The following is a 229,931-nucleotide window of genomic DNA, read 5'->3' on the forward strand; positions in this document are numbered from 1 at the left end:
TGGGTTACACAGTTAGTTGTAGTACCATAAAATTGTAGAATCACAGATCAGGATCCAGAAGGAAAAACCTAAGCCATCCTTAAAGACCTACAATCCACAAAAACTAGGAAATCAATAAGAAAATCAATAAGAAATAATATTCGAGCTATTTAAAAACAAACTTGTTTCATAGAATGACAGAACTGCTGAGGTTGGAAAAGGCCTCTAAGATCATCGAGTCCAACCATTCCCCAGCACTGCCAAGGCCACCACTGAACCATGTCCCCAAGTGCCACATGCATACGGATTTTAAAGCCCTCCAGGGATGGGGACTTCACCACTGCCCTGGGCAGCCTGTTCAGAATCCCAGAATCACTAAGGTTGGCAAAGCCCTCCCAGCCCATGGGGCCCTCCCTGTGCCCGATGCCCACCTTGTCCCCCAGCCCAGAGCACTGAGTGCCATGGCCAGTCCTGCCTTGGGCACCTCCAGGGCTGGGCACTCCAAACCTCCCTGGGCAGCCCCTGCCAGTGCCTGACCACCCTTTCCAGGGAGAAACTCCTGCTGATGTCCAACCTGAACCTCCCCTGGCACAGCTTGAGGCCATGCCCTCTGCTCCTGTCCCTGTTCCCTGCAGCAGAGCCCAACCCCCTCCAGCTCCCCCCTCCTGGCAGGGATTGCAGAGCCAGAAATTCCCCCCTGAGCCTCCTTTTCTCCAGGCTGAAGTTCCACCTCTCCATTTCCAGTGCTTGACAACCCTTTCAGTGATACTCAGCCACAGAATGTAATATAAAGTAACTTTTAAAACTTAATTAATCTACAGCTGGGTAAATAGATAGAAATGACACCCTAGTGCCTCCAACCCCTTCCAGGAGTAGAGAAAAAGAGCACTTTGTAGGCCAAGAACTGAAGATTTCAAACCAGTAAGTCATTTGCATGATGTTCAGCACAACAGAGCCCTATTCCATCCTGCATATCCTAAATGAACTTCATCTGCAGTGGTGCCAGTAACTCTCACCTTCATTTGTGGCACTGCACGTGCTGTTGTAGATGAGGTACCAGGGAAGATGGAAAGAGGTGTTTTAGCCCTGGAACACACAGCACCAGGACAAGCTCTTCCATCACATTGCATGCATATCCCATTATCCCAGGAAGTGTTTTTGGCACTGGCTAGACCATATCTGTTGTTGCTGGGGGAAATCAGAAAAGCAGGAAAGCTGGATTCAGTCACTCAAGATTCCCTGGTCCCACAGGGGGAACTGCTCTCTTCTGCTCTGCAAGGGTTTGAGGGCACAGTTCTGCAGCACAGAACGAGCTAGTGGCACTACAGAGGGAAACAGGGCAGGAGGGGAACCAGAGGAGCAGCAGGAGGGGACCCAGAGGAGCTGCAGGAGGGAGCGGGAGGAGAATGCTGAGTGTGTGTGGACTGGCAGGGAAAAAGGGAAATGCCATGTGCTGGCTGGAAAGGAGGGGATGAGAAGGGAACCCCTAAAGCGCAACATTAAAAGCAAATTCTCAACTTTGTGACAGGAATACCTCCAATCAGCCCCCCATCCCCACCTGTTCAGTCCCAGCAATTCCCTTCAAAGCAGCAAGCCAAGGAACCTCTCCAGCACTCCAGGCTCTTGGCTCCACCTTTCCAATGCAACTGTGCCACTCTGCCTAACAGGCACAATGCCTCCCACAGAAACAAGACAGTCTCCAACCCTCAGCAATAAGTAGAATGAAGCAAAAATTGTCCTGCCACTAAATTCTTTTGGTTATGCTGCAAACCCTCCCTGTGCATCTTTATGAGCGAAGCCGACACAGCACAGCAGTCTCATTTTATCATATGCTAGTTGGTCTCTTGCTCTGGAAAGCCAAAACAAAACCTGGAATTTCTCATTTTCCTGATTTGTGATGCATTAAGCCCTTACTGAACAGTCCAACTCCATGACTACAGTTGCCCTTTATTTTCCTCTCTACTTACAGGCTGTCAAATTAAAATAAAGCACAGCATTTTTTCACATATAACCCAAGACACCTAAACTGGTCAATCACTGCTAAAGTTCCCACTTTCAACTATCTTTATTATCATAATAAGTTATTGTAGAATGTTTTTCAACAACTGTTGTTTACAGCCTTTGTAGAAGCTCTTTATATATACACTTGTGTAATTGTCAGAGATCAAATCTGCTCCAATACTGTAAAGTGATTTATCATAAAAAGCCTCACTCTGTTACAAGATTCCATGTAGTATATTAAATATCACTGCCTGCCCAGAGATGCAGCCACTGGGGTAGCCATCATTTTAGTCCCAATGTGACTGTGGAAAAAATCTGGTTTGTAATTATAGCAATATTTTTTCTTTCCTCCAGGTAGGACTGGACAGAGAATCTTTGCAGTGACAGTCAGAGTGCTTGTGTGAAACAAACACAATGTGCTCTGTATTTTAGCACAAAACATGCTGCCCCTTGCTGAGCTGGGCAAAGCTTCTTCCAGCAGTGACATCCCACACAGGCAGGACTCACTCCCACTTGACTGAAACACTCTGCAGAGCCACACCACAAGCATTTTCTCCCCTCCGCCCACCCAGCTGGAAGCCACCAAGAGCATCACCCCCAGCCAAGAGCACATTCCAGCCTGTTGACTCACTGCATTCATGGCCATTAGGCAGGTGCCTTTTTTTTTTCCAGCATCCACATTTTTAAATTGTGCCCATATTTAATGCTTACATTTCAGAACACTTGTGCACTGTCTTGTTTCATGCAGCCCTTACTGTGATAACACTCCACAGGGACCCCAGAATCTGAGAATGTGATGAGCTGGGAGGACCCACAAGGATCATCAACTCCAGCTCTTGGTCCTGCACAGGACCATCCCCAGGAGTCACAGCCTGTGCCCCAGAGCATCATCCCTGACCCTGCCCTGACACAGCTCCAGCCATTCCCTGGGTGCTGTCCCTGGTCCCACAGAGCAGAGATCAGTGCCTGCCCCTCCTCACGAAGCTGATGATTAGAAATGGTTTGTGTTTCCCCCAAGCTGCCCTAAGCCAACCTTTGGGAAGATGTGAGGGCAGCACGTAGAAGGCACTGCTCATTGTGCTGCCGCACACCTGCAGCTGCCGGTCAAGGTCAGCAGAGGAAACAACAAAATTCTTCAAGAAAGCCAGTTCCTTTGTCATCTGAATGCAGCAGGAAACACTGGAAGTGTCTTAAGAAAGTTTTTCTAATGAGATCTTAGCCCAGGCTTGCAGAAGCCAAACACAGATGGTCATTGCAGGGCCCTTCTCACTCAAATGGTCTGTTTTACCCTACACAGCTTTGAGGAACAAACGCCCCAACATCTGGCTGTTTCAGACCAACATCTAGACAGGCCAGGTCCTGCTTCACAGAGGTTTCGGTGGTGCTTCAGAGCACAGGAACAGCCACAGAACTCGGGGTTGAGGGCAGGGAAGGGTCAAGGGCTGGGTCAGACCTGCTCTAACTGAACTGCTCCATCCACTGCAAAAAGGACCTGAATTCAGATTCTGTTGCTCTGGTTTAACCTTCACAGAAGGCTGTGAATTATTCTGCAATACAAATAACATTAATTACCAGCCATTTTGTTTCATAGATACTCAAAGCCCTTTTAAAAATATTGCACTCTGTGTGCAAAAAGTATATAAAAGGTAGGGGTTTTTTGCAAATCAAGTCTTTGAAAGTTATGCTCTCTCTACAAAACAGATTTCTAAAGTTAAGTGTAATTTTCTGCTGCATTAAACTGGTGACAAGTCAAAATGGCTGCAAGTCTACTTGAAGTAATTCATGAACATTTATATTTCCTCTTGTTTATTGTAAATATATCTTTACAGAATAAGTTCATTTTGCAGCACACTTTTTTGGGAGCACTCAGGAGGATACATCCTAATAGGAGTGTTCATGCACAACCTTTGCAAACTAGCAAAATCAATCATTTCTCTATTTCTCTGAGTTTCCAAAATTAATGTAAATCCTGAAAAATCAAAGCAAGGATTTAACTGTCTTAAATTTTCCATTGTGCTTTTAAATATACATATTCTCTCCTTTGAGATTCTGTTTGAGTATTAGAAAGCTACTCTTGCTCTTTTTAATCACTTTTAAAGTGCACAGGGATGGGCACAGCATAACCATTTGTGTGTTCACAATGAAATATCAGCAAAAGAAAACTGTTCAGGGCAGATATATTTCAGCATGAATCATTAATTCCTAAGGCTTGGCTTTCTTCATTATTCATTAGCCATTTTTCATTATGCACTGCTCCCTCAGTTAGCAGAGCTGCACTGAGATCCTCCCAGCCCAGAAGTGTTAGTGTGAGCAGGGGGGACCAGCCCCACACCTCAGCACTGACAAACTGAGCAATTCACAGGTAACCAAAGATTAAAAATTATTTTCCCACTGCGTTGCAAAGATCAGTCACTGAAATTTGGCATTTTATAGATCAACCCCTTCAGCCTCAGTCACGATTTTCCTATTTGCAGTGTACTTCTTTGTGCCAAAATTACAAACAGGAATACCCAAACCGTCATGATTCCATCTGATTTGCACCATCCTTGTGCTGGAAAGCTGGGAAGTTATGCAATTATAAACATACTTCTTCCATTAAGAATTAAATTCTATTTTATCAGTTCTAGGGGAGACTGAAACTTTATATTCCACATTCCACTGCAAAGGCTAAATTCAAACTAGTGCAAATCAGAGCAGCTTCTCTGCAGAGGAGACATCACAAAAGAGAATGGCCTCCAGTGTTTAAATAAAGGCCAATGCTGGCTGCTGCAGCCTCCACACAGATGGCTGAGTTTCAACAGGCTGGAGGGAAAAAATCCATACTGACTGATTTCCAAGCCTTTAGGAGTTGTACACATCCACTCACTGGACAGAGGAGGCACAATGCCGACTGCAGCCCAGGAACAATACATGGGGGATGCCAGTGGTACACTCAAACCATCTGCAGCTGCCCAGTGCTTGGCAGCCGAGCCAGGAATCAGCTAGCCTGGGTCTGGGGAGTGTAATAAAGGGAGTGGAGAGAAATGAGTAAAAGTCACTGAACCAATTTACAAGGCATTAGTGCCTTGGCTCTCACACTGCAGCCCCTCAGCAAGAATTCTTTCAGAGCAGCTCCCTCCACCCTGTTCTTGGCAAGTGCTCACACAGGCTCAGCCCAGCACACATGTCCACCAGCAGCTTTTAGGGAAGGCACACGCACCCCCTCCCCTTCTCACATGTGCACTCTGACAGCACAAACCCAGCCTGAAAGCCCATGCCCAGGGGAGAAGGTTGGTACAGGTTGGCAGTGGGTCCCCTGATGCATGTGGTGAAAGCCCGTGGGGTCTCATGCCCCATCTGTGTGGTGCTGCAGAGCCTGGGCCCCACATATGGCACTGCCCAGCACAGCACAGCACCCCTCACAGGGATGGCAGGGCATCCCAGCCCCTCTCCCTGCCATGGAGACACATGCCAGGGAGGTCTGGCTGGCCCCACCTGCGATGTGCCAACCAGCTACATGCTCTGAGCAGGGCCATGGCTGTGCAGCAGGACACAGCACATGTGTGTTTGTGTGTGTTCATGTGTACGTGTGTGTTCATGTGTATGTGTGTGTTCTTGTGTGTGTTCAGATATGTGTGTTCATGTGTGTGTGTTCTTGTGTGTGTATTTTTGTGTGTTTGTATGGGGTGCTATGTGTGTGTATGTGTGTATTTGTGTGTGTGTTTGTGCACTTGTGTGTGCATGTGCCTGTGTCTGTGTGCATGTATGTGTGTCTATGTGTGTGTGTCTGTGTGTTTGTGTCTGTGTGTCTGTGTGTCTATGCCTTTGTTTCTCTGTGTCTATGTGTGTTTAGGGATGTGTGTGTATATGTGCATGTGTTTGTGTTGTGTGTGTGTGTGTGTCTGTGTATATGTGTGTCTGTGTGTGTCTGTGTCTGTGTGTCTGTGTGTATAGGGGTTTTTGTGTGTATATATGTATGTTGTGCCTGTTTGTGTATGTCTTTGTGCTTGTTGGTGTGTTTCTGTGTTTGTGTCTGTGCTTGTGTGTTTGTGTATGTGTCTATGTCTGTGGGTCTGTGTGTCTGTCTGTGTGTTTCTGTGTGTATCTCTGTGTCTGTGTCTGTGTGTGCGTGTCTGTGTCCGTGTCTGTGTCTGTGTGTCTGTATGTGTGTGTGTTTCTGTGTGTGTCTGTGTCTCTTTGTCTGTCTGTCTGTCTGTGTCTGTGTGTGTGTCTGTGTCTGTGTGTGTCTGTGTCTGTGTGTCTGTATGTGTGTGTGTTTCTGTGAGTGTCTGTGTCTCTTTGTCTGTGTCTGTCTGTCTGTGTCTGTGTGTGTGTCTGTGTGTGTCTGTATGTGTGTGTGTGTCTGTGTCTGTGTGTCTGTATGTGTGTGTGTTTGTGTGAGTGTCTGTGTCTCTTTGTCTGTGTCTGTCTGTCTGTGTCTGTGTCTGTGTGTCTCTGTGTCTCTGTGTGTCTCTCTGGGTGTCTGTGTGTCTGTGTCTGTGTATCTGTATGTGTGTGTGTTTCTGTGAGTGTCTGTGTCTCTTTGTCTGTGTCTGTCTGTCTGTGTCTGTGTCTGTGTGTCTGGGTGTCTCTGTGTGTCTCTCTGGGTGTCTGTGTGTCTGTGTCTGTGTGTCTGTATGTGTGTGTGTTTCTGTGAGTGTCTGTGTCTCTTTGTCTGTGTCTGTCTGTCTGTGTCTGTGTGTGTGTGTGTGTGTCTGTGTGTGTCTGTGTCTGTGTGTCTGTATGTGTGTGTGTTTCTGTGAGTGTCTGTGTCTCTTTGTCTGTGTCTGTCTGTCTGTGTCTGTGTCTCTGTGTGTCTCTGTGTGTCTCTCTGGGTGTCTGTGTGTCTGTGTCTGTGTGTCTGTATGTGTGTGTGTTTCTGTGTGTGTCTGTGTCTGTGTGTCTGTGTCTGTCTGTCTGTGTCTGTGTCTCTGGGTGTCTCTGGGTGTCTCTCTGGGTGTCTGTGTGTCTGTGTCTGTGTGTCTGTGCCACAACAGGACAGCCATGGCTGGCAGAGCTCCCACCCTGTGTGATAGAACTGGGAGAAGGGAGGGGTCACTCGTGACCGGTTCTGGAGACACCAACGTCACTGGCATGACTTCACACATGGAGATCACATCCCTGGAGCCTGACAGCTCGGTGCAAGGACATGAAAGGAAAATCCGGAGACTTCAAGGGGCATCAAGGGAAGCCTTTGAGATACGGGTCATTTCACGTCCTGTAAACACCCAGTGCAGCTTCCCCTCAGGAACTTGTTTATTCGCAGACTCATCTGTCAGGGAACAAAGCACCAGTGGGACACATCCCTTCTCTGGCAAGTTTTCAAGTGCCTGTGGTGGATGGGGAAAGACACTGAGGAGAGCAACACCCCAGCACAGCCCTGAAAGCAGCCCAGAATCTGTGCCCTGCTCTTCTCACCCCAGCATCTTACTCTCAAGATAGAACTCCTTTTGCAGTTGACAAGCCTCATGAGTCCCAGAACAGCAGAGCTATCTGTGTGCTCCAGCTTTTGAGATGACAGCTCTCCTGTGTCTGGAATGGTTATTTGGTAGATAGGTTGCAGTTCAAGCAATAATCTGACTTTTTATCTCCCCTGAAGCTCTTACAGAACAGTAAGATGCATAAAAATGAGGTTTCAGCCTTTTTTTTTTTTTTTTTGAAAGAAAAATCAACATTTTTTTCAACCTTTTTGAAAATCTTCTGTTTCAGAGCTTTCTGGCAAACATTTCACTGCACAAGTGAAGCAGCCAGTGCTGCTGAGGGCAGGGACCAAGATGTACTGCCCTTGGTCACCCCACGACTGGAGCAGGAGTTTGCAGCCTGGGCCTTTAGTGGGAAGGATGTCATATGAAAGCCAGGATCAGGATGGGCATATCAGTTATGTAAACAGTTTAGAAAAGAAAGGGAAGAGGGTTTGGGAAGCATAAGACAGGGCTCACACAGAGGGAAATCTCAACAGTCCCTCCTGCCCCAGCAGCTCCACGGCATCACCTCTCCATCACCTTCTGCTCACTCTGGCTCTGGTTATTTTTTTGATTAATTCCACAGACATAGAGAGTGTTCACACTGCAGACTTCACCAAAAAATAAGATGGATATTATCGCTCTCAGTTCAGGTCTGTCATAGCAGAGAGAATCTCTTCTACACCAAAACAGGAGCTTCCTACTTACACCATCAGCCAGAGGCAGAAGCTGGGCTGCTTCAACAACCAACCAGCAGAGTTAGTGAATGAAAGGTGATGATTTCCATCACTTTTGTTTAAGTGGGAGAAGAAGAGATTCTGTTGGTTTGGGGTTCTGTTCTAAGGGACATGCCAATTAAAGCATATATGTTCTTTGAGTGGAAAAAATGTCACTGAAATTTAAGATTATCAAAAATCTTCATGGAATTTTTTTTTTCACACCTCTGCATTAGACCTGCTCTTCAAACTGAAGTCACATAGGAAGGTCAGGGTGCCTGAGTGAGCCTGCAGGCTTGCCTGTTACAAATCCCTGTGGACTGTGTCTTCAGGGAACAAATCAAAGGGATTCCTGATTCCTTCCTTCCAGATTGGTGGTGACGCAGTTCCATTTTACGGCTCCTGCTCGGAGTGTTGCAGAGGTTTTGTACAACATGGATGTATTTTCTATCATCCTTTTTTTTTTTTCCTGGCATTTCCAAACAAGGAAACAAGATCATTTGGGATCATTCCCTGCTGAACACTTTAGAAAAAAACCCTGCAGTCATTAGTCTTTATACAGCCAGAGGTCTCACACATGATGAGAGATTTGCCTGATTAAGGAGCATAAGATTGACCCTTCCATGAGAGCTCTAGTTTAATGAAATGTGTGTGGTACAGCCATAACAGTGCTTTGCATTTCAGAAAATGCAATTGCATGTCCCCAGCAAACATCCAATTCCACCAACTCTAACTAAAATTCCTCAGTAGTTTTTTAAATACAACTTACACTTAAAAAAAAAAATAGAGCTCCATTCTTTTGTTTAACAAACCTGACAAAAGGAAGCTGAGTCAGACTCCCTCCAGGATACACACCTCAAGCTGTGACAAAAAGGAAACCAGTTACCAGGTGGAAATGACTAAGAGCACTGCACTGCCCTGATTAAAAGGCCCAGAAATAACAACACAACGTGCTGCAGAGATTATGCATTCCACATGGAGCAATAATTGTTATTTTTTAAACTTTAAGTAATGCTTCTTCCAGAGAGGCTTTAGACAACAGTCAGGTGCCATTGCACATTTCAAATGGGAGGGATTTGACAATGATTATCTGAGCTGTTCAAAATGAGCATTTGGGGTTTATTTTTATAACCGAAGGGAAGCTTATGCTCCCCCCTTCCATAATTCCTGGCTGGTCAGAAAAACACTGGCACATTATTACTGCTGTGACTGAATTTCCAATCTTGGCAGACCTTCACTTGCACAGCGTCTGTAACTGCCTGGGTTTAACAAGGCAAAGTCTAACTTTAATAAACTGTTACAAAAGCATTCTTGGGCTGTACTGCCAAGGGTAGAGCCCTTCCCCAGTGAGAGTCAGACAGTAGGAAGGTTGCTTTTGAGAATTCAAGATCACTGGTTGCAGCTGTGTCAATAGCTGCCTTTGGGTTTGATGACTGTCCTTATTAAGAAGGGCTTATTTATCGTGTGGAATTCCACCACAACCAGAATTGCTTGCAAGCAAAAAGAACATGCTTGCTCAGGGAAAGGCAGGGGCAGCTTTGTCGGCTTTGCTGGGGTTTGTGTGGTTAGGAAAGCAATGAGCTTGTTCCTACAGCTATGGTTTCTATGAATTATTTGAGAAGAACTTCCCAGAGCACTGATGAGAGGGAACAGTGCACAACCACTGCAGTGGAAACCCAAAACAAGCTGGAACCAAGAGCTATTACCCCTGGAGTCAGCCTACCTTGCTGCAAGTAATGACAGTGGAGCTGCAGATCACCAGCCAACCTCCTCAGCAACAGATAAAACATCATTCTGAAGGGAGATGAAAGCTTTAGTGTCACATTTACTCTATGCAGGTGCCACTAACCCACTCACAGGTACCTGCTCAGCAAGAGCAGGCACATTTCACAGATCTAGCAGAGTGAAGGAGGCCTCTGGTTCTGCCCATTATAACACATAATTCTGCTCAGCAGCAGCAATGACAGTGATTACTTCAGATTCCCAGAAGTGTCAAATTCAAACTATGCACAAGCACCTTCAAAGCAGAGTTGAGTTTTACCCCCTTATTGAAAAAGGCAAGACTATTTTAAACTTTACTGAAGGAAGTAGTCTGGCAGGTTGCTCAGACACCAGCATTTAAGTAACACAGGCTAACACCATAAAGTTTTCTAGAAAGAGATGCTGATCTGAACCAGACAAATCTAACCAGGTGCCACAAAGTCCCAAAACAGCAGCTGATGAATATCTGTGGGAAAAGCATGTGGAAAGAAGAAATGATCCAGTAGGAAAAGCTGGACAGAACAGGTCATAAAAGCCACTGAAAAAGGCCTGGTGCCACTTGGGAAAAGGAACAGCAGGAAAACACTGTGAAATGCCATGTAAATAATTATCATCCTTTTACTCGTGCCACCATCTCCATCCACGAGTCATAACAGAGGAAAGTTGTCAGATGCTAAGGCTTCTATTCATTTTTTACCTGATCCTTTCACTTCCACAAGTTTCACTGTTAAATAATATTTCATACACAAAATGAGGCACCAGAAAGGTAACTGTACATGCCAATGTTGTCTGAGCATGCACAGGATTTTTCTCATTAGCAGAACTTGGTGTGACAATAATATTTGGTTTAAAACATTACCCCTGTGCTTGCAAAAGGCACCAGTCATCAAGGAATTTTTCCAAAGTCTTTTGGTTTGGCCTTAATGATGAAGAGAAGGAAATCTGAAAGTCAAAGACCTACAAGAAAACCTGCTTGCCAGCATTTTGAGCCAGCAGCTTTGAAAAGATGGTGACATTCAGTGCCCAGCAGGGACAGCAGGGCAAATGTCTGAATTAGCCAGAGGGTGCTCTGAGCCATCAGGAGCTTTGCTGCCTGTTGGAGGATGCAAAGATGGGCTCTTCATAAAACCTTAGTGGGCATTTCCTCATAGCCAGAAAGAAGACTTAAAGAATCAGTTCAGCAGAGATGAAATTGCTAAAGCATAACAGGGAAGTGTTTAGATAGTAAATCAGGTTTCTAAAATGTCAGTGAAAACATCTTCCTCAAACTCCACAAATGGTTTTCATTTATTCTGCTGAGCTCTGAAACAGAGCATGTGAAAAGACCTTTAGAAACTTTCTCACTTCTTTCCTCGAACTTTTCAGTAGGGATGAAACAAATCAGAGAATATAAAGCTCATGTAGGAGGCATCAAAACGTGAGCTGAGCTCAGCTGATGAGAGCACAGTGCTAAATAACACCAAGGCTGTGGGTCCAGACCCTATATGGGCTCAATGAGCCTTGTGGGTCCTTCCAGTGTGAAATACAACTCTATGAATCTTTGGGCTTTCCTCTTTTCCTTTCTGAGCAGTGGAGAGGATGGGCTGCCTGCCCTTCCCCTTGCCCTGTGCTTGGGGTGGTGAGCAGCACACTCACTCCCAGGCTGCAGATAGGGCCAGCAAAGGCTTTGGGACACTTTTGAATACAGTTGGAGTCATTTGCAAAGCTAAATCCTATCTGGGGCCCTTGTCTGCTGTGGGCACCAGATTATCTCAGAGCTGCATCCTGAGCAGATAACACAACTGCCCTGCCCTGCTCTGGAAAACTCCCCTCAGCATCCTCCCTGCTCCTCGCTCAGCAGTGACACAGCAAGGGCTGATCTCCCTGTAAGGAAACTGGACTTTGCTTGGGCTTCTCACAAGACTTTGAAAAATGTCACCTCATTATTTGCTTAACCTTTTTTTTTAATAATTAATGTAACAATTTTTTTAAAAAGCAATTTTTCTTTACTACGGTACATCATAGAAACATGAAGTAATCTGAGCAACCTCAGCCTTCTGGCCAGCCAGGAAATCAATGGCACCACCTGTGGTGGGCTGTGATGACAAATAGGAGCAACAGAATGTTTTAACTGTGGAACTTTATTAACAATTTAATTTAAGTGAAGAATTAAAGTTATTAAAGTCCCACTTAAGATACCTTGAACATTTGCCTACCTTTAGTATAAGTGGTTCAAAAGAGTAAGTTTTGAGTGAGTCTTGCTCTTGGGGTCTTCCCTGTACCTGTGCAAAATCCTGCTAAATCTCATTTTTACTTTCAGCACTGCAGAGTTTTACAGGATCCCATTCTCCTTCATATGAGGGCTCTACTTTTCTGGCTTCCAGGTATAAAAGTCCTTACAGATGGGACACATCCAAACTGCTTTGACAATCCTGTTTGTACAAAACAGGCATAGTCTGTGCTGATCCAGTATCAGCCACTGAAAGCACCATTCAGATGTTTGCAACCCCTACAGCTCTTCCTAAAACAATACCAAATACCAAACCAACTCTGGTGTTTCTCTCAGAGCCAGTTTCCTTTTATTCAGCTCCCTCATTAGAGTCAGCAACTAATAAGTAGATATAGCAATAATAAGGCTAAGTTTATCTGGTTTCCTTTTCCTCCACTCCCTTTTCTCACTGTATTACTAAAACTTGGAACAATAACAGGATGCCGGGATGCAGGGTGGGAAAAGGCTGACTCCCAGCTGGAAAACCTTGGAGACTGGAGAGCTGAACACTCCCAGTATTGCTTAACGAAAAGAGAAGTGGATTTTGGTTTTTGATCTTCACTTTTTGTATACTGCTTAACATTTTGGGATACTGTTGATTTGAGTTTGCTGGATTTGGGGACAAACCGAAGCTCCACCAACTCCGACTCAGGTAAGAGAGAAACGTTATTTGCTGTCCTTCAGCTGTGAAGTTCATTTCAAAGGGCTTTTACCTTCACCAAAATTATTTTCTAATGTCTCAAACAATGTAAGAAATACCAGCAAACAGGCTATGTATGAATGTTATACATATGCACAAAATCCTTTGGGCCCCACATTGATGGCACTCACACCGAGCTAAGTGCAGACACAGCAGAGCTGTTTACACTTCACACTGCAAGAGGAAAATCTCTGCCTGTGTTGGGCTGTAGCACAATAGTCCTAGATTGTTTAAAAGAGACATTTGATGATTTTTTGGTGGATTATTTGTAATAATTAGATTATGTTGCCGATGCTCATTCTTAAAAGAAAAGGGACAGAAATGATACTGCAAATTGCACCTGTAAACACTTTAAGGAAGGATTTGCCCTGTGGTGTGGACAGTTAGAGGTTCAAGACTGTTTGGAGGGAGCAGGTGTGTGCTGGACAATGATTTGGTGCAATATGTTTTATTATTGGGTGGTGAGCACTGACCAGGCTGCCCAGGGCAGTGGGCACAGCCACAAGGTTGCCAGAGCTCCAGGCATGTTTGGATGATGCTCTGGGGTGCAGGGAGTGACTCCTGGGGACGGTTCTGTGCAGGGCCAGGAGCTGGACTTGATGATCCTTGTGGGTCCCTTCCAGCTCAGCATGTTCTGGGACTGTGGGACTAAAGTGGGGCTTGTCTCCGTGTCTGTCTTTGAGGAGCCACAGCTTTGCTGTGCCCCATGCCAGGAGGTGACAGTCACCAGGTACCAACTTTGGCACAACTCTCCTGCCAAGAGATTTGTTTAAGGCTTAGAGGGGAGTTTACATAAACAGGTCAGTGATTTGCTCTCCTAAATCTCAAGTGGCCCAGGTCCTTTAGCATTCTAACCTTGGACTATCAGGTTTTACAGACCCTTGTTCTAAGAGCCAGTAATTCAGAGGTTTCTTGATCTCAGTGATCCTAAAAGACCTATTTTTCCTGATGAGGTATTTTATGAGTGGTGACTTGATACAAAAAGTTGGTTGAAAAGGCTTTTATCTTATCCTAAAGCTATTGTAGCAGGTCCCTGGGCTAACAAGCTCGCTGTACAGCTTGCAGAGACAAAGCATTTATGCATAAGAGATTAACTGATTGGGGGGTTTTCTGCAAGAACTCTATTCTGCAGTAGTGGGACTGTCAGTGTGCACAGTGCTTTACTGTGCTGGTTGTCACACTGTAATGAAGATAAAGGTAGGAAAGAAATGCAAGGAAAAAGATATGAAGAAGATGAATTTCTGTGAGCAAATCTCTTTCATTCTCAGCTACAGAAGACATTCCAAGCTGGCTGCTGCTGCAGTTAACAAAGGTATGGTTAATCAATGTGTTCCTGCCTCCACTGGTTATAAATCATTGCATCAGCATTTGTAAAGGTACACAGTATTACAGATGCTCATGTAGGAAAAAATATTAGACAAAAGCAAGGATGCTCCAATGATTTACAAAAGCTTCTCATCTTGGGTTAATTTGTGCCTTGTAACAACACCCCATATACCAGAAACAAATCACAGAAATGCTGACTAGCAATTTATCTGCAGTGTCTCCAGGAGGTACTTTTTATCCTTAAATAAAGGGAGACCCACAGAAAAAAGGACATGGGATTAATTTAGCATATGAGAGTCTTAGCATACTACAGTGTAGTATAGAGAATGTGAAGTTACAAACAATAAAACAAATTAATTTGAAAGCAAAAGATAAACTCTACTAAGAAATCATTTCTGCTTTGCCCACAAACCTGGGCTTATTTCTCAGGCTGCTGCAGTTGCACTGCATTGCAAAAGAAGTGTTTTCCAAAGCTTTGCTCTTTAACAGGAGATCATAAACCTGTTTTTTTGAATATTCTAAAACAAATGCTAATGCTCAAATTGTGCCATGAAAGGAATTCCTGTCCCTCAGCCCCCTGCACCTCGCAGGGTGTGAGCTGTGGGGTCAGTGCTCCAGAGCAGAGTTAACAGGTTTGCTGCCAGGTTTTCTTCACATCCTGCTCTGCTGAGGGAAACTTGCCTGCAAACAGGACACAAACAGGCAAAATCCCGGGGCATGGTTTGGGGGCTGCTCTGATTTACAGCACTTATGAACAAAGGGCTTCACTCTGCATTCATAAACCAATTACTTCAATTAATATTTCAGATGAAAAACACAAACAGTTGTTTAAAATTCTTTTTTCTTGTCAGGGCATGTGTCTACAGAACTACAGGCTTAAATGAGGCCAGATAATACTTTATATTTTCTAAAAAAGCAGAGGTTCACAGAATTGAGATAACTGATTCTTTCTAGCAGCTGAACTTTCTGTGAGGAACCTTCATGGTTATTTTTGTCATAATTCCAGGTTTTACTCAGGTTCCAGAAGTTTAATTCAGGGGTTCAGATGTTAGTGACAAGAAGAAAACTAGAGGTTCCCTGTTTTTGTGAGATAATTGTTTGGCATGAAATTATTTTGGTGTATTTTTTTAATGAGCAAACGTCTTCCCCCTTGTTATCCTTGTGGGTTCACAAACAAATACTCCTCAAAGTTTAGCCCTGATGTGTCTGCTTTCCCTTCTGTCCTGGAACACAGCAGTGATGGTTGGTGTAAACTGGAGGTTTGCTGGGACAGAGACATGCCCCCCTTGCAATCACTGGAACAATTCCCCACATGCCTTTGAAGAACTGAGCAGAATCTGGACTTGAGAATGGACCTTGGCAAGCCCAGAACTGGATCCTGATTTCGTCCATGATAAAAAGTTTCTTGATCCCACTGTGGAGTTCAGTTCAGCACCTTGCACCATCCAGGTGTATTTGCACTGCAAGCACAGAAAGCAGACACAGAAAGCAGGTCATGACCAGGAGCCACCAACATGGCTGCCAAGGAACTTCCAGCCATCCTGCTCTGGGGCCTGTCCAAACACAGAGCCCACTGCAAACCCAGGGATCCCACCAACTGATGCTGGGAACAATGATGTGCAAAGTGAGTGTACATCTGTCAAGGAACCTTCCCGGTTCAAGCACCCCGGAGCTCCTCTGGCAGCCACACTGCCAACCCCAGGCTGGCACTGCTAGGACCAAAGGCACTCCACAGCAGCAGTCCCATGACCCAACAGGTCCCACTTGGCTCCCCATGCCCCCCACACACAGTCAGACCACTTTCCTCGCCAGTTCCACCCCAGGTTTCCCATGGCACAGGCTCAGATGTCTCGTTCCATAAAGCCATTTATTCACAGAGCAGTAACACAGAAAGAGCCCAACCTGGTGCCTCCAAGAAGGGACACCCAACAAAGGAATCCCTGGGATTTTATCCCCTCACAGGCCAAGCACACCGAGGTCTGGAGCCCTCAGTTTCTGCTGTGTCCCTGTGTCCCTCACCTGTCCCTGGGCACAGGGCACAGCCTCTTGCTCAGCTCCACTGATGGCTGCCCCTGTGGGCCACCTGCACTCAGTGGATCTCTCAACATATCCCTCACCTCTGCATGTGCTCCTACCTCCCAAACTGAGTCAGAATCACTTAAAACACATTCTGAGGTGAAAGGGACCCACCAGGGTCATTGAGTGCATCTCTTCAGTGAATGGCCCACACAGGGATCAAAGCTGTGACCTTGGTGTATTAGCACTGACTGAGCTCATCTCAGGGTCACTGCAAAGAGTCTGACCATGAAATATGGGAAAATTAATAGAAAATTGTGAACAACCTGTTTGCAATTCCTTTGATTTCCACTCACCTTCATCTGAATTTCAGTTCTGTCAATAAGAATGGAACTAGCTATATTTCAAATGAATGTGCTCAGTAAGTTCTCTCATACTTTGAAATGGATGTTTGATTCATGCCATGAGTCTGTTTTATACCTATGCTGCTCTACACATCTGCAGGTCAGGCAGGGAGATGTGGGGGCCAGCCCTTCCAGGTTCTGACTAAACCCCATGGACATTCACAGAGCCTGGAACAGCTCCAGAGCTGTGGTTTTCAGGGATGACAAACACAGGAGAAGGGCCCAAGGACAACTTACCATCCATTCACTGCCCACATGTCAGTTTTGCTACTCTGAGAATATCCCAGTAAATATTTAAAATCAGTAAACCAGAAAGAGTCAAGCAGGTGGATGGACACCAGGTAAGCAGTAAAACCCTTAGAAAAGATTAGCAGCTGCATGTGAACGTGTTATCAAACGTTATCCATGAAGGTCCAGAACTCAGAGTGGAAATGACTGATGTTTTAGGGAAAGGCAAGCATGGGTACCTGGGACACGCTGCAGAAACTGCACAGATACCTTTCCAAAAGTCCAGTGGAGAGGAAAGTGTGTTCTTCTGCCCTGACATTGCTACCTGAAATACAAGGGGGTACAGAGCACCATCATTTTTAGAGGCAGAGCAAAAGCAGAAATGTTTTCAGATCTTCATTTTCAAAATCCAAAGAGGTCAGATTTATTATCCCAGTTGAGTTGCTGTCAAGATCCTTCTGTTCCTGTCCAATTTCACCAGCATCCTCTTGCCAAAACTTGAGTAGAAAGACCCTCTCCATTTCTATTACACATTCCTTTAAAAAGCCTGTTATCGTCTCCACAAACTCACAGGAGCCCATCTGGCTTTGTCCCCACTGAAGTCACCATTTCTCTGCATCCTCTGCACACTCCTCTCTCCCCAAGCCCACCAGCAACATCTGGAATGTTCCCCTGAAACCTGGCAAAGCTCAGGGGGCACAAGGTGGGTTATCTGCAGCACACAGGGGCCCTTGGCCTTATTGTGCATGACAGTGTGAGGGGAAATTCCACTTCCACAGTGTGTCTGGAGGATACAGTTGAATTCCTCCTCCTGCCTTTGTCCACGTCTGTAAGTAGGGCTTTGGTAGGACCAGTCTTCCTTTTCCCCTTCCTTTTGTGATGCTATCTGGCATCAGCTCATGCTTTGGGAATCCTCTAGGAATGCAAGGTCTACCTTAAAACATCTTGCTTGAGGAGACCAAGGGCCTGGTGCTGCTCTCATGCAAATGAGAGGAAATCCTGCCATTGATGGGAATTGTTCCTGTGAGAGGTTCAGTTCCATTGGCAGAATCTCCACTGGCACAGAGCTTGAGGTTTCCTTCTCCACTCCCTCCCTCTACCTCCAGTACTAGACCTGAATTCAGAAGAGATTTGCATTATCTTAGTGGCTTTTACTGTCATTATCTTTCAGATATATATGACCTATCTGCAAGACAACCAGTTTATTCATGACTTGATGATCTTAAATATCTTTTCCAACCTTAAAGTGTCTATGATTCTATGTTAGAATTAGGCCAAGCAATCAATACTACTAATCATGTATTAGACTTTTCACCACCTAACCTAGGAACCTACAATGAAATAGGATATACTATATATAAACTAACAGTAGTTTAATTTATAGTATATATTACCTATTTGCTCAGTACTGATAATTTAGGGGTTTAGGCTCTCATTAAAACACAGATGAATATTGCTGCCCCATACACATCTTAGCATTATTCAGATTAACAGTGCACCTCACCTTATACACTTACCCAGCACAGAAATTAAGAAGTGAGGGCAGAAAGCAGAGAGCATGAAAAGCTGGAATGCTTTTTGTAATGGGTTCATTTTGCAAAGACAACAACGTGAATGTGACAGTGACAGAGCCATGGCAGAGCTCTGTGGCACCACTTAACAAGCACATTTGCTTTGTACCCTGGACTTGCCAGCAGCAGCCTTGCTAAAAGTTCAGCATTAGAACAGATATTGCATTACTGAATAGTAATTACACTTGGAGGTGACTTCAGCTTGAAACAGGAAGAAAGGGGCACATTTCTCTGTGGAATATGTTGTCTCATTTTCCTGCTGTGAAATGGTGAGCTGTATCACCTGCCTTACAGGGATTGATCTTCGGCTTCTTTAGTGATGAGAAAGGGTTCATTGCCACAAGAAAGGGGTTTTCAGTGCTGTGATTAAAACATGAGTTGTGGGAAAATTCAATGTTCCACTCACAGAGTCACTAAAGAGGTAAAACAATCCCACCTCAGCTCAGAAAATACCTGCTCAAGCCAGAGCACAGGGAACAGAGCAAAACACAGCACAGCCCTTTGTAAAATCACAACACTCCCACATGGAAACAAAGCCACACTGAAAGAAAGTCCCTCAACTTACAACATCTTTCCTCATCTTTTTAAGCTTCCCTGTGTCTGAGGCCTGAATTTTTGGGCTCTCCAGCTTCCCTTCATCAGCACATTAAACTGGAAATTTGCTTCCCAAGTTTTAGCTTGATTTCCAGATGAGATTTTCCTGACAAGAGCTAAGCTGTAAGTAAAACTATTGAAGGGCTCATTGTGAACACACAAGGGCAGTAATAATATCATTTGCATCATCTCCCAACACATGGAGATTATAACAATGCAAATGTTCCGGGAAAGGTCTGTAACTACAGAGGTGGGCAGAAAAGGTCTTAATTAAGCCTGGTCTAGAAGTCTTGTTGAATAACGGCAGGAAATAGGGAAGAATGAACTGAGATTTGAATCAGACATTTTAAAAAGGGAGAAAAACACTGAACACTAAACAAAACCTATCCAGACACACCCTGTTTTTTTAGCCTCTTGCCCAGGCAGAAAACAAGAGATTTATGTATATGTACATGCTTTCTTTATCTGCCAGAAAATTAATTTTCAGAGGAAATACTAATGCATTCAGTTCCCCAGGAGAATACCCTGGACAAAGGAACGAGCACACACAGCCAACTGAACCGGCTTTCTCTGCTTCACATTGCTGTTAGTGCAGTAAATATCATTTACTGTGACCTGGGCATGATGCTTGTGTTCCAGACAGATCCTTTTGCTCTTGAGCTTTTGTTAAAGGAAAATGTCAAAAAAATCTTATCTGCTGTAAACACAGCTACATTGTAGCTTAAAAAAAAAGCTTGTTTATTGCATGTGGTTCCTCAAAGGATTGGGACTTCTCCTTAATGAGAGCGAGTCAGCTGGAACTCTGTGCTAGGAAGCCTCTCTGATATTAAGGTTTTATCTGGAAACAAAGGGGAAGTGGAGAAAGCTCTTCCATACATTATTCTTACAGTGTGCCTGACTTTGTTTCAGCTTGGCCAAACTCTAAACTCTCTGTGAGAGTAGAGCTACCCAGGGGCAGCACCAAAACAGAACCATTCTGAAAGGTGCACTCAGTTTATTGTAGGGAATAAAGTTACTGGTCAGAGGTGCTTGAGAAATCCTTTTAATGACCACAAACACCTCCAATATGCCCAAACTATTCCACTGGGATGAGCAAATAATTTTTGGAGGATTCCCTTGTCCCCCTGCTTCCCAAAAGTCAAACATCTGAATGTGGGGGGTGCTGAGAATGTGGAAGGCTCAGTGCTGAGACACCTGCACCTCTGTCTCTCCAACTGGGGGACAAAGAGTTTGGGATAAGCAAAAGGAAATAGGCTGAGAGCAAGAGAGAAAAAAGCTGGCTCTACAGCCACGGCAGTATGTCCCTGAGACTGATCATCCCTCAAAGGCAACGAGACCCTTCCCAGCAGTGAGTGCTCCTGACTGCAGCATCACCCCTAGGACTGGCTTTGGGAACCAAGGGAAGGAACAAGCTCTCTGCCTGTCTGCAACTCAGCACTATTTTCAGCATCTGTCTTTATCAATAATTAACCTGGACAGGAGATATTTCCCTCTTGGCTTTTTATTTTGGCCCAAGAATTCCTGGGGGAAATGCCTGAAGTTCCAGCCTAAGCAGGCAGGGCTATCCCACCCATCTTATCAGCTCACCTCAGAGCAGAAGGGCTATATTTAAGACAAAGTTTAAGCCCCAAAGCAGCTCAGATTTCAACAGCATTTGGCAACTGTTAGCAAAAGATGTGGCCAAGAACAAATTCACTGTCATTTGATTGTGTTTCAGCCCTGCAACATCTGCACAGTAAATAAATCACACCAGTCACAGGTTTGGTGGGCCTTCTGATTTTAAAATATGGAATGCTCTAAACCAACAGAGCACAGAATTCATATGACACAGAGATGATCAGGTGATAATATACCAGCACCAAAACTCTGCTTGTTTGAGCACATTCACTAACACCAGAATATTCCTGCTCCTTAGGAGTCCTTCAGCCCTCACATCCCTGCTCCCAGAGATCAGGAGCTGTAACAAGCTACAGCAGAGTAGTTTGTCACCTTGAACTCCATGCTGTCCCTGCTATCAACAACTCAGAGAAAGCCAAAACCTGCTGTTTGTGATAATATATTTATTTGTTATGAAAAGCATCAAAAATTGGTTTAATAGTTTAATCACAATTGAGCTTCAATGTATTTTAGCATCTGGGTTTATACTGGGAATTCTGCTTAAGAACATTTTATCCCTTGCTGTATTTTGTACTGACATTTGTGTATGTGAGGTAAAATGACATATTTGTATGTGAAGTAAAAGGCTTTATGCATGGAAAGACTAGACAATACCACTTGCTTCTTCTTGAAAGAACTCTAATCCACTTTGATGGCACTTCAGGGAAAGTTTCTGTAGAAAAGCATCATGTGACTATAGTAGCAAAGCCAGAGTGAGAACCCTTAAGCAGCACCAGGACACGTGGATTTCAGTGCTCCTTGTCCTGTATCTGTTCCATTTCAAACTGGTTATCACCAGCTCTCAGGTGTCTCTGCAGTCTCTGTGATGATAATTAACATTATCATGAAAAATGAGCAAAGACAGGGCTGCTGCCCCTGCCGTGAGACATGATCTGCATGTGAGAGAGGGAAAGGAGGAACGTTCTCCAGGGTCACCCAGGGACTGAGTGTGGCTCTGAGAGACCTCCACACTCCCTGCTCTCCTGGGCAAGGAGGAGGGCACAGCTCTACCTGGGCTGGGGATTACTTGCTACAAAACCCAGGATGCTCATAGGAAGGTAAAACAGTCATCCTTTGAAACAGCAGTTTTGTACAACCAACCTGATGAAAAGAGGAGAAAGTTTGTGCTCTCACCATTCATTTCAATGTCTTCAAAGTTATTGTTTTGCCTCCATCATGTGCCATCCTCACCCCAGCACACAACCATCACTGGCACAATACACTGTCATTTCAATGATAAAGTCATTCAAGAATTCATCATTTAGCTAGTCCACAAATAGTGCTTCCTTAAACTCCATGAAAAGACCAGTCCAGTAACTAAAATATAAAAATATATTGAATTTGCTTCTTAATTACCAGATTGATAAGTAAGAAACTCAGATAAAAACCAAGTTACCACCAATTGACGGAAAATTATTTGATTAAAAATGAGGAGAGGAATCAAAAGGAAGCAGTCCCTCATGGTTGGTTACTTTGTGCCATGATGCTTAAAATAAGCCCTAGTTTCTCTTGACCTGTGTGGAAGTTGCTTACTTTTGTAGCAGACTCTGCAGGTCCAGAGAAACACAGCCACATGTTTTATTGATCATGTATGGGATTCATTTCCAGGAACAGAAATGTTTCAGACCCACAGACATGTTTAAACCAACACCATCCACCAAAGGCCGCAGGTACCTACAGAACAACCAGGCACAACCTGTCAGCCCATCTCTTCCAAATTCTCACAGCAAAAATTATTGTTTGAGGTTTTCTTGAACTCCAACAGAAGCCAATTCAGAGCTGATTTCAAGCTGTACAGGTGTTAGTACGGGTAAAGCAAGATCTAAGCCAAACAAATGGGTATTTGTGAACAGGAAATTAAATCTGAACGTACACCAGCAACATCCACAGAAAAACTCAAAAAAACCAAAAAAACCCAAACCACAAAACATAAAACCCCATTGTTTTATAACTAATCCATTCTTTACCAGACACAGATCATGTAAGAACACAGCACTCTGCAAACTGCAAATATATTTTTAAATGTTTCGGAAAATGCACATTAAGAGAACATCAACTAGAAATTAGGAGAAATCAGCAACAGTTAATCCTTCTAGTTCTGTGATTTTGGGCCTTGGTACTTGACTGCCCAACAGAGTTGCCTGAGTATTCTCTCAGCTCTGCCAGCATTTCTCAGCAGAGGGTTTCTGTGAGCCCAGCAGGGCTGTGCCTGTGCTCACACAGAGGCGTGAGGTCTGCCCAGTGGGCAAACACTCTGAGCTGGGCAAACACCCCCAGCAGTTCCCCCAGAGGTGTTGGGGGCTGCCCAGTGGGCAAAACTCTGAGCTGGGCAAACACCCCCAGCAGTTCCCCCAGAGGTGTTGGGGGCTGCCCAGTGGGCAAGGCAGCGGCTGAGCTGGGCAAACACCCCCAGCAGTTCCCCCAGAGGTGCTGCCTGTGCAGCCTCAGGGCAGTTCAGAAGCACAAAGCACACTATTGGTGGCCTGCAGTGATGTCTGCCTGCACCTGAGAGCTGTGCTGTGCTCAGATTAAAATAGCAAAGCCTGCTAAAGGCTGGGCTTTACCCCCTCACGTCAAGAGTTCTACCTCGCTGGATCTACCCAGTTAAATATTATGGGGCACATCACTGATGTAAAGCCAACCACAGTAAAGTCAGGAGAATTTACTGGTGCAAGAGCTGATCCTGCATCTGCCTCAGACCACTTCTCTTCCAAATCCAGGTCTTCCAGGTGTAGGTTCCTTCTAGCAACCACACTGGCAATCTATACATCCCTTTTCCATAAATGTGTCTTGGCAAGGAAAAAAGAAGATCTTTCTTCCTCACTCACTTCTCTAAAATCATTGTGTTTACAGTAAATGTCTTCTTAGGTCATACATTCCTTATTTCCAGTTAACGCTCTGCCTTTTCATGTCCCTTCTCCCAGTATTTAGTGCCCACTTCAAACCTGGAGCCAGCAGGTCACTCAGTCACTCACTAAAATCAAATCAGGGGTGTCAGGAGGCTCTGGGAGGACTTTGGGTGGGTGGGTTCATTCTTGCTGCTCACCCACCTTCAGTGCACAAACGGCCACTCACAGGCTTGGAGCGTGGCTTTGTTTCTTAAAAAAACAAACCAAACCAACAAAAACAAACCAAACAACAAAACAAAACCCAAGCAAACAAAAACAAGTAAACAAAAAATACAAAGAAGAAAGGAAAATAAAAGTGAAACCAGGTCTTGCCTCGCCCATTTTTAGCCAGTTCTGAATCTGATATAACAGAAATACTGGGAGCCCAATTTGGCTGTCTGCTTTCCACCAAAGCAATAAACCTTTAATGCACACACAGCAAGTATTTATAGGCCTTTTATAGCCAGATGTCTACATTTCCAAAGGAGGAATCTGTCCTGGCTAAGGGCTCCATCCACCCGTGAGATGGAGTTGTATTTTGCATCATCCAGCAGAGAACTTTGTGGTGAGCTGAACAGGCAAGGGAAAAAAATCATTAATACACTTTCCCCAGACCTATCAGAAACTTGGAGCTGGAATCAAAAGCAATTTCAGATTAGAATTAATTCTCTTTTTCCCTGGAAAAAAAACATGAAGAGCTGAAACCCCAACCAAAACCAGAGCAAAATGAGAAGTGCTGAATTCTGCCCTCACATTTGGATACCCAAGTGCTGCAGCATCAGCACCAAAGACTGAGCAGCACCAAGTGCAGTGAGAGGGCTCTCACAGCACAGTGGAGTGAGGGGTTAGTTTGACAGGAGCAAGTTTACTTAAGATATTGCTGAAGTGGCTATTCATTCCAAGGTACTGTCACAAGTATAAAATGTCACTTTACGATCAGTTTGCAGGCAGGCATTTGCACTCCAGATTGTTTAGTCATCAAAGTGGCTATTTACTTAAAGGTCCTATCATGCATATAAAATCTCATTTCAGAATCAGTCTGCAGTAGGCATTTGCACTCCAGACTCTTTAGTCATCAGTGGAAACCACTTCTCAGATGCATTAAATTGCCATAAAGACAATCAAAAATATAACACTAGGTAGTCAGGCCCATTTAAATCAGCCCAATAATCTGGAAAGGAAAAAGCAGCAGAGTGTTCTCAGGAAAGGTCTATTTTAATCATTGCTCACTGCTGAGGACATGTGACAAAACACTGAGTTACCACCCCAAAACCAATTACATCTGAAAACACAAAAAAAAGAACTGATTACTCCAGGTCAAACGTTGCAGGATTTACTTACACAGCTTTTTTGAGTGGTGTCACTGCAGTTTAAAACCTGGCCCCAATCGCCAGTGCCACACTGGGAGCCTGAGCTGCTCAACTGGGAGCCCCACGGGCACAGGGGCACAGGTGCCAAGGAGAGCTGGAGTGCAGGTAACAACCACATCCATGTGGTCCTGGGGGGTTTCTGCCTGCGTTAGGAGCTGGTTAGAGCAACCTTGGCTAATTATGAACTGGAGAACAGTCTGAGACTGTTGGTTCTCCTGTCAGGAGACCACAAACATGTTTAAGTCCTCTGTGCTTCAAATGCACCTATAAGAGGGCTAATGCTTTTTATCTGGTTTTAGGACTTTTCACAGATCCATGAGGAGCTTTATCGATTTGTGTTTACACAGCGCTTTAAAGTCCCTGAGAGGCAGCACTAAGTATTGTGAGGGCTGTTTTCTTTTAATAGTGTTTTTCCTCCCTTACCAAAACTACAGGAATTTCAAAGAGACAAAGATTGTTTATGCCCCTCCTGTGCTTGGCGTTCTAACTTTCTGTTTCTTAAGGCTCGCTGGATTCACACCTTTCCTTTTGGTCTGACACATCACAGAGATGAGCAATTAAGGTTAAGGTGGGTTCTGCATGGCCCTTCTGCTGCTGGACACTGGGGCAGATTCTGCTCTCTGGATCTAGCACAGCTTTACTGAACATGACAATCCTGGCCATGTTTAGATACTGTATCAGCACATATTTTTTGCACCTGAAAGAAAAGGTTTGCAATGCTGTCTGCCCTGTGAAACCCTCATTTTTTGTACAGGGGTCTTCATTTTCATTTGCATTGTTCTGATTCCAACCAAGACAGTGTAAGCAAAAATAATCTTACATTGTCAGCCTTCCTGGCAGTGAGATATGCAAATTCTCTCAGCAACATGGACACAAACCTTTTAAATGTATTTCTTTTCTGGTGTATGATGGTGTCTTCAAGGAAATTTCTCACTCAGGATGTTCATTATCACTGCTCTACTGCTGTACAGGTTTCTGGGGGGCTGAAAAATTCTCAGAGATACATATAAGATTTTAATCTGATCAACCAGAAAAACACATCATTTCAGATGCAACTGCCTCTGCATTTCCCAAAGTCTCTGTACAGAAACTTGGTTTAACTTCCTTTTAACATGCCAGCATAGAACTAATGTCTTTGAAAACTAAACTAACCTTGCACAAGCATTAATAAACAATTTTAGGGTGAGAAATAAACCAGGCCAGAGGCAAATACCAGGAAAAAACCCATAAATGTTCACAAGAATATTTCATCCAGTGTGTTTTCATTATATGAAGGCCTTGTTTATATGAGCTGTTCATCACCTTTACAGTTGATTACTTACCAAAACAACTCATAAATGCAAACTTAAATTAGTACAGTATTGTCTGTATCTCCACCTGATTTTTTTTAATAATTGCTCCCAGTCTGGGAGAAGAAACTGCACTGTATGAGCCATGTGTCCTATAAATCACTTTGAATACCAGAATTTCTCAGTTAACTGTCTATAGTACCCAGCAGACCAAGAGTTATTTGCTAAAATAATTCAACACAGAAAATGAATAATATGGGTGGGAAAAACTCATCATTTGCTGAAAGAAAATTTAAAAGCAATGTAAGAAACTCAGCTGCTGGAATAAACCATTCACCTGCTAACTTTCAGGAATATTTATGGTCCTTGCTTCAACTGAAAGAAGTTTGAATTATTGGGCTAATCAGTCAGGGACAGAGGGATAACAGGACTGTACATTAGGGGAGACCCGGGCAGGGACCTCCTGGCAGTGCCCAGGGAGAGTCACATGGCACAGAGGGGGCACAGAGGGGGCACAGAGGGGGCACAGAGGGCACAGCCCAGGCTGGGCTGGCCCTGCTTCAGCAGCCACAGTGGTTGTTATTTGCAGGTTCATCTGGTTTCTTCCCCTCAGCCCTGGCTGCCACAGCAGGCATGAGAAGAGATGAAAAGCCAGCCCCTCCATCCACCTGTCATCCCTCAGAGACCTCCCTTGTGGCTCCATGGGAATGCTTTCTCCTGCTCAGGCACGGGAATATCTGTCCTCTGCGGCTGCCTCTGGCACTTCCAATGAGATCTGCTGGAAAGGACAACTAGCAAGGCCAGAAAAGAGAGCATTTAGTACATCTTGCCAAGGGCTGGCATCCATGGAAGGTGCCCTTCACACCAGGACAGTGCCCTCATGCCCTGTGTGTGCTGCCAATGAAGGCTGTTCTTAAACAGCGTGATGAATTCAGTGCCAGACCCATCAGCAAGGGCCAAAAGGAAAACTTGCACAGTATCCTGGAGGAATTGTCCTCAGAGCCAGCCTGTCCATGGAGCAGAGCACATCCAATCTCCCCAGACAGGAGCAGGCAAAATGTGAGTGTGCAATGTCACCTCTGCCAAAAGGAGCAGTTTTGGAAGGTGCCAAAGGCCAAGCAGGAATCATTTTCTGCAGAAAGGTCTCTCATCATGGCCTGTGTTTCACCCATTTTGGGTACCAAAGGGCAGGGCAGACACCACCACATTACTCACAAAGGGATATTAACTTACCAAGGAGGCTGGGCAAGTGTTAACAAGGAATTAATTAATGAGCAGTTAAAGGAAATGGAGTCACCTCAAAGTCTCAGGACACCAAATGGATGTGCTGAGTGAAAGGGGCAGTGAAGTTCAGCTGAAATGCAAACATCGTTGAAAAGATTCAGTCAGCACTTTCTGCAGTCATGGCCAAGCTTCCAAACAGCAGTGCAGGAGAGCTCCACTTAGCAGAGCATCAAGAGGAAAGGGCTTTTTAAACACCATAGCCTGTGTTTTGCCAAAGCACAGCCTGTACTAGTCACCACCAACCAACAGGTCTCCTTTGGTTACCACGTTTTGTAATTTTATGGTTAAAAGCCAAACCTGCTCGATCACAACAGAATCATATCACTGCCTGCCAGTTTGCAGGTGTAAAGTGTACATGTACACAAATAAAACATAGAAAAACAACTTAATCTTACTCATTTTTATAAAAATATTCCAAGTACTTAAAGTACAAAAAAATGGCTAAATCAAAAAGTTCTGTTTGAATCCAGAAAACTGTAATAAACACGGCTTAGCTACTAAAAAGCAACTTCAAAGCCACCTTATTCACTCATTTCCTCCCCAGCCACGAAGGATGGATGTTCCTCAGCTGATGTACAACAATGTAAGAGAGGGAAAAGTACAGGAAAGCAGAATTTCCTGGTAAATAAAATGTTTATCCTGACAATGATGCTGAACCATGGGACAACACTGATTGCCTGGTTACCAAAGAGTAATTTTGGAAACGTCTCAGCACCTTCCTGACAAAGTTATTAATTTAATCTCACATCCAGCAACCTGTGTGATGGCAACTTCTCATCACAATCAACAGGTTTATTTTTGATGTGCACACTGACAGCTCCCAAAAGCTAATGGAAAGTCATTTATGTGCAATTTAAAGTCTGATTACCTGAGTGTTACATTTCTCTGACAGTCCTTTTTATTGGGAAAGGGAAATTTAGGGAGAAAATTAATCAGCTTTGCTACATTAAAATAGCTGCTCAATCTGATATGAAAGTCAGGCCTAAAGTTTGCTAATATTAACACATGATGCCAAATATGGTTTGACCTCAGAATCACTGGACAAATTATCATTTTGTAGATGGCAAAGCTTGAGAACAGGCCATAAAGGAACTTCATATGCATCTTCAGAAGTTTCAATTGACGAGGTATTGAATCAATAAAGATTTTATTTTAAATCAACGTTTTCCATATGAATAAATTGACTACAGCATATTTTGTGTACAGGGCCTGTCAAAACATTACATTTGGGTTTGTGAAGCTGGAACATTGCATTCCCAGTGGGGTTAACACAACCTTTGCCTGGCTCAGCTCTGGCGCCATGGGCTGCACTCCCCATGGGCATCTGGGCTGCTCAATCTGCTCCTCACAGGAACAATGGGCACTCAAGTCACTTCTATGCCAGCTTTCAAAACACCTTTTTATTTCACTGTTTGTTGTTTTTTACAGATAAAACTGTTTCATGGAAGGAAGGAGCCTGATGTTTGACATTTTGGTGCTAAGGCAAAAGCAAAGGAATAATGTAATCAGAGTTCCCTGTAGGAGGAATGTTTATTTGCACTTCTACATGTGCTCTCTCTGTTTAATCTGATTCTGTTGTTGGTTATGTATTTTCATTTTTATATTACTTTCTAGGCTACAGAAGATGGACCACGTTGTTCTACTTTTCTCATTGCTCTTCGCTCTGGCATTTGCTGACAGAGAGAGTCAGAAAAAAATCCCAAGCCTTTCTCTAAACAATGCCAGTCACAAACGGCTGAAGAGAGACTGGATATGGAACCAAATGCACATCAAAGAGGAGATTGATGCCCCATTGCCACACCATGTGGGCAAGGTAAGCAGCAATCTGTCAGCAGTGGCTGAGCAGAAACACAGCAGCAAATGATGTTCTGGAAGGCATTGCTTGGTTCAGTCTGGGAGAGGAAAAAGGGAAAGAGAGTGGGATTCAATACCTACATATTAATGTGTAAAATTCTTGGGCAAAAAGTAAAGTGATAACCATGTCACAGGGATTCTAATGCTTTTGAAGCATCCAAATAAATTTTAGGGAATGGCAGGTATGGAGCATCTGCATTGCAGGAACACTGTGTGTAGGTTAGGAAGGAAGGCTGGTTGCCTGATGCATGGCAACATTTTTCTGGCAGCATGAGATTCTTTCAGGAACCTCAGAGATCAGCAACCAAAAGATATGCATTAAAAATTATACAGTTCACAACTCCCAGCCTGGGTACTGAACAAAGTGTTGTGTTTAGGAATATTGTTGCGCAATCAAAACAATTGTTTCACAAAGCAAAAGAAAATAATTTTTAAAAATAATAACGAGCGTTGACCTGCTTACAAACTCATTTCTCCAGGGTAGTGCTTGTAGAATCCTGTGATTAACTGTGTATCCCCCACACAAATTCCCCAGTGTAGTCTCCAGCTGAGCTGCTGTGACACTTTGCAGAGATGCAGTTGTGTGTTTTCCTCCCAAGGCCAACACCACTCCTGTCAGGGCTGTGTGGGCTCAGTGAACCAGGCAGGAAGCAGAGGGGCCCCAGGGTGCTCTCAGCCAACACAGGGCAGCTCTGGCTCATCTCAGCCCAGTTCAGCCCAGCCTGAGAACACTCTCACTCCTGGAGCTGTCCTGAACAGGAGTAATTCCGTGTCAGTGACTCTGTTGCTGTGAACACCTGAGAAACCCTTTCAAGAGAGGCCACAGCAGCAGAACAGAGTGACAGCTGCAGGAATGTGCTGGTACATCCTGATTTTATCTTCCACGACCTTGGGGGCTTTCCTTTGTGTGTTCACAAATGCATTAGGAAAGGCATTCTCACAAGTCCATGCTTTTTACACTGAATAAGTACATAAAAGCTGAAAAAGAAGGCACAGACTATTCCATCTTTGAGACAAGGGGGAGGTTGTTGCTCGTGTTCCATCTCCACCCAGAAGCAGGGTTCAGTATGGGGAAGGAGGGAAGGAAATATGAAGGACACATTTCAACACAGAAAACTGAAATTAAAAAATTGTTCAACAGTAAATGACAACTAGAGGATAAATCAAATCCTGAGTACTCAGCAGCTGAAATCTGTGATAACATCAGTAACAAAAAAGACTAGAGATTCTTGGTGAAATCCAGCAATCCTTGACAAATAGCTTGCTGAAATAAGAATGCTGATATAGTGCATGGAAAATTGTGGTTTAAACCTTCTATCAGTGTCCTTATATGGATAAAGGTGTAGAATCATCAGATGTTTAGAGGTTAAATTATGTGCAAAAACATTTGGAATTGAATTAAACTAAATTTTAAAACTGATTAATGCTCATTTCTTTTACCCCATCCCTTTTGCATTGCATATCATCTTCAATTTTCAAATCTATGGCATGAAATTTAACCTTACTGTCAGAGCACGAGCCTGAAAGCTGACTATTAAAAATTGCATGTGACTGAACACAGGAAAGCTGTCAGCTGTGGCAGGAATTCTGCTAAATGCTGAGGAGAAGAGACTAATGCTGCATAATGTCAGGAGCTGTGAGCACAGATTGGCTCCTGTAACCCTGTGAAACCTGAGCAGAAGTCCTGGCAGGTTCAGAAAATTCCTTGCAAACAAGAGTAGCTCAAACTGAACACAGTGGTGTGTGCTAACTCAGACATAAAGAAGTTCATGATTTGTAAGGGTTAACTGCATGAACCATTTATATCTCTAGGAAATAGGAGATATGATTTTAAAAATGTTTCTTGATAGATGAGCAAGCAAGTTTCAGTCTGGAGGAGCTTCATCCCACAACCCCACGTGTTGTAGCTGCTGTGGGGCTTTAGTTCAGTGACTCTCCAGGTGACAGCAAAGGTCTTGATGGCCATTCTGGTTTCCAGCTGAACTGAAGGAGTCCTGGTTGTGTGTGTCTTCTGGGAGCAAGTGCTGCATCCACATGCACTTTCATCTCTGTGAATTATGCTTTCCTTCTAGATCACATCAAGTGTGAGGAACAACAACGCCAAGTACATTATTGAAGGGGAATTCGCCAACACCATTTTCAAAGTGGAAGAAACCAGTGGTGATGTTTATGCCTTTGAGAGGCTTGACAGAGAAAAGAAAGCAGAGTATGAGCTGACAGCTCTCATTATTGACAGAAGAAACAACCAGTCACTGGAGCCCCCATCTAAATTCATTATCAAGGTTTATGATATCAATGACAATGTCCCTGTGTTTGTACAAAAGGTATTCAATGGATCTGTCCCAGAAATGTCACCAGTAGGTATGTTCTTCTGTCACTCATTTCCCTCCATATCTCTGGTTAAAATGCAGAATTTATACTAAATGTGCTGTTTGGAAATCCTTTTCTAGGCACTGCAGTGACCAAAGTGACAGCTGTAGATGCTGATGACCCAACAGTGTCAGGTCATGCCACAGTGACCTACCAAGTCATTAAAGGAGACGAATATTTCACCATTGATGACTCTGGTAAGTCAGATACATAAATGTCCTTGCACTTTGTCCTTACCCTACCTTTTGAAGAAAACACAGTTTTAAGCTCTTTTTATGCTGGAAAATGGGAATAATAATTCAAAAATACAATTTTCACCATGATTCAGAAAGATGTTTCACTCACATGCACACAATGTCACTGCCTGCATCTGGAAATGAGCTAATAAAGTCAGGAGACCGAGGACCATGAAGGAAATGACAAGATAAATGGTCATTTTCTCCCACTGATGAAAAGACTAGTCATGAGCTAGGATAAGTTTGTGCTGTCAGTTCAGCAGAGATACCATTCCTTTGACCTAACAGAAAAGGGAATACAGGGATTCTGAAGCAGCACTCAATAACCAAAAACTGTTTGCTTCCCTAAACTTTCCTGCTTCAATTTTGCCCAGTTTTAAAAGTACTGTCAGTATCTCTTGTAACCACACTAGTCTTCTAGACCAAGTAATGTAGGTAGAGGTGCTCAGACAACTTCTAGAGGCTGTAGAGACTGAGTTTAGGCATTGTGAGACTGCTCTAGACAGCAAAGATCAGTTTAAAGGACTATATTATTCAGAATCTCCCAATATTTCATCATGCAGAAATATTTCCAGCCTTCCAAAATACTGTAAAAATGTCACTTAAAGCTGAATGTGTGGCATAAGATAAAAACTTTCTGTTGAAGTTGAGATGATGGACATCCAAAATCTAAACATATTCAATGTTATTTTTTCACAGGTGTGATTTCCACAACAAGACCTGATTTAGACAGAGAGACTCAATCAACATATGAAATTATTGTTAAAGCAAAAGATGCTCCAGGGACTTCAGGGGATTCCAGCACAGCCACAGTCATCATCACTTTGTCTGACATCAATGACAACTTCCCAGTATTCAAACACTGTGAGTGCAATGCAGGCTCTGGACCACTTGGAAACCAAGGGTTGACACAACTGAAATGAATTCAGGTCATAGTTCAGCACAATTCAACTTTTCTTAAAAATGGCCAAGAGAATCTTACATATTCAGAAGGTCTTCTGTGTTTTGGCCCTTGCTAAATTTCCTGGGCAATGCACCTCTAGAGCAGAAACCAAAAATTAGTATTAATTTCATCACTTTGAGCAAGATCTTGACAATTTGGGGTATTATTTATACTTTTATAAAAAATACTTCAAAGTACTCTCTTAGAGATAAACAATGCTGAATTCTCAAAGTATTTTTCTATACATCTACAAAGTTTGAACAATTTTTAACTAAGTTCTAACTTCCATATAACCACTCTTTATGTCCTTTTTTTAACAGCATCATTTCACTTTAAAGTTCCTGAAAACATTTCAGTAGGAGGAGAAGTTGGCAGAGTCAAAGTAGAAGATGTTGATGAACCACAGCACAGAAACACGAAATACAGTTTTGTCCGAGGAGATTACAGAGACACCTTTGAAATCGTAGCAAATCCATACACAAATGAAGGAATCATTAGGCCAAAGAAGGTATTTTTCCCAGTTTTTCACAGGAATGTTTGATTTGGTTTAGCACTAGCAGCAGGGAAAATGGAAACAACTGGGAGTCAGTATGAAATATATTGACCCTGAACACCTACTCTGTGAGAAGAGCTGGTGATTTGGTGATTTCTGGGCCGTTGTAACCTCCATTCCTGAATAAAATCCAGATTTACTGCAGAGTGCAGTGGGGACTAAGTCAGATACTGAGGTTGCACACTTCGGGCTCTTCTCAAACTTCAGAGAGTTGGGTTCTTCAAAGAATCAGTGATTTTCAGAGCTGAACCAAGTGACCAAGTCCAAGAATCTTTCCCTTCTGCAGCCCAAGTGAAACCAAAGCAGAAAAAGTGAACAGATCTACCTGATCACTATTCTAAAAGCGCCCTTTGCACTTTGAAATTTGTTCCCACCTGAGCTCCCTTACTCTCCTCAGAGTGTTTTCAGGACTTCCCCACTATTTTCTTGTAGCTTCTTAAGAAGGCCCAGCCTTTATTATGGTTTGTTTTTTGGTTTTTTAAATTCTCAAAGCTACTTGATTTGTACCAAGGGCCTTTTCTGCATTATGCAGAGCACTGCCAGACCAAGACTTCATTGATTTCATTGACTTGCCATTAAAAAAACCAGGAGGGAGGACTATAAATCACCTCCTGTAATCCTAAGATTGGCAGGAGTGTGGGTTTTTTACTTCCAAATGTATCTCTGTAACTGTTAAGATTCGAAAAATCATTAAGAAGAGAAAAATTTCAAGAAAAACAGTCCCAGTACTTTAAGACTGGCAGTGAAGTCCTCAGCCCACATTAGGTGTAAGCAGCTTTCCTTCACCTACTGCAGCCCTTCCCTGCTCTTCCCAGGCCCTGAGAACTGCAGTCCTTGGACCTGCTGCCCAGGGGAGGAGCAGTAGGAGACCCCACACACACACCCACTGAGGGGTTTGGAATCAGCTCTTCTTTTAACACACAGTGGGCAAAGTTCCTCCCTGGGTTTTGTGATGTGATTTTGGCCATGGAAGTGTCATAATTTTCAATATGCAGCTAAGTGAGATAAAATTTCAGCTACTAGATAAGCACTATCACTTCCATCAGCAGTGTCTGCTCAAAGAGAAAGCATCACCACAATTCCTGTGATCTCACAGTGCTTTTAGAATCTCAAAGGGACCCAAACTCTGAAATGAGCCACAGATCTTACTGCCCAAACTCCTGGTCTTCCTCCCATTGTGTGACTCCTTTTATCATCTCAGGCAATGGGAAAAACAGGGAAGAGGATGTCATTTATCACTCAGAGCCCCAGCTATCAGTCAGCACAGCCATGCAGTCTGCCTGGAATGGCTTCAGAACAGGAAGCCTTGGCAAGGGGGGACCCGGTCCCCAGCCCCTGGAGGAAAAGAGCTAACCAAGGTTTGGTAGTTAGAGGATTATAAAAAGAAAATTATTGAAACAAAGAACACCTGCTGAACTTAAAACAGTGGATGAATCTGTTCCAAATCAGAAGCTGTTCAAGCCATGCTATGGCAAAAAAGTTCAGGTGGGAAATGCTGCCCCCCGAGTCCAGCCCAGATGCAATTTGGGAACATGAATTAGACCATGGAGCTTAAATTTGCACAGGTAGCTAATGCACTGCCAGTGGAAGAATATCTGTATTTGTCTTTTTTTTCAGCCCCTGGACTTTGAAAAAGTAGCAGAGTACAAGTTTGACATTGAAGCAACAGATCCCACTGTTGATCTCCGGTATTTTAGAGCCGGTGGCTCGAGGAGCATTTCAACAGTCACCATTGAAGTCACTGATGTGGACGAGCCTCCTGTCTTCACCAAGCTGCCATATGAGTTCAAAGTCATGGAAAACGATGCAGAAGTGAGAACCCTTGGTTCAGTTTGGGCACACGACCCTGATGCAGCTAAACGGAAAATCAGGTAAGACCTCCCACAGCTTTAGGAATTCTGTTTTAAAGTGGAGAATTCATTAATGATGCCAAGAATTTGGCAAAGAACTGAGACTTTGGCCACATTTTTTCAGAAATTTCATGCCAAACAAAAAAACTAGAACATCCATTTAATTTTTCCAGCACTGCAGCCATGGATATATAAGGCAACCAAAAACTGAACATAAATTACGCTTAGCCATGTAATTACCACATGAACTTACTGATGAAACATCTGCACATTTAGAGGAAAATGCATAATCCTGAATATCTTCACATGGTTATAATTTATTGTTATATTTTTAATTGTAAAAACTCTCTCAAGCATGTGCTTGGAGAAGAAAACAGACTTCTGAAACAGCAAAGTACAATAACGTGGACATTCTTCTGACAGATGTATTTCACTCTCACAGCTTGCATAGTTTTAGGGAACTCTTCTCAGCCCACCCAGTCAAGACATTAATGTAATTTGTCACATAAGAACTCTCTGACCTTCCACTAAGAAGAAAGGAAATGGAACACAGTGTTACCCCTTGCACTGACACATCTCATTTTAAACCAGATTTACTCGCCGAAGAGCTAGTCCTAATGGAGACTATATCAGGGTCTCTGACACTGGGATTATTCAACTTCCCAAGCCCCTGGACAGAGAATTCAGCTCCTCCTACAACATCACTGTAGCAGCTCAGGAAATCCTTGAAGATGGTAAGTGCCATCAGTTCCCTGTTTGAAAGAAATCAGTGGACACCTTTCCAGCAGGGCTGTAGCTTATCAAAAAAGAAAGCCACAACCTGCCAGCCTGATCCCACCAAGCTATGAATGACAGGGATGCTTCAGGGTTTGCACAATAATCTTCCAAATCTTCCCACACCCACACAGTGTGAAAGATAAGGAAGTCATAAGCCTCATAAGGGTCATCTTATTCCTCAAAGATCCTTGATCATATAGCCCATTAGGAAAACTCTGTAGGAAAACACCTAAATGTCAAAGTTTAAATTAGTGATGGAGCTAGAAATGCTCCGTATTCTTCATGCAGGAGGCACAGGGGTGGGCACAAAGAGTGGAAAGGGGGGTCTAGCCAGCCCTGGAGTTCCAGGCATCTGAGACCTGTACTGTTGTTGTCATTTTAGGTCGTCTTTCTGACAGAGAATCACATGCCCAAGTTCATGTAATTGTTGGTGATGAAAATGATAATGCTCCAGAACTTGTTTATCCTGAGGAACCCAGAGTGTGTGAAAACGCTGCACCAGGAAAGGTGAAACAGAGAGGTTTTTCCCTGAAACCTGAATTACTAACTAGCTCAAGCAAAAGTTGTCTTTTAATAAAAGTTAGTCTCAGTTTTTATCCCAAAACACCTGATCATTTCACTGGTTTCCAAAACATCAGTGGACAAGAATATCTCTTAAGGACATGACACTGTTGGAATATTGACTTTTATCTGCTTACACCCATGGGCTGTGCTGCTCTTCTCCCTCCAGGCTCTCAAGTCTGTACATGCATTAACAGCCGAGCCATGAAGGGCAGTCAAGCTTTGCAGAGCAAATATCAGCAGTTCAGTTCTATCACATAAATATGTGATACTGAGAAGGAAACCACTTCAAAACAGTACGAGAAACATTGTTGCATGTAACATGATTGTAGGGATCACCAGAGTGCACATATGTGCACACTCAGATGTATTTTGGATTTACATGTTTAGCCTCAGACACAAGTATTCAGCCCATACATATAATATTTGCTTAATTAAGAGACTTTTTGTTGTGGTTTAGGAATGGTACTCCCCAGTTTACTGCTCCTGGGTGTCTCCTAGGACAGGGGTGATGCTGTGCTGTCGGCTGGTTCCAGCTGCATCAGGAGCTCCCTCCTGGAGCAGCCCACCCTCACTGTCCGTGGGAGGTATGACATGTAGTGGCAGTGTCATCCAGCAACCAACATTACACAATTCAGCATTACAGACAGTTCTCACCCAAAAATCAAATTCCCTGCAGGCACACATCGTGTTTCTCTGTCCTTCTGCATCACTCACCAAGTGCACCCTGGTCCCTGAGCAAAAACAGTCCCATGGGTGGGTTTGCCTTTACCTGAGGCAGGACTCATCCAAACTGTCATCCCTCACACATTCCTCATCTGCATCACAGGACTTTATCCCCTTCTGCAGTACATGGAGGTCTGGACTGGACAGGGCCAGCTCAATTGGAGCCTTCAGTGTTGACTAATCAGGTGGCTCTTGCTAAATGCAGATCCCAGTATTTGAAGACCCCAGTCCCCATTTCTTTCTATGTGGTTTTTACCAGTTTATTGTACCATTTAACTTTCCCAGAGGCTGGTGCCTGACAGGGCATATGATCCACCCACTCCATCCCAAGCTCTCTGGTCCAGGGGTCCGTGCAGCTGGAATTGAGTCCTGTTGTCCCACTCATACCTCTCTGTGGGGGCCACGACCCCACAGGGCTTGTTTTTCCAAGCCCAGGATGGTGTTCCAGGCAGTGCCATGAGGCACAGGGTGCATCTCCCACCATCCAGAGCTTGTTCCCACCATAGTCATCATGGAACACTTGCCTTGGCAGGTTTGGGGAATGGGATGGGATCCATCTGCCAGGCCTTCCAGTATTTGTATTTGGACCATCATCCCCCATCCCACAGCAGCTTTACTGGCTTGGCTCAATTGTCGCATCATGTTTCAGTTTTGCATAACCTGGGAGATGGTGTCCAGGGTTAAATCTGCCCCTCCGTGCTGAGTCCATCTGGGTCCTCCATCTCTTCCCTGATGACCTGAGGCATCCTGGGCCCCCCAAGCCAGAAATAATTCACTCTTGTGTTGCCAGTCCAGACCCTCCTGAAACACTTTAATCTTGGCAGCCAAACCCACATGTCCATTGTTGGGATGCTCCTGTGTCCACCTACAGGACAGACTTTTACAGCCACCTTCTTTCCCTGGGCAGGGATGGGTTTCCCTCTCTGCTGTCAATTGCCCTTTTTCCATTGGTCCCATCCACCCCCACAGACCATTTACCACCAGCCACAAGTCAGTGGGGACTGCTGGCCATTTCTCTCTGAAGCCAACTGGACTGAATCTAATACAGCACATGCTTAGATCAAATTTGTTTCCAACCCACTTTGGGCAGATCTGTTGTTATCTGAACCCTTCATGCCCCACACTGGGCACCAATTAAGGCTGTTGTTTAGGGCTGGTATTCCCCAATTTAGTGCTCCCACCAAACCATGCAGCACTCACTGCCCCCTCCCCTCCAGCTGCAGGTAAAAAATGTGAAGATCACCCATTGAGATCAGAACAATTTACTGGAAACAGCCATGAAATAAGAAAACAAAGAGTAGCAGCAATGATACTAATTGTAAAAGTGTACAAAGAGAGGGTGATCTACATGCAAAATTCTCACCAAGGCTGGGACAATGAAAAGACATGGTGGACAGACCCTCCACCCACTGCACTTTCTCTCAACCTGAAAGGAATGCCCTTTCTTCTTGGATGTGTGTGTGAGAGAGAGAGAGTTTCTTTCCCTTGCCCCCTTGCATTGATGTAAGCTAATGTCAAATAACTTTAGAGTCTGGGCCACAACCAGGACATCAGCCCACAGATGTAATATCTGTTTAATTAAGAGACTTTGTCACAGTCTGGACTTTCTGAGGGAGTCTGATGGAACACACAATGTATTAATTTCACCTTGAGTTAGATTTTTAAAATATCTCTGGGAAATTATCACACATTTATTTTTTATTTTATACATCTAACATATGCCAGGTTGAGGTTTTCAAACCCAAGCATTCCTTCAGGAGTGGCAACCTCAATGACATTCCAAGGATGACAATCACACCCCTAAGGAGGCTGAACACTTGAGAACACAGCCACCTCAGACATTTAAACAAGCCATATATCTTTCAAAAAAGCATGAGGCTTTATTTATGCTTTCATTAGACCAAATTTGAGAGGCAAAACTGATCTTTTTGGAGACCTAGCAAGAAAATTCTTGCTTTGAAAGAACTTGCAGATGAGAATCATGAGATATCTGTGTCCTTACTGTGACTGAAAGGTTACACAGGATACAAAGCCCAGCTCTAACTTAAATACTGTACATGGTTTTATCCCTGGAGGCAACAAACACTGCAAACTCTGACTTCTTCCATCTTTGTAGGTAATCATCAGGATTTCAGCCACTGACAAGGATGAACAATCACCCAGAGGGTTCTTCAAATACTCCCTGGCTACAGAAGACAGCAACTTCTCCCTGATTGAGAACTATGGTAGGGCATCCCAGCAGTGCCACCTCAGCTACTCAAAGTGGGACACTGGGACTCAGGGGAGAAAAGCTGCAGCAGTGACCTAGCACTGCTCTAGCTGAGCTAAGTGATAGTTATTTTTAAAGGCTTAATGTACTGGGGGGGAAAAGCTGTTGTTTGTTGCCACCCAGGTTTCACTGGGTTCCCTAAAGGCTGGCTCTGTCTAAGGGAAAGATGTACCAACTGCGTGGTGATCTGTGAGGAAAATCTGGCAGAGACTATCACTTAATTGGGTGTCATTATTTCTTGCAGATAACACAGCTAACATCACTGTCAAATATGGACAGTTTAATCGTGAACTTGCCAAAATCCACTACCTGCCTGTCATCATCTCAGACAATGGTGATCCTGAGCTCAGCAGCACAAATACTCTTGTCATCAGTGTCTGCAAGTGCAACGAAAAAGGCAACTTCACCTTCTGTGAGGAAAGAGCCAAGCAGGTTGGAGTCAGCATACAAGCACTGGTGGCCATTTTTATCTGCATCTTCACTATCATTGGTAATGACTTGTGTAATGGTCTCTGCACTAAAAAGTTTTGCTCTTTCTTAACTGAGATCTCTGAAAGCTTTTTGGCTGTAAAACGGTCCCAAAGCCAGGAGTGCTGTAACTATTTGATTCATCTCATGTGCTCCTCCTGTGTGGTGTGTTACAGCTCCAGCTACAACGCTGCTCACTCCACTGGGCAGGCTGAGTCACTGCAAAGGTTATTGCACTTGTGCACAATATACTTGATTTACTGCCACCAGGCTCACGTGCAGCTACGGAACAGGAAATTTGTGCTGGGGCAATAACAGTAGGATTCCTATTTCCAAAGGCTGAACTAGTCTGGAAACTCTTAAAACAGTAGGGCGAACATACATACATAAATACATCTGTAACCAACCAGCAGACCAGTACCTATTTGCTGCATTTGAAAGCTATCACAGAAGGCACAGCAATTTTTCTTACTTGGGAACTGGTCTCTGCAAGCACCATGTAAGTAGCATTTGATACTTGGTATTAAAAGATTTACCAGTTCAAGGCAGTGGTTGATTCAATGAACTTGTGACAACTTGCACTTGTGATTCCAGCTGAAGGGTCAGGTGTGCAACTCCTGTCCAGATTGAACTCCTTCAAAAACAAACTGATCCTTCAGTGAAACAATATTTTCAACTGTTCTTTTAGTAGATATATGTTTAAAAAATCACTCCAGAAAAAAAAGTCGCTTCAGACTGTGTTATATATCTTAGATGCAATTTCTTTCACTGCTTTACTTCTCTATTGACACATGCTCATTTTTCTTTGCAGTACTTGCAATGCTGCTCTTTCTAAAAAAGAGGCACAAGAAGGACTTGAGTGGCCAGGGGAGGAGTGTGGCAGAGATCCACGAGCAGCTGGTCAGGTATGACGAGGAAGGAGGGGGGGAGATGGACACCACCAGCTACGACGTGTCTGTGCTCAACTCCGTGCGCAGGAACGGCGTGAAGCCCGAGGCCATGCCCTCTCCCTATGCACAAGTCCAAAAGCCTCCTGGAAACACAACTTCTGGGGCTGGAGAAATGGAAACCATGATCGAGGAGAAGAAGAATGAGGCTGACAACGACAGGGATTTGCTGCCCTATGACACACTGCACATCTATGGCTACGAAGGGGCCGAGTCCATTGCAGAGTCTCTGAGCTCTTTGCAGTCAGGCTCCTCAGACTCAGACGTTGACTATGACTTCCTAAATGACTGGGGTCCCAGGTTTAAAATGTTAGCTGAGCTCTATGGATCGGAACCAAGTGAAGATTTTGTGTATTAAGTTCAAATTAGCCGTGAATTTTCTCCCTCCCACTACAGATAGACATCAAGAGACTGCCAATGGCCAAACAAGTCACAGCTCTTCCCTCAAGCCATACTGGGATTTCAAGCAGACTTGATAACAGTAGGGTTAAAAGGACACACACAGGCCATGCATATTAACTTCCTCCAGCACTGCTGTCCTTGCTAACATTCACTTTTTTCCCCCAAATTGCTGCTCACAGACCTGCTTGAGTCTCCTAGGACACATCTCCTGTCCTTATTTGAATAGACTCCTTAAAAAAGTGGGTTTGTCCCCAGTTTCTCCTTCATTCCTCTGCTCCTGTGCTGTTTTCATCCACATGCATCCAAGGTCATCATCCCCTGGGAGGGAAAGTCTCAGTGCCTAGGGAAGGGATGTTTAAAGCCTCTGGATATCCAGCTGGCTGCTTTGTCTCCCCTCCTGGAACATCTTTATTGATATTCCACCCTTATGCTTACCCAGTAGAGGAGAGGAGGAACATATGGTCCATCACATAATATTAGAAATTAATCCATCACTTTCATAAGAAGCATGTTTTTTTCCTTCTTTCCATTCTATTAATTATTTTTGCTTTGTAGTCTTCTACTACATGTACAAGTTACTGAAGATACAAATAGGCTTTTTAGACACAATCTGATTTCATCTGTCATTTTTAACAGCCTGGTGATGATTTCAGGCACCTTTCTGGCATGCTGGAATTTGCTCTAGCTAGCAGCAAAATTGTTTTTTCTCTCTGTAAATAGGATTTTGGTGTTACTCAATGGAACATATCCTGCAGAGCAGGAAATGGGGAGATCAGAGAAATGTTAAGACTCAGATACTGTATGTTTCCATCTCTAGGTAGAAACATAGGTCTCTGTGTATTTCTCACTATTTCTGAAGAGGCTGAATAGGGTTTTTATTCAATGTTATTAAAGCAATTGTACTTTTTCAGGGACAAACAAATGGAGGGCCTCATTACTGTGAAACTGTTATGATTTTTTTTTCTAAGCAGGTACTGTAAAATGAGTATTTTCCACCTAGGAAAATATTGTAGTCTTCCAAATCTTAATGCTACACACCCACACACTTGTCTGCATAAAAGAACCACAAATGTCAGGAAGGTTTTGGAGCTGCACCTACTATGTCCCTGGTGAACATGTGTTTAATTTCTCACCTGGTGAAGAGCCACAGAATGACCATGGGGGAAGTTCCCCAGCCAAAGACATTTTGGGAAAAACGGGTCTCTCAGGACAATGGCCTGTCTCTGGCTTGCAGCAACACAGATTCCTGTTGCCTCCAACAGGAACAGAGCCCTACCACCCAGATACTGCCCTGTGCAGAATCTGTGCTGGAGCTGTAGGTATTAGTTCAGCTGATTTAATTATTTAAATCTGGTAGCTAACCAAATAACACTAAATCTTTTGTTTGTTTGTTTGTTTTTCTAAACCAGTATAGTGGATCCTCACAACTTTGCTTTCCCTTTATTCATGACTAACTTACACTTCCTTCCCCCATAATTCTTTCTTGGCAGGAAACATCAGTGCACTGTAATATGCTCTCACATTATTCCTCACTACTGTAAAAAGTTGTCCAACACAATATTGGCTGGACACTAATGTCCAGTCCCATCAACAGTGCAATCACTCCAGTCTTCAAACATGAACTAAAGGAAAAATGTGTAGAATACTGTTCATCAGTCAAATCACCTTTGCATCCCATTCTTTATTTTAAAGAAGAAATACACTTTGAGATTACACCCCTGGTTTTATTTTTAATATGTTCATTCTCTCTTTCTTAATCCAGCCACCAGCATATGTTATTGGGGTTCCACATGTTGGTGTATTATAAAGAATGTTAACTAATAATACTTACAATTTAAGTGTTTTGTCAGTAATTAAGGTATTGAATACCAACAGGTAAAGTTAGTTATTAAATTATCTAGTTTAGAAAGTAAAGTACTTTGGTAGGCATTACCCAGATAGTAATACCTGTAATCACTGTTTTTAAGTATTACCTGTAATCATTTTTTTAAAGCTGTTTTAAAGAACATTGTATGCAATGCCACTGTATAAAGATGTAAAGTTCCCTTTGATATTTCTGTACTGTATTAGTATGGGGTTTTTACTACATAAAAGTGAATCTCAAGTTTGTATTGTCTGTGCATTACTGAGTTTCACACAGAAGACATCCCAGCCTTTGTGCCACAGTGACATCAGCCATGAAAACACTGGTCTCTGTGCACTAAAAGAACCCAGACTAGGCATAAATTCCCCAAAGGACTTCCTGTAAAAGCAGTTTTCTCCCACTCTCTGTGCAGCTGTTGGTGAAGCTCCTGGGGCAAGGAACAGAAAAGCCCCAGCAGTGCCCCCGGCAAGGATGAACCCTCTGACTTGGAGGACTGGTGGCTGCCAGGGCTGCAGGATTCCAATTCTCAGCAGAGGTCTGGGATTTCAGCAGCCAGGCATCAGGGGGATCTGGAACCATCACACTGACACAGATCCTGCCCTTTTTTCCTATTGGAAAAGTGTTCTTCTCAAATCCCAGAATTGCCAAATGTGCTGAGCTGGAAGGGACCCACGAGGATCATGGAGTGCAACTCCTGGCCCTGCCCAGGACACACCCAAGGGTTGATGGTGAAGGACACTGAAGATGAGGAAGCCCCATGCCCTGGGTCAGCACAACCCACCCCCAGGGGAACCCCCAGTGCCCAGTGCCAGGGGGTCTGTGAGTGTGATCCAAATAGGAACCAGGGATGAGAGCCCACCCTCTAAGCCTAACCCCACCCTAACCCCAACCCCACCCTAACCCCATCCTCTCCTTCTGGGCTGCTCCCAGAGCCAGCAGGATTATTTTGGAGTACCAAAAAGCTCCAGCTTTCTCACAGCCCAGGATTGCCACGCATCAGGGACAGAAAAATAAATCCCCTAAATCTGCAGCTCTGGATAGCACAATTCCTTCCTATTTCTTCTTTCTACCCTGATATAGTCCCAATACTATTCTAGCACTTAAAAAAAATCGCATCAATTTTCCCCAGATGCAGCACTTATAATTTACAAAGGCTGGAATAAAGCAAAGAAGTTCCATTCCTTCACTGCTAATTGCCATAAGCAAACTCCAGATCAAACACTTTAGCACAAGTTATATTAAAAACACAATAGATGTGCTAATTATGTTATAATGAAATGCATTTTTTCATAGAAAGAATTTGATTAAACAGCTCCTTGCAACTTGTAGCAGAGAGCCTCATAAAGGTTTTCATTAATCATTTAATTAATATGCATTTTAATCTCTTATCCCTAAAAATATATCATAAATTATTATTTTATTACATTCAGATGCAGAAGTTCATGCCATTTAATAAAGGCTTTTACTCCCACTGCATTAGAATTTTTTATGGAATAATGACTTGTGATGAGAATCCTTCATATTATCAGAGCAGCCATGAAATGCTGTTTGAATATGAACACTGCCTCGTGTCCCACACAGGTCAGGGGAGTGAAGAGCCCCTTATCAAAGCAGATTTCCACTGTTCAGAGACAGAAAGAACAATTCTATCCCATGTTATGTGATAACAGCCCAGTACTACTGGCACACTGCATGTAGGAATTCAACAGCAAACCCAATGAAAACAGAAGGATCAGTTATAAAGGGAAAATCAAATCATCTTGTCTGAGTCCTTGTTCTTCAATAAGTGGGTTCTTCCCTTTTCTCCTTCCAGCAGCAAGGGCTCAGAACAGCACCCAGCTGGCAATCACACCTGCCCAGGCACAGGAATTGTGCCCAGCCAGGACTGGCTGGAGTCACCTAAAGCCTTGATGGTTTTTGGAGCTTGGAGTTCAGAGTGCAGATCCACCCATATACATTTATTATAAATGTTTTCACTCCTAGGCTTATGTCACATGCAGGGGAAATGCTCTGGGGGCAGTGAACACACTGATATACAATCCTATTTGCCTATAAATATACTTATTTTCATTATCGTTCAGGCAGGGCTAGCACAAAAAAAAATAATCAACTTCTTTTCTAACCTATTCTCCTTTCCTGCTTTTTTCTTTTTTTTTTTTAAATCAATGATTCAAGTTTGAGAGAGTAAGAAATATAACTCTGGTGGTTTTACCTTCACTTACTTCCTGAAATGAAAGACATCCCCAAGGTGATATTTTCCCCATGGAAGAAGTTATCACAATCTTACTGTACCAGAAGTCATCAGGTCTTTCATACCAGGAAATGAATAAGAATCTGCTTAGATCAGAGAGGATGATTTAGCCTGAATCTAGTCCATAGAAAAAGCACGACAGCAAACAAAACACAGAGACACTCTTTTAGTCTTCATCAGAAAAAGGGGAAAAATAATACAAAAAAATGCTCATAAAATATTTCTATGAGCAATAAACACCCACAGCTCTTTGCTGACCTCTCACAGCTTCCTGACTTTGTTCCTGCCTGACTTTAAAGAAAAGGGAAAAACAGCATTTCCTTCCACTTGTCCTCAGTGAGGGGCTGTCCCACCTGCCTTCCCACAGGGCTCCTAAATTCATTCCAGTTAACCCCTTCATTAATGCCACTATCAATGGGAAATCTTATTGAATTCTTTAATTCCTCATTACAAAGGAGTCTCCACTTGAACGCCAGTGCTGTGGGTGAAGTTACCAGAACAACCAGCACAAGCCAAGGCAGAGCTCCCCAGGCAAACACATCTGAAAAACCATAAGCCAAGTAAGTTTTTGCAGAAAGTCAGTAACAGCTGAACTGCAAACGGTCCCAGGAGCTCTTCTGGCAGGTTCAGAGCTCAAGGCCTGCCCTGCAATGCCCCTACAAACCAATGCCTTTCCAAATGGGAAGGGTCCAAGGGAGCCCCACATAACCCCCTCTGCTCCACCAGCAAACCTCCCCCACTGCAGAGTGTCACGAGCTGCTTAGCTGGGGCAGGACAGACAGCCTGAAATGGAAGGCCGGAATCAGCATTTAAAAACCTCTTAAGAACTGCCCAGGACTCCCTCTCCCCACTTAAAGGGCAAGCCTGAAGAACCTAAAAATGCCAAAAAACCGACCTGCACTTGGTATGTCCCCCGGCACAGAAGTGTGAGATGCAGGTTTGTGCCACGGGGAGAGAGCAGGGGCTTTATCCCACATCCCTACTGCAGCACCGGGACACTTTCCTCTGTCCCAGTGCCTACTGCCACCACCGGGACACTTCCCTCCATCCCACATCCCTACTGCCACCACCGGGACACTTCCCTCCATCCCACATCCCTACTGCCACCACCGGGACACTTCCCTCCATCCCACATCCCTACTGCCACCACCGGGACACTTCCCTCTGTCCCAGTCCCTGCTGCCACCGCCGGCACACTTCCCCGTATCCCGTGTCCCGCTCCCAGCACAAGGACATTCCCTCTATCCCGTGTTGCCGCACCCATGTCCCTTCCCGAGCGGCCCCGAGGGCTGCCATGGCCGCCGGTGGCCGCCTGGTGGCGCCCGATGGCAGCGCTGGGCACGGCGCTGCTGGGGGCACCCCCGCGGGATCCGCGATGGATCCCCGAAGGATCTGCCCGTGGGATCCCCGATGGATCTGTCCGATGGATCTGCTCGTGGGACCCCCGAAGGATCTTCCCAGGGGATCCCCGATGGATCCTCCCGTGGGATTCCCGAAGGTTCTGCCCAGGGGATCCCCGATGGATCTGTCCGATGGATCTGCTCGTGGGATCCCCGAAGGATCTTCCCAGGGGATCCCCGATGGATCTGCCCGATGGATCTGCCCGTGGGATCCCCGAAGGATCTGCCCGTGGGATCCCCGAAGGATCTGCCCGTGGGATCACTGATGGATCTGCTCGATGGATCTGCCCGGGGGATCCTCTGTGGATTTACCCGATGGATCTCCAAAGGATCCCCGCTGCATCCCCGATGGATGCCCGATGGATCCCCTCTGTGCCCCTTCCCACCGGGTCTGACTCAGTGCCATCGATAACTCCCCAAAGCCGTGCCACCCGTTTCAGCTTTAACCTGAATCCCAGATCCTTGCGGGAGCCAGGGAGGTGCAAACCCGCATTTGCGAGGGAAAAGCAGTTCTGCTGCTGAGGCAGCAGTTCTGACGGGTGCGCGGGGCAGGCAGGGAGCCCTGGGGAAGGGGTGCCACAGCCAGATGTCTCCTCTAGGAAAAGGTCGGTCCAGATCAGCCTCCCCGGGCCAGGTTTGCATGTTTGCCAGAAGTCAAACACGTCCTGCTACTCCGTTCCACGACACTGCCACCTGCTTTTGGTGGGGAAGGTGTTGGCCAACCCTATTTCTATAGCATTTTTTCCTTTCAAACCAAACTACAGCTACTAAACAGGATTTTCTCAAGCAACATCAAATATTTTTTATTTTCACTGACCATTGTAGAATGGTTCTGTTTTGCTGTGCCTTGAATATTTGTGTATGAACACAGGCATTACCCACTAGTCATTATTTCTATATTATCAATCATTAGCAAAACCTTCCCAAGTAGCCATAGGAAAAAAAAACAGTAAAAACTGTACCAGGAACCACTCAGTGACCACCTAAAGTTGAAAGCATTCACAGAAATCACTTGTCACACAATTGCAGATTAATAGCCTCATGAAAGTCAAAGACTGCTTGCAAGGGGATTCAGTTCAGTATTTGTAATCAGTAATTCAATCAGCCTCCTCTGGACAGATTACTGCCACTCTGCTGATCCACCAGCAAAGCTCCAGCTGGTGTGCAGCGCAGTGGGAAAAGCAGGCTCTGCCCCTGGGGCCCAGATCCATCTGCAGATCATCAGGATGAGCTCCAGCTGGTCATCCACAAAGAACAAGAGCAAACACCTAAGCCAGCTGAAAATTTGTTCACAATATTTCACTAGACTAAGGTTATGATAAAAGTTGATGACAGAGTACTTGGTTGTGCACACAGTCTGCCCCAAAACAGCGCCGGACAGCAGGCAAATCCTGCTAGGATGGGAAGAGGAGAGGGAACACAGCAGCAGGTAAAGATACACTTTATACAACAGCAAATTCTCTGTAAGCAGAACTACCCAGAGGGACACAACAGCTGAGCCGCCTCAGCCTGCTCAGCTCTCAGGTGCGCTCCTGCCCCTCCTGCTCCTCATTCCACCCATAGACACCACGTCCAGCTCCCAGGGCCTGGGGACACATCCCACTGACCAAGGTCCCACCCTGCCAGGCCTCCTCCTCCTTCTCCTCCACAGGACCAGGGCAGTTCACCAGAGCCTGCAGCTGCAATAGAGAGGATTTCCTCCCAAACCCCCAGTCCTGACAGACTGCTAAGCTACACCTGCAGGCTCCACCCCAACCAGGTGTCCTGCAACTCATCCCTGGAGCCTCAGCCTGCTCCCAGGGCAGCAAGGGGAAGTTCTCCATACACAGCAGTGCAGTTGCCTCTGGGATTTGCTTTCCCTTGGTGTACAGCCGAGGAGGGACCTTCCTGTTTGGAGAATTACTGTCTGAGCAGGAGGGAGGATGGATATTAGTACATAACACAGTTGGGGACACTAAGAAGGTCTCCTCTGTATCACCCAGCTGGGTAAGAACCATCCACATGGACACTGAAGTTCCCAAATGTCATTGCTGACTACTCCAGCTTTGGGGGTGTGATGAGTTCCCACACCAGGAGTATTTTACCATTGCAAATATGGTGCAAGCGGGCACAGACAGTGCCTGCTGTCCAAACAGTGCCAAGCTTGAGAGTGGCATGAACTCTGCAATCGCAGCCAGGTGAGGATCCAGTGCAACAAACCCACAACCCTTGTGGCCAGGGCAGCCCAGCCAAGGCTCAGAAATACATGAGGGCCATGCCCAGCCCTGCTGCCCCCAGTACTCAACAGCACCTGCCAGCAGAAGCAGAAGGCAAGGCCAGAAGGGATCCTCCAAGGAAGTCAACCATGTAAGAGAGCTGGCACCAAGGAATCCTCCTGGAAAGCTGGCAGAGGGCTGGACACTGGGCAGTCAGAAGTGCCAGGCAGCATGCTGGCATTATCTCATTCTGTTGATATGGCAGTGACCACTTGTCACTCAACTGAGTAATCCCATCCTGAACAGCCACAGATCGGTCTCAGTACCTGTCTGGGTCAGGTAAAACTGCTCCTCAAGGCAGGCAGAGCCATCACCTGAAGTGCAAAGCATCAAAACCTTACTGAAGAGCCACAAAAGAACACAGCCAGGCTCCTCTTCCTCCTTCACTAAAAAAACCTTGGAGTTAGCTAGAAAAACTAAGAGATGCCCTTCAATCATGGAAAAACACTCTCCACAATTAGCTCCTTCCTATAAATAGATGATCAAGCATTAACCCTAATCAGTACTGGGTTTCTTGGATTTCATCACAACATCTGGATTTCTTTGAATGTTGATGCAAGTTCTTGGCCAGCAGAGACCAGGCAGTCTGTGGGCAGAGCTGTGTGTGAGCCATCTGTTGTCACATGAACTGCTTCTGAGGGAAGTGGAAGCACCACAGGGCCTTTCAGGAGAAGGATGTCTGGGAGAACACTAAATGGTGACCAAACAGACTCTGCCAAGCTGACTGCCTTTGATGTGGGCATATTTCAGGAGGAGATCTGTGATTTATAAACAATATGCACTAATACAGCCTATTTGCAGGAGCAGAACTTGGGGCTCATATGCTGTGACCCAGACCACCCTTTTCATCTCAGGTACATCACGTGGGCCAGGATTTTTGCTTTTGTACATCAGCTGTTCAAAGTGGGACTCCCTTCTGGAAGGTCCTCTGGCCACTGCCACTTCATGTGCTGCAGCAACCACATACACACCTCCCCCAGCATCACAAAATGTGAATTAATGTGCACAAAACCACTCTGAATAAGGAACATTCTCTAATGTTTATGTACTTTAAAGATCAAAGTTTACTGTTAGTCATAATTTTACAGCAACTTCCAGCCACAAGAGATTTTTTGCAAACTATCTCTGAAGACTTATAATTAAGACATATTCCCCTGCACCCATTTACAGCTCTGCATGACATGTACAGTATTATTTCCATTGCAGTTCACAGAGAACCTGCAGCATAACACATGAGTAGAACCTGCCCTTCATAGGTCACTGTGAGCAGAGTGATGGTCACACAGTTAACATGAGTGTTAGAACAAGGTAGTCACATCATATCTGGAAGTTGAAATGACCACATTAGGCATTTAAAATCAATGGAAGAGCCACAAAGAGTATTCATTGCATGCAGAAAACACTGGTGAGAAATAAAGCATAAGTTTTATTTTTATGAGATACTAAACTTGTGAACAACTTACCCCATGTGGCTCCATATGGGATGGACAAAGACTTATATCGAGTCAACTTTCAGGGCCTTTTCATTACTTTAATTCTGTCTCTAAACAAATGTTTATCTCAGCCATTTGCAGTACTTACATCAGACCTTTAATGCAGCTGCACAAATTACCCTTTTTCAGACCCCAAGAAAACCCAACACTCGGCTGTTTTTCTTGTATAACTAAGATTTCATCTTTTGGTTTCTACCCACCTCTGATGTTTTCTGTCACCAGATTCAGAGGCCTCTGGTTCCAATCCCTTACAGCACAGGAAAGGACTCATGACACACCTCTAGTGAATATTTCCTTTGACCATGGAAAGCTCATCCCAAGACAGTTGTGAAGTCCCCAAAGAACAGCCAAACTGTTGGAGCTGCTCTCACCCCCATGACAGCAGCTGTTTGGGCTGACATCCAAGGGATCAGCCTTGGAAGTATTTGCATGTAGGATTTAAACTTCCGAGCTTCAAATGGGGCTAAACTGGACTCCAGCTGGTAGAGAATAAAAGTGCATGTGCACAACCAACCTTCTACTCTGCACATGTTTATGTGGGGCATTTTATTTTGATGTTTCTCTCTAGTGATGCCTGGAACTGCATCACTGTGAGCAGGACCTAATTCTAGTTGTCACTGAAGTGACAAGAGCTGTGGCTGCATAACCTCCTAAGAACAGTCACTGTGCCATGTCCCAGCATGCAGTAACACAGGCACTGCTCACGGGGTGCTCCCCTCACAGACTTGCCTACAGAACCACTGCTGAAGATGCACTGGCTCAAAAACTTTCATATTTTGCTACCAAAGGAGAGGCCTTCACACACCAACACTCCTACTGTCCCAGTATTGGGTTCTTTCACCTGGTGGGCAAGAAACTGATCCACACACAGAGTGGAGGAGTTGGATTTATTTACAGTTCTGCACAGAAGGAGGGGTGGGTGGCCATCACAAAGCCAGAATACCAAATACACAAACACATGTGCACAATTCTATTAGGACAAGATTTGCATAATTAATCTACTTGGCAAAGCTGCTCTTGGCTCACCTATCTCTCACCTTGATTTAAAGGCACAGCATTCCCGATCCACTGTGCCTGTTCAGTGCCTGGGGGTAGAAGGCTCAGAACCCAATGACAAGCAAATTTTAGTCCAGGATTATTATATAGTTTACTTTATGTCACTGGATTTATGGCTAGCAAAGCCCCTGAATGAACATTCTACCTTATTTACTTATTGTTGGGACTCTGATATATGATTATTAATCCCCAAGGAGATGGGAGAGCCTGAACTCCAGGTCAGCTGAAATAAGAGCACCAAGCTCTGAAGGAAAAGTGAACAGCACATCCAGCAGCTCTCAGAAACAGCACCAAATGCTAAGGACTTTCACAGGCCCAGGAAAGCATCTTTGCATTCCCACACTGGGGGTGACAGCATTGTTAACATGCTGCCTTTGGAAACTAAAGTCTTCCTGAGGCCTCCCTGCTCTCTGAACAAGACAAGATGCTCATGAAGAGGATTCCTGCCTGAGTCATGGCTAAGTGCCCAGAGTATGCAGACATGGAAGTTTACTGAGCCTCTTTCTTCTCCTCACTGCAGTGAAGCAGGAATCTTCTGCTGGTCCCTTGTTAGGAAAGTATTGGGAATGCAGATCCAAACTTCTGCCCACCCACATGTGCCAATGCACATTCAGTGGCTGTTGGAGTCTCGTAGCCCCGAGAGAGACTTTCCAACACTGCCTGAGAGAAAGGTGCTGATTACACCCCTCCTCAGGCAGGGGAGATGAAAGAGAACTCAGCCCCTGCCTGTCAGTCCACTGTGGTTTTCCTGTCCTCTGAGCACTGCACAGCTCTCAGTTGTGCAGGAATAAGGCTCTTAGTGAACCCAAAGATGTGATTTCACAGCACCCACATGCCCATTTCCCCACAGGCAGGACAGACTGCAAAGAGCTCACATGGTCCATAGGCCTCTGGAATATACAGACACATATAGATATGAGTAACTCCTCACACCTCTGATCTGGACAGGGCTCACCACCAGGAGAGCACAATTCCACACTGTAATCTTTGGACAAATGTTAAATCATGTGATAAAGCAGAGCATGGTACACTGCAAGCACCAAACAAAGACTTGAAAGCTGGGCTACAGGACCGTGAAGATTCTTTTATCACAAAAGTGCTGTGGAAGGTTCATTACACTGATACTGCCACATGCAGCCCTTCCAGGCAAGATGCTCAAGGCCTTTCAAGAATGTTTTGCTGTTATGGGAACAGTTCAAACTGCAATAACAGGTTTGCAATATAGAAAACATTATAGAAGCTGATCTTATTCCTTCCAATAAACTCATTTAATAGCCTTTTTTTCCTGCTGCTCTACCTATCAGTTGGTCTTATCTCTAGAGAGCACAAATGCCTTTTTTCTGCCATTTTCAGTCAGTTATGATTTTCAGATTCAGCTCAGAGAAGCTTCATTCAATCTAAAATAAGCGTATCTTTTTCACATATTTCATTTATTTGAGGAAACTGAAGGGTTCTTATTGAATGCTGTGCCCTGTACACAAGAAACCCTTTTCTGACGGGTAATAAAGAGCTGGAACACTTACCATACCAAGAAGTATCAGAAGATGAAATACCAGATATTTCTAGAAGTAGCCAAAGGAAGGAACAAGACAGCATGGGTGGGGATCATCCAGGGAAAAGGATTTCCCAGCCCTGACAGCAGATAGTGGGAAGCAAAAAAAAAAAAAAAAAAAAAAAAAAGAATGAGAGGCATCTCTTCTGAAAACACAGTTTGGACTTTGTTTTCCCTTCATCCCACCTTCCCAGACTAGGAACTGTTCCCTCCACCCAGTCCCCCATAACATTTCTCCTCCCTGACATCCATCTTTTCCAAAGAAGAGCCCAAACCCACGTTCTTGTTGCACCTCTACCCACCCCAACAATTCTCCCACTCACACTTCACTACAATGAACACCATGAGGTTCCTATCTAAGCTAATAAAACCTGCCTTGATTTTTACAGTTCTACCTCATGTTCCCCTAAGTCAGAAAGGGACACTTTCCACAGCTGAAGATGTGGCAACACAACTATAGGGAATTCCAACCCTCTCTGTCCACATGAAATAATCCCCAAGTGGCAGTGACAGCAGTACCTGCTGTAGAACAGCACAAATTCCACCTGCAAAGAGCAGATCTCTGCACTGAGAACCAGCTTTAAGCTTCAGATTGGCTCATCTTCAATGGCAGAACATGATCTAAGCCAATTTGGATGCAAACCTTATCATCAATTGTCTGCATTTATCCTCAGCCTCTAATGCCATGTTTCAATATTAAGGCATTTTGCTTAATCCCATCTCTAGCTACAGCTTCCCTGGGATTCTGATTTTTCTCATAAGTGATCCTGTTTTTCACATAAACATCCTAGTAGCCTGTCAAAAAAAATGCTAATTATTTGCTTAACTAATTGTTTATCTGTTAATAAGACATTATAAAACATAGGCAATGATTGTGGAGTTATATATCTCTAAAGAATAAGGTCAGATCACTTGAATTTTTCTTAACTTGGAAAAATACAATAAAAATACATTATTTATGTATTATGTTGTTTTGTGTCTTGATACACTTTTTTCATTAGTATTAATTCCACTCAATAGCAGGAAGATAATTTCCATAAACTGATCACTTCAATAAGAATTTCTGAGTGAATTAACTGGGCCTCACTGCCTTTACATAATAAACTCAGAATACTAAATATACAACATAAAGGTGTGCTTTTGCTGTACGAAGCCCCATGGAACCCACACAGACAATGGCAGTGCCTCTCTCAGCCCCTGAGTTTCCCTCTCTCTCATGCCCAGTTCATCCAGGCCCTCCCAGGGAAGCACCATGTGGTTCCCAAGTCCAGGTTCATGCACAGCCTGACTAAAAACCACTCCAGGATAGATGGAGACTGTAAATAAATCTCTTCACAGCAACACTAATCCCCTTCCATCAATAAAGGAGTGCTCTTTACTCTGCTCATCTCCTGCTCCTGCCCCACAGCTTGTCTGCACTCCTTCAAATGCAGCTGGAAACTGATCTTTGCCAAGTGTAAGATCTACATTGAGCCCTTCATGTGGGGCAACACCAGGGAGAAGAGAGAAAGAACATGTACAAAAAACCTTAAGTATGTGGGACACATTTTCATTTCACTGTCAGTTCACATTGTCAGATACAAAATGATTTTGAAAGTAATAGAAAATCAGTGCAATAACAGTGTCCTCAGTGTGACTCCCAAATCCATCCCCAGAGCCCACACTGGGAACCACAGCTGAGGCTGCATTAGCTCCACATTAAACACCATCAGGAGGCAGCAGGTCCAGTAATGCATTTCCCCACTGCTTTTGACTGAGGGGGTGATAATTTCATACATCACATTTATTTTTTTGATAATATATTCCAGGAGCTTCCCAGCCAATGTGCCTCCACTTTTGGAAGATTCCAGGTGGAGAAACAATCCCCTGCACGGCAGGGACTTCAGCTCCAGCCCAAGGAATGAGCAGCTGGCAAGGAAATGAGGGCCTTGGTGATCCCCCAACACCACTCTGGAGTTTTGCCACTGGGCTCTGGGCAATGCCACATTCCAGCCCACATTCCCACTGCTCAGGGGGGTCCAGGAGCAGCAGCCACAGCACTCTGCTGTCAGTGGCACTGCAAGCAACATCAGCTCAGCATGGAAAACACAAATAAGGGCTTCCTGTCTTCTTGTAGCATGCACCAACTCTCCATACCTTTCCTCCTCCTCAGGGACAGTGTTTCTATACATTCACAGAGAGTTTTTTCATTTTGACTTCAATACCAAGCTACAACATTGTTTTTTTATTAGTATTTTCCAAGCCTGAACCGCTGTGTGTCAGCTGGCATTGGCTTTGGTTTTGGGGCCAAAATAAGAGTAAATCAAGCAAGGGCAGCAGTTTGAGGGGTGATTCCAGCTGTGTCTGGGCAGTTCTCACAGGGATATCTGTGCCAATTCAACATGACATTTCAGAGCAGAGTGGAGACCTGTCCTTCCATTTGAAGCTGTGGTTACTGGAAACTGGTTGGAAAATTGACACTGCACTACTCTGTGTGTTCATTCTGTGTTATTATTGTCTGTTGTATTTACAAGACAAGAAAGGACAGCAAATGCAAGTGGAACTTACAAGTGCATATGGAACTTATAAATCCACATGTTCTCTTTCCTTCCTAAACCTTGGGAGTTTAAGCCCAATCTTCCTGGTGTTACAATGTCCTACAGTTTCCTGTTAGCTATTTATCTCAAAGTCTGGTAATAGAGATCATATAAACCCATGATTTATAAATATACTAATAAATATTTTCAATTGTATGATTTAATAGCTATTTGTTTTGGTCTTGACTCTTACTGAGTACTAAAATAAATGTATTCTCTTCATTTTGGCCATTTCAAAGACTGACAAGCAGCGAGTTTATTACATTTAAAATACCAAACTCTACCATTGTATAAATAACTTCTCAGAACCCAACAGGACTTACATTCCCTTGTGCACCAGCTGAGCCTGCTCTCAGCTCACACACAGCAGCAGCCACAGCTACAAACCAGCACCAGTTCCCCACCAGTGTTACTGGTGGAGATATTCCCTAAACACTGCCCCAAGTGCAAGTCCAGCTTCAAACAGGAGTGGCACCTGAAGTTATCCACTATCCATAGTCAGCACAGGCACAAGGAATAACCCACAGCTGATATGCAGATGAACACCCTAATTTAATTTTTGGAACTTCCTTTGGGGAAATGCAGTAGGTTTCCATCTGTCACTGTTAAATCCCTTACAGTTACTTGGGTGGTATCAGCAACCCAAATGACCCAGAATAAGCAAGTCTTGACCTTCTGGATATATTCCAAAGCCTGAATAATTATGCCTTTTTTATAAAAAAAAGGCATTTTTTTAAAAAAAATGCTCTCAGAGTTATTTCTTTTGTCCCACCCAGTATCCAGAAGCAGAAGGCAGCACGGGTTGACTCCTTTTCATCTGTAAGGATGGGTTGAGCAAAGGTGACTTTCAGAAATAATAAAATAGGCTCCTGAGTGGTTTTCTGGCAAAGGCAGGGAACAGGGAGGTAGTTTAAGATTAGCTTGAAAAATCAGCTGTTCATACTGTGATTTTATTTAGTTTAGCTCCCCCTGCATGCTCATGTTCTTAAACATCCGTGGCAAAGTCAGGAGGTGCTGACTGAAGGCATCACTCCCAGCTGTCCCAGTGCAGTTCAGCCACTGCAGGACACAGAGCCTGGGGAAGTGGCAGGGCAGGCAGGGGGGAGAAGGCAGAAGGTGCAGGATTTCTGTCCACATCCCTCACTCCTTCAGTATTGGGATGTTTTCATTCCTGCCAGACAAACACCCTTGTACTCCCAAGATGTTTTATATGTACAGTAGCCAAAATATTACCAGTGGTAGTGAAAGTCATAAAATGAAGGTGAGGATATAGCATTTGCCCTTGTTATTTTTCCTCACAGTCAAGCTTTGTCTGTTGGGAAGAGATCCAGGTAAGGCATTGGAATCAAATTCATGCTACAGCACAGAAATGCAGCAATAAATGCCGAATTTCTGGGCCTTGTGCTCCTGATCACATCAACACTCAATTGTTCCTGATGCTGGAAGATCCAAAAGGAAAAATACAGTCATCTGGACAACAGCTTTTTTTTCACTAAGACACTTATTTACATTGCTGTGCAGCAGACCTGGAAAACTAACTGCTGGATCATACAGGAAAAAAATATACCTATGTAGATAAAAAGTCCAGAAATAAGTGATCTTATAACAAATCATGACAACAAAGCTTAACTCTTAAGCCTGTTAGTATAAACTAAATATTACATTTCAAATATTTAACAGATGCTCATTTGGGGACACTTTTAGACCTGTTTTTTTGGGGGGGGTTGTTTTTTGTTTTTTGGTTTTTTGTTAGACCTCTGAAAGAAAGTAGGATCAGAGCTAATTGGTCAGAATCTGCTCTTGGGTATACTTTCATCTTTAATGACAGCTAGATATTGGTAAGAACTTTCAACAACCTAAATAAAGGAGTACCTAAAACACTAATCTATTCCAAATCATAAAGTACAAAACATATGCTAGATTAATAAATAAAGAAATAAATAAGTAAACAAAACCCAAAGTGAAATACCAACCCCAGTCAGTTTTCAAGCTAACAACCAAAGAAGCAAAGAAAAAAAAATCACCCAAATAAAATCTAGTTGCCCTTTACTTTCTTTGGCCTCTGTTTGGCAGTTCACTTTTAGTTAAGCTTGGACTAAGACTGGATCTGTAAGAAAGTTATGCTCATTGTCCAGCTTGTGCTGTAAGTTAATGAGAGCAGGAATGGCAGAGTCACAACTCAGGTTCAAGAGTTTGAACCATCCAATAGTTTTTGGTACAATCAGTTGCCCTTTGAAGTCCTAAGGGCCACAAAAGTGGTCCCAGAATGTCAGGTCACGAACTGCAGCAGTCTGTGGCTCCAGGCCCTGCAGTTATTTGATGTTTTCTCCAGATGCTTCCTCATCATTTCTCTCTCCTGTTCTGGCTTTGGCCCACTCAGACCTCAGTTCAGAACTGCTCCTTTATAATTCTATCAACAGTTTGGAGAATATCTTGCTTTGTCCAAAGGACACACAAAGGCTGTCTAGAAACTGCTGCAGTTGCGGAGCAGCAGCAGCTCTGCTGAGCTCTTTTTTGGTATCTTTTCCCTAGTTTGTGCCACGCTGTTTGCTCTTCCCACTGCACTGAACACCATGCCCAGGCTGTCAGAGCCAAAGTTGTACCCAAACCCCTGTACAATCATTTTGTGTTGTAACACCCTCAGGGTCCATTCCTTGTCCTTTGCTTTGCTCTGTTCCTTTTATTCCCAAGCCCCCCTTACATTTCTCTGCAAATGCATTGCACAAGCCCCCTGAGTGTCCTGCTTTCCCACCCCTCCACATCTTTTATTGCAGTGCTTCTGTCTCTCAGCAAGTGAACTTCTCTGGTTTTGAGGCTTCAAATTCATTGCCAGTTTGCTTATCCTACTTCACATGAATTTCCACAGGGCAAAACTATGAGACTAGAGACGTGTTGCATCCTTTCCTTAACCATGAGTAGTTTCTAAAATATATGCCTGGCTTCAGAAGTGCTGCCAGCCTGACCAGACACCATGAGAAACACAACCTGGAGGTTGCTGATAGACCTTTTTTCATCAGTTTTATATAAAACCTGGATGCATTTGAATCATCCCCTGTGCAAGTTCTTCTCTGCCACTGGTTTCTGCATATCACAGCAGTTTCTCTCAGGCAGGAGCCTCCTGATTACATGAAATGAGCATTTTTTCCCTGGGCCTTATTTTACCCTCCCTTTTGCCAGCACAGTTGGAGTGGAACCAGGCTGGGGTTGCACAAGGGTTTCATGAGCCTGAAGGTTCATCCCCAAACATTTTGATCTCCAGTCTACATCTCTTCTGACTGCTCTGAAAAATGTTCACAGTTCCAGTGTGGAACTTTGCACCTCTGCATATTTATAAATTTTTCATCATCTTCCAGAACTCCTGCAGATTCACAAACAATTAATAAATAAAACAGTATAAAAAGGAGAGTTACTGGCTTGAGTATTCATTGGTAAAACACACAAAAAAATGAATCACATGCTTTGTGCTTTGCCCAGGTGAACTAAGTATTTCTTTCTGGTACACAATCACTTCAGAGGGATAAAATCAACTTGGGGCCACATATTTATTTTGGGGGTTGGTGCTGTACTGGCTTTTCCTCCCTTGCACTTCTGGTTTGGGTTAACAAAAGCCTGGCTGGATCCACATCCTTCCTGCACTGCCAGCACTGCAGGGCTGCCTCCCCTCCCAGGGGCTCTCTGGCAAAAGCCTCTTTCAGGAACATTCCTGAGAGCAAATGACAGAATATCCCTGTCTGATGGGAACAAGGGGATCTGACCATCCAAAGGCAGGATCTTTAGCACCAAGTGCAACATCCACGTCAATGAGTGGGCCTACAATTTATGAAATGTTGTGTAGTATTCTGACAATGATATTTACTATTATTGCTGATGTTACCTAATTTAAAATGCTTTGTAGTACATAAATCAGTATTTCTTTCTATATATTTCAGTATATTTATAGTTATGTATCTCCAGGGACACTTATTATTGGTTAGTAGTGCTTTGGCCATCCTTAATTCCAAGAGTACCATTAGAATTTATAACAAATTCATACAAGGATCCTTGGAAATAAACAGAGAGACTCTACATTCACTGCCAGATGCTTTAAGGTCCTTGAAAGGTCAACACAAAATAAATTGCATAATTAACTATAAATTTAATTAAGGAGTCATAAAATGAGAGTAAAAAGAACACTGAGATAACATTTTCCATTCTGCATCCTTAAAAATTAACTCAGTTGGCATCAGGAAGATTGAAACCACAGTCAGACAGTTAGGGGAGATATTACTGGATTTTCAATAACAATCTTGGACCCTATTTCTTAGGGCATATATACAGATTAAAAAATATATATGTACAGCAGGAAATGACAACATAACTCACCACCTTCCTCAAACATCTGCAAGCAGGTGAATAAATAAGAAACTAAATCTGATCCCAGAGGCAGAGAGAACCTTTTGTTCCATAGAAGATGACAGCTGACAACTTTAAAAATCAGAAAAACAACCTCTGAGAACTTGGGCATGACATAAAATTCCTACTGAACCCTTCCTTGGCATAGAAACTATAGGAACAGAATAAAGAGCCCCTTCATTCCAGGTCTCATTTCTTTACATGACATATAAAAGAACATGACTTCTGCCTTTGGGTCTTCATGCTGTTGTGAAATATTTGGTACTGATATGCTTCATCTGTATTAATAATTTAAAATTATTTTTCCTCTTGACAGATTTTATGCCTGAAGAACTAAAGCACTTGATTTAAAACTCTAGAAAATATTGTTCAAAATAAATTTACCTGTCCTATAAATACTAGCTGAAAAATGTTAGGCAGTAACTTTATGAGTTTAAAATTCCCCCTTTTCATTAAACTGGTTTTCAGCACAGAGGTTTTGCCTTTGTCAATAATTAAAAAAAACTCAAAAAATCTTTAAGATCTGGCAAACATTCATTTGTTTGGAGTTTTTTTCAGAAAAGTTGAAAACTTTTCCTTCAAAGGATTGTTTTTATTACATTTCAGACCCCAGGGAGCTGAGAAAGCATGAGATGCTTCCAGTCCATTTCCAGACCCTCTTTTCCTGACCTCTTTTGTTCTCAGCAGCAAGCACAGCCTTGTCCACCACCCAGTGGAGATTCCCAGCAAGGAATTCCCCCAGCCTAGGGCCTGGTGCAGCCAGCTGTGCCAGCAGTGGCAGAGCCCTGGGAATGCCCAGCACTCCTGGCACTGCTGAGCTGCCCCAAGTGACACGAAGGCAGGAGATGTGAATCCCTTTGGTGATGAGACTCCTGCAGCAGCCAGCACTGATGCAACACTGCTACTTGATTTTCCATAAAGACTTGCTAATCAGTTTTGCTCATCCTGAGGCATTTTATCTATGACTATTGGACAATACAACTGACTTTCATTTCATTGCCACCTTTTCCATCAAGAAAAGGAAAGCTGTGCAGAACAGTCTCTCCCAAACACCTCACTACAAATTCTCACTCAAAAGGGGAGCTCATAATAGCAATAGAATTTATTTTGCCTTACAGAAATTGGTTGCCACCAAGTCCACATGGGCACATCACAGGCACCACACTGCACATCCGTTCAGCTCCAAGAATCCCAAATGAAGCCACAGGAGATGGGAGCTGAGCTGAGGTCTGTCACTTCAGCACTGATGGCAGTTCTCTAATGAAGTCCCCAGATTGGAGGAAATGCAGAATCATCCAAGAATAGAACTGCCTTCAGCAAGGGTTCCTCACTGATTTTCTCAGTAAATTGGGAAATCCCCACTGGGGACAGCAACTCTGTGCAGTTCCATCCATAAGGAATACCATTCCAAACCTTACCTAATGTACTTGAGCTCCCAGCACATTCCTACAGACTAAGAAAGAACTTTCTTGAGAAGGTGGCAGAATCCAGACTGGACATACAAACCATGAACCACCCAAGACAGACATTACCTTGGTCTCTCTTGCTCTGTGACATCCTGAGAAAGACATGCTGTCCCAAAGTCAACAGATACGAGCAGCAGGAACCCTGAAGAGTGTTCATCTCTGTTCCAGCTCTCCCAAATAGTCCATAAGCAAACTCCTAGGTATTAAATCATTTATTTGTGAAACATTTTCTTTCATACAAATCTATTTTGCCAAAGCAGAAAAGCAGATGCCACAAGAAGAAATAAATAATGATGTAGACTACCCAGAGCAGCACCCAGAGAGGAGGAACTGCACTGAGTGTGCAAATACGAGCCTGCCCTGACTCCCACACCACATCCAGGCTTCACTCAGGTGCACACCTGAAGGAGGGAAACAGGAAACCCTAGAAGCTGTAAAACACACAGGGCAAAGGGGGCCAAAACTACCCCATCTCCATATCCATGTGGTACAGATTTGGAATTCCATGGGCTGAGCAAAGCCTGCAACATTAGGATCTATTCCAGAGGAAGGAGCACACTGAGCCCTGGGGAGTATCCAAAAGATTACTGTTAACTGGGATGGTGTTTCTGCAGGCCCTGATGGATCATGTTGTACATTGTGTTGTCTGACCCAGAAACAAATGTTCTCTGTCTCAGAAGCAGTTGCAACTCCTCCTGCAGAAAAAGGACAAGACTCTCACAGGAAAGACTCTAAAGCCCTTGAGAGAGAGATTTCTCCAGAACTGCCAAAGCCTGAGCAATCCCCCTGCATCCAAAGTCAGGTACTAAGACCTCTACATTTACACTTTTTGAAACATAAGACTGCAAGTCTGTTAGGACTAAAGTTAATACCACCACTCTGAGTAATTGCAAGGTGCCACCAGGGACAGATGGCACCACCAAAATTTGCAGAATCGATAAACATTAGAAAATCCTGTAATTTAAAGTGGAGAATGTATTTTATAACCTTAAGTGCAGCATTACATGACTACATGTTTCTTCACATGCAGAATGAGGCCAAAGGGAGACACGTCCAAAACTCAACACATGGGAAATCAGCTTTACTGATGTATGTACAGAGTCACACCTTCATGCCATAACTAAACAACAAAGAGCTCTAAAGGGAACCCACCTAGTTTCCATTTATTGAAAAGTCTTTCAATAAAGAGTTTCAATGCAAAGTTCTTTCAAGAATCCGAATATTACGAGGGGTTGAAGAAGTCAATCACAAGGTAACTTTTGCAGCAGCATTTTAAGGGGTTTTAGAGTACTATAGTTTTGTCAAAAGGTGCAAGTATCCCTGGGCCATAAGGAAACATACCTTTAAATTTCCATAAGCCTGAATTTCAATTTCCTCAAACTCCCCTAATGCTTCCCTGGACTTAAAAAGAAAAAAAAAATGAAAAAAAGGTGATCTGTGACAGCAGGATTTATTTTACAGAAAGACCACAAAGTTCACAAGCTTTCCATCCACCCCAAACTTCATTACAACCCTGAATCCAACACTACTGAACCAAAGAGAAGCTGAACAGCAAAGCTGTGCCCACGGCAGGGAACTTGCTCTCCGAACTGCAAACCCTCCGAGGGGCAGGGAAGCAAAGCAGGTTGGGAACACACTCCTGGAGCTCCATCTCCATGTCCCTCGCTCGTGAGCAGCATCAGTGGGACCACTCTGCAAGATCCTGCAGGGCTAATGTGTGCAAGGGAGACACGAAGTGCCAGTGTAACTTGGATCCTAAAAAACTCCAAACTGGTGACAGGACATACCATTGCACTGTTTACCTAAAAAAAGCCAATGGCCTGCTATTCTTAGAGGTAAACAGCCACTTATGGAAGCTCCTACACTTCAGTGCCTGCTGCAGCCTTGTTTCCTCTGTCTCGAGCACTAGGGCATTTATGAGGCACAGTGAGAAACGTTTCCAAGATCCCTGGTAACAAGCAGATCTTAGCATTGCAGAGTGGGCTTAGCTCTTTCTTACACCGTATTCTTCTCCCAGTCCCCATCCAGCCCCATGGAACTGCTGCCTCTGCACTGCCAGCTAATCCCGTCCATCCCCGCGGGTTTGCTCCAGGCAGTCCCTCCCTTTCAGCCCAAGCGCTGGGCTGGACTGGCTTTGCAGCGCCGTCACCCGCCTCCAGCTCCCCACCGGGGCGGCGAACCCCCGCAGCATCCCCGCAGCATCCCCGCGCCCGCTCCGCCGGGGCCGCGGCACTGCGGGATGCGCGGCGGGGTCCGCTCCAGCCCCCCGGCATGTGCAGCCCCGCAGCCCCCCGCGCCCGGCCCCGCTGCCCCCGGGCCGCGCCCGGGCTGTGCCCGCGCCGGGGGGGCTCCGCAGGGCGGGGGGCACCTCCCGCCCCCCCCGGGCCGGCCCCGCTCCGGCCCCGCCACCCGCAGGAGGCGGAGGGGCCGCGCCGGGACCGCGGCGGGGGCGCATGGAGAGAGCGGGCACGGCGGCGGGCTGGGGTAAGGACGGCGGGGACCGGGGTGGAGGGGACGGAGGGGGAGAGGGATGGGGGAGATAGGGATGGACCGGAATGGGGATGGGAACGGCAGGGACCGGGATGGGGGTAATGGGGATAGACCGTGATGGGGGAGATGGGGATGGACCGGGATGGAGGTGATGGGGATAGACCGGGGTGGGGGAGATGGGAATGGACCGGAATGGGGCGATATGGGGATGGACCGGAATGGGGAGACGGGGATGGACCGGGATAGGGAAAGGACAGGAACGAATCGGGCTGGGGAAAAGATGAACCAGGATGGGGTGAGGTAGGGAGTGAACCGAATTGAGGTAAGGATGGGGATGAATCGGAACAGGGAAAGGACGGGAATGAACGGAGCCGCCGTAAGGAAAGGACTGAACCGGGGTAGAGTGAGGCAGAGACTGAACCGAGCTGGGAAAAGGAAGGGAATGAACAGTGGCGCGGAAAGGCGGGATCCGTGCTGGGATAAGGCAGGAGCCGAGCCGAGCCGAGTCGAGCCGGGTAAGGCGCGGAGGAGCCGCGGGAGCTGAGGGGTCCGGCAGGCGGGAGCCCCGCACCGCACAGGACCCTGCCCGGCGTCCTGCCCGCCCCGAAACTTTGGGTCTACCGGGAACCCCTCCCGAAAAGGGGGATGCCCCTTGCCCGGCCTGCCCCGAGCCGTGGGCAGGAGCGGGAGCATGCTGTGGCACAGAGACAGGGGACAGCTCCGTCCCGGTGACACACAGCCTGGCACCCCGCAAGGGCTGGGCTGCTGGGACAGGGGACAGCTCCGTCCCGCTGTCACACAGCCCGACACCCCGCAAGGGCTGGGCTGCTGGGACAGGGGACAGCTCCGTCCCGGTGACACACAGCCTGGCACCCCGCAAGGGCTGGGCTGCTGGGACAGGGGACAGCTCCGTCCCGCTGTCACACAGCCCGACACCCCGCAAGGACTGGGCTGCTGGGACAGGGGACAGCTCCGTCCCGGTGACACACAGCCTGGCACCCCGCAAGGGCTGGGCTGCTGGGACAGGGGACAGCTCCGTCCCGCTGTCACACAGCCCGACACCCCGCAAGGACTGGGTGCACCTGAGGCACTGCCGGAGCCCGGGGTTGCAATGTCTCTGCAGGAGCCAACGAGCCCATCTTTTAAGAAATCTAAAGAATTTTTGTTATTTAGGACACGTTTTACTCGTGTGCATTTTGTTGCCTGTAAGTATAAGTCTTTGAAGTGCAAGCTATAAATATTAAAACTCGAATGCAGAGGGGGAGTATGTGTATCAAATTTGAGACTAAATTTATTCCAACCCAGTTCGACGCACACACGCCTGATACAGCCAAGCTGTACTTAAACAAATCAGGGAAGTTATTTGGATTTACAATGGTAGGTGCCTGTTTCAGAGTCTGGTGAGTGGTTTAACAACAATAATTAGCATATTTATGTAACACACTGTTGTTTGTACCTGGGGTTTTGAATCTAAGAGGCATTAATACCATCTCCTGAACTGGGGTGATTCCTGGAAGTAGGAAGCAATGCCTGGTTTTGCATTTCCCCCCATGTGAGCTACATCTGTGTGTACACTCAAGAGTCTGAGCCTGCAATCCTGCCCAGAGAGAGCAGGGCACGTTAGCACAACACCTCTTCAACTGACAGCTGGTTGCAAAACGAAACCAAACTGCTATTAAGGACCTTTCCCTTAATTTTTCCCTCCCTAGTTCTTTTCTTCCATCTTCCTCTCATCTCTGGAAGCTCCATCAGTACTGGAACAGGCAGCAATTATTCCAATCTCCGTAAGTAATCTCTTTTTCTTATGTTTTTTATACTGCACTAATGGCATGCTTTACAGTCATGTACAGCTGTAGGAATATTATTTTTAAAGTCCTCTAGCAGATAAACATCAATTCATTAAAAAGCAAATCACTTCCTGACTAAGGAGACAAGTGAATTAACAGAAAGGTGCTTAGCCGTGTCATCATTATACAGACAAAATTCACAGAAACGACAGAATTGTCTGAAATGGAGGACCACTAAATTTAGTGTCAGGTACAAGTACTTCAATATTTTATTTAAAAAAAAAATCAAAATCCTCTTTTTCAGCATTTTCTCCCACAACAACAAATTAGCACATAGCTGCTAAAACTGTTTTACAAATGGAGCACACTGACATCCATCAAAATTTATATCATTTTGGCACTCCCTAGTGAAAAAAACGTGGCTAAAAATTACTTCCAGTCATTGAAATAAAACAATTTCTGACATTTTACTTCCTTCTACTCTCCTTTTTATGACTGCCTTGTGTAGTTACTACATGAAGGGTTTTTGAAAAGGAAATACAGGACTAAAGGAGCCACTTATCCTCATGTCACTGGTCCTGTTTTGGCAGAAAACCGTGTGTGTGCAGGGAAGCAGAGGAGCATGTCCAGGGTCTTGGATGAAAATGACAAAAATATACACACAACAATTAAAATCACCGAAATCCCTCTTGGAGCAAATGCTGCAGCTCAAGAAAAACCATGTTGTAACTAGACCATGACTTTGTAACAACATTCAAGCAAAGGTGCCATCCTGGGTGAGAAATCATATGATTAAATGGGAGGGTTGCAGAAGAACAGGCAAGAAGTTCCCTTGTTTACTTTGGAGTGTGCATAAAGGAACAGCAAAGTCAGCTGTGGCAGCTGCTATCATTCCCAGACTAGAAATAGTACCAAGTTTAATGTTGGCTCTCACAACCTACTCACTTGGAGCAATTATTTGGAGTCAAGACCAGCTTCTGTGACACCCAGGTATTTGTCAATCCATCCCTAAGGTAACTTTGGTAACTGGGAGCAGAGTTTGGTTGGTAAAGGGGAACGCAGTGCAAAACCAAGTAAATGCCAAGTGTTGTCTCTCAGGATGCCTGGTAATCCCTTAAACTCCTCAAAAAATCATGTTAAAGCTGGGCTGAAGGGTGAGTGCAGAATTGGCAGCTGCTGATTAAAATTGTGCACCTTCCACCTAATAGATGACCCACTGGCATCACCTAAGTCGTAGAAAATACATCATGGCAGTACCAAAATGACAGGAAAATCTAAATGCTACATGTTGCAGCCTCCTCGTTTGCCTGGAGACTTGCTGAGAAAATACTTGTAGTGTGCTTGTGTTGTTACAGGTAGATATTGCAAAAATAAGGTTGAGATTATTTTCCCACTTCATTGTGGATGTAGCCAGTCTGTGTTTAGTTTGGGGATTTATACCCAAATAACGTTATTTCTTGCCCATTCTTTTCTTTCACATTCCTTGACCCTTAATCTTGGATTTTTCCCTGCCACTCTGCCTCCCACTACTTAATAGTAGGACAATTTTGTACTGAATTAGCTTTAGGTTGTGGAGGTCTGTAAAACAGAATGTTGCAGGAAACAGTTCAGAGCAGGCTGAGTATTTCACTACTTTCCAAATGGGTGGATACATCTCTTCAACATTAAGTTTTTAGACAATATTTTTACTTTCCTTTGGCCTTACTGAGTACAGTTCAGCCAGGCCTGACAGTCTGGCCTTCTCCACAAGGGACCTCATCTTTAATTACTGCAATGCCTGGACTGTGAAATGTTCTGCTGACAACAGCAGGTAATACTGACACAGTGCCAGGTAGGCATTAGCCAGGAAAATAACCACCCAAACTGTGGCTCATGCTACACCTTTATGGAGACTGTGGGAAGAGCCTGGAGTGATCCTGAGATGTTGATGGTGCTCCAGGGAGGAGATTATTCAGAGCACTCTCCAGCTACACAGCGTTTAACAGGACTTGCCGATCAGAAATAGAATTTACTGTTGGCTTTACTGCTTTAGGTGTTTCTTTCTGAGAGAAACATTGGATTTTCTTTGCGAAGTGTTTCTAGATTTTGAGCTGGTCTTTTGGTTGGTTGGTCAATTTTTAGAGTAAAAAGTCCAATTTATCTCTAGAAAATATTGACAATAAGATTTATCTTTATTAATCAGCAGTCATGAACCTCAGTCACTGTTTCAAATACTTAAATGAAGAAGGCCTAAAACTGTCAGATAAATGAAAAGGCAGGAAAATGGTTCTTCCCAAACTGCCTTCCTTTCCTTCATGTCTCTGCCTCCTCCACCTCCTTCCCAGCACTTCTGAGATTTGTCTCTGAGGAAATTGATTACTGACACAGGTAAAAGCAAACAAATTAGCTGATTTTCCAATCAGTTATCCAGGTTGCCAATACATATCAGGTATTATTAAAAGATAGCTATTTTCCAAGATATGTAGTTATGTATATTAAAACTTTATGATAATTGCATTCAACTCTGTCTCTGCTCTTATATCCAAGAGCACAAGGAATGTCCAGAGATATGCAAAAGGTTCATTTGCATGCCTGAATGACAAACCTCAAAATGATAAAATATACAGTGATTTCCAATCCAGCATTAATATTCCTGTCTTAGAACCTCTAGAGATCCTACAAACTTACTCTAAGTAAACAGAATTCTCCCACAAACTCAAGAAGGAACAGAAGCATTCCCACTGTGGCTCTGCTCTGTGCATGGAAACCCCCTGAGCCAGGCACAGGGACACACCTCCTCCAAAGAAAAGGTGCAGAAAATGCTCATCCTGGCATCAGCAGGCCCTTGAGTGTCCCCTGTGGATGCTGTCCCTCAGGATGTGGCTCAGGGAGCAGCACTGCCAGCCCAGCTGGCTGCCAGCTGTGTTGGCACTGCGGGTGCACTCCAAGATTCCAGGGTGATGCTGGAAGGTTGAATAAACTTCTACTCATAAACACAAAAACTTTCTGTACCATGAAGAATAAAACACCCTCTCCACTGCCAGGGAGTCTGCAGCTCAATGGCACAGCCTGTCTTTTCCCCAGACAGGGCTGCAGGCTCAGCCAGTGAAATGCAGTTCCCAGCGACAGTGAGCTCACCCTCACCACGGCACGTTCCTGGTGCCTCATTCAGCAGGGGAGGGAACTGGGGCTGGGGCTGTGCAAGCACCTTCAAGGAGTCATCCCCTTGGCTGTCCCAGACTGAGACATGCAGAGACACAGGGCGCTGCTTCCAGGCTGTGTGTGGCAGCTTTACTGGGAGCTGGTGTCCTGGAGAGAGAACCTGATGCCAGAAGGTTGAGACACTGGTAGGTCTGCACCACAACTTCTGCACATCAGCACATTCCCTGGCACTCGTGGGAATCCTTGGGAAGTGCACTGATCAAAGCACCAACATCCACCATCCATTATCAATGTCTTCTTTAAACAGAGTGCCAGAAACCACGTTGGGCTGTGATGCCAGGCAGGGAGGGAAACACGCTCTATTTGGCCCCTCTTCTAAGTGCAAAGCAAAGGTTGATCCCCAGAGTAATTTGCTCTTTTTCTTCATTCACTTTATTTTTTCTCAAAGTGTGGATGTTTTCTGATGCTACTGAAGAGATTCCCACATCCTTTTCCTTAAGGGCACACCCCATTTCTCCCTATGGTTTTCCACATCACACTTCACATTTGAATGGCTCTGGCTGTGCAGAGGGGAAGGATGTTCATAGGCCTCCAGAACCAGAACTCACAATTCTTTGTTCTTCTCCCCTAATAACTAATATCCTGCTCAGTATCTTTCTGCCATCAATTTATTTTATGATGGGTTGAAATCATCTGTTACATCAAGAATAAATTTATCACCTGTTAATTTATTGGGCTGGAACCTGTCTAATAAAGACATTCATTTCCCTCCAAATCTGACAGTTTCTTATCCTCATATGTAGGCTGACAACTCCAAGTCCTTCATTTCCACTGTAACTACTGACTTAATGCTTTAGTTTCAAGCAACTTCTCCCAACTCCCACCTCCCAGTCCCAATTTTTTTTAGTGAAAAGGATAATAGATGAGAATTCATTCCTATGCACCTGCATTGCAAACATACAGAGTCTAGTCCAGCCCCGTCCCTACCAAATAAATAGAAATGATGCTTCAGTTTTTGGAGGGGATCCCATCAAGCTGGTGCAAACAGCCACACTGAGAAACCTCTCAGAGCAAGGTAGGGGGGAGAAATGTTTTAAAGCTGATGATTGTGTTTGAGTCGTTCATCTTTCAAGGAGAGGTGGACACCTCTAAAGCTCATTAGAGTCTCTGTCCTCAGATGCTTTGCAAACTTGGCCTCCAACTCAGAGCTGGCAGAAGAAAGCAATTCAGCTGACTTTGACAGCATTGATGCCAACAGTGATTTTAGCCCCAAGACTTAATACATGTCTTGCTAGGACCTCCTGAAAATACTTTTTTTTAAAATGGCATTATATGACATTGTGACACTTGCAGTCTTCAAGGACCTGTGTGAAGATAATTCACAGAAGGACATTCCAGACAAAGCCTGATGATCACTGTCCACTCTTAGTGTAAACAATGCTTTTATGACACTTTGTTTCTGTGGGCTCTTTAGTTTTGTGTTCCTTATATTTTAATTGCTGAGTTTAGTTGCAAATATGTTAATTCCTTTATCATTAAAATAAGGATTTGTGTTTCAGCAATTGTTTTCTTCTTCATTGGCAGCTCTTCTTTTTTAGTTTCATGGTTTAACAGAAGCAGGTCTGTAAGCATCTGATCTCTACAGGTTTTGAGGACCGCAGCTTTATTTTGTCTTGGCTACAAAATTGTTACCAGATGACTTCTGTTTAAAAGACCCAGCTAAGACTGAAGCTTTATGACACTGGGTACTGTACGAAATAACTGGCCTTGTCCTTCCAGATGACAGGTGTCTAAATAACTCAAGAGGTGGGAAGAGGAAAAAAACATTGGCAGAAAAAATAATTGCTTTAGATTACATAGCAATTTAAGGGGAAAGCATGGTTCTCCTGCATTGGTATCTGTCCATTACCTGGCACTGACTCTTGCTAAGGGGAGGAATAGTTTGAAGTTACACTTCACTTTTCAGTTTCCACTCAAAGACCTATAATGTTTTCCATGGTTAGATGAAAAATCCACTTACTGAGGAGCCATAATGGTTTTTTATATTTCGATGACAAATACAGATGGGTCTCCCTTCCTCTGGGGAAGGGATTTCTACAGCAAGGACTCAGGATCTTAAAGTTATGAGTTTTACAAAAGGGATCCCAGGCCCTCCTGGGGAGGGAGTAACACAGCACATGGCAGAGCACGCAGCAGACTGGGAGCTGTTTAGTCCCAGATGAAAGACTAGTTCTTACCAGGACCACCTCATTTTGGATTTTTCTTCTGATCCACACTTAACCTCTTCTCATTAACAGAGGTCCTTATTTTGGGCTAAATACTCCCTGTTTGTAGCTATTCCCAAAGTCAGACTCTGTAGTCTGATACTATAGTTGTACCTCTGCCTCGGAGGCACATCAGGAGAATATGAATGCAAAGTGATCTCAGCGTGAATCCAAAGGGATTCCTGGTTCGGCCTGAACTTGGTGCTGGAGGAGGAACACACACTGTAAAGGGGAACACAAAGGAGCAGCTGTTTGGGATGTCTTTTGTGCATCATTTGAAGAGGGTTTGAACTGCTCTAATCACACTCCTCACAGTGAACATCACTGAGGAATCAGTTGTGCCTTTAGAAAGAATATGGCACATTCAATGGTAGGTTGAAAATGCAGTTCCAACACAGCCATGCTTTGGTGCTTTGGGGTGTGGGCTGTACTCTGAACATCAGTCTCAACAGAAATGCTTCCTGTTTAGAGGAAGCACAGTATGAGAATACCATCAACAAAGACTTGGTATACACATAGACAAGTTTTAGAAAATATTTTCTTTTTAGCACAGCAATCCTAAATGGAAACTGTTCTTTTGCCACTTGATCCTATAAAACACCCTGAAAGATGGAAAGACATTTAAAAATTTGCTACATGTCTAAAATAAAAAAAAAAAAAAGAAAAAAGGAGGAAAAAACCTAAATTCAGAGCTACATTTCTGTGCTTCTGATGTAGGAAAAAAATGTTTCTACTAAATGAAGCAAGTTGTAAATTGGAAATTTTCCCAACATTGGAGAATAAGATCATGCATCTGTAGAGGCAGAAATGATAACTTTTCCCCAGATTTTTTAACATCTAAAATGATGATTCCCAAGGACAGCATGGTAAATGCACGGTTAAAGGAGGTATCAAAGCACCATAATAGTATTGAAATTATATCCTGTGCCTGTCCCCTGATTTAAGGTTATTGGAACTTTCTTTAGCTGCCATCAGCGTAAAGATACTAAGGAATTGATGGGCACAAGAAGCCACCAGAGAGACAGGAATCTGTCCTGTCTATATTGTGTTGTGCACAGGTTCCTGTGTCTCACTGAAATAACTCACAGCAGCAGAGCAGAGCACTGACATCCACCCCACACAGGCCACAGGTTGTTTATTCTCTCACCAGCTCAAGAGCTGTTCAATCATCTCCATGTCACTGGGGGATCCTTCTTCACCACCACTAATTCCCCACAGCTGGCTCAGAGGTTCCAAAGCCAGGCTACAGGCAAGAAGGAGGACCTGGAATTTTGACAAAAGGTGACACTGCAGAGCCCAGTTCCTGCTGGCTCGACATCGGGGCATTACCACTCAGGGGTGGAGTCAAGAAGTGTGTCCCCACTTTAACAGGTGCACAATTCAATGATCATGTGACTGAAAAATGGTATTACTTACACAGGAAAGCCATCTGCAAACTATTACCTGTATTATAATGATTAAGGTCAATTTTTTACTTGGTTAATTTTGTGCATCCCATTTGTATACTATTGCACCTTAAATCTGATATGATCATTTTGATGTTCTTAAATCACCACTTTTCACTTCTGAAATTCATTCAGATGTGTGCTGAGTAAAAATACAAACCCTGAAGGCCACCAGCACACCATTGCATGGCACACTCTGCCTGGGCTTAGAACCAGAGTGCTGCTCTGACAGAGGCTTTGTCAGCTCCTGCCATCCACAGTAAAAATGCTTTTCAAATCTATTTTACTTTTAAAACATACTTTGAAGACAAAATACTTTGGGGTAACATCTACTGAGATAGAAACTCCACCTTGGAAAGTCAAGCTTTTTCTTATAGATGAAACTATCAGTCTCCAAAGAATTTCCATTGCAGAGAACTGTCAGTCTGGGTTGCCCCTGGCCCTGCCTGCTGTCTGTGCCTCAGTTTCTCCTCAAAACATCACTGATGTATTTTCAGTCCTCATGGGGTTTGGGGCTGTTTTACAGCTCCCTTTGAGAACAGATGGAAGATTTGTATTATCTGGGTTCACAAAAGACATAATTTGCTCTTGTTACAGCTGGAAAATACACTTGTGTGGGACAGGTTTGCACACTCCCTCTAACCATCATTGTACCTCTCTGCTCTTCAGTCCAAAGAAAATTGTATCTGCCCATATAATGTTTTAACAGCTCAAAATCTTAATGAAGACAATAAAAATCCCTGTGATTTCCTGGTGTTTTCCTCCAGGCCATATCCCAGAGTGAGTTACCCAGTTCCACACAGCAGAACACACAGAGCAGTGTCACCTCCTGCAGGACAGTGTCCAGCCTGGAGTGACCTTCAAAGCAGAGCCAGCACAGCGGGGAAAGTAAAACAGGAGCTTGTGTTGCAGGAACTGTAGACAATTTTCATAATCCAAAAAGTGCTGCCATTGTAGGCAGTGATAGAGGAGAGTTGTGTTAACTATTGAAAACAGGACCAGTAAATGAGGATGGGAAAGGCTGTAAACTGGAGCAAGTTCAGAGAGGTTTACAATAATTCAAGCAACTTCAAACTAGATCATGAACTAACCAGACTTTAGGGAAGAGATATGTGTTTAGGATATGTACCAGGACCAATTACTCCAATAAATTTGCTAATATATTATTTTTTCCCTTGCAGCATTTTCCCTCCTGGTCTGCAATGACTGTGCAACCAGGCAAACACTGACAAAAGTTGTTCCCATTTACACAAAGACTACGCTTGGCATCAAAAAATATTATTGCCTAGCTGCTGCTTCTATCATTTTTTAAACTCTAAAAAACCAAATAAACAACAAAACCACAAAGAAAGAATCCCCTCAAAATCCCACAACCAACAAACCAACACCAGCCCAGACCCAGACAGGAATTCCCACAACTCTAATTGCTGGGAATTCCATGCCATTTTACCTCGAAATTGTCTGAGATGCCTCCCAGAAACACAGGAGCCATTCAGCAAATGTACCACAAGATGCTCTGAAAGTGCACAGTGCAGTGATCTGATTATTGCTCACATAAAGTAGCCTGAAATTCCTAATATTCTAATGAAAATTAACAGTGATTTCCAAAGAATCTGCACAAAGCTCTTCCTCTCCAAGCTTAAAAATATTTCATTCTGTCATTAATGGTCAATTGTCTGACTGTTTTACTTACCCTTCTCCTTTTAGGAAGTCTCTATAAAATGCTGCAACTGAATGATGTCAGTGTATCCATTTGCACACTCAGGTGCTCTTGTCAGAAAATTATTTCCTTTAATGTATGACCCAAACAAGGTAATTTTCAATAGCACTACTGGTGAAATGGGGAAAAAAATACCACATCTTCTTTGAATAATGTAGGAGGTTTTCCCCCTCTTTTCCTGGATAATTTTCTGACTTCCTGAGTTCCATGAATTTGTTTCTTCCTTGCAGTATGTTAATAGATTTGAACCTCACAAACTGGAATATATTTACATGACAAGTTCTTTTTTCAGTGATCTGTTCAGTGGTTTAGATGGCACAGCAGGTCACTGGCACTCCATGGGGTATTTTTTGTATTGTACAATTAACATGCGAAAATCCAAAAAAAACACATGCACTTCCCTGCACAGAGATTTCCCAAGTCCTTTTTAAATTTTGTATCATGCAGCTGCTGTTTGAATGTTTATGGGCATCAGACAAAATGGAAAGCTAAACACCTCCTGCTTTCTGGCATTGTACCTTCAGTCCTGTACAAGGCAAGACTCCCAGAGCTTTGGACTGGGCTGGGGTGACCCTGTTCATATGTGACAAGTGACAACAGCCCCACCCACACTCCCATTTCCAGTATGTTTTGTACAGGTGAATATTAACATGGCCTGAAATTACTTTCCTGAAGTTGCAGGGCTTAAGCTGTTACCACCTCTCCTTTGAGAGAAGGAAATATCTGTTCGTGCCTGTGGATGTGCTTAAAGACAAAAGAAACCACACTATCAAAGGACAAGACAAAATCACTCTTTTTTTTCCCCCCTCTCTAGGCAGAGATGAGTGATTCAGTTTTCTACTCAGTCCTCAAAATCAACAGGAATCCTGGGAATTGGCTCCAATCATTCAAATGAGGAGCCAGTAAAACACTGTGTTTCATGCAGAGCTGTAGACCCTGCTATACAGGATTTCATGTCTCTGCAAACGAAACGTGTTTATGTCTCCACAAATTCACCCAAGGCTTTATTAAAAGTTTTCAAAAAACAAACCCCTTTTCCCGCTGTCAGACTCAGCTCTTGCCCTTAACTGCCAAACTGGAAAGGGATTGTGAGACAATTATACTTACGGCTAAGAAGGCCTTAATCCAGTCCTTCAGGTTTATGCAAGATAAGAGATCTCTTTTCCCCCCTTGTTTATCCATTTTGTGTGTTAAACTGGGGCAAAGATGGATTGGTTTGGATATTAAAGCATGTAGGGCCCCCCTGACATTTCTTTGGTGTGCTTCACCCAGACCTCATCTGCCTGCAACACAGTTTAAATGACCAGCAGCAACAGGATAGGAAATACTTGTTTCAGTCAGACTCTTCCACGTCTGACAAAGAAAAGTGTTGTCATCCACCCAGGGCTTTCAGAGGCAGCAGGACTGACTTTCAGGTGACACGTGGCTTTGTTGCCCAGGAAGGAGTTGCTTGTTACACAGTCATCTGTTGTTTCTCCTCCTTCCAGATGAGCTGAGTGTTCTGCTGTGTAACATAGAACTGTAGTGTGGTGACAGCTCTGCCTCTCAGACTGGCCGTCCTGTCACTACAAGGGAGACTGTGGCAGAGACCACATGTCCATCAAACCACCGTGCTCAAGGGAGTCACCCTTCCCTTCCCTAAGTCATGACACAGCACCCCACAAAGGCAAACCCATTTGCTCACCAAGCAGTGTTTGCAGCAATGTACTGTCCTGAACATTGGGTTTGATCTGGTTTTGCTGTTGCAGGAATATGGACATTGTGAGGTTTATTTATTCTTGTCTGAATCATTTATGCTGCATGCTGGTCTGAAGGCGAAGACGTGGCTCAGCAGCAGCGGGAACGGAGGGTTTGGTCAGGCTCAGAATGCATTAAGCTGATGTGTTGTGAAGGCTCCTGCTCTGAAATGCCAGTTGAGGGGGAGAGGGCGGGGGCGGGGGGAAGCCGCAGAAAGTCTGTTGCCATTGCCAGAAACAATTAGACAGTGGCAGCTCTGCAGAGCAGTGGCTGCTGGCTGGGCACTGCTCCTGGAGGTGTTCATGTGCACAACCAAGCCAGCTGCCAGTGAGTCAGTGCTGCTGGGGCAGAGGAGGGGAAAGAACTGCTGCCAGGTCAGAGGTACCCACTGCCTTTAAAGGAGTCAGAGGGTACTTTTTGCAAGCAGTGCAGATGGTTTTAGGCAATTGTTTCAGAACCAGATCTGTTGCAAAGGACCTGAGCGATGCCTTGGCAGATTTCAATGAACACAAGTGTGCTGTGGTCTCAGCAGCTGCTGTTTGCTGCCAAACTTAGTGATGGGATTGTGCCAACTTACTCAGCTCCTACTTTGTGCTTGTTGCGTTTACCTGTTAATGTCAAGCTACAGTTTTAACCCTAAAACCTTCATCTTGACATACCCATTTTGTAACCAGCACCATCTAAGAGGACAAATTGCTTTTAGACCTATATTCTCTGCATTACCAACAGGATCAATGACACCCTGCTGGCACTAAGGAGTTGCCAGAAACAGTTGGAGACTTGACGATTGTAGTTAACACAACATGGTACACAGAATGTAGGCTCAGGTTTGTGAAAGGACCAGAAGTGACAACAGGGAGAGCAGATGACAGCTCTGTCAAAACACTTCAGATGAAAATAAACCAAAAATGAGTCAGGAGTGAGCCCAGCACCCTCCATCCTGGAATGGGCATTCAGATGCATGGAGGCAGAAATGCCAAGTGAGACCACCTGATCTGTGCCCAGCACAGGTGGCAGGTCTGGACCACCTTCCCTGCCTGGCACAACCCCCCAGGCTTCAGGGTACAGCCCAAGCCCCCACTCCACACCAGCACCCTGCAGAATTGAGCACAGGCCATTAAACTCATGAAGCACCAGAGACTATGAGTTTATGACTGAGAACTCAGAGGGGCTCCAGCTAACATCCCTGGGCTGACACAGAAACCCTGCATTTAGGCAGGACCTCAGGCTCTGACATTCTTAATTCCTGATCTAATCAGCGGAGATTACAGCTGGGCACGGGGCTTGGGTTTTTTCTCTGAGAAAACATATTGGGTGTGGTCATGGAAGGTTTCATGGGGACACATCAGTTTTCATGATCCTGCATTTTGCCAAGATCCCATAAAAACCTTTAATCCATTTACATTGCATGTTGTTAGACTGGGATGGGGCTTGGAGCAACCTGGGCCAGTGGAAGGTGTCCCTGCCCATGGCAGGGGGTGGAATGAGATGAGCTTTAAGGACCTTCCCAACCCAAGCCATTCTGTGATTCTATGATTCCCTAAGTATGTGTTATCTCCTGCCCTTCTGTATAGGTGTGCATAAAGTAGTGAGTGGCAACACATTTCTTAATATATGTAAATATACTTTTCTCTAAATGCAAAGCTGTCTGTTCAGTGTTAGTACCGAAAACTGCACCAGTGACAGCTGACAAAATAGAGTCAAACAGTCACAGGTTTGCTCTGAACAAGTTACAGTAGTTCAGAGCTCAAAACACAATCCCAACAGCCCATGTGCAATGGTTGCAGACATGCACACAGCTCAGAAATTGCCTGGAGGGAAAATCATTCTCTTTCAGTGAAGGACTGATGATCTCCAGTGTTCACAGACTGGCTCTGCACAAATGAACCTGAGAGCAGAGTGTCACCCACTGAGCACCAACATCTGTCACTTCCCAGGCACAGAACTTCCCAAAGCACCTCCATCGTGGGATGGTCCTCCTGGACACCAGCAAGGCCTGTGAGAAGATCAGCAGCCACAAGAACCTGCAGGGAATGGCTGCAGTTATATGTGGTGTGGCTTTCCTTCAGCCCAGACTGTGCAGAGCAGCTGCTGAGGGATAAAGGGAAGGCAGAGACAGCTGATGGAATTCCAAAGCTGACAGACAGACTTCCATAGGCAATTGTACTCACATCAGGAAGTCATGACTTAACATGTGTCTACATGAGCACATGAAAAAAGCATTTCTATATAAAAAACCCACCTTTGTGAACAATCTATAGGTAATATATATATAAGGGAACATGTAGTTACAGAAATATATATGTATCTCATTTATTAATTTTCCTTCTATCTATGTGCAGGATAGAGGCACTCCAGTCATGTATTGGTCTTAATTCTAACTTCCTATTTTTGTAATACTGACATATAAACATTTAGTCCATAGGTTAGAAAGTACCTTGGCTCATTCAGGCTATTTCATCCTACTACATTCCAGAATTTCCTGGCAGGATCCAAGCTCCTTGTGCTGCCCACTGAAGGCACCAGTCCTTTAAAGTACCACACTCCTAAGCCATAAAGCACGAATGGAAATATCAGACTTTTACATATTAGTTACCATTTTTCTCTCTCGTCTTAGATTTGTTACATTTACTTTACAGTTCTTGGCATCTCAGGTCAGAAATTTAATTTTGTTTTTATTTTAGCCAAGAACAACTTCATCTGCTTCATATGAAACCCATACAGAATAAAACCCAGGCACCAAGAAGGAAGTGTAGTTCCCTTACTTCATGATTTTCTGTTGAATCGTTATTAACAGACCCCTTAGAACGTTGTCTCAGTCATATAACCTATCCCTGGCTTTGTGTGTCCTTGCACAAATTGTCATGCTGTTTAAGGAAACTGATTAAAATTGCAAATAGAAGTATCACACAAGGTTGTTGCTTACTTCATCTGATGTTCTCAGGGACATGGGGATTGTTACCTTTTTTAATTGAAAAGGATTTTATATATATAAAAGCAGGAATATACATATATTTATTAGAAATTGACTTTCATTTTATTATTTCAACAACAGAAAAACTTTTTGATAAGTGGCTTTAAGTCACTTAAAACTTGGGTTTTTAGCAAGAGGCAAGTGTGGTGTACTACAGAACTACAGCTGTCAAACTGGCACTGTTAAAAATGTATGGCCATCATCTCCCACATCTGTTAGAGGTACATCTGCATTGCCCCACACTCACACACAGATTCCCATGGGAAAGGTGGAGTTTCTGCTAAATGCCTGTTTCTTCAAGGGGAAAAGCTGCTGGAATATCTTCTGAGTCCCGTGGGTGGTGGTCAGCAGTGTCTGTCTGTCTGCCTGTCTGTCTGTCAGTGTGTGTGTCTGAATGCACATTTCCAGGGTGCAGCAGGGCCTATTCCCACCTGGAGTCTGGATGGATTAATGTAAAGCACAGCTATTGGTTAGGCTTTTTTAAAACCCCAACTAAAGTCCAAACTTCTGCCACACAATATGGGATACCTTGACTAAAAATGCCTCAGTGGATGGTGAGCAGATGTTTTGAAATTAATTTCCTTTGGGCTGGAAGTTTATAATTCTCATAATAAATCATAATGTAAAACCAGTGCATACATAGTTAAAATGAGTAATTTCAGCATTAAATAAAACGAATGAATGAATGAAAGAAAGAATGAATGAATGAATGAATGAATGAATGAATGAATGAATGAATGAACGAACGAACGAACGAACGAATACATACCTACATACCTACATACATACATACATACATACACACATAAAGCCATGTTCCACCTTTGGAGCAGTCTGTGAAACCAACCCTCACCAAAGTTCTTCATTACCAGCTAAGAAGGACAGATTTATATTTGAACAGAAGGTTGAATCAGCTGCTCAGGTTTTCCCAGCAGCTTACTAGGATGTTTTCTGAGAACCTCAAGAATTATGGGGAGAGTAACCCAGAGCAAAAAGGGGAAAAACTGTCATAGAGATCTTCCCAAGCATCTGTTTGTGGTGTAAAGCTTAACCCTGAGCAGTTGGGTTTGAGATTATCTCCTCAGCCTGAAAGTGCCTGAGTGCAGAAAGTCCACACTGTGCCATATATAGGTGGAAGTGTCCAAAAGGGCTGTTGGGGTCACAGTCCCTGTTTCTAATGGAAGGTTTCGACATACAAGCACATTGCACAGCACTCAGCAGGCCAGCAAATGAACCCTCCCAGTACTCCTCTCAAGACTGTTTTCCATCTAATTAGCAAAGCAATTTTGTGATGGAACCAATTAATTACATTGCCAAGCAGCTGGTGATACAGTCACATGGTGTGCAGAGGTCTGTTTCCTAAATTCATTATCTGGACTATTTATCAAGGTCCAAAAAGACTGGCAATGCTGATAACATGCCTTACTGTGTTACTCTAGTTTGCTCTGGTTGGCTTTTGTCCCAGCTCTTCTGGAAACTCAGCTATCTTTTAGTAAAGCTGGACCAGCAGCAACACCCCAGTTTGTGTATCCTGCAGCAAACACACCTTGAACTCACTTATCCTTTGGAACTGTGTTGGAAAAGCTGTACAATAATTCTGCCTTCAAACATACATTAACATGCATGAAACTGGGAAATGAGGAAATCTTTTCAGGTGCTTCTGAAAAGCAGAACAGTTCACCCCCAGTAAATCAATACCTGCAGGCAGCCTCTGGGTACCGAGTTGTTTCTGCTCACAAGCAGATCTGTCAGTAGCTTTTGAGAACATGGAATTTTTGGTGGACTTGGGCTATCCAGGGCTTCCCAGGGAAGCTGATCACATACAACTTCATTTGAAAGAGCTGGAATAAGACAGCAATTCAATCTCAGCTGTCAATTAACAGAAGAGTCACCAAGAAGAATAAAATATAACCACCTACATGAAACAAAGGGATGTCTTTCCTATTGCCCCCAAAAATTACCCCATCAATCTCAACACTGGTCAATCATTCTCGTCAGCACTGGAGTTCTTAAAAATGCATCACAGAAGCATGGTGGGGATTTTGCTTTGGGCTGGACTAGATGCTCTCTGGTGGTACTTAGGTTTCAGCTGGCAGCTGAGGTGTGAGTATCCAGGCCTTCAAACAAACCCACAATTTCAGATTATAGAACCCAAAAGCATGGAAGGTTGTGGTTTGTGCAGATTTAAAAGCAAAAACTACAGATTAGAAGATTATTTGTCCAATAGTTCTCCTTTTTGGTCTGAGAAAGCCTTTTTTCTGTAAACAGAGAAATAAATGGCCAAGTTGCTCAGTCTGTTTTATGTACAATCCCTCCAGTGGTTTTTGGATTGTCAGTCCCTAAGGGGAATGTGCAAGATCTCCTTCTGAAAACCCTGGCAGCACATCAGCCACGGAAGCACAATAATGACAGAGGGAAAGGGAAATGACTCTCCAGCACCTCCTGCCCACTGTGTCATTAATGTCTATCCCAATATTATGGATTCACATCCTCAGGCATTGGGAGGGAATAAAATGAGAACCTTTTGTTCCAGCATTTATAAAATCAGACCCAGGAGCATCCTGTACCAGTGACCTCATGACTCATTTAGCACAAGAGACTGCTTTGGCTCAGCCATGCAGGATCTCAGCAATGAGAAGGGCAAAGGAAACGGAGATCCTAAGAAAGCAGTTCAGAAATAAATACCTAGGAAAGGAGGAAACCCAAACTAACACCTCTTTCTCCACTGTTTTTACAACACCAGTTTTACCATCCTGGAGCTCTGGGAATGTCTCGTGGCCCAGTGCTGTGAGACAATGGGGGGGCACAGGGCTTTGAGGATCCCCAGCACTGCATCACTGGGGCTCTGGGCATTGCCATTTGTCCAGTTAGGAGCAGATGGCAGAGGCATTCCATGTATTCTGTTTGAGACAGGGACAAAGATTCCAAGGGCTTACACACAGAGTGGCTCTTGGAAAAGCAATACAGGTTATAGTATTTAACACATCCTTTCAGACTCAGGCTTGCACAGGGAAAGCCTTGTACGTAGTCAGGGCAAAGGGAATTTTCAGGGAAGGGAAGAGAATAAAGGTAAAACTTGGGTCCTCAAAATCAACACCCACAAGAGCAAGAGAGGACCTTCCAGTGAGGCCACATTCCAGAATAGATTTCCATCCCATCTGAGCATTTTGCCACAAGGTAGAAACCCTCTGTGCTTTTGCCACAAGCCAGTCTGGCAGGAAGAGCCTGAACAAGTGGTGGATCAAACAAGAACGTGGGAGGAGGGAATCTTTGTGCTTTTTGTAGCACTCCACTCATCCAGCCTCCCAACCACAGCATTATGGGAATATAAATTCCCAGTTAGTGTGCTGAGCCATAGCTCTGAGATTCCTAAAAGGCCATTTATGGCACCCCAGGAATCAACAGCAGCCTGGCAAGACACGGATGTGCCTCCACAGAGATGGTGCCACACAGGCCATGTTTGCCAACAGATGATGTGTGCACACAGACACAGACACAGCTCTGTAAAAGAGGTGCCTTAATGGAGAAAGGAAGAGTAAAACACATATAAATTTCATAGAGCTGGATAAGCCCCCAGAATTAAGGGAATTTTTACCCTCCATAGCTGTCTTGGCTTTCAGAGACAAAATAGTTACTTCCTTAGCTTACTCTGACAGTGCAATTTTAGCATTTAGAAAGCAAAACCCTGACATAAAAGTGTTGCATTTCATGTGCAGTTACCATGAAATTCAGCCTAATGGGAAAGAACATGAACTATTCAAAGTGTATTGCAAGTATGAATATATTTGCCTATTCCTTTCTGTATCAGTCAACCAGAATCACCACGTGAAAAAACACATTCTTGTGCCTTTCTTCCTCCCTCTTTTTCCCTTTCTCTTCCTCGTGCTATCCTTTCTTGACTGATGGTGATTTTTCACTGTTAAATCCTCTTGGATCAGGAGTAGAACCACTGCTAGGACTGAACAAAGGCATTGTACTGCATGTACCCAAGGGAAGCTGCCCTCAGAAGCAAGGCATGGATTTGTTCCAGCTGAGAAAACAAGCTAATATTTCCCTTGCTGGAAGAGGAAATCAAACGTATAATCTTTGCTCAAGGGTTAACCAAAGATTTTGCAGAAAATACACTTGGAAAACTAGTGTTGACTTATAGCACTTAAGATGTCCTTGCCTTCATCTACTCTTTTTCCAGTCCTCCAGCCAATCATTTAGCTTTTGCTTTTTTTTTTTTTGAGGCTGTATAATCCATCTAGAAACTTTCCTGACACTGTGAGAAGGGAGTGTTAAAGGGTAAAACTCTGCTTCAGATTTAGTTCCACGTTTTCCTGAGAACCAAGGGCTTTGCCCCACTGAAGCCACAGACAGTCCCAACCTGTGTGGCCTTCCAGTCCCAGGGGTTGAGACTGGAGGCTTTTATAGCAAATGAATTGTCTCTTATGACCCTTGGTACTTCCCATTTCATTATTGAGGTAATTAAACACTGCACAAAAACTTGAAATAACCCTGTCATGAAGATTTTACTCATATTAACAGGAGGTTTCTGTTTGTTCCGAGAGCTGCATCCACACAGCTCATCCCACAGATTTCCTCTCTGGGAATCAGCACAGGCCATTCGGATTAATGACCTCCATCACTCTCTGGGCAGCTTTATATAAAGTACATATATAATCCTGCCTATGGAAAAGCATCTCTGGGTAATCCTGCCCAGAATCAACCAGGATGAGAACACAGCCATGGAGGAAACAAGGAACCCTGCCCAGTCTTGGATTTTTGACAGTTCTTGTCAGAAAAGCCGATTTCAGGAGAGGAGTGAGACTGTTATTTAAACATCTATTCCAACAACGTAACAGCTTGAAATATGAAATGTTGACAACATTAAACTTACAATGGATGCATTCTTTGTTTGCATTCATTCCAAGTCCTTCAGCTGCCCTTTTAAAGTTACTTCAGCTGAAGAAAAGGAATTTGCAATTTTCCAATCCTCTTAGGAATTTGCATCCAGGCTTCTTCTGGTCCTTGCCAGCAGCTCCAGGGAGGGCACACAGACCCTGTGAGGGCAGGTTTGGGTGCTCCAGAGCCTCAGAGACAGGCAGGGGCTCAGGAAGGGGATTGCACAGGGGTCCAGCCTGCCCTGGAGATGCATCCAGGCTCTTACTTACCAAATGTGACATGAAGAAAGCACTGATTCCTAAAATAAACTCCAAAAGGAAGTTCCAAAAGTGGGTGAATACTCTTAGTCTGTGTGATGCTGTGATGGACCACTGAAATACACAGAAAACCTAGTTTAAAGCAATCTTTGAAGGAAACACAAATGGCAAACTTGTCAGAGGCACAGTCTGGCAGGAAAAATCCAAACTCAGGAGTTAACCCAGACTGTCCTGTGTCTGCCAACTTCCTCCTGAGAACTCACTGCAGCTTCCTCTAATGTCACTGCTTCACCCAGCAAGTGAATGTAACTACACTTCTCAACTGCTTTTTTACAGGCACCCTAGCACACTTCTGAAGCAACAAAAAGATATTACTTATGTTCAGGAACATCTTTATAGTATAAACTTCTCTATTAGGAAAAAGACTTAAGCATCCCAAAAAGGATAAAGGGACAAGGGAAAATTAAAAACCATCAGCACCCAATAAAGTGGCAGCTTAGTAAATCAGTTCTTATAATGTTGCTGACTAATTCAAGGTTCTTAAGACATCAAATTAGTTGTTATAATGATAGTTTAAAAAATCTTTGTTGCTCTGAATTTGCTGCTACTTTTTAGTCTTATTTCTTCATTACTTGCTTAGACAAAAGTAGGTGCTTTGACCTCCGGAGAGGTTTCAGTTCTTGGGAGCACTCATGGCATTTATTGGTGTTCAGTAGGAGAATTTAGCTGGTTATGGAAATCACCATCTACTCTTCCCCTGCTACAATGAGATGCACCCTATTTACATACAGAAATGCTGGTGCTGGGCTGGCTACAAATTTCACATATTACCTTGGTCTGGATTATCAAAACTAAGGACAGCAATATCCTCTTCTCTTACAACATTCATTTATCCTTTCTAAGACTAAATTTGAAGGCCTGCTTCTTCCAGTGCTGTGATGTTTATTCAGCATGTTTTCCCTCTTTTATTTGCTGGCATTAAGTTTTATTTAATGCACATGGTACTGCCTGCTGAGGGTCACTATTTGTTAATCTTGGCTGATATAGAAAATACTACAGGTACACTCCCAACTTTTGTAAGGAGAAATGAACAATGGCCATAATTGCAACAGCCCTCAAGTAACTGTTAATTAGAGCAGAACTTTTATCCGTGTTGTGCATCTCTAATTTGACAACTTATCTTTTCATAAGCAAGTAGCTAAAAGGCATAGAGGGTTTAGAAAATAACAGCTAAGCCCAGAACTGTGGCCCTCAGTGAGTGTGAAATGCAGGCCTGGCCCCCTTGGGCTCCCACCTGGAGACACCAACCATGGCCCACGGAAATCATGGGCAGGGACCATCAGGCAAAGATGCCAGTGCCAGTGCCAGGTCCTCCTGCAGTGGGACAGTCACTCTGGTGCTGGCCTGTGAACTCAGAAGATGCTCAATTCTGTTAAATACAGCTATTCTCAAGACAAAGATACAGGAAATTACCTGACTGGATATAAAGAATGACCAGTTCTGTTTCATAGTGAGACATGATCAGAGGTATTGTTATATTTTGAAATATATTAACAGATTTCTGTGAGTGGTTGCCTTTTTTCAGGAAGATGAGCCAAGGTTTAAAGGGAAGTTTCCATCAAGCAGCTCCAAAGGCTGCTCCACAAACCCCAAACACAGACAAGGAACTGTTCTAGTCAGAAGAGTTACCTTGGTGTGACTTTGCCTTCACCTGTTTCAGATGAAGCTGTTTTAGAATATTTCAGTAATTTTTATTTTAATATTTCTATAATACAAACCTTCAAAACAAGACAAGCCCATCATTGAGGCAAAATACTCTTGAAATCTAGTGAGGCAAAACTGGGACAGTTTTGGAATTTGCACCTCTGTGCCCCTGAGCTGGGAAATCTGGTACAAATAAAATCAAGTGTGCATTTACAGTGTGCAAACTATGCACAGAAGCACCTTCCTGAACTGAGGCCTAACTTCTTTGTCCACAGCTGTTTTATAGATAAAGAGCAGAATCCATGTTTTGGCACACTAACGTTATGAAACATGAGTAAGTGGAAAACACTATATGCTGTAGAATTGAAAATGAGATGAAAAACACAGGGAGAATAGAAAATAGTCAGCAGGACCAGGGGGCATAAAACCTCCTTGAAATCCTAAATTCAAAGATGCCTTGAGTCAGAACTGAAGTAATGTGGTTGGTTCCATGTGAGTGGGGAACAGAGGAGGCTTGTTCCTATCATACCATTGCAAGAGAAGTGTTTGTAGCTGCCAGGCTGGAGAGAATAATGGCAAATAAATGCAGATTATATAAAATTACTTAAGCAGAGGAGGAGAAAAATATATATAGTGGTAGACAGCAAAATATTCTGATCCATTTTATTAAGCATTGCTGGTGGCTCCCATAAACAACAGTAGTTCACAGAACAAGTAAATGGTGTTTACAAACGAAAGGAACCCTGATGACACCCTCGCTGAGGAGAGGAGGAGAAGTCATCCCTCAACCCTCCTGCGTGGGAGAGCCAGGGAAATGCACAAAGCAGGGATATGGGAAAGGAAGACTGAACAGTTCTGGGTCTGACTTAGATAGCCCTCCTGGTCTGAGGCACCAATTCCTTCCCCTTTTTTGTAACTACACCTTGTCCTTCATCACAGGGGGAAAAGATTCTTTGCTGGGAATGAAGCATCCTTCTAGTGCAGTTACAGGGACAGCCTTTGTGCTCCATGGATTCAGCTGTCTGGCCCAGGAGTGCTGGATTAATCTGGAGTGGAATTCCTGCCATTGGAGGGTTGGATGTGCCTGGTGTCTCCAGCTGAGCCCTCTCCCCACAGGGAAGGTTGGGTGTGCCCAGTGTCCCCACATGGAGGGTTGGATGTGCCCAGTGTCCCCACAGGGAAGGCTGGATGTGCCCGGTGTCCCCACATGGAGGGTTGGATGTGCCCTGTCCCCAGCTGAGCCCTGTCCCCCCCACATCACAGCTCTCCTGCCTCATGTCAGCACAGCTCTTTGAGCATCTTGCTCTAGAGACCAGGCCTGGGTCCAGTCCTGTGCCTGCCCCACATGCCATCCTGTTCCTGCCCCATGTGCCAGTCCTGTTCCCAGAATCCAGTGGCTGTGGAGGCAAAGCTCAGGGAGTGGGGCAGCGCTGGGTGAGGGGCAGCAGGGACCAAGGCTGGCACTGCTCCCTGTGTGCCCCCCTGGTGAAGCCCCGAGTGTGCTGCTGAGAACAAACACAGCCATTCCCAGGATTCTCCAGCACAGGGAAATGTCAGAACTGACACAATGTTTGCAGTAATAAGCTGTGTTGGCAAAATTCTTGGAGATGTCACCCAAATGTAAATGAACTCGACTGAGTCAGGCGAGCAATCTCCAGCAGAAAGACACATAGAACTGATTTGCATTTAGCAGGGGATTACAAATATCACTGTTCTCTCTCCTCCTCTCAGACTGAAGCTGTTGGCTCAGTGTCAGCAGTGCAGAGATGCAGTTCTCTTTCTTGAAGCTCATTTAATACCATGAGAATAAGGAGTGTCATGAGAATAAGGAGTGTCTCCCTGTGCTTGGCAGACACCTCCTTTTCACACAGCCTTTCCCAAAGAAATCCTGACTCAATACTGGGCATGTGGTGTAAGAGACAGCACAGCAGAAACATGTAGAAATGAAGAATTGGTGCAGGAACAAAGAGATCAGTCAGTGAAAATACAAGAGAAATTCATAACTTCAGTAAGACACAGTGAGGTCAGTTCACAAGCTTTTGTTGGGCTACAAACATCTCTTGCTCCAAATACTACACTGGAAATAGGAAACAGCAAAGGCCTCACAAAGTACTGCAGAACCCCCTGGGAATACTCACTAGAACATGAACCAACAAGAAGGACAGACAGTTTACTTGATGACAAAAAGCATGAATGACACAGGTATAAAGCAGCATCTTAATTATTGTTGTCTGGAGAAAGGAGCCATCACAGAAACACTCAAAAATAGTACAGGAATGTGACTTACATCTCCCACTTTTTAAGGAATGTAAAGCAAAATAAGAAAAATCCAGCAGACATAACTCATATTTTCACCATGAAGAACCAGTAGCACAGTAATTCCACTGCAGAGGAGATGAAGGCATTAAGAAAAAAAGTTTCCTGAGTAAGTCTCTTTATTTCTACTTTCTATCTTCACATAATATTCATTAAAGCTAATTGCTCAGTGAAAGGAAACAGTGTGCTGGTAATTCATTCCTCTCTCACAGGTCATAGCAAGTGCAGGAAAAATACACAGAAATAGGATGTGACTTAACACAGAGCACAAGAGAGACCATGTGCCACAGGAGGTGTCAGTGGAGCTTAACTCACACCACAAGGAAATTCAAGGGAGAGCAGAGTGAAGTGAACTACCAAAGGGACACTCCCTTATGAAATGCCTTCCGTCAAAGTGACATTTGGTGTCATTCACTGGTGCCACCAGTGTCCCCAGAGCACTGCAGTGGGTCCCTGCCAGCCCTTCCAGCCCACAGGGGGCTCTGCCAACACTGGCTCACACGTGGACTGATGGAGGTCAGCAGGGGTTTCATGACTGAACAAGCCAAAACAAGGGGTCACAGGCTCAATGTGCCAGAACTGTGCACTTCGAGGTTCTTGTTTGGTGTTTGAGAAACTGCCTGGTCTCACCAGCAAAACTGAACACCCTCAAGCTTTGCTACTGTGGAGCAGTAAGATCATGCCTTCCTTTTGAAACGGGACCAAGCATTTAGCTTCAGACAAGTTTCTGATGTATCACCTTTTCTACCGAGACAGAAAACCTCTGTTGGATATGTAAGTGCTAAATTAACATTGAAAGAGCACATCCTCTCTGCTGTGTGGGGCACTGGTTCATTCTCACAGACACAAAAGAAGGCCACAGATTTCCCTTCTGGAACCCAGCAAAAGCCATTTGGATGCTCTGCTGCATGTTCTGTAGGAAAACGGGGCACCTGGACAATGAGAGCTGTGTGGGGCCAGTTCTGCTCCCAGTTCTGTCCCACCAGAGGGAAGAGCTGGGCCAGCAGCCTCCTGTGCCTCTCCCAGAGTTAGGAGGCACAGGCAAACTGCAACTCAACACATTGAAACAAAACATTCCCTTGAGTCAGCAGCTCTCCTACCAAATTATGGAAATTTGAAAATCTTGCTGAATTCTCCAAGTTGCAGCAAAAAAGTCTAATTTTATCAGTAGGAGATATGAGAATGAGAAGAGCTGTTTCGTGAAGGATGATACTAAGGCTGACATTGGGCAAACTGATCTCATACTAATCTTGACTTGGGATCATATCACAGCAATTATCTCTGATGTACACATTTGTAGGAGACAGAGATGGAGTTTATGGGGTTTATGTATTCAATTGTCTTGAGTAAGAATCCAAAGGGCGGTGTTTATAAAGTAAATAAAACCTTAACTTTGTATTTGTCTGCTTAAAATTGCTTTTGAAGTTTAGGGGGAAAAATATTACTAAGATCAAAAATAATTTGCCAAAATTTGGATAAAACTTGAAACTTCTCTAAAAAAACCAACCATAACAAAAAAAAAGTGTAATTCCAATCTAATTATATAAGCTTGCAAATAATGATTGCAGATATGTTTCTAACTTATAGATGAATAACTAGTCTGGTCTCATACCATGATCACCATGCACCCAAAACCAGGATGAATGCAGTCTTGAAGAGGACCAGCATTCCCTAACACATCTTCTGGACATCCTACTTCCTTGGAGTCCTTCCTCAGGGAAGTGTCTGCTGCTCTGTAATTTCATGTCTGGGAATAACTGAGAGATGAGCAAATAACTGAGCCTGTGTACCAGATAATTTGGCTGGACAGTGTATTGATCCTCATGTAGTAACTCAGGGACTGGTGGTGAGGAGGATTTGTTTGGAGAGAGGAGCAGCAGCACAAAGGACATTCCAGGGCTCCTGTGATTCATCAGGGGGATCACCCTCACAGGGAAGCATTAAAGGAGAAATCTTGTGCTAAATTACTCAGAGGAAATAGAACCATAATTCCAGTCAGCAATCACCCTGACAAATATTGCCAATTAATGCACTAATCATTGTTCATTACTTTTTATCTCACTCCCAGCAGTTTTCTGGGATTGATGTGCATGTTTCTCTTTGCGGAGCTTTTGGGTAACGAACCAGCAATAAAGGGAAACACGAGGGATAAACACACACAGAGGAATAAACACACACATTGCTGGGCTGTGTCTGCAGTCTCTGCTCAGGCAGGTTCATCTCCAAACATCCTAGGGGTGAACAGGAGCAGCGATTTTCTTTCTGAACCCAGAGGTTCGCTGAGCAGCCTGAGCACCTCCCGGCTCAAGGACGTTGCCCACAGCTCCCCTGGCAGCCCATGGGCAAGGCCAGGGCATGGTTGGCAACGTGGCCATCTGCTCTCACCACCAACCCTCCCTCCCTAGCCCAACACTGGAATCTGCTGCCTTAGGAAACTACACAGCAGCTGCTGCTCTGAAAAATCTGTGGACTCGTTCCCAGAAGGACTTAACAAGATAGTATTAACAAGTGACACAGTAAATATGAAGCCATTAATTATTTTAATAATCCCAACAGCATGATGTTTCTTGTCTCACACGCTGTCAGCTCGAGGCAGAGCAGAGGATCTCGAGTGAAAGTCACTGCACTGGATGTTTTCAGCCTTTAGAATAGATTGTGGGAGGGCAGCATGGACAGGCTGAACATTATAAGGTGCAGATGTATCTCCAGAACACAGAGATTATCCTTGGTAACACTTCTAGGACATTTCTCAGATCCATACCAATATAGAAGCCATCTAGAAGGCAGGAGGGGTTCAAACAGGATTTTATTGTTGCACACCTTCCTTGGGAAAGAATTGGGATCTGTTCCTTTATCTCCAGTAGCCAAAAAAACAGACAAACCAATCCCAACAAACAAAAACCAAAACCACACACAAACAAACCAAAAGTCATCAAACCAAAAACCCCACACCCAGCTCCAAAGCACCTTCCCTTACCAACTTCCAGAGGGGGGCAGGACCTGTCCCCCTCCAGGTCATGAACAGCACAGGGCTGTAGTTTCCAGACACTCCACCTTGACTGGGACCCCTCAAAAGTCACCTTGCAATGCACCAGAAAAGAATGAGCAGTTAAAGGAAGCACTTGATACATGCAGAGATTTCAATCCTTTCCCATTGTCATGTTTTTCCTCAAGCTTCAGGACAGTGGGGACTTCAGAAGTTTTTAAAAACATAAATAATTAAAACAATCCAAAAAGTACCCACTTTCCATTGCCATTCTAACTGGGCATTTTGCCAGTACAGTTCCATGCAGGATACTCTGTGAAGTTCATGGATTTATAGTTCAGAGAAACAAGTGAACAGCTATTTCTCAGAGGTAGCACACATTTAAACATTGCTTTGAGGCAATAGGGTGATTCTGAGGTCACATCTCTCCAACAGATCAGCACTGACTGTGAGCTTTTTAATAATTAATATGAAGTTCATCTCAGCTTTTCTACTATTTCATTTTCCAGGTACAATAACCATCAGGAGTTCATGCTTACTCTGCAGCACAAGAGCTTGGAAAATAGCCACCTTTCTGAACTTAATTCTGTTGAAATCTCAGTAATTTGCCATTACACTGCTCTTGTTAAAAGAGTTTAGGTTCAAGGCTTCCATATTGCCCCAGCACCCTTTTTCCTCTTATTACTCTCAGTGCTACAACCCTTCCATGAACAAGCCTTTTGCAGACCAGCATTCACTTTTCTGCAGCTCACAAGCTGCATTTCTGCTGTGTCCCATGAAATAGGAGCTATTTTCATGCTGTCACTTTCTTCACTGAAAAATTCATTGTCTACTAAGGTAAAATTTCAACTTGCTTTTAATCTTTGGATGTCTTTTCATCTGATTGTTCACGCTGTAGAAACTGAAGAGATCCAGCAGCAGCATCACATGCAGCCATCTCACACAACTATCAGTCCAGAAATCTGTTTGTCAGTCTCTTTGAGCTGGTGATAAACTCTTTTGCTGTGAACTCTTCACATTGCCCTCACACCAAAGGCCATTCTGGCCTTTTCTGGAACACAAGATTTCTTTTTGGTAGGAAAGGTGTTTTATTAGTTTGAATAGAAACTCCTTAACTGGCCACACCACACGGATCCTCTCAGCCCCATTAAGCCCCTGACAGGGTAACCCTTCTCTGCAGCACGTAGTTAGAATGAATAATTAAGGCAGGGAAAAGAAAATTAAGGAAGGTGTTCCTTTTTTTTTTTTTTTTGTGGTTCCTTTTTAATTTGTTAAGCAGCCATTGCTGTCAGCAAGTTTGTAGATTAAAATCCCTCTGCAGCCATGTGTGATCAGGACAACCAGGGGCAGAAGTGATTTCCTTTTCTATTTCAGAGTTGTTTATATCCTTCTGTATGTATCTACCCATGCAGTTGAAGGGGATAGAAGAGAATTTTACATCAGCCTACATACTAACTTCTCCACCAAGTATCCCAAAATATTTCTTCATAATTCTCCTTCTTTCTATCCACTGGGTAAATGGGAGCAATTTAATAGCCACTTTCCCACTATGAATAGAAGAACAACAACAGTTTAACATGTGTTAAACAACCTATGGACACAATCAACCTTTAACATAGACTGAACTTCAAGAAAGTGGGAGCTGGATGGTATTCCCAGATAGTTTCTAAAAGTATCCCTAAAAGAGCAGTATCCCTAAAAGAGCTTTCATTTCATTTTATTGTAACCCTGCAGTGCACACGTATTTTCTGGTCCTTTTTGTTCAAAGGGCCACCAAACCTAACTAGCCTCCAAAGCAGTCAGTGTTCAGGTTCAGACACTGCCCAGGGTGCCCTGTGGGCATCACAGGGGTTCTAATCCACAGTCAACACCATTCACTACAGAGGGGTTTACAAATCACTTGGATGCAAATTTAATCAACTTTCCCACAGTGTGTAGTTATTTAAATGGAGTATAATTTCAGCAACAGTGTCACAGAAAATCCCAGGTTCTTGTTCTAGCCCTACTCTGCATCCTTCTATTGTTATTCTCACCCAATCTCACTCAGTGGCAATGCAGAACAATGCACACTGAACTTCTGTTTCCATTAGAAATATTCCCTTTATTAAATCATCTTTGATTTGAAAATAAATTGCCTAGTTTTAGGAACAGGGAGGACCTCCAGCCCAAGCTTTCAATTGCCTGGAGGGACATGGTGCAGCAAACAGAGGTGATTCTCAGGGTGTCTGTAAATATCAGTCTCTGAGCATATGTGTGCTTGGGGCAGCTCAGGCCTCTTCTGACTTCCCAGCTGCTAGAAATGATGTTAACCCTATGCTGAGACTGGCCTTGAAGTGGAAACTGCTTTTTCTATTTAAAAGACTCAGATATATACACACTGCAGCTTATAACTTTCTGAAAGGCTGCACTTGGGGTGGGGGATTTTTTTTGTTTGCTTTTAAAGTCCTTCCTCTGCCACCTCAAATGAAAGAGCAACCAACACCATATTGTTTAGAGGAAGGGACTATGTGGAACCCATGGAATGAAGTGTACAAGGCAGCAGAATGTTCTGCTCCTCCAGGAGGAGCCCCACTGCCTCTCAGCTGGGGGAGGCACTTTCCCACCCTCCAGTGGGGAGTGTTCCCTCTTCAGGGCTCATTCAGCTCTGCCAGCCTAAGACAAAGACAAAAAGACAAAAAAAACCAAAAAGACAAAAAAAAAACCCAAAAAGACAAAAAACCCAAAGAGACAAAAAGACAAAGACAAAGACAAAGACAAGGCAGGCAAAGACAGACAGGGGAGGGCAGAAGGGGTGATGGCACCAAGCAGCCCTGGACACTGCACAGGTATCTGGGGGATGGTCTCTGGCCCTGTGGCAAGTCCTGCACTCCCATTTACCAGCCCTTTCACCAAATGGGGCTTCTATAATAAGCAATATAGATTTTCACCTCCCATTTTTTTGAATAGTAAGGTTTGAATATTTAATTTCTACAGATCTTTCAGTGCCCTTGAATTTCAGTGGCTCCAGTAGCAACAAAGAAAGCAGGTGATTGGAATTGTCCTCAGAATCAATATCTGCTTTGCTATTATTGACATTCCTGCAGCTGCCTAAGCAGAAGTCATAGTCCTATTCAGCTGGAACCTGAGGGCATTAAATCACTTCTTAATGGTATGAGAAAACTCCTTGATTTATGCAGGCAGATCCTGCTGTAGCTTTTACAGATACAAATGACAATGTAAGTTATACCATGGGCTTTGTGTACTCTGCAACATCAGCACCATAACTCACATGGAAGTGCAGGACAGCACTGCAAAGCACTTTAATTATTGTAAAAAATTCACCTCAAAAGAAAAACCAAGATGTATCACATATGGCACCACCCCTTAAAGGGACATCTGGGGGTTCCAGCATTTGGTAACAGCTTTTATCTTGGCACCCCATCCCTTACAGAACCAGCTAGATCAGGATTCCAGTTGTCTGCATTTTCTAAGCACTAAACATCACTTGTTCCTCTGTGCAGTTTTTAGTAGATTACTTCTATCCAAGACTGGTGAGGAGGCTGGAAAAAGAAGTAGGATTAATTCCAGCAAGAATAGTCCTAAATAAGGAGCAGCACATAGCCACAGTGCTGGAGGTGTGTATATAAGGTGGATCTGGTTCCTGGGGCTCAGTTCAAGCTCAGAATTTAATTGCAGCTGATTTCTTCATCAGCTTTTTCACAGTTTCAGGTCATGTGAGCAGGGTAAGGGTTGCTGAACAATGATGGCTAATAGAGCTCACTGAGCATTCAGTGCAACACCAGGGCAATACCAAATTCATCATTTACAAAACACCATCAATTTGAGCCAATTCCATAGTACTCAAAGTGGATAATTGATTTACAGTTTCATAAATGCCTACAGTGGGCAATAGAGCTCAGGTCAGCTGCTCCCCAGGTGGGACTGAGCCAGCAAGAATTTCAGCACTGCCTCCTCATTCTCTCTGTGCAGGTGGAAAGGAAAGTTTGTAAAGAGATAAATTTTTCTGTGGAAGGTTTTGCCTTTGCTTGCTCCTCTCACCCACCCACTATTGATACATGTCCTGCCTGAGCTGCATCTTCTATGAGTGTCATCTTTAGGTCACATAGATACAGTTCAGACAGAGCTCAACCTCCTAAAGACATGAGACATCAAGATCACAGTTCAAACAGACAGACTGCCAAGGTAAAACATACAATTATTTGCCAATCATATTTTTTAAATCATAAGGAAAATTATTATATTGCTTTATTTTTTCCTGAAATTGTATATGAGAAGCTTATATGCCAAAAAGCCCAGAGTTTCTCGCAATAAAAAAAAACAAATTATTGCACTACCAACTTGAGTTAGATCTGAGCTTAGGAAGGTAACTGTCCTTTAATGGGTAAAAGAGGATTCTCATTATACTTATTTCTAAGGCCTAATGCAGAGTTTCTGAGAAAAGTAATAGGTTTGGGTCCTGCTTATAAAACTGTATTAGTTCAAAGTTGTGTGAATGAGAAAATAGGGGAAAAAACACATTGTCCATCAGAAAGTGGGCTGTTATACTTCCAGAGTGATTTGTCTCACTGCAGTGGCATTTATCATGTTGATAGAGGAGACCATGGATCAGAAAATTGGGAGATTTTCCCTGTTAATTTGAAGCAGCACCTATACAAGCTGCTGTGACATCAACATAATACCCCAAAGCCACAGCATCTGAAAAGATTTATTTCCTGAGCCCTCATGCAGCCACACTCCCTTTGCTTCTGACATTCTCAATTTGCAGGCTGCTGGTGATCCAATCTCCCTCATTCTGGCTCTATAATAAGGATGTCAATGCAAGAAGAGAAAAGTCATTATCTGATAGCCAGCAGACATGATAAAAGGCAGAGTTACTATCTGGGAGGAAAGGCCACCCTTTGTGCCTTACAGGAGCTGCTCAAGGTCATAGGCAGCTTTGGTCCCTGTTCCAAATTCACTGTAAGCTCTGGGCATCAGATAAAACTGAAATAATCCTAGTACACAGTCTCAGGTCTGAATAAGGCTTTGATTTTTTGCTGTTCATCAGTGAAAATATTTAATTCTGATTAGAACATACACATGCAGTGAAAAAGATCAAAGAGACAATGTGACCTGTGGAGAAACTCAGTCTGAGTTCCTGGGTCCTGCCTGGTTAGTGGCATTCACTGGGTTTGGATGATGCTGAGGTGTCTCCCACAGCAATCTTCAACCAAGGCTAAATCATTTGTACAGGAAGGTTTTTACCTCTAATTTAGAATTAATAATTAATATCACCTGTTTGGGCAACCTGTTAAAATGTCACTGGTGCAGCAACTGGCAGCAAAAATGTATTTATTCATCAGCTTTGTCAAATACATGCTGAGCACCATTGCAGAAGGAAAGCCCCACTGAGGTAAAAGTTTGAAGCAATCCTCACAGATACTATTGATATTATTATTGATATTATTGAATATCAGTTGTAGCTTAAGAGGCAGTTTCTGTGTGGAAACCAGAAGTGGAGCAGAACTGTGTATGAGAACTAAACATGCTCCTGGGCCTCCTGAACTGAGAATTCCTTTCCTCATACTATTTCTATGGCTGTTGTAAAACTGCTTTATGGAGAGTTCATTTCCCAGACCATTCCAGACACCCACTCATTGTTCAACTTTGCTACAGGAGAATAAGATAAATACAAAAGAACCGAGAGCCTTCCCTGCTCTTTGCCTCATCATCTCTGCTTTGGGCTCCCATGAGCAGATGACACCCTGGAACCGAGTGAGGTTTAAACCCTCCTCAGGGTCCAATGGAACAGCTTTGAATCCAGCAGAGATTTTTTTATTGCAGGATTCAGCTCCCATGGGACCTTTGCATTCAATGATGACTAACACCCTCTCTCCCTTGCTGCAGAGATGTTCAGTACAGAGCCAGCACCTGTGATGCAAATCCTTTTCCAGCTTGTTTTTGTTCTGCACCTCCCTTCTCCTTTGGGAGCTTCTCCTGGGCACTGCAGCAACACCCAGAGGAGCAGCCTCTCAGCAGCTGCAGCCAGAGGCTTATTCCACAGGGCAGCATCCAAGGGGACACCCTTGGCCAGGCTTTGAACAGAAGCTGTTCGTAAAGGCAAAAATCAACAAAATCTTTGTTAATTCCACTAATTTAGTGTATCTATGTGACACAGTGGGACCTGTCAGCTCCTTTCTGGCATTTGTCAGTCACCCCCCTTGATACAGAGGCTGCATAACCCAACACTGCTCCACCAGTGACTGAAAAAATGAAAATATCAGGAACATGCTTTAAATTGCTTTGTGGTTTGAGTCACTTTGTTGTGATTATTTGAAAATCAAAGGATACTCTGCACTATCCTAAACTGACCTTCCTCCTCCTCACTTCCAGTGCTGTACACTTTGGCAATACAGCATGTTTAAGGGTAACAGGAGGTGTTAGATCCCCATCCCCAGCAGGGTGCCCATGCAGTGCCCACATTCTGCCCCTGTGCTGCAGCTCCAGCCCAGCAAACCATCACCACAGTGTCCCAGGCTGACAGGGCTGAAGAGTTGGATCCTTCTGCACACAAAATCCTGCCAGTGCCACACATAAGCACTTCTTCATGAGCTGGTCCTGCACATTTCAGACTGGGAAACAAAATCACTCCATGTCTCATTCTCTCCACCAGTCATAACAATCATTGTCATCTTTATTAACATCACAGAATCCCAGAACGTGCTGAGCTGGAAGGACCCACAAGGATCATCCAGTCCGACCCTCAGGCCTGTCCAGACCCATCCCCAAGAGTCACACCCTGTGCCCCAGAGCATCACCCAAACACTCCTGGAGCTCTGGCAGCCTTGGGGCTGTGCCCACTGCCCTGGGGAGCCTGGTCAGTGCCCACCACCCTCTGGGGGAAGAACCTTTTGCTGAGATCCAACCTGACCCTGCCCTGACACAGCTTCAGGCCATAATAGATTGTAAACCAGAGGAAAAAACTTGATCCTCTTAGCAGGATCCCAACTTAAAATCATCTCTGATTTTTAAAGGGTACAAAGAAAATCAATTGCAGAGACCATTTCAGCCTCACTAGAGCTGATGTGCCTCCAGGAAGAGAAAAGGAAACAGAACAACTCAACACACCAAAGTCAACTATTTCAGTATGGGGAGAAGTGACTTTCCCTTCTCTCCCATCTGGGATAGAGGCAGGTCAAAGCCACTGAGGAAGAAGGGCTGTATCTGAGTAAACCAAATTCCCAGGACACATCTACACACCAAGGCATTTCACCCTGGCAGGGTCTGACACAACCGGAACTGCCACAGAACTTACTGCCAAGTTAGAAAGGGATAAGAAGTGTCCGTTCAGAGACAGGTTAATGGGATGAGAGAGCACAACATGCACAGAAAAGTCAAGTTGCACCACACCTCCTTCAGTTACGTGGAGTTATTTACAACTGCTCTGCTGAGGTGCAGCAGCTCTGAATAGAATAATACAATGTGAGATTTAAGGCATTTTGCAGTTTGATAATTTATTGTCTGACACTGAGTGGAGAGTTTGTAGGCAATTTTCCACTAGCACTCCCTCTAAAGTAAGTGGTCACTCAGACAGGTTCCATTTGTGCTGTGTCCAGGCTCTGACACAGCTGCCAGCACTGGATAAAGCAATGGTTTGTGCATCCAATATAATTCATATTTAGAGCACTAGATATAAAGTACTTATGCATGTGTTGTTTACAGTTTGCAGTTTCGTGGAAAAAAATACAACTTGCCTCAAACCCAAACAGTTGGCTCTCTGTTATTGGTGTTGGATTTATGGGCTTCACATACAGGTGCAGGGTACACTTCTATTCTGAATGAAAAACCATAACATTTTTATACACAGAAACACACAATTTATCATCAGGAGATGGACTTGGGTCAGAGGAGAAAAATTTACAAGAAGCTCCCTTGCCAAAAGTGATATAAACATGTTTTGGCTCCCAAAAATTCCAACCCAAAGAATTTATACCAGGACAGCCTCCCATTCTGCAGTTTGTCACCTGAGCAATCCCACAGCAGGGTCAGAGTGGGACTCCTGGAGGATGGACCCACAGTGGCACACGGAAATCAGGGCACAGCAGAAGTGTGCCAAGCACACACCATGTCACAGGCTGGGCTAGAGGGACTTATTCACTCCTCCTGATGACAGCAATATTGCAATATATCTTGTCTTTATGAGAGACTGGGTTCAATTCCATTAAAAGCATAAAAAATCCAGAAAGATTCACGATGATGAGAAACAAGAGATAAAACATACAAGATTTGGGACAGCTAAGGAAGCCCTGAGAACATGGTAGATAAATGGGCTGTCTGGAAATAAACTACTTCAAGGAGCAGCAGAGAGCACATGACAGAGTATTCTACGTGAAGTCACTGTGTTTTATAGCATTTGCTATAAAGCAAAATAGGTCCAAATATTGGTGCTCACACTGAGTGGCACCACAGGAACCTCCCAAAGGGTCAATGTGTTAGGGTACCAGCTGGCTTCCAGACACAATTAAAAATAATAGTAATCAAAAAAAAAATAATCCAGTCTACTTTTTCCTCTTTAGAGAATCATTTAGAATTTGCCCCAGGTTTTAAAAGATCTGAGAGCACTCACTGCAGCCTCATCAAAGCCTCTGTTCTTTCCCTATTGACACAAGTTCATCACCATCTCCACTTCAGTGCTATTTGACATCAAATTGAAGGGCACAAACCTGGCAGTGCATGGGGCCACCCCACAGCCCAGGTTCATGTTCTCATCGTGCTGGCAACAAGGTGGATTTTTACTTCACTTCTGCAAGTCAGCCAAAGCTCCCAAAAAATTACCTGCCAGTCCTTTGAGCTCAGGTGTTAATCCCCTGCCACTGGGATTTAAACTGTCACTGCTGTGAAATTTGCAGCTTTCAAAGACAGAATTTGCAAAAATCTGAATGAAGCCAGTAAGAGCACACACCTGTTGGACACATTACAGCAGAGATAGCTAAAAAAACTTACAAAGGAGAAGAATTATTACAATTTTATAAAGTTTGAGGAAGCCTAGTTCTGGCATAAGATCAGCAGAATCTACTCCTCAGACATATCCCATACGCCAAACCTCTTTGCACTAAGAGTATTAAGAGGACAGTTGTCCATAAGCTTTTGACTGACTGCTACAGCATTGCTTTAATTTTCAGAAAATTCAGTTATCTTTTTTGGCATCAAATACTTGGTAAAAGCTCAGCACATTTCTTGGCTGGTTGTCATAATTGCTTATAAAGACCCTCAGCCAACAATCCAGTTCTCCCAGAAAATTACCCAAATCCCCACTATGTGTTAATTTCCCCTTTTTTATAAATTTTTAATCATTTCTCTCAAGGTCAAGCACCAGCCAATGATAGCACACATTGCCTTGAAGCCACTGTCTGCTTTTCAAGCTTATTGGAGGACATGGAGTGGTAATTCCCAAAGGAGCAGAGCAGGGAAAACACTGCTGCAAACTTACCTGCCAACATCTATCCATGTAAAAAGTACTTGCACTTCCTAAAGCACATATTCACTTCACAGAATATTCAAAATAGAACAATTTTGTTAGCCTTGGTTTCCGTAGGAAACCAATTCTTTATCTGTTCAACTGGCATATATCCAGATATAAAATATATCCAGGCCATATTCAACAGCCAGTCTTGGTATCCAGGCACTCCAGGGATTTATGCATCAGTAACATTCTGGTTTTCTGATCCTGAGCAACAAATGGGAGATTTCTTTTCAGTTTCTGAGGGGTGAGGAGGGATATTCTATGTGCTAAATCCTGGATCTTTTTGCCCATAGTTTCTACCATTTACCTCCCCTCCCTTACCACCCCATAAATACATGTGTGGGCAATTAATTCACATGTATAATCACAGGTCACCAGTTAATTCTCTAAGGGAAACTTACAGTTTAACTTTTGATATTCTCTCTGTAGCTTGTCTCAAAAGGATATTTATTATTGGATGTAAATAATACATTTATAGATTTGTATTTTTTTTTTACCAGAGGAAGGAAATTACCTCCAAGCAATCCCACTCAGTCTCTTCACCCAGCACCCTCCTGCTGCAAATCAGTTCCTCAGGATGCTGACTCCTCTCACACCCTATAGCATGTTCTGTGCTGCAAAAGCTGCTCTTTCACTCCTGCCCAAAACTTTCTCTGCAAAACCTCGAAGTCTTTTCCCACCTCTAACAATGTGCAATTCCTCTGCTCTGCTTACAGCTCAAGTTTTTGGATTTCCACATTCCTCCTTGTGCACTTAAGTTCTTTCAGCATTGGTCAGTTCATGGTACAAAGAACCTTGCCAGGGAGAAGCCACAAGGATTATGGAGCATCCAGTGGCTCCAGCAGGACATTCCCCACTAATGGGGCCACCGGATTGCTGGTGACACCCCTGCATCAGTCACCGAAATGGTTCTCAGCCATGGGTTTTCCACGGGAGTTGGAATGCACCCAAGTGGGTCCATCCCAGGCTCTCTTGGGGCTCTAAGCCATGGGTTTTCCACAGGGAATGGAATGCACCCAGTGGGTCTGTCCCAGGCTCTCCCAGGGCTTTGGCAGCCCTTGGTTTTGCCATGTGTAGCACTGCACAAAGCCCTCAGTTGTGGCACGTGTTAGCACTGCCTGTGAATGTCTCTGCTTGGCACTGACCCGACCCTTCTCTCCCCGCACAGCAGTTCCCTCGAACCAGAGCAGCCCCAGCAGCGCATTCCCCAGCCATGGAGAGAACGGCAGTGACACCAGCCTGCTCGTGTCGCCACTGCTGGTGGCAGGGGTGGTGATCGGGCTGGTGCTGTTCCTCTCCTGTGCCACCATCGTGGTGGGCAGCCTGCGCAAGGACAGGCGGCTGCGGCACCCGCCGCTCCGGAGGGACGCGCAGTACGGTGGGTCACTGCCCGGGGACGGCGTGGACACAGCCTGGGGCTGTGGGCAACAACTGGGCTGTGGGCACAGCCTGGGGCTGTGGGCACAGCCTGGGACTGTGGGCAACAACTGGGGCTGTGGGCAACAACTGGGGCTGTGGGCACAGCCTGGGACTGTGGGCAACAACTGGGGCTGTGGGCAACAACTGGGGCTGTGGGCACAGCCTGGGGCTGTGGGCAACAACTGGGGCTGTGGCATCATCGAGGGCTGTGGGCACAGCCTGGGACTGTGGGCAACAACTGGGGCTGTGGGCACAGCCTGGGACTGTGGGCAACAACTGGGGCTGTGGGCAACAACCGGGGCTGTGGCATCATCGGGGGCTGTGGGCACAGCCTGGGGCTGTGGACAACAACTGGGACTGTGGGCACAGCCTGGGGCTGTGGGCAACAACCGGGGCTGTGGCATCATCGAGGGCTGTGGGCACAGCCTGGGACTGTGGGCAACAACTGGGGCTGTGGGCACAGCCTGGGGCTGTGGGCAACAACTGGGGCTGTGGGCAACAACTGGGGCTGTGGGCACAGCCTGGGGCTGTGGCATCATCGGGGGCTGTGGGAACAGCCTGGGGCTGTGGGCAACAACTGGGGCTGTGGGCAACAACTGGGGCTGTGGCATCATCGAGGGCTGTGGGCACAGCCTGGGACTGTGGGCAACAACTGGGGCTGTGGGCACAGCCTGGGGCTGTGGGCAACAACTGGGGCTGTGGGCAACAACTGGGGCTGTGGGCAACACCCGGGGCTGTGGCATCATCGGGGGCTGTGGGCACAGCCTGGGGCTGTGGGCAACACCCGGGGCTGTGGCATCATCGGGGGCTGTGGGGATCGACTGGGGCTGTGGGCAACAACTGGGACTGTGGGCACAGCCTGAGGCTGTGGGCAACAACCTGTGCTGTGGGAAATACCCTGTACTGTGGGCACCAACGTGGTGCTGTGGGCAACAACTGGGGCTGTGGGCAACAACTGGGGCTGTGGGCAACAACCTCTGCTGGGGGCAACTATGGGGTGCTGTGGGCTAAAGTAAACAATATTATGCAGAGGATCAAAGGACACCACACCACAACCATTGTGATTTAAGGTAGAATGCCATTTATTGATACACTGCAAATGGTTTATATAGGGTTAAAGCTACGTGCTAATTGGCTATAGTGAATCTCACACCATTAAGCTACATTTCTAATTGGTTATATTTCATATCTCACAAGTCCAGTGCTTTGAAGAAACATCCTGACTGTTCCCAAGTGAATCTTTGGAGTTCTGTGAGAAGTTTGAAGAGTTCTTACGAGAAAGTTCTGGGGAGTTGCTGTGAACTCCCAGGGAGTGATTTCTCCTTTACCAGTTAACAGCAGCTCTGGCCTTGTTTATTCTTTGCTGGTAGCTGCTTCGATCTCACAGGGGTGATGCAGTCTGGATCATTCATATGACCATTTTCTGTAAGAAATCCCTCAACAGTGGTCAACAGCCTGTACTGTGGGCAACAACCTGCTGGGGTGAGCAACAACCTGTGCTGGGGGCAATGGAAAGCCACTGGGCAAGGGATGAAAAATCAAAGCAACCAATAAAATTTCAAAATAGGGTGTGCAGGTCACAGGCAGCTTTGCAGATTGAAGGCACCTTTGTGGTGGGACTGAACTCCTGTGGCACAACCCCCAGGTCATGGTTAACATAACCCAGCCCAGTGCCCACAGCAGGTCCTAAACAGCTGATTGTCCCTGATATGTGACAAGATTCCTTCTCCATTGTATTTTCACATCCTCTCACAGCCTTGGTGTGGCATTTGATGTCATTTCTTTTTGTTGGGAAGCCAGAACTGTTTTCACTTTGTGCACCAACCTACAGCAATGACTGGGACAAGGCTGTTTGTGTGACCACAGCAGTTAATCTCTGCATATAAACAGAGCAGGCACCGAGATGGCATCACAGCTTCATCATAACTGATGGCATCCATGGCATTACATTGGTCAGCATCATTACAGGCAAAAAGGTGTCAATTCCCACCCCATCTGAAAAAACAGAACAAAACAAACAAACAAACAAAAAATCCTTTAAGATGATTTGGGACTATCAAGGAGTTCATTTTAGAGTTATATTTTTTACCCCTTCGGGGTCCGGTGACAAGAAGCTAAAAGCTACTTTGTCAAGGAAATGACAGAATCTGATTATTTCTATTTAAGGAAAAGAAAAAGGAAAAAAAATCAGTTACAAAAGGTTACTTTGTATGTCTTCAGATAGTAAAAATTCAAATTATAAATGGTGGGGCATCAACAATTACATGCTCTGTGCCCAGGCTCCTCCTCCTGCTATTTGTTGTGAGTACATTTCTCTCCGTATTGTTGAGGTGTTTTCCTTTATATAGAAAAGACAATAATAGAGAGCCACATAAAAATGCATTGTCTTGAATCTGGTGTTCACTGAGGCAAGTCAAGTAACCACTTGACTTCAGTTGCACTTCATTTCCTTATTTGGACCAGGAATTCTTGTGTCTAAAAGAAACACAGAATCAGTTTGTCCGCTTGGAGCCAGGAATAGTGACTTTTGGCTTTTCCAGAATCATATATCCAGATAAGTGATTAACTTCTCCATTTTGGGAACAAAATTAAGACTGAAAGAAGTGAAATGCAAACTCCCATGGCAACTCACAGAGCAAAAGTGAAAAAACAAAATCCAGAAAACTAATGTCTCCTATGTAACATCCATTGTTGATAACTTTCAACAGTTAAATTCAGCATTAAATTGTTAAACCCAAAGTGGAGTTACTGTTTAACCTATGAACAGCAATATTTTGGCAGGATAAAATACTGACTATTAAAACTCAATCACTACATTTAAATCTGCTGCTCTGGTAATTTCAGGTTGAAAAAACCCTGAAACCAGGTGAAAACGTAAAGGCCAATTTTCAAACTGCTTGTTAGAAATAACAGTGCCACAGAAATGGAAAAAGAAAAGCTTCTATTCCAAGATATTCAAAAGAATCTTCAACTAAATTGTGCCACATTACCCAAGCGAAAACACTGCATGAACACACCCCACCCAAGGATGTCCCCTGGCCAAGGTGGGAGCAGCAGGAGCCCTGGGGAATTGCCTTCCCAGGCAGAAGAAGAGCACAGTGATGAGACTGGATTAGCTGGGTAAACCCTGGAGAACACACAGGCAGGGGTGAAGCTGGCAGGAGGAGGAACAGGCAGCTCAGGAGAGTCCTGAGGCACAACTTTGCTGGCACTGCAGAGGCTGCTCCTTCTCCTTGGCACTGATTTTATGCCCCAGTGATGAAGAGGGATCACCTCCTTCGGAGGGCAGTCCTGGGGGCAGGGCACACTCTGGGACACTCCTGGGGGCAGAGGGATCACCTCCTTTGGAGGGCAGTGCTGAGGGGCAGGGCACACTCTGGGACACTCCTGGGGGCAGAGGGATCACCTCCTTTGGAGGGCAGTCCTGAGGGGCAGGGCACACTCTGGGACACTCCTGGGGGCAGAGGGATCACCTCCTTTGGAGGGCAGTGCTGAAGGGCAGGGCACACTCTGGGACACTCCTGGGGGCAGAGGGATCACCTCCTTTGGAGGGCAGTGCTGAAGGGCAGGGCACACTCTGGGACACTCCTGGGGGCAGAGGGATCACCTCCTTCAGAGGGCAGTGTGAGGGGCAGGGCACACTCTGGGACACTCCTGGGGGCAGAGGGATCACCTCCTTTGGAGGGCAGTGTGAGGGGCAGGGCAGCAGAGATCCCTGCACTGCCACACTCTGGGACACTCCTGGGGGACTTTTCCCCAGAATGTTGAGCATTAGGAACTCTCCCCCAGCATGTCCTAAATCATCCTGATGCTGCTGCAGGGATTTCTTAAAGCTTCACAGCTCCATCAATACCAGGAAGTTGATGCTGTTCCCTGTGTTAGAGTTGTTTCTGTGCTGTTAGCTGGAGCTGTGAAGCTTTGAGAAAGCGCAGCAGCAGCAGCAGCAGCAGCAGCAGCAGCAGCAGCAGCAGCAGGAGGATGTTTTTCCTCTACTGTTTTCCAGCTTTTGTCATTTTTGTTAATGTCTTTATTGAGAACAGCATTTTCTCAAGACACAGACCTACAATCAAACACCTACCCCTCCTTTTAAAACCCTCTCAGAATGGTCAAGGTTTCCATGTATGTAACTCCTGGGAACTTCAGCAATCCCTTCATCAAACCCTACTTTGCATTTCACTTCTTTGTAAGTCTAAATTCTATTCCCAAAACATAGATGTTATTCATTTACCTGGATAAATGTTTCTAGAAGAGCCAAAAATAACTACTCCTGGGTCCAAGTGGACAAACTGATCCTAGGAAATGTGTTTCTTTTAGATACAAGAATTCCTGGTGCAAATAATTAAATGCAGTGTAATTGACTTCAGTGGATACTTGATTTGCCTCAGAGAACACAAGATTTAAGACATTGCATTTTTATGTGCACATGGTAGAACCCACAATCTTTTGCAGCCTTTGAGGCCCAAGAAAGCTTTAGACACCACATTACATTGTAGGGCAGCACTAAATATATTGTCCTGGTGCTGTGGCCTGAAACACCCCAGTTCATCTACAGATCATGCTGACTTGCTCTTCAAGGAATGGAAAAGTCCTGTGAAAGCTGATTGTTCCAGAATATCCACTGTTCCTGTGCCTCAGACAGGGTTTGCTTTCTGATTTATGGCAGTGTTATAAACTGAGTGTGACAGAGAATCCACCATGGAGGGAAGGAGCAGTAAATATTAATTGCTTGTCTTGCAGCTCCAGATGGCTTCTCTCAAGGTGGCTCTTCTGGAGAGCTGAGATCCACCTGCACCGAGGAGTTCCCCCCAGCCTGTGATTTTGGGTCCTATCTGGATATACTTTCTCAGGTCAACATCATGTATCCTGACCCACCTCCACGGTAAGCACTGGCTGACATTCTGAGGGTTATAATCCTGCACTTGCAAAGCCTTTCAAGGAAAATAAAACTGCTGGACCAATGCCCACTGCAAAAATTCAGGTCACAGTAACTTGAAATGCAGAGACTTTGTTTGGTTTGACTGTAAGTTCAAGTTTTCCTTAGCAGAACATATCTTTTCTAAAGTTCTCATTTAATGATATTCACATTAAAATTTAGCATACTGATGACATACTAATGAAACACTCAAGTAGAATTACTTACAAACACCTTTCTTTGAACGAAATTCATTTCTCCAGGGGAAAAATGCATACTTTTTCCAAGAACTTTGAAGTTACAGTTTTTTACTGATCTTGAGAGGGTTCAGATCAGAGGAAAAAGAAGAAAAAAAAAGAGGGGGGAAAAAGAGGGGGAAAAAAAAGGAATGCAAGAAAGCTTTAAACCTTTCCATATTTTTCAGCAAGACTCACTTCCCAGCTTTCTCAACCCCAGTACTCCAGCAGAAAGCATAACCAAAGCAAGGACACCTTTCTGACACCCCCAGTAATTGTACTAAAGCTCCTCATTGAGGAGAGGGAGCAAATTGTTTGGGATTGTTCATCTCATGCCAGGGTTCTCTGGAGGATGGAGGACAACTCCCATTTTACAGCTGTTGGGCCAAACCTCTGCAGAGCCACGTTGGCCTGGAATGAGTGGCAGCTTTGGAGAAGAGTGTCCTTCAAAGCTCAGACAGTTGTAATTAGACCAAAGACAGCTATTCCAGAAATGCCACAGCAGCTCCCAGTTTGTGTGCCCCATCCAAGGATGCAGGAATGGCCATCCTGAGCCACAGGAGCTGCACTGGAGACCACCAGCAGCTCCTCCATGTGCTCCTGCACCCTGAGGCCCCAAAATGAGGGAACTCAGTTACTCTCTCCAAGGAACCACCAGAAATTACTTTAAACAGAATTTCGCTTCAAGTTTCTGTAGTGCTGAACCTCACAAGCAGCAAACAGTGGCTGAGCAGCAATGCCCCCTTCTTTGTTTTTTTCCTCCTCCTTTTAGGCAGATTCTCTTTGGAGTTAAACCACCATAAAATCAGCCCTTTTCTGTTTGTACATGTCTGTGATATAGAGCAAGTAGGCAGTGGGAACATTCATTATATAGATCTTTGCTTTTTTATTCTATGTATGTTCTACAAGCAACCCTTTATGTATTACCAACTCACACTATATAATAAATGAGCTTTTAGACATGGTGTAAATATTTTAGCAGAAAGCTCACACATGAAAAATGATTCTGAGTCTGGCATCTAAATTTGTAGAACTTCCTATAAATCCCCTTCAGAATTTAGACTGGTTGTTGGCCCCACACCCACGAGTCTTTCCCCATAGAAGGCAGGCACTGACACCCAGCAAGTGTGAGTGGGCACCTGGCCAGGCTGAGAACCAACTCAGGCTCTGGGAACAAGCTCTGAGAACACATTCCTTCAGCAGACAGATCACTGAAGATTATACCCAGGCTTGCTTCTATTTCCAGTTTGAAACAGGCCTGGAGAATGATTTTTCCAGCTCTATGGAGTTCTCTTGGAAAGGAGATCCATGGGTGACACAGGGAGGACTACATGATTCCTGATTTCCAGTGAATTCTGCAGTTCCTGCTGTAACCAGCCTGGAATGAGCTCATTATCTTGTGTCCTACCTTGTTCTAAGAAACTGTTCTGGACACCAGTGGTAAGATCAGAGGGACACAAAGGTGTCCTGCCACTGCCTCCTGTGGGAGAGTGGGCTGAGCCCCAGGGGCCCATGGTCTGACCTGCATCCCAAGGAAATGCTGCTCATCCCTCGGCTCCAGCTCTGCATCCCAGCCCACAGCAACCATCACTGCAATAGCTGGGCTGTTCACTCACTGCTACCACAGTTCAGTGCTTCACGAAAAGGGGCTTTGGCAAATCATCAAGATTTTAGTCATTTTTATATCTTAGCAACACAGAATGGAGAACACTTGAGGAAAAGCAGAGCTGAGCAGATGGTGAGAGCAAAGCTATGCAGAGCCTTTTAAATGTGCCATTAATGCATTGTATAGACCAGTGTAACTTCAGGAAAGCACTGGGGGAGAGCCATTGTGTGAATTACTGCATCCTGTAAGGGCCTGAAAAATTCCTGTATAGCCACCTTTATACTCCCCTCCATGGCGTCAGACTGAAGAGTATTTTTTTAATTAGTAGAGCATGGAGATTATTTGGACTGCCCATCAGACATGGCCTTGAAGCATAAACAAGACATGCTTGACCTTATGCATTTAAAATATTAACTCCCTGGGATCAACCTTGTTGGATATGATAATGTTTTGAAGTGCAAGTTCACTGAAATGTAGCACTGTCTAAATTAATGGGATTCCTCCTTCTAACTCGTGCAGTGCAAGGTGTAATTCAGAGCTAAACTACCATGGCCAAGGGCTAATAATGCGGCTGCAGCATCAACAGCACAGGAAGGAAGGGCAGTGAGGAAGGCAACTGCATGGGCAAATAACTCTTAAAACACATCTGATGTGAAAGAATTCAGTGAGTGCAAAGCAGGTTGAGCTGCCAGGAGCAGCCAGCAGGGCATTAAACCCATCTGTGCCCCGTGGGTACCAGCCTGCAGAGGCAGCAGCACCCCAGCACTCAGGGCAGGGCTCCTGGGCACACACCTCTGCTCAAACCACACTGTCTGAGAGGGTTCCAGCAGGAATCCTGACACCTTGACTTGGCCAAGGAGGGGATTAGCCTAGAGGGTTTGTGTTAGATTTTACTGTTGGGCTTTAAGTCACAAAATGGATAGAAAAGGAATTTAAGGGGAAAGCTGATGAAACACAGAGTGGGAGTTCCCCTGCTCAGGACTGCCCACACTCAGCTCTCCAGCTGAAAGCCCAATAACACTATTTATATAAAATACTATTTATAGAGAATCTTTAATTAGGAAATTAATTTATGAAAAATGCCATGGAATGTTTATAATTGCTCTGATATCTAAATCACAAGTTTCATTTGAGACTCAGTGTGATTATCACCACAGACACTTTCAGTAACCACTGCCCTGCACTGGATTTTATGTTGGATTTGGAGGGATAACATGGATGGAATTTTGTCATTACTCTGCCATAGCTACTGGGTGATCACAGAGAAGCCATTTGGTCAATTTGTCTTGACAGCCCAAAATACACAGTGCTGCTATCCATAAACATCCCTTTAGGATAATTAATGACTTTCTAATGAATCTCAGACCTGTGCTAGCATCTGTCAGATTGATTTTACACGGGGTGCAGAAGGCAAATATAAAACCAGAATGCAGTGGGTACGGACTAAGCAGTTTCAGGGAATTAGGGGGCTGCATTTCAGAGCCTGTTTTTGACAGGTGCAGATACCTGTAGCAGTGCCAGAAGTTAATGGTTTGCACCCTGTGCTACCACAGATGCCAAAGCATTTGTTTCTAAGAAACTTAGTCTCCTGAGAAGGATGATCCAGGTGATGTAGCAACAATTCCAAACCAGAGAATTCTAACCCCCCAAATCAGCAAACTGGAACAGATTCAACCAGGGCAGAATATAAGCACAATCTCCCTGCTACTGCCTGACTATCATCACAGTTAACAGGAGTTTGAAAGGAATTACTGTGAAGCCTATAAATCCAGTATTTGCTAATTTTTGTTCCACTTTCACCATGCTGTGTGGGTGAAATCATGGTGGTGGCACTGTGGGGGTAACACCTTTATGGACAGAAATCACGAGTTCCTGTTCACTGGGCAGAGCTTTTTGTAACACACACACTTTCAGAGAGCTTTCCTATTATCTTTTCGTATGTAAATGGAGTAAGAAAGCTGTTTAAAAATAAGTTGAGCTCACATGTTTGAAATGGCTTGAAGTGCAGTCCAACCACAGCCCAAGTAAATGAAAAACTACCACATTTTCTTTGTGAGAGTCTCTAAAATCCAAGCAATGAGGAGATTTCACTGCATGAAAAGAACTTTATCAAGTGTTCACCTTTTGGCCAGAGGAGATGCCTCTCAGCCCCCTGGATAAGTGCTTTTTCACTCCTTAGTGAATGGATATTAATGGCATGTACAGAGCTTTAGGCAAGGAAGGTTCTCACCCTTTCCCTCTGTGCCCCCTGACTGTCTGACACAGCACATCCCTGGGCAGTGATGCTCACTGAGATGGAGGGCTTTGGCTCCAGGAACAGCTTTAATGGAAGCCACAGGAGTCCTCTCCATATCTCACCTTGAAATGTGTCCCACAGGGCACACAGTGATAAAAAACATTAAGTCCCCCATAATTCCCATATTCCCAGTAAAGCACACAGTGTGGGGTTGTGCTGTGTGAGTGTCTCACTCCACCTCATTTGCTCATCTTGCTTCAGCCACACAGGATCAGTTCTAGAGAAAATGGTCTTGTTTAGCCTTGAGAAATTCCCATGTTCACTCTGCATTGTTTAAACAAGCAAATCCACTTTAAAATTACCTTAAAATGGCAAAAGAAAATGCTTGGGTCCTAGAGGGAGACCTTAATTTCCCTCTAAATCTGGAAAGCAAAACTATCAAACTACCTAAGGGGCTTTCTTTTCTAAGATATTCTTTTTCATCCCTCACTTCTGAGGATGCCAATTGCCCATATCAGAGGGAGAAGACTTGCAGCAGCTTCCTGGATTTTCTTGAAAGGCAGAATTAGGTTTGCAGGGAACTGAGATTAAACTCATGATCTTGTGGTCCATCCCTTTGCCAAGGCCATTTCCTGCAGTCATGCCAGGTAGGAGCTTTTAGCACATGCCAGTGAGAGCTGGCAAAGCATGAGGTGGGCACCTGGGGTTGAGCTCAGCTCTCACTTCAAAACCCTCATTGTGATCTCAGCCAATAAAGTAAAAAATGCCTTTGGAAATATGACAGTTTTCAATCCATTGGACACCATGACATGAGCTAAAACTCTCAATTCCTTTAACTCCAAATTCCAAACCACTGCACCATCAAAAGCCCCTCCTTTCCCCTCCTGGTGCTGTTCCTAAATTTCAACAGAAATGTACCTATTCCATAAAGGGGTTTGCAAGACACTTTTGTCCCCATTATCCTCATTCCAGAATACCTAAGGACAGCCCTAATTCCTAATTATTATGCCAGACTTCTTACTTGTGGCATTTCCATTCCTCCTAAATCCCCACACCTTTCTCTTGACTTGCTCCTTGTATTTGTAGTCACAAATCTTTTCACACCTCAGCCTGAGTGTTTTGAGGTTGAGACACAAAGTTCTCTTTGCTTTCTGTCATCAAAAATATCTGTGGGGAGGCTGCATGGCCTGACCAGCCTTTCTTTCCACCTGTCCCACTTTCACTCTACGAGTGCAAACTACTCCTGCATATAAAAAACCTGCAGCAGTGAAAGCAGAAAAACATGGTGAAACACAAGAACAAAATATTTCTAACCCTAAATCTACCATACCATGCACAACAACCACAACTGAGAGCTGTTAAGTCTTGGATAACTGCATTCCCAGATTCCCAGATTTTCTGTGCATACTGCAACTCGTATTGCCTTCACCTGCTCAGAATCCAGTCCTAGGATAATTAGAGCAAAGCCATTTCTAGGAATATGTTCTTAAAACATGTCAAATAACAAGATTCCTCAAACATCATCAGGTCCTGGGGACATGCAAGAATTGGTGATTGTTTAGAATCCTGTTTATGGGTTAACTCCAGGGCTTGGGAGGCTACAAGAGAAGATTTTTATTAGTCTCAACTGATTAATGTTACTCAGCCAGTGCTCACAGCTTCACTGTCCTTTACTGAGCAAAGGTTATAGCAACCCAGAGACTAAACTCTGCTTATGATCAAGTGGTTCTTATTACACATAAAATTAATACTAGGCTGAAATGCATAACACAAAAAAACCACCATCATAGAATGACTTGTTTTATTTAAAACGTTCATTTTAATGCTTTAAAGCTGCACAGTTTTGTTGAAACTGCCTTATATCAGTTTCAAATGTTATCTGACATGTGTTTCCATGAGAACACTGTTTCTATTGGATTGCATTTTTCATCTGGAATATTTATGCATCAAGGAGTCACAATTTCCTCAAGATTATCCTGGTCCATAGCACACAATAAGGATACAGACTCTTAGTGCTTATGAACACAAATACTCTATTGCAGTTGTGAGGAATTAGAAATTCCAGAAAGAACTATGAACACAAAAAGGGCAGAAAAAAAAATTCCAGGTCTCCAGTCTCTTCAATGGCAAAGATACTTAAGCTGTAAATGTGTCCTTGAACAATACCTTGAGTTATATTTTTTGCTATTTAAAAACATGAAAATACATAATAATGATGACCAGCTCAGGCTTGTTAGTTTTTAATAAACAAAGATGTTTCTGGTTAGGTTTTACTGAACAAAGATGTTTTGGCTTTGAATTTTAAGTCTCTGTTCCAGAATTAAACTAAGTGAAGGACTGAGACAATCAGTAATGTGGAATAAATTGCTACCATATAAAAATACTAAACTAATGCTTAATAATTCACTGACAAAGCATGAAAAAGGCTAAAAATACAGTTATTAAATACACTAGTATCAAAGATGGAAACTGCCAGTATCAAGAACAAACCTAGAAAAACATCCTGTCTCATGACATATGTCATTAAAAGAGCAGTTCTGTCAAAAATTACACATTTCTTCATGGTAGTTATATATCTCTTATTCTAAATAAACACATCTCAAAGGAGCAGGGACACATTCCCAAGCTGCTGCCCCCACCAGCTGGGAGCAGCCAGCGATGGTGCAGAGTTCCATCATCAGCTGAACTGCCCACATGGCCATCAAACACATTATTGGTTTCCTTTTGATCCTCCTTTAGAGACTTACAGCCTAATTGTTCCAGTCCCAGCTCTTAGTTTAGGTAACAACATCATTGTGCTGTTTCCATCATAGCTCAAACCTGCCAGCACATTTATGTGCCAGATTGAGGGATTCTGTTTGCCATTGTCAAAAGAAGAGAGCAGATCATCAGCAGGATGGAAACAATGCAACAGGAACAATTTTAGTAGAGTCATAACAGGCAACAAATCAACAAAGTAAACCAAAAGACATCTATTTCACAAAGAATTCTTTGTTCCCCAGATTTGCCTTTTTTTCACTAGCTATTGTTTGCATCTTAAAAAATTCTGTAAGCAGAACCTTCTTCTTGCCCCAGAGAGTAGGTCGTAATTTATGAATGACAGCTGGTTAAATAAGCTCTTTTGGGTTTCCTTAGCAACAAACCTATCCTAATACTTGCTGCAATGAGACCTGACAAATTTATAAAGTTATTTTCCCCTCCTGCAACATCCTGAGTCAAGGAGGTCAGCTTGAAGAGCTGCTGTAATTTATGAGCAACATTTTCCTCTTTGCAGATCACATTTACACCCAGGAAGATGTTAGCAGACATTCCTTACCTTTACCACTAGAACTATCCCTTAAAACTCAATAGCACAGTCTGCAATGAAAATGGGGGTATTATAAGAGGAAACAAGCCCCAAAAAACCACAGACAACAGCACATTCCGTGGCCAGTAACCCTTCCCTTCTCATGACTGATTGTAAGATACAGTGAACTGCAAAATAATAGAATTTTTTAAAAACAATGGACTTAAGTGGGTTCACCACAGGTACTGTAACCAAGGGCTTTTTAGGGCTGCAAAAGACACATGATAGTCTCAAATGCAGCATTATGAGTTCCTGTGGCCTGTTATTAAGTTATGGTAACATAACCCCTTCCAAAAGCATTTGCTTTTCTGTCTAAAAGGATTTGCCTGTGGCTGCTGCAGTGGACATCAAACCTCAGCTACTTTTTACATGTAAAAACTGAATCTGTGAGGTGAAATATAACTACTGTTGGTTTTCTTTTTTTTCTTTTCTTAAAAACCAGCAACTATTTTTGGTTTTCCACTTAAATCGTACAGGCTTCACAGTCTTGCTGTTTCAGTTGCAAAACACACACACACACATATATATACACATATATATTATACATAATGTGTGTATATATAATGTACACACACACACACATATATATACACATATATATTATACATAATGTGTGTATATATAATGCACACACACACACACACACACATATATAGACATATATACATATAAACACACGTGTATTTATATATTAGGTATATTATATAAATAGGTGTGTGTATATATGATGTACACACACATATACATACATATATCCATATATATCCATATAATGTATTTTTATATTATGTATATTATATCAATATAATATGTGTGTGTGTGTGTAATGCACACATACACACACACACACACATATATATATTATTTATGTATGCCTCATTCCCACAGCAGGTACTGAGGTTGCACTTTGCTGACTGGCTGAGCTGCTCTGAGTGTGAGCTCTGGCTCAGACCTCCTCCTCCTCCTGCACCTCTCCCACTTCTGCTCCCCTGGTGTTCCTGATGCACATCTGACCCTGCTGAGGCAGCCAAACCTGGAGAAATCCGGCCCAGAAAAAACTCACACACAAAAATAAACAAACAAACAAAAAAATAAACAACAAAATCCAAACAAAACAAGAGCCAAACCAAAACCTCCAAAAAACACACACACACACAAACTTTTTGCTTATTTAACTCCAGAGTGAGGATCATGGTTTGGAGGCAGCAGTGCAAGGAACACAGAGGGAATGAGCAGCAGAGCAGGGGACACTTCCTTTCACAGAATCCCAGAACTTGCTGAGCTGGAAGGGACCCACAAGGATCATGGAGTCCAACCCCTGGCCCTGCCCAGGACCAACTCCAGGAGTCACACCCTGTGCCCCAGAGCATCATCCAAACACTCCTGGAGCTCTGGCAGCCTTGGGGCTGTGCTCACTGCCCTGGGGAGCCTGGTCAGTGCCCACCACCCTCTGGGGGAAGAGCCTTTTGCTGAGATCCAACCTGACCCTGCCCTGGCACAGCTCCAGCCATTCCCTGGGTGCTGTCCCTGCCCTGGCACAGCTCCAGCCATTCCCTGGGTGCTGTCCCTGCCCTGACACAGCTCCAGCCATTCCCTGGGTGCTGTCCCTGCCCTGACACAGCTCCAGCCATTCCCTGGGTGCTGTCCCTGCCCTGGCACAGCTCCAGCCATTCCCTGGGTGCTGTCCCTGCCCTGGCACAGCTCCAGCCATTCCCTGGGTGCTGTCCCTGGTCCCACAGAGCAGAGATCAGTACCTGCCCCTCCTCTGCCCTTGCTGAGGATGTTGTACTGCACTGAGGTCTCCCCTCAGCCTCCTCTCCTCCAGCTGGACACACCTGACATGGACATTGCCTCATGATGGAATCACAGCCTTACACACTCCCGAGCTCTGCAGCTGCCACTGTAATGAAATCAGCAGCTTTGGTTACCACCCTGAAGGGACTCAAACAGAGTCATCCTGGTGTCAGGAGTGACCAGCCCTGGTGGCCATGGCTGTCCTGGTTCCCTTCAGTGTTGTCCATCCTTGCACAGCAGCTCTTGGCCCCTCTGGGACCAAGGTCTCCACACCAGCTGATGAGAAGCAGCTCCTTCATTGTAGTCTACTTCACACTGTTTTTAAGGGAAGAGCCCTAAAGTTGTGCCAAAGGTGCAGAGGTGACACTGCAGGACTGCTTTGGGACACAGCTCCCTGCACTGCAATGCAACAGGTCATTCCCCTCTTCTCCTCAGACATGAAGCTTCACTGTAGGGGACAGTAAGGCTTTAGTCCAGCATCACTCACATCAATACAGCCAATCAACTGCAAGAAATTATTGTTGTTGCAAGTTTTGTAAGTAATCCTTTAAAATCCTTTGAGGAATGATTTCCTAACCACAAACATATATGGACAGTGGATGTCTGTCCAGCTGTCTGTTACTTCCTGCAACACTTGCTTAGATCCTCTAATGCAAAAGAAAGATCTTGTAAAGTCCTATAGGTCTTTTTGAAGGACAGACTGCAAAATAAAATTCATGCTTGTGGTGTTGATAACACATTAGTTATACTACAGAAATACCTCTAAAACAGCACTCTGAAAGCACAGCCCAATAGCTGATGCTGTTAAAGAGAAGGGGAAAAATACCCCATCACAAAACAAAAAATCAAAACCCACAAACAAACAAAACCCCCAATGAAAATACAAACAAAACAAACACATAAAACCAAAAAACCAAACACACAACACTTGAAAACTAAGGAAAAAATACGAAGTTGAAGTGCTTGTATAACCTTAATTCATCTCCATTTTGTCCCTAACAGAGAATAGCAGGAGTTTATCTGTAGCCTTCCCCATTAGTAACAGCAGGAGCTGTTTGCAATGTCAGCTCTACAAGCAGAGATACCACACACAGAAAAGCACATGGGAAACTGAGTATCAAGATAATAAACTGGTAATACAAAAAGTTATTTTACAAAAAAAAACCCCACCAAACTATCTGAATTATTTCTAATTCTCTCCTTGGCCACAACAATCTGTAAGTACAGCTGTGAAGGTGCCAAAAAGCTATTTAATTGAAAGTCTGGCATGTGTTCTTTAGTACCTTACTAAATTTTTAAAATCTGATCTTAATTGTCAAAAATGAGGGGAGGAACATTCCTTGCTTTTGGAGTAAAAGAAGGAATTTTTATCCATCATATGTGTGAAGAAAAAGTGCCCTGCCACTAATATACTGATATTTGGAACTAAACACTGAAATGCCAAGTCTTGAATACCATCCTTTGTACCCATTTGTTGTGACACTTCAAAGTCACCTTCACAGGAGATCATCTTGCTGTTTATCCCACCAAGCAGTTCAGTTCAACAAAGCTGAGCTGTGGCCCATGACAGACATAAAATTAAATCAAATCTAAGGCAGAGAAATGCAGATGCTCAGGTAACAAGAGGAATAAACAGTTGCCACTGTGCCCAGTTCTCCTGCAGCTCCATGGCAGATTTCCCACGTGCTGGGCCCAGGCCCAGAGTCAGGAGACAGAGAAGCTTCTTCCCTTCTGTGTCTTGGCAACAGGATTCAAAATATTCCACCTTGAAACTCACATTACTGTGGGATTTTCTGAATGGAAGCTCTTCTGCTATGGCAACAGAGCCCAGTAAGTGTTCTTCATTAGCCTGATTAAGTCAGTCAAAATCTGTGGAAAGATTTTAAATAAATTCACTGGGCTTTGGGTCAGCAAAATTTAAATGAAGTAAAGATGCAGCTCATAGCAAGTAGTCCTGCAAAGAGTGACCCTTCCTTAGTCTCACTGAGTTCATGGAGAGTGGAGGACATCAGGTCCTTGATCTCTGATTAAGGTCCGAGAACTTTTAAAAGACACTCAGGTATGTTTGAAAGCTTCAGTGTACTCAGTAGAGGCTGGAGGGAAATCTTTTTCACATGCAATATGAAAACAATTCTACTTCCTACAGGCTGAGGTTTGTTTCTCAAGTGTCTGGGAGCCCTGTTAGGGTCTTCAGAACAGACTTACATCTTTAAATATTGTTTTCGTATGGGGAAATAGACATTTTCTAGGCTGAATTTAAAGCCATTGTCCTCATGGAAAAAAGGGAGTAAACATTAAAACACCTATGGATATGTGAGTTTAGTAATGTATGACTTCACTGTCTTACCTCTCCCTTGCCAAAACACCATTTCCATCACCTGGACTAGGAACAATACCATGAAAATCTTTTATTATTATTATTATTATGAAAATCATGAGGAGCACTCTGAGGGACAGCTCTGACTGAACCAAGTGTTTTTCCCAGGCAGGGCCTCCCTGCTGGGCTGCAGGAGGCACAGCTCAGCCTGCCAGGAGGGCTGAGCCTGGCAGGGACACAAGGCAGCACACAGGGAGAAGTCATGTGCTAAATATCCCAAGCTTCAGGGAATATCCTACATCTTAATAACTCTGGAGACCTTCATTTGTCTGCCTCCAGACAAGTGGTCTTCAGGTTAACTAAGTGGGCAAAGGTGGTTTTTTTACAGGAAACATTCACTTGCTCAGAATTGGATTTAAAATGCTCCTACAATGGTTAAAGAAGGCACCCAACAAAGCAGAGCTGACATTAAAGATCATGGGGTTATGACTGTGATGTGATGGCAGGAGTGGGGTCAGGTTTGGGGACACAGGAGCTGCTGGGACAGACAGCCCAGCCTGGGCACTACTGCTCAGCCCTGTGGGGCACAGGGAGGTGCCTGGCAGTGCCCAGTGCCTGCCTGTGCCCACCCTCTCTATTCCCATCCCTTCCTGCAGCACAGAACATGGGGAAACACAAGCACAAAGACAGGCTGCTCTACCCAGGCTTGCTATCTACAGACTCCCAGGATATTCTAAGCTGGAAGGGACCCACGAGGACCATCAAAGCCCAGCCGTCGAGGGGCTGCCAAGGCTGTCCAAAGAGCCTGTCTGCATTCCCACCAGGACAGAGAGCCAGAGCAGAGTCAGGAGGGAACAGCTTCCCCTGGCCCCAGCTTGGTGGCACAGACAGAACCCCAAAACCTGGGCACACCTGAGCTGGCTGTTCGTGGAAGCCCCACAGATCCACCTATTTGCATCTCTCCTCTTTGCGGAGAACATGCCGGGTCCTCTGCTGAGCCCTGGAGCGACCAGCACGAGTCTGTCCAGATTATCCTTCGTGTCTGTGCAACTCAGCACAGAGTGCTGCTGCCCCTGCAGCACAGCTCTGAGCCCAGGCTGAGCACCAGAGAGCTGGCAGGGGGTGGACAGGCCTCAGGAACACTCTTGTCCAGACTCCACCAAAGGTCTCCTCGCCTTGTTTCAGGACCACACCAGCACCACCACTGCCTTTTCCCCCCAGCTGTTTCCCAGCTTGGCTCCTGCAGGTGGGTGAGGGCAGGAATGATCCGTGGCTGTGCTTCACTCACAGTGCCTGTGCACCTCTGGGATTATCCACATGGATTTGGGGATGTGCTTTTAGGCATTATGTTCTCAAGGGTCTCACACAGCAGGGCAAGCAAATACGTGGGCTGAGGAAGAAAACACCCCATGATCCTTTCCTTCTCACTTTACCTGCCCCTGTTATGGTGAAAATAACGTACTGTGACTTTTTTTTCACAGAATCTAATGAGAAAAATCTTTTTTTCTTTCAGCTATGATGAATGTGTTGGGCCAGGAGCAACACAAATATATATTCCCACAGATGATCCCCCCCCATATTCTCTTACGGACCCTTGTCAAAGAAATGAAATATCTATAAATATCTACATTAGCCAGGAAGAGGAAGAAGCATCTGGGACTACAGGACAGGCTGCAAATTATGCAGTCAGGCTGCAGGACTTGCAGCAGCCCATTCCATCCATCGCTGTCATCTCCCACTCTGGAGGCTCTGCCCCTGTACGAGACAGTGGTGTGTGAGCAGAATGTCCCCATCCCACGTGTTCCAACAGAAGTTCACAACAGTCCTTCCACTGACAGATCATGTGAATAAAAGCAGCTCTTCCCTTCAATTCTGCTGAAGAACTCAGACCAACAAACACGTTTAAATGGAAGAATAAAACCTCTGAAAGTTTTACCTATTTTATATCTTTAAACAGGGATGCAATGGGATTTTGGTTTTTACAGTGACTTTTTAAAGTTTACCTGAACTTTCCTCTTTTTGTGCTTCCAAGTGTTCCATGACATCACTCAGCATAAAAGAGCAGCAGTGACAAGCAGTGCATCTGACTTTTTGAAGCATTTCAAAACACATTGAAACCAGCCACTCAATGAAGATACATGTTACCCACTCAAGCCTACTTGTTGCTTTTATACTTTGCATGTTTTAGAGCAGAAGGAAAAAGAAGAGCATTTTATTCTCATTGTAGGTGTCACTATTACCTTTCATTTAGTGTCTTGGCAACGAAGCATTTTGGAATATTTTTTGTCTAAATATGTATTTCAGTAGACAGAGACAAAGCACTGCCTAAAAAAGATGATTATCAGCACCATATAGAAGCAAATGAAAAAAGGAGAACAATACTCCAATAGCCACATTCTTCCTTTGGTGCCAGGCTTTCCAGAGCAGTGCAAAGCCTGCTATAAGTCTTCCTCAAAAAGGCATCAGCAAGTGATGGAGAAGCAGCTGAGGATCCCCAAAGAGCAATTGGCTTTACCCACAGCTGTGTGCAGGCCTGGGGGCCGCGTGCCCTTCACAGGGACTGGCTGTAGCCAAGGGAAGGGCACGAGAATCACAGGGGATGCTTCATGCCAGTTCCCATCCAGGATGCATTGTCAGGCATGAACTGGTCTCCTCTTTCAATAAGGAGCCTGGAGTGTTCAGAGCTGCTGCAGTGACCTCTGGTAACTGGAGAATGTGATGTAAATGACAGATGATGGACCAGGCACAGAACTGAGAACTCACTGTGTACACAAACCTCAGAGCCATTCCCGGCTTTGAGAGAGCGACCAGGAAGACAAACCCAGTGAGGAACACCAGGACATTGCCATGCTGGTACGAGGGCTCCCAACAAGATACTAGGGCGGGGGGTGCAGGAGCTGCAGGGCACAGGGACAACAGGGTGTGACAAGGAATGGCCAGTGCCCTCCAGCACCCTTGTCCCCACGGATGTCACTGCTGGGACACGTCTGCTCTGAGGCTGAGCCTCCCCTGCACCCACCCAGCCCTGGCCAAAGGGCACAGAGGGGCTCTCCAGAGAGGGTGCTTGGCCCTGGTGTGGGCAGGGCAGTTGGGCACACAGACAGTCAGTCCCACGGTCACCTTCTGCTCCTCTTCCCCCCAAGTCCCAGCCCCTGCAGCACTGGCTGTGACAGCTCCCCTGGGGCTGTGACAGCTCCCCCAAGGGCTGGCTCACCTGGAAAGGACAACCCACCCCAGAGGTCCTGTCTGCTCACCCAAGCTGGGGGAAGGTGCGGGGCTGGGAAAGGAAGACCTGCTTTCCTCTCTTCCTTTTTATGGACTAGAGGACAGCCCTGAAACCAAAGGGTAAGCACCAGGGAGGCTCCAACAGCACATTTCCACCTGACTGCCTTAAAAGCTAGTTTGGATCCCACCATTCACTTCTGCCTGGAACAGTCCCACTCCTCACCTGAAAGCTGCCAGACACAAGGAGAGCAAGGAGAGCCCAACCCTGCACCTTCCTTGGAAAACTTGTGGCTGTGTTGTTCTGAATCCTGTAACTGCAGGAAAAACAATCCCTCTTGTGTTTGCACTATGCATTTTTAAGTCATTTTTAAGTTCTGTGTCTAATGGAAACTCCTGGGTAGGCTACATCTTCAACCAGCACCACTTAGCAGAGTTATCAGAGGCTCATCTCCACTAAATCTTAGAGGTATTTTCACTGAAATAAAAAAAGAAGTTTTTTGCACTGGTAAAAAGAACTTCATTAAGTATCTCCACCAAAAGATACAGAATACTTAGTATATAATTGTGATAAAAAGGAAGCATCATCTAAATTATTAAAATTGCACTTAGATTTCTGTAAATAAGGAATGATTTCCAACTGTAATCATCATTCAACACTCCAAAGATTCACACAATTATAATTAATACTTAGATGGGAAGTAATTATATGGTTCTTACTGCTATATAAATTATACCATTACTGAGTCATATGCACATGATGAGATAAGGTAAGTATGCATTTTTTGCTAAGTAGAAGACAGTAAATATGTCTTTTGATAAAATAACACAATTATTTTGCAGTTCAGAAAGATGTTCAATAATATCAGTATACTCTACCCAAAAGAACAAAAATTCAGTTTTGCATTGCAAGGCTGCTGGCAGGCATTGGCAGAATGTAGGCTGTACTTCACATTTGTGTTTTTACCAGAGAGAACAATTCCTCTATATAAAGTACTAGTTTCAACAGTTTTGTGGTATCCAAAATATCCTGCAATAAAAGGAACAAAACCCTTCACCACCTCTTAGGGGCCAGGAATGAAAACCAGCATAGAAATGTACAGCCAGTTTTACTAGCAGAAAAATCCGAAGTGAAGGAAGGCACAGAGGTTTGTTTACACAGAAGTGGACATGATTTCACAGCTGTGTCTCCTGCAGCGCCTGGAGACCTGCTTGGAACAGGGCAAGGCCCTGGGACCAGCCCTGCTTCCCTCAGGTGCTGTTGGGGACAGCAGGGACACATCTGATCAACAAAAATTAGAAGGCAAATGCAATTTCTTTTGTCCTCACAGTAAGTCTCTTCCATGTAACAGGACAAACCCGAAGGTTCTCCTGAGAACAAGCACAGAGGGCTTTTCACAGTGGCAGACGAGCCTCTGCTCCATTGGGGATGCTCACAGTGGGGGAATCCTTAGACCTGCCTGGCTTTTAACCTTGTTAACTGGCATTTCGTGCCCTTCTGCTAACTCTCTATCCCTGGCTTACAAAACAAGCTGTTTTTAAGCAGACCTCTGATGCAAATGGGAGATGTGTGTTTTACCCCATGACAGCAATGCCTTAGTAAAGTCACAGAAAACTAATCAGTCTTTCCTCCTTTGGTAACACTCAAATGTCCCCAGCACCGCGATGGGACTGTCAGTGGCAGCGTTTCTCACACTGTCTGCTCCCTCTGGTGGATGGACCACTCCGTGAAGGCTGGGCATCCTCATAGCACAGTGCACCAAAATAATCAGAATAATCCCCACTGCGCTGCTGTCACACGGATAAGGAGCCACCCAAAACACACACGTCCATACTGCAGCATTTTCTGAGTTACCACCGAGCCCAGGGGTTATGTCATTCATCACAAACAAGTATCTTTAAAAATCAAAGTGTGAATTAAAGGTGGAGCTGCCTTCAGTGAAACCTTACCATGATCTCTTGCGAGAGTGGCTTAGAATTTTCTGCTCTTGTTAATGTTTTTAACTGATATTCAACAAAGCTGTGGAGGAAAAAAGCTTGTAACTCTAACCCATATACCTCTGCAAACAGACAGCACTAGAAAGAGATATTTTAGCTCTAAAACGCTACAAAGAGAAGTTTGCAGCTCTAAAGCTGCTCCAACATCTTCCAATGCTGCTACTGCAACAGTGTTGAGATTTCTCATAATGATGCAATAAGAACATGCTCTCATTTCTTGAAGAATATTTAAGATCTCAAATAAATCTCAGCAAAGTTGGCAGTGCCTCTCCTGATGCTGCTCTTCAGAAATTCACATCCTGCTATGAGATTTTATCCTAAACCCTTGCAATATTCTAATGCCAGTGCTAAAACCCAGGCTTAACACAGGCCTTTCATTTATTACATGACTAATGTCAGAAAGAAAACTGTTTGGGCATGATGTTTCTTGCTATGTGATCACAATACTCTATTTCTGTAGCAATTTCTTTTGCTTCAATTTTTAGTATACTGGTCTTTACACAGAACTTTTAGTAAAGAACATACACATATTTTGTGTGGCTTCTGTGCTTTTTGTTGTGTCAGCACCACTTTGGGGCCACCCACCTTTAGTTTCCTGCTAATCAGACAACTGAGCAACTGCTGACAAAGCAACATTGTGCTCCAATCACTTACCCTGGGATTTTACATTTGTCAGAGACCACAGGAATAAGCAATTACTGGAGCACTGAGGTCAGTGTGTGCCCAGCCAAGATCAGCCCAGCTCAGCAAAAGCAGGAAGGAAGAGTCTGCAATATTGCAGCAGTGAGAACTTACCCTTGAAACACTCTCAGGCACTTCCAGAAGCATCAGAAACCCTCACAAACACCTTCTTAGGTACCTCTGAAAATCACTGAAGTGAGGACACTAGGAAATGGCAACCTACTACCAAGGAAAAAGGTTAAAATTTGGGAAATAAAAGGCCAATTTTCCCAGAAATATTCAAACAGATCGTTTTTATAGCACAGCCAGGTGAGTGATGGTGTATTTCCTGAATACATCAAACTGGTCTGACTGGTCTTGGTACAGTCTGAAGCTCAGGTTGCCTGGAGAGTGGGAGGGGGGGAAAAGCAGGGAGAGTCAAGCTGGAAAGGAGCTCCCTCCAAGGTGCTTTCACCAGCTCAGCAAAACGGTGCCTTCCAGTCACAGCAGCCGCTGGAAACGAACTGAAGCAGCAGGCAGGAAAAGCCTCTCCCACTCCCAGGTGCTGGGGGTGTTTCTCACCTCCACGCCACCATCAAGTTGGAATCCAAAGTCATCAACCACTCCTTTGTTCTCGGTCCTGGCACTTCAACTCCCAAAACCTTTGTGTTGGTAGGGAGAGAAAAATTCCCTGAAGGACCACTCCCCCCAGCACCTTTCTTTGTTTGAACCTTTAACAGAAACAGAGCCCAAGCTGAGGAAGCTGATGGACCTGATGACTTGAGGAAGGAACAGGGAAGTTAAATGGCCTGGTTATTATTTTTCTTGGGTTTGCATGACAGAGAACAGAAATCTGTTCTCCACTGCCATACAGAAATGAGATTTTAGAACTGAGGGGAAATGGGGAATTAATATTTTATACATCACAGGGAAAGATTCCACCTTACCAGAGACAGAAAGGCCAAGTTTCATTCCTCTCCTTCCAGCAGAGCTTCCCATGTCCTCTCTTTGCCACTTTCTGACAGTGTGTGATGGTGCTTCACGGCCTGGAGGTGGCATTTGTGGCCTTGTCACTCAGTATTAGCAGATCTCCAAGCCCTGGATGTTCTGCCAATACCCTCTCGAAAAAGATTCTTGTAGCCCAGGCCACACTGGTGACCCCTGGAGAACAACATGATTTCCAAGGCCATACTGTTGTCACAGCAAAGAGCTTGCAGGGAAAATACTCATCACCACAATGACATCCAACACATAGAGAGCAACTCCAGCTCCACTGGAGGGATGTTCTACATGTGAGGTGGGAATTGTAGAAAGATCAGGTACTAAATCCATGTTTTCTGAATTCCCAACAGCATTGCATGCATTAAAACTTGTCAGCAAGCAAAGTTCAATCTCCTGTCTCTTTTCCTCAGCTCACAGGACTTTATGCTTGCACACTGCTGACTGAACTCACAAGAACATGGGAAATTTGCAGCTTGAATTTCAGACAGATCCATATGCACAGGTGTTCTCACTTCCATCTAAGCAAGAAAAAGTAATGAGGAAAAACAGCTTCCATGGCCAGCAGAGGCACAGAGTTAAAGTTTTAAGGAACTTAGAAGCGTCCATGGCGGTTCATTCTTGTTCTGGGTGCAATGCCTTGATCCTCTTGTTCTCCAGCATCTTCTACCAATATTGCTACAAAACCCTTCTCAGCCTAAATCAGCCCAACTGCAATGAAGAACAGTCAGGAGCACAGCCCGATGTGATCCCCCAGCTATTGGCATTGACCCTTGAGCTCCAGGAAATACCAAGTTAGCATGAACAGCTGGAAGTGGCCATTCCTTCCTGCTGGATTCCTCCTCCTCTCCTTGGACTAATGGTCAGGCTTTTGCCTTCCTGTAGCCTTAGAAAACCCCACAGATACTATGATTCTGTTACACTCCAAATGAACCCAATACATTTACAATGGAGAGACATTTATTTATTTAAATTCAAATGACAGTGAAGCAGCAGAACCCTGCAAAAATTGAAGTTATTTTGTCACAGCTTTGTCATAGCAGGATTTTATATTTTCTGCAAAAGACTGAACTCAGTAACAAACAAAATTATTATAGAGAAAAAAAAAGCAAAACTTCTTTGCAAAGCATTTCAAAATCTGACTGAAGAAGGCAGAGCCTGATGGAAGATTCCTTAGCTCAGGGAATTGTGTTTGAACTTTCAGGTACCCAGGCCATGGGCAAATGCTCTGCCCCATTGGCACTGATGGGATTGGCATCACACACACATGCCAGGGCAGTGGTTAAGCTTCCCTTTGTAGGAACAGGCTTTTAAATACAAAGATCTTCAAAACACAGACAATAAATCCCATGCTGGGAGTCTGTTCTAGGAAACTAATTCAGGGGATAACACCTCAGAGACAGCTGGAGAGATGAGACACCTGGGTGTTTAACGTATGATGCAGGTACCAGGTGGCCTCACTTTAACAGGGGGGTGCCAGGGGCTTCTGTGCCCCCTTCCCTCTTGGCTACACCAGCAACTTTTATACATCAATTATCACGGCGAAATTCTACACAAGGATTTCCTAATGACGTGTCACTTGGAATGAAATCAACAGCACGTGTTTTTGGAAAGCCCTCTTGCCTGGAAAGTCAGAGAGGAAACCAGTTTGTTTGCAACACTGCACAGAAAAACATAACTAGGAAAAGAAACAGGGCTGCAAGCCCAAGATTTCCTGGATCAGGAGAATCCACACATTACCCGTGGTTAGCAGTGAGACAGATTCTCAGTTTTGAACCTGTCACGCCATTGTAGAAGACAATCTATAATAAAATGAGCCATTAAAAGAACATTCACACCTGCAGCCACTCAAGCCAGTGGAGGCCGCACTGAAGGCACCAGCCCAGCCCTGCTGGTCTGCACAGAAATGGGGGTCATGAGGGCCAAAGCCAGCACTGCTTTGGGAAGACACAGGCCAGGCTGTGACTGGAAAACTCAGATTCCAAAGACTGGGATTAACAACATCACCTGGACCATGGGTGTGTCTCCAGCTGCTGGACCCAACGTCCATCTACACCGTCAGCCAGCCCAGCAGACACAGCTGCTCCCCACCTGGCGTGACGGCACTGCTGCAACACACTGTGACACTCCACATGTCGTGACACCCCATGACATGTCCCAACACCCCACGACAGCAGTGCCATGCCGTGACTCGCCCCCCCCCATGCCTTGCCGCACACTGACGTGCAGCCCCTCGAGATCGACTCATACGCCGCCGTTTCGTTGTGGTTGTTCCTCGGCAGCTGCGGCCGCACAGTCACGACAGAGCAGATTGAGAACACCCTCCCCTCGGCTGATCTCGTGTCTCAAGGCACAGGGAGGTGAAAGAGAAGAGAGACCAAAAACCCCAGTTTTGTGAAATTTCTAACTCTGCTTTTGCAAAATGTTGTTTGCATAGTAAGGCCACTTAACTCATGAACAGCATGAAGTGCTGGAGTCGCTTTGTTCTCACCCAGACTGCCCAGCAATTATAGAGACCAGTGGGCCATGGATTAGGAGTCATAAATTAAGGTAAACTGGACAATTCAATAAGATGAAATGGTAAAGATCCAAGATTTTGTAGAGTTAAAGCCATGATTTTACAAGTTTTTGACAGGTCATGTCTTTAAACAAAGAAAAGGCAGAAGTCCAACAGTGATGAAGACACTTCAAGACCACCCAAGGGATGAAGTCAGGAGACCACCACCCAAATTCGAGGACAAAAGGAAAGCTCCGCCCAAGGTTTCGCCCAGTCATTAATATGAAAATTAGAAGGTGTAACTATAAACTCAAGACTGTATAAATGGCTTATTTTACACAAACAAGTTTCGCCCAGTATGAACTGGCTGTGCCTCCAATGTTGTCAATAAACACCTTTGCTGCTAAAAAGATAAAAAACTTCTTAACAGTTATTTATTTCGAGGTGTTTTTCGCTATCAGGACAGTCTCCAGAGGGACGGGCTGTACGAGAAGCACCGGGAGCGGCGCCAGCAGGACTAGCCGTGACAGGGCAAAGGCGATCTGGCCCCCTGCCCGCTGCCTCAGCCTCTGCCCACTGCCTCCCACCCACTGACCCCCGCCCCTACCCATTGCCCCCTGCCCACTGCCCCCCACCCACTGACCCCCGCCCCTACCCATTGCCCCCTGCCCGCTGCCCCCCACCCACTATCCCCCCGCCACTGCCCCCTGCCCGCTGCCCCCCGCCCCGCCCCTACCCATTGCCCCCTGCCCGCTGCCCCCCACCCACTATCCCCCCGCCACTGCCTCCTGCCCGCTGCCCCCCACCCACTGACCCCCGCCCCTACCCACTGCCCGCTGCCCCCCGCCCCACCCCACTATCCCCCCGCCACTGTCCCCCGCCCGCTGCCCCCCGCCCCACCCCACTGCCCCCTGCCCACTGACCCCCGCCCCTACCCACTGCCCGCTGCCCCCCGCCCCACCCCACTATCCCCCCGCCACTGTCCCCCGCCCGCTGCCCCCCGCTCCCCGCCCGCTGCCCCCCACTGCCCACTACCCCCTGCCAGCAGCGCAGGGTCTGTGAGGCCGGGGAGCCTCTCGTGGGCCCCCGGCAGATACTGCTTTGCACAGACACAGCTCCCCTCGGTGCGTGAACCGGCGCCCGCCGCGCTCGGGGAAAGTGCCGACCTTCGGCCGGCACCGCCGTACGACACGTCCCCCATGTCGCGACACGCCCGCCCACGTCCCAACGCGCGACCGTCCCCGCCCTCCCGCCTTTCGCTTTCTGTTCGCCGCGGCCCCGCCCCCCGCGCTGACTGACAGCCCGCAAAGCCAATGGCGACGCGCTCCCGCCCTGACTGACAGTCCGGAGGGCCAATGGCGTGCGGCGAGGGCGGGGCGGGGCGGCCATGGCGGCGCCGGGCCCCGAGGCGCGGGCGCTGCTGGCGCAGTTCGTGTCTCACGGCGCGGCCCGCGCGGCGCGGGGACAGCTCGGGGCGTGTCGCGATCCGGCCATCGCCGCCCGGGCACGGCGCCTGCTGGGCATGGGGCACCCCCCGGCCGCGGGGCACCCCCAGGTGCCCGCCGCTGTCCCGGCCGTGCGCGCCCTGGCCGAGCGGTGCCGGCGGGCGCGGGACGTTCGCGCCCTGCGCGCCCTGCTGAAGGCGCTGGAGCTGCTGGAGCTGCTCTCCCTCAACCTGCTGCTCTGCCCCTGGCGCCGGGAGTTCCGCTCGCTCAAGGTACGGGGGGCCCCGGGGCGCTTCCCCGGGCCGGGCTGGGGGCAGGGACACCGGGAGAGGGAGCGAGGCGGGGACACATCCTGCTGGGACAGGGCAGGGAGCGAGGCCGGATCACATCCTGCCGGGGCACATCCTGCTGGGACAGGGCAGGGAGCGGGGCCGGATCACATCCTGCCGGGGCACATCCTGCTGGGACAGGGCAGGGAGCGGGGCCGGATCACATCCTGCCGGGGCACATCCTGCTGGGACAGGGCAGGGAGCGCGGCCGGATCACATCCTGCCGGGGCACATCCTGCCGGGACAGGGCAGGGAGCGGGGCCGGATCACATCCTGCCGGGGCACGTCCTGCTGGGAGAGGGCAGGGAGCGGGGCCGGATCACATCCTGCCGGGGCACATCCTGCCGGGACAGGGCAGGGAGCGGGGCCGGATCACATCCTGCCGGGGCACATCCTGCTGGGACAGGGCAGGGAGCGGGGCCGGATCACATCCTGCCGGGGCACATCCTGCTGGGACAGGGCAGGGAGCGGGGCCGGATCACATCCTGCCGGGGCACATCCTGCTGGGACAGGGCAGGGAGCGGGGCCGGATCACATCCTGCCGGGGCACGTCCTGCTGGGGCGGGGCCGTGGCACGTCCTGCCGGGACAGGTGCCCAGCGCAGCCGAGACCGGTCGGAGCTGTTCCCGGGCCGTGTCCCGGCCGGTGCCGGCCGTGCTGGGCATCCCCGGGCCGGACGGAGCCCCAGGGCCGCGGTGAGGCCGGAGAAGGGCAGCGCTGTGCCCCGGGGCGCTCCCCACGGGCAGCAGGGATGTTCTCCCAGCCCGTCGGTGCCCCCGGCCCTGCCCAGCGCTGCAGCCGCGGGCGGGCAGGAGTGGCCCCTGGGCAGGAGTGGGCCCTGGACAGGAGTGGCCCCTGGGCAGGACGGGGCGCTGTTGCCCGGGGCAGCAGGGTGGTCACAGTGGCCCCACTGCCCCCGCACACCGGGCACGTCCCGCTGCCCGCCGGACACAGCGATCTCCACACGTGCAAAGTCTAAACAATCCCGAACACCCACCGGTGCAAACTTAGTTCCTTTCCTTCAGCAGCAGGTGCTGGTGAGCAAAAGCCATTTCTTTGCTTCTTCCAGCACTTAGGTCCCTCCTGTGGATTTTCAAACATTTGTAGGTTCCTGTTCTCATCTATCTCCCTAGAACAGGGCAGAGCATAAAACAGTCAGGCCTGCAGGTGGTGGGCTCAGCTTCTCCTAACACAAAATCTGGGGCTCCATTAAAATTAAACTTTGAAGACCACTGTGTGTTACCCAAAGTGCAGCACAGCCTGCTGAAGGCCTGACATAATTCTACTATAAGGCACAAGTTGGAGAACAACCAGTATCTTGTGTACACAGAGGTTTGATAAAAAAGTTGTCAGTCATATGTGGAATGTTCACATGTGTCCTGCCTGTCACCTGCCCTGATGTCCCCAGTGCCTGCACTTCACTTCCCCTGCAGGAGCAACAGGAGGTGGGGAGTGGAAGGCACTCCTGACAGATTTTTCAGAGAATGGGCTGAGGTTCAGTCCTCCATTATACAGTGGCCATTTTGGGGGTCAGTTTTGTCCTCCCTGAAGATTTTACTTGTGAGCCCAATGCTCAGGTCTCAGCTTTAGGCAGTAGGTAAGTCTGTCCCAAGCTGGGCAGCCTGAAAACAAGGTGGAAGTCTTGACTTTGCATTCTTACCTCTAGGCGGTTCTCATTTGCCAGGAGTTGATGGTGCTGAGGTCGACGGAGCCTCTGCTATCACAGTGTGTCAGACAAAACCAAAAGCCACTTCCACTTTACAAACTAGGGGTGGCTCTAAAACCAAGGAAGTGCTGATTTTTGAAATTGTTATGCAGCAACAGCAGCATTTTATTCATGTTTTACAGACAATTTGTGCAAAGAGAGGTGTTTGGGCAATATTTCTGCTAGAATAGCCTGCCTTCAAAAAGGTGCTTTCAAAAATGGCAGTTTAATTGAAGAGTGGTAAAATTGCAGCAGGAATCTGAACCATGGAAAAAGAAAACATTATAGCCTTGTCACCAGTTAGGAAATGCAGGTTAACAGTGAGTGCACCATGTCTGCTCCCTTAGGAAAAGGGGAGACCTCAGGGAATTAATCTGTGAATCTTTTTATTGTTTAAAAAGCTTACACTCTTCAGTAGAGCACATAAGATTTATTTCTGAGTTTCTCTAGTTTGACTCATTATTTCCTCCCTCTCTTCCTTTTGGAATGCTGATGTTCTTGGCCAGGACCTCAGCAGGTTTAAACTGGCATAACTTCACTGAAACTAAAGTGCTGTAGCAAAGCTCTAGTGCTTGAGAGGCTGACAAAGCAACACTTTAGAAAAGCCTCACTCACTGAGATTCACAGTCCAGACTTTTAGGAACACAGTTTTTGAAAGATGTAAGCAATTTCTGAAGTAGTTTTGATTTTTAGGAAGTGTTTCACATTTCCTTTCACCCCACTCCCTCAACGTTCATGTGTTTTTCCATGTTTCACTCTGTTTCAGACATTCACCGCTAATTTTGTCTACTATATTCAGTCAGTGCTCCCAGATGACGTTGTAAAAACAGTGCTGGAGAAAATAGGCTACGTTGCAACAACAGCAACAGAGTTTTCACTTGTCAAAAAGAGAAACAATGAGGAAACAAAGCAGACTGCATTTGAAATATTCCTGGCAAGAATCGAGTGCGAAACCATCCTGGAAATGACAGTTGAAGAAAAACACGGCAATGTGGAGAAGCCCCTGCAGGAGAGAACACGAACACCTGGGCACCAAGGAGATGGGGACACAGGTCAGACACCCCAGAGAGGAGACACTGAAAATCTGGAAAATACAGGAAACAGTGAGACACCTTTGTGCCTTGCTACCCAGCAGAACTCCTCAGCTCCCTGCCCTGTATCCTCTGAAGCTGCTGGGAGTGTGAAGATGAAGGATGAGATGCCTCCGTCAGCAGCTGCCCAGCCCAGTCCTCGGGAGCAGCACGGGCGAGGGGTCAGCACCGCGCGGCTGCCGGGGCGGCGCTCGGACAGCCAGGACTTCCTGAGCACATACAGCGACATTGCCATACGGCAAACACCCGTTTGTGGGGAGAGACGCCCTCCAGAGGCTTTGGAGGCAGAGCCCAGGGCCTGTGTGAGTGCAGGACATGTCCTGGCAGTGGCTGCAGAGCCCAGGGCCAGTGTGAGTGCAGGCCATGCCCTGGCAGTGGCTGCAGAGCCCAGGGCCAGTGTGAGTGCAGGCCATGCCCTGGCAGTGGCTGCAGAGCCCAGGGCCGGTGTGAGTGCAGGACATGCCCTGGCAGTGGCTGCAGAGCCCAGGGCCAGTGTGAGTGCAGGCCATGCCCTGGCAGTGGCTGCAGAGCCCAGGGCCAGTGTGAGTGCAGGACATGCCCTGGCAGTGGCTGCAGAGCCGCTGGGCGCTGTGCTGCTCTCACCTGGAGCCAGTGGCCCCCCAGCCTTGGCCGTGTTCGCTGACAGCTCCTGTGACAGCAGAGCCACTGCAGAGTGCAGAGCCACACAGGTGTCCCCAGAATCCATTGAAGCAGAAATCAGGGATGCCATGGACTGCATAGACCCAGCCCCTGCTGACGAACCCAGCGAGCTGAAATCTCTGCCCTACACGGACTTTGCCTCAGCCCAGACTGTGCCCAGGGAAGAGCAGGTCTGTGACCTGTCTTTAACCTTCACAGAACTGCAGATCAAGGACACTCAGAAAGAGCTCACATATCCAGTAGAAGAAACTGGCCAACCCTCTTCAGTAGCATTTGCATGTGCAAGTGACAGGCACTTAAGAGAATTTAGTCCCTCCAAAATCAAACACACATGCCTGACAGATGCTGAGCTGCAGAGCAGAGCAGCCCCTGAGCCATCCTCAGACCTGTGCTGTGCTGCTGGGGACACGGAGGGTTCCATGGCTGGCTCTGATAGCAAGAGACTCTCCGTGGGTGCTGGTAACACCCACACAGCCTCTGAGGGCTTCAGACACATCAGAGAGCCCCCCAACCTCACCTACATCCCACCACACAGTATTGATGTTCGGCCTTCTCCTACCAGAAGGACCAGCACACAGGGCAGAGGGACCCCCCTGCAACCTGAACATGACTCTCCTGAATCCAGTGAAGTAAAGCTGGAGAACTGTAATTCAGAACTAAGTGAAAACCAGGAGCCTTATGTCATTATTGACAGAACTGACCAAGGAATGTTATGCCATCACACTTGAAACTACCAGTGCTTTATTTGTAATTTGCCTTCGGCTTCTGCCTCTCACTTGTGGCCTTGACCATCCTTTAGCTTTGTCAAAACAGTTTAAAAAAAACAACCACAAAAACACATCAGTGCTTTTGAACAGTAAAAAGTTGAAGTAGTTACACAAATTCTTAATGGCCCCTTTGGCAAGGAAACCTGAGTGGTCACCTTTCCAAAAGGGTAGGCAACTTCCATAAATTTAAATTATTTAATCCATTAGCCAGATTCCTTCTGACTTTTCCTAATGCCAGGGAGGTTTCTTCAGTTGAGCATACTGCCTTTTCTTCCCCCCTTTCACCTATTTCTGGTGTATTCTTCCAGTACAAGGTAGGTGGTGATTCTAAACTGGAAGACTCGGCTTTATATCCTTAAAAATGCTGTACTGGGGTGTACTTTGTTGACTCCCTGCATTCCTCTGAAGATTGTTCTGAGCTAATCTTCCTCCTGTCATCAGCTGAGAATGAGTTTAGGAAGTTTGATAACATTCCTCTAGGTTTGAAGAGCCCTGTGAGCACTTGGGTTTGAGGCAATAACCTGTATGACAGGTTTTGTACCTGCCTCCGTTTATAACCAGAATACTTTGTGGCCACCACCGCAGTTTTCAGGAGAAGCATTGAGCATCCTAACTGTTCACTGCCACCAGGAGAGAGATCCAGCTAATGGTGCCATTTCCCTTGTCCCTGCTCCTGCCACTTAATTCTGCACCAGAAGTTCACAGAATTTTTCTGTAAACCACTTCATTTCACTAAAATGAAGGAGAAAAACTGCAATTCTTTGCCATTTTAGTGGCAGGGAAAATATCTAATCAGAGGAGGGTCCCAGTGAACACCAGAGCCAGGATCAGGGATATCCTGGAAGTGGGAGTGCTGTGTGAAAAGCCTTGTGCTGAGAAGGAATGGGAACAGGAGTGCTGGATCAGCTGTAAGCTGGAGTCCCAGCACCAAGAGCCTCTGCCATACCCAACATTTAATTCATTTAGAGAAGCACCCAGTCAGTGGTGCTGTATTTTAGCACAGACTTCAGTGCTTCTTTATAGAAAGACTCTCTTAATTCTGCTTTGAGTAGCTTTTCCAGTAGCACTTCAATATGTGCAGGTTTTGTCTGGGGTAGAGTTCATTTTCTTGCCCTTCCCAAATCTTGGTTCACAAAATTTGGCCATTCATACAATATGGGGCTCTGTTTTGGATGTTCAAATGCTTTGTTGTTTCATGTACAGTTAAAATAATAGCTAAAATTAATTATGGATAGATTGTTTATCACTGACTTTCATCCCCCCAAAAATTCAAAGAGGAGCCCATGGATTACACTGGAAAAAGCTAAAATGTAAAGATTTGCTTTTTGAACAACTAATTGATGCAGTTCTGTCATCCCCTGGTTCCAGCAGTGTGGAACAGAACTGCCCAGGCTCACCACGGGCTGCCTTCAGCTTTGGCTGGGGCTGTGAGAAACAAGTACTGGGGACAAAAAGTGTTCACAGGGCACTTCCCTGACAAAACCAGTGACATCCTCTGGGCTCCGAGACTGTCTGTGCTAAACCATCAAGTGATGTTTTCTGGGCTGTGCAAAATACACATGCTAAACTACAACCCAGAGTAAATTGGAGTTAAGAACAAACTGCAGATGACCAAACTTCAAGTTTCTAGAACCATTTCCAAAGAAATAGTTCTTTTGAACTCTCTGATAGAAGAAAAAGTTTTGAAAGTTTAATGGAAGGTTTTAAGAATAACCAGTACCCCTCTACAAATAAACTTCAATAAGAAAGATAATTACTTAGCACAAAAAATCTTATTTTTAAGCAAGGATTCTAAGGATTTACAACAGACCAACAGAATGGCATTACTGGGGTCACCAGGTTTGGTGTACTCAGTACTTCACCAGGAAACACACTCATCATTATTAAGTTGTAGTGATTTAGGGAAAAAAAAAGCCCACCACTGGACTAACAAAACATGAACTGCATTTCCTGACTTGGTGCAGTCCCTTCAGTGCAATGGGTTTTAGTCATATCACGAAACTGCAGAAGAGAAGCAGTAATACCATCAGATAATGTTGAAAAGCCACATAGCTGAGTATTTATGTCCTCCAACAACTGCCAGGTGATGTCTGGTAAGTGATCAAAGTGCTCACTGAAGCCTTGCTTGCTCCAGCTAAACCAAGCAAAACTATGAGGGGAAAATAAACATACATATATATATAAAAATATTAATATATATATACACACACATACACTGTACTTCAGGGATCATTCCACTAAAATTACACCAAAAAAGTAATGTGAAAAGAGTCCAAACTGCATTGAAAGGACTACTTTGAAGAGAACATTCAGAGGGTCAAGCGCAAATGAAGGGGCACCTCAACACTTCAGCTGAGGAGCCTGAGAATGAAAACCCCACTGGTTTACTCTCCAAGTACCTGTAGGTCATAATAAACTGATTATGATCTAAACCCGAAGAGCCATCTGTATTTTTCTTTATAAAAAGAAGTAAAATCAAAGAATCCAAATAAATTGGTATTCTTTATAACCATTTGAACAACAAATGCCATTCTGTGCCCCTGTGTTTTCACTGTCCCTCAGCCGTAGCAGGGCTGGGGGCTCATGAACACTGGCAAGAAATAAGCCCATCACAGAAACGGAGCTGTAAAGAGCCTGAAAGCCTTTCTCCAGTCACTTACAAAAACTCGTAGGGGTTTTCTTTCTTTTCTTGCCACTGAATTCAGTGGGACTACCATCAGTGGATGGTTTTGGTCCACTGATACAGTGGGTTGGGGTTCGGCTTCGAGGAGCAAGGCTCAAAGAGCAGCGATATGAGCTCTCAAGAATCAAGCCCCTTCGAAGCCTGGGACGGCTCCTCCCGCTCCCGAACCGGCGACAGCCCCCCGAAGGAAGAAGTCCACACAGGTCGAGAGTCCATGCAGAGAAGCAACTTTATTAGCGTGCCCGGACTTATATAGGGTAGCCAGGGACTTTCTAGAACTTGGGTGGAGTAATGGGAGGAGACGGGGAGGAGCGACGCACCTCATTGGGTGACATGCAAATTAAGGGGAGGAGCGAAGAAGGAACCAATGGGAGAACAGGGTTCAAACATAACCATATAGGGAAGCTGGTGCACTGCACCAAACGGGCCAATCAGGAGTGGGTTGGCGGGAATATACCCTAGGGGTTTGTGGGATGAAGAAACTTGGATAGGGACGACTAAGGGAAAAATGATTAGGGAAGACATATTGGGTACATAACATTTAAACTGGGGAAACATCAATATAACTCCTGAGGCCATCAAAGTCTTTATTGAACTGCCACAAGGCTTCTTCATTGAGAGTGGCAGGGTCTCGAATCTCTGCGTCCTCATCAATCCATCTTTTATAATATTGTTGCCATCTTATGAACTCCTTGTCCCGGTGGTCTCCTCCGACAGACTACTAGTGCAGGATTATCCTCAGAACTACAGCTGTATTGTGATGTCCTGTAGAGCAGCTCACTGGATTCAGTGGAATTCCAGTAGTGTAGGCAGGATTAGAGTAAGACCTGTGATTTCAAACTGGTAAGACCTACCTAACAAAGCTTACTTTCACTTGAGGCACTTCATTTGCTTCCTCTAATTAAAAAAAAAAACATTCCACCTCTCATTCCTTGAACACCTCCTGGCATGGAGACTCCACCACGTCCCTGAGCAGCTTATTCCAGTATCTAATCACCCTTTCTGTGAAGGTCTTGCTGTTGTCCAGCCTAAACCTCCCCTGGTGCAACTAAAGACTAAGTCCTCTCATCCCATCACCCCCCACCTCACTACCACCTTCTTTCAGGTTCTAGAGTGGGATCTAACCTCAGCCTTTATACTCCAGGCTGAGGCCCCCCAGCTCCCTCAGCTGCTCCTGCTGCTCCAGCCCCTTCCCAGCTCCATTCCCTGCCCTGCACAGCTCCAGCCCCTTCCCAGCTCCAGCCCCTCAGTGTGGGGCCCCTCCTGTCTGAGGGACCAGAACTGGGGACAGCCCTCAGGTGTGGCCTCACCTGTGCTGAGTGCAGAGGGACAATCCCTGCCCTGGTGCTGCTGCCACACTATTCCTGATCCAGCTCAGGTGCCTCCTGCCCACCTGGGCAGCCCTGGGTCGGGTCCAGCTGCTGTCCCAGCACCCCCAGGGCCTTTGTCACTGGGCACTTCCAGCCCCTCTGCCCCAGCCTGGAGCTGCAGGGGGTGGTTGTGGCCAAAGTGCAGGACCCAGCTCTTGGTCTTGTTGACCCTCACACTCAAATTTGCTGATGGCACACTCAGTGTCCTCACCCAGATCATCAGTGAAGATTTGAATGGGTCTGGGCCCAGGACTGATCCCTGGGGACAGCACCAGTGCCCGAATGCCAGCTGGGTGCAGCTCCAGTGCCCAGCACTCTCTGGGCCCAACCATCAGCCAGCTCTTAGCCCAGCACAGAGTGCCCCTGTCCAAGCCATGGGTGCAGCTTCTCCAGGAGTGTGTCATGGGAGAGGGTGTCAAAGCCTTTGCTGAAGGCCAGACACACCCACAGCCTTCCCCTCATCCACCACGCAGGTCCCCTGGGCATACAAGGACATCAGGTTGGTCAGGCAGGACCTGCCCCTCCCAAGCCCCTGCTGGCTGGGTCTGATGCCCTGACTGTCCTGTGTGTGCCCTGTCATCACACCCAGGGGGAGCTGCTCCAGGTGATCCCAGCCAGGGGGATCTGCTCCAGGTGATCACACCCAAGGAGATCTACCCCACAACCCTGCCGGGCACTGAGGTCAAGCTGTGTGTGACCTCCTCATACCCTTCAGGGTCCTTTCACCCTAATTCACCCCACGGGGTTTATGAACAGCAGCCTCAGTTACTCCTTCTCAGGGGTGAGTCGTAACAAACCGTTTATTTTAAATTCCAAAACCAGGGTTGTCTTTAGGGAAAAAATAAAGAAGAAACTTACATGACTTCTAGGAAGCAGCAGTGAAGTGGGAAATAGGGAACAGACATATTTTAGCAGCAGAGACTTGACATAATAAAGCTGATGGAGAACCTAAAAACACTGAAGGGGATTGGTTTGTATCCTGTTCCTGACTTGCACCTGAACATTTCATAGCCATAAGTCCACAGCACTCTACAAAGCATAGTGCAAAACCAAAGATCATTATATTTAAATATTAAATATACCAAATCAGATTTCATAAACATTGTTTGATACAACAATCACAGACTTCTACAGATGGTGTTGTCTATTAGGTGGGTTTAGTATTTGGTCCCGTTTTTCTTCATACTTCTCTATCATTTTCTGCATGTCATGGTCAGCTCCAATAACCTTGAAAAGAAGAACATTAACATTAGAAATAATTGACACTATAAAACATGGGGTTTTTTTCAGGAAAATAAAACAGGACTAACACTGAAGCCAAACTAGGGGTTTGTCCAAGTCACTTCCTCTGTGGAATCTGGCATTCCCTGAAAAGCTACACAGCTGATCCTGCAACCAATCACAGGGAACAGACCCTCCAATTTTCCACAAAGAGATGGAAACCCACACTTTTAAACTATACACTACACATGTCTGTAAACAGTTTTCTGAGGTTGTCCTTCTCCAAAGGTTACCAGAAAAGCAGATTTATCTACTTTTACCACTAGATAATGCTCTTATTATTTGAAAAGTACAATCCTCCACATGCCTAATTGGTTATAATTAAAATAATACTCACAAGTACTGGGCAGGAAACTTCAAACAGTGCACGTTTAATGAGCCACTCCTCATAGAGCTCATGAATAGCTTCTAAATATTCCTAGAAAAGAGGCACTGGAATAACACATATGCCCAGGGATGAAACACACACTGCAATTTTTATCCATTTGTTAAGTAGTTCAGAAACACACAGAAAAGCCAGCATTAGATATTTCCACTAATAAAAAATAAAAAGCATCTGAAGGTTTCTGTGGAAAACTAATTCCCAGGATAAGGTTTTACTGCATGAAGAACCTCAAAGACACAGTTTACAGGAGCACAGGGCTCTCAGCTCCTTTTAAGATCAAGCAACTCTGATTCTTTCCCACAGGTATAATGTGGTTCAAGATTTTACTGAGGAAAATGCAACAAAGAAATAAGGACACAAATGGCAAAGCTGCAAAGAGTATGTATTGGAGGCACTTTCTGTGTCAATACATTTTACTAAAATTCCCAGTTCCCTTTCTCCTGACTGACCCAATTTCCTCTAAAAGCTTCTCTGCCTGTCATGAGCTCTTGGTGTTTTCTTCCTGGAGACCACTTCACATTGTTCATTCCTAACTGCCGAGCTGGGAAATAGTTCGAGGACTCTTCAAATCCATCACAGGTTTATTCTCAAGGCAAAGTTCCTCATGGGCCAAATGCAGCTCTTTGCAGGTCCCTTCAGCTGAGAGCTGCTCTGGCCTGCCCAGCACAGGAGACACGCTGGGCACTGCAGAGGGAGCCACACACAGCCTGGGCAGGCTCTCCTGAGCAGCCCTGGCTGATGAAGGGCCAGTCACCAACCTGGCACAGAGAGGGATCCTTCCATTACCACGGTTTACTTTAAAGCAGATTCCCACACTTGTTATTTTCAAGAAGTTGCTTCTGTTCAGACACGAGCAGAGACACTTTTCATGCAGAAACATCCTGGTAACAGCAGACAACAAAGTGCCCACGTAATCTTCAGCACCTGCATGCCCAGGTAATTGTGCTTCAACTGGGTGCTTTTATGCCATTTAATGGTACAAAAGCAATTGAATTCTTCCATCTTAGAGAAGATTAACAGTTGATGGATACTGCACCTGAAGTCAGCTATAGTACACTGATTACTAAAACATAACACTTGGGAAGTCAGTGTGCATGACAGATCATTTTTTAAAAATAAATCAAAATTAAATACTCAGGTTCTAGTTTGCAGTGGAAACAGCTGCACCACATCTTGGCAATACACTCAGGATACCATTTGAGTACTTAGATTGGAATCATTATGTTTTGAAAGCTCCTGTAACCACATACATTGGAGGAATGCCTTACCAGAGGAATGATCTTTTCTTCTTCCCTGCACCGTGTCTTTAACCTCTCATAACAAACTTCAGGAGAAGTCTGCAGATAAACTGTTGTAACAAAACATATAATAGTTATGTTCAAGGATCAGCTCTAGAAGCAAAGAAGAAACTTACTGACATCCTGAATTGGATAACACCTGAACCTCCCCTTTGGCACTACCATTAATCCATCCATGAACCACCCACAAATTCATGCTGACTGATGCTACCTGTTGCAACCACTATTATATTGAATAATGTGATCATTTATGACTCAAGAAACAAGAATTGGTCTTACTCCCAGTAAAGAAACCCATCCACAAACACAGCCCTCCAGATCCCATCATCATTTTACCTATCAAATCCACTGAAACATCAATGTTGTTCTTGATCCAGTCAAACCATTCACTCAGGACAGCATAATCCACCTCTGGCATTTTTCCACTGAACAAACATAAGAGTCATCACTCACTGAACAGCATGCAGAGATCAATCCTACGCTTTTGTTTTTCTCATCTGACTACAATTACTCTCCATTTACTCCAGCATATATGAAATAAAAACAACACCAATATTATTCCCACCCAAAATGAAGGCCACATAAACCAGTCTGTACAATATAAAGACCAAATCTTTAAGTAATTACTAAAACAAAGTTTCTATTGTTAACAGTTACAAACATTATTTTTTCCACTACAGTTAAGAAATAATTAATTACTTGGTGACTAAGAAGAAAAACATTCCCACAGTGACATACATACAACAACAACAAATTAGTGTGAGTGGTTATTTACTGCTCAGGTTCTTTGGATCAGGATCATTTCAAATCTATCTGCAGTGCATGTCACCAAAAGGGCTGGATTTACTCAGCAGCACTGACAATTAATTACAGATGCCACAGTACAGAGCAGTGAAATAATAACATCACTGTGTTAATAAATTTACTCCCACTGTAAGAAACATTTGTGGAAAGAGTAATGAAATATTCAACATGCTTAATTGGAACTCTGTGCTCAGAGAGCACAGACAATATTGGAGATAACTGCCCCAAAGTTCTCTCAGCAGGAACAGTAAAACATCAGACAACTCAAGTAGAAGGGAGTTATAGAAGACATGTTAAAACCACATTAGTATTTTATGATAAAAACATTCTGGTTGTATTAGTATCAGATTTTCACTTATTACCATACCCCTAGAAGTATTACTAGTTCTATGTTACCCTGTCTTCCAAACTGGAATAGAAATATAAAGAGATGGAGTTGGGAGGCTACTGTCCTCTCCAGCTAAATGATTCAGACCAGGTACACCACTTTAAGTAGTGCTGAAGGATGAGATTCCACACATTTCCAAACCATTCTCCTGGCCACGTGCTTTGATCACTGGCAAAACTGAGTAAAGATAACACAGAAAGGTATTGCCTCTTCAGTATGCAAGGAAGCAAAGCCCGTATTTGTACCACCTCCCTTTATCTGTCACCCAGCTGAATTTTCCACCTCCAAAAATGGCATATCCCACCCCAGAAATGGGATAACAAGTCACTGCTATTCTTCTAACACACCAATCATAGACATTCCTGGGTAGCAGACATCTACATAAGCCAAATACTCATTCTGCTGCTTTTCTCCAGGATAGACAGGGAAAACTTTTCTCCAGGATAGACAGGATGGTCAAAAGGAACTGGAAACAGGAAAAAGTCCCACTGTTCTTACCCTAAAAGACAGGAACATCCAAGTCAATGCTGCACTGCCCTGCCCTGCAGACAACCTGCCTTTGCTTTCCCTGTCTCATGGAGTGCCCTGGATGATCCTGTGAGGTTTCTGGATCAGGCTCAAGATCCATAAAGTACAGGGAATGTAAAAGGTACAAGAAGGTGTTTTCATTTCTGATTTGCTGACATTTGACTCCTGCCAAGTTCTCAGTGCAGAGGCTGAACAGGAACAGACCAAGCTCCGCATCACAAATCACTGTGAATTCTGAGGGGGCAGAGGGAGCTGCTGGTGCTCACCCTGCAGCACATCATGCACACTCATGTGGACACATTTAGAGTTCTCCTAACTAGAGTTCTCACACATGAGTGTGCCTTTCCGTGCCAGGCTCAGACACAGTTGCACTCAGTCTGCAATCACAGTGTGAACTTGGACACTTGTGCCTATCTCGACACACCAAAGCACTCCCAGCAGTTGCTCCCAGTTGAGGCCTTCCATCATTGCTGTAAATCTTCCTCTACTTCTCTCTCTGGCAAAAAGTCTGCAGAGCCAGAACTGAGTGACTGGATCAAAGAATGGTATTTCTGATAGTCCCACAGCTCTTCATGCCTTGCTCCCACTGCTCATTCTCCTAAAGGAGCAGTTTGTGCAGACATGAGAGCAGCAGCAGAGGGGACCTTCTCAGCCTCTCCAACTCCCTGACAGGAGGAGGAGCCAGGTGGGGTCAGGCTCTGCTCCCAGGGAACAAGGCACTGGACAAGAGGAAATGGCCTCAAGCTGTGCCAGGGGAGGGTCAGGCTGGAGATAAGGACAAATTTCTTCATGGAAAGGGTGGTCAGGCACTGACCCTGCAGTCCCCATCCCTGGAGGGATTCAAAATCCTGTGCATGTGGCCTTTGGGGACATGGGTTTAGTGGAACAGTTGAACCTGATGATGTTAAAGGTCTTTGCCAACATAAACACTTTTATGATTCTTCCCCATCTTTAGAACTGGGGCCCTAAGCAACACCTTCTCTTACAGAAAAGAAAGCACCAAATAACCTCTGCTCTGCAGTTTGCTTTTGGCCACTACCAGAGACAGGGCAAGAGGGAGGGCAGATTTACTTATTCTTTTACTGTGATACAAAAAAGCTGTTTTCATATAGCCCAAATTATTCCTTGTTTTATTTAAAATCCTTTGACAGACCCTTTTCTTTTGGCTTGCTACTGGTAGCATCAGCTGCCTCCTGGCTTGCTGCAACAAACAAAGCAAATGCTTTTCATCCAATATTAAAAGGTGCTGAGCACCTCAGATGCCCTTAAAATGTTATTCCAAAATGAACACTGAGGTGACACAAGCAGACTTTGCCTCATAGCAACAAAGTTCTGAGTCTTTGAGACTCAAGCACTTGCTCTACAATGAAAAGTCAGTAATTAAAACTGAGAAGGATATTCCAGGATGCTTCCACTGTATACAGACTGGGACAAATAATGTCTCTTCTGTTTGCCTCACATCCTACTGTGTCTCTCCCGACTTCCAAAGCCATTCCTGCAGCATGGATGACACCTTGTGGCAACAAACTGGGTCCATCCCTCAAGGCCACTGCAAACCCCACTAAACCAGCAATCTGTTACACACACTCCTCAGCAGGTCAGCATTCCAAACAACCAAACCAAACCCCCAGTGCAAATCACTGCACTGTTTGGGTTAGTTTGGGGTGGGTCAGTTATACTTGGGGCAGGCAATAAGTGAGTGTTCTTTCTTTACTCACAGCCTACCAAGGGTTGCAGCCTATTTTCATCCTGTGAATCCTGATTTTCAGCAAGAGCATGTGACTCGAGTTCCTGCTTCTCCCTCGAGTTCCTGCTTGCAAGAAACACCAGTCCTGGGTGCTGGGTTGGGTGACACTACCGAGTTCCCTCCTTCCCACAGTATTATTCTTTACATCCTTATGGTTTTTCACCTGTTCAGCCCATGTTTGCTTTGATAAAGCAAGATTTTTGTATTCAGCTGTAGAGCAGATAACTTCAATGGATGGTGTCTAAATATTCCTGTGTGCCAAGTGCACAGGAGCAGTGCTGGAAAAGGCTCTCCATGTCCTGCAGGTTTGATTCCCCAGTGGGCAGCACACCCTGCCCAGCACTGACAGCTTTCACAGGCTGCTTGGCTGCACTTCACCAAACAAATGATCAATTGACTCATATACATATATATTAATTAAATAATTAAAGAGCACAGCAGAAAGGCACAGACCAACCTCCGATACAGGTTCTCCACAAACACGTGTTTTGCACTGTGAATTGACCTCTCCATCATTCGTACTGGGCACATCTACAAAACAAAACTTGACAGTGTACAGTTCTCAGCTTGTTATCCTTTCAGACTCATATTGCAATTATAGGAAAAAATATGATTTTCAGATCTTTCAGATTTTGTGACAAGCAAACTTGCTGGGAGGGTGGGAACCACAAATAAAAAAGGACTCCTGATCTCACTTACAGTGACTGCATTATTAACCAGCTACATCACTAACTTGTTACTCATAAACAGTTTTCAGCATTCAGCTGAGCAGCTGGAGGTAACTCAGGAATCCACTTGGGATCTGCAGCACAATGGGAACTACTGCTGGCTGAATTGTTTCCCCTTCAGGTGTGTTACCTGGGTCACATCACAGGACTGACATCAGACAAACTCAAGCAAGAAACCAGAACTTTTAGAAGAAATAATTGCACCTGACAGCCCTGCCCTCAGCCAGTCCTGCATGTGTTCAACCAGCACTTCCTTTTTGGCCCCTGCAGAGCAAACCAGCCTGGCAGAGCTCTTTCCAACCAGGGTTTCTGCACCTTAATGACCATGGAAGCAAAAATGGCTGCAGAAGGCTCAGATGGCAAATGACAGCAAAGCCCAGATTAAAATGCAGGGAAATCCTCGGGAATTTTTGACTTAGCCTTTTCTGCAGCAGAACAGGATTTCTATTGTCTTGGAAAAAACACCTCTTCAAATAAATGTGTGGTATCACTCTCATATGTGGTACTGCTGAACGTTTGCCCTGCCACAAACCCAGAAAATAAAACAGAAGATAAGCAGGGCATCTAAGATCAGATCCTGTGATCAGGGAATGGAAGACAGCATAGAATGTAATGAAAGGTGTTTGAAGGAATGAGAATAAACAAATTTTAAAAGGTAAAACATGTAAATCAATATAGAAAAACAAAATATTGCAAGAAAAAAAGGACGCAAACCATCGGAAGAAAGAACAGTAAAAAACGTTAGAAATACTTTAAATAAACACAAGAAGCAATGACCAAATGAACTCTAACACAAAATTATTTAATGTTTGCCAAAGATTTGAAATAGCAAAAGTACAGACAAGTCACTGACATGAGATGAGCAAAGGATTTCTGGCTCCTAAGGCTGGTGCCAAGCCAGCAGTACCAGTCTGGGGAAGCAGAAGTTCTGAGCAGGCAGGGGGCAGATGTTCTGCCCCCAGAGCACACGTCTTTGCACCACAAAAATTCCTGCTCACACAAACAGCATCCTAACTTTTGGATACAAGGTTAAAAGGATTTAGCACCCAGAAATAATTATTTTAATTAGGAATGTGTCTTTACCATTGGTCTGGTGTGCTGCTCCAACATGGTCAGCTGGACATAGGTCTGTAATGTTATCCCCCACCTGGAAGCATCTTGGTACATTAAGCCCTGGGGTGGGAGGTGGAAGAAGACACAGGCATTTTTAGGTCAAAGAGCAAAACAGCAAAGTTGGTATTTAGCAGTTTTGCAGTACAAGAGCATTGCTAAAAGAAGTGCACTTATGCAGCTGACACCAGGTTTGACAAGAATTAAGTGATCACTTGCTCTCCATAAGGGAGGTGTAAGAATTACAGCTCTGGTCCTAAGCAGAAGGCTTGCTGAAGTCAGCAGGAATTACACACTGTGCACATGGAACAGTCAGAACAAGGCACTGCTCATGTGAGACAGTTCAAATATGTTTAGTTATTAAAAAACCTTATCTACTACTCTGTTTTTGTGCACTGACACTCTCAGTATACCCAGTCCATCCAGAAATCATATATGGCTCCAGTAAGTATGGTCTGGGCCTCAGAAAAGGTGTGCTTGAACACAGACAACTGTTCTTCCTACAGGACCCTCAAAGCAGTTCTCAGGTACTCCCACTCTTTCTGATTGCTGCAATTCCACAAAGGCAGAGAAAAGATCTTACTCAAAATAAAACATTTAGTGTTTATTTGGTGAGGTGACAAGTTTTCAGTCAGCAGCACAGCTTGAGCCCACAGATCTGACCTTCTCCTTCTCCCCCTGCCCAAGATCAGACTTTCCCAAGTGTTCCAAAACACACAGACTGCTGTGAGGATGCCAAGCATGCCCCACCCCTCTACTAACAATAAGAAAGTAAAGCATCAGTAACTCCTAGCAGGGAGAATTTACTTTTCCAGAGGACCCGTGGTAGCACTGATGGTATCCAGCACCCATTTGGGGGTGTGTCCACAGTGCTGTGCTGGCAGCAAATCCCACCAGAGTGAGCACAGTCAGTGAAGAGGCTCCTGCAGAGCAGGGGGGCCCAAACAGAACACTCACACCAGGACCCAGTCCCAGCAGCAGCAAAGCCACTCTGCAGGTGCAGTCAGAGTCCTGGATGCTGCCTCTGAGCACAGTTCTGACCCAGGGACAACCTCGTGGGGAGCAGTTCTAAGAAGTCAACAGACAACAGGACTCAACACCTCACTGGGTGGAGTCTTCTGCAGTCATGAATGTTAAGGGTTGGAATAGATCAAAGCTCCTCTATTCCCAATCTCCCTGCCATGGGCAGAGACACCTCCCACCAGCCCAGGCTGCTCCAAGCCCTGTCCAATCTGGCCTTGGACACTCCCAGGGATGGGGCAGCCACAGCTTCTCTGGGCACCTGTGCCAGGGCCTGCCCACCCTCACAGGGAACAATTTTTTCCTAACATCTAATCTAACCCTGCTCTCTGTCAGTTTGAACCCATTCCCCCTTGTCCTGTCATTCCAGTTCCTGAGGAACAGTCCTCCTCCTTGCAGCCCCTTCACACACTGGAAGGTGCTCTGAGGTGTCCACACAACCTTCCCTTCCCCAGGCTGAGCAGCCCCAGCTCTCCCAGCCTGTCTCCATAGGGGAGCTGCTCCAGTCCTGTTACCAACTTTGTGCCTTCTCTGGACTCGATCCAACAGTTTCATGTCCTTTGTATATTGGGGACATCAAAACTGCTCACAGTGCTGCAGTCAAACAACATTAACTGATCAGATCCACCCCTGACTCTGACAGACATTCTGTGAAACAGGCATAAGTTCTAAAGAAACAACTGTCACACTCAGGGCTTACCTTGCTGGGAATTTCTTTAGCTCACACCCTGTAAGAGACCCAGTCCTTGCTGAAACCACATTTTATATGCAATGTTTCTATTATATGCACGTCTCAATCACAACAAAAAAATCTTTTGCTTCCTGGAGCTCTTTTTTTGGTTGCTGTGTGAGATTCTGACCACACCTTTCCTAGCAGTTTTGCTGGTTGGTAATAAGTTGTCACACATGACTTTCTAAAAGAACAGTCACTGTAGTTGCAGAAATCATTTCTGCCACTTACCAGGATATTATGACCACGAACATTCCTCCACTTGGTCAAGGGTTCCTTCAAAACCTTGTTAAAAAGAATTGATCCCTGTTAAACATGTTTTAGATGCAATACACTTTATGTGACTCTACAAGTCTACAACTACTTTTAAGAAATACTCATTCAGTAAGGCAGAGTATTCACAACTTGTATTGGAAACCTCATCCCTCTTAAAAAAACAGCACTGAATCCTGTAACACGAAAGGTAATAACAAAAACTCCAAAAATATAAAAATATCAATATACCACATCATCTTAGCACTTTTAAACTGCCAAAGTTAAAGACCTAATGAGTCTGGATAGACTTTCACTTTTTTGAGTCCAAAGCAGTCCCATGTAAGGGAAAGAATGGCTTAGCAGAGTACTGACTGCACTTCAACGACCTGCCCTTTGCCTCACAAATTCATTTCTCAGAAAGTAACACCTGGCAGGAGGAGGCTCAAACTGCTGTCATGTTAGTTTTCATTTTATTGTTGTGTTCTAACAAACAAAATGTATTCAAAACATTTACTCAGAAAAGCTTCTACCCTGAATAGGTAAAATCACACGAGACTAAAACTCCAACCAAACTGCAGAGCAGGCCTAAGAGAGTTAATGAGCAACTCAGAAAATGTTGTACTATATGCAAATTAAAGTCTGCTATCCTTTGGGTTAACAGTTAATTATTCCCCTGTTAAATTACCAAATACCATCTGGTAACCCAGCATTTCCATGAGGACTCCTGAAACTCACTATCACATGTGTTGCCAGGTCTGCTGGGGAAAGGATTAGTATCTGTTGTACACAAACCCAGTTGTTCACTTTGTACACAAACCCAATTGTTCACTTTGTACACAAACCCAATTGTTCACTTTGTACACAAACCCAATTGTTCACTTTGTACACAAACCCAATTGTTCACTGAGGTTTGATCTCGATTTTCTTTAAAATACAACAAGCCTGCCCTTCCCCTAATCTTGTTCTTAGCAACATGAAATCAAATACTGTGTCAGTCTAAGAGATCTCCAGAAACAGTTCTAACAGATTTTCCATTTTTCAAAAAAGCCATTTATTCACTGGGATCTGAGTTATGTGACATCAGTAGTTTTACATCCTTACTGCTTTACTTTGCTTGTCACAAGACACACCTAAGATTTCAGTGACATGGACTGCAAACAGGCAAACAGGCCCAACCCTTGTGGTTTGCTGGTGCTTTGGAGGGACAAGCTCTGACCCACAGGTTTTACTGATATTTTGGCATCCAGTACTTTATTGCTTTCTTTTCTGCAATTTGACTATAAAAAGTTGGGGATGGGGAGGCACCTCCATAAGGCCCTGGCTCACAACCTGCTGCTCCCTTCTCATGCCCCTGAGGATGACACTTCCAAACTGCCACTTCTGTGCAGGACAGGCAACTGCTGAATGATGGAAATAATGACAAAGAACTGTACATCCAGTACCTCAATGCTGGTAGTTTGTGCAAAATAATCCAGGCATGTTGTTTTTCCACTTGCAATGTTCCCCTCGATACAAATCTGATGAAAAACAGAGTCACTGTGAGAACAGCAGTGAGCAGTTTGTGAAAATGCACCCTCCCCACATCAGCAGGCCAGTTCCTCACACTGTGAAGAATTTATTTCCTGGGAAGGATTGGTTAAACCTTAAGAGGCACTACCATTGTTATTTTCAGAAACTTGAGCAACTAAAATAAACCAAGAGTTTTTTTCAGATGTCTTAAACTAATTTATAGCTTCAAGTGATTAGATTTCAAATGAATAAAAAACCACCCACCACCTCCCAGGGAGGATCATGTATCAGGTAATGGCAACACACAACAGTGACCCCAAATATACAAATGCTCAGGTTATAATGAGATTAGAATGAAAGAGGCTGCACATTTTACATTGTTTACAGAACAAAATGCAAATACTTACAACCCTCTTTCTATCATCTTTCTTTATCAGAAGTTTATCTAGAATGGAAACAAACACCAGTTAAAATCAAGGAGGTCTTCATATCTTAGTTACAGTGAGCTTCTCAATGTGAGCCCCTCTGTGAAGTTTTGAAGTTCTGTGTTGCTCAGTGTGACTACTTTCTAAATGACCAACCTGCCAGGTGTAGGGTCATGTAACAGACACCTGTGGCACAGACTGACACAGCCAGTTCACCGCTGTCCTTGGCACTACCAGAGTCCAAGGGTGAGTGTCCCTACTTTGGCCAGACTTTTCTTCCCCTGCTGCTCCTCAGCGGGTCTGGCCGGGGAAAGAGCCCACGGCAAGGGCGGGGATTCCAGGGCAGCTTCAAGACAAGCAGCTCAGGTGCCCTACACCTCAAACTGCGGTGTAAAACCTGGGCAAGCCCTGCTGGGGTTACGAGACCCCGCAGGGCACCGAGCGGGCAGTGATGAGAGGGCAGCGTGGGTGGGCAGAGAGGGCAGCGTGGGTGGGGGAGAGAGGGCAGCGTGGGAGGGGGAGAGAGGGCAGCGTGGGAGGGGGAGAGAGGGCAGCGTGGGTGGGGGAGAGAGGGCAGCGTGGGAGGGGGAGAGAGGGCAGCGTGGGTGGGGGAGAGAGGGCAGCGTGGGTGGGGAGAGAGGGCAGCGTGGGAGGGGGAGAGAGGGCAGCGTGGGGGGGGGAGAGAGGGCAGAGTGGGTGGGGTGCACGGCGAGGATGAGCCGGAGCCCCGGTGGCTGACCCGGCCCTGCCCCTGCCAGGGTCTGACCTGATCGTGTACCCCAACCCCGAGGGTCTGCCCCGCTCCTGTTCCCCCGGATTTATCACACCGAGGGTCTGCCCCGCCACCCGCCCGAGCCGCCCCAGCCCCCGGGCCGCGCACAGGGCCGGGGCCGAGCCCGGTGCCGCTCCCGCCCCGCACTCACGGCCAGCGCTGCCGCGGGGCCCGAACAGCACACGGGGCCCGTTCCCGCCCGCCGAGGGCCCCGGGGCCGCACTGCCCGCGCCCCGCCGGCCCCGCGCCCAGGCCGCGCCCCTCCGCCACATGGCCCAGCCCCGCCGGGCCCGCCCCGGCCCTTCCGCCGCCGCGCCCGCACTTCCTCCAACCCGCGCTGCGGGCGGGGACGGGCCCGCCCAGCTCCGGCATCGGCACCGCCCCGGGGCCGCCCAGCTCCGGCATCGGCACCGCCCCGGGGCCGCCCAGCTCCGGCATCGGCACCGCCCCGGGGCCGCCCAGCTCCGGCATCGGCACCGCCCCGGCCCGCCCAGCTCCGGCATCGGCACCGCCCCGGGGCCGCCCAGCTCCGGCATCGGCACCGCCCCGGCCCGCCCAGCTCCGGCATCGGCACCGCCCCGGCCCGCCCAGCTCCGGCATCGGCACCGCCCCGTGGCCGCCCAGCTCCGGCATCGGCACCGCCCCGGGGCCGCCCAGCTCCGGTATCGGCACCGCCCCGGCCCGCCCAGCTCCGGCATCGGCACCGCCCCGGGGCCGCCCAGCTCCGGTATCGGCACCGCCCCGGCCCGCCCAGCTCCGGCATCGGCACCGCCCCGGGGCCGCCCAGCTCCGGCATCGGCACCGCCCCGGCCCGCCCAGCTCCGGCATCGGCACCGCCCCGGGGCCGCCCAGCCCCCGCCCAGCCGCCGCCCCGTGCCAGCGCCATGGCGGGGCTGAAGCTGGAGCTGGATCGCGCCTACCCCCGCTCCCCACGGGGCGCGCTGAAGATCGTCCGAGCGGTAGGCCGGGGGGACACGGCCGGGGCGGGGGGCAGGGGCATTATCGGGCCGTGTCCCGGGGCATTGGGCTGTGTCCGGGGGGTCCCCGGCCTGGCCCAGCACTGACCCCCCGCCCGGCCTGTCCCGCAGCTCGTGGCACTGGTCACATTCCTGTGCTTTGTGGCCTCGAGTGCCCACGAGGCCTACACGGCGCTGGCCGGCCTGGAGACAGGAATCACCGTCCTGTTCCTGCTGCTCTACCTGCTCAGGCTCGACGCGAGAATGCCGTGGCTGTTCTGGCCGCTGGCTGTGAGTACCCAGGGGCCTTGGCTGGGGTGCTGTGGGGCTCGCCGAGAGTACCTGTGTGCCCAGCTGTGAGATGTGCCCTGGCTGTGAGTACTGATGAGCAGGCTGAGAGTACTGATGTGCTCTGGCTGTGAGCATCAAAGCTCTGGCTGTGAGTGCTCGTGTGCCCTGGCTGAGAGTACTGATATATCCTGGCCATGAGTACCAATGCCCTGGCTGTGAGTACCATGCTCTGGCTGTGAGTGCTCATTGTGCCCGGGCTGTGAGTAACCAGTGCCCTGGCTGTGAGTGCTCATTGTGCCCAGGCTGTGAGTACCATGCTCTGGCTGTGAGTACCATGCCCTGGCTGTGAGTGCTCCTGTGCCCTGGCTGTGAGTTACCAATGCTCTGGCTGTGATGTGCCCTGGCTGTGAGTACCATGCCCTGGCTGTGAGTAACCAGTGCCCTGGCTGTGAGTACCATGCCCTGGCTGTGAGTAACCAGTGCCTTGGCTGTGAGTACCATGCCCTGGCTGTGAGTAACCAGTGCCCTGGCTGTGAGTACCATGCTCTGGCTGTGAGTACCAATACCCTGGCTGTGAGTACCAATACCCTGGCTGTGAGTACCATGCCCTGGCTGTGAGTACCAATGCCCTGGCTGTGAGTACCATGCCCTGGCTGTGAGTACCAATGCTCTGGCTGTGATGTGCCCTGGCTGTGAGTACCATGCTCTGGCTGTGAGTACCATGCCCTGGCTGTGAGTACCATGCTCTGGCTGTGAGTACCATGCCCTGGCTGTGAGTGCTCCTGTGCCCTGGCTGTGAGTACCATGCTCTGGCTGTGAGTGCTCCTGTGCCCTGGCTGTGAGTACCATGCCTGGGCTGTGGGCACTGGCTGGCGTGGATCTGAAGGGATCACCTGTCAGAAGGGTCATTGTCAGGCAGCTCAGTGACTGTTTCTATAGAGCCAAAGCAAACCCCAGTGTCCCATGGATGCCGAAGCAGATGTTCCTAGCAGAGTGTTCTGGTCCATCAGCTCTGGATGGCTGGCTAGATCTGGTAACAGCCCCTCCCATAATGGGCATTGTTCACTCCCTGTACAGCACCGTGCTGTGCATCCTGCACATCACAGACCAGGCTCACACTTCCACTCAAATATTGACGAGTTCTTTTACCTCCCTTTTGTACATCTATTTCCTGCAGTGTGCCAAGAGTAGCCAAGTTGCATAAATTTGATTGAAAAGAAAAAAAAGGTAAAATGAGGAAGTTTTATCACAAACGCTTTTTTTCGCATCAAACCGCTGGGTGTCAGTGTCGGTCTCGCACGGATATTGCTGTAACTGACGCTCACAGCAAGGCAGCCGTTTGTAACGAGCTGTACCTTGTTGGGAACTCTCCACATTCTTCTTCAGGTATGTTCAGAATAAATATTTTGCTTCCACTGGCTGTTTCAGGATATTTTCAACTCGGTGATTGCAGCATTGTTCCTCCTCGTTGTGTGCTTGTTTGCAATAATAGTCAAGACCAACAAGGGGACATTGGCTGGAGGAGTAAGTAGGAACATTGTTAATGAATTTGACTTCTTAAAGTGCACATGATTTGAACCTCTTGGTACAGTTACATTGTGGTGGGACCACGAAAACAACGGTCTTGAAAGAACAGACTCATCAGTGGCAAACAGAAGTGAATGCACATTCAGTGTATCTCACTAAATAATCCTCATCACTAGCAATTTAAAGATATTACAAGATCTAGGAGTGACTACAGAGAAGCACCAGCACTGAAAACTAGAGTTAAACTAATCTGAGTAACCTGCATTTACTTCCACCGCTTGAAATCCCAGGTGGGAGAATCCATAGCTCTTTTAGGACAATCCAATTTGGTTAAAAAGAGTTGAAACTTTTTAACAGACATGCTGGTACCTCCCTCCTGACATGTACAGGAATCATCTCGGTTGAAAAGGGGTTTTGTTCATACTATGGTGGTAAGGTTTTTATGTTCCTAAGATCAAACCAGTTTAATAATTAAAGGAACAGGTATTTTTAATTCAAATGGAAACTAATGTAATTAACATGAATAAACCATAAGGAGGGAAAATCTTTTTTAAAGTCTCTAGAAATACAAGGTAAGCTGAAATGTGACACACAACCAAAAGAAACCAAAGACCTGTCACAGGGGGGTTTCTAACTCAGCTTAGGAGACAGTGAGATGGGAAGCTGATGTCTTCATGGAAACAACATCCTAAGCAAAAGGGAGACTCTGATTAAGTAACTGGCTGTGCTGGAATAGAATTTATATCCTTAGTGGTGAAGGTAATAGAAATTAAAGGTGGGAGCAGGAGAATAAGCAGGTAGCTGGGAAAGCAAGTTTGGGCAGAACGTATGACATCTTTAATTCTGGGAGAAACAGAAGTGCCCCACAGTCTGTACTCCTGCAGCACAAACTGCCTTGAGCTGTGCTCTCCTTAGCATTACTGCCTCTGATCAGGTAATTCAGTGCTTGCATAAAAACCCCTTGTGCATGTGGGATCAGGCTGAAGGGCAGGAGCTCAGCAAATTAACTCAGCAAGGCCGTCCTGCAAACACATTTTCCCAGTTGCCTGCCCAAGGTTGTCTATTTTTTTAAATACTTATGTACATTTTCTTCAATTTGGAATATGTTTCCTGTTCAGAGCTTCAGAGGAGAGGAGCACTGTTTTTTCTGCTAGGATTGTTCCCATGAATTTAGACGTTTCTCTGGGCCAGTCCCATTAATTGAGCAATCCTTAAAGGGAAAGCAAGGCATTTCTTTAGGATAAAAGCATTGTCTGGCATAATGCAGCATTAGCTTAACTTTCAAGGAGAGCACCACACCAGCTCCAAGGCTTCACACAAACATCAGGCAGCTCTGTGAAAGGCTGATGGGATGTAAATATGGGTGTTATTCATCAGCTGTCTTGAATCACACACGTGTTTTGGAGGCCAGAACCAAGTTAGGAAGATGTGTTTACTGCTGCTTTGAGGAGCAGTAGATGAGTCACTACAGCAAAAGGTAGGGATTGTTAGGAGGAACTAATTACAGTTATTTTTATAGGTGTTGGGCCTTATCTTGCTTGTTCTCTGCGTTGTCGACGCAGTTCTTCTTTGCAAGAAGATTAGCCTTGATAGACCAAGAGGAAGGAATGCTCCTGCCAGATAAGATTGCCACGTGAAAGAATTCTTTCATTGATGGTTGTTTCACGACTGTCATTTAAAGAATTTGAATCTCCTATGAATTTCCTATGACTTGATGTATGTTTTTGCAAGTGTCATTTTTAAGGTTTTCATACATTTCCAAATGTAGTTTCAGCATTGCAGTTAAAGCTTCACAGAAAACTGCCCTGTTTTTCTAAACTTAATGACATTTTCACCTGTATGAAAATTTACTTCATGGTTGTCTTCTTTCTGCAATAAAAAGAAGATACAAATGGGCTTAAGTGCATTATTTAATATTACATATTCACTAAGTGTACTCTAAGTAAAAATGTAGTGTACCAGTAAACATCCTTAGGGACGGATTTTTCCACCCTTGTGCTCCCCAGTTCCCCAGCTCAGCCTCTGGGCCAGTGCCATGGGAATCACAGAATCATAGAATTGACTGGGTTGGAAAAGACCTCCGAGATCATCGAGTCCAACCCTTGGTCCAACTCCAGTCCCTTTACCAGATCATGGCACTCAGTGCCACGGCCAAGCTCAGTTTAAAAACCTCCAGGGATGGGGAATCCACCCCTTCTCTGGGCAGCCCATTCCAATCCCTGAGCACTCTCTCTGCAAAGAAGTTTTTTCTGCTCTCCAACTTCAATTTCCCCTGGCAGAGCTTGAGCCCATCGTGCCCCCTTGTCCTATTGCTGAGTGCCTGGGAGAAGAGACCAACGCCCACCTGGCCAGAACTTCCCTTCAGGCACTTCCAGACAGTGCTGAGGTCACCTCTGAGCCTCCTCTTCTCCAGGCTAAACACCCCCAGCTCCCTCAGCCTCTCCCCACAGCACTTGTGCTCCAGTCCCTTCTCCAGCCTCGTTGCTCTTCTCTGGCCCCGCTCCAGCCCCTCAATCTCTTGCCTCAACTGAGGGGCCCAGAACTGAACACAACACTCAAGGTGTGGCCTCCCCAAGGCAGAGTCCAGGGGAAGGGTCACTGCCCTGGGCCTGCTGGCCATGCCAGTTTTGATCCAGGCCAGGATCCCATTGACCTTCTTGGCCACCTGGGCACACTGTTGGCTCCTGTTAAGCTTCCTGTCCCTCAGTCCCCCCAGGTCCCTCTGCCTGGCTGCTCTCCAGCCACTCTGTGCCCAGCCTGGAGCGCTGCAGGGGGTTGTTGTGGCCAAAGGGCAGGACCCAGCACTTGGCCTTATTGAACTTCATCCCATTGGAATCAGCCCATCCCTCAAGGCAAATGCTTGTCAGAGGCGTTTCGCTCCGAGGAATCTCGTGCTGCACTGTGGGGATGGTCTCGCTGGCCCCTTCCAGCCGAGCTGCTCCGGGATTTTGCGCTCCCTCCGTCCGGGATTCTGCGCTCCATCCGCTCGGCGTGGCTCGGGCAGGACCCGCAGAGCGCCCGGCGGGGCAGCGGCTGAGCCGAGCCCGGCACTGCCACGGGTCGGGGCCGACCCCGCGTCGGGGATGCTCAAACTTTTTTCACGTTTCCGCAGTGTCACGATTTCCGCTTCCCTCCTTCAGAAAAAAAAAAAAAAAAAGGAAGGGAAAAAAAAATCCACGGCCAAGCGCCCAGCCTACCCCCAGCCCAGCCCAGCCCGAGCCCAGCCCAGCCCGACCCAGCCCATCCCACTCCGAGCCCATCCCGGCCCATCCCATCCCGGCCCGGCCATGGAGCAGCCCGAGCCCGAGGGCGCTCAGCCCGCGCTGCGGGCGCTGCTGCCGCCGCGGGAGTTCCTGCGCTCCCGCAAGGGAAGGCTCCTGCTCGCCGAGGCGGTAAGGCCGGGGCGGACCCGGGGCTGCGGGAACAGCCGGGGGCTCCGCTGTGCGGGACAGCGGGGGAAACAACCGGGGGAGACAAGGGGTGGAACCGAGCGGGAAACGGGGGGGAAACAACGGAGGGGAAACGGGAGCACGACCGCACCGGGTGGGGGAACTGCAGGGCTGGAAGCGAAATTGGCTGAGTTAGAGACCAAAAGGCTCGTCTCGTGAAGCTTCCACTGTCCCATTTGTGTTCCTGTATCAGAGATCCCTTTGCAGTGGCAGAGGCGCTGGGTTCGGTCAGCAGCGTGACTGGGAGCCGGGACAGCCCGTGCTGGTCTGGGGCAGAGCCCTGCCCGTGGGGCTGCTGTGTCCTCGGGGAGCCACTGGCCCGACCCCTGTCCCTGTCCCTGCCCCTGCCCCTGCCCCGGCCCCTGCCCTGCCCCTGAACTACCCCTGCTCCTGCCCCTTCCCTGCCCCTGCCCCTGCCCTTTCTCCTGCCCGCCCCTGTCCCTGCCCCTGCCCTGCCCCTGCCCCTGCCCCTGTCCCTTCTCCTGCCCTGCCCCTGCCCTGCCTCTTCTCTTCCCCTGTCCCTGCCCTGCCCCGGCCCTGTCCCAACCCTGCAGGACATGTCCCAGGTGTGCCCAGGTGGGCAGAGAGGGTGGTGGCACTGGGGCTGTGCCAGCCATGGTGTGGCAGCAGGACCAGGGCAGGGACTGTCCCCTGTGCTGGCAGTGCTGGGGCATCTCCACGGCTGTGCCCAGTTCTGGCCCCTCAGACAGGAGGGACATGGAGTGGCTGGAGCTGTGCAGGGCAGGAACGGAGCTGGGAAGGGGACAGAGCAGCAGGAGCAGCTGAGGGAGCTGGGGGGTCTCAGTCTGGAGAAAAGGAGGCTCAGGGGGGACCTTTTGGCTCTGCAATCCCTGCCAGGAGTGGGGAGCCAGGGGGCGTTGGGCTCTGCTCCAGGGCACAGGGACAGGAGGAGAGGGCTGGGCCAGGGCAGGGGCAGGGGGCACAGCAGCAGGAGTTTCTCCATGGAAAGGGTGGTCAGGCACTGGAAGGGGCTGCCCAGGGAGGTTTGGAGTGCCCAGCCCTGGAGGTGCCCAATGCAGGACTGACCATGGCACTCAGTGCTCTGGGCTGGGGACAAGGTGGGCATCGGGCACAGGATGGGCTCCATGGGCTCCATGAGCTTTTCCAACCTCAGTGATCATGGGATCCTTACTGGGAAAGTGCCCAATAATGAGCAAATAATGATCACTAGAAACAAAGATGATCTGGCAATGGAAACAGTGCTGTCCCAGAAGTGCACCAGGGTTTTCCTTTGGGTGCATGTTCTGAGATCTGTGGTAATTACAGCCATTTGGGGGGACAATTCCTGGAATTTCTCTTGTAAAGCCTTAAAGCCTGACAGCTGAAACCCACGTGGCAGGGAGAGAGATCACGTACCCCACGGGGAGTATTTCACAATAGAATTTAACTTCTGAGTAGAAAGCCAGTTGAATGAAATTAGATCTTCGGTATAATTTTTGCTAGAAACAATGATAAATTTAAACACTAAGTTTTCTGTCATTTTAGCTGGACTTTGGACATCAGGTAGTCAAATACCAGGGCAGCCCAAACTAGTAGTCAAGTCCATGGAGTGCTGTTTAGTGCAAAGTGTGTCTGGGTATCCACTGTGCGAGCTCAGGGAAGGAAACAAGGAAACTCAAGCAAGAGCAAGGGAAGGAGAAGGCAGAACTGTTCATGGCCAGGTGGTGGGGACCAGCCCTGAGGGTTTGTGAGGCTCCAGGCACTGCCCTGTGGCAGAGCACAGGGAGATGGGAGGCTGGCTTTGAGAGGAAAAAGCTTTCACTCGGGAGCTGAGGGTGACTGCTGTGGTGGGGAAGCCTCGGGCTGGGTGGCAGCAGGCCATAGAATCAGCTGGGTTGGAAGAGACCTCTGAGGTCATCAAGTCCAACCCTTGATCCAACGCCACTGTGATTACCAGATCATGGCACTGAGAGCCACATCCAGTCTCAGCTGTATCAGCTCCACCAGAAAGATTCCAGGTACCCCATCACTCATACTCCACAGTTCACAAAAACACACATGTAGAAGATACAAAGCCCAGCTGTCTTGGCTCCTTTGGCCCGGAGTTTTGTTACATACTATAACATACACTGGAATTTCCTTTACAAGCTCACAGCCAGTAAATGGTGGCTTTCAGACAGCCTGGCTTTTGGCATCCCTGAATGATGACATATTGGAGCAATACTGTTTCAGTCATGGGATCAGACTCACCCTTTTGTTGTCATAGAGAAGTACTGATTAGGCTTCCTTAGGGGTAATAAAAACTGCTCTGTCTTGACAAAACAGGGATTTATCCTTTGTAAGGCCACTCAGGGCTCCCCGAGGGTTTGGCTGCCTGAGAGCAACTCTTAAAGCCCATCTGCTGAAATCTGTGTGCTCTTGCAGGCCAGCCCATGAGCTCAGGACAGGGTTTCCTGGCACGGGGAAGGCAGCAGTAGTTTCTCTCCAGTTGTGTCAGCCGTGCTAAAAGAAACCCTTGAAGACAACACAGGCCCCAGAATAAATACAGCCTGTGTACAGTTAGAGAAGTGCAGTGCCAAATAATTGAAGATGAGTCCAAGTTGAATCTACCACAGTTTAAATCTGTGTTTCATCTTTAGCTTTGTATTTCTTGTCTTAAATGTGACACAGTGTGAATTTGGGGGAGGGGGGGTCTGCAAAAATGTATGTAAATAATATTCATGGTTACACATTTGCAACAATATCTTTTGTTCAGAAACAAAGTGGGGTCCTCATTAGTGTTACTAAGTGTCCAATTGCTATTCAGCAGCTTGGCAATTCACCAGAAATGCACTTTATTTCTTGGCTTTGCAGCCATGCAAACAGCAGCATCCCTGCAGGTGGATCCAGGGGGCTCAGGAAACGCCAGGGCAGGGCTGCAGCATTCCAAAGCCACCACAGCCTGCACGGTGTGGTGCCACCAAAGCCCAGCAGTGACTCTCAGGCAAACCCTGACTGCCACGGGGGTTTCACTTCTGCTCTGTGGGCTCTGACAGGGGGGGAACCAGAGTGGGCTCAGCACAGCCTGGGGTCGTGCTGGTTGTGCTTCCTGGGAGGAACCAGTGAAACCCCTTGCTTTGCCCAGCAGAAGTGGCTGGCAAATGCCCAGTTCAGCTGTCACTGGCTGCCTAAGACCCTGTAAACCAAGTGCCACATTGGCTTTCCTTGCAGTGCTGGAGGCTGCAGGGGCCTGGGGGAGCTGGGGGGTCCCAGGGCAGCTGCACCAAGAGCTCCACGCTGCTTGGTTCAGGTGGAAGAAATCTGCTGCAGCCACTTTTCCAATAACATTTCCACACATTTCCATGTGGAGGATGGATCTTTATGATGTTTGGGTGTAATTTTCCCATTGGCCTGTAACCTGTTCCATGGGCTGTCTGGGCATCCTGATGCTTCCCCTAGAACAGGGCAGGCTGGAGATGGAGGTAATTATGGCCAGAAGCTTAATTATAATCTCAAATTTTATTCAGATGAGGAAGTTGCCCTTCCCCCACCCCCTGCTCCTTTTTTGATCTGCACAGACTCACAGGATGGTTGGGGTTTGAGGGGACATCTAGCCCACCCCCCTGCTAACCTGCCTTATTAATGTTTTATTCCACCTGGGATACCTACAGATCCAGAAAGAAGCAGCAATGTCAAGTACATGTATAAGCTTTGCTGTCTTCTGCTCTGTTTTATTCTCACTGCTGTGCTCCTCCACTTTCTAATTAATCACCATTCTTCATTTCCCAGGTTAATTTTTTTTTCACTTCTCCCCCATACCATTATTCCTTCCATATACTTTAACACTGCTCATTTTCCCTAAATACTCAAGTTGCTGTCTTAAAGGTCAGCATCTCATCCATGCTCTTTTCTACCCTTCAAGATGCAGTTTTCACTTCCCTCTGTCCTGTGTTGGAACCATTTAAGGGCCACTGTCATACCTTCCACCAGAGCTTGTCCAGGCAAGATCCCCATTTATTCATTCTGCTGCTCACCACAGCTGTTCAGTCAAGCTTTTGTGTTTGCTCTGGTGACTGCTTTAATTGGCATCTCCTTAGTCTCCTCAAGCCAATATGCAGTGCAGTACATTTTATTTTCCTATAAAAGTGCAGTACGAGTATGTAAAGTTGTGTCACCTTTGGGGTAAATTGACTGTGCCTGTTTCTCTCCTCTTTTCCTGTCTTTCTTCTGTCTTTTCAGTCTTCTCTGAACTGAGCCTCACAACTGAAACTTCCAGCTGCTGGGTGTAAAGTCTGCTTTGAAGAAGACTCCTGTGTCTTTCTCAGGGTCTGTAGCCAAAGGCCATTCCTGCAGTTAATTCTGGGGAACCAGGAACTTCATCTGCACGACAAGAACTACAGAGAAATAATTGAATTGCAGAGCCCACTAAGTGATGGACTTTCTCTCTCTGCTAAAAAATAATAACAATGCACTCTTGTCCAAAAGATAGCAGCACTAGCCGTTTTTAGAACTTAAAGCAAACCTTTCTGTGGAGGGGAGATGAGCAGCAGCCTGCAGTGGTCCAGTTGCATCCCAGCCTGTCCCTGTGGGCTGCACAGAGGAGACAAACACCTTCTGATTGCCATGACCTCAGACTCCAGCAGTCCTCCCACCCTTAAGGGACACTGTGCTCTCTAGCCAGTGTAACACATTATTTTTTAGACCTTAAATTTCAAGCTGATTATACAATAAAATATAACTTTGTAATGCCTGGCCAGTTTAAGAAGCCCAGCAATACAATATTCGGTAATAATTACATGGAAGAAAATTGCTTTCTGAAACACAATGCCAAGGAAGTCCCCTTAAAAAAGAAAAAATACTATGTAATATTTTTCTCTTTTCTTTTTGTGGGAATGGGAATGTACATAAAAATACTCAATGAAAAGTCAGGCTTCTTTTTGCCTTATCTCTTCACTTTTGCCACTGCCAAGCTATGAAAGGATCCAATCCTCTCTTTGCTGCATTAGAGCTTTCTGCATCCAAATATTCCTCCCCAGTGAAGGTGGCAACAGCCACTCTGCCCTTTCAGCAGGGGAACAGCTCAGACTCTGAGCTGCTGAGGGTGTAATCCCAGGTGAGGGAGGAAAAACACCCCGTGTAAATACAACTGGAAAAAAACTGACAAAACTGATGTTTTTCCCAGAAGCAGCAGTGCTTTCTGAAAATGCTAGAAATGAACTTGCAACTGCATTGAGCCTCAAACTTCCTCTCTCAGCTGCCTGGTTTTTAGCAGAGCTGTTAGAATGCTTGACCTTTCTCTGCCATCACCCTTAAACACGCAGCTTCAGAAGAGGTGCAAAGCAAGGGTGACATGCAGTGGAACATCTGACAGTCTGTAGAGGGGTCAGGCTGTATTCTGAAGGTTGCTTTTGAGTTTCAGAGCAACTTTCACTTTGCTAGGTGTTTGTCTCAAAGACCTGAAGTCTGGAGAAGTAAGTAGGTAGGTGTTGTTGTTTCTGGGTACAGACTGGCATTTCTGTGTCTGTGCTGTGGGAGGAGAGGTGTATTTTTAAAATTTCCAGATTTTAAGGTAACATCAAATGCTTGAGTTAGTGGCACTGCAATTAAACGTCAGACAAGGTAACAAGGTAACTACTCATTTTTATAATTCAGAAAAGACAGTAATAGATAATATCCAATCTTGCTCAGGGAGTCAGTGCACTCCCCTTATGAGAAGAGGAAATGTTCTCTATCCAAAGAGAAATGAGAAACCATCAAAACCCTACAATTTGTGGGCTCTTGGATTACACAGGGCTGTCCCCAAGCCACCGAGTAGGTTTGGCATTAAAATCCACATCGGACGACAAAAAAGAAGAAAACCAAGAACAAAGTGTAGCACCACAGCCATTACCTGAGAGCCCTCAGGCACCTCCTTCCCTTTGTTTCTCATGCTCTTTCTTTGCCCTCCTCCCCTTCCTGCACCTTCCAGCCTTCCCCCAGTCAAGGCTGTGGCATCTAAAAATACCATCCTTCAAACCTTCCTTCTCAAAATTTGGTCCTATTTTATAGGTGGGTTTTTCACATAAAATCCTCCTTGGGCCTTTTCAGCTCAGAGTGCCCCCAAAATGAGGAATGACACTTAACTGGAGAGCATTTATCACACTTCAGGTCAGGTTCTTTCCCCAGTACTAATAGCACCACTAATCTGTTAAAATCAGAGGATTTCTTATGAATCCAGTGTGCCCTTTTCTTGCCATCCTCCCCGTGTACAACAAGGTGCTGACAGGGGAAGTCAGGAGGGAACAGTGGGACAGGCTGGACTCAGGGTGGTGATGGTGGGAATTCAGATCCTGTCCTTCAGGGCTGGGGAACAGCTGCAGCACTGCTGTGACCTACCAGTGACAGAGGGGTTTGTTGGAACAGGTAACTGGCCTGGCAACCAGAGTTTAAAATGAACAATATTTCCCCAGTTTCTCTGGATCAGACTGAATTAGAAAGTTGAAATGATCTTTTTGTGACCTCAGCAGGTTACCTGGCACAGGGGCAGGAATGCCACTGGCACACAGCACACTGGAGCAGGAGCTCCTTGGCTGCTTCTTGCCACAAAACAGGCACCCTGAGCTGTGTCACAGCAGCACTTGGGCTCCTCTTTAACCCATGTCTGGGTGAGGGGGAGACAGTGGGAACCTTAACTTGCACAAATTCCCATAAAGCTGGTAATAAAAACTCAAAGGCTCTTCCTTTCACCTACCAACTTTTAGGACAGCAAAACTCTTTTGCTGTACAAAGGCAGAGAAAGAACAGGACTTACTGTATCAAAGAGAATCAAGATCAAAGGGATCTCTGCTGTGTACCAGGAACTTACATACCTCAGATTTGCCTCTCTACCTCCCCTCACTGCTGTAGTGTGATGGATTATTCAACACTGCATTTAGTCTTTTCATAAGAGATTACTGGGTTTGGTTCAGGTCTAATGTTGTCCCATTAGAAGGGTTTTGGTTGGTGGGATCTGTCCTGAATATCTCCCTGCTGCTGGTTGTCCCTGCAGCTCAGCCATCACACACCTTCCTTCAGGCAGAAAAAGGGAGATACTGTCTCAGCACCAGAAGGAAAAAATGCCCTATATCCATGGTGATTTCTTTTTAATCCAAGGAAACATTAAACCATGGCTAATTATGTTCCACAAATGCAAGTGAGATAGATTCACCAAAAAAAATCCAGTCTTTGTTCTTGGAGGTGGGAAGGTGTGATAGGAAGGAGGAAGAAATCCTCTCTTCTCTTAGTAGTTTTCAAGCTCTGTTCTATCAACTTCTTTTCAAAGAGTACTTATCACTTTCCACTCACTGAAAGAAAATACCACACTAAGGATGAGATACAGTGAATGAGTTCCCTCTGCTGTGTGGAAACTAGAAAAACCTACAAAGAGGCTCTGTAAGCAACAACCAAACAGGATAAACAGCAACAAATAGGGTAGATATTGATGGTAACAGGCCTGTCCTGTACCAGATCAGCTTCTTAGAACCAGTGAAACAAGAACAATGCATAGGCGTTTTAAGATAAATATAGTCACTTACTAAAAATGGCACATCCTCTCTAACTTCACCACCCACTCCTACTGGATCAAACAATATTCTCCATCTATTGGCATCCTGGTCAAGAACTGACTGCTTTGCCCAGAAAACAGGCTTAGAATAAAGACTTCTTAATTAATTATATCAAAAAATTACTTCACTGGGATTGAACTGCTTAATTGCCCCCTAAACCTAACCAGGCTCTTTTGATACATTTATTTGAGGGTTGACTGACCTCTCATAGGAGCACTTATTAGTTAATAATTAATTACAGGAGCCTTATCATTGAAGTCTAATAACGATTTTTTCCGAGGTGCAGGTGAACCCCAGGAACACATGGTAGCAGCAAGCAAAGAAATCCAGAGAGCTGAAGTTTAATGAGTCCAGTGCATTGATTGCCTTTGCAGAAAGCCACATCTGCTTCAGATGTGCCATCTGGGAGAAAATAATACATTTATGTTCAGTACTGTGTGAATAGGAATGTCAGTGCCCCAGTTCAGAAGTTCAGAAAGCCCTTGTGATGTGATGCTCAGTACCCAGAGCATCTGTGAGCGTTGGGAGGCAGGGATTTGTCTGCAGGAGGACAGGCTGGATGGAGCAGCCCAGGGGCAAACTGGCTCATTGCACTCCCCCAAAAAGTGTAACTCACTATCTGAGCTTCCTTTGTTGCTTTAAGCTGATTGATGAGAACAGTGAGACAGTGAAACAGCAGGGCTGGAGCCTCTTCTCAGGGCCCAGTACATCCTTTGGAAATGCTCTGAAGTTTCTCTGTGGTTCCCTCCCCTCCCACCTTCACAAACAGCAGCTCCAAGGCCAGAAGTGCAGGACAGCATCAGGTCCTGTCTGCTTTGGGTAAAAATGCCTTGTCTTTAGCCATTTGCCCTTTGTGAAACTTTCTGTTTTGAGCCATAAGCTGCATTCCAAAGGTTTTTTAATTGAATGGGAAACAAATGCCCTTTTTATTTTTTGTAGAGTTAGGAAACATCATGGAGGTAAATCTGTGGGAGTTATTTATCCTATTCCTCTCTAAAACACCTTTCTACACTGGAAAACTAGAAGCAGGGACTTCCAGAAACCACAGAGCAATTAATTCTTGGCCCTTTTCTATCCATCAGCAGCAGAGTTTTTTCTTTTAACTTGAAGGAGATTATAAATGCTGAGTTACTTTGGGCTGTCTGAGCAATGATTTGGGCTTCAAATGAGAACTGTCAGGGCTGAAAGCTTAAAGCTCAGCTTGCTTGGCAGTGCTCCACTCTATTTCAGAATTATGTTGTCAGAACGGTTTACAATCCAGAGCAAATCACTGTCTCAGAGAGGTGCAAATTCACTCGGCTCTCCGGAAAAGCGATTTCACACGCACAGAAATAAACACCATTACTTTAGATTTATTCCACGCTAAACGAGCAAATCCTTTTGGCCCAATGAAAAACAAAAAGCAGCAGAAAGGCAGTGGCAGCAGCAGCAGCACTGGCAGAAACACAGGGGCAAACAGCCCTTGCAAGCTGCTCAGCTGCCTGTGGCTCTGCTGTTCCATGCAAATAACGAGTTTTCCCTTTACTCCAGGTGCTGTCATTTATCATCTTTATCTGCTACATTGCATCTCTAGCAGCTGCTTTCATGATGGCACCACTCCTTGAGTTTCTGCTGGCACTGTTTCTTTTTTTTGCCTACGCCTCCAAACTCAATGAGAAGTTTAAAGGACTCTACTGGCCTTTGACGGTGAGTGAAGTGTGCACCACAAACCGGGTGCAGTGTGACAGGGGAAGGGGACTGGACAGGAGTCTGGGGGGAGTGTTAACAAGTTCGGCCCCTTGTTAGAAACTTGTCTGCGCTGCCTCTTGCTCAGAAGGTCCCACAGCACTCTTTGAACCATGCTGTGCTCTTCACTGTAACCTTTTTGGTGCTGACACAAAGCTTGGCTTTATCCAAGCACAGAATTTGTGCCTGAGTCCAGACACATGTTTAGGGCTGGATCTTCAGAGGCAGCATCAGCCTGTGTCCGTGTGCCCACTGCTGGGGGCTCCTTGCCATTGCCACCCTGGCAGACGGGGCACAGGCAGGTTGTCAGTGCTGGAGGGACTTTACCAGGATGGTTTCAATTCTCAGTGGGTGCTGCTGAGGGGCAGAGCCACAGACAGGCAGCTGCTTCTGGAAAGGGAGGATCCTGCCAGTCCCTGCCCACACAGGAGTCCAGCTGGGGCTGCAGGCAGTCCCTGGCCACTGGATGGCCCTGCTGCCTCAGAGATGCACTGCAAAGGGAGCAGCTGTCTCCAGTACAAACGCTTCAAAAACCTGCCGAATCTAATCAGTCTGGAGTCTCTTTTGGTACCAGCAATAGTTCATCATAGTGAGATTTGAACTAGAGCTCTCAGTGCCTAAAGATGACTTTCCTGAGGCCACAGGTGGATAAAATAGTGTCAGTGGCTTTGACTGTGCACAGTTTTCAGTGGGTAATTTCAGTTCCATCATTTCTCATTTTCTACATGCATGTGATTCCAGAACTAAGACAAAAAAGGCACTTCTATTTATAATGGCCACTACCATAGTATACTGCAGCCACAGAATGTAGATAACTGACCCTGTCCTGGCTTCAGAAGAGTCAAGTTTCTTGTAGGATTTATGTTTCGAGACATCATCCATTTGTTCTGAAAAGGCAGAAGAGTGAATTGTGAACAGAGCTGAGGATACAATTACTGCAGCTCCCCTCCCTGGGGCTCACAGCTCTCTGTTTCACACCCCCTTCAGGGACATCCCTGCTGGTGTCCCAGGGCAAGGCCCTGCCCTGCAGAGCCCCAGCTCAGCCCCAGCAGCCCCTGCCCTGATGATCACAACAGACACTGCTGGAGTCACTGCTGGGCATACCGAGGGTAAATCATTGCAACATTAAACAAGGTGTTTAGTTCCTGACTGAGGAGTTCCTGCAGACAGAGATCATCATGCAGACCTACATTCACTGGAGACAAGCACACCCCTGTGCCCATGGGGGCTGTACCTCCTCCTCCTGAGCCTCTGGTACTGCAGGAGTTCTGCTGAACAAGGAGACCTTAAGGCATTTCAAACGATGCTTCCACTGGAGCTCTTGCTGTGCTCCAGGGCAAACACAGGACAGCTCTTCTTAGGCTGAAGGAAAGTCTGCCCACACAGGTGAAAAGCAGGAGTTTTGCAGCATCTCTAAGGGCAGAAGCTCATGCCAAGACTCAGGTCATCTTTTATTTAAAGTGTTTCCCAGGGGAGCAGTGCCTGCACTCAGCAGGGCGGGCAGTGCCCACAGGGCAGCGTCAGGAGGGGCTCTGGGGCAAGAACAGGGGGTTTCAGCAGGCATTTCTAGGGGGTTTGTATGTTGGAACTCCATGACTAATCTGAGACTGCAACATTGCTCATTTCACAGGATTTCTTGCGCTGTGTCACCGCTGCCATTATTTACTTTGCCATTTCAATTGCTGCCGTCTCCAAGTACAGTGATGGAGCATCCAAAGCAGCAGGGGTGAGTACACACCAGCTTTCCCCTCAAGTATTTTCCCTCAAGATGGACTTCAGAAACGTTCAATTATGATGCCATTGCAAGTAACAGAAGTTTCTTCAATTAACTGATAATTACTTTGCCTAAAGCAAAGAAGAAATGGTCAGTTATTCAGAAAAACATGGTTTGAATTAATGAATGTTTTCTCATCCTGACAATGCTACTCAGTGTTAACTGTGCTCCTCAGGGGAGGCACCTGTTCTGCTTTTTAATTTCCCCAGCTGCACAGGGGAGATAAACTCTGTTCCTGTAAAGAGTATTAAGATTCTTGAATGGAGGGAGTTATAATAATGATAAAAAAAGGAAATCAAACCAGTAACTGCTAAGGCCAGTCTAAATTAAGTAATTTCAACCTCCTGCCTCTACTGCTCAATTTTACTTGGATGAGTTGAAATAAGAGCAGTGTCATTTTACCCTCTAATACAAGGACTTCCCAGGAGAGAGCCTTTGCCATCAGCAGTTTGTGTTCAGAAACACAACACTGCCCCTCCATCTGCAACCTGACTCTAAGTCATATCAATAATGTATGCACCATAAATAAAACCTGCATCATAATTTTTAAAGATGATGGAGAAGAACAATACCCAGTAGTGCTGACCAGGAGCCTTTACCAAACCATCCCGAGTCACAGTCACACACAGTTCACACAGAGAGCCTGTTTTAATCTGTGCCCCTCCCTTTGGAGGTGGAGCAATGCAAGTGAGTTCACCCTGGGCTCTCAGACTGAAACCCAGCCTGTTCTTGGCACTGCTGCTGCTCTGACACTGAAGGGGAACTCCAGAACCATCTAAATCTCAGTCTAGTTCACTCTGCAATAGACGTGTCTCCTTGCAAACCCATAAGAAATTATTTCCAAAGAAATCAAGGTGATTTCGTGGCAGCCAAGAGATGCCCTGGGCTGGTGGAGGTGCAGGCTTTGCTCTCCTGTAGCTCCTGGCAGTGCTGATGCTCAGAACATGCCCAGAGTGGGATGTAGCCTGGGGTAGGGCTACAAACACATCTGATCACTTCTCAGGCTCTCAGATTAGCTAATTTAGTTGATGGCAATGAGTCAAAGCCATTTCCCTTCCCTGTCTGTGTGGAAAGGCACAGGCCAAGAAACCAAGCTCAAGCTTTAAGGGTTTTCCTTGCGTTCATTCAGCTCATTTTGGTTTGTCATTGATGGATGTGGCCTGTTGTTAAAGAGAGTGTTTTCTGCCCTTTCAGGTGTTTGGGTTTATAGCCACAATAGTGTTTGCCATTGATTTCTACATAACCTTCAATGATCTGGTTGCTTTCCTCAAGCAAGGCAGTTCTGATCCCCCTGAAGGGCAGAAGTCAGAAGGTGGGTAACATTCCCTCTTTTGTCACACGAGCAGGTAATGTGAGATCTGCTTCTCCATTGCACCTTTGTGGGGGAGCAAGAGCACTCCCTCAGGAAGAACAGCTTCTGTTCTTGGCTGCCTTGGTTTGTGTGCCTCCACTGTGCTCATTAGGAAGCTGCTTAGTGCTCCAGTACCAACTGGAATTGCAGTGACTTAGGAAGATAACGAACAAACCAGCATTGTGAAATTTGTTAGAGTTTCACATCATCTCAGTTTGAAAGGCCAATTATAGAAATGATCATGCAGCACAGACTTTCTTCCCCCATCAAAATGTCTTATTGTAAAAACAAGCAAACATCTGCCTTTTTCCCCTGGTAACTTAATAATTAACATCCATTAGTCTGCAGTCTTTTATGACCAATAGTGCTTTTCTGTTTATCACCTCCTTACCATGATTGCCTCTTATGACAAGCTTTGACCATCTGTGGACAAATGGCCTTGAAATCCCAGGGCTAAGCAGCATAAAATTAACAATATTGTTACCAATTTTTTTCTGTTACAGGAGGTACAGTCCACTTCAGGTCAGTCAGACCCACTGAGACAAAGATAAAAGAGGGACCCACTGTTGGGTGTTCAAATCCAATTCAGGCCAAGTCAGGACAGTGTTACAGTACCCAGGAGCCCAAACTGGGCATCCTGTCCCTGTGGCACTACTCACTGCACCCACACAGAGGAAAAAGACTATTCTATGCTTAAAAAAACTTTTAAAAATCCCCAAACCCCCAAAACAACCCACACAAAACCAAGCCCCACAAATCCTCTCAAAAAACAAACACTCAAGATGTGCATAGAATCCTAGAAGGTGCACAGTAGCACTAACAGCCTTTTCTGGGGATTTTAGCAGACTGTTACATTTACTGCAAGGTTTAGGCCAAAAAGAGAGACAAAGAAAAACTAATTCATGGAACAGACCACAGGAAACAGACTGCTAAGACTAAAACCTGAACTGACCTCAGCAGATGATCAGGTGACTGGGGTGCAAAAAGATAAAGATTAGCTCTAATTTCCCCTGGAGATGGAGACAGAAATCCTTCAACTCACAGATGGGCAGTTGTAGATGTGCAGCTTTGTGGGGATGGTCTGACTGTGCCCCCAGCACCAAACCCTGCTGGGGCTCTCAGCTGCTGGGCCCAGGAGGATGTGCCTCTGCAGGGCTGGGGAATGGCTCAGCATCCTGCAGGTTTTCTGACACACCGAGCTGGCAGTGCCAGGGCTGTGCCCACACGCAGGACAGGGTGCCAGCATGGGCCTCCTCTTGGGCCAGACATCACTGCCCCTTCCTCTCTCAGCATCCCCCACAGCCTGGTGCCCTCAGTGCCTCTCTGCAGCATTCCCAGCTCCTCTGGGACCCCACTGAGTGCCATCCTGGCAGCAGGAACCATCCCAGCAGCGTTGCCCAGCGCCGTGTGTGTCCCAGCCAGGGCTGCAGGGAGGGCTGGCCAGTTCCCAGCCTCACTTCTCCTTGTTTACCCCTCAGATGAGAACTCGGATTCTGACTCAGACTGAAGAACCAGACACCAGCCAAGCGTGAAGGGAAGATGATCAAGCACTTTGCTGGTTGCTGAAGGCACTGCCAAGTGAAACATCTCCCTTATCTCAGCCTCCGGATCCTCCTTCCACCTCACTGACCATGGAATTGCCCAGGCACAGACAGGGCAGTGATGTGGAAAAGGAGACAATTCCCAGTGCCATTAGAGACTGTCAGAACTACAACTGTGCAGTAGTTCAGCCTTTCCCAGAGGTGTGTGTTCAAACACAGCCCAATCCTCCTCCTTGCTCGGCTCTACAACGTCCTGAGTAAACAGGAGCAGCATTTTTAATGTATAACCAAAGCTTTTAACCTGCTTTTTTACTTCCAAATCTTTAACACTTACAGCTTTTATACTTCTTGACGTGCCAAAGGAGAGGTTTGAATGCCTCTAGTTGTATTTTTCTTTTTAACTAACAGTATTTCTTTATCTCAAACCTGAACATTCCACTGTCAAGCACTGAAGGCCTGGATTAGTTACTGTGTTGTTTCAGTCCATTTCTGTCTCCTGCCTGTCTGTGACAAGGAGTGACAACTGGAAATCTGCAGCAGAGCAGAGCTCAGGGTGTGCCTGTGGTGCAGGGCAGGTGTGTCAGCAGACACAGCATCCCTTCTGTGAGCTGCTTGGGTGGAGTCCCATCCCCTCTGTGCAGTGACAGACACAGGACAGGACAGGCAGCCTCTCACCGGCCCCTTTGCTGCCCTCTGTGTGGCACCCCCTGTGTCTGCCCAGCCAGGGAGGGCAGCCCTGCCAAACAGCACCCAGCAGGATCTGCCTGCAGGTGTTTGTGCCCCAATACCTCTGCCTGCTCTGCCCTGTGCTGGGGGCACTGCTGCTCCCCTGGCACCAGCACTGGACTGTCCTGGCTTTGCAAAACAGGCAACTGGTTCTGCCACCCTCAGGGTGCCTGAGCCCCAGGAGGGCAGGGCATCCTCCCCACTGTGAAAGGGCACAGAAACCAACCTCCAAACTACAGAATGTCTGCAAGGAATTCATTTTCCCGGAGCCCTTTGTTCAGTGTGTCTGGAGTCTGGGTTGGGTTGGGTTTTTCTCCCCTGGAAGGACAGGATTTATCTTGTGGTGTAGCATTCCAGGGAAAAAGCCTTCTGAATTTACAAGGTATTCTCACAAGTAGCACAACCTACCTTGGAACATTTGTATCCACCTATAAACACATGCTGCTTGGGAAAAGCATGGCATGCTGCTTGGGAAAAGCATGGCATGCTCCTTACAGATGGCACCAGACAGCTCTGCCAGAGAAACCTGGATATATCTGTAAAAAATTAATACAGTTCCAGAACAGGTGGCCTCAACAAAAATTAAAATGCGAGCAGATGGTACTAACAGAGTAAGTGAAAAACAGGGATAAAACAATCAAGGCAGATTTCCTCTGGAATAAACGACCCCTTGGGTTGCAGTTCCCTGCCAGCAGCTGGCTGCTGCCAGGAGCACATGGAACCTGCAGGGAGCAGGTGCTTGGGAAGGTGCTGGTCAAACCTGAGTTGTCCTCAGGCAGCTCCTGCATCTCCCCTTTCCTGACCACTGAGAGAATAAAAGCAAAACAAGTGGTTGCTTCTAAATGTGACAAATAATTGCTTTTATTTTTTGGACCTGTTCCTGTGTGAAACCCCACGTTTCTCTCTTCTGTGGTTGTATTTTCCTGGCTCACACTGTGACACCAGGGCACCTGGGCTCATTTTTATACTCCTTTTGTATTTCTCTTTTTTTAATGAAAAAAATGTACTGCATGTCACATCTGGAAACTAGGACATGGTTAATATTTAGAAACCATGCTGGATTAAACCTCTTTTAATAGAAGGGTTGGATGTCTTACTTATTTTAAGATCTGATTTTCCTGCCTTGCCTCTGTCCAGCAGAAGGATTTAAGAAACTCCATCACTGCGTGCTGGGTTGGTTGGGCAGAGCAGAGGGGACTTCATCTTTAGGGCATGAAAGAACTTAACCAAGAATTAGTTTTCACATACTGAGACACTGGAGATACAGACCTCTCACCTGGCACCAAATAACACTGTAGAAAACAGAAAACAGAAAACCTTTCACACATGTTATAACCCAGAATATCCCGAGGTGTTCTGGGCCTTTTTTCTCGTGTGATCACTCCTAAAGTCAACAGAGACAGGAAACAAAGTGGCTCCCGAGTTGCTTCAGGACTGCTTGAGCTCTCCTGCAGTGAAAGCCTGCCCAGAGAGCTCCTCACTGCCTTTGAGTCCTTGATGATTTCACTCATTTCTAAGCAGTTGCTCCCAGGGTCAAGCACTTGGGTAAGATTCCTTTATTTCAAAAGATCTGTTCCCACAACTGAAGAAAAACACAGTTCTGTGTTTTCCCAATACCATTTCAGAAAATTAAATGAAAAACAATTGCTTTACAGACAGTTTTGACTGGGGGAGGTGGGGGCTGACTCAGTCCTTTGCTCATTTTCTGACAGCAATATTGCACCAGGCTCAGAGTGTGGTGCAGGGCAAAGAAGAGTCAGCCTGGCCTTTTGACTTTTGTGTTTGTTGGCTTGTTTTCCTCAACTGACAAGGTGGAAATAGCTCTGGGAGTGCTGCTTTCTCTGCAGTTCAGTGTCCTGGACAGGCCCAGCCCTGCAGCTGCAGGGAGCCCTGTGTCCCTGTGTCCCTGTGCCAGCAGTGCCTCCCTGAACATCTCCTCAGTCCCACACCCTCCTGTTCCAGAGGAGCCTCTTCCAAAGCCCCAGTCCACAGCTTCCTTCAGCACAGCCCCTGCCCCTGGAGCCCCTGGGCTTGCTGACCAGCACTGAGCAGCCCCAAGGGTGGAACAATCCATGTCGTGACAGTGCCAGGCATTTTATGATCGAAACACTGAGACCCAAAGACAGGAATGGGGCAAATGCCCACCTGGCACCACAGGTGGGTTTTCCACACAGCTCTCACTGCCTGAAGGGCTCTCCCTCCTCCTCTCAAAGACCTTTTAGACTCATCTGTGGACTTGTTCAGTCTTGTGTTTTTTGGACAGGTGACATTAAGAAATTCAAAAGGCCTTTCCAAGGAGTTTTTTAGATTCTGACTGAAACAAAAGGCTTTGTTGTGTTTTGAACACTGTCCATTCCTCCCTTCCTCCATTTAATTTTGCTTTTCACTTGATACCGTTCAAAGCTTTCCAAGTCTCACATTTCCCAGTGACAGCCTTTTCCAGGCTCCCAAGGGAAAAGCAGCATGTCCAGCCACTGTGGTGTTGGAGAGGACACTCCCACCAGCCTGGGGTGCTGGAGACAGAACACAATTTAACGCTCTGCAGAGCAAGCAGATGGGTTCAGTCACTCTGGTTCCAGGGGCTCACTGTGCAGATCTCTGAGGCTGAATTTCCAGCTGGGGGAGCAGAGCTTGTGCCACCTGGGCTGCAAACCAAACCCCACCAGTGCCTGTTCCCAACACCTGCACCTCAAACTGAGGCAGCACCCACAGGGCTGCTGAGCCAAACTGGGGCAGGAGCTCCAACCAGCCTCAGGGAGACTCAGAGCGATGGTCAGGATTCATTCCACCTTTGGAGCAGGATACAACCTGCTCTCAAAGAGCAGGTGCAAGGTGTGTACCAGCAGACACACACAGCAGCTCCACCTGCTCATCCTGTGATCTTTGAGCATGGAGAGAAGAGAGGGAGAATGGATCAAAGAAGCAGAGGAAATTTAGGCAAGCACTGAGAATGTGAATCGAGTTACAAGGTGCTCAAGACACCTTTTTGCAGAGAGTATTGGTTTAAAAGTCAGGATCTTTAAGTCACTACTTAAATAAACAGGACTGTGTCCAAAAATCCACACTGCAACAGATTCCTCCTTTACTGGAAGAATTCACAGTACTCAATGTTTTCTAGAACATCGAGGTCACAAGGTAGAACAATGCTACCTAGAAAATTTAAAATTTAAGTGTGGTTTTGTTTGGGGTTTTGTTTGTTTTGAGTTTTCTAAATAAGTCAATTTTTAAATCTGTTTCCTTGATGAGAAAAATGCCAATTCCAGTGTTAATTTTGGCCAGGAAGTACTTGTGCTTTAATTTTATATATTTTGAACACTCTCCATCACATTGTTTTAGCCTGATCCATGAATAAGAAATCAGAGTATTCCCAGGAGACTGAAGAAGAGCCAGTATTCAAAAGTTACACTATTTTGAAATTATAAACTCTTTTGACAACTGACAAAGCTGCTCTGGGTGAGGAACTCCAGGATAATGCCACATTGCTGCTGTCAGCCCCACAGGAGAGAGAACTGACTCCCCCTTGTTGTACAAGCACGTGAACCCTCCTGTGGAAGTGCCACCACCTCTGCCCACCTCCCCTCACACATTGTCCCTATCCAGTGTTGTGAGGGCATCATCCATCTTCCCAAGTCTCACAATACTCATTCAACCATCCATGTGTTTCCACAGTTCTCACCTTTACTGACTCGGTGCTTTCACCTCACACTCAAGCACCTGGAGGCCAAAATTCCCATCAGCATCGAGGCAGAACTTGAACCCTACATCCCAGGAGGTGGCAGATATTACACACTCACTGGGGCATTTCAGCCCCCAAATCCTTCCCAGTCCTGACCAAGACAGAGCATTCCAGCCTGTTGGAGCACCCCAGACAGAGAAGTGCTCCAGGAGCAATCCCACCAAAAGCACTTGAGTTACAGGAGTCCCCCCTGCTGTCTGTCCCATCTGACCTCTCAAGGCTCTTGCAGGGTTGTTCATCAATCCCTGCAGTCTGAGCTGCCCAGTGACAGCCCCCTGTGCCAGGGCTGGGGTTTGCCCCTCGTGTCAGCTCTGCAGGGATGTGCCTTCAGCTGCTGCTCTGGGGGGCACAGCCGACCCACAGTTGCTGCCCCAAGGGCCTCATGTGGCCTCTGGATGTGGTTTAACCCCAGCAGCCCCCAAGACCCTCCCTGCCACCTGCTCACTCAGTGGGACCAGGAGAGAACTGGGAGGGTAAAAGCTGGAGAACTTGTGGGTTGGGAAAAAGACAGTGGAATGTGGAACAAAAGCCGTGCACACAATCAAAGCAGACCAAGGAATTCATTCACTCCCATGGCTGGGCAGGTGTTCAGCAGCTCCAGGAGAGCAGTGACTTGGGAGGACAAACTCCATCACTGCAAACATCCCTCCCTTCCTCCTTCTCCCACCACTTGAGATCCTGAGCATGATGTCACACGGTGTGGGATATCCCTGTGCTCAGTTAGGGCCACCTGTCCCTCTGTGTCCCCTCCAGCCTCCCCATACCCCCAGCCCTCCCCAGCGTGGCAATCCCTGCTCAGCCAACTCAAACATCAGCTCCAGCACAGCCCCACAGCAGCCTCTGGGAAGGGAATTGCCTCCAGCCCAGCCCACCTTTACAGATAAAGACAATTTTTTAGTACATTAATATATCCATTTATTAAACAGGAAGTCCTTCACAAATGATTCCAAACTATATTGATTGGGCTAAGTGTTAGAAAACTACCATTTTCTCTACATACAAAAATACAGACTTTTACCACTATGAAGAATGATCAGAAGAGTACCATGAAAACCCAGAGCTTGAATCTTCAAATAGAAAGACAGAAAGACAATAAAAAAAATTTACAAAAAGTATTGTGCCCATATACAAAAAGCCTGGGAAATCAAAATGACATTTAAAACTGATAAATACACCATTTAAATTATGCTACAACAGAATGGATTTTAAAAACAGGACTGCTTTCTGTATTGCAAGACATTACAGTTCTTCAGCTCATGTTTTTGATTAGCCAGACACCAAGAGAAGAAACACACAACATCCTGAACAATTGTTACTGGTGTAGGAACAAGGTGGAGGTTCTGTTTTCCTGGAGAGTACCTGTGACACTGGTCAAGCATTAAGAGAACAACTTTCACACACAGCTGGAAGCTGCTGCACTTACACTGGGCACAGCTGGAGGTACCACCATGGAAAACAGCTGCTTCACCAGCTGCCAAGTGCTCCTGGAGAACATCAGGAACTCACCAAAATAATGTGAAAATCTTCATGGCTGTGAATTGTCTCTGTGTAAACATGTGCTAACCTGTGACATCCTCAAATCAAGGACACTGCCCTGCATCCCCGAGGCACAGGGACTGCCAGGGACAGGCACCTGTACCCAGAGTGGGCACCAGAGACCTGCTGGGACTGAACAGGAAGGTTTCCCTTCCAAAGCAAAGCACTGAGGGTGTTCCACAGCAGGTTGTGCTCATCTGACAAAAGGAAAAGTGCACCCCCTTTGCTCAGCCCGAGATGGAATCGGAATGCTGTTTCAACCAACACTTCAGAGCTGTTGGAATTACAAATGTGTTGGGAGAGGACCTGTATCCTTGGGATCAACTCCTCTGGTCAGGCTTGGCTGCTCCCCAGAGGTTGCAAATCATGAGCTGTGAGCCAGACCCAGGGTGAGCCTGGAGTGCTTCTGTGCAGGACCCAGAACCAGCCCCAGGGACACAGACGGCCCACCCTGAGCATCCCTGCCCAGGCCCAGGACAGGCACCTGCAGCACCTGCAGCTCTCCTGGCACCTGCAGCTCTCCCAGCACCTGCAGCACCTGCAGTTCTCCCGGCACCTGCAGCACCTGCAGCACCTGCAGCTCTCCTGGCACCTGCAGCACCTGCAGCTCTCCCGGCACCTGCAGCTCTCCCAGCACCTGCAGCACCTGCAGCTCTCCCGGCACCTGCAGCTCTCCCGGCACCTGCAGCACCTGCAGCACCTGCAGCTCTCCTGGCACCTGCAGCTCTCCCGGCACCTGCAGCACCTGCAGCACCTGCAGCACCTGCAGCTCTCCTGGCACCTGCAGCTCTCCCGGCACCTGCAGCACCTGCAGCACCTGCAGCACCTGCGGCACCTGCGGCACCTGCGGCACCCCCAGCTCTGTGCTCTGTGCCCAGGGCAGGCAAAGGGGCACAGAGCTGTGCCACGGGATCACTGTTGGTGCCCAGGGAGGGCAACGAGCAGCCACGAGACTGGGGCTGGTGGGGACAAAGCACAATGAGGCCTGAATGAAGCAGGGACTCACAGTACAAAAATAGTGTTTACTGGCTTAGTAAATGCCCATCTCTGTGTCTGTGAGTGACAAGTGTTACACCACACATGGAAGGCACCCCAGGTGAAGCAGTTTGTTGGTATTTGTTCACAATTCTGTGAAAAGACAAAGTGGCAACTTTCAAATCAAAATCGAGCATTAGAATGAGAAATAAATACATACTTTACTATTTTATTGTGGGTTCCTGAACCCTTACAAACTTCAACATATACAAATAGTTTCCAAATGACACTAACACAGAAGAGAGTAACTCTACACAGATATAATGATTAGCTAAGTCACTCGTTATATCATCTCATAAATGTTGTACCTAAAGTATAGAAATCATTTTAAAATGCAACAGATTGGTCACAATGTATAAATCAAACCATTTTCTGACTCCAGAGCTGTGCTGAATGAGTTAAAGCTGAGTGATCTGTAGTGCCAAGATACTCTCCCTCCACAACAGCCAACGAACAGAAACCAGTAAACATTCAAGATTAAAGTATAAACAGTAGAAAAATGAAGGTAGCAATTGTTGTAATAAAAGGGTGCCAGAGCCACTTTAACCTGTAGACATCAGGACAGATGTAACATTACTAAAACTATTTAGACAACAATACTTTTGGGATTAAAAGGTTACCAAAAGTGGTAAATCAGCCTAGTTAAGAGAGGGCGTTTTCTTTCAAACACATGAAGGTTTTTATTAAATATGTCTATGGAGACATTTGTCCAAAGCAGAACAACACAATACCCTGAAATTTCCTGTATCCACACAATAGCCTGGGACAGACAGGAGAGGCAGATGGTCATATTCCATTCTGTTACCCACATCCAGATGTTCTTAAAACAACTGTAGGGACCAGCCCCAATTAAAAAAGAAGCAACTCCCAGATCTCTGTCACTACAATCTGGCCATGGCTTTTCCAAAGGCTCCCACGTCCTCATCCTGAACCCAAGAACAGTTCCCACATCCTCCCATCAATGCTAACTGGCTTTTTAAAGTTCTACCCATGGCATAGAGATAAAACCTTCATAGTAAACACAAAGCTCTATGTTATAAATACATCAATCATGGCAACTATGTCTATTGTATATAAAATTAAATATATTCTGTTTGCCAAGTATAATTTAAAAAGGAATATCTGTGGCTAGTTATAAAAAAATATTTATTAACCCATAGAGATTAAGAGGCAATTTTACCAACTCATCCATCCAGCACAAATGAAAGAGCTGCACTGGGATTCTGGACAGGGAACTTTATCTAATCACATTCCTATGATAAATAGGCAACTTTCATTTCTGGGCATATATAAGAACACTTCTGAAAGCTGCATATCCCAAAAGAAAATTAGATTGTGTTGATTAAAGTAAAGGCTATCATAAATCACAGTGTGAGCAGATTTTTTAAAGATTATTTTTAGCATACAAATGGTTAAATTATAGACAGATTTAAAAAAGACAACACAAAAGTAAGAACCAAAACAAGGGAACCCTTTCAGGTTGGACAGCACCATTCTGACTTGGTCAAACAGATCTGTCAAGGTGGCCAAGAGGCTGAGACGGAAAATAACACAACAGGAAAAAACTCAGTCAGAGATTTCCTGAGTATTTGTAGGAATTCATTTTAACCAAAAATACAGAGAGGAATATGGCGTCATTTCCACAAAGTATTTTCAAACATTCCACTGATTTCTGTCCTGGTTTTGGAATAATTTTAAAATGCTTTTGCTGCCATTAAAATTCATGCCCAGGACAGCTCCATCTGCACAGCATTTCTGAGCTTTGCTGGGCCCCCAAACAATAAACAGTCCATTATTCCAAGCCCTCCTGAGCAGGCACCTCTGGCCCAGGGTGTGTCCCTCCTTCACGAAGTGCAGGAGCATCTTTCCTTCTGTGCTTGGGGATTATTATAGTTCATGTATCACTTGAAAGGACTGGATTGTTAAGAGCCCTTCTCACCACTCATCACACCCTCACACTGTGCCCACCTTTCCATCTACCCCAAACACCTGCTGAGCACGTTTGGCTCCAGAGCTTCCAGCACAAGAGCTGATCTTTATGCTCTTTCTTCCATGCAAAAGGCTCCTCAGTACCTCAGCTGGGTAGGACAGAGGATATTACTTTCTACACCATCTGACTCGCTATTAACTTTGGGTTTGGTTTTAATTATGCCCTAAAAACTTGCTTATTTTAGATTTTTGGTGAGCTTTTTTCCTCACAAAAGGAAACAAGTAGAAATGTCTACAAAGTTCTCATGAGACAAGAAAACAACAGCTACAAAACAAGGACAAAGAAGAGGGGGTGGAAAAAGGCTGCATTAATTAAACCACATATTAGGTAAGCATTTGCTGTGCCTGCACCTGCCCAAAATAGCACAGAGGTGACAAACACCAAATTTGTTCAGACCTTAAAGTTCATGAAGAACTAGTGGTTAATTCCCTCCCAACAGCCTCCCTGCAGCCTGGAGCAGATCAGTCCCTGCTGTGCTCCACAGCACGTCAGGAACCACTCAGGGGGAGAGACAGACAATCATCATATGGGAGCAAAAATAAACTGTTATCTTAGGGACGAGTGGAAACTTTCCCCTCCTCTTTGTAGAATGAACAGTGAAATGCAGACAGATGACACAGCTGAGAGATGCACAGTGGGACAAATCCTGTGCAGGAGCACCTCACACTGACCCTTGCATTGAAATCCTTTGTGAGAGGCATCTTGGAAGTGAGAGATGAGGGGCTGCCTCCAAGGCACAGATGTTGTGCTTCCCATACAAAGCCCTGATGAAACACAGACCCCAGAGCTCTGGAGCTGGTGCCTTGTCTCTCAGAACAGGCAGAGGGAGCAGAATCTCCAACCCTCTGCACCTCCAGGCACGTGGCTCCCACCAGAGCAGCACCCCAGTGCCCTCCCACAGCCCCACGGGAAGGAAGGACAGTCCCAGCCCAAGCCTCAGGAAAGGAGAGAGCACCAGAGTCAAATAAAAGGGATGTGGACACAGTTCTGGTCCTCCTGGCACTGACTGCACAGACCAATGACCAAGGTTAGCAAACCTTAAATATTAAAGCATTAGATCCGTGAGCACAAATGTACAAATTAAAGGAACAAGGGAGAGTAAGAAGGAATCAGCTTTGCTAAGAAGCTTCCCTCAGTTCCTGGCTGTGGTTTTAGGAATTCCTGCTGTTGTGGCCCTTTGCACAGCACAACAATGAGACAAACCTGACCTGAGCCTGACAGGACTGAGCAGCAAAATACAGATCCTTACAACACAACACACCAATTCCTGTGTTGTTGCTCCAGTCAGATCTTATTAACATTTTCATGTCTGTGCATAGGTTGCAGAATTTACAGTCATTTCTACACCCACAAACACAGGGAGGTCCCATGTCTGAGGCTCTGTTGGACCAGAGAGGACTCATCTGAACCAGCACAGTCCCAAGCATCCCATTCCCACAAGGTTCAGCTGTTTAGCTCTAATTTGGTTCTATTTACAGTGGGTTCTGAGTCCCTTTCTGGAGCTACACAGCACTCTTAAGGACTCAAAGAAACCATCCTTATGTGCTAGCAATTATGAGCAAGCCTACCTGGCTGAGAGAAGCAATTTAATGTCACTTTTCTAAGCAGGTCTCACAAAAATTCAAGCTTTCTGCCCTATTTTCTTCTTACAAGATAATTTGTGATGCCTGCAGTTTGGATAACAGTCTTAAAATAGTACCTCTTCAGTACACTGTGTGAATCAAGTTGGGGGGAATGAACCATTGATCTTAATACTTCCAATTTAGTTGTCTCTCACAGCTACTTTATTTCCCTTCTATGTAGTTCAGGCAGTAAATAACATCTCTGCAGAGTAATAAGTGCTTAAGATTTTCTAGAAAGTGTACACTGTACAATACTAAAATCATCTTTGGTCCCAAATATAAGGAAATTACAAATTTACAATTGCTTTTGTTTTACAAAGTGAATCAGTACTTTCAAAATTAACGTTCTCTTTTGAACTCTACCCTGAAAGCTGCGCTAAGCTCAAGCCACGATGCAAGTAATAAATAATGGCATTTTCAGCTGAGGAAAACTTACTCCACATGTAAAAGCCCTCAAGACCATTCCAGTATATTCTAAGAGGTGCCCAAGGACTGACTCACTTTCCTGCAGTGTAACTGCACCGCTCTGCATCTGTCACTGCAGCTCAAGGTACCCGCGACCTCACCCCAGGGGAAACTCAGCCACGTCCCCCTTTTTCCAGGCAAGGAAACATGTAGGGGTTTGAAAGGCATCAAACTCATAACTGAGAGAGGGCCGAGGCCTCCCACAGCTCTGCCAGGGCAGGATGAGCCCAGAGGGCACAGGGGGATCCTCCTCCTCCCCTGCCCCATTCCTGCAGTGCCAGCAGCCTCTGGGGACATGGCAGGGGCACGGCAGGGGCACAGAGAGGACAAAGCAGGGGCACGGCAGGGGCACAGAAAGGACACGGCGGGGGCACGGCGGGGGCACGGCGGGGGCATGGTGGGGGCATAGAAAGGACAAAGCAGGGGCACGGCAGGGGCACGGCAGGGGCACAGAAAGGACAAAGCAGGGGCACGGCAGGGGCACAGAAAGGACAAAGCAGGGGCACGGCAGGGGCACAGAAAGGACAAAGCAGGGGCACGGCAGGGGCACAGAGAGGACAAAGCAGGGGCACGGCAGGGCACGGCAGGGGCACAGAGAGGACACGGCAGGGGCACGGAAAGGACACGGCAGGGGCACGGAAAGGACACGGCAGGGGCACGGAAAGGACACGGCAGGGGCACGGCGGGGGCACGGCGGGGGCACGGAAAGGACAAAGCAGGGGCACGGCAGGGGCACAGAAAGGACAAAGCAGGGGCACAGAAAGGACAAAGCAGGGGCACAGAAAGGACAAAGCAGGGGCACAGAAAGGACAAAGCAGGGGCACAGAAAGGACAAAGCAGGGGCACAGAAAGGACAAAGCAGGGGCACGGCAGGGCACGGCAGGGGCACGGAAAGGACAAAGCAGGGGCACGGAAAGGACAAAGCAGGGGCACGGAAAGGACAAAGCAGGGGCACGGAAAGGACAAAGCAGGGGCACAGAAAGGACAAAGCAGGGGCACGGCAAGCCCAACTCTGCCCCCTGATCTCGGGTGGGAGCTCCACTCTGAACACATGGATCTCTGAGAACAGTAGTTGGTATTTTAGTGGGTGGGTTTGGCTTGCTTTTGGGTTTGGGGTGGGCGTTTTTGTTTCGTTCAGGGTTTTTTAGTCTCTATACAACCTGCTTTAATGCCAGTTTACAATTCCAGCCTTGGTGTTTCTGCTGCTTTTAAAAGGTTGTTTGAAAGTTTTTACTGTCAGTTACTAAAAACTGACACATCTCCACACACACAAACTTCCAAACAAGCACAATAAAGTGTTACTACAGAAACCAATAAACCATTACTCACTACGAAAATGCAGATTTTCTTTAACCTCAGCAGTAACTCTGAATTTTAATCTCCATTTTAGCCACCAAGTGAAATGCAGTGCAGATGTCAGGACACTGAAAATGAAAAGACACGACCCTTGTCACCTTTTCTCACACATCGAATTCCCTGCTTCCAGCTGGAATGTTGCAGCTTTGGTTTCACTGCTGGCACTGCCCCAGCTCCCCCCTGGATTAAAAAGGCCCAGGCCCTTCTCCTGATGCCCTGCCTGGTGTGAGGCTGCAGTTCCTGCAGGCACCCACTGCAGAGAGCAGCTACAGCACAGCTCACATCCAGGCATCCATGGCACAGTCCCACCAATTCCAGGGAATTTCATTGTCCTCACACCAAAAGCAATTCAGCTCCTCCCCCACATGGTCTTCATGTGACATGCAGGCACCAAAATGCCAAATAATGAATTACAGAGATAAAAACACTAACCAAAAAAACAGAAAAATATCAAGAGACATCTTCCTCATAATATTATGATCTTGTCTAGCCAATTACTGCAGAATTTGAGTTCTGAGTAAAGAAAAATGTCATTCATTCACTGGTAGTACAGTTAAAACAAGAAAACTTCAGTTAGGTAAAACTATTTCTAAACAAATTACCTTCCAATTAGGTAAATTCATTTTCCAAAAAAACATTAGGGGAAAGAATCTGCAGAAACATCCAGTTAAAAAAATTAAATCAGGGTTACTACTACCTACTACCAATGATTTTAATTTTAGAACCACCATCTTTCCAAAAAGAAACATTTATCTTATGTGAATCACAACATTGCAACCTTAGAAACAGTTTATAAGCACATCATAATTTTTTGCTAGTTCTTGCTTACCCTGGGCTTGGAGGGAAAGCAAGTTCCAGCAAGAACTTCTAGAAATGTTGAACCTTAAAATAAAATAAAAAAAGAAGAAAGCCATGGCTGGAATGAAGTCTATTGGATGACAACCCCTTTCTTTCTCTCCTGTGCCCCTCAGCCCCTTTTCTCCCCCCTGTCTCCCATGTATTCTGCCCCTCTGGAATGACAAGCAGCACACATCCCAGGGGAGCAGAGCAGCACTGCTGGTACTGCCCCCTCGGCCACCCAGCAACAGGTCCCTCCACAGAGCTCAGCCCTGGCCACAGGCAGGCACCGACTCATGGGGCAGTCCCAGAGCACAGGAACCACCCACACTGTGGGACAGGACCCACTCCATCCACGGGTGTGCCAAGGGTGGCACTGCAGGAGAGCTGCGGGTCAGGCTGTGCAGGGATGGACAGGCGGTTTGCTGGGCAGGGACCGTGGCTGGAGTTATTGCTGTGTGCCCCTCGCTTCCTGCTGGGGTGGGTGGAATTCCTGCTGGGGTGGGTGGAATTCCTGCTGGGGTGGGTGGAATTCCTGCTGGGGGATTCCTCTCCTCCATCACCCAGTCAAGGTGGTGCTGGCTGTGCTGGTTTTGTGTTCACGGCAGGTGAGGAACGTGGATCTTCAGAGAGGGAGGAAACTGTGCAGTCAATCCAAAAAGGTAACATAGTTCAAAACATATATATAAAATATATTATATAAGCTATATAATATATGCATATACATATGTAGAGATCTTCAGTGGAGCTTCCTTTTGCATGACCATTCTCTGCCTCCACGCCAACAGCTGCTGCCCCAACACCCTCTGCACACACAGGGCTGGGCATCTCTGCCACCCTCTGCTCTTCCTTTTCTCTGTAAATGAAGCCAAGCCCCTTGTTCCACGAGGGAGTGAAGCCCTTCCTTCCCCGGCAGCCCCAGCAGGTCCCTCAGGCGTCCAGGCGCTGGCTCTCGGGGCGCTGCAGCACCTCCCTGGCCTGGGAGCGGGCGCGTGTGTAGTCGCTGCCGCCGCCGGGCTGCCCGCGGCTCAGCCGCCACCGCCGCACGGCCACCACCGTGTTCCCCGCGTACACCGCCACGGCCAGGAACCCAAACACCTGCACAGAGCACACACAGCTGTCACACACAGGTTTGGAAACAGGAAGAAAAGTAGTTTCCCAACAAAGCCCTCAGGAGTTTATTTTTCTGCATTACTTGCACTGACAAATCATTGTGGCGTGGTAGATTACGGGGTTTTAATTCAATGAACTAAAGAGTCTGCAAAGGTGACTTGTTGGTACAGAAAAATCAAAGGTGAGCAATTCAGATCTATGTAGACCTTGTGACACTGAAAGCAGCTAAGAATAATCAAGGCCACAGCTGCTGTGGATTGTTAAAGGAGAAATCCCTCCCTAGGAGCTCTCAGCAACTCCCCAGAGGTTTCTCATGAGAACTCCTCAGGTTTCCCACACCACACCGGAGATGTACCTGAAAACAGGATGAGTTCACCAAAACATTGGACTTGTGAGATATGGATTATAACCAATTGGGATTTGCAACTAGATGGTGTGAGGTTCAATTTAGCCAATAGAATGCAGCTTTAACCCTGTATAAACTGTGTGCAGTGTGTAATAAACGGCATTCACTCAATCACACTGGTCTGGTGCATGGTGTCCTTTTTCCTATTATTTTCCTATTTATTGTTTACTTTAGTGACTAAGATCAGTGATCCCAAAGAGAAAGTTCTCTGCCCACCAACACGAGAATTCAATCCTGTAGAAGCTCCTTCCTCAGGGTGCACATCAGTGAGAGATGACAGGAAGGGGCATGTCCAAGCCCTGGGCTTGGGGAGGAGCTGCTCTGCATCCTCCCTCTGTGCCTCTGCAGAGCTGAGGTGGGATTGTCAAAAGCAGGTTGGAAAAGAAAATTAAAAAGGTTGCAAACTCAAGCACAAAATTAATTTGCTTGAACTTACTGTTGTAAATTTAAAACCTTGAAGTGACACCATGTCACTCCACAGAACAAAAAATCATCTGTAGTGAGCAGGAACTCAGCAAATTCTGTGTGAACAGCTTCAGTTTCTTCTGAATAAGGTCATGGGTTCAATCTCTTATGTGGGCCATTGACTTAAGAGTTGGACTCGATGATCCTTGTGGGTTCCTTCCAACTCAACCTCTGTGATTCTGATTCTGTGTGAATTTTTGGGTCTACCTTTTCCATAGGTTTGCAACACAGAGTAGGGTCACCTAAAGTGGCTACAGAGAAAGAAGCAAGGCCAATTCAACTGTAAGTGTTCTCTGCAAGCCATTTTTCTGTTTGGTGCTGTCTCCAGCCTTAAGAGAAACAGCTCAAAGGATGTTAATACTCTTAAAATAAGAATTATCTTAGAGCAAACTGTACCATTTACTTCTAATTGTGTGATGGCAAAAGCAACAGGTGTATTCAATGAATGAGTAAAAGTTAATTTTTAGTTTTAATATAAGAGTCAGATATAAAGAAGTTCAAATTCTTACCACAGCAGCAATTTCTGCTCCAGTTTTGTGGTTTAAAGCAGCAAGTACTACAGAGGCAATGAAAAAGAAGAAAGTGCTGAGTCCAGTGTTGACCAGATCCTAAAAAGATAAATTCATTAGCATTATTAAAGGATGATTCTTTGCTCCTTTTCTCAGAAGTGATGACACAGAAGGTTAGAAGAAGAACCACAGCAACACTTCCCCACATTCTACATATTTGTTCCCATGCACAAAAGAGGGTCAAGATCACTGCCCAGGAAGGGCAGGTGTGCTCTGGGCTGGGAGCTGAGCACAGAGAGCAGCCCTGGCTGGGAGCTGGCACAGAGCAGCCCCTGGGCACAGAGCAGCCTCCCCCGGGCACAGAGCAGCCCCTGCACACAGAGCAGCCTCCCCCGGGCACAGAGCGCAGCCCCCCCCGGGCACAGAGCAGCAGCCCCCCCCGGGCACAGAGCAGCAGCCCCCCCCGGGCACAGAGCAGCAGCCCCCCCCGGGCACAGAGCAGCAGCCCCCCCCGGGCACAGAGCGCAGCCCCCCCCGGGCACAGAGCAGCCCCCCCCCCCCCCCTGGGCACAGAGCAGCCCACCCCGGGCACAGAGCAGCCACCCCTGGGCACAGAGCAGCCCCCCCCGGGCACAGAGCAGCAGCCCCCCCCGGGCACAGAGCGCAGCCCCCCCCGGGCACAGAGCAGCCCCCCCCCCCCCCCTGGGCACAGAGCAGCCCACCCCGGGCACAGAGCAGCCACCCCTGGGCACAGAGCAGCCCCCCCCGGGCACAGAGCAGCAGCCACCCCCTGGGCACAGAGCAGCAGCCCCCCCCTGGGCACAGAGCAGCAGCCCCCCCCCCGGGCACAGAGCAGCAGCCACCCCTGGGCACAGAGCAGCAACCCCCCCCGGGCACAGAGCAGCAGCCACCCCTGGGCACAGAGCAGCAACCCCCCCCGGGCACAGAGCAGCAGCCCCCCCCTGGGCACAGAGCAGCAGCCCCCCCCTGGGCACAGAGCAGCAGCCACCCCTGGGCACAGAGCAGCAGCCCCCCCCGGGCACAGAGCAGCAGCCCCTGCAGCCCCTGCACACAGAGCAGCTCTGCAGCCCCTGGGCACATCCCCTGCCCTCCTGGGCTCAGCACAGCAGGACTGGCAGCACACAGAGGGACTGAAGCTGCTCTGCCTGGGCTGACACTGCAGCAACCTGAGTATCAAACTCAGCACTTCAGGAACCCCTCAGTCTCTCTCACATCAGCACTCAGGAGCTCTGCTACAAACTCTTTGAGGCCTTCACTGTCTAAAACTGCACGTCCTGTGTCATTCCTGTGAGTAACAGCTGCCTGGACTGTAATAACACTCAGGTTTTTACCTATTTACTGCATAAAACTGATGTTTCAAGCAGACATTTCAGAACACATGCACAGCAACACGTTCAGGAAACTCCTGCTTTGCTCTCAGCAGAGAACAGGGACTTGCCACACAGAGTTCAGTGATGCACATGCTGCACATGTCACTGGCTGTGCCTGTGCTGCCATGCCCTCCTTACAGCAGGGTCAGGAGCAGAACTCTGCATGGCACCTCTTGGCACAACAATAATTACAGCAACACAAAACTGCCTGGTCAGACTTGAGCAAAAATATACCAAGGGTTTAAAATACTAAAAGCAATAAAGTGGAGATTCATTAAGGAATGTTCAGTGTGTTACTCAGGGCACCTTTCAGAGTTTAAAACACTTGATCTGCATGGACACAGCACTCTCTGCACACCACAACTAAGTCAGGGAATACCATTCCCAAACCATGGGAACTGAGCACCAGGGGAGGTCAGGGTGGAGGAACCAGGGAATGGCAGCTCAGCACAAACATCCTGGAGCAACATGGAATCAATGAGAAGGGAATACTGTGAGAGCCAAAAGGGATGGGAAGAAAACCTGGACACAAGATTGCTGTGCAACTTCCAGGCTTGAATTAAAGGAAAAACCCAAACACACAACAAAACCACACTGAATATGCCAACCCCAACCATGAAAGAAAAAAAATCTCATTAATCAGAATCCAAGGACAAATTGTTCTGCTTGAGTGCCTTCTTCCACATGCAAGGCAGGCTCACTTACTGGTCCTGCTCCTTCACTCAGTAGTGTTTTTTAATAATTTTAGAAGTCAAGCTTAGAAAACTGAAGGCATAAATCTAAACTTACTCCCTGGGTCTGAATCCCATGACTGTGTTCCAGTTACATGGCACAAGACTTTGAAGAGACCAGTGTCATCCAGCCACCCCAAACATCTGTTTCCCCAGCCATGCCGAGATAATGCTTCAGAGAGGAGCTGCAGAGCCTGGAAGTTCCTGGTGCTGTGTCATTCACAGAGCAGAGTGCCTGGGGGAATGGCTCAGCAGGAGCTGGTTATCCACAGGGATTGCACTGGGGGCTGTGGGGGGTATCCCTGGGGCTGGTCCTCACCTAGAGGGGGAATTCCACAAGGAATCAGAGGCTTCCACTGCTCATTGCTGTTCCCACTCACAGGGGCAGATGTCACGAGCCCAGGAAGACCCAAAATTCCTTAGCAAACAGTAAAGGAACAAAAGCAAACTGTGGGACTCAGAAGCTCCAACCAACTCCTTCCCCCTGCCCAAGCTTACTGAGACAGATGCTGTCTAGTACCTAAACACACCAAACTGGAATTTATTAACTAGTTACTGCAGTTTCAATTGTATCACTCCTTGCTTTGCAGGGATAAAGCCTGTTTATAACCAGATGTATTAGCAAATCAATGGCATTGCACCATTCCCCAACGAGTTCACAGCTCTGAGGGTGTTTCTGCAGCTGCCAACAAGAGCTGTGGTTCTCAGCTGCACAACCCTCTTTGCCACTGTACATGACAACAGATCCAGACACAACAGCATTTAACATTTCCATCACAGCTCTGTGTTTCTCACTAGGAATTCTGAAACTAAATACTGAGGGGAGGGCAGTTGTGCTCCTGGATAATTAAAAAAAATTAATTAGTTCAACGCAAGGTCAAGTTGTGCATTCTACAACCAGAGCATATTTGGCATCTGCAGGAAGGACCAAGAGAACAGAGACAAAACCCTAGAAGAAATCCCTCAGAACTTGGTCATTACAGTAGACAAACACCTTGAGATGTGTTACCATCACCAAAAGGGGAGAAAAGGCACCTGTGCACTCCTTTGGACATGAGGACACGATGGGTGTTCAGTGGCAACCCCACCTGTGCAAGGGACACGGGAGTGCAGCTCCCTCCTCCAGGACTCACAGCTTCAAAAGGGTGTTCAAGGATTGCACAGGGCACAGAGAAAAGCCACAGAAATCATTTGAAAGGAGGAGAAAATTTCTCACAGTATGAATCAAAAGAACCTGAATGCTTTGAATATTAAAATGATTGAGCTGTGTAGATGAAGAATCCAGTGTTCAAATAAGAAAAAAATATGAGCTGTTTTAAAGCTGGAGATCAAACAGCACCACAAAATGAACAGCATGACACAATTAAGAGCTGCAGAACTCATGTTCAACACGAAGAGAGTTTTAATTGTAAGGGAGCTACCCGTGAGAAGAAGCAGCCAAAGATATGCTGAATACTCCACCTTTTCCCTCCTTTTAATCCAGATGGTGCTTTCTCAGACACACATTTGGTGCTTCCTTAGTCTCACACCTACAGACCCAGTGGGTGACACACCAGACTGTCTGTGTGATTCATGGGTCAGATGTGCCTGTTCATTAACCCTGATGAGCTCAGACTTTTGGGGCTGTCACCCTGACCACCTTTCCAAGCACCAGATGACCAGGCCCACCCACAGCCCAACACACACCACCACCTATTTCCATGCTACCAACTGGCCTGAAGGCTTTTTCAGAAGTCTGAGATACTGCACAATACAAAATATATAAAATTAAATATTGACTATAAAATTCAGAACATAAAAATTGTTTTTCTAATGTACTTAATATAAGTACATTAGAAACTTGTCACCATCACTGCATTATATTTTATTTTACCTTTTGCAAAGAATAAAATTTGTCCTTACAAAGAGTTCAACAATTCAAATCTAAAGAACTGATTCTATCTTGAGGCTCCAATTTATTCATTTCTGCAATTCCATTTTTCCTGTTTAGGGCAAACCTTTTTAATTCAATTAACAATTGATGCACATTTGTACAATCAGGCTGGTCTCTTAAAATGCTAAAACTAATATGATCTTTTGTATCCACAGATCAGACTGTTCAGAGCTTAAGGAGCAATGACACGAGTAACTGACACACAGACATATAATGGCACCCACACAGATGCAAATGTCAGTGGAGCTTTTTAATCCTGAATTTGAGCAGAGAGATAAGAAAAAAAAACCCAAAACCCCAATGGTTTTGGACAAGGTCAGAGCAGAAACAAAAGAAAATGAACTACAGCAAGAATTCAAGAAGCAAAGACACTCCCTAACATAATGTAGCTTTTTTCCACGTAAGAGAAAATGAATAATCATGACAGAAAGAAGAATAAACTAATTGAAAAAAGATGAGCTGCTTCAAATCTGTCCATGGTGTAGCTGAAGTTCTTGCTGTTATATTTATAGACAAAGTAGAACCACATCACAGGGGTAGAAGAATTTCTGCTGCAATCACAGCAGCCTCATGAGACAGGATGCTGTGCCACAAAGCACTGCAGAGCTGCCATCCACAGCAGAACCAAACCTGGGAGCTGAACCAGGGCCACTGCAGCTGCTGCTCCTTCTGCTTTCCAGAATGCTCGGAGTGAACAGCTCATTGCTGGGCACTGCTGGGCACTGCCGGGCACTGCCGGGCACTGCCGGGCACTACAAGTCACAGAAACAACGAGGCTGGAGAGGACCTCGAGCTCATCGAGTCCAGTCTGTCATTCCATTCACTCACCAGGTCCCTGCTGGCCCAAAGCAGGGGATCCAAGGCCACATTTCTGGTGTCTGTCCCGCTCAGAAGGAGCACAAGGCAGAGGAGATGTCAGAACTTGTGTGTGCAGATGGGCTTATGCCAAGATAATGCTAAAAATGGGGATGTTTTTGTTCTGCTGATGCTGCTGTCAAGGTGGGAAACTCCATTTTAAGATCCCATGATCATCCTACACTCTCATTTCGAGGGGTCTGGGCAGCTTTGGTTCCTGGATTGATGAGGATGGAAAAGGGGAATTGGAGCTAAGAATTTACCAGACCTGAAAAGTCCCATTAAGGGACTCCTGAAAGCTGCAAGGCACATGAGCTGTGAAAGCTCCTGCTCAGCCTTCCAGGCTGGTGCTTCACCAGGAGCTGCCCCTGGTGCTCAGGGGCTCCAGGAACACCCACATCCTCTACCCACACCTCTCCATGGCTTCACACATGCAAACTTTTAAACAACATTCAATCAAAATACATGCTCTGCCTTTTTAGTCTGTATTTCATGGTGAAATAAGTGACCAACTCCATTTAAAAGGCAGGAAGTGCCACATTGCAACTGCAACTTGTAGAAACAAAAACATGCCATGTAAAGTGGTGGTTGCTGTTGCCATGTGTTTTCTGGAATCCAAAAGTTTACATTTAGGTGGGGTTTAAAGCAGCTAAATGAATGTAACCTGGAAAAGAAGCCTGTACATTTCCACAGCCACAGGAGGTGTCCAGGTTCTCTTCCACAGGACAGCTCAGAGCAACGTTTCCTTTCAGTTCTGTTTGGTGGTTTGTTTTTCAGTTGGCAGAGGAAGGAAGGGGGACTGTGGTTGTTCTTTTGTACAATGCCCCTAATTTGTCCTCCAACCACCACTTTCCTTGCAAGGTTTGGGAACTTCCCCCTTGAATATGAAGCCATCAGGTTGAAGGTCACAAACGACCAGTCAGTCCTCTCAAACAAGCACCTCTGGTCAAACTCTCATCATTTTGCTCTGTAATCACATTATTAAACACTTTTTGAGCATTTTGCAACACAATGAAAAATGCAAACATGGCTCCTTAAAAAAAATAAGTCCTAGGTAGAGTGAACAAAATGAACAGTATGAGCACGAATTGCCATCTTCTCTTTTCATATCTCAGCTCACAGGGAGCCTCAGAAACACAGACACACATGGGCAGGGCTCCCCAGTAGAGTCCATGGCCAGCAACTTCCACAACATGCCAGGGCTGGATTCCTGGGAAGATGCTCCTGCTCAGCTGCCTCGATCCTGCTGGAAATCAGTCCTACTCCCTAAGCACATAGAACACCCTGAATTAACCCAAAAACCTTACTCAGCTCTCCAAAAGCTCAGGAACAAGCTGCAATTTTTAAGAAATGGAAGAGGTGGCCTCAAAACCAGCATTGATATGATTTTATTCTTATTTCTATTTTTGGAGTGCAGGCTCTGTCAGGTGCAGTAACTCTGCTGTAAATGACAAAACACATTCCTGAGTGAATGCACCCACAATCCCCACTTCACTGGGGTTGCTTGAGCATCACCTCCCTCCCTCCCTCTCAGTTCCTCACTCCTTCCCTGAATGTTTTTCCAAAACACAGCCCTGCACATGGACAGGACCAGCAGCTGTTCTCACAGATCACACTTGCAGTAACTACAAAAACATGTCCTATTTCTTGTATTTAAAGCCTGAGTTTGCATTTATTGCAGAATAATGTATCATTTACACCACACTGCACCAAATGAGAGCAGTCCATAAAAAGCATTAACCCAGAGGAAATTAATTCTGAGAATTCTTTTCATTTATAAAATAGTAATTTTTACCCTTAACAGGTATTGCTATTCTGACAGCAGCAAACATAAAGGTCGAGGATGACTGACTTCATTTTTCATTCAACAACCAAGTAAGCCAAAGAAAAGCAAGACTTTTTCAAAGCAGAGGGGGAAAAATAAATTTAAAAAAATCGAAATCCAGATAGTCCTATGAAGGCCTTTGAACTACAGCTTTGTAATGACACTCCTCAGAGCCAAGGCTGGCAGGAGACAGACTGACCCTGTGGCCCCACGTGGCATCCTCGGCCAACTCCTCCCAGTGTCAGTTCCTTGCACTGAACACCTCCCTGCAGCAACAGCTGAAAACAGTCCTGCAGAGGTGATAGAATCAGTGCTCAGGCAGCACAAAACCCAAGGGCTGAGCTGTGTGTTCCCAAACACACACCTGGGGCCCTGTGCTCCCTCCCTTGTGCCTCCCTCGACCAAGGCCAGGCTCACAAGCCCAGGGGAACCCTAATTCTGGTCTGTGCCTCTCTTTGGAGGCTGCTCCAGCCTGACACACTCTGCACTCACACCAAATGCACTCCCAGAGCTCCAGTGAGTGCTTCAAAAAAAGAAATTTTTAAAAAATAAAATTAGTGGTCAAAAATGTCCTGGAAGGGTTTTTTTTTCCCTACACAGAGACATGAACAGCTCCTTCCACTGGCTGGTCCTGCAGGGCCAGCTCGTGCACACAGCCTGGCTGCCACATCTCCAGCTCTCCTGCAGATCCCATGGGATTTTAGGAAAAAAGGATCATTCAGCCAAACCCAGAATGATATCAAACATTCAGTTATGAGTTCATGATGGAAGAACTGGTTTAAGCAGGAGCCTCTGCTGTGCTGTGCCCTCCATCCCCTTGCTTGTCTCCCTGCAGAATAGGCTCCCTTTGAGCTGGAGGCAGAAAGGAAGTGGAAATTTCCACTGACAGGTTCCCCAGTTTTTTGCATTTTTGCATAACGTTGATGGTGCTGCACCACAGACAGTGACTGTTCTTTCATCTGCAGGAACAAAGCAGCCTCCTCCCCACAGCCAGCAAGGCTCCCTCTGCCCACGTTTCTCGCCTGTTTGCTTCAGGAAAATAGGAATATCACAGGCAAGGCTCTAATCAGGATCAAAACAAATCTCTCTTTCCCAAATGGCTAAAAATAGGTATTTTAAAACACTTAACAAATGTGCATATCTGTTAGAGGATCAAACACAGACCTACATTTTCATTCCAGCAGTGGACATCAATGTCCACAAGGCATTAGAAAGAATTCTAATTTTAATAAAGTTTTCAAGGAAGGACTCCTGTGTTGGGCAATAGCAGTTGAAGGCAGGTGCTTTCTGATAGGCAGGAGCATTTGAAAGCAAATGGTTTCGAATGGTTCCTGGAAAGTGCTGTTTTCAAAGAAATACTTCTTCCTAAACTCCAGACTGTTTAATTCCTTCAAGCACTGGAACAGCCTCTTCTCACACAGCTTCTAAAAGCAACATTTGAGGCTTTCCTAAGGGAAATATGCATTATAAGGTCATATGTAATTTTAAAAGCATGTATGTTGATGAATTTATACATAGGCAGAAGTGAATTCCTCCTACAGCATTCAGGGGGGCCAAAGGCTTGTTGAGAAAGCAACTCCTGTGGTAACTGTGCCATAGACAGAGGCTGCAAACAGATAAAAATAACCATAAATGGATAAAAACGCAGAAAATAATAAAAATTGAAAGAGGCAAATAATGTACAAACATACATCTACATTGTAAAGCATAAAATGTCAAAATAAGCAAAACCAAAACAAAATCAGCCCCAATCCTACATTCTTAACTTCCCTCCTGACTTGGCCCCAGTGATGCCCCCATGTCTGGGCAGCCCCTCTGGGCTCTCACTGCCCCTGCCCCAGCAGAGCTGCTGTGGGAGCACAGCAGGGCCCCAGCACTGCCCAGGGAGGACAATTCCCCCCCTGCTGCCTCAGAGCAGTCCTGGCACCCCAGGGACTGAGACCCAGGGAGGGACACCACGAGGAAGATGCTCCCCTCTGCTCCTGGAACACACAAGCTTCCAGTTCCCTTCCCTCTGCTGCTGCAGAGCTCTGGTATCATGAGGGAAGCAGCACTTCATCTTCAGCACTTAATAAAGGACTGAGACTTGCAAGATGATGACAATTTCCTCTCCATGGATCTGGGAACAGGAATGCAAAGGCAGCTGCAGTGTGTTCCACATGCCCTTTGGGCTGAACTCTGACCATGTCATGTTGCTCCACACTGTTTAGGCAGAGTGTGACCATTGCCCAAAACCAAAATACTTCTTTAAAGAGAAACCAAAACCAAACCAATGAACCAAACAAAAAAAACACCACCAAAAAACCACACCCCAACTGGCTGGATTTCTAAGCCCTCCTTTCCCCCACAAACCTCTACCAGAGTGCTGTGCAGAGACAAGGATCTGCCTCAAGGTGAAAACTCCTGTCCCTCAAACACCTTAGGAGGTCAGAGTGGGTGGAAGGACCCCCCAGTCACACACAGGACCCTCCTGCAGCCTCAGAGGGGCAGGCACAGAGCTGCCTTTGGGCTGCTGCACTCCCCTGTGTCCCACTGGTGCCAGGTGGTGTGGAGGGCAGTGACTGTGCCACGGGCACAAACACAGAACCAGGGCATGAGAAGTGACTGCCCATCCAGACACTCACACCCCTCCTGGGGACACTGAAAGGTCTTGGCCAAACCTCCTCTGCACAGAAGCCACATCTAATACTCCCTGTGGAACCACCTGCATCCCACCAGCAAAGCCATCGTGTATTTTGTGTGACACTGTGGCACTTACACTCCCGATGCTCTGCTGCATCCCAGCAGCAGGTGCAGAACTGTGTGCCACAAACAGGGGCCCTGCAGCTGCTGTTGGGCTGTTGTGGTGCTCAGGACACACCCAGGGTGGCAACAGAAACACAGACCCCCTTCCCCCCTCTGCAAAGGTCTGTGGTGACAGCAGAGGCAGAATGGGAACAAAAGGAAGGAGGGCAAGACAACCCAGTAACATTCCAGAGGTTCCACTGGGTCTGCCCCACCCACAGTCACCAGTCACAGCTCTCACTGCATTTATTCTACACAGCAAGCACTCCTAGAAGGAGCTCATCAAGAGCAAAAGGATCAGCCACGTTCCACTCTCATTTTAGACAAGTCATTCAGGCTTAGAACTAAGCATATTGCAACATTAATAAATTACATTTCAAAAAATTTTAAAAAAATTGCACAGAAAACTAAAAACCTCTGGGACTCCAAGAGTATTTATAAAATTACTGTTCCAAAGTAAAACAGAACATTGGCACAACTGTATTATACTGTCCAAAGGAATTGATATAAATATTGTCCCTGAAGCTGACAGATCCTGTGCTAGAGGGACTTAAGATGTTGATTTTGTGACCTGTGTTTATGCAACCCAACCTAAAGTTTGACTCCTAACACAGCATGAAAACTTGTACCCAAGGAATGTGCCCTGCCAGCAGCTCTCCCCCTCCACTCCTCCATCTGAGAACACACTGCCAGTCACTGTTCAAGAGCTCTGTGAGCAATTCAAAACACCTGATTCTCACAGAGAGTACAGAATTTTCTACACAAATGCCCAACAAGTGCATTAATCTGTGTAAGAAAATACACACAGCACATTTGTCCCAGTATATAAACCCCCCAGGTGAAGAGAGAACAAGAGGATACTGCAAGCAGAGCATCTGCCAAAGCCAAATAACCACACGGAGTAACTCTGGCATTAGCAGGAGGTTTTTCTCCCAAAAAGGATCTACCAGAAGACAATTTTAGTTCTACTAAGTGTAGATTAATCTTGCTACATTTCAAAGCTCATTCTGCTCTTGCCATTCAAAATAAATGTAAGTAAAATGCAGACTGTACTCAGCATAGAGAGCACTTGTACACGACCTTAAACGACAGGAGAAAGTAAAGTTCAAAGACCAAACTTGAGCCAGATTTGCAGCTGTTTTTACCAGAGTGAAGTGCAGGAACTTACAGTAAGGTTCCAGTTGATCTGTGGTATCCTCGTGTGAAGGTTGAGGCTGAACAAAAGCAGGAGAGCCCCAGTCACCACCAGGGCACTGCAGCTCACGAACTCGAAGAAATAAAGGCCCTCGCAGGGGGAGCACTCCATGATGGTCTCGATGCAGATGAAGGCAGCCAGAGCCAAAACCTGGCCAGAAAAACAAGGGGGGGAATAAATAGATTTCCACATTTTGAAAGTAGCCACAAGCATTCCTGAAATTTCCACTGGGAACATGATTGGTTTACACTCAGGAATGTGTGATTTTAGTTTGCAACAGGGCACTTTCTAAGGAGCAGAGACAAAAGCAAATTAATGCACAACTTTCTGGATTTGTCTGGTTCAAAAAATGCATTTTAGCAAAATTACAAGGAGTCCAACATCAAAAGCATGAAACCCCTTCAGGCCAAGGGCTCACCACACAAATAACACTTTATTTCTTTTTCACTCATGATATGCTATTCCCAAACCAGAAGATGGAATGCATTTGTCCAAGCTCAAGCACAATTACATACCATTAATGTCATACGATTGTGAAAGACATTTCATAAAGACATTGCTGAAATCCACAACCAATTGAGCTCTAAATCACTTCCAAGCAAAACAGACTCAGGATCTCTCCCAGACTCCAAAAATGCCTGCCTTTTTCACATGTCATCATGAGGATGCTGCATTTCCTATGGAAACATATTCTACCATTCCCCTACACAACAGTGAAACAAGGAGCTCATGGAGGAAGGAGAACTCCCTGGGGCTGCAAACCCAGCCCTGTACCTGGGACAATGGTCAGGGACACTCAGGTCAGGGTGTCTTGGCAGAGCTGACACAACAGACCCGACAAGAGGAGGGTTTCACTCACCCTTTAGGATAAAACACTGCACCTCACTGGACCTCAAAAGTCTGACACTTTTGGGTTTCAGTGGGCAAAACTAAACTAACTAAAAGTGAAAGCTCAGTCTGAGGTGGCATTGAGAGCTCACAGACCCCATCAGACCCCACTGAGCTGCCAGAGCACAAACCCCACCCAGCCAGGCTGGATCACTCCAAGTCCTCCTCAAACACAACCGGCAAGACACAAACACAGCCAGGGGTGGCCTTGGTGTGTTGGTTGGGTTACTTTTAATTTCCCAGGGCAAGCAAGGAAGGCCTTAAGACTGTTCTGCTCTGGTTTTCAGGACAACCACCCCAACCCACCCACTTACATTTTTCAGAAAGAATTCTCTTCTTGCTCTGCCACAACATTCTGAGAATGCAGAAGTCACTTCAGACTGAGGGTGAGAAATGGAGGGAGGAGGTTTCCTCAGAGCTAAATATTTCATAATTTAAATGTTTTGCCCAAATAAAAGTTGAAAAGATTGATAAAAACCCTAATAAAAATCATATTCTGCTAAATCCTTCTTGGCCAGTCTCAATGTCCTACACTTCCTTCTAGCACTTTTTATGCTTCATCCTTAGTTTGTCTTTACTCCCTACAACAAAACTAACAAAATTAAGGGTTTTTAAAAAGCTACAATTTTTGTCACCAACATCAGCAGCAATTCTAATTAAAGCATATCTCTCATGCTTTATTTGCCATTTCAGAATACAGTAGCAAATTAAGTTTAAAAATGGATTCAAACAAAGCAAAACTATTTTAATAGCAAACCTCACACTTGTTGGAAAGTCTCCCACAGTTCCCTTGGCACAAGGGAATGCAGAGCACACCCCACTCTGATTTCTGCCAGCTCACAGAGCAGGGCAAGTCACACCAAACAAACTCTGAGCAGGCACCCAGTGACTAAATAGTGCAGATTTTATCTTTGACTGAATAGTGTCAGAGAAAAAGAAAGATCATGCAGTGAAATGGAATATTCAGAGCAGCAGAATCAAAGTCAAACTGTAATTTCAGCAATGACACACACACCAAAACCCTCCTGTCCAGAGCAGAGCCTGATTTTAAAGCACTGGCCTGGCAGGAGGTTCACCTTGGCTGGGAGCACAAGCTCATAACTGAAAATGACACTAAAAAAAGCTTTAAAACACAATCTTAGCTGTTCCAAGCAGGACTGATATCCTGCATTAATGCTACATATTAGCCAGTAAAACTTTTAGATGTTTCAATATAATAAAGTCTTTATTTTTCTTGCCACTCTTTCTGATCTGACACTTGTTTTACTCTTTAAAAAAAAGCTGTTCTGCAATATTCCCTAGAAATACTGTAGGACAAGCCCAGACAACAGCAGCTCATTTTCTGCAAACATGAACAGCCCTGATTTGTGCCACCAACATGAGGCTGAGGGAGTCACATCCCTGGCACAGCAGTCGCTGTTCTGGCCTGTGCATCCCTGGGGTGCTGCTGGGAGGAATCCCACCCTGACTCCTCTCCACTCCAGACAGCGTTGCCTCCTCAAGCCAACACACCCACCCTGCTGTCAGAGCTCAGGGAAGATCAAAGGCTTTCTTGCATCCAGCATTAGAAATTAATTATGCACTGAGGAGGCTCTTGGAGCAATGAACTCAATAATCGTGATATTTACATATTCCCAAACTCAGAATTAATGAACTCCAGAGCAATTCTACCTTAAGAGTTCATTTTATCCCTAAAGAAACTATAAAACACACTCACCTGTGACACACCCTCATGAGAGAAAGTGTTGGTTGTGTACACTTTGGTTTGACTGAACCCAGTCCAGTCCAAAAGCAAACAAAGACGTGCCAAGTTCGGTAACTGCAGCAGCAGCAGCAGCAGCAGCAGCAGCGGGCACAGTGCTCTGGGATCCACGGACCGTCCAGCAGGGGCTGGGAGGGAACCTCAGCTGCTCCAGTGCCTGAGGGACACCCATCCCAGCCCCACAACATGCACAGGCACCGGCTCCCAGTGGGAGAGTTCCCTGGAGTGCCCATGTCCCCCTGGCTGGGCGCAGGGCAGGGACAGCTCTGCCACACACACGATTTACTGATGACACTCCGGGGCTTCCAGTAACATTCCAACCAAATGTGCTGCTACTTTGCTTGCAATAAAAATACACCTCACCCCTCTCACAGACTCCCCAGCCAGCCAGTGCTACAGGTTAATACCTTTCTGTCACCAGCCCATTAAGGTTCTCACAGCAAAGCTATGACAAAAAAAGGAAATCCAAATTAACCACTACACCAGAAAAAAGGTACCCTCCCACAGACACTTCCCTGTCCCTAATCACAAGAAAAATCTTAGTCTTGAATACAAAGTACTTTATCTTTGAAACATCGGGATACTCTTGTTCTCCTACATTTTATAAACTTGCCAGCAACATCCTTCCAATTAACTACAAGTAAAGTGAATCTGCATAAAAACACACCAGTTCCACTTTCACTGGCCATTCCCTGAGAGACAAACCTAATTTTGCTTTTAATAAAAAAGCAAACTACTCTGAACATATAAAATGAAAGTGAAGTACATGGGGTTGACTCTGCAAAGCCCTGACTTACTCAGAGAGCTGCAACACTTGCAGGAGTTGAGGAAATGTGCAACATGAGCCAAAGCAGCTCCTCAAGGGCTTCGGCTCATCCACTGATCAAGTTCATCAAACAAAATAAAAACCCGAATGTGTTAACATTTGTTTTCTCTGCATTTGTAAATTTATGAAACAAGTCATTAATGAGACAGGGTGCATCAGTGAGGCAGAGAATTAGCACAGCTCTGGCACCCAGAGCACCCCTTACTCCCCAGTGTCCTGGAGTGTCCCAGTGCCCCCCAGTACCCCTCAGTGCTCTTCAGTGTCCCAGTGCCTCCCAGTGTGTCCCAGTGCCCCCCAGTGTCCCCCAGTGCAGCCACACCAGGGCTCGGGCTCAGCTCCCCCTCCCCACCTGCTGGGGCTCCAGGGCATGTTTAGTGCCCATTTTCTCCCGTTCTGTCTCAGAGCTCTGTAACTGGAGTGGAAACACCCTTCTCACCTGTGTTTGTCTCCACTCCCTGTCTGACCACCCACCCCTGCATGGCCTCACCTACACACAGCTCACACCTGACCAAGGCTCAGGGACCTAAAAAGTCACTTCTCCAGAACTTCCTCCGCTCTTCCCTCTGCCACACACCCCCCCAGGGTCAAACTGGTGCCCTGCCACACCCCGTGGGTGACACACACACTCCGGGGAAGAGGGAGGGCAGACCGAGGGGGGCACTTCCCGGGGCACTGGGGCACGAAGCTGCAGAGAGGGAGCCCTGCCCTGCCCAGCTGCCAAAGCCTTGCTCTGGCTTTGCAACACTCCGGAAACCAGGACACAGGATCCTGCCCCTGCCTCCAACTGCAGTTCCAACACCAGCTGAAAAAAACCAGAAAACCAAAGCAACTGCCTCCTGTCAGAGCACAGGGCTCAGCCAACAAAACGCTGACACTTGTCCAAGGCAGCAGAACTCCCCCCCACTTTCAAATCACTCATCTTTTCATAGTTTAGGGTGATGAGATTTGACAAGTTTTTCCACAAGCAGAAGTTTCAAGGTCGGTTTCCCAAGGAAAAATGAGAAGTTGAATGTGGTGGAGATCTCCTCTTACATGAATTACTGCTCTCCCCCCAAATAACACAGCTACAGCTTTCTCCGGCGAGGCCAGAGGGAAAGTTTCCTCTGGTGGATGAAACAAACCTTTTCATCAGTGTTTCTCTGCACTGAGTACTTTGGAGAGTTTCCTATTCCACCCTAATTGCCCCAACACCCTAGGATTTGTGGAGCACGCTTTTATTACTGTTTTTGTGTTTCTTAACAGTTGCTTCCACTCTTCTTGAAGTAACTACAGTGGATATTGCATTAAAACACGATTTTGTCCCAAAGGAAACATCTGCTGACTGCACTGGGTGCTCAGGCACACACAGAGGCACCCTGGGCTCCCTGCAGTGTCACCTTCTTGAACAGAGATGCAGGAGCCTGGTCCCAAAGCAGGATCAAGAAGACTGAGGTGAGCAGAGGGTAAGCTGAGCAGGGGGTGGGTGTGCCCAGGTGTGTGCAGTGCAGCCTCAGCTGTGCCACAGCTCAGCCCTGCCCACCGTGCCCACCTCCCACTGCCACAGAACAACAGACAGGAGGGAAAACCTCCAAGAAGAGGATTAAGGATGAGGTGCATTTCTCAATAATGACTTTCTGTGCTTTTAGCCCTGAATAAACTGGGAAACTCTCCCCCAGAGTTGTTGTTTGGGATGTTCAGCACTCCAGGGTAGCTCAGGTACAGTGCAAGGTCTGGCACTGAGCCCCCAGCGCTGCTCGTTCCCAGGGAAGGGGAGGAACAGACCCCAGTCTGGGGCCATGGAATTCCTGAAGGAGCCTCTGCACTGGCTCCAATGTCCTCCCAGTGAGCCACATCAGCCTCCCACCATTGCTGTATATCCATCTCAGCTTTCCTGCAAACTGCCCTGGAGAAGGGCCCTTAATGAAGAAATCATCTGCCTCGGGGCTATGCAAATGGCTCATATTTGCAGCACTTTCTTGGCAAGGCAGGCACAGCAGACAGAAAACACTGCATTTCCCCAAAGGAGCAAATGTGCTGGGACAGGCACCAACGCTGAAAAGGAGCTTTCAGGAGGCTGCTAACGGTGTATTTTTCCTGTCAGAGCATGTTGTGCTGCATTTTTGAAGAAAATAATCAAACAACTTTGCACTAAAAGTAAAAAAGACAGTTCTGCAATGAAAACCAACTGAAAAAATGAGCTTTCCTGTTTATCTAAAACATTACCAGAGAAAGCCTTATTGTGTGGTTAAATGACATAATTAGGCATGATTTCCAAAACCCCACAAAACGGTCAGCATTTTTTCTGCCTGAAAAACACCCACAGAATTTTAGGAAGAATGTCACACTACCAAAACATTTTTACATCCAGACTGTTTAAATTAATGGCACAGCACAACACACACGCAGAAAATACAGAAGAAATATATTGCTTTTACACCACTTAAAGTATCTGAAGACATTGAGCTTTCTTGAATTAAAATTTGGATTTATTGCTCTCATTTACTTGGCCCAGCAGTCCCAACATTATGCCTGAAACCGAGTGGGTCTCATTCCTTGCAAAGCACATGCATTCCCACATCCAAACCAGCTGGCACAGACAGGAATATCTGGGATCACACGACCCAAGCCCAGGCTGCTCCTCCAGCAGGAAACCAGCCTTTCCCTGAGCAGGAGAAGGGCTGATTTCCAGCCTGCTCCCGGTCTGCATCCTCAGGACTAAATGAAATGTGTTACTGACTCTGGTAACAAGGCTGCAAGGAGCCCTAAATCACACAGGAGCATTAAACTTTTCTTACAAGACAGAAAGTTCAGGGAAACAATGCTTCCCAGAGAGGGAAGGCACCAGCCGTGATTCAGCACCCTGGATAAACCAGATTGTCCTCTAATGGCACAAATAAAACACTAAACAAACCCAGGGAAATTCAGCCAGGCCTCCCAACCCAGCCCTGGTCTGGGTTTAGTGGGGAGGGCAGAACAGCACAGAGTTGGAATTCCAGGTCTCCTCACCCCTCCAGTCTCACAGGGAGCCGCAAAGTTTGCCCTGGTTCTGGGTTCTCTGTGGGCTGGAACGTGGCGAGACCAGCACATGAAATACGGTGCCATCTTTACTAACTCAGCCGAGCTTCAGCTGCCTCCTGCAGTGCTCTGCAATCCTTGAAAGGCTCAGCTACTGCTACTTCCCCTTCTCCATTTGGGCAGAAGACCAGTTCTAAATACAGGACACAGCACTGAGCACAGAAACATTTTGGGGGTGTATCAGGAGAAAGGGTCAGATTTAAGAATGAGGGGAATCAACATTCAGAGCTCACAGTGCAGTGACAGTTGTTTTGAGACATTAAGGAAACCAAAACTAACACTTACTCCAAAAACCAAAATAATTAGCTGGACTGAACTGAAGTGAACAGAAGAGATTCTCAACTGGCTGAAACGGAAATGCATCAGTTTTAAAACTGAGCTTAATCACAGAATCCAGAGCAAAAAAAAGGCCAGACACGAGGTGGTGACTTATTTCCTGCCAACTCTGCACTCGCACAGGGTTTCACTCACTGCTTGGACACACTGACACAACAGACACCCTTATCTGCTAGATAAATGTAAGAGCAATTCCACTTCAAATCTCATCAAACACATAGAAGGTTTTTACAGAAAAACAGGGCTCTTCCTAAGGGGAAAAAAAACCCCAACAAACAAAATCCAAACAAACTCTCACTCTGATTTCTGTGTATTTCAGTTTTTAGCCAACAAGCAGATGACCAGAAGAACCACAGAACAGAATCTGAAGCCAAGGCACACTGCAAGGAGGAATTTGGTTGAGACACATGACATTTCCTCACAGAATCTTGAATGAGATTCAAACATATCTTCCATATTAGACATAAGAAGAATGCCACATGCCCCCTGTCCCACAAACTAAAGCCCAACAGCTTTTAGCAAGCCCATCCTACAGGAAGGCTCATTTGAAGACCATACAGAGCGACACTTTAAACAAAGGCAAGCAAAACATGCAAACCAAACCTGGTTTCTCCCACTGACCCCCCTCCACAGGAACCTGTGCCTCCATCCCCAGAAACTACAATTCATGGGTAGCATAAATCAAAATCCTTCCATGAGCAGCAGGTTCTTCCAGACACTAATGAACAGAGCCCCAACATGCAGCATCCCACATTTCTAACTTTCCCATTCATAAGCTGTATTAATCACTCCATTCCCAAGCAACCATGAAATGAAGAACTCACAAATGGAAAGGTTTATTCTGTATGTACAGGACACTGTGTTGTGCCAATGGCTACAGTGAGTGGCCATCAAACAGAGCACTTTAGGAGGCAGGTGGTTCTTCCCACCCTTTTCAGCACACCCTGATATTTGAAGCTCAACTTTCCCATCCCTTGTCTGACACTGGTTTTCACAGCCACCTGCAGGCACAGCCCTCCCTAATCCCCAAACCCCACAAGCTCCTGTGCCTGATGGTGCTGCCTGTGGAGACACAGCAGGTTCCTCAGGGCAGCAGCTCCCAAAGGGCACACAGTGAGCACAGGGAGTGCTCTGCTGTGCTGGCACAAACCGCAGTGCACAGAACACACGAGTGCAATCCTAAACAGCAAGACAACCCGGCCAGGTTTCTTCAAGTCCAATTCTATCACAATCAGATTAGCATTTGCAGATTGTGTTCTCAGACAAGATAGGTAGAAATAGGGGAAAAAACCCATCATGAATTGGTGCTGCACTGAATACAATTTTGTGTACATTTGGTTCTCTGCATCTCCCTCAGCCCCGGCCAGTGCAAGCAGTGGGGTCAGAAGGGAGAATAAAACACTTTGCCATTAGTCCCCTCTGCTGCCAGTCCAGCACAACAGGAACACAGAGTAAAGACTGACTGCAGGCAACAAGATGGGCAATAAAGCTAATTAAGGTAATTCTTGTTACTCTTACAGACTGATCTGACAGGCAGTGTCAGTGAAGGCACTGCAGTCAGCAGGTCTGTACCAGCATTTGGGAGCTGGCTGGTGACTGCTGTGTGGGGTCTCATGTCCAGGACGGGCCTCTCAGTCATCCAACTTTCCATCCTCACCCTCCCAGCAAGCATCAAGTGTCCTCTGCAGTCCTTTTCCTGCCATCTGCTACTAAATCAAGTTGTAAGAACTCATAACCCATCATATCTTTGCTATTTAAACAAAAGGGGTACATAGAGTTACTCTATTTCTGCTTTGAGGCTGCACACACGTGTTCTGTGTGACACACACGTGCTCTCTGCTGGAACACCCCAAGTTACTGAGAGTGTGTTTGTGTGATTCTTAAAGTAAAAAAAATGCTATTGCTTCATTCATGAGAATTCTCTACTCAAGAATCAACACTTTGGATCTGGCTGCGGGTTCCCATTCACGTTCACAGCCAGAAACAATGTTACAACACAGCACTGAAAATCTGGTAACAAACACTCAGATAAATCAATCACTGTTTTAGCTTTAGGAAGTAGAGGTGTACTCATACAAATACTTGATCTACACAGCCTCCTCTAGTTTAAAAACCCTGTTTGGCTCATTTTAAAACTAAAAGCTGTATTTTGACACTATCAGAATCAGTCTGTATCCTTTAAAACCCCATTCAATCCCAATTATGAGTAAACATCAAACATCCCACAAATACTAAAACAAGAAAGGAATTTTAATGAGAAAACAATCCAGAACTTAAAGTAGTCCAAGGAATCCATTCAAGTTTTTTGGTTTTTGTTGGAAGGAAATGGTGCAAAATGTCCTTGCAATCCCAAGATTGCAATCCCAAGGCCCCCTTGGATGCCAGGCCTTAAAAGGCAAAAAGAGTCTGGACATGCTGGTGAAACAGCACATTGAAACAAGAGATGTGGGCCAGGCCCTGGAGGGGCCGTGCCAGCTGTGCCGGGACTGTGGAACTGCAGCCCGGTGTGCTCTGCCCAGAGGGGACACGGCAGGGACCAACACCAGGGAAAGGAGCCCACTAACCTCCCTGCAAATCCACCCCTCAGGGCTTGACAATCCAGTGCAGCCCTGCCTGCAGCCACACACCAGGCACAGGGGCTGGGAAACGCTGGAACAGCACAGGGGGCTCTGCCCGCACCTCCCCAGCCCTGCCCACTGCACAGCCCCGGAACTGCGGGATGGGCACCCCAAGGGCTCTGGATACAGCCCCAGGAACTGAGGGATGGGCATCCCAAGGGCTCTGGATACAGCCCCAGGAACCGCGGGATGGGCACCCCAAGGGCTCTGGATACAGCCCCAGGAACTGAGGGATGGGGCACCCAAGGGCTCTGGATACAGCCCCACGAACTGAGGGATGGGCATCCCAAGGGCTCTGAATACAGCCCCAGGAACCGCGGGATGGGCACCCCAAGGGCTCTGGATACAGAGAGGAACTGAGGGATGGGGCACCCAAGGGCTCTGGATACAGCCCCACGAACTGAGGGATGGGCATCCCAAGGGCTCTGGATACAGCCCCAGGAACTGCGGGATGGGCATCCCAAGGGCTCTGGACACAGCCCCAGGAACCGCGGGATGGGCACCCCAAGGGCTCTGGATACAGAGAGGAACTGAGGGATGGGGCACCCAAGGGCTCTGGATACAGCCAGAACTGCGGTATGGGCATCCCAAGGGCTCTGGATACAGCCCCAGGAACTGAGGGATGGGGCACCCAAGGGCTCTGGATACAGCCAGAACTGCGGGATGGGCATCCCAAGGGCTCTGGATACAGCCCCAGGAACTGAGGGATGGGGCACCCAAGGGCTCTGGATACAGCCAGAACTGTGGGATGGAGCACCCAAGGGCTCTGGACACAGCCCCAGGAACTGAGGGATGGGGCACCCAAGGGCTCTGGATACAGCCAGAACTGTGGGATGGAGCACCCAAGGGCTCTGGACACAGCCCCAGGAACTGAGGGATGGGGCACCCAAGGGCTCTGGACACAGCCCCAGGAACTGAGGGATGGGGCACCCAAGGGCTCTGGATACAGTCAGAACTGTGGGATGGAGCACCCAAGGGCTCTGGACACAGCCAGGAATTGTTGGATGGCACCTTTTCCAAAATAACTTAAAAATGTTACTAAGCCAGAACATCACACAACATTTAAGTATCACGATGTTTAATGAAGGCTTCATCTGCATTAGATAAAAAGTTTCTAAATGCAACAATTACTTTTAGAAGAGCATGCGATTAAACAACTACATTTATTCACAATATTCAAGAGGCATGACAGTAATTTCCTAAGACAGAAGTTACTCCACGTTATGAAAGACTTGCAGAGCTTCAGCATGTCATAATATTCACAACCACACTCGCTGCTCTCTTGCATGAGCACTTCAGTTTAAAAGTATGAAAGTCCAGAAAATTCCTAATATGGAAATGGTTGTAGTGGATTCATAAAGTGATTTGGAAAAAACCTGCCAGACCTGTTCTGAGCAGTGCTGCATCCCTCACAGCAGTGAGAACAGCCCCGTTTGGCCTCAGTGCTGCCCCAGCAGCTCCATGTGCAGCTCCAGGCACAGCCCAGGGCACGGGCCAGGGGCTCTCCCTGCTCTGCAAGGAGGGACACGGGCACAGACAGGACCAGCCCACCTGCACCCTGAACACTCTGAGAACGTACACACAAACTGCAGAAAATGTAAAGACCTGTCAAGCATCAACACCTGAGTATCAAGTTACGTATTAAAAAAAGCTTAACTTGCAGATCATACTGAAACATTTGTCTGGGTGCAAACGCACCATATTCTTCCCCAGGCTAAGGCATTACACACCAGAGCCTTAATTACACTTCATTAGACACAGTCAGAAGCCTGATCCTCTGAGTTACAGTTCCCATTTAATTTGCACTCAGTGAGATCAGAGCAGAAGTTTCCCTGCCCACCTCACCCACTGGGGACTCCTCAGGCTACACCAGCTCCAAGACCTCTTTGCCCACAGTCAGTCATATTTCTGACCCACCTTTCCCCTGCTCATGGTTGTACCTTCTTACACCTATTCTACAACAGGTTGATGTTACCCAGCCCTTGCTTCCCTCCTAACCCTACCCTGGAGCTGATGGTCCAAGTTCCAGAGAAATGTAAACATTATTTCCATGTTTTGGAAGCAAATGACTACATGAGAATTAGGTGACTTTTGTTTTAAATCAGAATGCATTTTTTTAATGCAGCTACTTCTCTTGCTACAGAGGAACAGCAGCTGACCCACTGCTAAGATCACTCCAGAGTGCACCTCGTTCTGTTTGGATACAGAATTTCAGTACAAAATTAACTCTTGAGGTCCAGAAGGAAGGCAGGATGACTGCTATGGAACAGTGTGCAGAAACTGTGCATTAACTCTCACCAGAAGTCACAGATTCCTCCTACACTAGTCATGTTACAAGAAAAAACACAACCTCTTAAATGTCTAGTTCTTGTCTTCCTTTCTCAAGATGATGATTAAATCACTGGGGAGCCTCATCAACAGAGGGCATTACCAGAAAGATTACAAGCAATGAAGGGAGATTCCAAATACTGATGCCATCAGAACTAGACTAGTGTAGTGCGTCTATTACTATTACACTGGTGAGTAATGGGAGGAAAAAAACACAGCATGCTTTGTATAGAAAATATAAAAATCTCATCTGAAAGGAGAATTTAAAACTATCCACTATCTTAGAATTTTCTACCAGGCATTTATTGACAGTAGGACACCAGCCCATGGCCAGAGGGTAGTCAGGAGACACCACAAACAAAACCAAAGCTTATTCACCTTCCTGTGGGAAGACAACCACAGCTGTTTCTTTAGCTGTACACAGAAACAATGAAAAGCAAAGCCAAACAGAGTTCTCATCATTCTTCCATGGCAAATGTCAGGACAGAAATATCACCACACAGCAATGCAGATCCACAACCTTTAAAGGCAAATCTTTCTGAAGGGAAATCAGGAGTTTCAGAGACACTGAAGAGATCAAGAGGCTTTATAAATATATTTGTGCATTACAAATTTGATCTTTCTAATACAAAATAGAACAGCCCTTTTCTAAGGCCAAATGCCAAAGATCCCCAGTACCTGCTGTCATACTCAACACCTTCCAGACAGGCAGCTACAGATACCACTGAGATGGACCAAAGGTAACTCCAAGGTGGAACTATCCCCTTGGATTGGAAGGGCAGGTGCAGGGCTGCCTGGGGCCCAAAGCTGCCCTGGAGAGACTGGACAGGTCCTGCACTGCTCTGCCTCCCACTGGGGCTCCACACCAGGCCCCACAGCCTGCCTGACCATGCACAGACCGGCACCTGCTGCCCCATTACACACACACTGACTCCCAGCAGAGTTAACTCCCCACTCACACAAACCACAGCTCAGTTAACTCCCCCCTCACCCAGCTCAGTTAACTCCCCCCTCACCCAGCCCAGTTAACTCCCCCCTCACACAAACCACAGCTCAGTTAACTCCCCCCTCACACAAACCACAGCTCAGTTAACTCCCCCCTCACCCAGCCCAGTTAACTGCCCCCTCACCCAGCCCAGTTAACTGCCCCCTCACCCAGCCCAGTTAACTGCCCCCTCACCCAGCTCAGTTAACTCCCCCCTCACCCAGCTCAGTTAACTCCCCCCTCACCCAGCTCAGTTAACTCCCCCCTCACCCAGCCCAGTTAACTCCCCCCTCACCCAGCCCAGTTAACTCCCCCCTCACCCAGCTCAGTTAACTCCCCCCTCACCCAGCTCAGTTAACTCCCCCCTCACCCAGCTCAGTTAACTCCCCCCTCACCCAGCTCAGTTAACTCCCCCCTCACACAAACCCAAACTTCACAACAACCAGTGCAAAAGCAACTCAGTTTATCCCCACTGATTCAGAGGCCAGCTGGTAACTCTGACTTGCAGAATGCCAGCTCCCTGCTCCATTCCCCACTCAGGGGGAGCACTCCATGGGAAAGGAGCAGGGCAGTCAGACATGCCCTCAGATGTGACACATCAGACACGGGTGGGAGGTTGGGGGATCCCTCTAATCCTCCCCTCCACAAGTGACAAGATTGAGATGCTGAGCTGAAGGCACCAGAAGGCAGCAATAATTAAATATGAGATTTCTGAACACCTCATAACAGCTTTCAACCAGGATCTACCAGTTAGCAATTAGCTTACTCCTTGGAACATAAATGTTATTACTCTAATTTTCTCATATAATTAACAATGAGAATTCTCAATAGTCTTATTACCCATGTAGGCATGTAATCCTGGCTTTTGAATTTTGGTTTCTTCATTGCAACAGAGCCTGAGAGCAGAGAGTTTTACTGCAGGGCTGGCCTCAAAACCAACCTCTGGATCTGGAAATGTGTATTGACAGCAAGCCACAAATCAACTTTTTCCAACGTTCAGCCACTCTCCACCAATGAAGATGGAACTTTTTATTCCAAAAATTGTGAACACATGAACTGTTATTCCCAGCAGATTTCAGTGAGCTGCAGATCCTGCCTCCCTGACAGGCAGTATCCCATGCCATAGGCACAGGAGGGGAACGAGCACACAGTGACACTTCCCAGGGCACTCACAGCCCAGAGACCTCCCAGGCTGAGTATTATCTTCTTTAGGAGGAATCTCTGATGGATTTTTGCAGCATTTGGAACAAACATTTGAAGAGAACAGTGTCTGAGCCCCAGCAGCCATCACTAACTACCACAAATGCCATCCATCTCCTTTCCAGCCCAGCACAGGCTATGGGTTTTCTGTCTCTTGCTGCTTCCACCAGGATGCACTCTGGGATGCTACTGCTCCAATCAAACCATTCCTATCAGCCCTGCAAGAACTGGCCTGGCACAACCTTTCACATCAGCTGGCCCAGCTGTCAGAGTGGTGTCTGTCACTTTAAACCAAGTGTCTGTGCAAAGGTGAGAAGCAAAGGGCTCCCTACAGGATCCTGGTTCCCTCCAAACTCCCCTTGTCCTGAGGAACAGCCCCCAGAGCCACAGCTCCCAGGGAAACTGGGCAGCAGGGACCAGGCAGGCACGACTCCCCATGGCAATCCCAGTGGGAAATATGGCTACAGCCAACCGGAATGACAGTGAGATCCCTGAAGGTGCAGAATTACAACAAGCAAGGAAAAATAATAATGCATTCAGAAAAGCTGAAGAGAAAACTCAGATGAGGAGAGGAAAACAAAAGAAAGCAGCAGTCTCATCTAAAGTGGAATTATTCCCAGGAATGAGGTGGTACCTGCCAATCAGCCCATCTCTTTTGGGCATCAGCAACGGGCCTCTCCTTATTCCTCACACAGTAAACACTTTTCTTCAGCAACAACACTCAGGAAAAGGAGAGACTGTCCTTAGGAAATTCAAGGGAATGGGGGAAAAGTACTGAAATAAAAGAAATCATTTGAGGATATTCATAGCAAAGTTCCAGTGATATCCATTTGATTACTGTCTCCAGGGGAAATATTAAAGTCATCAAAAGCATGAGAAACAAACTCATGCCAAAGAGTAACAAGAATAAACTCCAAAGAGCATTCCTGCTCTGCTCTCCAAGGACAGCTGTCTACTCTCTCACACCTTCCACAGGGCAAGGTACTGCTCCATCTGAATGCCAGAGTCAGCTGACACAATTTCCCCACAGGAAAAACATTCCTTTGGTTAGCACACAAGTGTACTGGCTTCTCCTGACTTGGGTTTGGAGTTCAGACTCATAAAAACAAAACAAAAGGCATAAAACAAACATGAGAGCTCCAAGCTACTTTAAGTCTTCCCCCCTTCGTTTTCCCTTTGCACTGTTCCCTTCCCACCTGTGCAGTGACACCCACCAGGTGTCTGAGCCACCCGAGGGCCCTCCCTGAGCACTCCTGGGATGGTCCAACACTCCCCATCTCCTTCAGACTGCTGTTTTCAAAGAGGCTGCATCCCCAGACACAGCAGATGTTTCCTCACAGACCCCAATAAACACACACGCAGCTATTTCAGCAGAACAGAAAAGGAGCTCCTTCCCAAAAAGCTCACCCACCCAACAGCAACACTTCAAAAAGAGGGAAATGGGTCCAACACGAAGCTGTTCCACATGGGCCCTTCCCTCACTCCCTCAGTGCTCCTCACATGGCTGTTGCTGAGCACCAGGAACTGTTCAGCTTGGCCACCAAGAGGAGTAAGAAGCCCTAAACCACCAGGTTTTCTTGGCCTGCACACCCAATCCAAACAACTACCAGAATGCTGTTCAACCTTTCCTGGGAGTCAAGGGAAAGAAAGCCAGAACAAGGCTCAGAAATAAACTGCACATGCTATACATGAAACATTATCATGACCCATTATGGTGGTGCCCCTCTGAAGGACACTTCAGGGCATATTCTGCTGAAATGTTAACAAATGAATTAAAATTATTGTCCCTCCAGCAGCATTTAAATTACTCCATATGCCTAAAATGACATACTGCTTTCCCTCTTGCAACAACTCCTTTATTTGAATCAATAAAGAGACAACTACAACAAAATAATAGAGCCCTACACCTTATTTTCCCACCTTCAGTGAGGAGGGGCTTTCCCCATTCCTTGTTACTTCCACTTCTGACAGTCAAAGAGGGGCACTTGGAGGACGAGCCATCCAAGCCACAGTGTCCAAGGGTTATCCCTGACCCACAGCACCACTGGCCAGTTTGTGGAAAGCATTTCAACCCAAGATTAGAACAAACTGCAGTGTTTGTCTTGGGCTGATACTTTTGCCTGCCAATCAAGTATGTATTTTAAGACAAATCCTGATGCTAAATGAGGCCCATGCATTGTAATCTTTCCTGTAACATTCCTTTTACTAGAATATATTTAGAGCCCTTTTATCTCAACCAATACTTGTCTTTTTTCCTTTTTTTGTGTGTGCAGCAAAGGGAGTTCCTCCTTGCTTTTAAGAGACAGAATTCTACACAATGGACTTCGATACATTTCAGTTCCCACACAGTATTTTTGCAAAGGTATTATTAAATATTATAATTAAAATAATTATACTTGGCAAATAAGCAACTTTAGTACACTGTGGAATGTGCTCCCTCTTCTTTCTTTTCCAGCACTGCTCAGTTTTCCATTGGTTTGCAAATCTCAGTAGGCTCCTCCACCAGTCATTGCCAGAATTGGATGGAGCTGCTGAGCACAATTGTGCAGAAACTCAGAGTGTGCTGAGGTGTGCACAGGCCTCTCCCTCCAGCAGCTGAATTTCTTGTTAACTTCTGACCCTCTGGACTCGTCCACACTGCAGGAACCACCTGCAATAGCTCAGGTCACTCTTAATGAAAGGGCACAAAACATGACCAGCTGCCCTGAAGACACTGCCCTGCACTCCCCATCCCCCTAACAAAGTACTGGGAGCAACAACATCTTTGTCCAGAGACAAGAGAACTCCCACACTCTGAATTTCCCCTCATCTTTCTTTGTATGACTTAAAAACTTATGAGGTCTACTCCATGTACCTTTGGAATTTGTTTCAAGCAAGTCAGAGTTTACAATAACGGGTTCACTTACTCACAATCAGTAATTGCTCATTTTAATGACACGTTTTTAACATGACTTGCCACAGTTATTCGTGTACTACAGAAAGGATCAGCAGTAGGAACTGAAACAAAAATCCTGAGGGCAGATTATTTCAGAGTATTAGGCAGCACCACTGCAGGATTTCTACCACATGGTCAGTTCTTCCACAGTTCAAAGACAGGTAGAAGTTGCACAGTGCTGACAGATTCTTTGGCTCCAGTCCTGAACACACACAATGCAAGCACTGCTGGTGCCTGTTGTTTGAGTGCTGGGGTAACACACTCACTGCAGCCACAGACTCTGCTCCACACCGAGGAGACCAGAGGAAAACAAACCACCCCTCCAAACCCAGGATTTTACGGGGCATTCATAAAAATGACCACACGCTCATCTCCACAGTGCCCCAGAAACTTGTGGCACAGCTTAAGTGAGGACACTTCCCATGTGTTTCACAGGAAACCTGTGTGTGTAACCTTTGCAACCTCTGTGCTAACCAGCAGTGGTTTTAAACGCTGGAGTTACATATATGAAATAATAAAATGTTTCTGACATCACAGTCCTCAAAGAACTCCTCCATCTTAAATTAAAACAACTTGAAGCACTTAAGTAAGAACTTAAGTAAGAAATTACTTAAAACTTTATTTCAAACTTACTGCTATTTTCATAAGACACCTATTTCCAAATATCCTGAAAAACACATTTGTTGATTTGAAAAATATTAATATTGAAGTGGCTCGTAAAGAGGATCAGATGAAGGCAAACATTTAGCAAGGCAAACACTGAGCAAGGCAAACATTCAGCATCAGCACCACGAGAACTGCTGGAACACTGGGGTGTCCTTACCCACCGCCCTGAGCTCCGACACCGCTCGGGCCCCACGGGCTCCGCTGCCCCACCCACACCAACGAGCACGGCTCACCTTTCGCTCCACCACACAAAAACGCATGCTGGGATTTTCTTTAAAGGTTTCTTTCCTTTTCCTCGCTGCACTAGGGAGAACTCCAGTCTGTTCAGGCAGCAGGGCAGCGAGTGCTGTGTGAGCTCCAAGTGGATCCCAGGGATAACCTGCGCCCACCGAGGGCACCTGGGGAGCAACACCTGGGGAGCTCCACCCAGGCAGGGCCGGGAGCTGCCTCCGGCCACCCCTCCGCAGTGGGAGCAGGTTTAGCACCGCCTGCTGCGATTGCTCGCTGCGGTTCCGCACCGTGCCCGGACCCGGCTCCGCTGCCCGCTCGATGCCCCGCGGGCACACCCGGACCCGGCTCCGCACCCCGAACCCACTGCCGGGCCGAGCCCCTGCCCTGCCCCGTCCCTGCCCGGCCCTCGCCCCGGGCCGTACTCACCACCTCTGCCACCTTCATCCTGCCGAGGGCCCCCCGCAGGTACTCCCGGTCGCAGCGGAGGCCGCGCAGCCCGCGGCGGTGACTGACGGGCTCCGTGGTGGGCTGGTAGGGGCTGCTGGCGGCCGAGATCATGGAGGCGCTGGACGCCTCGCCGTCGAAGCCCTCCAGGTCCTCGCCGTTCCTCATGGTGCCAGTGCCGGGGGGCGCAGGGCCCGGCCGAGCGCAGCTCTCTCAGCTACGGCCGCGATCGCCGCATGGCCCGGCCCGGCGCGGCCTCAGCAGGGGCAGCGGCGCGGGGGCAGCGCGGGCGGCATGGCCGGGAGGAGGGGGCCGAGCGGGGCCCGCGTCCCCGGCGCTGTCCCGGAACGGTGTCCCGGGCGGTGTCCCTGCGATGCCCCGAGCGGGCCGGTATGTCCCGGCGCTGTCCCGGCCGCTGTCCCGCAGCGCGGCCGCTGTCCCGCAGCTCTGCCCGCCGTGCCCGCCCCGCCGCTCGGGGGCGGTCCCGGCCCCGATGCCCCGGCCCGGAGCCCGGTCCTGATCCCGATCCCGATCCCGGTCCCGGTCCTAATCCTGATCCCAGTCCCGCTCCAGATCCCGATCCTGCTCCCAGTCCCGCAGAGCAGCCCCGCTCCAGGCGCCGCCGCCGCGGCCGCTCCGCCCCCCGCGCTGGGCGGAAAGGGCGGGCAGAGCCGCCCCGAGCGCGGGGCCTGCAGAGCCCGCCCGGGGGCGGGACCGGGACCGTACCTGCCCCGCACGGGCACCGGCACCGGAGCGGGGACCGGCAGTGCCACCGCCACTGTCACCGCTCCCGGGGCTGCGGCCGCCGCCGCCAGGCTCTGCCACCGCCGGGCTCTGCCATCACCTCTGGGGCTGCCAAAGCCGGCGCTGCCGACACACCCGAACTGCACCCGCGGCGCGTCTTGGGCACAGCGCTGAGATACACGCGCTGCCTGCCCGAGCGCTGCCCTGAGCATTGCCCTGAGCCCCACTCGCTGCCCTGAGCCCCACTCCCTGCCCTGAGCCCCACTCCCTGCCCTGAGCCCCACTCCCTGCCCTGGGTTACTGTCCCTGCCCTGAGCCCCACTCCCTGCCCTGAGCCCCACTCCCTGCCCTGGGTTCCACTCCCTGCTCTGAGCCCCACTCGCTGCCCTGAGCCCCACTCCCTGCCCTGGGTTACTGTCCCTGCCCTGAGCCCCACTCCCTGCCCTGAGCCCCACTCCCTGCCCTGGGTTCCACTCCCTGCTCTGAGCCCCACTCGCTGCCCTGAGCCCCACTCGCTGCCCTGAGCCCCACTCCCTGCCCTGGGTTACTGTCCCTGCCCTGAGCCCCACTCCCTGCCCTGAGCCCCACTCCCTGCCCTGAGCCCCACTCCCTGCCCTGGGTTACTGTCCCTGCCTGAGCCCCACTCGCTGCCCTGAGCCCCACTCGCTGCCCTGAGCCCCACTCCCTGCCCTGAGCCCCACTCCCTGCCCTGAGCCCCACTCGCTGCCCTGAGCCCCACTCGCTGCCCTGAGCCCCACTCGCTGCCCTGGGTTCCACTCCCTGCCCTGAGCCCCACTCCCTGCCCTGGGTTACTGTCCCTGCCTGAGCCCCACTCCCTGCCCTGAGCCCCACTCCCTGCCCTGGGTTACTGTCCCTGCCTGAGCCCCACTCGCTGCCCTGAGCCCCACTCGCTGCCCTGAGCCCCACTCCCTGCCCTGGGTTACTGTCCCTGCCTGAGCCCCAGCCCCATTCCCAGCCCCGGGTTCCAGCCCCAGCCCCGGGCTGCTCTGCTTCGCTCCTGCGCTGACACCGCACCCGCAGCACTTCCAACAGCAGAAACCTCCAGGAAATTCTTCCACCAGTGTTACCATTACGCTTAAAATGTTTCTAAATAGTGACGTTTCCCAAGTAAATGATTAGTCTTTACTGACTCTGAATCACTTTTTGGAGGCACGTTGTCTTTCTTTCTGTGTCACCACAAGTCAGGAGAACTTGTGAAAAAACCTGGCAAGTCCAGGTGAGTGAAATGCAGCTCCGTGTGTGTGCCACAGGGAGAGCTGAAATGCAGCTCTGGTGTGTGCCACAGGGAGAGCTGAAATGCAGCTCTGGTGTGTGCCACAGGGAGAGCTGAAATGCAGCTCTGGTGTGTGCCACAGGGAGAGCTGAAATGCAGCTCTGGTGTGTGTGGCACAGGGAGAGCTGAAATGCAGCTCTGGTGTGTGTGGCACAGGGAGAGCTGAAATGCAGCTCCGTGTGTGTGCCACAGGGAGAGCTGAAATGCAGCTCTGGTGTGTGCCACAGAGAGCTGAAATGCAGCTCTGGTGTGTGTGGCACAGGGAGAGCTGAAATGCAGCTCTGGTGTGTGTGGCACAGGGAGAGCTGAAATGCAGCTCTGGTGTGTGTGGCACAGGGAGAGCTGAAATGCAGCTCTGGTGTGTGTGGCACAGGGAGAGCTGAAATGCAGCTCTGGTGTGTGTGGCACAGGGAGAGCTGAAATGCAGCTCTGGTGTGTGTGGCACAGGGAGAGCTGAAATGCAGCTCCGTGTGTGTGCCACAGGGAGAGCTGAAATGCAGCTCTGGTGTGTGCCACAGAGAGCTGAAATGCAGCTCTGGTGTGTGTGCCACAGGGAGAGCTGAAATGCAGCTCTGTGTGTGTGCCACAGGGAGAGCTGAAATGCAGCTCTGGTGTGTGCCACAGGGAGCTGAAATCCAAGTGCTTGGTGTTCCCTCCTGTGCCCTGACACCTGTGCCAGCCTGGGCCCTTCTCCTGTCCTGTCCCTCACAGTCTGCTCTGTTTTCCCTATTACAGGACTTTAACACGTATTAACTCTCGTAGGACCTTCCTCTGACCTCCCAGAGTCTGCCTCACTGCTGTGGTTCTTCTATTTTCCATGAGCCCTTGGATTATCAACCTTGGGATTTTCTTTCTAGCTACCTCTGTGTTTTACTTCATCTCTCCCTCTCAGTTGTCTTGAAGCTCCTTTAATCCTTCCTTTCACAGGTTCTGCCCCGTACACGAGATATTTGTATTCTTTCCTTTGTATGAAATCCCCCTAAGGAGTGAGGGCAAGGAGACAGCCTGGGAGAGCACAGCAGGGGAAGAGCAGGGGGTTGTCCCCCGTTCCCAGCCTGGCTGGGTTACCTGGAGACACAGCTGACTGTGCTGCCCACACCGGTGCCCTCACAGCCTGCCTGGCACACCCAAGAGGCCAATATTGCCCAGCAAGAATTAGGAGACATGCATAAAGGAAACCACTGCCCTTTGGTGAAGGGTGAGTGGCAGGGAAAGGAAAGGTAAATAAAATAGAACATGAGCAGGGCGTGGAAAAGGAGGGGTGGGCACATGAAAGCAGCCTGAGAGTGTGAAATCATAAATGCAGGGGGGAAATCCTGCATGGGCACAGGGCAGGCCATAGTCTCTAATTTCAGTTCTTGTTTAACTCTGTGTAAATCAGAATCCTCACAAAGCTCCTTTCCTTGCAGGAAGGATCATGGGTAGGTGGGAACCATTTAGAAGAGCATCTCTGGGTTGTAGTTTAAGCTCCACAGCTGTGTCAGGAACGCAGGTTATGCATTTATACCCGGGGAGACATTCAGCCTCTGCTTACAGGGACTGCTGTGGCTCTTCTAGGAAACCATCCTGGGCAAAATAAGGAAAACATCTTGGTGATCTTCTGCAGCTCTAACCACAACACATCAGTGTGTTGAAAGAGAATCTAAAGGTGGTGCCGCAGGAGGCAAATGAAGGACAAAGGGAGAGGTGGCTGAGAGATTTAAACAAAAGGCGAGGTGATAAGAGATCTTGACTCTGGGGTTTGGCTCAGCCTCTGCCTCCTGCACGCCCTTCAGCAAACCTCCGACTAGCCTGGTCTCTCTCTTCCTTTGCTTCCCCTCCTTTGCTTCCTCCTCTCTTGTAAAGTGCAGGAGGCAAAGTTTAGATGTAATTCAAATCCTCAGGGCAGTTTGAGGGCTCTGGAAAATGCAGACACACCAATCCGGCGGCTCTCTGGGAGCTGATTGTCGGGGCAGGGAAAGCCCAGCAGGGCTGTGCTCATGGAGGTGGTGTGTGAACACTTGTGAGGCTGTTCCCAGCAGGGCCGTGCTCATGGAGGTGGTGTGTGAACACCTGTGAGGGCTGTTCCCAGCAGGGCTGTGCTCATGGAGATGGTGTGTGAACACCTGTGAGGGCTGTTCCCAGCAGGGCTGTGCTCATGGAGATGGTGTGTGAACACCTGTGAGGGCTGTTCCCAGCAGGGCTGTGCTCATGGAGGTGTTGCCTGAACACCTGTGAGGCTGTTCCCAGCAGGGCTGTGCTCATGGAGGTGGTGTGTGAACACTTGTGAGGCTGTTCCCAGCAGGGCTGTGCTCATGGAGATGGTGTGTGAACACCTGTGAGGGCTGTTCCCAGCAGGGCTGTGCTCATGGAGATGGTGTGTGAACACTTGTGAGGCTGTTCCCAGCAGGGCTGTGCTCATGGAGGTGTTGCCTGAACACCTGTGAGGGCTGTTCCCAGCAGGGCTGTGCTCATGGAGATGGTGTGTGAACACTTGTGAGGCTGTTCCCAGCAGGGCTGTGCTCATGGAGGTGTTGCCTGAACACCTGTGAGGGCTGTTCCCAGCAGGGCTGTGCTCATGGAGGTGTTGCCTGAACACCTGTGAGGCTGTTCCTGGCCAGAGCTGCATGTCCAGCTCCCAGGAGAGACCACGGTGCCCCCTTGGCACCAGGGGGCACAGCCAGGGACCCCCAGAGAGGGCACAGCTCCGGCCTGAGCCACACCAGGGGCTTCTGGAGTCCTCCTGCATGGGAGGGTGGGCTGGACACACCTGGCAAGGCTTGGGAGGTGCTGCCAACATTTAACAGGAATCCTTCACACTCGTTCTTGCCTGGTACTGCACCTTTTTAGCTCTGTAGCTCTCCCAGGAAAAAAAATGTCTACGTTTAATGTGTGAATAGAAGGATTGATCCAGTGGGAAGGTCACTGTGTTCAGCCAAGGCAGATCCTGTCCCTCTCAGAGAATTTGGGTTTCCAAGTTCCTGAGCTCTCCAAGCACATTCCATTGTGTGCCTGCACAGACAGGGAAAGTGGGGAATGGGGTCACTGATCACCACTCCAGACACCATCGAGCTAATCAGGTCATGGAATTCCTCACAGAGGACTTCACATCCAGCTAAAATATGGCTAAAGAGTGAGAACAAGGCAGGAATAGCACAGAGGGGAACTCCAAGTATTGTGTTCATAGACACTGTCGTTAAACGAGCCAAGATCTGGTTTTTTTACAGAAGGCTTAGGCCGCTTTTGACAGAAATAATAATTCCCCATCAGAAAGAACCTCCAGGACAAGGGTCAGAAATTAAAACCAAGTGATGATTTAGCTGTAAAAAGCAGTGGAAAAAGAATCTCAAATATTGTCACTGATCAGCCTGAACAAAGTGACCTCTCAACTTTCATCTCAGCTATTCTTGCAGCCTTTAATAAACAGCCTCTAATAAACTTCTGAACTACTTTGTGTGTTCATTTCATTAAGCACATTTAAGTGTTATTTCCAAGATAAAACTGTGTAATTCTATTCCAGCTGAATAGGAATATCAACTTAAAACCAGATTTTTAAAGCTGCATTTATGTAGTTTTAACACATTTAAAAGTATTTTAATGCTTAAACATAAAATTTTGTAGATCTGAATGGTGCTTATTAGGAATGGTGTTTAAATGTAGTTAGGAGTGTAAAAGGCATTAGAATCCTAACAGGAAAGTTCCATCTGTGCAAGTACCGGACAAGAGCTGAGAGGTTCTTTATGAAACTGCTGGGGTGTTTCCACATGACCTTCCAAAGGGAAGGAGCTCCTGGTGTGCTGCCAAATTCCGAGAGAGCTGAGCAGTGATTAGAGTTCAACTTTGGCATCACAGAGGAGGCTTTTTTCCCCCTTGAATTTCTCAATGTGAAAAATGCTGAAGCTTTTTCTCAGCTTTTCAGTTGGGGAAAAATAAAAAAACCCAAACCCCACCCTGAAAAGCTAATAAAGCCCTTGCTCTAGGAAAACATCTGGCAGCTTTGGGTGCCTCAGTGCAGCGACTGGGCCCTTCCCACAGTGTGGGAGCGTGGCACGAACTTGGAGTCTGGAGCCATGGGAAGTGGGCAAACCATTTTGCTGAGTCAGAGTTAGGAATTTACACAACAAGAATAAGCTGCCAGTGGTGACATGGACTTGAACCAGGAGGGAAGCTGTGGGGAACGGTGGGGAGGGGACAGCCAGCTCTGTGAGGGTTCCTGTGCCACCACGTGCACCACAGCCCGGGCAGCACCTGCACCCCCTGCTCCCAAGGCACCTCCCGCTCCCAGAGGCACCTCAGCACATCAGTGAGCCCGGGAATGCCCTGCCAGGAGCCCGGGAATGCCCTGCCAGGAGCCACAGCACTGCCCTGGCTGCCAACTCAGCCAGCACAGAGAGCAGAGAGAGGAACGGAGGAACCCGCGTGAAGAGCAACCAACCTGTGAGGGCTTCTGGCACGGAACGGGCAGGCAGGTCCCCTGGCTGATGGCAGTGGCACTGCTCACACAGGGGCACACCTGGCACTGCTCACACAGGGGCACACCTGGCACTGCTCACACACCTGGGGCACACCTGGCACTGCTCACACACCTGGGGCACACCTGGCATCGCTCTCACACCTGGGACATACCTGGCACTGCTCACACAGGGGCACACCTGGCATCGCTCACACACCTGGGGCACACCTGGCATCGCTCACACACCTGGGGCACACCTGGCACTGCTCACACACCTGGGGCACGCCTGGCACTGCTTACACAAGGGCACACCTGGCACTGCTTACACAGGGCCCTGGGCACACCTGGCACTGCTCACACAGAGGCACACCTGGTACTGCTCACACAGGGCCCTGGGCACACCTGGCACTGCTCATACAAGGGCACACCTGGTACTGCTCACACAAGGCCCTGGGCACACCTGGCACTGCTCATACAAGGGCACACCTGGTACTGCTCACACACCTGGGCCACGCCTGGCACTGCTTACACAGGGCCCTGGGCACACCTGGCACTGCTCATACAAGGGCACACCTGGTACTGCTCACACAGGGCCCTGGGCACACCTGGCATTGCTCAGAGGGGGCTCCCTGGGCTTTTCTCTGGTCAGAGAAGCTCCAGTAGCCAGAGGTGTCAGCGGGTCCTGCTCCTCCCTTCAGCCCTAGGACAGTGGCCCTTGCACAGCCAGCACCTCCACCTGTGCTGCAGTGCCTTGGACAGCAATCAGAGCAGCCTGGGCGGCCCCATGGCCTGGGACACTGTGCCAGCAGCTCCAAGCCCAGCCCAGGGCTGGCTGCACCTGCAAGGGCACAGGCAAAAGGGGCACTCCTGCAATTTCACTGTCAGGAAACAGGATTTCCCCTTCAGCAACAAACTCAAAAGAAAATAATCCCCCCCTGCAAAACACAGAACCAAGAAAGGCAACACTGCCAATGCAGTCAGTGAGACCCTTGCCTTGCACACATGACCATGACTTCATGTGCTTTTAACAATGAGCCATTCACAGAGCAATTTTATTTCATTTTTTTTTAACTCCAGGATTAGAAACTGACATGTCATTCAGTATCATCTACTGGCCCAGTTTGTTGGATTGTTCTCCTCCTGTCTTCCTCACTGACTCCTTTCACCTCCCAACACTTCTGAGGGCATCTGCAATCTGCCAGTGCCAGGGAGGGGCCGCCTGGCAGCCCCAGCTGGGCTGAAGGGCAGCTCACACTCTGCAGAGCAGTGAGGTGAAGTGAATTTCTATGAAAAATAGAAGCAAAACCTCAGATTCTGAAGAAAAGTGCCAGCAGACTTTTAATGGTGCTGGGAACCAGCCAAGACTGCAAGTTATATTTCTTTTGAAAGAATCCTATATAATGAAGTACACTGAAAAAATATGTAGAGAGACTGACAGCAGTGTTTATTTTATTCATGGCACTACATTCATTCAGGGAACAGAGGGGGGGAAAAAGCCCTGAACTGAGAAAAAAGGTGGTGGTCTTCCAATAATACCATAAAAACACTCCAGCCTGGAGCAGAAGGCCAGAAGGCTCAAGCAGGGGCTGCTGTTCCTGCACCACCCAGGGGCTCTACAGCAGGAGATGGAGCACAGGGTAAAACAGGCCTTTGCAGGGGGAGCTGGTCTTTATTTTTTGAGGAGGTGGGAAGCTGAAATGGAGGAAGAAAAAATTGTATAAACCACGTTTTATAAGCAAAGTTTTAAAGGTCCCTTAGCAGGCTTTAAAAAAAAAGATGAAGTACACTCAGTACATTCTTCCTTTGCACGGCCGAGACGAGGCAGTGAAAACAACTGACCTCACCTTGTGAGTCCTGTGTGTGCTGCCCCTGCTCCCAGCACAGCACAGCCCTGCCCTTCTGCTGGGCACTGCCCCTGCTCCCAGCACAGCACAGCCCTGCCCTTCTGCTGGGCACTGCCCCTGCTCCCAGCACAGCATAGCCCTGCCCTTCTGCTGGGCACTGCCCCTGCTGTCAGCCCAGCCCAGCACAACCCTGCCCTTCTGCTGGGCACTGCCCCTGCTCCCAGCACAGCACAGCCCTGCCCTTCTGCTGGGCACTGCCCCTGCTGCCAGCCCAGCACAGCACAGCCCTGCCCTTCTGCTGGGCACTGCCCCTGCTGTCAGCCCAGCCCAGCACAACCCTGCCCTTCTGCTGGGCACTGCCCCTGCTCCCAGCACAGCACAGCCCTGCCCTTCTGCCGGGCACTGCCCCTGCTGTCAGCCCAGCCCAGCACAACCCTGCCCTTCTGCTGGGCACTGCCCCTGCCCCCAGCACAGCACAGCCCTGCCCTTCTGCTGGGCACTGCCCCTGCTGTCAGCCCAGCCCAGCACAGCCCTGCCCTTCTGCTGGGCACTGCCCCTGCCCCCAGCACAGCACAGCCCTGCCCTTCTGCTGGGCACTGCCCCTGCTCCCAGCACAGCACAGCCCTGCCCTTCTGCCGGGCACTGCCCCTGCTGCCAGCCCAGCACAGCCCTGCCCTTCTGCCGGGCACTGCCCCTGCTGCCAGCCCAGCACAGCCCTGCCCTTCTGCTGGGCACTGCCCCTGCTGCCAACCCAGCCCAGCCCTGCCCTTCTGCCGGGCACTGCCCCTGCTGCCAGCCCAGCACAGCCCTGCCCTTCTGCCGGGCACTGCCCCTGCTGCCAGCACAGCACAGCCCTGCCCTTCTGCCGGGCACTGCCCCTGCTCCCACCACAGCACAGCCCTGCCCCTCTGCTGGGCACTGCCCCTGCTCCCAGCCCAGCCCAGCCCTGCCCTTCTGCTGGGCACTGCCCCTGCTCCCAGCCCAGCCCAGCCCTGCCCCTCTGCTGGGCACTGCCCCTGCTGCCAGCCCAGCACAGCCCTGCCCTTCTGCCGGGCACTGCCCCTGCTCCCACCACAGCACAGCCCTGCCCCTCTGCTGGGCACTGCCCCTGCTCCCAGCCCAGCCCAGCCCTGCCCTTCTGCTGGGCACTGCCCCTGCTCCCAGCCCAGCCCAGCCCTGCCCCTCTGCTGGGCACTGCCCCTGCTGCCAGCCCAGCCCAGCCCTGCCCTTCTGCTGGGCACTGCCCCTGCCCCCAGCACAGCACAGCCCTGCCCTTCTGCTGGGCACTGCCCGTGGTGGAACAGTCCAGGTTTTAATTACCCCCCTGAATTTGTTTCACTTCCAGCAGAACTGCAGTTCTTTGTTACATCAGCCAACGTGACAGCCATTCAAAGGATATTCCCTTTTCCAACAGCACTTAATTTCTCCATAAGACAGGACTTTGTATCCAGCTCATTTGGCTCATTCCCTCACAGAGTAGTTCTTTAGTTACACAGGTCTTCTACATGCAAGGGAAAGTTCTGGGTTTTTTTTTTCCTTTCTTTCTCTTTTTAAACAGGAAAAATAATTTCCAGCCCTCCATCCCTGGCCATGAACCCCAGGCAGGCATGTGGCCCCAGCTCCCCAAAGCCATACCCAGCGGAACTCATAAATCCCGATTCCTTGCAGACTTCTGTCCTCTCTTCCCACCTTGCCCAGCTCCCCCTCCCCTGGACCCCTCCTGGGGGTCCCTTTTCCACAGGCAGCAGGATTAGCTCCTGGTTGTGTCCTGCAGCTGCTCCTGGAAGGAGGGCAGCAGAGCCCGGGCCAGGCCCCAACTCCCCTGGCAATGCCCACCTAAGGCAGGGGAAACCTTGGGATTTATCCTCCCTCCCCACCAAGCCCCTCCCTTGCCCACAGCTGGGACTCAGGCAGCTGCTGGGAGATCTCTCTTGCCAAAGACTGAAGGGCTCTTTGAGGAGGGCAGAGCAGGACAGAGCACAGATGCAAAGGCAGTGGAAACCATGCAAAAATATTTCAAATATGACAGCATTCTCCTAATAGTTGTGCTGTGCTCCTGTGCAGCTGAAAGGTGACTTGGAGAGATTCTGAAGGCTTTTGCTAAGCTGTAAGTATTTCAGAGCCTGCCAATTCCTCTGGCAGTCTCTCAGCATTGTAAGATCCTGCTCAGAACATCCAATACAGCTGGTTAAACGTGGCTAATTATAGTCTCCTGCTGACAATCCCCTGCTGTCTGTGTGCTTTCCCCAGGAAAAGAAACCTGTGTGCAACAATGCAGGTTTACAACAGCAACAAACCTCTGTATTAACTCAATAGCCCTGATCTCTCCCATGGGTCAGAGGCTGATATTCCACTTGCCTGTTTCCAAACCAGCCCATTACAACAGGAACTCTCAACTCCTCCCAAAGCACAAGCCCAGCTGGTAACAGCTCCACCACTTCCTGACTCACCTGAGCTACACAGACCCAGTTCTGGGTTTGCCTGGAAGTGCCAGAGCTCTCCCCCAAGGCCTTTTGCCTTTGTTTCGAATTCAAAAGATTTTCTGTGCAATCAGTGACTGATCTTTCATTAAATGGAATTTTTTCCTACTAAACTCCTTCAGAACATCTGAAAATTTTGGACATCTTCACTTCCAAAGCATCCTCAGTATACCAAGTCCTTCCTGGATAACGGTTTTGCTCCTCTGGAAAAGGGAGATTTGAATTTATTGGGGCAGGACAGGAACTGCAGCCTGTCCCAGGGCCATGCAGGGCTCTGTCCTGCAGCCCCTCACACCGAGGCCACCAACAGCCCACGCTGGGTCTGGGCTCTCCCACGGTCTCTCCATCCCTCTGTTGTGTCAGTTCTCTCAGTTCTCATGCTGCCATTCCAGTGCCCTCTGAAGGGCAAGTCCCTGGGCTTGGAATGCTGTCAGACTGGTAAGGTGAGTGCCAGGCACCCACAATCACGTTTGCCTTCCCTCAAGAACTTCACTATTTTACTGCACATTCTTGCAAATATCCATGTAAGGCTATTCCCAGCACCTCCCAGCTGCAACCACCCTCCTGGAGTATTTTGAGGGATTCTTTTTTGGTTTTAAGCATTTGGCAAATTTGAGACAAAGATGGCACTTTTACATGTGTCATAAAGCTGCTCCTGGTGTTACAGACAAACAAGTACCAACAGTTTCCATAGGAATGTTCATGCTGAAAACTCAAACCCTTTTCAGAGTACTAACTGAGCCTTCCTGTGGACAGCTACAACTGTCTGCTTTCCATGCTGGACATTGCTAGTGCAGCTTTTGCTCTGAGAGACAAACCAGTGTCAATCCACACAACAGGAAATTAGGAAAGAAAACAACTCATATTAAAATTCTTAGAGCTGAGTGAAACTGCTTTTCTTTGGGAAAAATTGAGTAGCTGAAAAACCAACCTGCCCAAGAGAGCTCTCTGGGGGAGCCACCAAGCCACGCTCCAGCATCTCCAAAGGCACAGCCACGGACACCGACCCCACGCCTGCCACCTTCTGGGCTTGGAATGTGGTGCTGAAGCTTTCTGGAGCCGAAATAATCGTCATTAGGCTTCAGGGAAAGGGGAGTGAGGGACCTTTGGCTTCAGAGAGAGTTACAACGTGATTCAGCCACACAAAGTCTGCCAGGAAAGGCAACAGAGCACACGAGTTGCTTCCCTGGGCTCTGAGCTGCCCTCCCGGACCTCTGCGAGTCATTCATCGGTCTTGGGGCTCCACAGAGCCCTCCAGGAACCTCACACAGAGCAGTGGTCACAGCTCTCAGAGGGCAGCAGTGCTGCCTCTCCCCTGCAGACAGGGCACACCCTGGGCATCCCCCCTGACAGTGCCAGCACAGGCTGTGCTGCTGGACTTGGCACGAGACACGTCCCTGGCGCCAACCCCACCAGCCTTTTCATTCTTCTAAAGCAGAATTAGGTGCCCTATCCAGATTTTTAGAGATGGACACGATGTTGAAGCATTGAAACAGCACATTTATACTACCTCTTGCAAAGAGCTTCATTTGAGAAAATTCACTTCCTTGAGCTTTTTCAACCATTTGCATTTCCTTGATGTACATGTGCAGGTCAGAGCTCCCTTCCTTTCCCTTTTCCAGAGGGCAGGAATCACCCCCTCCCTGCCCAGCTGCAGCTCCCCTTCCATGGCCTGCAGAACTCTCGGGTGTTGCAATTCTTGGTGCCTGTGTGCCCTTCCCCAGACCTCCGAGAGGGGCAGTGAGTGAGTCATTCACGATGACAAAGGCTGGAGATCAGGCTGGAATGTCCATGTCAATGCTTCCTTGAAGGGGAAACTGAATCCCAGCAAAAGAGTGCTTTTGGAATTAAACTGCCTCTATCCTATGGATACATTATTTATTTTTCAATTAAAAAAACTGAATAACAGGCAGGTTTGGGTTTGGCATTAAATACTCCATTCAGCTCTACACACGAGTCTGTTTGGGTCGTCAGCACCCCCTGAGGACCCACAGCCTCTCCTGAGGACTTGGACTGCAGAGGCTCCAAGCAAAGGGTCTTACCTGGGAAGTTCATTCTCTAACAAAATCCCGAAAGGCCAGAGGGGTCAACGCCACTTGGAGCTGCACAGGCAGTGAAAGCTTCCTCGTGCCAGAGCAGCTCAGAGCCCCCAGAAGGACTTTTCCACATCAAAACATTATTATCTCAATTATGGCTTTTTTTTTTTTAATTTTGGGACATTTTGCTTTGAAAAAACCTAAATTACAGTTGAAGATCAGCAAAGTAAATATAAGAATTATAAAGGGTGTTCTTCCAATTCAATCCACTGTTACATCTTTCTGAAGTCACTTTCAGCTTCAGCATGTCTGAAGATTGAAATCTCATTTGGGTTTCTCCCAAACTAACATAATAGATAATTCTGTTCTTATACTCAAAAGATACTTCCTAAAGCCCATCTTAAAGAACTAAAATTAATGCTTCACATTAATGTACTAATTAACACATTTTGGCAGTTCTAAAATTTTATTTGTTTCAAGGCCCCACAGGGATTCCCTTCTGGAGAAATTGTACTTAGAACCCAAAAGCTCAGCTGGTTTGTATTTCAGGGTCAGGGGGACTGAACACTCAGGAATACCCAGAACTTCAGTCTGTGCAGGGGAAGGCAGAGCCATCCAGCTGAAGTACCAACAGAGGAAACAAGTAGAATCCTATTCAAATGTCTTCTCTTTCTAAAGTAAAGCCCTAATTAAGAATCTACTCCTTCAGTGCTTCCTGGGAAGCACTCGCTGAGAGAACACCCAGCTTGGCTGTTGCCAAAGAGGAGGCACTTTCAACACTCAAGCAATTCACTCCTTAAACTCCTCATAATCTGGATTTTGGTCCTGCAAATTTAGGACCAGTGTCCTGCCTGGGAACAGCATTGCACAAAACACACTGGAAGGTTTACATGTGAACCTGGTACAATCCAGCTGTTTCCCCATTCCCAGGAACCCCTTCCTTTGCCTCCAAAGCACCTGTGCTGG

The 229,931-nt window shown here is 46.7% G+C and overlaps 7 protein-coding genes across 10 annotated transcripts; 5 read left to right on the top strand and 2 right to left on the bottom strand.

Annotated features, from left to right (window-relative positions):
- Window positions 1-12,595: 12,595 nt before the first annotated feature.
- On the top strand, window positions 12,596-43,539 carry CDH5 (cadherin 5). 3 transcript variants are annotated; one of them, XM_071567678.1, is made up of 13 exons: window positions 12,596-12,798; window positions 14,115-14,158; window positions 29,087-29,285; window positions 31,399-31,687; window positions 31,777-31,893; window positions 32,632-32,796; window positions 33,196-33,383; window positions 35,046-35,299; window positions 35,870-36,012; window positions 36,438-36,562; window positions 39,459-39,567; window positions 39,856-40,101; window positions 40,891-43,539. In XM_071567678.1, the coding sequence occupies exons 3-13, from the start codon at window positions 29,097-29,099 to the stop codon at window positions 41,382-41,384; spliced, it is 2,319 nt and encodes a 772-aa protein (XP_071423779.1). In that variant the 5' UTR covers window positions 12,596-12,798; window positions 14,115-14,158; window positions 29,087-29,096; the 3' UTR covers window positions 41,385-43,539. The 3 variants fall into 3 exon arrangements, with proteins under 3 accessions (XP_071423779.1, XP_071423777.1, XP_071423780.1); XM_071567676.1 differs by lacking the exon at window positions 14,115-14,158; XM_071567679.1 differs by lacking the exons at window positions 12,596-12,798; window positions 14,115-14,158 and adding an exon at window positions 24,915-25,004.
- A 20,356-nt stretch (window positions 43,540-63,895) lies between these two features.
- BEAN1 (brain expressed associated with NEDD4 1) lies at window positions 63,896-121,309 on the top strand. The gene is given in 6 exon segments (XM_071567518.1): window positions 63,896-64,217; window positions 65,933-66,007; window positions 102,112-102,321; window positions 107,100-107,241; window positions 120,323-120,529; window positions 120,531-121,309. Coding segments are annotated over 6 exon segments (795 nt in total). The 5' UTR covers window positions 63,896-64,186; the 3' UTR covers window positions 120,661-121,309.
- An 8,261-nt stretch (window positions 121,310-129,570) lies between these two features.
- On the top strand, window positions 129,571-136,679 carry LOC139677619 (spermatogenesis-associated protein 2-like protein). Its single transcript, XM_071567748.1, has 2 exons — window positions 129,571-129,902; window positions 132,431-136,679. The coding sequence occupies exons 1-2, from the start codon at window positions 129,573-129,575 to the stop codon at window positions 134,141-134,143; spliced, it is 2,043 nt and encodes a 680-aa protein (XP_071423849.1). The 5' UTR covers window positions 129,571-129,572; the 3' UTR covers window positions 134,144-136,679.
- Window positions 136,680-139,007: 2,328 nt separating this feature from the next.
- On the bottom strand, window positions 139,008-151,527 carry TK2 (thymidine kinase 2). Its single transcript, XM_071567573.1, has 10 exons — window positions 151,367-151,527; window positions 150,426-150,463; window positions 149,952-150,026; window positions 148,486-148,539; window positions 146,478-146,567; window positions 145,124-145,197; window positions 141,536-141,624; window positions 141,170-141,249; window positions 139,854-139,934; window positions 139,008-139,462 (listed from the first exon to the last, which is right to left on the bottom strand). Exons 1-10 carry the CDS (start codon window positions 151,485-151,487, stop codon window positions 139,364-139,366), a joined length of 801 nt encoding a protein of 266 aa, XP_071423674.1. The 5' UTR covers window positions 151,488-151,527; the 3' UTR covers window positions 139,008-139,363.
- A 522-nt stretch (window positions 151,528-152,049) lies between these two features.
- On the top strand, window positions 152,050-155,886 carry LOC139677401 (chemokine-like factor). Its single transcript, XM_071567326.1, has 4 exons — window positions 152,050-152,174; window positions 152,304-152,462; window positions 153,891-153,986; window positions 155,509-155,886. The coding sequence occupies exons 1-4, from the start codon at window positions 152,100-152,102 to the stop codon at window positions 155,611-155,613; spliced, it is 435 nt and encodes a 144-aa protein (XP_071423427.1). The 5' UTR covers window positions 152,050-152,099; the 3' UTR covers window positions 155,614-155,886.
- Window positions 155,887-157,187: 1,301 nt separating this feature from the next.
- Window positions 157,188-173,159, top strand: CMTM3 (CKLF like MARVEL transmembrane domain containing 3). The gene is made up of 5 exons (XM_071567399.1): window positions 157,188-157,381; window positions 166,492-166,647; window positions 168,317-168,412; window positions 169,655-169,772; window positions 171,290-173,159. Exons 1-5 carry the CDS (start codon window positions 157,277-157,279, stop codon window positions 171,316-171,318), a joined length of 504 nt encoding a protein of 167 aa, XP_071423500.1. The 5' UTR covers window positions 157,188-157,276; the 3' UTR covers window positions 171,319-173,159.
- A 3,545-nt stretch (window positions 173,160-176,704) lies between these two features.
- CMTM4 (CKLF like MARVEL transmembrane domain containing 4) lies at window positions 176,705-216,776 on the bottom strand. Of its 2 annotated transcripts, XM_071567202.1 has the most exons (5): window positions 216,118-216,776; window positions 197,836-198,012; window positions 187,149-187,247; window positions 185,591-185,753; window positions 176,705-185,514 (listed from the first exon to the last, which is right to left on the bottom strand). In XM_071567202.1, the coding sequence occupies exons 1-5, from the start codon at window positions 216,301-216,303 to the stop codon at window positions 185,360-185,362; spliced, it is 780 nt and encodes a 259-aa protein (XP_071423303.1). In that variant the 5' UTR covers window positions 216,304-216,776; the 3' UTR covers window positions 176,705-185,359. The 2 variants fall into 2 exon arrangements, with proteins under 2 accessions (XP_071423303.1, XP_071423302.1); XM_071567201.1 differs by having other exon boundaries at window positions 185,496-185,753.
- Between the last annotated feature and the right edge of the window lie 13,155 nt (window positions 216,777-229,931).

The sequence above is a fragment of the Pithys albifrons genome, chromosome 12 (assembly GCF_047495875.1).
Source record: "Pithys albifrons albifrons isolate INPA30051 chromosome 12, PitAlb_v1, whole genome shotgun sequence".
Lineage (NCBI taxonomy): Eukaryota > Metazoa > Chordata > Aves > Passeriformes > Thamnophilidae > Pithys > Pithys albifrons.

Excerpts from the sequence above, each read along its gene's own strand:
- LOC139677401 (XM_071567326.1), top strand. The coding sequence starts at position 152,100 with ATGGCGGGGCTGAAGCTGGAGCTGGATCGCGCCTACCCCCGCTCCCCA. Across the intron at positions 152,463-153,890 it reads GGCTGTTCTGGCCGCTGGCT|GATATTTTCAACTCGGTGAT; the intron begins GTGAGTACCCAG and ends TGGCTGTTTCAG. Across the intron at positions 153,987-155,508 it reads AGGGGACATTGGCTGGAGGA|GTGTTGGGCCTTATCTTGCT; the intron begins GTAAGTAGGAAC and ends TTATTTTTATAG.
- TK2 (XM_071567573.1), bottom strand. The coding sequence starts at position 151,487 with ATGTGGCGGAGGGGCGCGGCCTGGGCGCGGGGCCGGCGGGGCGCGGGC. Across the intron at positions 146,568-148,485 it reads TTCGTGGTCATAATATCCTG|GGCTTAATGTACCAAGATGC; the intron begins GTAAGTGGCAGA and ends CTCCCACCCCAG. Across the intron at positions 145,198-146,477 it reads AGCAGCACACCAGACCAATG|ATGTGCCCAGTACGAATGAT; the intron begins GTAAAGACACAT and ends TTTGTTTTGTAG.
- LOC139677619 (XM_071567748.1), top strand. The coding sequence starts at position 129,573 with ATGGCGGCGCCGGGCCCCGAGGCGCGGGCGCTGCTGGCGCAGTTCGTG. Across the intron at positions 129,903-132,430 it reads GGGAGTTCCGCTCGCTCAAG|ACATTCACCGCTAATTTTGT; the intron begins GTACGGGGGGCC and ends ACTCTGTTTCAG.
- CMTM4 (XM_071567202.1), bottom strand. The coding sequence starts at position 216,303 with ATGAGGAACGGCGAGGACCTGGAGGGCTTCGACGGCGAGGCGTCCAGC. Across the intron at positions 198,013-216,117 it reads GGATGAAGGTGGCAGAGGTG|GTTTTGGCTCTGGCTGCCTT; the intron begins GTGAGTACGGCC and ends TTTTCTGGCCAG. Across the intron at positions 185,515-185,590 it reads CGAGAGCCAGCGCCTGGACG|CAGAGAAAAGGAAGAGCAGA; the intron begins CCTGAGGGACCT and ends TGGCTTCATTTA.
- CMTM3 (XM_071567399.1), top strand. The coding sequence starts at position 157,277 with ATGGAGCAGCCCGAGCCCGAGGGCGCTCAGCCCGCGCTGCGGGCGCTG. Across the intron at positions 168,413-169,654 it reads GAGCATCCAAAGCAGCAGGG|GTGTTTGGGTTTATAGCCAC; the intron begins GTGAGTACACAC and ends CTGCCCTTTCAG. Across the intron at positions 169,773-171,289 it reads TGAAGGGCAGAAGTCAGAAG|ATGAGAACTCGGATTCTGAC; the intron begins GTGGGTAACATT and ends TTTACCCCTCAG.
- CDH5 (XM_071567678.1), top strand. The coding sequence starts at position 29,097 with ATGGACCACGTTGTTCTACTTTTCTCATTGCTCTTCGCTCTGGCATTT. Across the intron at positions 35,300-35,869 it reads GCAGCTAAACGGAAAATCAG|ATTTACTCGCCGAAGAGCTA; the intron begins GTAAGACCTCCC and ends ATTTTAAACCAG. Across the intron at positions 39,568-39,855 it reads CTCCCTGATTGAGAACTATG|ATAACACAGCTAACATCACT; the intron begins GTAGGGCATCCC and ends TATTTCTTGCAG.